This window comes from Prionailurus bengalensis, chromosome C1 (assembly GCF_016509475.1).
Source record: "Prionailurus bengalensis isolate Pbe53 chromosome C1, Fcat_Pben_1.1_paternal_pri, whole genome shotgun sequence".
NCBI classification, from domain to species: domain Eukaryota; kingdom Metazoa; phylum Chordata; class Mammalia; order Carnivora; family Felidae; genus Prionailurus; species Prionailurus bengalensis.
Window position 1 is genome coordinate 72,096,339 of NC_057345.1, and position 214,587 is coordinate 72,310,925.

The 214,587-nt window shown below is 39.7% G+C and overlaps 3 protein-coding genes and 1 long non-coding RNA gene across 7 annotated transcripts; 1 reads left to right on the forward strand and 3 right to left on the reverse strand.

The window, feature by feature from the left end:
* The first annotated feature begins 1,336 nt into the window (after positions 1 to 1,336).
* Positions 1,337 to 7,229, forward strand: LOC122480718. Its single transcript, XR_006296633.1, has 2 exons — positions 1,337 to 1,458; positions 7,194 to 7,229. It is a non-coding gene; the product is annotated as an uncharacterized LOC122480718 (long non-coding RNA).
* CC1H1orf52 (chromosome C1 C1orf52 homolog) lies at positions 2,760 to 10,853 on the reverse strand. The gene is made up of 3 exons (XM_043575466.1): positions 10,532 to 10,853; positions 9,692 to 9,890; positions 2,760 to 4,179 (listed from the first exon to the last, which is right to left on the reverse strand). Exons 1-3 carry the CDS (start codon positions 10,805 to 10,807, stop codon positions 4,106 to 4,108), a joined length of 549 nt encoding a protein of 182 aa, XP_043431401.1. The 5' UTR covers positions 10,808 to 10,853; the 3' UTR covers positions 2,760 to 4,105.
* Positions 10,854 to 15,217: 4,364 nt separating this feature from the next.
* On the reverse strand, positions 15,218 to 28,126 carry BCL10 (BCL10 immune signaling adaptor). The gene is made up of 3 exons (XM_043575467.1): positions 27,794 to 28,126; positions 19,777 to 20,065; positions 15,218 to 17,329 (listed from the first exon to the last, which is right to left on the reverse strand). Exons 1-3 carry the CDS (start codon positions 27,848 to 27,850, stop codon positions 16,974 to 16,976), a joined length of 702 nt encoding a protein of 233 aa, XP_043431402.1. The 5' UTR covers positions 27,851 to 28,126; the 3' UTR covers positions 15,218 to 16,973.
* Positions 28,127 to 60,485: 32,359 nt separating this feature from the next.
* Positions 60,486 to 199,602, reverse strand: DDAH1 (dimethylarginine dimethylaminohydrolase 1). 4 transcript variants are annotated; one of them, XM_043575470.1, is made up of 7 exons: positions 197,733 to 197,832; positions 126,799 to 126,849; positions 100,549 to 100,648; positions 93,699 to 93,772; positions 92,754 to 92,873; positions 65,796 to 65,939; positions 60,486 to 63,543 (listed from the first exon to the last, which is right to left on the reverse strand). In XM_043575470.1, the coding sequence occupies exons 2-7, from the start codon at positions 126,844 to 126,846 to the stop codon at positions 63,427 to 63,429; spliced, it is 603 nt and encodes a 200-aa protein (XP_043431405.1). In that variant the 5' UTR covers positions 126,847 to 126,849; positions 197,733 to 197,832; the 3' UTR covers positions 60,486 to 63,426. The 4 variants fall into 4 exon arrangements, with proteins under 4 accessions (XP_043431405.1, XP_043431403.1, XP_043431407.1 ...); XM_043575468.1 differs by lacking the exons at positions 126,799 to 126,849; positions 197,733 to 197,832 and adding an exon at positions 198,000 to 198,508; XM_043575472.1 differs by lacking the exon at positions 126,799 to 126,849 and having other exon boundaries at positions 197,733 to 197,849.
* Positions 199,603 to 214,587: the final 14,985 nt, after the last annotated feature.

The window sequence follows — 214,587 nt, forward strand, 5'->3', positions numbered from 1 at the left end:
GGGCAGATTTTTGGGTTGATGGTAACTCTATTAGCCAGAAACAAAATATAGGAGGTGGTATGGGTTTTGACACCATGTGTTTGGTTTTGGACATACATAATGTGAGTGGCCCTTGAGACTCAAGCAGAGATGTACAACTGGATACACAAATCTAGGGTTTTACAAGAACATTCTGACAAACCATACAGTGTAGGGAACCATCATAGTGTTACTGTGGTAGTCGTGAACTTGGCTGAAATTGTCAAGAACCAGTGTAGACAACGAGAAGGCAACAACATAGGCTACACTGGCATTCGAGGGCAACCAGAAGTGAAGGAGCCAGAGAGAAGAAATAAAGAAGAGAACCAGGACCAAGGGAGTAGAGTTTCACATCAATTAGGGTATTTTGGATGGAAAATGACAAAACTGAACTCAAACTGGTTTAAGTTAAGATTTATTGGCCTATATAACTGGAAACACAGCCTCTGGAGGATCACCCCTAAACCAGAGGGGGAAAATTCAGTTCACCATCACCAATTAGGAGTTATATCGAGTGCCTTCTATGTGCCAGGCATTGTTCTAGTCAATGACAGAACAGGCAGAGTCCCTCTTCTGTGGACTATACATACAAATGCTTCTTGGTATCTTTTTCTTTTTTTTTCCATTACAATGCAATGCCATGTTTCATATTGGGAAAACTGTGTAAAGAAAAAAGAGAAAGCTTTAGAATTTAATGAAAAGTCCAAAACACTTGCTGGGAATTTACCACTTTTTTTTTTCTAAGAATGCCTGGAACTTCTGTACTAAGTGATAATGGAGTAGTAAAATAGAGCAGTTCAATATGGACACAAAAACACGAACATCCAAAATACCACCAATGACATATTTTAAAGTCCAGCTATGGTTTTAATTAGTCAAAAATTTGATTTATTCAAAGTTGCTGAGTTTATTCAGATACCTGTAAAAATAACTATATTTTAAAAATATCTCTAGTAGGGCTTTGTGTCTGGTGTGGCAACATGTTTTATATGTAGGTCATGTTCAAACCTGCATTAGCCCATTTATATTTTAATTAAATATATGTAGAGTTGGCAATAAAAGAAAATTTCACTCTGCCTTTATATCCAGCTGAGCAGTATTATTCCTCATATCCCTGTCTCTTCTCCCGATGCCTTAGTTCAAGCAGGTCCTTACCGCTCTACTGAAGTGCTCAGCTGGTCAGACTCAGTCCCTGCATGTCCTTCTTCCTAATGGCTACGAACGTGACTTTGCTTAAAGATGGACCCTTTGTTCCTAACACAATGCTTTACACCAAAAGGTACTCCATAAACCTTACATGGAATGCGATTGCAGATCCTGAAGCTAACTAAGCATAGTTGTGGGTATATTGCTATAGCTGGCTGGGTCTGTTTTTTCAATTTCCGTAATTTGGAAATGATAAAACCTACCTCATTAGGTTTTTGGAAAATAAAGTACTATGTGATTCAACTTTGTGAACTCAAAAGCACTACACAGCATTAACGGTTTAAACTAGGAAGTTGCAAGTTTGCAAATAAGTTCCAGTAATATTTGTATTTTAATGGTTAAAAAGCAGTGTCAATTTTTCTCAGTAACGTTCTTCGATTCCAGTTAGAATGTTTTCCACATAACTCCATAATGCTATTCACACATTGAATTTTAAAATATGACCCACAAATGCTTAGTTCTTCTCAAATTTTATCCTTGCACAAAAGAAAGCCATTTATGCCTGATGTGGCTTCACTTCCTTAAAGATGAGGAAACAATCAGGAATATTAAGTGACTGGATTCTCTAAAAAAAGAAACAACTTGGATAGAGATCCCTTTCCCCTTTTGTTTTTGGCCATATTCTGAAAAGAAACCCAATGAAACACATACGGCAGATTCAGACTGCTCAAAAATATTTAGCCTCCTTCTTCCTAAATTAGAACTACCTTGACCTGTACTCACATAGGTATACATCTCCCAGCCGGTTACGTAATGATCTCACAAGTGTAGCCACTACCTGTCCTGTCTAAAGTATCAATCCCTCTTCTAATAAAGTGGTATTTATTCCTCCCCGCCACCCCAATTCGGTTATCTTCTAGAAGGGGGGGCTCAAAGCACCAATAGGGACAGATCTAATGAGCTTTTGCTGTCATAAACAAATCAACGAGAGCTGGGAGTTGAACCAATGGGTGATAAAGAGGTTAGATTTCCAGACAGTGGCTTGCTGGTTTTGTTTTGTTTTTGTATGAGCTGTGCCTTCATGGTAGTTTTTAAATCTTGCATTTCGGTAGCTTCTTGAGATATCTGCTCTACCAACACATGTATCCAGACTACAGACTTCTCCAGATCTGGGAATCACAGCCTCAGAATTATAATTCTATTTGTTTAGTTTGGTGTCATACTGGAGTCATGCTTTATCACTTGATGCCATTCCTTAATATGATACCATAGCCCTCCATATTATTCACATACAAAGGCTTTAAACTAAAAACTTCTTGCTTTACAAATTACTTCAATTTTGGGAATCATATAGCTATAAACCTAGAGGATAAGCAGCTATACAATTAGTTTTTTTAAGTCTGAGATCTACTGAAGCCATCATACGGTTATGTTCCTTCCTCATTCCACAAAACACCATGGCTAGTATCGTATTTTTTAATGACTTTCACAAATTTTAGTCTACTTAATCCATGTTCTAACTAAACAAATTTTACAGCTTTTCAAATACTGGTTTCCAGTATTGAGAAAAACAACTGGACTGGGGATTTTTTTTAAACTCAAAGACCAAAGTCTTTTTCTCATACACTGAATGTGCAGGTCCTGTAATTAAGTCTTGTCTCTTAAAGGCATTACGAATCATGAAATGACTGATACAATGTATAACCTCTCCTTTTTATAGTTTAAAATGCTACAAATAAGGGCACTGCATTTTGGACTGTAGAAGTAAAATCAAAGATTATTCATTTCTCGACCACCCCTTGTTTTCTTGTTTATTACTATATGCAAAGCATTAAAATAGGAACCATGTAAAGATGATGCAATAGAAGTAGTGTTGCCAGATAATGCACAAGATACTCAGTTAAATCTGAGTTTCAGATAAAGTTTTAGCGTAAGCTGTCCCAAATATTACACATACAAAAACATGTTGTTACTATAAAATTCAAATTTAACTGGGTATCCTGTATTTTTGTTTGCTACATCTGGCAATTCTTTATACAGAATCCTTATCTTCAGCAAACTATTTAACAGGGAAATTAAGGAAAAACCATCACATAAGACTTACATGATAAGGTGCAGTAATACAATCAGGGAAGAGGAAGATCTCCCTACTTACCACAGAGAGTACCTAGAAGAGAGGACAAGTGCAATTCCTTTAGAAGACAACTAAATTTTAAGTGGTGGGTAGGTGGCTTAATTTGATGATTTTGGAAGTCAAGTATCCTGAGTTAAATCACAAAATCATTGCTCACTCGCTATGGAAACTTGAATAAGTTAATCTCTATTACAAAATGAAGCCACTAATCTCTGCTTTACCAGGCTGTCTGAAGAGCAGAGAAAAAGCACCCACGAAGCACCTGGAACACAAGAGGCACTCCCTAAATGGTAATACCTACTATTAAAACACCATGTGGCAAAGAGGTTACTTGTCACAGACAAATATTCAAATGTTAATGTTATGCAATAATAGCAATACTGAATAAGTAATTTTATTTCCATGATCTATTTACACTGTACAAACACTGTTGAAAAGCACCCTACAAGTTCACAGTACATTACAATATATTTACTTTAAAAATATATTCCTTTATAAAAGGTTCATAGAACATTGGCATGTCGACATGTGACAAAACTTTCAAAGTATGTCACCAACTTTGTGATAGCAAGAATGCTTCCAAGTGTTGTCAATTTCACAATCACAAATCACCACTTGAGTTTTAAATAAAGTTTTAAATAAAAAAATGAATTCTACAGTGGAAAGTTCCCATAGCAATACTTATTAATTAACATGTACTTTCATGGAGATGTTGTTTCATAATAATTTAAAATATCAACTTAATCTGCCCCAAAAAACCGTTTCAACAAGTTTCGCAGTCCAGAAATTCTTGTGATTTGTCATTTTCTACTTTTTCTTCTTTGTTGGTTCTCCTGGTTCTACTTTGCGCTTTTTAGAAGTATGCTCATCTTTTTCATCATCTTTAAACAGGAAAGGAAAAGTTTCAATCAGTAATTAAAAAAAAAAAAAAAGTTAAGTATTAAAATTTCATTCACTTTAGACCAAAATCATTATCTTCAACTTATGTTTCTTTCAGTATCCTAATAAAAACCAAAAATTAACTTTTAGATCTCTGATTTTAAAGTGCAGGTAGAAATAAGAAATTAATTGTAGTGTTACACAAAATTCACAAGTGACCTGTTAGTGCTGGATTCAGGTACTTTAAAATGAGAAAACCAGATCTGTTCTGAAAAAAAGCTATCCCAACTATATTCTACAGCTTATATACTGTATATATTTAAATAATCTACACCTTGTAACAATGGAACACATTCTACTCTTTTTACCAAGAGTATGGATCCAACCATGACACTGTTTAAGCAGTGATCAGCTGTTCTTTCCTTTCAAATCTGCTTTCTCTCCTCACAGAACAACTCCCCTCTCTATTTACAACCCCCATCCTTATTATTTTGAAATTTAAAAAGCACTCACAGGTAGATGTTTCACTGAAACTGTATTCTCTCTGAACAAATGTGTGGCTTTATTTTAAGAACTCCATTTAGATAGAATACTATGTAGAAGGAATTAATTTTAAAATATACATTTATTTTAAGCACATTACTGAACTCATTGCATTTTTGGCTTTACTTTCTCAATCAACAGATACCGAAAGTTCAAAAACTATCATATGGTGGTCTATAAAATATTTTGATGTTGAAAGGGGCCTTTATATGAAAAAACTGGGGAAGCAGGGGCACCTGACTGGCTCAGTCAGTAAAGCATACAACTCTTGATCTTGAGATCATGAGTTCAAGCCCCATGTTGGGAGTAGAGCTTACTTAATAAAATAATAATAATAATATTAATAATAAATAAATTTTTTAAAAATAAAAAATTGGGGAAGCTGCTGATATCACACCCTAAACTCCTTATGGAGGAAATACATTTACAACCTTAAGCCTTCAGTTCCCTTCTCCTAACTGTACCATACTCAGAATATCTCCTTTGTTGATATGGAGAATAATTAGAAACAACTGCAGGTGATTCATCTGCATTCATCTTCAAGCTCAGTATGGCGATGTTATTCCTATATTTCATAAAGCACTTATGGATTTACATATATATATTTATATTATAAGCAGTAAGATAAAATAAAATTAATTGAATCATCATAGGAATTTACAAACGAGGGTTTTAATCAGTAGTTTATCATATATACACAAAAATAATGTACAAACCAACTGATGTGGCACACAGCTCGAATACTCCAAGGCCTTTGTTTTTTTTCAAATTATTTAATCATCATCATTGCTTGAGATTATTTTCAATAGTATAAAAACTGAAATTACTTTCTAACTCTGCTATAAAATCCACTGTTGACATATTAAAAAGATGATCCTGAGACAGTTCTGCTTTTAATCTGTCAATTATATTTACTGAATTAACAAAAACACAAACTACCGAGGATCGAAAAATGATTTCCTATCAGTAATTTGAAGAGCTAGTGCCACCTAGTGACAAAACAAGGCATCACCTTAAAAACCAGAACAGGAAAAAAGAAACAAAACCACCCTGAAATGTTCATTTATCAAGATTAGTGAGTTTCTAGTCTGTGCCATATATCACAGATGATGCACTAGTAAGGAAGCAATTCTTCTATATGGAATTCATGCCACCTGAGGTAAATAAGTTTACATTAATATGAACTTTCTAAATTCTTTAAAAAAAAAAAGGAAAGCATTAGCTAGTTTAGCTAGGATTTCACGATTAAGTACACGTCAATAAAGCTACAATTAATATCTAAGCCTTAATGATCTGCATTTCACAATTACCAAACAAGAAGTGCTGGCAAGTAGCAAGACTTGGTGAGTTTTGAATCTTTCCCAGATCTTTAAAAAAAAAAAAAATGGGGCATCTGGGTGGCTCAGTTGGTTAAGCATCTGACTTCAGCTCAGGTCCTATCTCATAGTTCCTGGGTTTGAGCCCTGCAGTGGGCTATGTGCTGACAGCTGGGAGCCTGGAGCTTGCTTCATCTATGTCTCCCTCTCTCTGCCCCTCCCCCAATCACACTCTGTCTCTCTCTCAAAAAATAAACATTGGGACACCTGGGTGGCTCAACTGGTTGGCGTCCAACTTTGGCTCAGGTCATGATCTCAAGGTTTGTGTGTTCGAGCCCCACGTCAGGCTCTGTGCTTACAGCCTGCTTTGGATTCTGTATCTCTCTCTCTGCCCCTCCCCTTTAGCACTCTCTCTCTCTCTCTTTCTCTAATATATAAATATTTAAAAAATTAAAAAAAATACAAATAAAATATTTTAAAAAACTTGAAAAAATCTGAAATAAGTTAACTGGCAAAAAAAAAGGCTAAAGTCCAAAAAATGAGAAGGAGGGGGCACCTGGCTGGCTCAGTTGGTTAAGTGACCAACTCCTGATCTCCACTCAGGTTCTGATTTCCCAGTTGGTGGGATCCAGCATCGTGCTAGGCTCTGCACTGACAGCACAGAGCCGGCCTGGGATTCTCTCTCCCTCTCTCTCTACCCCTCCCCCCACTTTCTCGCTCTCAAATATAAACATTTAAAAAAATGAGAAGGAAAAGTAAAAATAATTTAATAACCTAAAAATTAAATAATTTCAGAGAATGGAATTTATTAAACAAGATATTTTATAAGTTAAAAAAATACAGGTAAAAAATGATTAATTTTATAGTGATTCTGTGAACATGGTATGGGATTCTGAATGGTTAACCAACATTAGAGTCCAAATTAAAAATTTCAGGATCAGGGCACCTAAGCAGCTCAGTTGGTAAGGTGTCCGACTCTTGATCTCGGTTCAGGTCATGATCTCGCAGTTCGTGAGATCAAGCCCCTTGACAGGCTCTGTGCTGATAGCGTGGAGCCTGCTTGGGATTCTCTCCCTCTCTCTCTCTCAAAATAAACTTAAAAAAAAAAAAAAAAAAGAATAAAGATGTCAGGATTATCTTTTAACCTTATGATCCAGGATTAAACTTTTAACCTTATGATTCTGTTGATATTGTATACATATACACTTGCTGTTGGAGGACTATCATATAATCAAAAGAACAGATATCATCTATGGGAATTACAATATTCCCACACTTATCTGAGCTCAATACCTAACTGAACTCTGAATTACCTATCTGAACTCAATAAGCAAGCTTGAAAAAAGACAATTCTTTGTTTGTCCTGCTATATAACCCTCACTGTTTCCATATAGGAACAAAGACAGAGCACCAACCTATAGTACCTTGCTTGAATATCAACTTTAGTGGTCTTACTTTCTACAAAACAGCTACAAGCACTACAGCTTGCAAAACAGTAAGAGACTAAACCCCAAATTAATGAGGCACCATTTCCATTTAAAGACCTGAATTTTTCTTTTTCTGCCTCTTCCTAGTTGTGCGAATTTGCTTAGGCCAATTCTTTAATCTGAGACTGTTTCCTTGTCTATAAAATAGTAACAATGAATCATGTACCATTTCTGTACTAGGCTGCTAAGGACAATGAATTCTAAAAATTGTGTGAAAGTACCTATTTGCATCTTGGCATTTTCTAATTTTGTGACTGTGGACAAGTCACATGAAGTTCTCATCTCCATATTTCCCTATGTGGTTTCACAAGGTGTTGTAAGGATTGAACATTATTTATGCAAAAGTGTTTTTATTAATTACATAAAATACCCTACTATGAAGTTTTTTAAACGCCAACTTCATTTTGGCATCTCTAAAAGGATATATTTACTGAAGATATGCCTTCATTAGTGACTTCTAATCCACATTGTGACATCAGTAAAAGAAACAGAAAAGCCAAGTAGAATCAAAACTGAAGAACTACCAGTTATCCTTTCTCTTAAAACACTCTGCCTGGTTGTAAAAGGAGGTAAGTAGCCCTTGATTCATGAAACCATCAGAAATTTGTTTAACTGGCATGCCCGTTCATAAAAACTTAGTATAATTCAACAATTATCCACTGACTATCAAAAAAAAATTTTTTAATGTTTATTTATTTTTGAGAGACAGAGAGACAGAGAGACCTCTGAGCATGAGTGGGGGAGGGGCAGAAAGAGAGGGAGACACAGAATCCCGAAGCAGGTCCAGGCTCTGAGCTCTCAGCACAGAGCCCAATGTGTGATGTGTGGCTCGAACTCACAGACCCAAGAGATCATGACCTGAGCCGAAGTCTAATGCTGAACTGACTGAGCCACCCAGGCACCCATCCACTGAGTATTTAAAATGTACTATAAACTGTACAGGAACTCCTTTTCATAAAGGAGACAGATTTATGAACAAATCATCTCCTAAAGAATGGTAAATACAATCAACAGCATTAGCACATACAAGGTACAGAGGAACAAATACTTTGAAGGTGTTGACATTGTTTTCTTTGAATTGGATTTTGAAGGATGAATGAGTTTACCAGCCAAAGGTAAGGAGGGAGGGAAGAACATTCCAGACTAATGTGCAACATATACTGAAAGGCATGGAACTGTAAGATAGCATGGTCTATTCAGTTTTCAATTTTAAGATCTTAAAGTGCTAGAAAAAGCACCATTCGAAATACAGGTAGAGAGAAAGGCAGGGCCATCAGAAGGCTTTGACTCTATGCTATTTATTGGTGAAGGGTTTTAAGCAGGTGAGTTACATAATCAGATAGGACTTTTAGAAAATGATCACTAGCTGCAGTGTGAAGGATGGAATTTGAGAGGTGGTTAGGGTAAAAGTGTGTAAGCAGAGATTACTGTGGTTACTTACACTCTAAGTAAGAGATGAAATTATGATATCATAAACAACTAAGTCATTATCTTCCTATTACCACGCAGGGATACTCAATTAAACTCACTTTGTCACGCTAATTTTGGCTTCAAATCACGACTGCTTTAATATAAAATGAAGCCTTCAGTGCTTCAAAGCTGCAATCACAAGAAAGAATCCATGCATTAACTGACTCTGTTGTAATAAGGCACCATAAATCACATACACTATTGGTTGGGATATTAGGGATTTTGCTTCAAAGCCTGAATAACATGATCTTTTTCTTTTCTTTTTTAAACGTTTATTTATTTTTGAGAGACAGGGAGACAGAGTGTGAGCAGGGGAGGGACAGAGAGAGAGGGAGACACAGAATCGGAAGCAGGCTCCAGGCTCTGAGCCATCAGCCCAGAGCCCGACGCGGGGCTCGAACTCACGGACCTCGAGATCGTGACCTGAGCCGAAGTCGGATGCTCAACCCACTGAGCCACCCAGGTGCCCCTAACATGATCTTTTTCTAAAACACAGTACATACTACCGGTTGAGCTTTCAGAGACCTCACTTCCAAGCCGTATAGGATTTTTCTCAAAAAATACAGCAAAAAATAATAGTCATACACCATAATTAATTTGTTAAACCGCTAGACTTAAATTTCACTCATTAAGTGTCTCCTTTTAAAACTCATCACAGGGACCAAAAGGTATTATCACAGGAGTCTGACTCGCCTTACCTGATTCCACGGTCTCCTCCCCTTCAGGCAGGAGCCTAGCTTTCTTAGCGTTCTGTGGGGCATCATCACCATTGTCCTCATATATGTTAGACCATTTTATTGCCATATCCAGCTCTGGAGGGGGAGGTTTCTTCTCAGTAGTGTAGGTCTCCGGAGGTGGTACATAGTTTGACTTCCATATTTTGAATTCCTTTGGAGGCTGTTAAGCAAACACATTAAAACGCACCGTGACGAACCGAGGTTCCTGCAATCCGTATGGGCACATGCACCTCCCTGCCGTTCGCTTATTGTTCAGGCTGACTTTTTTTTTTCTTAAGGTTTAAAGACACATTTTTTTTTTCCATCAAAACAAAAATACTGTTAAGTGAAAGCCAAAGGGTTCCCTATATGAATAAAGCTAATAACTTTTAATTACCAAAGAAGAATCCAGTCTCAGAGATACTACGGCAAGGCTGACCCCTTCAGGAGGTTGCAGCAGACACTGTCTTGGAGGCAGCACCGCAGGCACTTCGGCGTCAAAGGGAAGGGGTCTCGGGGAGAAGCTGCAGCGGGGGGGGCGGGGGAGTCACCACCGTTAGTCCTCGCAGCGCGGGGTCGGGGCACCGAGCGCGGAGGTTGGGTCTCCTCACAAGGGGGCGGGGGCTGCGGGTCGGTCCGACACCCACCAGGCTGGGGAAGGGGACCCGGGCTCCCCAGGGCTGGAGGTGGGAGGGGGCGGTGCGGCAACCCGCAGGAGGTGACTGCGTGTGGGGGAACAGACTGCCGGTCCCCAGGAGAGGGCTCAGGAGGAAGGGGGCGGAGGCCGGGACTACGACCGGGAAATCGGGTCGGGAACCTCACCTCCTCAGGCGCCTTAACGACGTGCCTCTCCCAGTCTATCTGTTTGTTGAGCGGATTGTAGAGAAAGGCCGGGCGAGTCACGCTCCGGAATAGTTCGTCGGGTCCCGGCAGCCTCTTCTCCTCCTTGTTCCCACAGCCTCCCGCCGACTTCGCAGGATCTGGGGCCCTGCGACTTGTTTCCTCCGGCTCGCTGTTATCCTCCTCACCCGAGGAGCCTGAGCTGCTGCTCCCATAAGCCGCGAAATAGCTCAGGGGGTCCTTCTCCTCGGCCGCCATGACGGCTGCGAGCGACGACTGTGGGCTCTGCCGGAAACCGGAAGCTGCTCCAAGGGCCCGCCCCACGGCTGGCTCCGCCCCAAGTCTCGCAGAGGAGTTCGGGGCCTGCGCCCCCCAGCGGCTACGACGCGTTCCTGCTTCTCGGCCAGGGTCTTAGGATGGAGGCGGGGCGCGCACATTGCCGAGCAGGGTCTGCTTCTGCTCCTTCCTGAGGAACCCTGAGAAGAGGCGGGTCCTGAACCAGTGGTCTCAACAAAGCTCTCAGCTTTCGATAAGAATTTATTAAAGGCAGACAAGAAATAAGAATTTTGTTTTCACTGCCGCTTCACCTTAGCCATTGCTCAGAGACACCAGGATTTCTTCTGATCCCACTACATCGATTCTTCAAAATGAAGATTACTCTCAGTATGCTTGCCTCCCTCAGTCGTCCTGGAACACTTCTATGGGTTGTGGACTTATCACGTCGCAAACTAAATCCTCTCCTGCTTGACCTCATTTCTAGTGGACTCTGAACAACTCTCTTTAATGAAATTCGTCTTGGATTGATTGCATCCACGATTCAGCGGGTCTCAAACTCTCTGGCTTCTCATTGTCAGCTTCCTTCCATTCTTGCTTTGCCCTGTATGGCCCTTAAGCGCTGGTGTGTCCCAACATATTATGCCATCTTTCAACAATACAATATAATTTTGTAGAGGGTGTTACAAAGTTGCAAATCAGCCCATCTCTTTACATGGCATTAGCTACCTATGCTTGTGACTCCCAAATCTGTGTCTCCAGCCGCAATTTTTCACTCGAAGCTCTGGACCAGATCTCCACCTGGCTCTTAAACTTTCCATGTGGAGCCTCCTGATGAAGCCTCAAAGACTCAATTACTGCATCAGTAACTTGTCTTTCCATATGACTTGTTTCTGCCTGTGTTCCCTCTCTTAGTAAATGATATAACCTAGTCACCACTGAAACAAGAAATCTTTTATTTCTCCTGGTGATCTAAGAGGGAATGATACTTAAATGAAAGTGAAAAAGTTGGTTGTGAATGTGTACGGTACCCGGGGAAGGATGCCTGCTCATTCAGATGATACACACATTCATAACTTGCTGTTCCTGCTGGAGGTAGGCTCCAGAGGGCAGAGCTATGTCTGTCTTGTTCACTCCTTCCCAGAGGAGGAGCTGGACTGGGTTTTGTGCATTTTTGTATTCCTGATACCCAGCTCAGTGCCTTTCATTGATCAGTAAATAATGTGGAATATATAGTAATTTATGAGTGTGTAGTTTTGGATGGGTTTTCTCAAAATTTTCCATCCAAGTACCTGTGTTGACAAAGGAAAATGATGGCCCTAACGTGCAAAGTTTGGGGGTACCCAAAACCATCCTCACTTTTTTAAAGAAAATTTATTGTCAAGTTAGCCAACATACAGTGTATACAGTGTAGTCTTAGCTTCGGGAGTAGATTCCCGTGATTCATCACATACAATATCTGGTGCCCATCCCAACATGTGCCCTCCTCAATGTCCATCACCCATTTTTCCTGCCCCCCCCCCAGCACCCTGCCATCAACCCTGTATGTTTTCTGTACTTAAGAGTTTCTTATGGTTTGCCTCCCTGTTTGTAACTTATTTTTCTTTTGTTAAATTTCTCAAATTCCACATATGAGTGAAAACATATGGTATCTATCTTTCCCTGAGGGACTTATTTCACTTAGCAAAATACCCTCCAGTTCCATCCACGTCATTGCAAATGGCAAGATTCCATTCTTTTTCATCACCGAGTAGTATTCCATTATATATATACATACCACATCTTCTTTATGCATTATGGACATTTGGGCTCTTTGCATAATTTGGATGTTGTTGATAGTGCTGCTTATAAACATTGGGGTACATGTGCCCCTACAAATCAGTACTCCTGTATCCTTTGGATAAATTCCTAGTAGTGCTATTGCTGGGTTGTAGGGTAATTCTATTTTTAATTTTTTGAGGGACCTCCACACTGTTTTCCAGAGTGGCTGTACCAGTTTGCATTCCCACCAACAGTGCAAGAGGGTTCCCGTTTCTCCACATCCTCGCCAGCATCTGTTGTTTCCTGAGTTGTTAATTTTAGTCACTGTGACCAGTGTGAGGTGGTATTATCTCAGTGTGGTTTTGATTTGTATTTCCCTGATGCATCCTCCCTTTTGATACCAATTGCAAGTTTTTGCTAGGACTCACAAAACTCACTGAAAGCTGTTTTACTCTTGGTTGTGGTTTATTGCACCAAAAGGATACAAATTAAAATCAGCCAAGGAAAGAGGTACACAGGGTGGAGTCCAGGAGACGTCCACACACAGGGCTTCCAATGTCCTCACCCCATTGAGGTGTAGACAGTATTAACTTCTTGCGGCAAAGCTATGTGACGGTATGCATGGCGTATTGCCACCCAGGAGGCTCATCCAAGCCTTGGTGTCCAGAGTTTTAATTGGGGTTCAGTCTACATAGACAGTTGATTGCTTAACGTGGCTGACCTGTCTCCAGCTCCTCTGTAGGTAAAGCTGATACAGTGTGGCCCAGAACCCCATGAGCATAAAATTTGGGGGAAATACAGTATAATATCTTGAAAATGTATGCAAATTTTATATACTAGTCCTAATACAGCTTTTATTTTAATATATAAAAAATACTAAAAAATTACTTATTATTGAGTGAAACTGACGCTAAGATTATCACATTTATCCTGTGGCTTTTAAAACCGGCTCACTGTTGAGTGCCTCTGGAGTTGGGGTACCCAGTTTAACATGAGTCCCTGTTATCAGAGCCACCAACAGCCTTTGTGTGATCAAGTCCAAGAGCTGCTTCTTACTTGACCTTTTTTTTTTTTTTTAATTTTTTTTAACGTTTATTTATTTTTGAGACAGAGAGAGGCAGAGCATGAACGGGGCAGGGTCAGAGAGAGGGAGACACAGAATCTGAAACAGGCTCCAGGCTCTGAGCTGTCAGCACAGAGCCCGACGTGGGGCTTGAACTCACGGACCGCGAGATCATGACCTGAGCTGAAGTCGGCAGCTTAACCGACTGAGCCACCCAGGCGCCCCCTTACTTGACCTTTTAACAAGGTAGGCCTCCTTCTTGAAACACTTTTTTCTTTTGCCTTTCACTAAGAGCGTGGAGTTGTGGGAAGACCATGGACTGTAGAGCCAAACAGTCCTGGATTTTAATCCTGAATAGCTGTGTGATTTTGACTCATTTACTTTATCCTGAGTTTACTTTACCTCTGCTTTCAGAAAGCCTTCATGAGATTACATTGAACAACTACAGACTAATTTGTTTCTTGGTTTTTTTCCCTCAAAGTCAAAAGTGGGTATGTTTATCCACTGATACAAGGTAAGGCCAGAGCCTGGAACTTTCTGTCCCTTTTATATTGCTTAGGGAATAAGACAGTACCTGTAAGACTTAACTTCCACCTTATACCATACACAGAAATCATTTTTTAATGAATTATATAGCCAAGGTGACACTAAAACAACTAAGTTTCCAGAAAAAACGGGATATCATCATGACACCAAGCTAAGCAAAGATTTCTAAAACAGGAGACAAAAATCACTAAGCACAAAAGATTGATAAATTACTTAAAGTAAAAAAATGTATCAAAATAAATCCAAAACTCCCAAACAGAACCGAAAAACTTAAAAAAAAATTGCCATTATCATAGCCTGTTCCTAATATGCCAGTGTCTGACCTTGCACCAAGAGTAACATGTTGACCAAAGATGCGTAATTACCTCATGCAAGTGTGCTCACCACGAAAAGACATGGAGAAAACTTAGGCTACATGCTATGTGATTCCCACCAGGTGACATTCTGGAAAAAATAAAAGAGACGCAATAAAAGCATCAGTAGTTGCCAGGGTTGGAAGGGGGAGCGAAGAGGAAGAGATGAGTAAGTGGAACACAGGAAGTTTTTAGGACAGTGAAACTATCTAGTCTGATATTATCCTGGCGGATACATGACTTTATGCGTTTGTCAAAGCCTATAGAACTGTACAGCACAGGGTGAATCCTAACGTGAGCTATTAATAATGTCTTAAAACTAGTTCATCAGTTCTAATGAATATACCACAGTAATACAAGATGTGAAAATGGAAAACAGAGGAAGATGGGGTATAGGGGAATTATGTGCTTTCTGCTCAATTTTTCTATAAATCTAAAACCACTCTAAAAAATAAAGGCTACTAATTAAAAAAAAAAATTAAAAAGTGAGCTCAGAATTGTTGTCTTTGTATGAAGTGATAATATGGTATCTGTAAAAAGTAACTTTGTCATTGCTGCATTCATCAACCTGTCCAATCTGTCATTCTAATTTATACATTTATGGCAATAGGTGGTTTTCAGTGTCTGAAGAAAAGAAAATTGACATCACAGGATTCAGAAAGCCCAAAAGGCTAGGTTTGTTAAAACATTAATTTTATTATCTTTATAGTTAACAGTCTGAAAGAAAACTCAGTGTTATAAACCATAAATGTAGGTGATACAGCATATCCAAATTTTTTCGATCTGAGTAAATTCTACTTAAATTTTAAAAAGTAACCACATATCAAATTTTTATTTTCATTAATGAATGAAAAGTCTGCTTCTGCTTTTTAAAGAGATTTCTTCAAATGTAATGTTACTATTATGCCTTGCTGAAGGTGAGATGTTTCCCTATAATCCTTAGAAAATGTTACACTACAAAAATCATCCAGGCTTGAAAAAAATTTTAAAGCCAATATGCCAATCTTCTTCATGACTGATAAATTCATTGGTCTATCCAGAAATGCAACTTGATCTCACAACCTGAAGTAATGTGTGTATAAAAACTGGCATATATAAAAAAGTATTTTAGGTATTTATTTCCTAATGAAATACTTGAAACTTCCAAAACATCTGCACTACAATTTAAAACCTTTTATTGTTAATAGCATATTCCATCTCTGCTTTTTGAAAGTAATGGAAATATATGAGACATATAATCAGGAAAATAGAATTATAATTTAAATAAAAATAGTGACAGCATAAAATTTATAAAGGTGTAAAATTAGTCAAACTTTGTTATGTAACAAAAAGACAGATAAGGCTAATGGCCACTTGTTCCAAACAATATTAAAGACAGAACTGTCACACACACACACACACACACACACACACACACACTGTCCTAGTTATTTCAACTTGTATAGTGGTCTTCATTAAAAGCGAATGAAAAGCACAGAAAAACGTTTTTAAATCTCATCAAATTATATGCAATAGCAGGCTTCTGTCAAGATTTTTATGTAGGAATTAAAATGATAAGCAAAGACTGTGAAAATCCTAAGAAGGTACTATTAGTAAGGTGAGTAAGAAATGTATTTTGGCAAATTGAGATCTTTGGTGGTTCCAACCTCAACATTTCTCTCTGATATCACCCCACATTAGAAGGGGACTCTGTGGGGTGCCTGGGTGGCTCAGTCAGTTGAGCATCTGACTTCGGCTCAGGTTGTGATCTCACGGGTTTGTGAGTTCGAGCCCAATGTCGAGCTCTGTGCTGACAGCTCGGAGCCTGGAGCCTGCTTCTGATTCTGTGTCTCCCTCTCTCTCTGCCCCTCTCCTGCTGGTGCTCTGTCTCTCCCTCTCAAAAATAAAATAAAATAATTAAAAAAAAAAAAAAAAAAAAAGGGGACTCTGTAAGTGTCCCTAAGACCAACTGAGTGGGAAAGAGATTCTTTTCAGTACACTGGCAGTTTTCCTGTCAGTGATTGGCTTTATTCCATCCAGAAATAGCTTAATCTGAAAATTTACTGAAGAATTGGAAAGGACTATTAGACCTCGAAAATTTCTAGCACAACTGCACTGAGACATTATTCCCAGCCTGAGACTCTACTCTCAAACAGAGCAATGTTCTCTGTTAGTCTTAAAACATAAAAAATGTGAACACACTCAAGATACCTCAAAAATGGAAAGAACAGAAAACACTGAAAATTACATGATCAACATGATTTTCTTTAGCTATCTAAAAGTATGCTTCTTTTATTCTAAAAGACTCTATTTACAAAGTATGCTTCCATTGCATTTGAAAAGACGCATATCAAATGTTAAGTCATTATAGCAATTCTATAAAAAGATTCATATCCTTTCAAATATTTTTTGTCATTATTAAAAAAAAATTAGAAGGCTGTAATCTCAGTCACTGACGCGAAAGAGCACGTGATCGTAAGGGAAGAAACATCTCACTAGAGTTTGCACAAGTTCCTCCTCCTTCTAACTGCAGCTCCGGCGGCAAAGGCGGGGCCCCAGGGTCCCCAGGTCTGGGAAGCGTAGTTGAAGAGAAGGTGGGGTTGTCAGTTCTGCCCACTTCTAGAACAGGCAAATTCAAGGAAGACTCCGTAGAAAAAAAGGGGGCTGTGCTAGATTCTCCTTCCGGATGGTATATGACAGTGGATGCTCTCAGTTTTTCAGAGAAATTACTCTCATCTGAATTTGTTCTACAGAAGTTGTTTGTGGCGCCATCTGGAAAAGGCTCACAGCTGCTACATTTCAGTCCTACAATAAAATTATTCAGATGTAAATGAAAAAGTCACTAAAACAAAACAAAACAAACATACAAAAAAAACTCCAGCCCATACCCATCTTGTAAGTTTTGAAAGATTACAAGCTGGTTACCACACAACCAAAAATTTAAATAGCAGTTTATAAATTCTGTCATAATCCGTTTCATGTTTCATTTGCTTTTCCCAACAACCATGAAGTACACCATTATTTTTTATTTCCTAGATAAGGAAGTCATCTCAAAGAAGCTAAATGACATGCTGTAAATCACATTTAATTTGTGTACTCATATACTTAACTACTGAATGACCTGGAAAAAATTATGTAGCCCCTAAAATTTTTCATAAAGTAAGAAATAGCTTTCACAACTAATATTCTTTAGCATTCTGGCACAAACGCAGTAAGAAACAAACTGTAAACAGGGCATATGCTAAAATTCTATGAGTTAATACCAATTATAGATTCCTGAGTCACAGGGTGTTAGAAGTAGAAGGAATTTTAGAGGTCCCCTGGGATAGCTTCTCACTATCAGAGACGAGAAAATAGAGGCCTCAAAGAGTTAAGTCATGCCCAGCATTCTAGAACTACTTCATGGGAAAGTGAGAACTAGAACCCAGGTCTCTTCACATTAAATAATGTTCTGGTTCCCAACCTTAGAGTTTAAATGATAGTGGCTCTTCTGATCAAAGAATTTTACCATATCCAATGGGTATAGGTATCAATTAGCCTCAGGGTGAAAGAATGAACACAAACAAATTTTATCTGTTCGGCTTAGCAAATATTTAACCTGTCTACAGGCACAGAACATCCTGAGTTGACAAATTTTATGGGAAATCGCAAAGTCTATAAAGTACATTTATATGTCATTTTTCCCCCACTAGCTTTTCAGCTTCACAATACATTCAGCATTTCTGTTCCATGCTATATAAACAATTTTCTTTTCTTTCTTTCTCTTTTTTAATGTTTATTTATTTTTGAGAGAGAGAGAGAGAGAGAGAGAGAGAGAGAGAGAGAGAGAGAGGCAGAGAGAGAGAGGGACAGAGGATCCAAAGCAGGCTCTGTGCCGACAGCAGTGAGTCCAATGCAGGGCTCGAACTCACAGACTATGAGATCATGACCTGAGCCGAAGTCAGACACTCAACTGCCTGAGCCACCCAGGCGCCCCTAAATGATCTTCTTAAATGTGCTCAGGAGGGAAGACTTCCAGTGTGTCCCAGTATGGACTTAACAGACTGTGAGTTTCTTAAGAGCAGAGTCCTAAATTACTCATTTCTGTATCCCCAGTGCCTAGAACAGCTGGAGTAGAGCTATATCACATGCACATTTATCTCAAGTGCTCTGCAGAAAGGCACAGAGAGAGAGAGAGAGAGAGAGAGAGAGAGGGAGAGAGAGAGAGAGATGGGGTTTGTGGGGAGAGGAGGATTTAAACAGTGCGGGCAATTCTATGAAGTATTCCAATTGGTCAGGGTGTACTCCGGGGTGAGGGTGACATGTGGGCGGTGAAATTTGCTAAGCCGTTAATCAACCTCCATTCCCACACCCTTCCCGTCTTGCCAGACTGTGACTCTAGTATTTAAAATTACGGATAACTTCTATAACATGATTCTTATAAACATGCCACCCACTTCATTCTGTGACCAGCAGGTGGAAGAAGAACTATCAGAGTTGGACTTACTATAAAAATACTTCGTCTATATATTGTTCTTCGTGTGTGATGTGCATTTTCAGCGGTTATTTTTGAATAGATTGAACTGACATTCTGCTGACTTCAGAAACCAGCTCCTGCATATACCGGGATTTCATTACAGTTAGAACTCAGATTTCATTACACTCAGAACACTGAGTGATAGTCGTCCACTTTTCCAGTGAAATGACATGATAAAAAGTAAAAGCAATGTAAATCAAATGTAATTCTGAAGCTGAAACTTTTTGAATAAAAACAAAATGATCATTTCTGGGTTTTCTGTTTTGTACTTTTCAAGAAAAAAAATTTTTTTTTAATTTTAAGTAGGCTCCACACCCAATGTGGGGCTTGAACTCACATCTCTGAAATTAAGAGTCACGTGCTCTGCTGACTGAGCCAGCCTGGAACCTCTGTATTTTACTTTTAAAAGCACTGTCAGGGGCACCTGGGTAGCTCAGTTGGTTAAGCATCCGACTTCAGCTCAGGTCATGGTCTTACAGTTTATGAGTTCGAGCCCCGCACCGGGTGAGCTCAAGCCCTGCTCCGGGCCCTATGCTCTCTCTTCCTCTTTCTAACTGCACCTCATGGGATTCTCGCTTTCTCCCTCTCTCTCTGCCCCTCGCTCACTCACATTCTCTCTCTTTCAAAAGTAAATAAATAGCAAAAGTAAATAAAAATTTAAAATTCAATAAACATTACAAATAAATGAAGGCATTGTCACATTTAAATGAATTCTTGGCCACTTAAAATAGTTTACCTTTCAGATGTTCTAGTTTTATATTTCTAAGTTTCAGCACTTCATCTGTAATCTTCTGAATCAGGAAGTTCTGTGTTTTTTCTCGCCGAATAGATTCAACCAGCGTATCTAGTCCTTTGGGGTTTTCTTGTAAGTAGTCTAGTAATTTTCCAGCCCTTTTTCTACTTGATGTTCGGCAAGAAATTTCTTCAGTGTCTTCTCTACTGAGTATTTTTTTTGCACGTAGATGATCAAAATGTCTCTCAGCTATGATTTTCTCACACAGGTATACACGTAAATTTTCTAAAGCCTAAAAGATACAAACCATGCTTCAGTGTTTTTGTTTTTTTTTTAAACACCAAAGGAAATCACATAGGTGGCTGATTATTAGGTGACTATTATTAGAATCTTAACTGGTGGGAGAAAACGTACTGAAGTCAAGAAACTCAGGCCTACTAAGATCTATGTTATTAAGACAAACGGCCAAGCGGACAGAAGTAGGTCCTAGACTAAGCATTGCTCAGTTTCTATGCTGCTTTAATCTCATCTTCACACCTACACACCGAGACCAGGCTATTATGAGGAGGGGGTGAATCTAGAGGGCCTGGGTCGTGGAAATAGGGAGGTCTGCTGCGCGCCTCCACCTTCAGGGGTACAGATGAGAGCAGAGGCTTCCATACATTTTAGTTACCATTTAACAAGGAATCCGAGATTAGTCAGGACCAAAGAGGAGAGCTTAGTGAGGTCTCATAATTTATAACTTTCTCATGTTTGTTAATTTTCCATTTTCCTAGAGTAAAACAAAATAACAGTAACAATAATAATAACAATAATAATAACAACAACAGAAACCCTGCACTAAAAGGACTCATAATGTATCTATCTTTGGAGTCAGTTGGAAAGACTAACTCAGTGAGTCAGTTGGGAGAAGGAAAGCAGAAGGGGTGGGGGTGGGGAGGCAAACGCTAAAGAAATAGTGAATGTTGGAAGGAATTAAAGAAATGAAAAGGAAATCACAGAAAACAGACCTAGATCTGAGAAGTCCCTCAGGAAATTTAATTAGCAGAAAACTGATGTGGGTCCCAATAAATAGCATTAATAATCTGATTCTGCTGACTATACTCTAGCTCCTTCATTTACTAGATATGTGATCTTGGGTAAGTTAACTCCTCAGTGCCTCAGTCTCCTCATCAGAATATTATGAGAAATAAATACATGTAAAATACTTAGAAATGTGCCTGGTAAATAGTAAGTGGTCAATAAATGTTAGCGATGAAGACAGTGATGACTAAATGGATTCACAGGTATCATGATGAGCTAAAGGGAATGGAAGATCTTAGAAATACCCTACCTAGTACATGGTGGCAGGAAAGCAAGCTAGGTGAAGGGTTCCTATAGTTCTCAGGCCACTGAATTCCCACATTCATTTATGTATTCACACAACAAACATTTCGTATATCTAAATACCTACTATGCTATGTGCTGAGCATACAAAGATGAACAAGGCTTGGATCCTGCATGCAAAGGGCACATGGTCTAGTTGGGAGAATACATAACAAACTCAAGCCAGTAATTATAAAACAATGTGAAAAGACCCAGAATTACAAAAAAAAAAAACAAAAAAAAAAAAAAAAACAAAAACACAAGTACTGGGAAAGCAGAGAGTAAGCAACTAACTGTACCTCTAGACCTGGGAAGTTTACAGAGGCTATACTTGTAGCATGAAGGTGCACAGAGGGAAACACTAACAAGACTAGGGTAGTTGGGATGAGGGGTGCATGTGAGGGTGGTGAGAAATGAAGCTGGAAAGGAAAACAGGTCAGATTAGGGAAGAACTGTTATAACATGTTGAGGAAAATACATCTCCCTGTAGCCAAAAGAGTCATCAAAGGTTTATAAATCAGAAGCAATAAAAAAACTTCTGCAGAGGACTGGGGGTTGGGGGGAGCAAAAATTGGGAGACCCATAAGAAGATTGCTGCCATATTTTACATAAGCTATGTTGAGTATATGAATTTAAGCTGTGGGGATGGAGACAATAGATTTAAAAGCTGAACTCCTCGAGGGGCACGTGGGTGGCTCAGTTGGTTAAGTGACCGACTCTTGATTTTGGCTCAGGTCTGAGCTCAGGGTCCATGAGATAAAGCTGCACTATCACAGTTGTGCTGTCAGAGTGGAGCCTGCTTGGGATTCTCTTCCTCTCTCTCTGCTCCTCCCCCACTGGTGTCCGCACTGTCTCTAAAACAAACTTAAAAAAAATAAATTAAAGGGGCCCCTGGGTGGCTCAGTCGGTTGAGTGTCCGACTTCAGCTCAGGTCATGATCTCGCAGTTTGTGAGTTCGAGCCCCGCGTCAGGCTCTGTGAGGACAGCTCAGAGCCTGGAGCCTGCTGTCCGACTTCAGCTCAGGTCATGATCTCGCAGTTAGTGAGTTCGAGCCCCGCGTCAGGCTCTGTGAGGACAGCTCAGAGCCTGGAGCCTGCTTCGGATTCCGTGTCTCCCTCTCTCTCTGCCCCTCCCCTGCTCATGCTCTGCCTCTGTCTCAAAAATAAATAAAAACATTTTAAAAAATTAAAAAAAAAAAAGCTGAACTTGAAAAACTCCATCTGCTGTCATTTTTACCACTTAGATGCTGATCATTCCCAAATTTGTATATGCAATCAAGACTTTCCAAAGGTACTTGGACATTCCAAAAGTACTTCATTTAAAAAAAAAAATTATTTTTTTATTTTTTTATTTTTAAAATTTTTTTTTTTCAACGTTTATTTATTTTTGGGACAGAGAGAGACAGAGCATGAACGGGGGAGGGGCAGAGAGAGAGGGAGACACAGAATGGGAAACAGGCTCCAGGCTCTGAGCCATCAGCCCAGAGCCTGACGCGGGGCTCGAACTCATGGACCGCAAGATCGTGAGATCGTGACCTGGCTGAAGTCGGACGCTTAACCGACTGCGCCACCCAGGCGCCCCCCAAAAAAATTTTTTTTTAATGTTTATTTATTTTTGAGACAGAGGGAGACAGAGCGCGAGTGGGGGACAGGCAGAGAGAGAGGGAGACACAGAATCTGAAACAGGCTCCAGGCTCTGAGCTGTCAGCACAGAGCCGGACGCGGGGCTCGAACCCACCACCCGTGAGATCATGACCTGAGCTGAAGTTGGACGCTTAACTGACTGAGCCACCCAGGCGCCCCTCCAAAGGTACTTCAAATTCAACATGTCCCAAACCAAATTTATTACCTCTGCCTGTCCCTTTCCTCTGATATTCTTTTTTTGTTTTTTAAGTAGGCTCCACTCCCAGTGTGGACTGTAAAGCGGGGCTTGAACTCACAACCCCGAGATCAAGACCTGAGCTGAGATTAAGAGTCTCATGTTTAATCAAGTGAACCAGCCAGGTGCCCCTCCTCTGATATTCTTAACTAATTTGGGAGTACCACCACCCATCCAATCATACAATAAACCTTCAACTCATCCTTGACTTCCTGTCTTTCACTCACTTGCCATATCTGATCACCCATCCACCAAGTCCTGCCAATTTACTCCTTATTTTTATTGAATCTGCTCCTTCACTTCATCTCTATTATAAGCATTGCCTTAGTTCAGGTCTTTATCATATGCTGCATGGACTATTAAGAATAGACACCTAGGGGCGCCTGGGTGGCGCAGTCGGTTAAGCGTCCGACTTCAGCCAGGTCACGATCTCGCTGTCCGGGAGTTCGAGCCCCGCGTCGGGCTCTGGGCTGATGGCTCAGAGCCTGGAGCCTGTTTCCGATTCTGTGTCTCCCTCTCTCTCTGCCCCTCCCTCGTTCATGCTCTGTCTCTCTCTGTCCCAAAAATAAATAAACGTTGAAAAAAAAAAAATTTAAAAAAAAAAAAAAAAAAAAAAAGAATAGACACCTAGCTGTACTTCCTAGTTCTTTCCTCCCGCTCAAATGTCTCCTTCACACATCTATTAGATCTTCCAGTTTTTCAAGAAAAAAAGTACCATATGAATTTTACTAATATTGAAATACTGTTAGTGAATTTTGTAAAAATTTAAAATAGTGTGTTCCACCAACTTAAAAGATGAAGTTCCTCAACTATGGCAGAACAGTGGAGAGGTCGAGTTTGGCTCTGGATCAGGCCAACTTCAGTTTGGATCTTAAATCTGCCATATACTCCTGTAAGAGCTGGGGTAAGTTATTTAACCCCTCTAAGCTTTGGGTTCCTTACTGAAAAAATAGTGATAAACACTTCCCTTGCAGAACCTTCAGAAGGACTAAGTGAATATGAAGGCTTGACACAGTTCCCAATACACAGTAAGTACTCAATAAATAATAGCTGTTTGATAATGGCAGACAGGGCAATTCATAGTATGGATCCTGCCTACCTCTCCAGCTTAATCTATCACCACCTCCATGTGTCCTGGTACATCATATTCTATCCAAAATTGCTGTTTATCACTCTACAGTTCATTGTGTTTTTACCTTTGTCTTGTTTTCTCCTCTCATACCCAAAGTCCGCATTTATCCTTTAAGATTGAGCACAGTGGGCATCTCCTTCGGGAAGCTTTGCTTAAACTCCCTAGACGGAGTTAGGCACCCCTCTCCTCTGTCCTTGTAGCATCCTGTGCATATATTTCACTTTTCTATATAGCAGGACTCCACAATTCATTTCCACTCTGTCTCACTACTCTTCTCAGCTACAGTAACCTCCTGTCAAATCTGATACTTGCCAGTCTTCATCTTACTTCTCAATAGGGTGGACACAGTTGACCACTCCCTCCTTAAAATACTCTTTTCTTATTTTAGAGGAATACCACACTCTCCTGGCTTCCTTCTCATCTCTGTGGCTGTAACCTTTCACTTTGTAAAACTCCCCTATGATCTCCCTTTTCCCTTCCAGCTCTCAACTTCCTAGGTGAACTCATTCAATCCCACATTTATAGTTCTAGCTCAGATCTCCTTTCTGATCTTCAGACTTGTAGGTCTAATAGCTGATTTGACATTTTCACTTACCAATCTAATTCCACTCTCTTTCTCAACTGAATCTATCACCAAGTGATATCATTTCTACTTCAAAAATGCATCTGGAATTCCCTTGTTCCATCCATTTCCCCTGCTTTCACCCTGATCCAAATCACCCATTAGCTCTCAACTATATAAATTCTAAGAATCTCCGCACCGGTTTTCCTCTTCTCACTTCTGCTCTCCTCAGTTCATACAATACGCAAGAAGACTAAAAATACAATTCTTCAATAGGTCCCTACTATACTTGGGGAAAAAATCCTAACACTTGATTACCGTCTCTAAGACCCTTTATGATCTAGCTCTAGCCCACCTTTCTACTTCACCTCAGGGCACCTGCTGCCTTCTGCCTTCTTCCAATTTCCCCAAGTCATCAAGGTCTTGCTTGCTTTAGGTCTTTTGCAAATTCTATTCTGCCTAGAATAGAATTATTCCCCCAGTTCTGTCATATTCTTCAGCAGCCAATTTAAATCTAATCTTCCCTGACCATCCTATTGCAAGTAGATTCCCCCCTGCTATTGTCTCAACACCTGTCTCCTTCATAGTACTTAGCTTAATCTGTAATCATATATTTATTAGTTTTCAACCCTAACGACCTGTATGTTTGAAGCAGGCAAAAACCAGGTATGTTTTGTTCAACTCTGTATATCTTGCACTTATCAGAATGTCAAGTAGTGTTATAGATGAATGTAAAATACATTGCACTTATCCTGTAATTGGAGATTATCGTTTTATGTCCGTCTCCCTCCTTCCAAGAAATCAAGCTTTTCAAACTGGGACTGTGTCTTAGTTTTTAATTTTTGAATTGTTAGAATCACCCATGCTTCACAGCAGCATGTAATCCATATTTATGAAACAGAACTAAATTCAACCAAAAAGATGAGGTAAAGAACTAGATGGGGGCAGGAGGTGGGGACAGAAGGAGCACAGTGAAAAAGTGGGATTTTCCAGGAGGATGGGTGGTGGTACACTATCCATCAAGACAGAGAATACAGCAGGGACAGCAAGCAGCTTTGGGGAAGGGATAATAAAAAGTTCAGTTTTTGAGTGTGCAGAAAAAAGAAGTGGATTTCCAGCAGATATTTGCAAATAAGCACCTAGAGCTGACAGATAAGGAAGTCCAAATATGTGTATGATAATTTTATTTTTTTTAATTTTTAAATGTTTATTATCAAGACAGAGAGAGAGAGAGAGAGAGAGAGAGAGAGCGCGCGCAAGCGAGCAGGGAAGGGCCAGAGAGAGAGAGGGAGACACAGAATCTGAAGCAGGCTCCAGGCTCTGAGCTGTCAGCATGGATCCCGACGTGGGGCTGGAACTCACAAACTATGAGATCATGACCTGAGCCAAAGTCGGATGTTTAACCAACTGAGCCATCCAGGCACCCCTGTGTATGATAATTTTAAAACCTTCTGAAGCCATCAACCGTTTTGAAAATAGCATGAAAAAATTTCTAAGAAAAAAATATGCACATACTTTTTTTTTAATAGACTTCCCGAAACCCATTTATGATTCCTCAAGGTTATGAATTTCTGATATAGCTATAAATTGAAATCATGGAGATGGATAGTATCAATGAACTGATAGGAAAAAAATGAATAAAGACCTGGGAGACACTCCTCATATCTGTGATTGTGTACAGGTTTTATATTTATGCCCACTCCTAACCTCTCACAACCCTTTTTTTTTTAATCAGCTGTAAATTGGGGACGATAATTATTTCCCTCAGAGGCTGCTGTAAAGATTAAATGGAAACATTGCAAAGTGTGTGACAAAAAAACCTGGAACACTGAAGGCTTAATTCTTGACATTCCTGTTTTTACTGGCACAAATTTTATATAAAACAACATTCAGGTATTGTAGTTATCAGTGTCCCAGTCTTATCTCAAATAGAATGTAAAGCTGAGCCTGACTGTCCTTTTTTTTTTGTTTCCAGGCCCAAGAACCGTACTTTATCCATACAGTAAGTGCTCCATAAATATCTGAATGAGGAACCCAAGGCACAAATCCCAGTCATAGCCAGTTTCCTTCTACTGATGAGTCATACCAATTGTAATTGCGAGTTCAGTGTAATAAACCTTTCAAGGGAGGGAAAGGGGAAGAATTTAAGGTAGATTAACGTTTAAACAGCTGCTGTTTTGTCCAGTTCACAAAGATGATTCTGTATACATACTGCAGTGTTAAACCAGAACTCATTTTCTGTTGAGTTTCTGTTTTGGCTGTTTTTTTTTTTTTTTGAGTTTCTGTTTTTAATTTGAAATTATGTAAAGTATTTTAGTGGTATTCCTATAGGTCTCACATAGCAAAACAATTAAAAGCAAAAGAGAACAAGAAATACCTTAACAAAGTCATTCTTTGCAAGTAAGTAGTAAGATGTGTGCAGTTCTGCAACATCCAAGCAAAAGAGACTAATTTAGGTACTGAGTATTTTCAGCATTTACCTGTATATTAATTTTCGACTACACCGCCCCCCCCTCAATTTAAATATGTGGGCGTTTGCCTACTAGGGGAATTCCAGGTTGTGCTTTCAGCTGTTGAGCTTCCCCCAACCCCCTTTATAAAAGAGTTTCACATATTTGCTTTGGGATCCTTTAACAGACTTTGCTCCAGGTTGAGCCAACGGCCTAAGGAGTCTGACTCAAGGATGAACCTGGGCAGTCGATTCCCAACAACGCAGCTCCAAAGTACAGCGGGGGTAAAAAAAAAAAAAAAAAAACACCAGAGGAAGAGTGAAGAGTGGGCAAACAGCTGACTGCGAAGAAACGCTCCACTGGACAAGGTTTCAGAAACCCAAGCCCTGCTTTTAGCGATTTAAAACGCAGATTAACAGGTCACGGGGGATCACTTCCACCAAGGCCCTCGATGTAGGGCTCCCAGCAGTCCTGCGGTGTCTGGACCTTCCGCTTCTCTGACCCGCAGGCTCTTTTCCGACTCGGACTCCCACTCCGGGTTTCCGCTTTCCTTGCCCGCCGGGCCGCAGCCTGCCCCTGCCCCCCCTCGACCCCCGGCCCTCGGCGGCATCTGGACCAGGTTATGCTACTCACGTCCTTCTTCACTTCTGTCAAGTCCTCCTCGGTGAGGGACGGCGCGGTGGGCTCCATGGCGGAGACGAGAGTTAATGCTTCTTCCGGGTCCGGGAGCTGCCGCAGCACCGCCAGGCCAGGCTGGGGGCTTCGGCCTCCGGGTGAAGGGGGAGGAGGGGAGGCAGCCCCGGGCTAGAGGAAGAGGGCTGCCCCTTCGAAAACAGAGGGGCTCAGTGCTGAAACCCGTAGAGCTTCCGGCTCCGCCTCTAGGGCCCAGGGTGCTGTAGACTTTTACGTTTCAAAGCGCGCTTAGCGCCGGGTTCCTTCCTCTCCAGGAGACTCGCGCGCAGGCCCTCCCCTCCGCGAGGCTGGGCCAGCCTTAGAGCCCGCCCCATCTCTGCGTCAGCCAATCGGTGCCCCTGGATCCTTTCCGGCGTGGCTCCGCCCACAGCCCCCGCACTCTATTTGCAAGGAGAGGCCGGTTGGCCTCCCGGTAAGGACTCGTTTCCGTGGGTGGGGCCCGTTGCTCCTCCTGCCGCCCGCCCCCGCCTCGGCAGGCTGCTCACTGGTGGAGGCGGGCTCGACCTGTTTGTACCTCTGGGTTCCTCCCTTTTTCCCAGACCCTGCCCTACAATATCCGGTTGCTGTGTTTGCCCACTAAAGTAGTTAATTTATTTGGTCGCGTACAGATTCGCCCGCATACGCGTACACAATACACACAGACGCAGCTTAACTACAATGTTAAAGAACTTTTTTGAAAGACAAAAAACACTCATAATCCTCCTCCCCCGCTTTAATACTTAATTTAACGTCTGCATACTTTTTGGTTACTTTTTTATAATCCTATTTCCTTATTTACTCATCTGTATAATAAAGACATGTCTACCTTACACCTCTCACAGGGCTGCTGTGAGAATTAAATGATACTATATATGTGAAGTTCTTAGAGGTACTTGGCACACAGTATGAACTCTAAAATTTATTACTGTTTTGTATTACCCATTTATTGAGTTCTTAGTAACATGTTCTGGTCATCTTATCCTGGAAGAGTTATCTTATTTTTATGCAACAGACTGATAGCTATTCCCAGAATGGTATCTAACTACCAATAGAGGTGTATACAAAACAACATGAGTAATGAATAATGTGGGTAAGCTGAAAACAGCCTGGGCCCGAGACGGTGGTTTGGACGACATGCTAAATAAGCTATAGTATTTGAAGTGGTGAGGGTAGATAGAAATGACAAGAGGACCAAAGGCAAACTTGGGAACTCCAGCAATTTTTTTTTTCTTTTTTAAGTAAACTCTACACCCAGCATGAGGCTGAAACGCACAAACCAAGATCGAGAGTCCCATACTCCACCCACTGAGACAGCTAGTCAGGCATCTCTTGAAAACTCTAAGGGAAGGGAAACAAAAGAACCAGAAAAGAACAATGTTGCCAAACCCATATCAATGTAGTTTTGATCACATAACATTGCATCATAAGTTTTTAACAGGTTACATCATATGTCCTTTTCTATATTGTTACACAGTAGGGTACAATTTTATCTGATTGCTTAATCTTCCCACATCTTGGTATAACCCAATTTACTTAACCATTTGTGCTTTCATTTCACAAACATTTATTGAACGTCAACTATATGCCACATACTGTTCTAGGTCCTGGGGAAATAGCTATGAACAAAATAGATAAAAATTCTTTTTTTCCTGGAGTTTAATTCTAGCATACATGTATTTGGGGCAGGCCAGATAGACACTTGAAAAATGATATGTAAAGTTATCTTATTATGTTAGAAGATGATAAATGCTAAGAGAAAATACAAAACAGAAAAGTCAGATGATAGTGTCTGGAATGGTAATATTAATTTTTTTTATTCAAGTAAAATTAACATACAGTGTTATATTAGTTTCAGGTGTAGAATGTAATGATTCAACAATTCTATACATTACTCAGCACTCAGTGCTGGAGTAGTAACATTTAAAATACGGTGGTTAGCGAAGATCTCACTGAGAAGGGGAGATTTGAGTTATCACCTGAAGGAAGCGAAGGAACGAGTCATGTGGACATATGGAGAAAGAACATTATGAGTAGAGGAAACAGCCAATGAAAAGGATTCAGCCAATGAAAAGGGCAGGGCAGGAGATGAGGTCCTTGTGTGCTGCTCTGAACGTGTACTCTGACTTTACTCTGAGTCATATGGGTGTATTCTGAGTCAAACGGGAAGCCACTGCAGGGTTCTGAGCAGAGGAGTGACATGATCCGATTTATGATTTGAAAAAGGAACACTTTCACTGTTGCTTTGAGGGGAAGGAATGAATATGGAAAGGGGGAGAGCAGTGAGGGCACGGTCCCTGAAATCCAGGCCCCGGAGGTGGTGGCTCAGGCCAGGGGTAGTAGCAGCGAGGAAGTTGGGAACCTTTGGAAGATAAGTGGGGACGCGATTTCATTTCCTTTTAAAAGGATTGCTCTGGCCGCTGAGAGTACACTGTAGGTGTAAGGGTGGAAGCGGAGACAGCCTGAGGCTACCACAGTGATCTAGGGGAAGATAAAGGTGGCACGACCAGAGTGGGAACAGTGGTGAGCACTCCCCCAGGGTTACTTTATTTCCAGTTTTTCATTGTTATTAACAATTTTGTCCCCAATGTTTTCATCTACCTATCCTCCATCCTTTTTTCTTATTTTTTAAATTAAAAAAATTATTATTATATTTATTTATTTATTTATTTATTTATTGTAGCGCAAGCAGGGGAGAGGGGCAGAGGGAAAGAGAGAGAGAGAATCTCACACAGGCTCCATGCTCAGCATGGAGCCCAATGTGGGCCTTGATCCCACGACCCTGGGATCATGACATGAGATGAAATCAAGAGTTGGATGCTCAACTGACTGAGCCACCCCAGGCACCCTATCCTTTTTTCTTTTGAATGATCGTCTCCCTTGCATAAATTCTCAGGAGCAGGAGCACAGAACCCAAGGAAATGTCTTTTCATTTATATTTCCACAGCTTCTTTTCAACGTATTGATCCAAGCGTGTGTGGGAATGAACTGTTTTGCCACAACTATACAAGCTCTGCTCGCAAAGGTGGGGATTTAGCACCCATCAAAGTAAAGGGATTTGAATTTGAATGATGCTGCTTTGACACATCCATTTTGGTCCAGCCATTAGGAGGTGGTTGCTCTTCTATTGTTGTTCTTTGTAAAAAGAAAACATTTAAAACACACCACACTATTTAAAGAAAAATACTACAAACACCTATGTTCACTACCAAGATTTGACAAATACTGATATTTTGCCACATTTGCTTCTGTTACGGCTACTGATTACCAAATGTTAGTGACATCTCTGATTCTTGAGCCTTCTTTCATGACCCTTGCTATATATCTCTTTTCTTGTTGTTGACCATTATTTCATTTCTGACACCTCTAACCTCCTTCTATCCTCCATATGCAGTTCTTTCTTCAAAAGTTAAGTGTCTGCTATGTCAGAAGCAGGAGTTATGGACAGAGGATTGGGGACTGAGTGGGAATGGATGAGGAGCTTGGGAATTTTTTAAAGCTGAAAGGTTAATATTTTGTTTTTGAGGCCATGCCTCAATGTTCCCAAGTGGAATAGTCTGTGTCAAAGCAGCCACATCTAAATGTCATGTGCCTGATCACAGAGCTGGTTCATGGCAGGCCTTGCAGTCTCCAGTCTTGACTTTCTTTCTAGTGCACGATACTTCCTTCATAGTCGTATGCATTTCCCCTTTTCTGCTAAACCACAGGTTCAGACTGTAATCAAGTTTGGGCCCCTTTCCAAGAAATAGCCCTGCCCATTCTCTACCTTGCAATCATTTTACCTCTTCCCCACCCCCCTCCATCCCCACCTTGAGTTCTGGGTGCACCATCTGTCTCCTACTGCGAAATACGAGGCATCTGAGAAATGTACCATGAAGGATACAGTTTAGGTGCTGCAGACGCAGGACAGCATGTCATAGTGGCTAAATATGAAGAGTTAGCCACTGACAGACTCAGGCTGGTGTATTAGTGTCCTAGGGCTAGGACTAGGGCTGGTGTCACAGATTGCCACAAAGTGGGTGACTTAACAGAAATTTATCTTTATTCATTTATTAAACATTATTTATTTGCTTATTTATTTTTGAGAGAGAGCACAACTGAGCAAGGGGCAGAGAGAGAGGAACAGAGAGAGAATCCCATGCAGGCTCCGCACCATCAGTGCAGACCCTGAAACTGGGCTCAAGCTCACCTGAAGTGGGGCTTGAACTCACAAATGGTGAGATCATGACCTGAACTGAAAGTCAAATGCTTAACTGACTGAACCACCCACCAAAACAACAGAAATTTCATCTCTCGCAGGTCTGGAGGCTAAAAGTTCAAAATTGGCAGGGCCATGTTTCCCCTGAAGACTCCAGGGAAGACTGTTTCCTCGCCTCTTCTGAGCGCCTGGTGGTTGCCAGCAATCCCTGGCTTTGGCAACATGACTCTAATCTCTGCCTCCGTGTTTACATGGCCTTCTCTGTTTTCCTACTGTATCTTTGTTTCCAAATTTCCTTCTTCATCTTCTTTTTAATGTTTATTTATTTTTTGAGTGGGCGAGAAAGAGAGAGAGACTGCACACGCATGGGAGAGAGGCACAGAGGGAGGGTGACAGAGAATCCAAAACAGGTTCTGCACTGACAGCAGAGAGCTGATACAGGGCTTGAACTCACAAACTATGAGATCATGACCTGAGCTGAAGTCAGACGCTTAATTGACTGAACCACTCAGGCACCGCCAAATTTCCTTCTTCCTATAATGACACTAATCATTGGATTTAGGCCCACTCTAACCTAGTATGACCTTATCTTAACTCGAATGCATCTGTGAAGACATTATTTTCAAATAAAGTCACATTCCAAAGTTCCAATGGACATGGATTTTGGGAAGACATCATTCAACTTAGTACAGTTGGATTCTAAATTTGTCAATTATCAGCTATCTGACATGAGAACAATTAATAAGCATTCATTAACTAACTAACATCCCCATAACTATCATAGGGATGCAGAGGGAGGGAAGAGGAAACCATTTTTGACTGAGGTATATTTAAATTGGACAAGAGGACTTTAATAGATGGCACTTTAACTGCTATTTAATGATTTATTCCAACACTTTCTGCCAGATACCAGGTGCCAGGTTGAGCAATGAATTCTATTCCAAGTGATTGTGAATTACACATTTCCTCTAAATAGTTGGAGGAATAAAGTGGCCAGTTCTGAGCCAGACACTTCTGGGTTTTAATGGCGAGACGATCTGTAGTGGAATTCAGACAGTTTAGCTCAGGAACTTTGTGAACTTTCCAAGCAGTCTGTCCCAGAAGTGGCTCCCAATTTAGGAAAGAAAGACCAGGAGGGTGCAGGTAAGCATGGGCCTAAACAAATACTAGGAGGACATTCATAAGTATACCCTGAGACTAGGACATTGTTGGGGTTGATGAGGGAACCTGAAGGAAGGGATTAGTCCCTCTGCCTTGTGCTGAGGGGATTTGTTTGGGGAGGAAAAACAGGAATTTGGTATTAGAGGCTTACATGTTTATGGGACAAAGTACCTTAAATAGAGTTGAGGAGAGGCAATATCCTATGTACCAGCAGAGAGATCTTGAGGGAGCGGTTAGATCTCCCAGGCATACAAATACCTAGGAAGAAATATTCGCTATCGATTTATTTCGCACCCACTCTGAACCAAGCACGTTACATCTGCTGTTGCAATTTAATACCTGTTAACAATCCTTTCAGGTAGGCTTTATTACCCTCACTTTACAGAGGAGAAATCTGAGGCTTAGAAAACATTATTTGCCCAAGGCACTCCTCTACCAAGTAGCAGAATCAGGATGCCAACTCAACATGTCTGATCACAAGGCCAGTGCTCTTAACTGCTAGCTGCAGACTGAGCTAACTGCTTTAGGATGCAGTGATTCAGAGGAGCTAGGATACTAGACCATTCCCTGGGGCAAGGCCAAAGATATAATGCATTTAGGTCTGTTCTCTGTGCCTGAGGCAGGAAAAAGAAAAGCTAAGAAATTTATGGTGGGATTGTCCAACTCCCTACATGTGAAAGAGAGCATCCCGAGATTGTCAGGAAAAGAGTCCTCCAGCTTTTGATAGATCCTGAACTGCTACCTTACAAGAACATCCTGCCAAGGTGAGGAGGCTAAGGAATGGGTCCACTGCTCAAGGCCTAGGGATGTAAGTGATGGAGCATGACTCCAGAAGGTGGCATCAACACTATTGAGCAGAAGCTCAGGATTCTAGTAAGAAGACTTCTTAGTCTACAGTGAGTTTCTACAAATGGACCCTCCTCTGGTGAATGAAGAGATGATAACAAAACAGCTTCACATGAGTTCAGAGGTTCGTAGTTCTGTCAGATAGCACCTTGGGGTATATGTAAGGAATCTTGTAAATGAGAATGCCTGATCCTGCTGAAGATCCATGAGACATGAAGATCCATGGGTAACATTGAAGGGGCTTAAATACAAGTCACAGAAGGAGAAAGAAGATGGTACTTGCAAACTCCAGGTGGGGCTCCATTGCAGGCATAATTTGGGAAGGGTTAGTGAAGGCATAGCATATGAGTGCCCAGAGTGGAACGATACCCAGGGCTTCCCAGAGCATCATTTGAAAAACAGGGATCCAGATCCAAACTGAACTTCTCTGGAGTGGACTGAGTTGATAAATACTAAGTTTTCTTTCTGGGAAGGTATTCAAGCATACATACCCCAGATAACTTTTTCTATGAGGGAATTCACAAACTGGAAGGCAAGGTGGTTTGCCTAAGTGATTTTGACAGTGCTACCAACTCTAAGCCTCTGGGAGACCATGTTCCTACTGCCAGAGCCACTTGAACCTTGAGAATCTTTGCTAAACAGAGGTAGGGGGCTGGCCTGCAGGATAGGAAGTTATTTTTTTCTTTATCTTTCCCCTAATTTTTATTTTATTTATTTTTTTAAAATGTTTATTTATTTTTGAGAGAGAGAGAACAAGTGGGCGAGAGGGCAGAGAGGGAGACAGAGTATCTGAAGCAGGCTCTATGCTTTCAGTATGGAACCCAACGCAGGGCTCAAGCTCATGAACTGTGAGATCATGACCTGAGCTGAAGTTAGTCGCTTAACCAAGCCACCCTCCCCTACTTTTGAAAATCCAGTTCCAGTGGGGTTTTTCCTTGGAAAGGACTGTCTGTGATAGCACACCACATCAGATCTACTATTTTTATTGATTAATATTTAATCTATTGTTATTTAGCTAAAGTGTAGCTTCAATAAGGCCAGCATTTTATCTACTTTTTCAATGCTGCTTCTATAACAGTGCCTGGTAGATAGTAGGTGTTATTAAATGAACATGTCTCCCCAAAACTCATGTGTTGAAATCCTAGCCCTCAATGTGAGTGCTAGGAGGTGGGGTCTGTGGGTGGTGATTAGGTCATGAGGGTGGAGCCCCCAAGAATGGGATTAGTGCCTTTGTAAAAGAGACCCCACAGAGATCTCCCTTGCTCTTTCTGCCATGTAAAGATGTAGTGAGAAGTCAGCAGTCTGCTCTCGCCAGAACCGGACGTGTTGGCAGCCTGATCTCGGTCACACACCTTGTAGAACTGTGAGAAATAAATTTCTGTTGTTTATAAGCCACCCAGTCGGTAGTAATTTGTTATAGCGGCCTGAGTGGACTAAGACAGGAGGTGTTCAATAAATACATGTTGAATGTCTGGCTAACGGCTCTTCAATCATATAAACTTTCAGTTATGCAAGATGATTATGTTCTAGAGATCTGCTCTACAACCCTGTGCCTATAGTTAACAATACTGTATCATACACCTAAAATTTTGTTAGGAGGGTCGATGCCACGTTAAGTGTTCTTACCACCACAGAATAAATGAAAGCAAAATAAAATAATCATTCTTCTCTACGTCGGCAAACTTTTTCCATTATCCCCATCCAGTCCTGCAGAGTTCCCCTCAGCAGCCATTCTCATTTCGATGGCACACCAAGACACGGCTAAAGGAGAATTCCGTGTTCTGGAACTTCCTGACCTTAGCTGTAACCTACTTGCCTCAACCCATCCTTTGTCTGTCCTCCATTCTGACCTCCATCTTGTGGTCTCTGACTCACACCTCACTGTCTGATTTTCAGCCTTACTTCACTTGGCCTTGAGTCATCCCTTTACCACTTACTGTTCAAGTTCAGGCAAGTTTCCTAACTGCTATAGGCCCAAAGTTTCTCATCCACCCAGTAGAAAAGTTTAAATATGTAAAGAGAGGAGGAATAGAGGTGGAATGTTGGGAAATACTAACATATAAAGGATAAGAAAGAGCAACATCTTATCTCATAGATTGAATGCATGTAAAGTGCTTAGTTTCTTTTTTTTAAGCTCTATTTATTTATTTTGAGAGAGAGAAAGAGAGAGAGAATCCCAAACAGGCTCCACACTGTCAGTGCAGAGCCCAATGTGGGGTTCGAACCCACGGATCATGAGATCATGACCTGAGCTGCTATCAAGAGACTGACACTAGACCAACTGAGCCACCCAGGCGCCCCCAAGTGCTTAGTTTCTGTATACCAAATGGGCAGTAAATATTAACAATGATCACTTTTGTTATTGAGACATACTGTCATTATTAAGTCATCCTTCAGATCTGATGCTTGTCAGCATCTTCTTGATGATGACCTTGATTCCCCTCAGCCACAATACGGTTTCTCCCCCAACTATGCTTGGAGGAAACTCAGCCCACAGGCTGCCTTTCTAGGTGCTGGTTCTCTCTCGGCAGCACCCATACCCTCTGGACCCACCTTCAGAGCAGACGCAAAACTTGATCCTGTGTTTCTGATTGGGCATTGCACACCTACTCAGCTCTCAGTCACGTCAAGCTGCTAGATGTGAGGAGTAACCTGCAGCTTCTCAGCGAATGGGCAATGAACCAGCTTCACACGCTTTAAACTGCTTGGTGCTAACTCTCAAAACCCCCAAACAACCACTTGTGATTATCGGGGTTGCTGTCAAGATTAGCTTAGCTCTGTCAACCATCCACAGTTTCTCAGAATTAGTGCTGTTCTGAGATAATTCCTACAGCAGTGAAAAGTGTGTCGACCTTTCTAAACAGAAAGAGCATTTCACTCTTGCTTTGGGAGAAAGAATTATTCCATTGTGCTTTTTGCAAGTACGATTCTATTGACCAATAAACCTGTGTCCCTCAGTGTATATTTTACTAAAGGATCTTTGGCAAGCATATTATCTTGGAAGGCCTGATTCAGGAGAAAGGCAGTGACAGGATTTGTATTTTAGGGAACGATCCCTCAGGAAGCACTATGGGGGCCAGGATAGAGATGAGTAAGACTGGAGCTTGGGAGGAGAGCAGCTTGAGGGTTGAGGCCCCAAACTCACAAAGTGGTACCAGGGGTGGGAGAGAGGGTGTGGATTTGAGGGAATCAGCGGAACCGCCAGGTCGAGATGTAAGCAATACCCCAGCTCTGCTGTCCATAAGAAATCCAGTTACACTTGGCATCTCGTGATGCTTAGGAATTTACTGTTTGGGGATACTTTAGGTGAAAATCACACATTGCCCCACAGCTTTCTGTCATCTTCCAGCCTCTGACTCATATTCTCCAGCCTCCAAAGCCTACGACCTCTCCTTGCTTGTTCAGAAAGGGTATTTTGGTGTCCAACTTCTAAAAACTATCAGTAACGGAGGCTTATGGTTTAATGATGTCTCCCCATACTACATTGTGAGCTCCAGAAGGGCACAGGTCTTCGTCTTACTTTCTGATATATCTAAGGTGCTTATAACAGTGCTTGGTTTATAGTAAGTGATAAAAAATATCTGTTGAAATGGAATAAACAAAGAAAATGTTGTTCAATATGTTGAATGCTGCAGAAAAAATTCAAGTAGAACGAGAATCCCTGGTTAGGTATTGGGACAGGAGCTCATTTGTGACCTTAGAGAGAGTAATGGAATAGAGTGTATTGTGGAAGCCACAAAAATGTTACCATTGTCATTTTAAATTCATTTTTTGGAAAAGATAGTGAAAGCACATGGTTTTAGGACGTAAGGATATAAATCCCCAAGTTTAGACTAGTCTTCTGTAAGATATTTTGGTCATTTCTCATGTCTGGCTCACCAAAGTTAAAATGTATTGGCCTGTATTTGGTGAAGATGATGGCTTGAGAAAAAAATATGCCTGGAAATATGCCCAGAAAACAGCTAGTTCCATTCTGCCTAAGAGAATCGGAGATGGAGTACAAATAAGCAGGAAGGAATTTTCTGTTTTCATTAGGTAAATACAAAACAATAGGTTTTGTTAATATATGTGGACATTTTGGGGTCAGGTTTCTTCTAGGGATACTTCAGTGCTTTCTGACATAAAATTGCTCTCTCATCTTTGCTCCATACCCTGATAGGGCTGTTTTATGTGTCTAGTATTATTTGACATCATAAGTCATGCTCTGACTCCTAGAAGAACGCACCTCTTCTAGAAGGAAGCACCTCTTCTAGCAGAATTTATAACCAGTGCCGGAGTCTGCATCTCAACCTGTTTTTCTTTGTTACTTTCAGAGGCATGGATGGAGGAGTCTCTGAAGTCATCCTGATTGAGCCAGCAAATTGAGACTTAACTAACAAGGCACTCAGGTGTCCAGACTTTACCACCCATGCCTATAAAAATTTAAATTTCCTTTTAAATATAAAATTGTGGTAGCTGGGACACCCTTCTCTTGGTTTGGTGGCTAGAAACTGTCTTCTGGCCTCTCTGAGAGTCCCCAGCACCATCTTGTGTGAAAGCAAATGAGTCCCTTGTATTCTTCCATGCCAGCCTCCTTGTCACTTGGCTACATTGCTGCTGGTGACTTGCGTGAAATTGCCCCCCTGTTGGGCATAGCTATCCCCATGGGTACTGATACTGCTACCGCCACTTTGGCCTCAGGGGAGGGGACACTGTTCTGTCTTTTGCTCTTCAGGCTCAGGAACAGCAGACCCTTCCCCCCAGGTTGTCACAGCACAGAACACACCTTGCTATAACTTTTAGCAAGTATTTATTGCATGTAAAAATAACAGAAGGAGGGGCGCCTGGGTGGCTCTGTCGGTTAAACGTCCGACCTCGGCTCAGGTCATGATCTCATGGTTCATGGATTCACGCCCCGCGTCAGGCTCTGTGCTGACAGCTCGGAGCCTGGATCCTGCTTTGGATTCTGTGTCTCAGCCTCTCTGCCCCTGCCCTCAGCTCTATCTCCCCCCAAAAAATAAACATTAAAAAAATTAAAAAAAAATAACAGAAGGAAAGTTCAAAATTGAGGACAACTTAATAACTAATATGGAATGTAGCTAACGTTTAGAGCCTGTAAGCTTAGATCCATCACGTCTTAGGTTGTGGTCCCCAGAAGCGGACTCAGAAACACGGATATGAGTGCAAGTGGTTCATTTGGAAGATGAACTCAGGCAGCATTCGTAAGAGACTGGAGAAGTCATTCAGGGAAGGGAAGGGCCAAGGGAAGGAAGTCTCAATAGGGTGCATCCATAAGAAGATTACCACTGTAGGCAGCTGGGGCTCAGTCACATTGGGAACCTTTGGGAGACAGTATAGATCTGGCCTGGCCAATATGAGAATCACTAGTCACGTGTGACTGCTGGGCATTTAAAATATGCCTAATCAGGGGCGCCTGGGTGGCGCAGTCGGTTGAGCGTCCGACTTCAGCCAGGTCACGATCTCGCGGTCCGTGAGTTCGAGCCCTGCATCAGGCTCTGGGCTGATGGCTCAGAGCCTGGAGCCTGTTTCCGATTCTGTGTCTCCCTCCCTCTCTTCCCCTCCCCCGTTCATGCTCTGTCTCTCTCTGTCCCAAAAATAAATAAACGTTGAAAAAAAATATGCCTAATAAGAACTGAGATGTGCTCTAAAATACACACTGGATTTTTAACCTACCAAAAATGTAAAATATCTCATTGATAATTTTATATTGATTATATATTGATATGATAATATTTTAGATATATGGGTTAAACAAAATACACTATTAAACTAATTTCACCTATATCATTTTCCGTGTTTTAAAATTTTTTTCATGTTTATTTATTTTGAGAGAAAGAGACAGCATGAGCAGGGGAGGGGGAGAGAGGTGAGGAGAGAGGGACAGGAAGAGAGAGAGAGAGAAAGAGAGAGAGAGAGGGAATCCCAAGCAGACTCTGTGCTGTCAGTGCAGAACCCAACTTGGGGCTAGATCCCTTGAACCGTGTGTTCATGATCTGAGCTGAAATCAAGAGTCAGACACTTAGCTGACTGAGCCACCAAGGTGCCTCTCATTTCACTCTTTTCTAATGTGGCTACAAGAAAATGTAAAATTACACATGTGATTTACATTACATTTCTGCTGGACAGTGCTGGTATAGACATGCCTCAGAATTGTCCTGAGGACTGAAGAAATTGGGTATATTTATCCACTTGCTCCAAACCACCACTGGCCGGACACTCCCCTGGGGGTGTTAATTCCTTGGTACTTCCGGCTGCCACATGCATGGCAGGGTGTGCTTCCAAGCTTTTAAGTAGGGAGCCGGTAAGGTGCGGTGGGTGCCAAGGCATTTTGGGGGTACACTTTCTCATTTCTACCTCCCAAGGCCATCCTAACCAACAAACCCCACCTCCCCAAACAGGAGGTTTTCACTTGTGTTCATCCTCAGAATCTGGGCCTGATACACCCCCGGGAAAAGGAGGAGGTATTTGCTTATTTTTGTCCCCTTCATTCAGCTCTAGGTCAGCTTATCCAAGAAATAATTCAAATGACATCCCTTCAGGGGAGAAACATACCTTCACTGCTGGAGGTGAGGCCTGGCATTATGGTCTTCAAAAAGCACAAGGAGATAAAGCCTAATATCAGTACATTCCCCAAGATCTGGCCCCTTAGTCAACTCTGCAGCAGGACAGCCACGGTTCAGCCCCCGTTGTGTTGCCCCAAGCCAAATCCAGCCACTTTCGCTGTTTTCTCCTCAGGGTCAGGTCCACTTATCTGTCCTGTAACCCTGCAGGAAACCATATGAACAAGAACACAAAACTCCATAGTAACAAGCATTATGGTATGGGCACAATGCCTAGCCCATATGGAAGAGGGTAACATTTTAAGGAATTATTTTCGTGTTCTCACCACCCCTCAACCCTCACAATCCTTCCAACTCTGCCCTCTCTCGTTTTCTCTTGCACCCTGAGGATCTTCCTTCCAGCCCAGAAAACTAGATATGAGTCATCCAGTGCTTTAGAGGAAGGATGTTACTCTTGAGGCAGAGAATAAAGGAGGCGAATTAGTAATGTTTAAGTTCAAAAGTCCCTGGTACAGGTGTAAGACAGAAAGAGCCGGATGCATAGCTGCATAATTGCAAATAGAGCTCTGTCCCCAGACTAAAGATTCCATAGGCTGGGAGACGGGGGAGAGGAAGGACCTCAAGGACAGAGAGATACCTGTACTCCACTGGAACATGGTTCCCAGCTCATCAGCTCACACCCCTGGAGACTTCCACCTGTCCTGAGCACCTAGATTAGATGTCCTGTTCACCTGTGGTGAGGAATGATCATTGGCTTGAGTTACTGTGATTAGCTAGGTCTGAAAGCGACCACCTGTGCCCCAGGATTTCCTTCAGCTGTTCCCTCATACTATGTGGGAAGCCCCATTTCCAATAGCCCAGGACACTTAAAAGCTCCAGGATCGAAGTCTTGGTCACCTAGAGGGATCTTCACGGAGCAGTACCTGGGTGCATACTAGCATGGAACCAGACAGAACTGGCCCCGAACCTCTCCACAAGCCAGGACAGTGGTGGACACATAACTGCATTACACTTAGGGCAGGAACATTCTCCAAAGGAATCATCATTTTTGGAGACATGTTTCTGCCCAGTTATGACAAATCTTACATTAACGTGCACAGCAATTTCTCTCCTTGAAGCCAACATGTTTTACCCTCCCCACAACCCCAGTCTATTGAATAGACTTTCCACAATAAAGGAACAACTTTGCTCAAAGGTCAATCAATTGAAAACTAACAACAAGTGGAGCTCCTGGGTGTCTCAGTCCGTTAAGTGTCTGACTCTTTGATTTCAGCTCAAGTCATGATCTCATAGTTCATGGGATGGAGCCCTGAGTTGGACTCTGAGCTGATAGCATGGAGACTCCTTGGGATTCTCTCTCTCTCTCTCTCTCTCTCTCTCTCTCTCCCTCTCCCTCTCTCTCTCTCTCTCTCTCTCTCTCCCTCTCTTTCTGCCCCTCCCCTGCTTGCACTCACTCTCTCTCGCTCAAAAAACAAAACAAAAAAACAAAATACACACACACACACAATATCAAGTATTCAAAACACCCAAGGTGTGATTTCACTGAGGGTAATCTTGTATCATGTACCCCTGGGCTAAATAGCCAGAAAACCATTTGAATGAGTCAGAAATAGTGAAAGAGGAGGTATAAGGCTATGTGAGCTGGCCTCATAATTGCCCATGGAAAAATGTGTTTTGGATGCATTCAGGATACACTATCTTACTCTGTTGAGGTAGTTGCACTCAGTGGGTACATTCCAGGAGTTGTTTTCTCAGGCCCCAGAATCAATGAAAGAGGAAGGTGGAAAGTTGCTCACAGGATTTCTGTCACATGTGGCTTCTTTAGGCTATGTTCAGTCAGTAAATATTTCTCTGTCATTGACTTATGATTGCTGCTTTAGATCCACTAACACTGGAAACAAGTGCTTAATGCCCTAGTGACCCAGCACACATTTCATAGGGTGACCTTTTATATTTTATGCTCCCAGTGCTAGATGATTATGGGTTAATGACAGAGAAAACAAATGGAAAATATCTGGACATTTGAAAAGAAACGACAATAAACTGCTTCTCAGATGTTATCAGTCTGGAGCATACCACCTGTTGATTAAGGTAAAGATGAGGGGCGCCTGGGTGTTGGCTCAATCAGTTAAGCCTCGGACTTTGGCTCGGGTCACAATCTCATGGTTGATGAGTTGGAGCCCCACGTTCGGCTCTGTGCTGATAGCTCAGAGCCTGGAGCCTGCTTCGGATTCTGTTTCTCTCTCTCTCTCTCTCTCTCTGCCCCTCCCCTGCTCACACTGTCTCTCAAACAAACAAAAAAAGAATAAACGTTAAAAAAAAAAGTTGGTAGCATCCTTTGGGGTATTCCTCAGCCACAGACCACCGTCTCTGAACACTTCCAGCTGCCACGCCCGTACAACGTGAGCCTGCCCCACAGCTGCTGAGAAGGGATGTGGACACTTGACTCCAGCTGGCCCTGTCAGCTTCTCCTCCTGGAATTGGGAAATGGGTCTGTGGGGCTCCCAAGCAGCCACATTTGGCTCCTGTGCACAGGTCTGCAGTGAGAGAAGGAAACAGATGCACGGAGTGGAGAGATTGACAACGCAGTGGGACGAGCAACAGCATCACAGCCTCTGGCCCCTGGCCTTTCCGAGGCCACAGTGTGCCACCTGTTTCATGGGTGCCGAGACGTACCGAAAATGCCCGTGGCTCTCTGTGCAAACCGTGTTCCCCGTTTTCTGACACTCAGCAGGTCCTTACTGCACACGGGCAGCACATGGCTGGAATGTCTCCAGGACAGCTCCGTATCTCTGGACGCCACATTCCTTCCTGTATTCTTCTTTGCTTCTTGAAGGATAAATGGCTGGAGACGCTTCTCACTTCCTTCACCCGTTATCCCACCAAAGAGGTTTTCTGGACCCTGTAGTCTACATTGAAGAGCCAGGGGGAAGATAAGCAAAGGGCAGAAGAACAGTTTCCTTTTTCTCCGTGGAGGTTCCCACTGCTCTATATTGAAAAGTTGATTGAATCGGGCAAGGGGGAGGGGAGACATTCTCTTCCTCCCTCCCTCTCTTTCTCTATTTATTCATTTAATTGGAACTCTTTAGGCACTTACCACATGCCAGGCATTATTTTAGATACTGTAGCTAAGGTACTTCCTGGAGCTTACATCATAGTGGAGGGAGACAGACAATAACTAAACATACAGCTAAAATAATTTCTGATAGTGAAGAGCCAAAAGTGGATAAATCAGGGAAGGAAGACAGAAGGTAACTGTGTGTATGTGTCCATGTGTGCCTATTTGGTGGCTCCTTTAGGAAGGGTGCGGTCACTCTGAGGGGGTGAGATTGAACGGGCATGGGAGTGACAGAAAGGAAGGAGCTGGCCATGTGTGGAGACATGTGGAGAAAATGTGTGGAGACAGCTTTTTGGAAAGGGGTACTAGCATATGCATGGGTCCCCTCCTGAGCTCCTCACTTCTTTCTTTTTCTTTCCCTTTTCCTCAAATAGTAACTGAGCTCCCGCTAGGAGTCAGGAGCTAGCTGGAACAGACCGAAAGGATAGGACAGAGTTTTGCTTTGGCAGATTTGCTGAGTAGGTAAGGAGAAAGTGGAGTAAGTCACGAAAATACAGATGGTGTGTACATAGCAGAAGGAAGTATAAAGTGTTGTTGGGAAGATAATGGGAACACAGGGGAGAGTGCAACTACCTGCCAAGTCCCTTTAGATACCTGCCCAGCTGCTGGGGCCCACAGGAGAAGACCAGCCTCTGAAACTCAGAAATTTCAGTTCCTTTCCAGCATATTGGTCTTTACCTTAGATGCCTTTGAAACAGAGTGGGAAGCTTATTGGAACAATCCAGCAAAGCACCCACACCAAACACTAATGGGGAAGCCCAGCAGAAAATTGGAATTGATTCAGTTTGCTGAAAAAACCGGAAAGGTGGCTTTTATTTGCAGGACCAGGATGCTGACATGAAAATATACACATACAATGATCAGAGAAGGACAGAGGGGAAAGGAAGGAATTGGCAGTCGTCTCTGAAAATGTGTAATCCAAGAATGAAAGTTTTACAGAACAAGGAAAAAAAGCCTTCACACAACACAGGGTCAGAGTGAACTCTTTGGTACTTGTGTAACTGATTAAGGGTTTAAAGGAAACTGTGTATTTACTTAATGGTATGACTCATTTAAATGGAACAAACTTAGGCGAAAAACCACAATGATTAGGTTTTCCATTTATTGTTGTTGTGGGCTCATGTAACACTACTGACATTGGAGTCCAAAAATATGGAAACCACCGACAGAACCTGCCTATGTAAGGACAAAAGACAGACAGGTCGTATCATTTAAACGGTTTAAGAGGAAATGCTAAGTCAAGCCACTATGTCATGCGTGCCTTCAGACTACAGCTGGTGGTGAGTGGGTGTTGGGTGTTAGGTAAACGGAAGAAGTGACTGCAGTGGAGGGAGGTGTGAATGCCAGAACACAATGGGGGTTTGTGGTAAACACCAGAAAGAGCATGGAATGGAGATGTGTTAATTACTGTGTCAGAATAGAACAGAATAGAATAGATCAAGGTAACCTCTTGAAGGAAATTGTCATTCTACACGCATTTGCCTCAAGAAGACTTTGAAAGAAAAGAGTAGTCCTTGACTAGAATTAGTCTATGGCAGGGTTCCTTCTACTTGGTGAATTTGGGAAGAAAATGGGAGCTTGGCTCAGTGCCTCACTCTTTCCTCTAGGGAGCAGGTTTCTCTGCTGTGAGCACATGCTCTGCTCAGCAACTCTCGGCAGGCTCTGCCCCCACCCTGCTGGGAGAGGCTCCCTCTGCTCCAGCACAGCCTTGAAAGGGTCCAGCCTGGAGCTAAGGTTCCATTTGCCAATAGATACAAGTCAGATCTTCCAACCTAAGCTATATCAGTAATAAATGAGACATTTTGGTCTCCAATGACTTGGTCTTTTGTATTATTTCTCAATAGGTTCAGAACTCAGGCTGGGAAGCAAAGCATTGTTACCGAGTCCCCAGCAGGGTCCTGTGGGGTGATGAAATTTTGGGATGATACTGGGGTGGTCTGGAGCCAACGACCAAGAAAGAATTCTTGAAGACGTCGTTGATGTAAAAAGGTGATTTTATTAAAGCATGGGGACAGGAGCCATGGGCAGTAAGAGCCACACTGGGGTCGTGATGGGTAACTCATTATATACCCTCAAGTTGGGAGGTGGTCAGTGATAGAGTAAATCTCTAAGGAATTTTGGAAGCAAGGTTTCCAGGACCTTGAGGGGCTAGTTGTTGCTAGGAAAATGCCATTTATTACCATTTAATAAAACCTCAGTTATGAGACTCTTTAGATGTATATCATGGGGCCATGAGCTTGGAGTATGACCACCAGCATATATCTTGGGGCAGCTGAGATAAAGGAAGTTGACTTACAGGATCCTTGAGGTTGGGATAATGTTAAGCTAAGGGTCTCTTTTGCCCCTAGCAAAGTGTCATCATCAAGGCAGCTGAGATCCTCAGAGGGAGGTCACTCTGCTGGTTTCAAGGACTTGTCAGTGGGCTATAGGCAGTAAGAGAATTTAATTTTTCATTTGCCTTAGTTTCCCACATTACCATGGCAAGCACTTAAACCCCTCTCCTTTGTTCTTGGGTAGCTGGGAGTGTCCAAGAAATATCACACAGATCCCACGTGGAGTGGGAGGGGGGTGCTAGCTTGTGCTTTACCCCTCAGCCTGCCTCATGCTCCCTCATCATGGGGCACCTTAAAGGGTCCTCTAGAGCCGCTGCATTTGACATTCAGTTAGAAGTCTATGAACTTGCCAATTTGGAGGGGCAAGTCTTTATGTTAGGACAAAGGAATCCTATTGTGGTTTCTGATCCAATCCCCAAGTCAAAAGTCACAAGGACAGACACTCCAAGTGCCAGGTGTGAGTTTGTAGTTGAACCACTTCTCACCTGAGCAAATCTATGTAGCAAGTTGCACAGTGTGAATTATTTCTCCAGAGAATCATGTCTCTATCTCAGCCACACTGGGAGGCCAGCTAGGTTTTTAAAATACCACCAATTCCCTTAGGAACTGGAATGTGCACAGAAACCAGAACCCAAAAACAAGAAAACAAAAAGCCAAAGACCCTAAAACTAAACAAACAACCTCCCACCCCCAACTAAAACCAGCACTTTAACTGATGGTATGTGACACATACAGGCTAGTTCCTGTACTGAAAAGTAAAACAAGGAAACAAATTCTGTATAGCACTTTACAGTTAACAAGGCATTTTTAGACACAGGTACTTTGATGTACTTAACAACCTCATGGTATTAATACAATCTCCATTTACAGGAAAGGATGGCAAGAGGAAGAAGAATGGGAAGAATGAAGGGGCTGGAGAGATGGAGACAGGAGATGGGTTAGACCAGGCCGGGGGAGCAGGGCACAGAGATGCCCAGGCCCCCAGTGCACAGCTGAGCCTGGCTATGTACTGCATAGTCATATTTGGTGGTCTCAGAGATATCTGCCAGGTAGAAAGATCTAGAGATGTGAGATGATTGTCTTTTATGTCTCTAACTACATCAGATTCCAACAATCACTTATACTACTGGGTGAGGCCACACTGCCAGGACTCAGGTACTGGGCCTTGAAAGTCTTTGTTGTGTTGGCTCTGGGCCTTCTCAAATCAGGGCCGGCACACCAGAGCTAGATTTTTTCCACACATGTCCTTTTGGGGTTTTCTGGGACAGGCCTGATAAGGGTGGAAGAAAAGTTCCATTTATTGAGCACCTCTGATATATTAAAAATGCACAGAATAGGAACATGTGTAATATCTTTTAAAATTCTCTTACTGACCTACAAGGTAGGTGTAATGCCATTTTCTAAAAAAAAACCAAAAAAAACATTTGAGCCTTTGGGAGGCTGACTTCTCCAATCCAACTCTGGCATCAGATAACACGTGAAATCTCTAGGAGGAACTGGGCAAACATTAAGATTAACGATAGGAAGGGCACCTGGGTGGCCTAGTTGGTTAAGTGTCTGACTCTTGGTTTCAGCTCAGGTCATGATCTCACAGTTTTGTGAGTTTGAGCCCTGCATCTGGCTCTGTGCTAGCGGCATGGAGGCTGCTTGATATTCTCTCTCTCCCTCTCACTCTGCCCCTCTCCCACTCCGACTGTCTCTGTCTCTCTCAAATAAAATAAAATAAAATAACTTTAATAAAAGGATTAATGAAAGGAGTTAGCACAAGGAAAGGAGAGTACTTGCTGAAGACAGGGATGAAATAGGTAGAGAGAAAGCTACAGAGTCATGGAGTATAATGATTTACTTTGAGATATCAGGGACAATATTATACGATTTTTCCCCAATAATTGATTATGTTTGCAGCAATTCAGTGAGGAAGAGTCTGTCTGAGAAAAAGTTGCTCAAGAGGGAAGTATTCCTGAGAAGAAGCCACTGAGAAGGGAGCAAAGGGTGCCAGATTGGGAGCCCAAAGGTAGCCACCACCCAGATATGGAGAATGGAATAAACTTTTGACTCTTGACATCATTGCTGGGAGATGACCAGTTAGCACAGAACCCAGAATGAAATTACAGTAATATGGGAATGGAGTATTTTATGAGGCAAATTAACTGAGATGAACAAGTAACTTTTTACCTTTTACTCTACCCCCAAGAAGTAGGCATTATATGTCTATCTTACAACCTGAGAAACTGAGGCACAGAGAGGAAAGGCCTGACTTTGTACTGTTGTTGTAAGGATTAAATAAGAAAGTTCACAAAAATATCTAGCTCAGCCTGGAAAACAGAAAGTACTCAATAGCTATATCAACTTTTACTATTTTAACAGAGGAAGAAACTGAGTCTTACAGAAAGCAAATGCTTTGCTGGTGTTGGCTCCAGAATTTGGCTTAGGGTAGTGACCTGGTTTGGGATGTCGGGGGGACTGATAGGGGATTTGTCTTGCAGCTGTGTTTGTGTAAAATGCACACTGCATTAACTTGGCTCATGTATAAAAAAAACCCTACATTTTCTTACATGGTTATAGTCACATAAGATCAAGTATATTTCAACTGTTCATTACAATGATGGTTGTTGCCTTTGTTTGGAATAGCTTGAAATCTGAGGGAGATCATGGGTGGCTAAAGCCCCTCAAAGCTACCTTTTGGTGTCACCACTATAATGGTCCAAACCAGCAAATGATAGACTCTTGATTAGAGGGCAGTTGTGATTTAGGGGTTAAGTCTTTACTACTACCCTGTGCCACTTCTGTGAGCAGCCAGTAGTTGTGACTCGCTGGGGGTTTGGTTTTCCTTGAGCCCGGCATCCTGCCTGAGGTGTTGGGGATTGATGGGCTCCCATACTTTTGTGAGTCTTTGGGTCCACTATCACTGTTTTCCACAAGCAAAACTAAGACACAGAAACCCAAAATGTAGATTTCTCTTTCTTGCATTTCCTGAATAGCAGAGACTTGCAGCAAGTAAGATGAAGTGAAGATGGGTCTCTTCACCCTTTTCCAAATTGTTCTAGAAACCTGTCTCACAGCATTAGAACAATTCTCCTGTAGCTCAGCAGGCTCATGGGCTATGAGTCTCCATTGAATCAGGCTTTTCATTCTCCCCTGGAAGGGCCCGTGGTGCTGTTGCTGGCTGCTTAGGGATTACACTAATTGCACAGTATTCCTGGCTTTCCCTAAGGGGTCCTGTGGGACTTTGACAGTTTCTGGGTAGCTGTGGTGACAACAGGCAAGGGTGGGATTTTACAAACAAAGATTTCTGAAACCTGAAGAGAACGTAAAAGATACCAATTGGTAACAACCTGTTCTCAAACTTAGACAAGAAGTGAGAGTGGTTTTGGTCAGCTCCAAGTGAAAAGCAAAGCCTGCCCCTTCTCAAAGAAGGGGATCACTCAATGATTCCTGGGTCACCAAATATTTATGGAGCACCTGCTATGTGTCAGACACTGGGGGTAGGATGCTAGGAAAGGCTGTTTCTGCTCTTAGCCTCTACTGTCTAAGGTGAGAACAGCCTGGGCACAGACAACCAAAAAGTGGTGTGCCGACAGGGGCTGTTGCCAAATGGGATGGTTAATTTTATGTGTCAACTTGCCTGGGCCATGGGATGCCCAAATATTTGGTTGAATATTACTTTGGGGTGTGTCTGTGAGGATGTTTCTGGATGAGATTAACATTAGAATCCGTAGACTGAGTTAAGCAGCTTGCCCTTCTCCATATGAATGGGCCTCAGCCCACTGAGGCCCTGAATTGAATAAAAAGCTGAGTAAGAAAGAATTCTCTCTCTCTCTCTCTGCTTGTCTTTGATCTAGGACATCAGTCTTTTCCCACCTTCACACCTGGACTCAGAATGGAACTTACATCATCGACTGTCTTGGGTCTCAGGCCCTCAGCCTTGGACTGGAACACAGATACCATTGTGTCTCCTGAGTGTCCAGCTCATTGGCTGTGGATGCGAATCCTCAGGCCCCATAATCATGCGAGCCAATTTGTTATAGTAAATGTATCTACTTCTCTCTGGTCTATTCATTCTGTTTCTCTGGAGAGCCCAGACTACACACCAAGCAATGATGGGAGCCCAGTGGGGAGCCATTGAAATGTCTTGTGTATTGAACACACTGCCTCTGAGTGTTTATCATGCTTCTGAAGCCTGGGGCAATGAGGACTGAGGCAGACTGCAGAGGCGTCTGGGATATACCTCTCCTGTCTTCTTGGGCCCTTCCCCCCCTTCCCTTTCTGTTTCTATTTCTTGCTTTTCTCACCAATCCCTGGCTCTCATTATCTTTAGGTTCTTCTCTTTTCCTTAAAACACTTGTTATCAGGGAAGGGTCAGATCTACATATTTCACAGGAGGATGTGAATAATTACTAAGAATTAATGTGATTAATTGTTTAATTAAAGAATTAAAGTGAAGGAAAGCAAAAATAATATAAAAACAGGGAGGGGGACAAAACATGAGAGACTCTTAAATATGGAGAACAGAGGGTTACTGGAGAGTGTGTGGGAGGGGGGATGGGCTAAATGGGTAGGGGGCATTAGGGAATCTACTCCTGAAATCATTGTTGCACTATATGTTAACTAATTTGGATGTAAATTAAAAAAATAAAAAAAAAATTAAAGTCTTACCTCTACCCCAGGGTAGGTGATTTTTTTTCCCCCCAGCAAGGGAACAAAGCTTCATCTGGAGCTGGTGTTTTGTGGGAAGAAATGCACATATGGGCCAAGGAATAGGTGGCAGGGGGGCAGTTTCCTGGCCACAAAGCCTCCAGACTTCATATAGGTCTGCATGGATCTTAAACACCTCTGTTGGGACTTTGCACTTCTGGTTTCAGTCAAAGTGGGAGGGCCCAGGCCATGAACTCTGCCCAGGTCAGGCCCACAGCCAGGTCCTTGGGGGTCATGTGTACCAGGAGGGCCACCAGGTCAGCTCCAGCAGCCTCCTTCCCAGGTCTCCTTGCCTAAAGGCCACATGAGAAAATGCAAATGACCACCTGAGGGTGCTGTTACTCCACACTTTTTCTACAAAGCCTGCTGTCTGCAACCAAAGATGTCTAGGGTTCCTTTGTTTTTAAGTCTCAACCAAGGGATGTCTCTGGGAGAGAGGGGCAATACATACTCCCAGATCTAGATTAATATGGAAAATCAGAGGAAAACTTTTTGCCTTCTGAAAATGCCTTGATCTGTAACAATTTTGAAATTTTACTAGGGTACTGGTTTTCCAGCGTGCAGCACAGAATAATGCTGTGGAGCACAGGCCACACTGTTCAAACAGAATCAGGGTTTGAGCCTTAGTGCCACATTCACTAGTGGCGTGACATTGTGCCGTGACTAAGTCTCTCTGGGCCTCAGTTTTGTCATCGGCTTCATAGGGCACTTGTGAGGAGGCACATAACACTTCCTGGCACCAGGCTAGGCACATAGAGCTTTTTAAAAAAGCTCTTATCATTAAATACTATTTGCAAAGTTTAAAAAAAGAGATCAAGAGGGCATCAGCTGCTTGCATGCCAAATGAAACATGACTGGGCCCCAAGGCTGTATAATTGCATGAGGAAGCTAGGGTTATTTAGACTGCAGGATTGGCCAGATCAGCCAAGCGAAGAAAATGCCGCCAGAAAGGGTAACTTGATTTCTCTCTCCTTCTCCTGTCTAAAAATGGTGCAGTGATGCTGCATTCATAGGCTCACCTGGCCAAGAACCAGATTCTTTCAATATTATTCTCAGCCTCACCACTTCGAGCAAATATCTCATCTCCTTTTGCTTTATTCAGACTGCTGTTCACCGCAGCTCAGAAAAGCATAGTGATGGCCAAAATATAATGAGGGGTTTGGGAACTTGAGGGGAAAGGAATGATTACCAGTTAGCAAATTATTATATACACTATGCAGACTTCATGGTTGACACAACGAGGAACTTGGGATGAGTGGTAATTATGCACACTTGAGCTGAATTTTAGGAAAACATATAAAAGAAATGTTATTTCCTCTTTTAAAAAGGCTGTGATGGTAAGAAGCATTCCACGGCAATTATTATGCAGAGCGATTTCAAGGGTGAAATGAATTTGTCCATGAATTTTAACTACTGAAGTAAAGGAAATCTAATTGGGGGCTAAGGTAGTTTTAGGAATGGCAGCTTATGAGTTTTGTACTGACAGGTGCTGGTGAAAAGCTGATTGATCTCATTCAAGAATATAAAAGGCTACAGACATCTGTATGGCACTGCATAGGGTCCCAAGTATTTTCACATAAATTCTCTCATTTGATGTTCCCAACTACCTTTTGAGATATGAAGAATATTATTACTGTTATTAAAAAAAATAGTATTATTGAGATATAATTCATATACCAAACAATTCACCCACCTAAAGTGAATTCAGGGGTTTTAAGCATATTCAGTTACATGCAGCTATCACCACAATTTTAGAACATTTTCATTTTGTCAAAAAGAAACCCTCTATTCCCAGCTGTCACTTCCTCTATTCTCGCTTTCCCCTCCTCCTCCACTCTTAGCCCTAAGCAACCAGTAAGCAACCAGTCTGTCTCTACAAATTTGCCTACGCTAGAATTTCACATCAGTGGAATCATACAGTATGTAGTCTTTGGTGACTGGCTTCTTTTCCCTTAACGTTTTCAAGGTTCATTGATGTTGTAGCATGTATCAATACTCCATTCTTTTTAATGGCTGAATAATACTCCATTGTGTGGAGCTAACACATTTTGTTTATCCACTCATTTGGTATACATTTGGGTTGATTCAACCCTTTGGTTATTTTGCATAATGCTGCTACAAGTATTCAGGTACACAATATTTGTGTGGACATGTGTATTCATTTCTCTTGGGTATATACCTAGGAGTGGAACTGCTGGGTCATTTGGAAACTGAATGTTTACGTGTTAAGGAAATGCCAGACTGTTTTCCAAAGTGGCTGTGTTTTACATTTCCATCAGCAGTGTATGAGGGTTCTGATTCTCCACATTGTTGCAAATGTTTTATCTGACTTTCTGATTTTCCTCATTCTTTTTCTTCTTTTTTTTTTTTTTTTAACTTGGCTTCATGCCCAGCGCAGAGCCCAATGTGGGGCTTGAACTCACAAACCCGAGATCAAGACCTGAGCTGAGATCAAAAGTTAGATGCTTAACCAACTGAGCCACCCCGGCACCCCTGATTCTCCTCATTCTAATGGGTATGAAATGGTATCTCTTTGTGATGTTGATTTGCACATACCTGATGACTGATGATGTTTCATGTGTTTGTTGCTTATTTGTATATCTTCTCTGCAGAAATGCCTCTTCAGATCCTTTCCCCATGTTAAAAATTGGGTTATCTTTTTTTTTTTAATTGGTATTCAGTTTTAAGAGTTCTTTATATATTCTACATGTAATACCTTATCAGATATGTGATTGGCAAATATTTTCTCCCACTTGGTGAGTTATCTTTTAACTTTCTTGATAGTGTCCTTTGAAGCACAAAGTTTTCAGTTTTGAGGAAGTCCAATTCATCTATTTTGTTGTTGTTGTTGTTTATGCTTTTAGTGTCATAACTAAAGTATTTGGCCATTGCCAAGTTCAAGGTCATGAAGATTTGCTCCTATGTTTTCTTCTGAGAGTTTTATATTTTCCCACTTAGATATTTGGCCCATTTTGAGTTAATTTTTATATATGGTGTGAGGGCAGAGTCCGACTTCATTCTTTTGATGTGGGTATCCAAGATGTTCCAGCAGCATTTGTTGAAGAAACTATCCTTTCCCCCATTAAATAGTCTTCACACCCTTGATGAAAATTAATTGATTATAAAAACATGGATTTATTTCTGGAATCTCAGTTCTATTCTAATGATCTATATGTCTATACTTATGCCAGTAACACACTGTTTTAATTACTGTTGCTTTTGAAGTTTGCAATTGGGAAGTGTGAATCCTCCAACTTTGTTTTTCTTTCCCACTATTGTTTGTCTATAGGGGACTCCTTGTAAATCCATATGAATTTTAGAGTCAGTTTGTCAATTTCTACAAAGAAGTCAGCTGGGATTCTAACAGGTTTTGCATTGAATCTGTAAATCAATTTGGGAAGTATCACCATTTTAACACTATTAAGTCTTCTAATCAATGAACATGAGAGATTTTCCCACTTATTTAACTCTTCTTTAATTTCTTTTAACAATACTTCATCATTTTCAGAGTATAAGTTTTGTGCTTATTCTATTAAATTAATTCCTAAGTATTTTATTCTTTCTGATATTATTGTAAATGGAATAATTTTTTCTTAATTTCACTTTCAGCTGGTTCATTGCAAGTATATAGAAATGCAATTGATTTTTGATATTGGTCTTGTATCCTTCAACCTTGCCACACTCTTTTTACTAGGTCTAACCATTTTTTAGTGGACTCCTTAGGTTTTTATATAAACAAGATCATGTTATCTGTGAACAGGTGTACTTCTTCCTTTCCAAGCTAGCTGCCTAAAGTTTAGCCTGGATCTCCAAGTAATCTACCAATCTCCTCCCAACTGCTTTTCATGACAACCTCCACTGTTTTTGAGGGTGCCTTTAGTTTTTATTATTTTTTAAAGGAGATAGAAGTTTCCTGAATACCCCTCAAGGGAGCAGCTGGCGGGATAGCAGAGGAGAGGCTTTTCTGCTGAGAGCACCTTTAGACTTGAACTTGCAAATGAAGTCAGTTCTTTGGTGAGGAATTTGGAATTCTTTGTTCTATAGCCTGCTTTCTCCCCCTGGGCAAAATCTCTGATGCTTGGCTCTAGCTGGGGGCAGGGAAAATGGTGAGTTCTTCTCTGAGGCCTTTGCTTTAGTTGATGAATGTTTGGTGGAGGGGGGACTGTAGCCTCAGTTCTTCTGGCTTGCCTCTTCTGGCTAGAATCCCCATCCCATTAGCTGGGGGAAGGGTGTTTGAGGTCTCATATTCTTCTTGGTGCAGTGCTCAACATAGAGCCTTTGTCCCATACAATTGAGGTTGGGAGGAAGAGGGGAGCCCAACTTCGCAGCCACACTTGCCCAGAATTTAATCTCAGCAACAGGTGGCCTGGGGCAGGTGAGAAATGGAGAGGTCTCTCCTCTCACCTGTGGGGAGAAAGGGCTCTGTGTTCTTAGCTCTCAGTCTAGAGTGGGAGGTCTCTCTCACTGAGCTGGGAAGGGAGGAAGAAATGTGCAAATACCATAGATTCTCAGTGATCTTACCAAGTTGGGCAGATTTTCTTGACTGTTTCTTCACTTGATTCATGCACTTACAACCATTTCCAGATAATGTTTCTTAAAAAAAAAACCTGTGTCAACTATTCTTCAAAAAAAAATCTACTGATCAGATTGGAGACTGTAGTTAATAATGCTGTATTATATACTTGATATTTGCTAAAAGTAAGTTGGCCTTGAGTACTTCACTAAAAAATATTATCTGTGTAAAGGTAATGGATGTGTTAACTTGACTGTGGGAATCATTTCGTCATATATACATATATCAAATTACCATGCTGTACAACTTAAATACATTACAATTTTGTCATTTATACCTGAATAAACCTGGAAAAAATGACCCATCAAAAAAAAATGGTCCTCAGTTTTGTTGGAGAGTCAGTCCACGGATCTCATGCAATCATGGTAGACGTGGAACTTTTATTATTGTTATTTAATAGATGAGAACAATGTTCATATGTTCAAGAGACTGGGGGGGTAGGGCCCAGAGTGGGAAGGAAAGTCACCAAGGATCAGAACAGCACAAAACCTAATTATAGAATTGAAAGGTGGTAAAAGATGTTAGATGTTATCTATATTAGATTTTACCTGCTTGAGTAATCTCTCTACAACCACTCTTGGATGTGGTCCTTTAGTCTCTGCTTGAACACCTCCAGGAATGGGGAGCTAGCTGCTATTAGTTTAGACTGAATATCTGAATATTATCCCCAGGAACAACATAACCATGGCCAAACACAGCTTGAGCCTAGCGGGATTGGCTGTGTGTACAAACAGAAGGGGAAACAGAAAATAGGTTCTTTGGAATCCTAAACAACTTTATGTCACCAGCAGGTCATGAGCATGCTGTAAAAAGGCACCTAGCTGTTTTTGAACACCAGGTGCCCAAGGGACTGCTCTAATTTTAGAATTAACATAGTGCTTACTAAAGAGGTCCAGGACTCATGGGTCTGGAATGTGATGTACTCTCACCCTCAGGCTATGCAGACTCCTGTCCTACTGTTGATTCTGCTCCAACCATTTTCTGATGTTGAGAGGGAGAACCAGACCATAGAACTGGCATGTGCCTGAGCAATTTGCCAAGAAAAATGATTTAAATGCCAACCTTGAGAGACAGAGTTGGTGATGGCCCTTTCTGAAGGGGTAAGAGCTCATTTTCATAGTGTGGCATTGTGCTGAATATCCTCTACCCTTTCCAGATCCTTTCTCTGCCCTTCTCTGCCAGCTCTATGGCCCCGGAGGCTCACCTCTGAAGACGGCATTGCCTGGGCTCCCCCACTGGCCATCTTGCCATTTTGTTCAGTCATTGGAGGCACCAGCAGATCAGAGAGTGGAAAGAGAGGCTGAAGTTGGATTCCCTGTTCTGGAACCTGATCTCTGGCTGGAGCTGTGGACCTTCTTTCTCTGTCTCAGATGCAGTAGCATGATTTTCTGTCCTTGTTCTGCTGGTCATAAGGGTGCTGCTGACAGCTGGTTTCTGGGTGTCACCACCCCTTGTTTTTACCCTGAACATCCATACCTTTGACACAGACCATCATTCAAATCTCTTTATCTGATCTAAGGAGGGGTGAATTCTATTTCTTGTCAGAGAAATTTCTTGTTACCATCCTTCCATGATAGCAATGTTCCTTTGGTCTCCCCTAATTATTATCAAGCCTAAAAAAGGAAGCAAGCCCCATGTTGCTGTCCTAGAATTAACTCTAGGGGACCTCATATGCTCACATGGGTCCCATGTAAACAAGACAGATGATTTTGTTCGTGTCCTGCCCTGGAATTTGAAGCCTCTGTTGCATCCACGAATGTGTTTATTCCACAAGCTCTTTCCAGAAGTAGAAGAGGTAACATTTCTACATAGCTTGGCTGTCGTTTAGAATCAGAAGTGGTTTGGTTCCTGAACGTTTCCTGCATCAATGTGAAGTATGTAGAGTCTTTTGCACCCTTGAGAGATAGTGGAAAATTTCAACACATAGCACATGGTTTCCTAATTTAGCTTTGAGCTGTCATCCTATGAGTTCTATCCCAAAGTCCTAGCTAATCAATATGTTTCTTTGTCCATGAGCAGGAACTTAAAAAAATTACTTTTAAAACTTAAGCATAGGAAAAAGCAAGCTACTTTCTTAGGTCTATGTTAATTCACTGAAACTCTTTCTTTGTATTCATAGCTGGATGACTAAACTTTCTATTTATAAACAGAGGGGGCTTCCTAAGACCTAGAGACCCAACATTACTTTTAGGCATTCATGTCACAAGCCAGCCCAAGCTATATTTTACCAAGAGGTTAGCTGGCATACTGGTTTGAATCTTGTACTTATTTATAGTGACAGTAGCATATTTGGCTCTTACACATTCTCCTAAAAGGCTGATAACCTCAGTTATCTTGTGCTATAAGTGGCCAGCTTTCACTGAGTTAGAAATGAATGTTTGGAGGGGGAAGGGAGATGGGGAACATTCTGATTTGCCAACAGTTGCCTCATGCAAGTATGTCTTCAGAACAGCCATGTCGGCTACCAAGGAAACCTGTGAATTCGCCATGGAAGCTGTCAGGCTAGCTTACAGGCATCAATGATGAAAATCTTGTTATTTCTGGAGCAGTGATTGATGTTTCAAATAGAAGATGACATTTTGATGGGATCCAGACTTGCTGTGATAGGAGTTAATGAGGATAATGATGATGATAATGATATTTACATTATACCTTTCTTCCAAAGAATTCTTCAGTCCTTTTTATCTCATTTGTGTTGAAAATGTCCCTTTGGAGTTGGGAGGGAAAGGTGTTATTAATCTGTTTTTCAGGAGAGAAAATACATATAGAGAGATAATTGCCTGGCTTTCAGGCTCCATTTTGGTGGTGAGAAGAGATATTTAAATGACAAATTAAACCAGGGGAAATTAAACTCAGCAAAATGCCAGTCTCAGTCCCCATCATCCTATATGATGCTGCCATATGCAGTAATATCACTCCCTGACCCCAAAGTCTTCAGGAGATCCTCACAGACTGTTGATTCAGTCTAATATCCCCTTTTAGCAGGCAAGACTCTTGACATCCCAACCTGCATGGTCTCACTGTTGTATTTCCCTGTGTTTCAGCCCAACAAATCTACTTGCTTACCCCTACCATCTGCTCTGCACACCCCATTCTCCTTCTACAATCTTCATCACACCTGCCATCCCTTGTTTAATGTCTGTCTTCCTCTGTGAATGTGAATTCCAGCAAAGCAGGTCCTGTCACCATTGTGCCCCCAGGGTCTAGCATAGTTAACTGGTACACGATAGGCACATTTTTTTTTTTACTGTTTATTAACTTATTTTGAGAGGGGGGCAGGAAAGGAGAGACAGAGAGAGAGAGAGAGAGAGAGAGACAGAGACAGAGACAGAGACAGAGATGGAGAGAGAGAATGCGAGAGAATCCCAAGCAGGCTCCATGCTGACACAGGGCTCCATCTCATGACCCTGAGATCATGACCTGAGCTGAAATCGAGAGTCCGATGCTTAACCCAACAGAGCCACCCAGGTGCCCCCACGAGAAGCACTTCTGAAGTGCATACTATGCTCTCCCACCTCCATGCCTTTGTTCATGCTCTTTCCTCATCCTCAAATACCTGGCCTCCCATCTTGGCTTACTGAAGCCTGGGCTGTCCTTCCAAGTCCAGATCAAACCCTGGTTCCTCCGTCAGGTCTCCCCTACTTGGGAACCACCATGGTGCTGTTCTTTTTAGTTCTTACCCTACCTTCTTTTGTGTCATAATCATTTGTGATCTTGTGTTGTCTTTCTTGGCCCTCCCACACTGCCAGCTCTGGAAAGACAGGAGCTGCACCCCAGAGCCTGGCAGTGTGCAATTTGTTAAATATGTGCTCACTTGTCTAAAAATATTGTTGGCCAGCATTATTCATTCAGCTAAAAGTCCCAATTCCAGAATCTGTAGCTTGTCACGAGAGGGGATTTTTCTCATTCTTATCTTCTGCCATTCTTCTGGAAGGCTGGGAGGAAGATCAGTCAGGCAAGCCCTGCCAACTCTTCCTTTAAAAAGTTCTCCTTTCTCTTCTGTGAGGAGTAAGTACTCTGGCACTTAGGTGGAGGGTTCCATTGCCTACGGGGGCCCTGGGCAGATGTGCCAGGGTGGTAGTTGGCATTTTCTTTTTAGCTTCCATGCCATTTCAATGCTGGCCTAGATAAGGGAGAACTAATCAAGTTGAGAAGATATGGTACAACAATGACGTCTCCAAGGAATTTTAATTACTCTGTGCTTCTAATGAGCAAGGGCACGTACCATTTAGTTACCACGAGAAGACACCAGATTGAACTGACTCTGGGTGTATGTGAAACCTCATAAGCAGCACATTTTTGATGGCTTGAAGACCCCGGGCTACTAGCAACATGGGCATACTGAACATCTGTGTTATAACACTCCATATAAATTAGAAAGAACTGCTTCGACAACCGTATCATAGAATATTCAGGGCTGTTAAAATTGATGATGTAGATCTCTACTTATTGACATGGGGAGATGCCTGCAATCTATTGTTAAGTGGAGGCGGGCTACTGAACTGCCTAATTATGTAAAATTATTCCACATTTATATCTGTACCTCTTTATAGATGTGTGGATATTCTTCAAAATATTAAGAAGAGCATCTCTAGGTTATGAAATTTTGGGTATTTTTTCTTTACTTTTATTTTTATAGTTTCTTTTGTATTATTTGAATTTTACTTTTATAGTGAGTGGTTATTTTTACAATCAGAAAAGGAAAACAATAAAGCTGCTTTCAGCTCGAAAAAAAATTGGTGGAAATAAAAAAGACTCATTAAAAAATCTTCAAATTTCCTAAAAGATGCTTACTGCAAACAAACAAAAACCAAAACCAAACTCTTGCATGAACACAGGAAAAAATTGTTGCATGGTTTCCATGACTGAACCGTATAATGTGCTGACCACAGTTAGGAGTGAAAGGGAACAAAGGAAGCCTTAAGGAGGAGCACATGTGAAATCAAGATCTCCTAACCTCGCCTGGGTCTCATGCACACTTTTTAGTGCCTGAAGTATGAAATATCACTTCAAATATCATTTCAACCCAAGATTTTGATGGCAGTGGATTTACAGGTACAATATTTCTAATTATGGGACAACAGAGAAAACTTCCCATCTCTGACAGCAAGGCAATGGTGACTTCACTTACTACAGCAGTTTTTGTTGCAAAAAAGAGACACATGCTGTTGGTCACAGTACAATTCACACTTTATTCCATCGTGATTTGTATACTTGTAGGATCAGGACAACAAGAGACCAAAATCAGTGCAGAACTTCTCTGGACTAAAGAGCCGTGAAAGGCATTTACTGGTTTTGGCACACAGAGTGGATAACCATACATTGGCTGGAATGTGATGGTCAGCAAATCAAAATGCACACATCTAACACCATGTTGAAATCATGTCTGAGTTCTGTAGAATGTTAAAGATTAAATAATTACAAAGACTAACATGCAACTCTATATAAGTCACATTATTCATCTACAGACTATTTCCCCCTTAGAGATGAAGAGATAGCCTTAGTAATCTGTTCACAGTAGCTTAAAGAGCAATCAATACACATTAGAGATCTGCCTGCTGATTTCTATAGCGATTCATTAGAGTTGAAGAAATAATGCTAAATAATATACTTTCTCTATATTGCCCCTATTAGATTGAATCTTACCGACCAAGTAATTCTGACTCAACTTTTCCTTACTTTAATATAATTCCTATTGTCTTCACAATGTCAAAGAGCAGCTTCTGTTAGTTTATTTATCCTTATAAATCACAACGGGCCAGAGGGGAACCTATGTAATAACAGGTTATCTTTCCTCCGAAAAGAGAACATTATGCTTACGAGAACATCAAAAAATACTACTACTATGCTGCAGATATTTTGGGTTTTCACATCATCACGTAGGGAGTCTAAAGAAGACAGCCTAGTCAGTTGACATAGCATAGAATGAGATTCTGTAGAAGGGGCACACAGATTCTAAGTGACTTCTTGAGACAGAGGAGCAAAGAGTACAAGCAAAGGAAAGGAAAGGTGGAAAACAGCCTTCTGCAGAACAGATTGTTCAGAAGAAAAATCTAACTACTTGCAATCGACTATAATACAGTTCTTCAGTTGGGGATGACAGAAGTAAGGATATTAAAAATTATATGCCACTTGCTAGTAAGCCTCATGTGGCTGACTAGGTTAATTTTCCCCAGATTGTTTCTGAGATGCTGAACTCTTCCAGGGAGAAGTTCTGATTTTGCCAGCTCAGAGCCAGATTTAACCCAAAAGGGCAACCATAATTGTGGAAGACAATTTTTCCTTATTAACTTGAGCATGTGGGTAACATTCATTTTCTCTCTGGTAAAAACATACTATTCACCTATGATGAGACAATTCCAAATATGACAGTGACTAAGATATGGTTCATTCATGGGATGCTATATAAGATATCTGCATGTGAAATGAATTTAAAGTTAAGCAAAAAGGAGAGGAAAGGAATTCTTCAAATCCTGGCATTAGATCATCAAATAAATGAAAAAGACAGATAGTAGTTACAGATGCCTTGGTTTTCTCAGAGGCTTATCACTTCCATTTGGTCACTAAACCTAAGAAACGGTTGGTTAGAAATACATAGGTAAGCAGAGCAAGACTTTCAGTCATATTTCTTAATCTCCCTGATTGTTAATCTTGAACAACAAGCTACAGGCAATACCGGAAAGGTGGAGATAACTAGGAAGTTTGATAACATGCCTGGATCAGTCACCATTCCTTGGAAAGTACCTTTTCCTTGGCCTGCTAAGAGGCTGTTTCTTTCAGGTTTAAGTAAAAGACAATGATCTCTCCCTTCACTGCGGCATTGTTCTTTGTAAGAGACTGGCATCAGTTTTAGGTTGTGTAATTTAAAAGCTAGAGAGGAAAGAAGTGTTAATTGAATTCCACAGTACATAATCATAGATATTTCAAAGTAGAATTGTCCATTGTCTGCGGTTTCAAGCACCAAGCGGATCACTTCCTGTACATGCTCCATCTGGCTCTCACTAGACCATCAATAATCACTTTTAGATGCAATGTCTCTTTTGAAAGAAATAACGTCGTTAGACCAGGATAATTGCAGGGGGGTAGAAGGCTGGAAATAGGGTGAGTCACGATGGCGGGGGGGGGGGGGGGGGTGGTGGGAATAGAAATGAGCTGATGGAATAAATAAGAGTATTCCCCAAGGTCTGTAAATGGCTGGTGGTAAAGCAAAAATTCATGGAATGTGACTTAAAAGACTTCCTAAGACATTGTACCCATATGGTGTTTCCAAGTGTCTTGATCTACGATCCTAGCAACCCTATGGAGCTGAATTTACCTTCCTAGCTGTGGTGTCCTACTTATGGAATTTAGTTATCTGGGGCAAACCCCATCAGGACATGCTTCTTTGTAGTTAACTCTTCCCAAATAGTCTCTCTGATTTTGGTCACAATTCTGCTGAGGGACCTGTCTGCCTTTCCTGGGGAGAATGGAGGTGGTGGGCAAATACCTAGCCACGAGCCAGAGGAGACGGATGTGGCAGATGGGGGAGGCCTGCAGGAAGGTATCCAGAAGGCAAGACAGTGGATTTTACCTAAGGTAATAGAAGTGGGAAAGGCAAAAGAAAATAACTGGAAACAAAATTTCCAGAGTTCAGAGGAAAAAAAAAAAAAGAGGGAAACGGAGAGGATCCAGGAACAAGGGAATTTTTCAGGAACCAAAGATGATTAATGATACAGAGAAGAACAAAAAACAAAACACAAAACAACCCAGCCTATCTGACTGATCAAGAAGATACCCTTTAGCATATATTGGCAACTAAACATCATATATATATTTCACACCAATAATACAAACACTAAAATGAGTGTTTCTTTACTATTATTAATCACAGTTCAATAATTCATTAGCTCTATATTTTCTAGATTGCTTAATTCATTTAGCAAAACCCACGGCTTAGGTACCACCGCAAGGGGCGGGGGGGGGGGTGCAGAATGAAGCAAACTTGGAATCAGACTTTTGTAAACCAGAGTTAGTAGCACAGTGGCACAGTAGATTGTCAATGAACACGATAGGAGTGGTACAGTTATCGGCCTTGTGAGTGCAGTATTGCTGGCTACAAGGGAGGGACTTCAACTCAGGAGTCTACCTTCTTGTTAATTAAAATTGAGCAGCATGTGAGCAGCCCATCCACCTTTTCCAGTTCAGAATGGCTCACGGGGATCAGCATATGGTCCTTCAGCTTCTCATAAACCTGCAGCAGGAATCAAGGAAAGGTAAAGAAGAAGGATTGTGCCTCTGCCTCTGTCTTACCCTACCCCCACCTCCTTGCCTAGTGCAGAGAATTAATGTGGCTTGCAAGTTTAGGCATCTCAGCCATGTAACCCCAAGATGTACATGCAATCTAGACCACATATGTGCCCACAGCCATACTGATGGAGCTAGCAGCACTGGTTAACCACTAGCTCTATGCTTTAACCTCAAAGGCAAAGATGTGTCAAAAATGTGGTTGTTACTAGAGATGCCTTCACTCTGCCGTTGTCACTGGGAGATTGAGTGATATGTGAAAGCCGGTGGCAGTGTTTTCAGACTCAATAGTACTCTCCCTCTCCACACTTTAAAACCCTCTTAACTGTACTTTAATGTTTCTTTCCTTACCAACACCACTGGAAAAACCTGACAAAACAGAATTTAAATGAAGTATTTCAGGTCAAACTGCTTTTAAATTACAGGTGTGAATTTTATAGCATCTTTTGACACTAATAGAAAGCATGTGTCAAAACTTCAAATTAACAGTCCACAGATTGTTCTCTGATGATCAAACAAAGCACATTTTAAAAAAAACAACAACAAAATCCCTTGAAAACACACTGTCTAAAAGCAATCTACCATGCTTCTTCAGGAAGCACTTTGCTCCTTAAAATTCAGTACAGTGGTTAATTAAGAGTGCTGGAGCCAGAGCTGGGCTCCAAACCCAGTTCTGTCAACTCACCACCTAAAGTGTGACTTCAACCAAAATGCCATGTCCCCTCTTAGCCTTGGGTTACTACTCTGTAAAATTAGAGCAGCAAGAGCGCCCTCCCAGGGCCGCAGTAAGGAATCAATAAGATAATGCACACAACGCACTTGGCCCAGTGCCTGGAGCAGGGGAAGCCTCAGTGAACATGGATGCTATCATCGTTACTGTTGATAGACACAGGACTGAATCCGGAAGAGGTTAATCATCGTCTGGTTGTCAGATGATCACTGTGGCTGGAGAAGCAGGAACGATCCAGAGCTGTGTTTCTCCAAGTGAGTGCGGTGACCTAGGTACTTGTTGGTATTGCAGATTCTAGGATTCTAGGGTGCAGATTCTAGATCTAGGAACATGCTTTTTTAACAAACCTGAAGCACAATAAAATATGAGACCCACTATTCATCTGAGAGCTGGTTAAGCCCCAGTATGAGGTAAGGGGTCCTATAGTTTCCTCAACGTCACACTTTCCGTCATGGAAACAGAGAAATCATCTATGTATCTCCCCACCATTTTCTTTTAATCTGCCAAGAAGGTGACTAATTAAGATAAGCCTAGTAATTACACAATATCACATATTTAAAAGATAGCCAAAACATTTTCTAAAATGTTTAAAGATGTAAAATTTTAAGTTAGATGTAAAAAAAGATGAGTGGTTATCAAAGGCTCTTGTGTAATGCTCAGTATGAATATCTTATTCCTTCAGGCAGAGCTGAAGATGCTGAAATGCCTAAAACAGATATGGACGTGTGGAGGGTCTATGGATGAGCACTGCTGTGTCTCCGTGGTTAAAGTAAACTGCAGTTGCTAAAGTATACAAATGAGACTGGCAGAATGCCCTGAAAGACAAAGGAACATCTTCTAACACCAGAAAGAATTCCGTATCTAGGGACAATTCCCTTGTTGGCACATAAATGCAGAGGCTCTGAGAGGGACAGGTACGTGCCTGACTGCAAGTATATTTTCTTTTTGCTTTTTCTTATCCTTTGCTACCTGGGGTGTGCAGCCCAAAGCCCTTCTTTTTGTAGCCCTGACAATGAGCGCCCACCTCTGGGTCATTCATACTTCTCTGCCATAAGAAGCTAATGACGTTCTGAGGAAGGGCAGCTCACATTTGTCCGAAAACAATTCGAGTTGACCATCTAATTGTACGTATCTATGCTTAATGGGTATTTAAGTGTGGGGAGGTATGTGTAATCAGAGCTGGAGCACAGACTTGGGAGATCTAAGTACTTATTTGAAAAGTTCTGAATACCAGACACAATCACCTCAACTACTGTGCACACATTAGTGACCAATGACATGAATGAGAAGCGTGAGTTAAACTTTCCTTGTGACCTATATTATCCTTTCTGCTTTCATAATGATTTGATGTGTATAGAGGAAAAGGAAGTGCCTGTTATTTGTCACTCCATCATGAAAAAATTCCCTAGGCAGGAAGACTGTCATGGAGGCATATTCAGCTGCAGTGGCCAGGAAGGAGGGTTTTTTACCTTTGCACTTTCTGGATACTCTTCTGGGGTTCGGTGTAGCAAGACGTGGCCTTTGTTGGGGATATTTAGGTATATACAGTTCGCGGCCATGTCATCAGGCACAGTGAGTTTGTCATAGCGGTGGTCACTCATCTGTTGCATGATCTATAAAGAGAAACAAAGCAGGTTTAAGCAGAGCATTTCCCCACACTTTCAAACAGAAGGAAGGCAGTGTGTGGGAATAAGCTTGCAACGGATGCCTAAGAATGTTCTTGTCAAGTTCCTGCCTATTTCCTCCAGTCATTGAGAATCCCAGGAGGAAAACTCGATGAAGCTATGATTCTTTGGAAGAGCTGGAAGGGTTCTTCTTGTTTTGCTTTGTTTTATGAAAGTGTGCATTTGTGTGTAATTTTAAAAAGGTTTTAAAACTGTCCATAATTTTTTGTTTTTGTTCATAAGATCTATCACTAAGACATGAAATGGACATATATACAAAGGCCCAGTGGGGGGTTTGATGATATTCTTGGCTGAGTAAGAAGGGCTGCCCTGCTCTATAGGAAAAAGGGTCCCTGGTGGTAATCATTCTGGTCAATAATCTGATTTAGTAATAACTGTCCCCCCCCCCCCCAATTTCCTCTGGTAGATACATTTAAATTGAATTAACCTGCCTGTTACAGGTGATGTCCTTAATACAATAAACATAAAAATCACTTGAAAATGTTAAAGTGATTCCTAGGTCTCACTAGGTCTCATCCCCAGGGATTCTGGTCTGTCAGATTTGAAGTGAGGCACAGAAAATTTGCATTCTAAACCTCTCCAGGTAATTCTGAGGCAGATGGTCCCTAGACCACACCTGGTTAAAAAAAAAAAAACAAACAAAAAACCTGATATAACAGGTCTATTCATCAAATGATGGGATTATTAATGCCTTACTATAAAAATAGTTTAAAAAAATCACAAAAATGAACTTTGCACAAAATTTAAAAATTGATCTCATTCTCGTCTTTTCAAAAAAAAATGAAAACAAAAACCCAAAAAACAACCACAACCTCACTACAAAAATATCCAAACACCAAACAAACAAAACGAAAAGAAAAAAACAACCCCACAACAACTTAAATATATTTTGGGCTTCGCTATGCAGACTCTTTCCATTCTTTATCAATATCCATACATTATAAGGAATTTGCTGAAATGTCATGCCATAACGGTATACCAGTATCTTTTCCACAATCTGGCTTGATCTACCTTTCCAGCCAGGTCTCCCTTTATCCCTTACTATTTGTATGGAAATGTGCTTCATATTACTAGGCCTCAGAATTCGGAAGCCTTGACCACTCACTCGTGGCAGCAATGGACAGAAAGATTCACAGTATGGAAGAGTGCAAGAGACAGCACAGCACGTTCCCTGCAGAAAATTCATTCCAAAGACCACGTGAAGGGTGGCATATGGTAAGCTCCTACTGACCCACCAATCAGGTCAACTGCTCACTTCTCCTAGTGTGGAATATGTCAAGAGCCGGGAAAGAGCAAGAGGAATCTGATAATGGAATATCCTTGGCACAGAAGGAAACATCAGCAATGGGGATGAGCTTAAGCACTATATCAAAGGCTGAGAGACAAAGATGAGTAAGACACAGATCCAGTGTTTGCAGAGGTTACAGGCTAATGGAGGAGACTGGCAAACAATTATACTACAATAAGAACAAGCAGGGCACCATGGAAAACATTGAAAATTTATTATCTAGTCTCAAAATTCCCATTTTATAGATGAACAAACAGGACTGATAGAGAAGTCAAATAACTTGCTCGAAGTCATACAGGTAGATTTAAACCCAAATCTGTGCAACTCAAAACCTTTCTTAATCATCTTACTTTGCTCTCTTTCTTGACCTCCAGAGCTGCAGCACATCTCGCTTTCCTATAAACTACTATAACATCTCCTTTTCTGTACTCATTTGGTACTTATTATTTATTGTCCTGTGGTATCACTAACTCTTCTTTCATATGTAATCCTATTCTGACATGGTACAGTTTGGTATAGTTATAGGACTTGACTGGACATTTCTTTTGCACTTTTTAATTTAAATTGTTCCCTAAAGGGATGGATCCAGAGAGGGTGTCATCTGATGGGTTGATTCTTCTCTAGAGCCCTGATTGAGAAATCTTAGATCTACTTGGATATGTGGACATTTAAGAGGTTAAAGACACTCCTGGGGTGCCTGGGTGGCTCAGTCAGTTGAGTGTCAGACCTCAGCTAAGGTTGTGATCTTGCGGCTGGTGGGTTTGAGCCCCATACTGGGCTCTGTGCTGACAGCATGGAGCCTGCTTTGGATTCTCTGTCTCCTTTTCTCTCTGCCCCTCTCCAGCTCATGCTCTCTCTCTCTCTCTCAAAAATGAAATAAAAATTAAAAAATAAAAATGAAGAAAAAGTGTATAAAAATGAGAAGTTAAACACACTCCTAAAGTGTAACTACTCTAAGCAAATTAAAAACATATTCAACTTAGCCCTCTTTATAAAGTGGGTATGTCCAGAAATAAAATGGAGAGGCTTATTTAAGAGAAAAACAATGCATATCCAAGTAGCTCTCTTTTATTATGAATTTCTATGTAAACACATCTTATGCAGACTTTGTTTTTGGCTGCTTTCAAAACACATTAATAGTAGCTTTCACTGTATGGGAGGGGGCACATTAAACCATTAACTCTGGAGTGACCCCTGGGATTGAGTCTCAGCTCTAGGCTTTAAATGTAAATTTAAGCTTTTTGTTTGTTTTTTGACTTCTTGGTTTCCTCACTATAAAACTGGGATAATAATAGCCTTTGATACACTTATTGTGAAAGTACATGAAGATAATGTATATAATGAGACATAGTAATAAGCCCTTAATAAGCTAATAGTATTTTATGGCAGCATGACCAGCCAAGTAGGGGTCAAGTTTCTAGTCTGCAATCAGAAAGAGGTAGGTCTGAATCTATGCTCTGCTATACACTAACTGTGTGACCTTGAGCAAGTCACTTAAGCTCTCCAAGGCTCATTTTCCTCAACTGTAAAATGGGATGACAATGTCATACCTATTTCCTATAGAGTAATTCTGAAGGTTATTTTAAAAGACAAAGCAAAAGAGATTATGTCTGTAAAGTGCTTAGCACAAGTTCCTAGTACATATTCAATGTGTAATAAATGTGCACCTTTCCCTTTTTGTTTCTTGCAAGTCATTTGGCATCTAGAAGGAGATCAAAATATGCTTGCAGCTAATTGATTCATTTCTTCACCCCTTTCAAAGGATATAGCAAACTTCAAGAGTATACTGAGGTGTTCACAATTATGTATGTGAACAACTGCATGTATAAAAATGAGGTACGATCTACATCCAGAAAAAGAAACACAATTCATTTGTTAATGTGAACCGGGCTAAACCAGTGAGGCCAATGTTTGTCTTTTTCCTTATGCTGTACAATAGGACACTATACCCTGTGGTCCTAACCCAAATGATTTTGGATGTAAGCTAATAGGAAGTGGTGGACCTGGGGCAAACTAGACCTGAAAGCATTAAAACAGAGAAAGAAAAGAAAAAACCTTATGTATATCAAACTGAACACATACATGTCTCTGTCAGTTTGTGACCTGTGATTTAGTGAAATAGTCCAGAAGCTCAATAAGCAATTTGATTTCTTCAAGATGTAAGTGGAGCTATCTCTAAATGCAAGACAAAAACTAGGATTTATAAAACTTCTCATCAATTTCTCTTAGTCAGTCTGGCCAGCATGTTTCTTTCTGGGTGCAGGGAATAGGACTGCATGACGTCTGAATCTCTGTTGTGTGTTGTTGAAGGTGGGCCAAGATGGTTAGTCTGCTCATTTATAGTTAGAACTGACTGTCATCCTTCATGTGGATTAGATACAGTTTATCTGAGAAGTTTAGGATTTCTTCCAGACCACCGGGAGACAGTTCCCTGGGCCAGAGGTTTACTAAGTGGGACCTCAGTGATTCAAGGACTTCCCAAAGATCCTTAAAAAACATGGTATGTACAGCCATTGTTACCTGGTCAAGCTCAGACACAAAGAAAACAAAATCCAGAAAACTGAATATTTCCATTGACCCGATTTTCTAATCAACTGGGAGAATTGTGGGCAGCCCATTTTAGTCTATCACATTAGGCTAGTTGCTCCCACCATTCATAAGCACTAGATAATTGCCAGTTGGTTTTCCATCTGCTCTACAGATGATTCGCTGCATTCTTTATCCAAAGGTAAAGAAATCACCTATCCCTCCTGAGATGAGTTGAAAGAGAAAGAAGCATGGCAAAATCACACCGATAGGCCTGACTATACCTTCAATGGTTCCAAGAGCAGCCCGGCCAATTTTCCCACCTCGCAGTCTGACTCATGCATGTCCGGTGGTGACAATGAAGTAGAAACATGGAATGTTGTACATTCCAGAGGAAGTGTTATCAGGGTTCGTTATCAGTGCTGATTTCTTGTTTATCAGTGAGGGACCAAACTAAAATCTCCAAGGTTGTGCCTACTTCAGAAAGTGCCCAGTTTCTTCTGAGTAATGGAGACTGTAGATTTCCTTTCGTGGTGTGCTTTATTTACTTGGGTTCCATCTCTTTCCACCCTCTCTCCCATCCCCCACTCTCACTTCCTTGAGTGAACAATCCTGCCCCCTTGGTGCCTATGTGTTTGCTTTGTTGACATTTATTTGAAACTGTAATCACTGCTTTTCCTCACTCTTTGGTGTTTCTCTCTTTTCCGGACCTTATATTTATAATTTATAGCTTCTGGTGGGAGTATTCTCAAAATTACTGACATCGGAGCCAGTAGCCAACATAGCATTGTTTGAGGATAGTTTCATTTTTTTTTTTTTTTCATTACTGTCAGGAAAGGAATAATAACACCCTTGGTGGGGAAATAATTTAATACTGGGAATAGATAAAGTAACTCACCAATAAATTCTACTGAGAGTTATTCTTAAAATAAATGTCTTAACAAAGCCACCTTAGGAGAAGTTTTTCAATCAATTTATCAAGGTCCCATGGTTATCATTTTAAGACAGGTTAAAAATGTGCCAAAAGAAATGACTTTTAATAATAGAACAGGTCCCATTTGGAGCAGTGAGTGGTTCTGTTTAACTGTGGAAAGGAGAAAACACAAAAGCAATGCCAGGCGTAGTCTTTCTAAATGAAAAGGATTTAGGAAGTGGTAACTGTAAGTAATAAACAAAAAATACATTGTTTTTTTTTCTTGAAAAAGCTAAAGGTTCTGATTCTAAACACAAAGAGTTTCTGTGTTTTGGAACAAAGAACAGGTTTCTCTTTTCCTGTGAGAGTGATTGTTTTCCTTTCTCATATATGTTGCTATTGTCTGAATAAGAAAGCTTGCCATTTATTTATAGCTGGGTTCAGGAAATACATATATACACACAAGGCAGGGTGCGCAGCTCCCCATTTGGAGGGGAACACACAGAAAAAGATTCAGAAGACCATGTCTCTAACATCTTTCCTCTGTTGTTGGAACTAGCACTGTGAGGATGTGCTCATGTGGCCTGCCTGGCAGGGCATCGCCCCAGAGAGCTCAGGCTCCCAAGGAGGAAGATGCAGTCACAGTGAGGGGAGGAGATCTTGCTTCCTCTTTGTGGGTGCACAGAAGCCTTTGTTAAAAGATGAGCATCATTTCAAATATCTTGAGAATGTGGCTGTTGGCTGCTTAGTTCTATGTGCCAACATTTTTCCTAAAAGGGTGGAGGTGGTGTACTGCTCCAGAATGCTGTGTAAAGTGTTCTTTGAACCCCAGGGGATGTACTTCCTGCTTCTCACTGTGTCCCAAGCCAGAAGGGAAAGGAGAAAGCACCGAAACCCTCTATAGACACTCTAAATTCCCAAGAGACCCTAGACTCTGGCTAATATCTATGAGTCCTACATGGCTTGGAAGATGTGGGAAGTCAAGTCCCTGCTCTAATGTGCCATTTCTGACTTTTGCCATTTCCCAAAATAATTATTCCACTTTGTGCAAAACATAGTAAGTATTATTGGGATTGGACACAAATGGTGTTTAGTTCAATCCAACAGTCCTTTTCGGAGGCCCCCTTTGCGCTAGACACGATGGCAGTGAGAGGTGGCAAAGAGAAAGACACTCAAGGATAATTCAGTTGCAGACTCTGCCTTTAGGAGATGACAATCTATAATTTAAAGCAGGACAAGCACACGAAGGCGATGCCAGCAGTAAAAAGAAAGTCAACTTCACTTCTATTACAGACACCCCCTTACTGAAGAAGGCACGCGGCAGAGTGGAAATGGTACTGAAGACCATCTTGGCTGCATCACCGTGGTCTGTTACACAGCTGTGGGGTTGGAGGAATCGGCCTTGCTCCCCAGAGTAGAGCTGTCACAAAATAGAGTGGGAAATGTCTGGCTTTCAGCCCAAGAGAATTTGCATGGCTAGTTGCATTAACAACCAGGCATTTCCGTCAGTCCTAACGTTTCTGGGAATTTTCTCATTCAAAGGACTGGAAGACAGCTACATTCTCCCACTTGTTACTCATGGTTTCTTTGTATTACATCAATTACTTAAAAAAATTCTTGGGCTATGTTGTTTCACAGAACGGTTTAGGACTTATTGGTCAAATACCGAAGCAAAGGTGTATAGAAGGTATTTAGAGATGTTTAGGAAATATTCAGAGCACGGTTGGCTCACTCACAATTGATCTTTTATGAAATATACATATGTACCCATCTCAATGTATCAAAACAGTCAATATTAAAAGGGACAGATTATAGATTCTATTGAGATGTATGATATATGATGTTCAAGCCCACTACTTGTTGCTACTGGATACCTAAAATCCCTCATTTGTTTATACATCCATCAAGGTTTTATTGAGAGCTGACAATATACCAGGCATTAGGCCCAGGCAGTCCTTTTAAGGCTGGGTCAATATAACTATGGATAACATTCTAGAACTATTATGTTTTCTTTTTTTTTTTTTTTATAGTCTTACAGTGGATCAACTCAAAATGAACAGAACCTGAGAGAGGTTGTCTTTTAAACATCCTCTCTGAATTGATGGGCTGTACATATCCTAAAACTGAAGTGACATGGTTCTTTTTAGTTAAAGCTGGGCCAACTTTCAATGCCAAATATTCCTTTCGAAGCTAGCTGCCATTTTCTCCACAACTCTCTCTCCTATTTGGAGCTGCTCCTTTTGTTCAGATCATAAGGCCCACTTGAATATGGGGATGAAAGACTTCTGTTATTCAAACTACAACCAGAAACTGTATGAACCATTTCTCGAAGGGATCCTCAAAAACAATGGTTTCTGTGGAAGGCTGGGAAAAACTCCCACACTGGGAGGACCGCTCTGAGCTCTGTGAAGGGCTGGGGAGAAGCGTATACGCAGGAGGAACAAGGGAGAGCCTCTGGGTGAGTTATAGTCCTCACTTTCTAATTTCAGGGGTGCAGGGGAAAGAAATTCAGACCAAAGCACCCCTTCCAAAAGGCAAAATCTGGGATCCTATCTCCTTTCTTACCCCTGCCCATGCATTCTCTAAGACTAGCTCTGTCACAGAAGCAGATCTCCCACAGTCTAGTCCTTGTATGTTGTATCCAAGATATATCTTGTTGCCTCTTTGGCTATGAAGTCATGCCCTGACTATGCTTCCCCAGATACCTGCACCCTAATCTCACCTTCGAAAATTAACTCCCTTGGGTACTGGAGGCTTGGTGATCTTTCAGGTTCCCTGTGTCACTGGATAGCAGGAAACAACTGCAGCATTTATTGAGCTATCTTCTATTTATTGGTGGTTCATCTATTCTTCATTTATTTCTCACAACAATTCACTTTTATGCATGAGGAAACCAAAGTTCTTAGAAATTTAATAATTTGTCCAAGGTCACATGTTAAGACAGTAAATCCAGGATTCAAGTCTAGGTACCTCAACCTCCAAGTTCCCACCTTTTTCCTGTCAAACTACCACCTCTCCAACATCCCTTGAAAGACTAGACTCGGAGGGGCACCTGGGTAGCTCAATTGGTTAAGTGTCTGACTCTTGATTTTGGCTCAGGTCATGACCTCACGGTCAGGAGATCGAGCCCCGAGTCAGGTACTCAGCGTGAAGCCGACTTGGGAGTTTCTCTCTTTCCTTCTTTCTCTGCCCCTCCCCTGCTGGTGCATGCACATGCACGCTCCCTCTCTCTCAAAATAAATATGTATTTTTTATTTAAAACATTTTTTTAATGTTTAGTTTTTTTGAGGGAGAGAGAGAGAGGCAGAGAGAGAGAGGGAGACACAGAATCAGAAGCAGGTTCCAGGCTCTGAGCTGTTAGCACAGAGCCTGATGCAGAGCTCAAACCCACAAACCGTGAGATCATGACCTGAGCCGAAGTCAGATGCTTAACCGACTGAGCCACCCAGGTGCCCCAAAATAAATAAAAATTAAAAAAAAAAGACTAGACTCTGAGCTCACAAGCTGGTAGCCTTTGGGCTAATTTTTCCTGTAGATACAACTTATTTAACATGCATATATTTTTTACAGTTTGCATTTAAATGCACTTTAGATGGAGAAGGTCTGGCTCCTGAAGCCATCTGAGTTCGCTACTGAACTCCATGGATTGGTTTCTTTAAAGCTGGCTGTTATGTTCTTTAAGTAGGTGAAAGATGAGTCGAGCCTTTGGGGATAGAAAAAAAAAAACAGTGGGTAAAGAGGCATTATTGCTTCTAGAGCAGCAGAGGGGCAGGCTCTAAAGTGAGAGATAAGAAATGGCCAAACACACACACTTTGCAATGACATCCAGAATCAGCCCTGTTCACTCTGACCCTAGCACTGGTGGATTAATGCTTATTTTCTGTGTGAGTAAATACTCCTTAGTTATCTCATCAGCAGGGCATACATTTAAATTTTCTTTTGCAATAACTGTGATTGCTTTGCTTTGAGTCATTCAAAATCCTCTGCCCAGTCTGCTGGGCACAAACCCATTTGTGAAAGGGTTGCCTAGGGGTTAGAGAAGAATCTGTCCTCATGAAAGAGCTCCCCCCCCCCGCCCCCCTTCTGGAAGAAGATGAAGAAATTCATCATTGGGACCTCCAGTTATATCACTCTACATGAATGTATACTCTTAGACTAGATGGTTAAAAAAAAAAATCCTTCATGTATGTTCGGTACTCTGAGATTTTTAGCTCCAGGAAGTAGTGTGTTGGTAAATGTAGGGGAAAATATATGCATAATATACCCACATAAGTTTATTATAAATTTTACTGGTATAAAGGATAGGTAGCACACAATTTATAAATAATAATAAAACAGTTAATATTCCTTACTGTAAATTTTGTATTGCCAATTGATTCTCACAACAGAATGCTTCTGTTGATTTTTTGCAGAGCTCGTGCATCTGACGCCAACCTATTGTTGCAATTGACAAACCAGTGTAGTTCCAACATGGCTATTGGTTGATATTTTTGTTTATCCTAATGAGACAAGTGAAACAATGAAAACATACATTGGAACTTCGTTTGTTGATGATATGGGTGACTTCTTTGCTGAATTACATAACAGCTTTTGAATACTGGAAGAATACTCCCTCACTGTAATGGCTATACAAGTGACACACTTTTAAGTTTAATCTGTGGGATTAAAATTTCTTCCATCAGTTTCTTATGTCTGGACAATCAATAAAAAGCTAAATTAAGTTGATTTTTGTGATGCACACATTCCCACTGTTGCCAATTCCCAGTTACCAACATAACATTATTGAATACAGACTTGGGAAGAGATATGCAATGGCATGCCATTATCGAATATTACCAACATGCATGTACACAACAGATGTAAATAACCTTTAAGAGCACAGCTAATGAATGGTAAAATGTAGTACAGGAATTAGGAAGTGATAAGTTTTTAGCATTGTTTTTAGTATAATTTATTTAGTTTTAAGTTCACATAATTTAATGTTTTAAGTTTATTTATTTATTTTGAGAGAGAGAGTGAGTGGAAGCAGGGCGGGGGGCGGGGGGGGGCAGAGACAGAGAGGGAGACAGGGAATCCTAAGCAGGCTCCCCACTGTCAGCACAGAGCCCAACAAGGGGCTGAACCCACAAACTGTGAGCTCATGACCTGAGCCAAAAATCAAGAGTAGGATGCTCAACTGACTAAGCCACTCAGGCACCCCTACATAACTTAATTTTTAATAATGGCTGTGTTTAACAACCAGCTGGCAAAATTCTGAAAATTTAACAATTGGCTCATAAGCTGGGAGGAGGTGGTTCCAGCGAACCACTGCCCTACACAGGAGACTTCACAGTTTTAGAAGACTTGGTTCCTGGATGTTAGTATGAGTTGGCTTTCATTAAAGTTACTTTAAGTAGCCCTACAGCCTCTTTGTTAATGACACAGATAACTTTAGCTTTAAAATTTGGCTCATATAACTTTTGCTTCCTCATGGCAAACAACAATTGGGGATTAACCTTCAGTGGGCTTATGAAACTCAAGAACTCTTGGAAGGGTGGCAACTGGGTTTGCTAAAGAGGAGCCTAAATTCACAGATGCTCTCAAACATGCCAAGAAAACGTGGAAAGGCTTTCCCCTTTTCATACTAACTGGAAGCCTAAAGTCTGATTGTCCTATATGTCAAGAATGAAATGAGAATCCATGGTCTGCATTCTTAAACTTGGCACCGATTTAAATCATTGTTTTCCCTTTAAATCTTCTGTTTTATTTCTGGTTATTATGCTATCCTTCATGCATCGTTGTAAGCCACTTTTACAAAATGAGGTGAGGTAGGAACATATAATTTCAGACAGTTCTTCTAGAAACATATTTTTAAATTATAAACAAAAAAACTAATTATGAAGAAAATCATAAAACACAAGCTTTTTGTAAAAGAATCAACTATGAAAAGTTAAGATTCTAGTGAACTTAAAACAACCATATACTTTTGTCAAAACTCATTGAATTGTACATTTACAGTGTGAAGTATATGAAAATTAAGTGTTATTGTATGGAAATTATATTTCAATAAAGCTAATAAAAAAGACTGAAGTCTTCTTTCTCCCCTCTCTGCCACATCTTACTTGTCTCCTTTTTCCCATATGGTAGTGACATGGGTTCATCAGATCTTTTTAATTAATTAAAAAAATTTAATGTTTATTTATTGTTGATAGAAAAAGAGCACGAGCGGGGAAGGGGGAGAGAGGGAGGGAGACACAGAATCAGAAGCAGGCTCCAAGCTATCAGCACACAGCCTGACGCGGGGCTCGAACTCACAAACTGTGAGATCATGACCTGAGCCAAACTTAGCTCCTTAACCAACTGAGCCACCCTGGCGTCCCCTTCAGTTGTTGTTGTTGTTGTTGTTTTTTTTAAACATACATACTTGAAACAAAATCTGCTTACTCTCCATTGAATTTGTCAGTAAAGGAGCCTGAACATCACAGGTCCAGAAGCTCCAACTCCATTTCCTTCAAAGGCTGGTAATGAAAATCTCTAGAGATGGGCGCCTGGGTAGCTCAGGCATCCAATTCTTGATTTCGGCTCAGGTCATGATCTCATGGTTAGTTGAGTTCAAGCCCCACATCAGGCTCTGCGCTGACAGTATGGAGCCTGCCTAGCATTCCCTCTCTCCGTCTCTCTGTGTGCCTGCCATACTCATGCAAATCCACACGTGCACTCTCTTTCTCTCTCTCTCAAAATAAGTAGATAAACATAACAAAAAGAAAATCTCTAGAGGCTCTGTACCCACGAAGGCAATTACATGTGGCCTTGTTACTCAGTTTCTATAATCATCTCATATTTATTACGTTTTTGCCCATGTGTACGAAGTGGTTCCAATACCTGAAAATAGTATGTTACACAAAAATCTAATAAACGTTGGTACTGTATATAGCTACTTAATTCCTGGCTCCTGAAAAACACTCTTGCTAGCACAGGCTACTTGATGTTCAGGAGTCACTGCTGTCCTTCCTCAGGCATAAGCACCTTAACTACCATGTGCTCAGAGATCACAATTTCTGTGAAATAGGGTGGACAAATCTCATTCATATTTTAGGACTGGGTTTCTCCACCTCAGCACTCTGGATATTCTTTGTTTATGGGGGCTTCCTGTGCACTGTAGGACGGTTAGTACCATTCCTGTCCTCTACGTACTATACTACACGCCCACAGCATCCACTCTCCCACCCACCATGCTGTGACAAAAATATCTCCAGATATTACTAAGTGTCCCCTGGGGGGCAAAGTTGCCTCTGGTTGAAAACCACTGTTTTTAGAATAAAGTCATCAAATTTATTTATATTTTAGGAAAAGAGCAGATGGTTATGGGAAAGAGGAGGAAAATTAACCAGAAAAAGAAAGAAATCAAATTTCCAAATAAGTATACTATTTACTCTTCAATTCTTCCTCTGAATTAACAAGAGCCCTGAAAAGAAAGAGATTAGTGTTTAAGAAAACAGCTGTTGTCCCCATATATCTTTTCCCAGAAACCAAAATACCCTGTAAATGACTACAACCAAACCATGGCTAATGGAGAAAACAGCCATCCTCATTTTTCCTACTCTTGTGTGGGGAGTTCCCTGGCTTTCTGTGTTTCAAGTTTTATGTTTTGAAATGGGGTGGGGGAGAAACCTTGTTTCCTTCTGGATATGGCCTTTGCTAGTGTCAGACAGTGAATGTTGATAAAATAATCTGAGCAGCTGGGGAAGTGGTGTCATTTTATAGACTACTGAGAATCATAAGTTTGAGAACTAGGCACGAATTTGGAAATTATCAAGCCCATTTCCCTCTTTTTTTAATGTTTATTTATTTTTGAGAAAGAGAGAGAGTGCATGCAGGGGAGGGGCAGAGATGGGGGGACAGAAGATGTGAAGCAGGCTGTGCACTGACAGCAGTGAGCCCTACGTGTGGCTTGAGCTCCTGAACTGGGAGATCGTGATGTGAGCCGGAATCAGACGCTCAACTGACTGAGCCACCCAGGTGCCCCTTACAGAAATTCAGAGAGATGAAAAACTGACTTACCTAAAAGCACACAAAATTAGTGAACTGCAAAGTGAGGACTAGATCTTAGCTCTCCTGCCTCAGTCCAGGCTTTTCTACTGGTCTTAGTTTGGTGGAGAGAATTTAAGTGGGACAAGAAGGAACAACATCAACTCCTCCCCTATCTCCTCCTCCACATCCACTTTAAGGGGGTCTCTTTTCTCTACAAGATCTAGATAAGAGTGTCTTGCACCTTATTCCTTGATTTGTGTAACATTATAGAGAACCAGTGGTTCTCAACCCTGGTTACACACTAAAATCATCCAGGGAGCTTTTTAAAAAGTACAGATTTCTGGACCCCAACCATAGAGATTTTTTATTTAGTTGGTCTGGAGGGAGACAAAACAACAGTATTTCTATTTAAACACTTCTCCCAGGTATCTCTACTGTGTAGACAGGATCGAGAACCAGTATTCTGTGCCCTCTCCATAATCTCTACCAATCTTGGGGGTAAATAAAGAGTGAGAGGGGAAAGGAGGCAGCTTATATTCTCATGTTATCTCTCGTCCTAGCTTCCAGTGAATTAGATCCATTCAGAGGTACAGTTATTTTATAGGTGCTACCCTTCTTTTAAACCATGGCAACATAAACAGGGACCTCAGGCTTCCTTTGATTGCCTCAAAAAATCTTATTCACATAGGGTAATAGATTTTTCTCAAGTCTGGCAGGTTGGAGTACTGCAGTAATAAGAACACTTAGAATAGAGAACTCTGGTGTTCTTCAAAGACTTGCCAACCTTGCCTTGTGCCTCAGGTCACTCCTCACTCCCTTTTTAATTCTCTCTCCCTGTCTCCACGTTCCTAGTGCTTCTAACAAAGGACATTTGTTTTTGCTTTCTCTCTTGCTGTATTGTCTGGCGACCCCAAGCCTTCAAGGATCCCACCTTTCACCCCAAAGGAGTTGTATGTTCCTAAATAAAGACAATTCCCTCCTTCAGGGCAATTCAGGATTTGCTTCCCTCACATCTGTTCTTTGCTATCTTCCTAACTACCCCACTTTTCATTTGCATATCCACACAGCCCAGTGTAGCCCACATAATAAGGGGAAATTATTTCTACCCTTGACTCTAGGCCAGGGACTCCTTTCTTGGTTCAGAACGCGTCGTGTCTCAGTAATATTTTCATGGTGCCTCGAGGCCAACAAAACCTAATCACAACCAAAATAAACACAATACTCCTGTCCAAAGAATACCCTAACACTCTTTGTTTATTAAGTAGTTAGGTCCAAGCAATCTAACAGTAGAATTGTGTGTGATGTCTGACAGGTACATCTGTGCTATTTTTGAAAATTTAAAATAGGCCATGGGGCCCCCCTGTGAGTTTGCTGCAGTGTCTCAGCAGGCCTCTGTGCAATCAGGGAATTGTAGCTCCAGTGTAATTCACCCCTTGGTTATAGTTAGTGGTTCAGGGATGGGCAGAAGCCCAATTCAGACTAATAAGAATGGACAAGATCCGAAGGAAGCGTCCTTACTTTTCTAAGAAGATTAATGTCTCTCTTCCTGAATACAGGTGAGCAAGCATGTAGTCAGAAAGCTGCTGGCAGTCACTGTGCTGCCCTGAATGGGAGCCAGCTTTATGGTGAAGTGCATCTGTGTAAGGTGAAGAAGAGAGACAAAAGAATCTGGTTCTTTGATGGCATCATTGAGCAGATCAATCAAACCTACTGTCAAGTCTGCATTACTTTAGACTACGGGGACCAATAAATCTCCGTTGTTTTGACAGCTTGAATTTTTCTCCTAATGCCTAATGAACACGAACAGCCTTCATCAATTAGGGCTAAATTTGGCTATAGTAGAAACTACCTGCTCTCCAAAGAGACTTTAAAGAGTTTATTTCTCTCTGATATGGGAGTTTTGAGGTTATAGTGTCATCAGGAGTCCAGGGTCCTTCTAGCTTTTTGCTCTGCCATACCTAGGATCTAGCCCTTGTCCTCGTGGTATAAAATAGCTGCTGGATGCTCCAACCATCACATCCCCTTTTCAAGCAGTAAAATTCAGGAAAGGGAAAAGGGTACAACTCTTCCCTTTCAGTCCAGATCCTGGATTTCACAGCCAGCACTTCTACTTTTATCTCATTGGTAATACTTAGTTTCATTCTTATAACTAGTACAAAGGAAGCTGAGAAATGACTATTCCAAGTGGCAATGTGCTCATTTAAAAGGAAGGATGGGATAAGAAGCTGGAAAAGGCCACTAGCTGAGAGTCATTGATTGATTCAGAAAGTAACATACATAGTTTTACCTTTCCATTATATATATTTTGATCCCTTGGGTGATTGACATACTACTTGAATTCGATTAAGTCAAAGTATCCAAGTCATCCCAGAAGGACAGACGATTATTGAAAAGCTTCCAGAGAGGCACAGTTACACCACTGGCCGTTTGTGCAGTGTTTTGCAGCAGTGCTTGGCGGATGGTAGATGCTTAATAGACATTTGTTAAATGTTGAATGAATGAATAATCTTTTAGCAATGCATTTCCACATTTCAGTAACTATTAAAATACTCCTAAAGTCTCCAGAGGCAATTTCCTATAAGACACACTTACTCAGAGCTCAACCTTTAGTGAAGAGCAATGAAGAGTTGCCCATCAACACTTGTGCCATATCCTGTGCAATCAACACTGGTTACTGAATCTCTGACTTTAATCAGCTTTGGTTGCTCTCCAGAAGCCCTTCTCAAATTCTCCCTAACAAGCTGAAGGATGGGACCAAACTTCTTACCCAAACAGAGATCTGGGTTTCCTTCCTCCTTCCACTATTCCTACTTGAAGAATTTAGTATCGTGTTTATTTTCAAGCCAGAGGATGGTAGGGCTCAGAAGAAATGTAGACTTTTCTATTCAAGTCTGATGGCCTTTATGCCTAATGAGAATTAGAACTTGCTTCCAATACATTGTTTTTAATAGGCAAGTGTTATCAACAGAGAGAAAGGCACCAGATGTAACACATGATATGTATCTTTTACTCTGTAAGCATCCCCCCCCCCCACTAAAAAGATACATCATTTTAGAGAAAAGTTAGTTGTTCATAAGCATTTGTATTTCAATCATCTAGTGGAATTCTGCATTGTTTTCTTTCCCACGAGACCTATTTCTCTGAAGTGCCAGTTATTTCTACTCAATGTGATATTATTCTGAATGATAGCAGGTGGCATTTTCTGTTCACTCTGTGGATTCCAGACAGAGCCAGTGTTTCTCACAGTGTGATCTGTGGATTACCTGCATCCAAACCATGCAGTGGTTCCTGGGCTCCATCCTCCTAGTCTTGCTGAATCAGAATTTCTCCTGGTGAACCTCAGGAATGTGATGTGCATTCAAATGTGCATTTTGGGTGATCCTTGGGCATACTAAAGTTTAAAACCCAGTAACTTAGACTTCTCAAATTAAATTAACATGATTTTCACACCGAAAAGGTATTATTACTGCTACTGATATTACAACTACATGTGAGCTATCTTGAGCTCTTATCACTTGCCAGAGTATGGATGGAAAAACAAATGAGTGACTAGAAAATGTGCACGAGATGTAATAGATTCAACACCTTTCATTTAGCTTCCAATTGCCATTTTTTGGTTTTTATTTTTTTTATTTTTATTTTTTTTTGGTTGAACTCTGTATGATGAGTCACCTCTGGATTTGTGGTCACAGCTTTGAACTTAATTCCACTTCAGAAAGAGATTAAAAGGGAATGGCTGTTGTAACATATTTCCAAAGCTTCCTTTTTTAACATCTGCAGACAGATAGTGTTTGAGTAATAGTGGGCCTCAACTGCAGCATCCAGTGATCATAAATGAAAAGTAAGTTTAGAAATATTCTTTTTCTTTTCCAGAGAGAGAGAGAGAGAGAGAGAGAGAGAGAGAGAGAGAGGGAGAGAGAGAGAAAGAGAAAGAGAGACAGAGAGAGAGAGTGTGTGCACACACATGCATGTTGGGGAGAAGCAGAGGGAGAAGGAGAGAGAAAATCCCAAGCAGGCTCCATGCCTAGCACAGAGCCCAATGTGGGGCTGGACCCCATGACCATGAGATCATTACCTGAACCGTAATCAAGAGCCAGATGCCCAACCAACTAAACCCTCCACGTGCCCCAGATCTAGAAATATTCTTACAGATTGCTGGACTAATATGACATTTTGAAAGATAAAAATAAGGAGAGATAGTGATTTTTAATAGCACTAGAAACACTAGTGGAATGGTTTTGCAGGAAGGTGGTGGCAAATTTAATTTGTTTCTCTTGCATGTCATTATTTCAAAGGATGGCCTAATTCTGGTATTATATGAGGTGGTATGGATGGTTTCTTTAGAGGCTGGAGAATAATTCATGGTTAACATGTCACTTCTAATTTAGGGTCTATATTTTACCATATGCTTTATTAACCTTCAGCCAAGCAATAGGATACTCATTAACACCTAAGGCATGTAATACATGTGATTTCCACAGAGAAACAGTAACCTAAAACTCAACCATCCTCCCTACTAGCTCAACTGATACATTTCCTAATCCCTTCAACATTAAGGGTACTGGTGTTGGCATGGCCCAGAGTATCACATAGGCCGTGCTGTGATGCATCATTTCAGCCTGTGACACAGAAATCATCCTGTTTTTTTTTTTTTTTCAAAGGAGGGGGCCAGTCTCTTGCCAACTCACTTCAGCCAAAAAAACAACAGGACACTGCTGGAGATGGAGGGCATGTAAATATTGAAGTGATTTTTTTGGTGTGCCTTGAGAGTGAGTAGATAAAGATAAAAAAATAAATAAATGGAAAAGAGTAAAGGACAGAGACTCCAAATTTGGATGAGCCACAGACTGCTGCCAATGGAAAGTGAAATGGGAGCCAACCCCGTTAGTGTCTTACGAGCTTAGACATCGGATGTCTACCCGAGCCACTGTCACTTGAATATGTCTGAGTATAGCTCAGTTCCCAAAATGTGAATCTAGGTCAGTGAAATCCAGCAACATACTTCTGCCCACTGACCTTCTATAGTTTGTTCCTGCGTGGAAGGGGAGGACTGAGTTCATGGTCCTCATGATAGGTCCTCCCAGATAGGGAGAACTGGAACTCTTTTCCCAAAATTCCACCAAAGTCACCCATCTGGTAGTCATTTCTGAAGTCATTTTGTTCATCATTGTCCCCTAGGACCTAGTACAATGCCTGGTACAGAGTAGGAGTTCTATAAATATCTGTCAAAGTGCTGATCGGCTCCTTTTTTCTCCCATGCTCCTCACATCCCTCAGTCACAGTGTTCTATTACTTTTCCAAATGGAACTCAGCTTCTGTACAGCCCTTTCTATTTTCATGGCTATTTCCCTCGTCCAGACCTCCTCTTCTTTATTTCTGGACTGTGTGATGGCACCGAACTAATTTTATTCCTCCTAATCTTTATCCCTGTTAAATCATCACAGGCATACTGCCAGATAGATTTTTCTGAAACACCACCTTCAGCTTTTACACCTCTGCGAAAAACTCTGAGTGCCTCCCCACAGCCTGCAGGTAAGAAATGCCTCACTCTTTGACTTCTGGACCAGCCCCAACTTATGTCTGGAAACTTAACTTTCTTTCCCTGCACCCAGCCCTTGGTCCAGCCATTGTCTATGGATCATAAAATAGACATTTCCCTAGTTCTCCTGTTCGTAATAACCACTCCTTCTCTATGGCAGGCTTGCTGTTCATTCTGGTCTACTCAGACTTTGACTCCTACCTCCTGTGATCACTCCCCCCTTAGTACTCCCATCCTCTCTATGAGGACCCTGTACTAATTACTCATTTATCTTATGTTACACTGTGACAGCATTTATATCTTCATGTCCTGCCCTATTTCTTCAATCAGGCTGGAGGGACCTTGAGGGCAGAGACTGTTTCTCACTCATCTCAGTGTCCCCTGTGTGTGGGGAACTATCTTTCATATAGTTGCTGCTCAATAAAGAGTTGCTGGAAGCTCATCCAGCAATAGGAAGCTCAAGCTTCAAGCTCAGCTGTGACTCTTTTCCTCTGCCCCGGTTTTATTTTTTCAATTGTCTTTAAAGAAGCCTTTCTGCAAAAGGGACAGTAACAAGGGCTTTTGGGAGCTTCGCCTTTTTTTCCTATTAGATTTTTATGTATAAATTACAAAATGATGTTTTTTAGATATCCAATTTGATAGTTGGATGCCATTGATGCCTCCTCAAAGAAAGATGGAATTAGGTTGGAGTCTGCTGTGGTTTTCTATCCTCAAACAGGCATGAAGATATTCAGCTAAGCACAAGTCTTCAATCACCCACAGCCATCGAAAGAACAATGTCACAGTGATCAAAGAGTCTACAGTCAACCCACTTTGGAACTATCCCTGTTCTGGTGCTACTTTTTGCCAGGTGTTTGCACATCCACATGTTCAAGACACAGTCCTTTACCCTGAAACTTCCAATGGAAAAGAATGAAGCTCTCATTCTCTAGTGAGGCTGATTCAACTTTGTTTAGAATGAGATTGAGTACAGGAGACAGGGGTCACCCATGGGGAGAGTTGGTGGCAGAGCCAGAATGACAACCCATGGATTACCCAAGATAACAAAGTTATCTGCTTAGTTCTCATAGCCATTTTGGACCTTTGGACAACTATGCTTCTTTACTAGAATCAACATATGATTATTTATTTATTATAATGCTTATTTTTTTTTTTTTTTGCGCGCGAGAGAGTATCAGTGGGGTGGGGCAGAGAGACAGGAGGACAGAGCATCCAAAGCAGGCTCCAGGCTGATAACAGAGAGCCCAATGTGGAGCTAGAATTCATGAACCCAGAGATCATGCCCTGAGCTGAGAGTTGGACGCTCAACCGACTGAGCCACCCAGGTGTCCCAACATACTATTATTTTCAAAGGTACGTTCTTTAATATCAGTAATGGTGTGTGAAGTTTAACCTTTTTGCCTCTTTGGCACAAAACTTCACACCTTGAGATCAGGTCCTGTTAGATGTGTGTGTGTGTGTGTGTGTGTGTGTGTGTTGGGGGAGGGGGCACAGAAACGTGAGTCAAATGCAAATATCCTGCCCTCAGAAAATGATAACAGCGATTTTTTTGGTCACTTGGAATATTTTAATAAGGAATTTTAGCATGCCAAATGGATTAAATATTGGCATTCAAGCTATTGCCCAGTTAGGTGTTATATTTTAAGTTATGCAATGTTGAACTCCAGGCAGCAAAAAGGTAAGGGGTTTCTAGCTTTTGATGGCTTTAATCATGACACTTTCTCTACTTTTATTGCTATGCAGAATGCATACTTTTGCACCTACAATGCATAGTGGCTGGATTCTTCAGGTGTGTGTTATTCAGGATTCTAAGCTAGGTGCTTTTGGAAGTTGCAGAAATCCATGAGGGCAGTGTGGCTCTCAACTTCATCTGTGCTCCTAGATCATCTGTGGAGCTTTTCAAAAATGCAGATGCTGGGGCTTGAACCCAGACCCAGAATGTTAGGGTTCTCTGGGATAGGTCCAGGGCAGTGTGTTTTCAGAAAGTTCCGCAGGTGGTTTTAAACCACACTTCTCATTAGAAAACACTCATTTAAAGTCACTTAGGCCTTTTCTTTTGTAAGCAAGAGTCTTGGATTCAAAGGCCCATGCAGAGGACATTTGTTCAGTCACACAACAGATGCTTGATTTCCCCCTATAACATCCCATAAAGTCTACTGAGTATTTTTTGATGTCCCATCGTATAATGGACAGAATAAATGGTCCTTTAAATGTAATTTCTTCCTCTGAAATTTTCCTGAAACCTCAAGAGAATAAAACCCTATTATCATTCCCTTTCTCCTACTTGGCTAATTTTGCCTTCTTCCTGCCTTGGAACTAGTGCTGAAATTCAGCATGGCTGTTTTGGTCTCACAGCTTCAGATTATTTATGGCCCTATCATGCCAAAGTATTTTCTTTTGGCCACCCCAGCCTTGTTGGCATACAGCTCTGGGAATATCGTCAGATAAGGCAACCGCTGCCAGGAAAAAAGCATAAACAGTTGTTACAAACTCAGAGGCGATTTGGTGTTCTGTTAATTTCTTAATTCAGGCATGGTAGATTTTTTTTTTAAGTCATTGTTTTGTGGGTCTCATGAATACAACTAGAACAGACAACCAAATAAGAAGACTAAATTAAACCTACAATGGGACTGTCAGCATATATTTCACAGAAGAGACCCAAAGTAGGAAATCTTGTGGCTACACACCATAATTCCCTGTGACAACAACAACTAGAAATGCGAAGTCTTTATTTTTCCATTTCAATCACCCTGTTGATACTAGTTAGGTCTCATTCTGTCTTTTGGTTTTTGCTATTTGTTGTTCCAGTTATCATCAAAGGAAATTCCAGGCAATAAAAAAACGTACAAAATCCAAACACATTAAGGGTTTTTCCATTTCTTTCTTTATGTGACCATCTATAAAATAACATGGACATTTTTGGACAAAAAATCAATGCTGACGCTGAGTCAAAACAAGAGGAAATACTGTCTGAGTGACCTCTGTTATATAGTTAGTCATTCAAAAGAAAAAACATGCTTCGTGCTATGGAATTTAAATTCTCTGCGAAGCAGCCCATGTCCTCATTCAAGAAATCTTACAAATGCAGTTAGTTATTTCAGGAAGTAGATAAGAAACCAAAAGACATTTCCATCAAGATACGTTATGAGCATCTTAATTTAAAATTACAAGTCTACTGGATTTCCACTTACTATATTTCAGCTCCATTTACATGACAAGGACCAAAAAAAGGAGTGGTGAACTCATAATTCTTTTCTTACCACATCCTTTTAGTACTTCTATCAAAAGCATTTAAAAATAATAATTTGTTGTGATACAAAAGAATGGAATTTTAAAAAAGGCCAATAAACAAAATTGTAGATGCCAAAAGGAGCAAATAACTGGTTTCCCTGAGGGGTTAGGAAGGTGACAGCACTCCTGGTGACTTGCTGCCTGGCCAGCAGATGGCACAGCCCCCCCAGCTTGTCAGTTCCGCGGGGCTTCCAGGTTTGAGCTTCTTCATCTCCCTAGTTTTGGGAAAATTTCAGCTAAATGTCATCCTCCCTCTTACTCTGCCTCCCTCCCTTTGTCTTTCCTTCCTTTCTCCACTTCCCCCCCACCCCCCCTTAATTGACTGGAGGACTGAATGCCACCAAGGAGATTGAGTTAAAAATCAATATAGTGAGTCCCTCCAGAGGGCAGGAATTACAGTATGTCCTCCTATGACAGAGACCATGTAATTAATCCAGGTTCCTGGAAAGCAAGTCGATTTTGGAATGGATCTAGAAAAAAAAAAAATGGATGAGATGTGGCACAAATCTACTTGTTGTCATGTCTTTGCCTCCCCAACTTTATTGAGGTATAACTGACAAAACTTGTATATATTTAAGGTGTATAAGGGCTGGGGGTAGGGAAAATGGGAAGATGTTGCTCAAGTGGTATGAAGTTTGTCTTTTTTTTCTTCATTAATAAAATAAAAAACAAGCTTGTCTGCAGGAAAGACAGGAATCATGTAGCAGGTAAAGTAAGGGTTTAAGGGTTAGACCCAGATTTTGGAAAATTACTTTATGTAACTTAATTTCAGCCCACTTCCAATAATACATTATATACATAATTCTGTAACTTTAAAAATTATAAATACAAAATGGCCCACTGGACCACAATTCCCTTACCTCTTAAAGTTTTGTCTTTTGTTTAACTTTAAATGAATGAAATAATAGAATACGTATTTTTTGGTGATTGAATTCTCTTGCAGTTAGAAGGGCAGGATGAAGGTATAATTGCCCAAAGGCATGAGCAGAATTATGGAAAGTATGGGGAAAAAACTGTAAAATGGACAGGTTGCTCTAAAGATGAATTTTGCTTAGATAATCGTATTTCAAGGGTAAAACTTGATGTTAAATGTCTTTAGGTATTTGTTCAAATCAACCTAACCTCCAGCACCTTGGCCATATCAACAGGAAAATGCAGTAATAATATATCCTTTTTTCCTTCCTTTCAGTAAATATACTCTGTGTTAAATGTGTATTAAATGTGCCCTGTATTAAATGTGTTCTGGCTTTTTAGCAGAGAGTTGCTCAAGTCTTCCTAGACTGATGATTTCATTTAAATATACAATGCACACACCGTTAAATCTACTACAACCTAGACAGATATGATGACTATCTCCATAAGATCCCACTTCATTAACCAAAATTGATTGCAACCCATTACAAAGTGTTTCAAATGCAATAAGTCTAACCAGAAACCCTTGGGCTCTCAGCTTTGCATGAATATGTAAGAAATAGTTTTCTGGCTCTGAAGGAGGCAAGTATTCCACAAGCAGTGACAGATGTGGGAAGTATTCAAGCTCTCAGTGTGTGGCACAGGAAGGCATGATTCACCTGTTTAAGTGCTATGCCCTTCAACGAGATGCCCAAATGGCCACAGGCTTCTCTACAGAGACATCAAGATTTGCAAGGGAAAAACAGACATCTGGGACCAAACTCACATCTTTCCTGATGGGTCAGATCCTGGACACTGCAGCAAAAAAAAATGGGAAGAGGTAGTGGGTAGTTGGAGAGAGGAAAGGAGAAAGAGGAAGCCTAGCCAGAATAATTTTATGGCAAAATAATTGGGAAAAGTTTTCCAATTGAAAAAGAACAGGTATAGAGTGAGGTGGGCAACTGGGGGGAAGAAAATTAAGGCCCAGGAAATCCGATTCCAAAACCCCGAGATTGTATTCAAAATGTTTTATTTCATCAGATCTCAGTATTTTCACCTGTCAAATGGAAAAAAATATGTGTTCACTATGTGCAAATGATCTATTTGTTTCTATCCATTTGTCTTTCTGCCTATCTATATCAGTATTGATATCTCCAAATTAGTAGTAGGACTTGCCACACTATCAATTTTATTGACTTTTCTAATACAGAAGCCAAAACTGTTCTCAAATAAATAAACAGTTCAGTTCACTAAATCTGAATTTCACCAACCCACCTAGTTCCGACCTGAGAACATGCCTGCATGGAGATCTCACTATTCTTACTTTGTCCATCTGCTTTCACTACAAATAAGAGAATCTTTTTGATGCTAGAAACATGGCAGGTAGGCATTAGCCAACTCTACAGGCCTATGGCTTAGGAAGCACATTTGCTGATGGAAAACATGATCTCCAAAGAGTGAATGCCTTTCTAGTGAGGATTATTTATAGCTTCTGACACAGAAGGTTTCAAGTATAGAGTGAGCATCATTATTAACACTAACTCAAATAGACTCTACAGGAAGGAGGACTGTAAAGTCCACATAGGAGGCCCTTAAAAGATGTGACCTTAGAGGACTTGACTTGACAATGGGAAGGGAAAGATGAAGGGAGAATAAAAAGGTGGTGAGTTACTAAGGCATACAATGGGACTTGGGGCTTGGCTTTCTTTTCCCAGGTTATCAGTGGTCCTCTTTTCGGATTGCAAGGTCTTTCCCCGTCATCTTTTTTTTTTTTTTTTTTCAAAAGGAATGCTGGTTCAACATCTCTAAAGCAATACAAACCCTTCTCTTCAGAAGCCCATGTTCAAAAGCCATGTTTCATGGAGAAAAGCTCATCTTCTTCCTCACTTTTAAGTCCCTACTTCTTCAGACTTCATCTGCTCCATCCAGTTGTATCTCCCGGAGCTCACAGGAAAACTCTTCATTGGTTAGACTAGTTTGTATGTGTCTGGCTCAGTCTTTACTTATACTGTGTCCCCACCTGGAACACTGTCTCACTGAATCCCGCCCTGCCAAATCCTTTAAGACCCACATCTAGGCCCATTTTTGTCTGTGAAGTTTTCTCCCAATATCTAGGCTTCAAGGAGCTCCATCCTGTCTTGTGAAAGCAGTCAGGACTACTTCATAGAATGTTTTGTTAGTTAACCATAATTGTATTATTTCTTAATTTGTTAGATGTTTGCTTCTCCAGACTATTTGAGTAAGTGACCTATCTGAATTAGGGACCAAGCTACTTGAGTTAGGGATCTAGTCTACCCAGAATGGCAGATGGGGCTACTTTTTGTAATTTGTCTACCCAGAAGAGGTTCCTTCTGCTAATTAACACAAGAGCACAGTATAAACCAGTTTCAGCCCTCTCCCTCCCTTATACTCAATTTCAGACATGTGCTGACCAACCCAGTTGCCATGGATAAACACCACAGTTAGACCCTGAGGAGAAAAGTAATCTTCCTAGATCCTTTGAGTGATACCATCCATCAAATACTTTCTTTCAAGGCACCACCTTCTTTATGTGTAAAGTTGACATAGCCACCCAGATGAAGCAGAACAAAAAAGGGAGCATAGAAAAAGCCACCAAATTCAAGGTCTGAGGCAGGTTGTTTAGCAACAATTGTTAAAGTCCTAGAAATACAATCAAAGATATGGTATGAGAAAAGGAAGATGGAAAGGCCAGCAGAGCTGGCTGAAGAAGCTGCAGAAAATGCAGGGGGAAAATTCAGTAAATGGCAGGCAATGATTTCTTCTGAGACAAACTGCGCCAAGTCTAGCACTCAGGTAGACAAGTAAAGACCTAAAAGGGCACAAAAATTAATTGTGCACCTTGGGGCACAGACTTCCTCTCTTTGCCTGAGAAGAACTTCTCTCTTTAGTCCTTCAGTAAATCATGAGGAGGGGGTGGTAATACCAGCCCACCATTTAGTGCTAGCCTCGGGGCCTGGGGTGAGTCATTTGATCTAGTTTTCATCTGCAAAATGGAGATACTATCGCCTCTCTCACTTATTTATTCATCCATTAACCTGATTTTTTTTTAAATTTTTTTTTCAACATTTATTTATTTTTGGGACAGAGAGAGACAGAGCATGAACGGGGGAGGGACAGAGAGAGAGGGAGACACAGAATCGGAAACAGGCTCCAGGCTCTGAGCCATCAGCCCAGAGCCTGACGCGGGGCTCGAACTCACGGACCGCGAGATCGTGACCTGGCTGAAGTCAGACGCTTAACCGACTGCGCCACCCAGGCGCCCCAAACCTGATTTTTATTAAGGGCCCACCATGGACCAAGCACGAAGGAGAACAATAGTGAGCAAAACAGACATAGTCTTTGCCCTGAAAGAGCGTCAAGATGATCTCACGGGGCTGTTAGTTACAGAGAAGGAATGGGTCTTTGGACTATAAAGCACTGTAGCAGTGGAAGGTTTTCTTCATTATCAATGACTTCCACTATTGACCTAGCTGTGTGATTTGGGCAAATCACAATTTTTCTGTGCTTTCCTATTCTCACCTGTGAAATGGGACAAATTCCTGTCCTAAAATTTAAGTGTTCTAAATGCAAACAAAGAAGTTATGGTTTTTATGTACTTCCCAATCATGCCTTTCTAAAAGATCATTATCAAATATTTCAGACATACAAAAGGGTAAGAATAATAGAACCCCTTGTGTACCAACTATCTTACTCAGGAAAAGTGCTACTGGCTGCATGCCTTCCTTTTTTCAGGAGGAATTAACTGTGATGAGTTTGGTATTTTTTTTATTTTAATTGTTTTTAATGTTTACTTATTTTTGAGAGAGGAAGAGAGACAAAGCATGAGAGGGGAAAGAGCAGAGAGAGAGAGGGAGACACAGAATCCAAAGCAGGCTCCAGGCTTTGCACTGACAGCAGAGAGCCTGACACAGGGCTCGAACTCACAGACGGTGAGATCATGACCTGAGTCGAAGTCGGATGCTTAAACGACTGAGCCACCCAGACACCCTGAGTTTGGTATTTCTTATTCTGTCTGAATCACGGCCTTCCTAGGAAACCTGGTGGATGAGTAAGAATGCTTCACCAGTGATGAGTTCTTCCAACACTTAGGTGTTGCTGGTTCTCAATGAATCTGAGGTCACGATAGTATATCTGAGAAAGTTCCAGTACCAGCCTATTCTCTTCCCCCCAATCCTGCTTGCTGCCCGCCCAGTAGACAGAATTAGAAAAAAAACATGTGGTAGACATTGCCTGTTGCATTAAGAAGCATAGTTTTGTTTCTACCTTTAGGGCCTTCTGTGCAGATTCACTGGATCCAATTGCGATTAGGTTAGGCCCAGCCATGCTGCAGAAACTCTTCAAATGCAAAGCATCAGCCACCGGGACTGTGGAGACTGCATAGTCCTATGCGTATAATAGAAACAAGCAGTTTGGCATTGCAGAATAATTCTAAAACCGATTTAAACCTGCCCCAAATATGCCTATTTCTAAAGAGGGTGCCAGGGGCCCTGAATATCTGGAAGAAGAACTGGGACCTGTAGGTTTTGGTATTGCCAATTAAATAAAGACTACTTTTAAGAAGAAAGTGCAGAGACTTCTCTCAGATGTATGACTGTGTCAACACCTAGCTTTGCTGCTTGATCTACGGAGTGGGCTACTCTGGAAGGATATGTCTGAAAATCCTGTGCAAACTAGAACCTCACACCCTCAAGATGGAAAGAGCTTCTTGGGGATTATATCCCTTCCTAAGCCGTCTGATGAGCCAATCTATTAATAATCAATAGAGTAAAGGGACCATGAGAGGATGTATGTGCAATATCTAGCACAGCTTCCAGCACATAATAGGTACCCGAGTACAAGTGATCCTTGATTCCAATCCAAAAAATCTACACTTCATGTTAGAGTTAGCTGGGTCCCCAGAATTTTTTTGAAGTCATTTATTGTGCCAGGAAATCTGCCAGGTGGTTGCATGATTATACACTGAGAGAAAACAGAAGACGTCCATGATAACTTTGTCTTTTGTGGCTATGGTGGGCCAATGCAGCTTATTTATTGAGAAATTTGAATTTGATAACTCTTAAAACTTCTAGCAAATGTACAAATATTAGGCATTATTTTGCAAAGCTGGTGACATATAGATACCATTATTCGTGACATACTGATTCAATGTGTCTATGAATATTTATTAAATAATTACTGTATGCTGGGCATAAATTATCCTTTACCTACCTTAAAAGTATCAGCCAAGATTTCAGCACCTCGTTGATTTGTCCTTTTGGAAAGGCCCACAAAAAATTCTCTGCCTATAATAAATGTCATGGAACATAGTGAGTATGTGGCACCAGTGACGGCACACTATTTCTTTATTTGTAAATAATGACTTTAAAGCACCACACAGTTCTTTCCTATCACAGAAGGCAGCTCTGCTTGTACTCTGACCCCTGCTCTCTTTACACTAAACTGATTTCAAACCACAGTAAAACCTTGGATTGCAAGAAGCTTGTTCTGCCAAGTGTTCTGTAAGATGAGCAAACATTTCTAATAAATTTTAATTTGATAAACTAGTGATGTCTTGCAATATGAGCAGTACAAGACGCCGAATGTCATGATCGCAACTGAGCCAATGGTTCTCGAAATTCCCTTTGATATACAAGTGCTTTGGATTATAAGCATGTTTCCAGAACGAATTATGCTTGCAAACCCATATTGTCCTTAGAAAAACCTTTTTCAAATTCACAGATGTGGAAAGTAGAACAGTGGCTGCCAGAAGTTGAGGGGAGGAGGAACTAGGAAGTCAGTGTTTAACGGCTATGAAGTTCCAGTCTGGGAAGGTGAAAAAGTGCTGGAGATGGATGGTGGTGATGGTTGCAACACAGTGTGGATGTACTTAATGTCTCTGAGCTGTCCACTTAAAAATAGCTAAATGGCACATTTTATATTATGTATATTTTACCACAACAAAAGAATAAAATTTTCACTTAGGAAATAATAGAATTAAACATATTAATGTGTAATAAAAAATTAAGTAATAGCAATGGCATGTGAGGAATGCTTCCTTCCCCTCCCCCCACCCCCAATTAATAATTCTAGGCATTTGTGATGAAGTCGAATTCCCTGTCTTATAATGATGATGTAAAGGCTGAAGAAACTATCTGGGTAAAGCAAGTTTAGGGCTGACTGGTCTTCAGGTCTGACTTCTAAGAGATGTCCTTAAAACTTTTATCTTTCGTTTCAAATCAAAATGCCTATCTACAAAGTACTACAGTTTAGGAGAATGGAACGTTCTACTTATTTGGCTTTTCTGAAATTCCATAAATATTCTTCTCAGAAGGCAAAACCCTAAATAAAAATGGTCTCCAACTTAGAGGCAAGCAAACAATTATAGTAGATTGCATTAGGCAATATATAATTGTAGGGGTTTTTAATCTCCCTGAATACTTTGAAAAAGAATTATACATAATATGTGAAAAAATATTCAAATTGAAATCAGTATATAGTTTGATCCAGAACATTAGGGTAAAGTATAAGAAGAGAAACCATGTAAAAAGAATTGCTTGATAGACTTTATAATGTTACAACTTTAATCCTCATGATGTCCTTATAAAATAGGTAAATGACATAGGTCAAATGATGTTATGACAAGTTAATGGCTTATTCTGTTGGAAGATGGGAAGATTCCTTGGTGGTATACTGACATGTATTTTTTGGTTTGTTTGTTTGTTTTTGTAATGGTATGTTTATGTTGTCCCTTGAGAAAACTCACTACATACAGATCAAAACTTAACTAAGGGAAAGGGTCTTTTATTTGACAAAAGTATTACTCACTTTACTAAAAAAGTCAGCTGAAATTTAAAAAGCAAATTTGTTTAATTCTTTTAAGACAAAAATAGATTTATAAATTAGATTTATACACAATTTTTAGGAAAAACATCTAACGGATTAAGCAAATTTAAACAAATTTATAATGGGGCTTGCATACTATTTCTATTTTAAAAGACTAAGGTAGCAAAGTACAAAGAAAAGCAAACTTGTCTCTTTAAAAAGTAAGTTGGACTTCTGTTTCTAGCAGTATGGTAGACTATATCCCCTAAATGGCCTTTCTGATGTAAGTAATAACTTCTAGAACTGCAAGATTAAAAAAAAAAATTTGTTGTTGTCGTTACGTTTCTTATGTCATCTTTTTTTCTGTATCAACTCACCCTCTCACCTTATTCTTTTACAGAAGAAGCCAGGTCATTTGTCCTATTGATGATCCTACAGCCTGGATTTGGCTGGTTGCTTCCTCGTGTATCATCTAACATGAAAATGTTCCTTTATCCTTTGTATTTTCAGTAAACTGATAGTTTCATGTAGATGCTTAATTAGATCCTTGTTCAAAAGATTTTTTTTGGATAGGACTACTTCTGAGGTGGGGCTGCACTATTGCAGCACATCATGAGGCACATGACTGACTGCCACGTTTTCAGTGATACTAGAATAATCTGTGTGTTCCAGTGGTATTTTGGAAAGGCCAACAAAAAATTCTCTGCTTGATAAATGTCACCCTGATTCCTACATTATAAAGTTCTCTGTCAAGCTCTCATATAAAGGTTTTAACATCGTGTGACCATCATTACACAGATCCATTAGTTTATTAGGAATCTACATTTACGGGCTAGAATTCTAAAAAGAAAAACTTTCTTACCCAAGTATTTGGTTTACTTGAAATAGAATGCATAAATGAAACACAGCTAAATGCCTGAATCTTTCCTTCCCTTATGAACTATCAGGGTAATGAGGTGGGTGTCCCTGCAACTTGCAATAATGATGGATACGTTTTTTAAAGAACACAAATGAGTCAAAGAATAAATCGTAATGGAAATCAGAAAACATTTAAAACTTAATGATAGCAAATATATATAAAAACAGGAAGGATTCCACTAAAGCAGTACTTGAAAGTTACTTGAAAGTTACAACAGCTTTAACTACTTGCATTAAAGATGAGAAAAGTTTCAAAATTAAAGAGACAAGGTTCTAGCTTGAAATATAAGAAAGAAAGAACAGAATAAAAACAAAGAAATTTGAAGGAAGGAATTAAAGATAGAAACAGGAAGAGAAAAAGAAATATACAAGAAAGAGGATTCAACAAAACCCCAAATTGGTTCTTTGAAAAGATTAATGAAATCAACAGATCTCAGACACAAAAGAAAAAAGAGAAGGCACAAATAAACATTATGAATGAAAAGGGGACATAGCTATAGTGCTATGAAGCTTAAAACAGATAGTAAGAAGATATGAATAAGTTTATACCCCACATTTTGAGAAGTTAGATAAAAACAAAGTATTAGAAAACAGAACTCTCGAAAACTGACTCAGAAAACCCTCAACAGTCATGCAATCATTTGAGGAACTAAATCAGTTTAAAATCTCCCGACAGAGAAAACTAGGGCCTGTTTCTAGGTAAGTTCTACCAAAGTTCAAGGAATGAACAATTCAAATAGTACTGAATCTAGGGAACAGAAACATAGGAAATATTCCCAATACATGTTGTGAGGTTAAGACAACTCTTTTACCAAAGCCAGACAAAGATAGCAAGCAAGAAAAATTACAGGTCACAGAAACAAAAGTCTTGAAAAAAAAATTAACAAACTAAATCCAACATTGTAGTAAAAAGAGAATATATCACAATGGAGTTTGACTTTACCCCAGGGATGCAAGACTAACCAATATCAGAAAATTAATTAGTGCAATTAATCACATCAGTAGATGCAAGAAAAAAAATCACACACATTTCACTGGAGTAAAAAGTTTATCACCTGAAACTCCATTTCTAGTTGTTTACTTGAGAGAAACTCTTATACACATTCCCAGGAGACACACACAAGAATGTACATAGCAGCACTGAAGACAACAGACAAAAACTGGAAAACACTCAAATATACATCAGCAGTAAAATGAATAAATTCATCGTGGTGTAGTTTTTCCATGGCATACCATATAGCAGTGAAGACACTAGCTACACACACCAAGTTGAATCAAAAACACACAAATCACAGAATAGTTCCTATAGTAGGACTCTAATCATACAAACCTGTAAGACAAGCAAAACAAAGAGGAAAAAAAAAAGAGAGGAGGAGTGGGGTTCCTATGGTCCTGGCAATTTCTTAAGCCAGGTGGCAGGCACCGGGTGCTCATTTTATCATTAGTCTTTAAGTTGTACATAAACATTTATAACTCTTCTTTAGTTGCTCCATATTCCATAAAAATAGAAAAATAAAAGTAGAGGTAGGTTCATGATTATTTAAGAGAAATAGGATTGAAATAATTTCTTCCAGTAGCTGCTCGATTGACTGACAAGATTCTCAGCAGAACTGGAGTGGGAAAGCTGCTTTCCTTCTGTCATTTCTTGATCAGTTGTGGGGTTTTTTTGGTTTGTTTTTTAGTTCCTTGTTTTTTTCTTTAATTTTTATTTGAAAGAGAGAGAGAGAGAGAGAGCGTGTGCAGGGAAGAGGGGCACAGAGACAGAGACAGAGACAGAGAGAGAGAGAGAGAGAGAGAGAAAGAGAGAGAGAGGGAGAGAGAGGGGGCAGGGGGAATGCCAAGCACGCTCCACACCAGCATGGAGACTGACACAGGGCTCCATCCTGGAACCCTGGGGTCATGACCTGAGCTGAAATCAAGTGTCACCCAGGCACCCTCCAATCAATTGTTAATGAAACTCTGAGTTACAGAAGGAAGAGGACCCAGAAAATGTGGAAAGTGCTACCTGACTCTGCTGAATCCAAAAATTGAAGGGCACCTGGGTGGCTCAGTCAGCTAAGTGTCCGACTCTTGGTTTCAGCTCAAGTCATGATCTCATGGTTTGTGAGGTCGGGCTCTGTGCTGGCAGCACAGGGCCTGCTTGGGATTCTCTCACTCTCTGTCCCTCTCTCTGCCCTTCTCTTGCTCATGCTCTCTCTCAAAATAAATAAAGAAACTTAAAAAAATGTTTAAAATGCCAAATTTCATGTTATATATATTTTACCACAATTTAAAAAAGGAAAAACTAATTGAGAGGTAGGAAATAGAAGGCAGGACCAGACATCAGGTGTAAATGAGGTGCCAAGCAGATAAAGATCTAATATCCCAACAGGATCTCAGTTTTGAATAAAATAACTTTCAAGATATTAACTTAAGGATTGAATGTTACCAAAAAAAGTGCTTACAGATAGTGATAGAGGCAAGCCTCGATGCTTAGGTGCTTAATTAGAAGTTGGGGCAAAAACGTTAAGGTTGAAATGCTGTGGAAAGACCTCTGACCAGAGGAAGAGGTTCTGGGCATAAACTGTGCCATTACACTGAGAAAATTTCAGGGAATCTGTTCAGTTCAGCTGGTGAGATAACTAGGTGGCTGTGAGCACAGCTTGTTTTAAAGCATACTTCAAATATTATCAGTACCTGCTTACACATTATTTATTATATGTCTGTGTTCTGGTAAAGAAGAGTTTTATTGTAAGAAGTGTGATTTACACATCTAGCTGCTCACAAAAGCCTATTTTCTAAGAGAAACAGGCTGTTCTGTGCTGCCAAAAAGAATGAAAGTGCCGTCAATGGGAGGCACAAAGAATATTCTCAGGGGAACTTACTAGGCAGATTCGAAAGAATGCCTGAGTCTGCTCAGACATGGCCAGGGCTGAGAATGTGGCGTAGGCCTCCTTGACCCCCTTTTCTGTATTCTTATGGCTCAATGGGTGTACATACAATGCCCCAGAGGCAGTGGTAGCACAGGTTGTGCAGTGCACAACTCCAGGGGGTACTATGCATAAGCTTGTGATAAGAAAGGTGCCCCCTGGAGCTCAGCAACACAGTGGCTCCACCTAAAGGTATGTGACACTGAGCAAAGAACTCCTCAAATGTCACAGGATAAATAGCTCTTCTCCAAGAAAATTCATTGTATCAAAATGTAATACAAAATATTATCTTTGCATTAAAATGAAGATGGCTATATTTGGCCTATATACAAGGGGTTCAATATAAAATTCATATCAGCTGGGGCGCCTGGGTGGCTCAGTCGGTTGAGCGTCCGACTTCAGCCAGGTCACGATCTCACGGTCCGTGAGTTTGAGCCCTGCGTCAGGCTCTGGGCTGATGGCTCAGAGCCTGGAGCCTGCTTCCGATTCTGTGTCTCCCTCTCTCTCTGCCCCTCCCCCATTCATGCTCTATCTCTCTCTGTCTCAAAAATAAATAAATGTTAAAAAAAATTTAAAAAAAAAGTCTTTAAAAAAAAATAAATAAAATTCGTATCAGCTAAAACCTTAGACTTCTGAGAAACTTCATGCTTTCAGTGGGGCACCTGGGCTACATTCCCAAGGAACCAGTCCTTGCTGGTAGGGATCCATCCGTGAAACAGGTATTTATTCTCTGACATTCAAGTGAAAGTAAACTCTCACTATAAGTTACAAATTGTCAGTTTAAGTAGAATCAATCTGGGGATCCAAATTTTAGCACATGACTTTTGCAAAACAATAATACGATCATAAAAGAGTTAGAAAGATTAAATGCTACAATTACTGTTTTTTTTAGCAGCCATATTATACCCACTATAAAAACTGATTCTAGTTAGATCAATAATAGTATTAGCTGTTTATACTTGGCTGAGTTCTGCTATTATTCATCTGGCACTGAAGCCAAATCAATTTACACTGAAAATTACTTAAATTCATCTTGCTGTCCAGGAAGAAAATTATGTGTAAATGACACATCTTGAATTAAGAATCTTTTAAATACAAACCAGATATTATATCACAATGCAAAACAATGCACCCTGTAGAAAGTAGTAGATGCAACCTATGAAGTGATAGGTACACCCTGATAACATTTTTGTAAAAAATATGCAAATATTACATGCATATAAAGGTCCTAAAAGGACATACACCCAAATGTTGGATGAAAGGTCATTTTTGGTTTTTTTTTTTCTCTTTTGTGCTTTCCTGTATGTTCCAGCTTCTCTGCATTTGGCATTTTTACTTTGGTAATTAAAAAAAACCCTATAGTTAAACAAGTGAATACAAGCCAGGTATCAGAAATAGTTTTGGATAGGAGAAAGTAAGGACTAGAATACCTGTGAATAAGACATCTCCACCATCTAAGGTTGCGTTTTCATCTTTCATCTCTACTAGATTGAGCTGAAGTTTTTCTAACGCTTCTTTCATCATGTCAACCTGTTGAAAATAAAGTGATTCAGATTAATATTCTACCATTTTCTGACAAGAAAACAAATCACCTAAAACTTATGAATGCTGAATCATGCTCCCGTGTGCACGCACTCACACACATAAACCCTTGCGAATATATGAATATAGGTAGTATAGTTTGGACCAGCCATGACCAAAGAGAAGAAATTATCTATTGTAAGAGAAATTATTGTAAGAGAAGAAATTATCTATTAGAAATTGTCCAATTTGTCTCTGTCTAGTCTATGCTCACGTCAGTATTATAGCCCCTTTTTCTTTTGGAGGCCGACTAGTTAGGACATATGAGTCAAAAAAGGTAGAAGGCAACACCCAATCCTCAAATTCTTGCCAGAAAGTACAAGATTTAATTTTAAATCTTAAGTCAGTCAGTTAGTCAGTTAGTAAGTCAGTCAGAATTGCATACACACAGAGTAATATATGGAAGAAATATTAATGACAATAACCAGTAACTTGAAATCTCAGCCCACAGGATAGTCATTATTTTCTATTCAAATATTTTCTAAAATGTCAGAACATCTAAGACTACTCTGTAAATCTGAACTGTTAGTTAAATTTAACCTATGTTCCTAGAGGTGATTAACACATACAATAATTGCAATCAAACCAAAGAATAGTTGAAAATGAATTTTAGGGGCTTTCTATGATTCCAGGGTATAGTTTAAAGCAGAGATATTCTAATTTTTTTTTTCAACGTTTATTTATTTTTGGGACAGAGAGAGACAGAGCATGAACGGGCGAGGGGCAGAGAGAGAGGGAGACACAGAAACGGAAACAGGCTCCAGGCTCTGAGCCATCAGCCCAGAGCCTGACGCGGGGCTCGAACTCACGGACCGCGAGATCGTGACCTGGCTGAAGTCGGACGCTTAACCGACTACGCCACCCAGGCGCCCCTAAAGCAGAGATATTCTGAGCTGAGTTAGGGAATACTTCTAGGTGAGGTTTATTTTAATGCAAGAAAAAAAAAATTAAGGCATAACAAATGCCCTTTGAAGTTCACAGTTTAATTCAAGTCTTTCCAGCTGCTCAACAATTTTTAGAAAATGTTTACTTCTTTGAGAGACAGAGACAGAGAGAGAGAGAGAGAGAGAGAGAGAGAGAGAGAGAGAGAGAGAATGAGTGGAGGAGGGGCAGAGAGAGAGGGAGATAGAGAATCCCAAACAGGCTCCCTGCTGTCAGCACAGAGCCGGACCTGGTGCTTGAACCCATGAACCGTGAGATAATGACTTGAGCTGAAATCAAGAGTCAGATGCTTAACCAGCTGAGTCACCCAGCCACCCCTCAACAAAACAATTCAAGTATTTCTGAAGGTCTGTATAACCTTTGACATGGTAAAGACATATGTCGAGACAACATGAATGGGGCTAATGGAAAAACAAGAGATCCCATGACACTGAGAGAAGCAGGTAGTCCTGCCAAAATTCAGCATGCCCAGGACACAGAGTGAATTGTCAATGAAGAATTTAGGAGACACAACTACAGCAGTGTAACTTCTAAAGTAATAAAAATATGGGGATATTCTGACAACAAGCCTGACATTCATGCAGTCAAGAAAAAAAGAGGATACAAATTAAAATAAATATATCATCTCATCCCTGTGCTGGAACTCATGTAAAAATTCCACAAACCAGAGTGACTCAGAACAATAAAAAATTATTTCCATGGACAAACGGTCTTAATGTTGTAATAAACACATCTAGTGTTCTCTTTTAACAGGAGAATAGGTTTTTCTATGTAACAGGAAGGAGAATCATTGCTGTAGCATAAAAAAAGAAGCCAAATAACAATTACCAGGGCTTGCTGGGCTACAGTGAACCCAGGAAAACACACAACTGTTTCCTTTTGGCATCTCCCTTTGGGTCTATGGAAAATTCTCTGAGCTTGAAGAGAGGTCAAGAGAATGAAGCAGCTATTGTTACATTTTGTCTCTCTTATGATGCTACTGCTTCTACTATAACTTAACATTTCAAAGATTACTAGGAATATAGCAATTACATGTATTTTTCTGAAAAATGTATATGTAATATCAACTCAGGAACTTTATTCAATTCTTAAGAGTTTAAAGAGAACAGAAGTAGGGAGGCTAATATATATCAGTTTCAGAAACACTGTATTTCTTTAAAAGTCCTGTGTCTTTCAAATTAAAGTTTTAGAGGATAAAATGCTTGTGGTTTCTTAAAAGTTAAAACAGCTGCACCAACATGAGAAAACTGGCTTTTGCGCAAGGCCAGTACTTTATTTTTTTCTCCTTAAATATTCAGTCACATCTATATAAACAAAGTCGTCAGGATACAAACATTGATGATATCATATTACTTTCAAAGTTAAGGGTATGGACAAGTTTAAAAATTTATTAAATATTAAGTAAATGGTTCTGAGAATCATAGAGCCATATGGCATCAAATCAGCAATGCTAACTCCAGCGAAGTTTCTGGAGAAGAAATGAGAGGCTGAACCCAGAGGCTGTCGACTGAGAACTGCAAACATCATGGTTCCACAAAGCAAACTTGGAGGCAAACAAGGCCCAGTATTGCCGTGACACAGGGACCCATAGCAAGCCAGTTATTCAGGCAGTTAGCACACTAAATATAGCTATAGAAGTGGGAAGTTTTGCAGGAAAAGATCCAAACCATGAGCCTTCAAAGAAACTGCCCATTCTGTGGTTACATAGCCATGGTTAATGTTGACTTAATCAACTTTCAGGAGGAAAAAAAAAAAAACCCAACTAAACAGCACACCCACCTTTTACTGAGATGCTAACCTTGCAGGGTGGAACTTAGTGTTACTCAGGGTGCAGAGAAACTGTCAGACAAACAGTATTAATTCTAAAGGTTGAGCTGAATAGGTCATTTTCACCCATGAAATTGGAAATAAAAGGGTAAATCAGAGAAACAACTTTAATTTAAAATCTAACTACATTATTTTCATACTCCAAAGATTTACAAGAACTTTCTTCCTCCCCTTCACACTCTGCGTGTACTTGGTTTCATTCTTTTACTTTGTACTCCCATTTCTTCTTGCCCCCCTTTGGCTCCTCCTACCCTTTGCTTCGCTATAGATTCCTTCTCTGACCACAGAGAGGTTCAGATCACCTCTACGGCTTCCAACCATCCAACCCACATGTCTTCCTCAGAGCTGGTACTAGTTTTGAGGTCACTATCTTCTCCTTCTTTTCTTAGTGCCCTCTCTGCCTCCCTTTCCTTCTCTCTCTCTTTTTTTGGAGTACTCATGTCATCATGGGGTGACACAAGTCACAGGCACTTCATAGTGTAGTGTTACCATCAAGGGCCTGCAATTCAAATCCCAGCTCAGCTACTTATTAGCCAGTGATAGCTTGTTTAATTTTTGAGCCTCAGTTTTCTCATCTTTAAAATGGGTGGTTGGTCAGAATAGTACCAATCCCCTAGGCTCCTCCTGATGATTAAATACATGTAACGCGCTGGGCACACTAGAATTGCTCAATGACTATTAGATGCGAATTTTATTATTTTGGTGAATATCAGCTTATGTGGACCAAGTGACACATACTTGTACTATGAAGCTGACGCACAAAAGGAAGCTGTTGCTTTTTCTTACATTTGGACAGATTTCTTATGTTTCACCCCATGACAGATTCCACCTGCTTTCCAGTGAATTAAAACGGCACGTGTTTTCTGCAAAGCCAACGTAAAGTTAGAGCACATACACTGAAGACACATTTAAATTTGAATCATTCCAGTTTAATTTCTTTCCAGCTCCTGGAAGCTGTCAGGCTATGTGGTAGCTTTCTTGTCTAATCTCTGCTTTAAAACCGCCCTGCTGGATGTACTAGATAAGGCGGTAAGTGGACCTGTCTGCTAAGCTGTCCCACAGGACTCAAAGGGGCATCAGCCAAGATGATACAGAATGATGACAGTTCCTGAAGACATGACCACTCTAAAGGACTCAATCGAAAGAACTCCCACTCCTTCTCAATGCCTGGTCCCTTTTCTTACCCTTTGTGTTCTACTCTCTTACCTTCTTTCATGGCCCTCATTTCTGTTCCCTCATGTGTCCTTCATGTTTACATCATCTTCCTGTCTTCTCATCTTACTCCTTTTGGGTTCTCATGGTGAATGGAAAGAACTGGGGATTTGAACTCAGGCTCTACCACTTATTAGGTATGCAACTTGGGACGAATTATACTTCCTGAGCCTCAGTTTTCTAATCTGCAAATTGGATAGCGCTTCCACTCTAACAGGAATTATGTAACAAATAAGCTAATATACACTGCCTGGCACACTGTGGTCAAAACCAGTAGCTGCTAATGTTATTGTTTTGCCCTAAATTAACTCAGTGCTTGGTTTGGATTCTGGCCACCTTTCAAAAAGAAATAAAAGATACAAATATACCATTTGATCCCAACTCTTCTTGCAAAATTTCCCCCAAATACAAAATACTAAAATAATTATAAAACCTTACACATTTTATTGGGAATTTATACTCCCAATAGCTTGTAAGAGCACTGTCATTAGTTCAGTATTCTTTACGTAGATGCCAATATTTTCACGTTGGCCCTGTCCAAAGTTGCTTTTGTTGCCTATTTTCAACAATGACCACTCTGATGTTTCATATCTTCCATTTGGATGTGGTGAATGTGCTCACAAGGCCTGATGAACAGTTTTGTGCTGCAGTCCCATTAAGAGTCTGCACCGACCTGTCTGCCAAGCTGCTTTCCTTTAGCTGCTCTGCTCAGTGGGGTGCCAGATGTTATGACCACGAATGAGGACACTGGCATTGGCTTGTCTGTGGCCAACATAACTCTGTTCCCCCCAGACCTGCCATGTGCTAGGAGCTGTGCTATCATCACTAGGTTTTCAGTGCCCATTTCAATGTTCCAAGTACTCATCGTATTATAAGAGCTTTAAAATTACACTGTCATCCTATTCACACTCTTATCTAGCTCTTAAGAGCTGAATAGCAGCAACATAGCTTTGTTGGTAGTCATAGATAATGCTGAGGAAGCCACTCAAGAAGCTGATGTGATGCCTCTATCATGTCAAGGCACAGCTGGCTTGAAACTTGTTGATACATCAAAGTTACACTGTGTTGTCCCTGGTCACACTCAAAAGGTCACATTCCATTTGTTTATGCCACTTTAATGTTCTTTGTCAATCAGCACATCTTTGATCCTGTGGCCACTTGGACTAGTGTACATTTGGCTGATTTTATAACAATACCTCAAGCCTCTGTCATACTTTTATATATCTTTTCTCAGTTAGTCAACATTTCAGTTCAGCAAACTTTTAGTAGATGCCAACTTTTTTTTTTTTTTAACCCGGCTACAAATATTTAAACACCAAACCATAGTCCCTGTTCCTGGGAAGTTAACAAGCCAGCAGAGCAGATATACCTTATGAATATATAGTGATAATAAAATGAAATATTTGTTGTGATGCTCACATTAACTTGAAAAGGAAGTAAGGGCAGGCATCAGTATACCCATTTTACATATGAATAAACTAAGGCTAAAGGAAGTTGACTGACTTGCTGAGTCAAGCTTTCTGAGCCCATGCTCCTGTTTTGTGTTCCTATTCACTGCACTGTGTGATTATGATTTTCCCGAAGCCTCCACACAAAGCACAGCCCACATCAGAAATGAAGCTCATGCCTTCTGTTTTCCAACTTTGTACACTCAAGTCCACTTGGTATTACAAGATCCTATTTAAGAGGATCCAGATTCCATGACCTCTTCATTTCAGAGATGGGTGACATTTCTGTATACTGGGGTCTTAGAATGCTAAGGTGCAGTACAATTAAAACACTAAGTAATATGAACAGAATGTATAAACCACATCAGGAATGTTCACCAATGACAGCCTGCATATTAATTACCACCCTTCAACTTTGGGATGCCTGAGGTTTGTTCAGTGGTTTATTCCTTAACTTTCCCACGTGTGCTAATTAAATTACTAAAACTAACCAGAACTACCAAAAAAAAAAAAAAAAAAAAAAAAAAGATCAGAGAGAGGCATAACATACTAAATGACTGAGTCTGAAAAATTCCTAAATAAAAACATATTGGAATCCTCTACTATAATTTTAGGACAAAACTCTTAGGAGGAATTTACTTAGCAATGATAAAAGCAAACATTTGTATAGTCTTCCTGTATCAGACACTATCTTAAGAATTCATCTTTAATAATCTAACCCTCATAACCCAATAAAAGTCGTACAAGAATTATCTGTTTTAGAGACAAGGAAGCAGAAGCACGGTAGGTGACTTGACCAAGGTCTTACAGCAGCAGAGCTGAGATATGAACTTAGAGAACTTTACTCTGCAGTTTGTGTTCTTCTCTCCTATACAACTTGTCACTAATAAGATAATTTGTATATCTACTATGCAGTCAGACAAAAATAAATATTAGAAGACATTGTAAGCATTTATAATACTCTTAAAAACAGATTATGGGGGCGCCTGGGTGGCTCAGTTGGTTAAGTGTCTGACTTCGACTCAGGTCACGATCTCGCAGTTTGTGAGTTCGAGCCCCGCATCAGGCTCTGTGCTGACAGCTCAGAGCCTGGAGCCTGCTTTGGATTTTGTGTCTCCTCCTCTCTCTGCCCCTCCCATGCTCATGTTCTGTCTCTCTGTCTCTCAATAATAAATAAACGTTAAAAATTTCAAAAAAAAAAAAAGAAAAGAAAAGATTAAAAAAAACAAAACAAAACAGATTATGTTCAGGGTGTCTGGGTGGCTCAGTCCGTTAAGCGTCCAACTCTTGGTTTCAGCTCAGGTCATGATCTCACGGTTCACAGGTTTGAGCCCCGCATTGTGGAGCCTGTTTGGGATTCTCTGTCTCTCTGTCTCTCTTTCTCTGCCTCTCTCCTGCTCTCTTTCTCTCTCAAAATAAATAACTAAACATTAAAAAAAAACCAGATTATGTTCACTCTATTTGTATGAAGAAAAATGTGAACTCAGACATGCTGGAGGAACGGGGGTAGGAGGGACAGGCTACAAATTGCAGCAATGTGAACTTAGGTTTGGTTTAAAGATCCTATCCTAAATTTTGTTTTCCTAAGCATATATATAAACTAATGAATTTTGAGAACCACTACTTCATCTTTCCAATTCCTAGATCAGATTGTGAGAAGGAGTTATTTGTAGAGAAATCTTCAGACAGTCAACAAAAGCATTTTAATTACAATGAGATTACAAAAGCACAGAGACATGAAGATACACTCCAAACCAAGTCACCACACACATTTCAAACCAATTCAATCAACTGGGAAAGATTCTGAGAATTTACCACATTGGGAACTATGGAGGAAGAATTCTACAATACCCAAGACTGCCACTGCCTGATGTATATACCATGTGCAAATCTCTCCCTTTGGGTGTTAAAAGAACCTATAAATGTGAGGAGATATCACTCCTATGATTAGGCACATTTTTATAGCACAGGTAAAGTTATTTTGCAGATGCAACTGAGTCTCTAATCCATTGATTTGAGTTCGTTAAAAGGGAGATTATCTTGGGTGAGCCTGACCTAATATGATGAGCCCTTAAACGGGGGTTTAGAGGTCAGAGATGGAAGAAGTCAGAGAGATGTCCTACTAGTCTGGAAAAAAAAAGCAAACAGCCATGTTGGGAACTGCCTTTAGAGATATGCCCGCAGAGCTGCCTTTAGGAGTTAAGAGAAACCCATAGTCAACAGCCAGCAAAAAAACAGGGACCTTGATCCTACAACCACAGGAAATGAATTCTGACTACAACCTGAATGAGCTTGGAAGAAGACCTAAGCTCCAGGTGAGAACAGAGCCCAGCCAACAACCACAACCAGGTATGCCACACCCAGACTTCCAATCTGCAAAATCTGAGAGATAATATTATAGTGGGTATTCTTTTATTTTTATTTTTTTAAAATGTTTGTTTATTTCGAGAGAGTGAGAGTGGGGGAGGGGCAGAGAGAGAGAGAGGGAGACAGAGAATCTCAAGCAGGCCCCATGCCATCAGCACAGAGCCCGATGTGGGGCTCGAACTCACAAACCATGAGATTATGACCTGAGCCGAAATCTAGAGTCAGATGATTAACCAACTGAGCCACCCAGGCACCCCAGTGGGTGTTCTTTTAAGTGTTATATTTATGGTAAGCTGTCACACAGCAATGGAAAACTAATACAGAAAGTTCCTAATTTAAACATTTTACTTTAAAAATTTATCTATAAAGGCCTTTGGTCAGAAGCAAAATGTTGAACTTATCTCTAAGTTGTTTATTCAGAATAAGATGCAAAAGTTCTTAAGATGTTCCTAAGAAATTCCTGAGAAAAAGAAAATGTTTTAACGGAGTTGAAAGTTTTAGATCCACCAACTTCCTTAATCCAATATTTACTAAAATGTTGTACAGTTAGATTTTAAAATATAGAAAGCAAGTTGCAATACTGTTTTTTTTAAAGTTACAAATCTAATACATGCTCATAGAAATGAAAATGACAGAAGTATATACCTAAGTAGTAATGCAGAACACAAATGTGCCTTGAGCCATCCCAATCTTATTCTCAGTTTCATTCATTCAGTAAATATTGAGTATCTGCTCTGAGCTAGATACCACAATAGACAGTAATGAGCGGTCATCAAAAAATAGACATGACTCCTGCTATATAGTGCCCTTAGGGTAACAGATATTAAAGATTCACCCAAATCAACATATAGTTTACACATTATGATAAGGGTTATGGAGGAAAACAACAGTGTGCTTTGAGAAATAAGAAGGGTACATGATTCAGGGGTCAAGAAAGGTCACTTTGAGGAAGTAACGTTTAAACTAAGAAATAAAAATGTTTATAATGGTTATCTTTCCTGCTGGTGGGTCATCTGGAATTCTTCCTTAGAAACCAAACAGGTTTCTGGATAATTCTCAGATCACAAACAGCTCACTTTAACTTATGAAAAATTAATTAAGGCCTTACTATACTAAGAATATGGTCAACAGAGCTGGAAATTATTTACTGCATTAAAATCTTCAGAAGCTATCAGGAAGAGTCAAGTAAATGTCATTAATCCTTTGATTATTCTGGGAACTCATGATATTCGTGGTCAACATGTGTGAAAGTTTTATAACTACCTAGTTCATTTTCCTTTTTTTGAGCTTTGATAATTATAACTGTTACACGAATAAGATCTCTTGAAACATTTCCCAAAGACAATTAATATCCATTGCATTTTTACCATTGATTTCTTGGAATTCTAAACTTATTGGTTTATCTTGTGATATGGACTTCTAAACTTATTGACTTATCTCAAGTGACAAGATCTAAAAATTAACCACAATATTTAGCATCTTGGTTCCCATACTTGTAAGATGAGGGGGTACAGGGTCAGCTTAAAAATGAAGTCATTTCCAGCTCTACATTTCAAAGAGTTGGAGTCTCAAAACAGTTTCTGGCATTCATAAATGTGACTTTAACTGTAATTTTATTTCCCTCCAAGATAGTTTACTGAAAACATTCCAGATGGTTATTCATGAATAATGTATTCTAGATTTTAACCAAATTCAATCAGAAGCAAGAAGCTGAGTATATGGATGGGGAGGAGGGCGGTGGGAAGACATGGGAAACCCAAAAGTAGATGAAAAAATCTGAGAAGGATGCAAACCCTCAGAGGCCAACAGAAGGATTCTGCTGCAGTGGGAAAAGCTGTATCTAAAAAACAAGGTGTGTGAGTATCAACACTAACTTATGATACTTCATGTTTTTTTGTTTTTTTGTTTCTTAGTAACCCAAGGTGCTAATTACCTGCCAACAACGATAATAATTACACATGTAGAGCGTCAATAATGCCTTTCTTATGAGAAAACACATATCAGGGCCTGCTTAGCTGCTAACCTCTGCACACTTTCTTATACTAACCATTTGGAGGATAGGAAACTTCAACTTTGGGTTCATCCCTACCAGGATCAACTGTCATCTAAAAAAGGAGGATCTAACAAGCTCCAGGCCAATCCTCTGAGGCTCAGCATTAAGTCATTCTTTATACCTTGTTCCACATTAGATTATAAACCCAGGTGTGACTTTGGTTCTTTTCCCTGGAGTCCTGTGGCAGTAACTTATCCCAATCTCTTCCTATGAGTAGGGACCTCGTCTGTGCTCTCTCTAAAGATCTGAGCCTTAAACTACAACCCTGCATTGTAGATGGCCTTTCCAGGTGTACCTACTACACATAGGTGGTACTGGTCACCTCTCTCTATCTCCTCAACATAGAATCAGTAACCCCAAGGGCTGAGGAATCTACCTCTTAATCACTCATAACTCTGGCCGTCTTTTACAATATTAATGCCACAGACTTATCATCATTAGTAATAAATAAAATTTATTAAGCTCTTTCTAAGTGCTAAGCATTGTACTAACTGATTTTACATGGATTATCTCATATTAATAATAACATATCCCTCCTAGTCTGAATCAGTCAAGGTAGTTTCATCCCTCTTGCCAGGGACTGGTACACATGACCTAATTTGGGCCACTGAGAGGAAGTCTGTTGACAGTTCCTGGAGGTACAGAAAGAAACATAATCTCACTTCTTCCTTTGGATACTGTCTGTCTGGATATGGTACATGGGACTGGTGCTAGTCTGAGAGCCCAACCATCATCAAGGATGACAGGACAGAAAGATGGAAAGAACCTGGGTCCTTGATGACATTATTGAGCTGATGAATCAACCAACTCTGGAGCACAGAAATTCTTGGCATATGAGATTCTTCATTTCCTTAATCAATTTGAATTGAGTTTCTGTTAGTTGCAGCTAAAAACAATTCATTTACTTATATAACAAACCTGACAAGCAATATCCAAAGAGTTCATAACAATAGTCTACATTACTAAAATTCATTAAGTTCTGATGTAGAAACAACTGTTAAATGGAGGGTTTTTCTTTCTCTAGAAATACACCTGACTTGCCATTCAATAAATTACACAATTATGTAAGGTGTTATCTTAACTGATAATAACTGCTATTGTGGCTGACAAGAATTTTGACTAAATGCCATTAGTGACACTAAGACCATCCTGTTTATAGAAGAAAGCAGATTGTAAATAATAACTTTTAAAGCCAAAAAGAAGTATTATACTGCCTCAATTCTTTAGATTAAGCATAATTGTTATAGCTCCATATGTCAGAGTGGGAAATTGATGTTCTGACACTCTCATCTCTGAACCAGTGCTCAGATCTGGAGGACATGTGAATGCAAAGGTTTGGCAGAAATGCAGAAGGAAAACTGATGGGGCCAGAGTACGCAGGAAAGATTAAAAACAGCTCTGAAGGGGCACCTAGGTGGCTCAGTTAGTTAAGCATCTGACTTGTGACCTCAGGATCATGAGTTCAAGCCCTGTGTTGGGCTCCACACTGGGCATGAAGCCTACTTAAAACAAAACAAAACAAAACAAAACAAAACAAAACAAAACAAAACAAAACAAAACAAAACAAAACAATGGGGATCCTGGGTAGCTCAGTCGATTGAGCGTCTGACTTCAATCCAGGTCATGGTCTCGTGGCTCACAAGTTTGAACCCCGCATTGGGCTCTGTGCTGACAGCTCAGAGCCTGGAGCCTGCTTCAGATTCTGTGTCTCCCTCTCTCTCTGCCCCTCCGCATGCTCTCTCTCTCTCAAAAATAAAAATAAAAACATTTATAAAAGAAGGAGGGGGGTACAAAATCTTAAAACAAAACATCTCTGAAGAAAACTGGGAACGAGTGCTCTCATTATCTGGAAAGTTATAGCTATTCAAAGGCCCCTCCCAGAAACTGGAAACCTGCACATACAAGAATGAAACTGGATTACTTTTAACACCATACACAAAAATAAAATCAAATGTATTAAAGGCCTAAACATGAGACCTGAAACCATATAAATCCTAGAAGAGAACACAGACAGTAATAACTTTGACATAAGCCATAGCAATATTTTTCTAGATAAGTCTTCTAAGTCAAGGGAAACAAAAGCAAAAACACACTATTGGGACTACACTAAAATAAAAAGCTTTTTCACATCAAAGGAAACCACAAACAAAACAAAAAGACAACCTACTGAATGGGAGAAGATATTTTCAAATGATATATCTGATAAGGGGTCAATATCCAAAATATATACAGAGTTTATACAACTCAACATCAAGGAACCAAATAATTCTATTAAAAAATGGGTACCATTGCAGCCACTCTGGAAAACAATATGGAGGTTCTTCAGAAAGTTAAAAATAGAGGTACCCTATGATCCAGCAATGGCACTACTAGGTGTTTACCCAAAGAATACAAAAATACTAACTCAAAGGGATACAGGGCTACACATAGCAATAGCCAAACTATGGAGAGAGCTCAAGTATCCATCGATTGATGAATGGATAAAGAAGATGTGGTATATATACAATGGAATATTAGCCATAAAAAATGAAATCTTGCCATTTGCAGCAACGTGGATGAAGCTAGAGAATATTATGCTAAACAAAGTCAGTCAGAGAAAGACAAAAATCATATGATTTCAATTGTATGTGGAATTTAAGAAACAAAAAAAATGAACAAAGGCAAAAAGAGAGCGAGAGAGAGAGAGAGAAGCAAACCAAGAAACAGACTCTTAACTATAGAGAACAAACTGATGGTTACCAGAGGGGAGTTGGTTTAAATAGGTGAAGGGGATTTAGGAGTGCACTTGTGAGGAGCATCAGAGGATGTATGGAAGTGTTGAGTCACTATATAGTACATTTGAAACTAACATTACACTGTATGTTAACTAACTGGAATTTAAATAAAAACTTAAATTAAAAAAAAAATTAAAAATGAGCAGAGGACCTGAATAGGTATTTTTCTAAAGAAGACATACAGATGGCCAACAGACACATGAAAAAATGCTCAACATCACTGATCATCAGAGATAGGCAAGTCAAAACCACAATGAGATATCACCTCACACCTGTTAGAATGGCTAAAATCAAGAAGACAAGAAACAAGTGTCGGTGAGGATGTGGAGGAAAAAGGAACCCTGTGCACTATTGGTGGGAATGTAAAAGGGTAAAGCCACTGTGGAAAACAGTATAGAGGTTCCTCAAAAAATTAAAAATAGAAATACCATATGATCCAATAATTCCACTAATGGATATTTACTCAGGGAAAATCACAGCACTAACTCAAAAAGATATATGCACATCTACATTTATTGCAGCATTATTTACAATAGCCTAGACATAGAAGCCACCTAAGTATCCATCAATAGATGAATGGATAAGGAAAATGTGGTATGCACGTGTGCGTGCACACACAAAATCAAACATGCCATAAAAAAGGATGAGACTGCACCATTTGAAACAGCATGGATGGACCTAGAGAGAATTATGCTAAGTGAAATAGGTCAGACTGAAAATGACGAATACTGTATGATTCCACTCACTCATAAACGAAACCTAAAAAATTGAATAAACAAAAAGCAGAATCAGAACTATAAATACAGAGAAAAAAATCGACGGTTGCCAGAGGTAAGGGAGGTGGCAGGATGGGGCAAAATGGATGAAAGGAAGATGGAGATACAGACCTTGAGTTATAGAATGAGTACGTCATGGGAATGAAAGGAAGAGTCAATGACACTAACAGGGACATAATGGGACAGATGGTAACTATACTTGTGGTGGACATAGCATAATGTATAAACTTGTCAAATGACTGAGTTGTACACCGGAAACTAATATAACATGTGTGTCAACTATGCTAAAAGAAAAAAAAAAAACCCAAAACTCAACACACACACACACACACACACACACACACACACACACAAAACAGAGGCCCCTTGATAAAGATGCCAACATGAGAGTTTCCCAGAAGAAGCCTGGAAGCAACATTTAACTTTTAAAATGAAAAACAAGGCAGAAGCTCCGCTGGTCTTGTCACTCTCCTGACATATAATGCACTAATTCAAGTGGCCCATTTCCTTGTTGACGATAATGTACTGAATGTCTAAGAGCCACTGACATTCTATCTGCAGAGAACAAACAGAAATATGATTTACCACCAAATACCAAATAAAAATAAGTGTCAGCTGCCAAAAGGTTTGCAAAATCTAGTATGTTAAAAACTAGGGAACTGACAAGGTTCTAAAATTTTAAAGGAATTTTCCCAAAAGTCAAGAACCATAAAAATTTGCTGTGCACACCATTCAAAATAAGCACCAGACATAGAGCTTGAAGGGCCCATAATTTCTTGTAAATTCAGAGAAGCTGCAAGCTGCCATTATAAAGGCAAACAGGGGTAAACCGTGACAAATATTTTGTATGTCCAGAACACAATACCTTGTAGGTATTAAGCTGCCTTAGAAGCCTTCCAAGAGACCCTTGGGCCCACGCCAACTGCAGGCCCTGGCTGGGTTACATATGCCTTCTGTGTGCTGCCATGTTTCCCAGGGCACTCTACTAACAAAAGATCTGGCCACAATAGACTCTCCATATGTTTAGTGAATGAGTAGCTGAAAAACTCTGCAAGTTACACATAATTTCTAGAAATGTTATAATAAACTTATGCTTCCTTTAAAAATATCCACTTTGTCTAGCTCAGGCATAATAGCAAGGTGAGGTGACCTCTTCTAGACAGCTCTTACAACATTTCAAGGGTAAGCAGATTCATCTTATTTCTAAAGACCCCCAAGTGAGAAAACCATCCTTGGTCTATTTGTCACAATAATCACTAACTGAACTGCCACTCTTCTCTTTACCTTCTCTAATAATTTCATTCATTTTTCTGGTCATTCAATAATATTGATTCAACATTTTTAACACATCTGGCACTATTCTAGGTCCTAGAAACACATCAGTGAAGAGAGAAGATGTTTGTGTATATTCTGGTGGGGATATGAAGAGATAGATCATAAATAATAAATAGGAAAAAATATTAAGTAGTAGTAGGTACTAGGCAGAGAATTCAGGGAATGTGATATACAGGCACACCCCTTTTTGTGGTAGTTTATTTTGCTTCACTTCTATTCCATTTTTTTATAAATTGAAGGCTTGTGGCAACCCTGCATCAAGCAAGTCTATCAGTGCTGTTTTACCAAGAACATTTGTTCATTTTGTGTCTCTGTGTCACATTTTTGTAATTCCTATAATACTTCAAAATTTTTCATAATTATTATATTTGTTACTGTAATCTATGATTAGTGATCTTTGATGTCACTACTGTAATTGTTTTGGGAAGCCATGAAACGCACCATATATGATGGTGAACTTAATAAATGTTCTGTGTGTTCTGACTGTTCCACTGACCAGCTGTTTCCCCATTTCTCTTCTTCTCCTCAGGCCTCCCTATTTCCTGAGATACAACAATACTGAAATCAGACCAATCAATAACTCTACAAGGGTCTCTAAGTGTTCAAGTGAAAGGCAGAATCACACATCTCACTTTAAATCGAAAGGTAGAAATGATTAAGCTTAGTGAGGAAGGCATGTCTAAAGCCAAGAGAGGCAGAAAGCTAGGCCTGTTGTACCACCCAGTTAGCCAAGTTGTGAATGCAAAGAAAAAGTTCTTGAAGGAAATTAAAAGTGTTACTCCAGTGAACACAAATGAAAGGAAAGCAAAACAGCCTTATTGTTGATATGGAGAGTTTCAGTGGTTTGGATGGAAGATCAAACCAGCCACAACATTCCCTTAAGCCAAAGCCTAATCCAGAGCAAGGCCCCAACTCTCTTCAATTCCCCGAAGGCTAGGAGAGGTGAGAAAGCTGGAGGAGGAAAGTCTGAAGCCAGCAGAGGTGGGTTCATGAGGTTTATGGAAAGAAGGCTTCCCCATAACATAAAAGTGCAAGATGAAGCAGCAAGTGCTGATGTAGAAGCTGCAGTAAGTTATCCAGAAGATCCAGCTAAGATAATTAATGAAGGTGGCTACACCAAACAACAGATTTTCAGTGCAGATGAAATAGCTTACTAGAAAAAGATGTCAGCTAGGACTTTCTTAGCTAGAGAAGTCAATGCCTGGCTTCAAAGCTTCAAAGCAGAGGCTGTCTTATTAGGGGCCAATGCAGCTGATGACTTGAAGTTGAAGCCAGTTACATGTACCATTCTGAAGATTTTAGGGCTCGTAAGAATTATGCTAAATATATTCTGCCCATGCTCTATAAATGGAACAATAAAGCCTGGATGATGGCACATCTGTTTAAGACATGACTTACTGAATATTTTAAACCCACTACTATGATCTACTGCTCAGAAAAAAAGACTCTTTTAAAAAAATTATTGCTTATTAACAATGCACCTGTTCACCCAGGAGCTCTGATGGAGATGGACAATGAGATTAATATGGTTTTCTTTTTTTTTCTTTTTCAAAAGTGAAGAAACATTTTTTAAAATTTTATTATTTTTTTAATATAACTTATTGTCAAATTGGTTAATATGGTTTTCATGCTTGCAAAACACAACATCCATTCTGCAGTTCATGGATCCACAAATAACTTTGACTTCCAAGTCTTATTATTTAAAAAATACATTTTGTAAGGCTACAGCTGCCAAAGATAGTGATCCCTCTGATGGGACCAAAATATATTTTCAAAATAGGTTTTCAAGATATATTGAAAACCTTCTGGAAAGGATTAACTACTTTAAATGCCATTAAGAACATTGTGATTCATGGAAAAAGGGTAAAAATACCAATATTAACAGGAATTTGGAAGATGCTGGTTTCAACTCTCATTGATAACTTTGAGGGGCTAAAGATTTCAGTAATGGTGGTGGATGTGGTAGAAATAGCAAGAGAACTAGAATTAGAAGTGGAGCCTGAAGATGTGACTGAATGGCTGCAATCTCATGACAAAACTTGTACAGATGAGGAGTTGTTTCTTATGGATGAGCAAAGAAAGTGGTTTCTTGAGATGGAATCTACTTCTGGTGAAGATACTGTGAAGATTGTTGAAATGACAACAGAGGATTTAGAATATTACATACACTTAGTTGATAAAGCAGACACAGGGTTTGAGAGGATAGATTCCAATTTTGAAAGTTCTACTGTCCATAAAATGCTATCAAACAGCATCACATGCTCAGAGAAATTGTTGGTGAAAGGAAGAGACGATCAATGCTGCAAACTTCATTTCTGTCTTATTTTGAGAAATTACCACAGCTATCCTAACCTTCAGCAACCATCACCCTGATCAGTCAGCAGCCTTCAACACGGAGGCAAGATCCTCCTCCAGCAAAAAGACTATGACCCACTGAAAGCACAGATGATGGCTAGCAGTTTTTTCTTAGCAATAATATATTTTTCAATTAAAGTATGCATATTTTTTACACATAATGGTATCACACACTTATTAGACTACAGTATAATATAAACATAACTTTTATATGCACTGGGAAACCAAAAAATTCAATTGGCTTACTGTATTGTGATGTGAAGCTGAACGTGCCACATCTCTGAAGTATGCCTGTAAAATGAATGGGCTAGATTGGGAGCTCAGGAATAGCCTTTCCGAACATGTGACATGTATGTGTCGACCAAGAGGACCAACACTGTTGCCATCAGGGAGAAGAATGTTCTAACAAGAGCCAGTGCAAGTCTTAAGATAGGAACAAGCTTAACTTGTTCAAGGAACAGAAAGATAGTCAGTATGGAGCTAAATGGATAGGACAAGTGTTATGAGATGAACTCTCTTCCCCCCACCCCCTGCCATTCATATGTTAAAGTCTTTACCCCCAGTATCTCAGAATGTGATTGTATCAAGGCCTTGAAAGAGGTAATTAAGTTAAAATGAGGCCTTTAGTGTGGGTCCTAATCCAATGACTGGTATCCTTATAAAAAGAGATTAGGAAGTATACAGGTACAAAGGTGACACTATGTAAAAACATAGGGAGAAGGTAGCTATCTGCAACTCAAAGAGAGAGTCCTCAGGAGAAACAACCTGGCCCATACCTTGATCTCAGATTTCTAGGCTCCAGAATTGTGAGAAAATAAATTTCTATTATTTAAGCCACCGGGTGGTACTTTGTTATGGCAACTCTAGAAAACTAATACAGCAAGGTGGTAGATAACACTGGGGATGTAGGCAGGGAACAGACCATACCAAACTTAGTAAACTAGCATAAAGGGTTAGAATTTTAAGTGTTATTAGAAGCCACTGGAAATTTGAAGGAGGAGAGTGGCATAATCTAATTTACAAAGATAATTCTGGCTAGCTGCTTTGTGGAAAATGTATTGGAAGGCAAGAATGGAAGCAGAGAATTTAGCTGAGAGGCATTTGTAGTAGTCTAAGCAAAATATAATGGTGGCTTGGACAAGGTGATGATAGTGGAGACAAAAAAAATGGGAAGAATTTGGAATGTGTTTTGAAGGAGAGGTGACAGGACTTGCTGATAGATTAGATATGGGAGTGAAGCAAAAAAAAAAAATCAAAAATTATTTAGATTTTTGTCTTGAGCAATTGGGTGGATGATGGTACTAATTTTTGATACAGTAAAGTCAGAGGAAAGGAACAAATCTAGGGAGAAAATATGAGTTCTGTTTTAGCTAAGTTGATTCTGAAATATCTTCCAGATACTCTAGATATGGAGAGATCAACACATTTGACTATATTAATCCAGACTTCTGGGAGGGTAGTCAGAACTGGAAGTAAGACATAAAAACAGTATTTTTCTTTCTTTTTTTTTTTTTTTGAATTTTATTTATTTATTTTTTTTGTCTTTTATTTTTTTTTATTATTATTTTTTTATGAAATTTATTGACAAATTGGTTTCCATACAACACCCAGTGCTCATCCCAAAAGGTGCCCTCCTCAATACCCATCACCCACCCTCTCCTCCCTCCCACCCCCCATTAAAAACAGTATTTAAACCAAAGGAAATTAGAACTATCTCAAACTATGTTCTGTAGGAAGTGATGTGAGAAATCTGGCCTTGACAATTCCTCTTAACAACTGTATTCCAAGAAACAGACTCTTGGAGATATTTTTGAGCCACTGCTGTTGCACAATATGGTGGCTGTTTGCAGCAACGGAAGGAATAATCCCCCTTTGGCAGGAAAAGACTATTTAATGCACATACATTATGACTGCACAGATACCACCAGGATAAAGGGTCTGGAACACATGTGGATTGAAATGAACTTTCTGGATGTAATGTATGTTAAGGCTTCAAGTGCTATACTTGTTAAACATCGGTATGTTTTTTGTTAGATTCAATTTTGTGGAAGCTATAAAACAACAGTGGTATAAGATTTCATTCTTTCAGAAACCATCAATTTTGGAATTGTGATCACTTTGAACAGGCGACAGGGTGAAGTTCATTAAGCAAATAGAGTTAGCAAGGCTATAGGAAGAACAACTTTCAAACACATTTTAGATCAATTAGTCCAAAATAATTCATACCAAAGCAACTATAGGACTAAATGGATGCTTGCTGTGCTAATTAAAATACTCTTATTCAATTATTCAAGTGATTTGTATCTGGTTTGATATAATTTAGAAACCATTAGTATATTCTAAATGACTGTTGTATGTGCTAAAAATGAATAAGGCTGAATACCTTTTAAGAGTATTGTACTTACTAATTTTTTACCAATTGAAACTAATTTTCTTCACAACTGGTACAAAGCTGGTGCTTTTTTAACTGTACCACATTGCCCAGTGTTTGAACACAATATTCAGGATGGTTTTTGGAATGCTGGGATGATTTTTTTTTTGGGAATACTGCTTTTCTTTTTTCCTTCCTAGTCCTAGACTATTTTATGTGTTTTGATTGAAGCCTTCATTAGCAATGGCTGTGACAGGCTCCAGTCATTGTTAGTAGAGGATATAGTAATTCATTCTGAGAAGTTGCCTTCTGATTCCTGGCTGGAGCATGGCAAGTGATTTTGTAAATATTCACCCTTTGTCATATGTTCAAACATTTGCTTCTCCTAGAGCTTATTTAAAATGTGTTACTGAAAAACCACCAGCTGAATATTTGTATGCTTATGAATATTAAGTAAAGGCTTATTTCCACCATAGTTGTACAAAATGGCTAGTTTCAAGAAATTGTTCTTGTTTTTGACAGCTGTCCAAATTTTAACATAGTGGTAACAAAAATAGTGAATAATTTTTCTTCTCTGTTATCAAATCTGGGCATCCTTGGCTGGACTGAGACTGGAACAGTTTGATAATATTTTCCTAATAGAAACATTCCAGTCAACGTTTTACCAAGGAAAACTAATTATTGTCTAGCTGGTGAGTTTTGCCTTTCCCAAATTGTTTTAGGGAAAAATATGGTAGAATTCTTATCCTTATGATTTCCTTTTTTTTTAAAGAAAAAGTTTATTTATGTTTCCAATTATCACTGAGTATTAACTAACTTTTAAATAAAACATTTATCTGAGGAATAGCTACTAGTCCCTTCTATAAGATGGAAGGCACTTTGTATCTGGTTTTGAGTAATTCTCAAAGTACAATAACCTTAATGCCATCTAGATTCTCTTCTTATGAGGCAGTGCATGATGAAATTAGATTCTCATAAATGTCATTACCCCTATTTATTGTCTTTTTCCTTGAACCAGGGCTGAGCTGGCTAAGTTCCATTGTCTCTCAACTAGATTTATTATGGATCAGACGCATTCCATTTCACAACAGGAATGTGCTTATTATAAAATGTACAAAGCTTATAGTCTAACAAAGCACACAATCTGTTGGCAAAAACCACTTTGTTCAATAGTGGGTATAGTTTGTAAAGTTTTCGAATGTATCTGAACTAAATTTAGTATCACATAAGTTGACACTCGGATCTTGAAGTAAATACCAAGTGAACACAGTAATGTTTATGCTAAACGCAAAGTTAAATGTATTTTAGTATTATGCAAATATACTCCTTAAGTATTTCTTGTTGACATTATATAGTTAGCCAGATTTTCTTGTTGCTTCAGCTTCTCTCAGATAGTACCTCAGGAACTCTGAAAAGTAGATTAACTCTTTCAGATCTTAAGAGCGTAATTTCACATACTGTGTCTTTAGTGACTAATGTCATTTAGAATTTGTGCAATGAACTGAATGAAGCATATCCTTATAAATACCCAGGGAGAAACGAAGAGATACTTCTAAGAATAAGAACATGGATAAATTTAGCAGTTAGAAGACTATGCAAAAAACTAGATTGCAACATTTTTTTTATAAGTATGATTGTTAACAAAGGCTAAAAGGAAATATGCAAAAATGATTTAGGGCCCTGCTTGGTCAGTGGATAATGATTGTTGTCACTGGTGGAAAAAGCTGAATGCCTAAAACTCTGTCTACCTATCTACAACTGTAGTAATCACTGCCGAGGCAGATGCCAAGGCAGATCTATGCATAGAGGACATGGCTTGTCAATGCATGCTTTCTACTATTCTAAACATTCAAGTACTAATGTGACTCTGGGTAAGGAAGAGCAAACCACTTGTAGCCACATTTCAGAAGTCTTTTTTGCCTGAGTTACCAACCCCTAGTTCACTGGTGGTTTGCTCCATTCAGCCTCTCACTGTGGGGCTACCTTGCTTGGTATACCAAGCTATCTATACCTCTGGACTGGACTTGAAACAGCCCCAGCCTAGCTTTAGCTCCTACATTTCTAGTCCATGAAAACACTTCCACAAACTCTGGCAGTGTATCTGTGCCCAACAAAGCAGCAATTTCTTGGCTCCGTATCTAAGCCGTTAGTTACTGAGTTTCTTGCTCTTCAGATCTCCTAGACCAGTGCCCAGGGCATTTCCCAAATACAGGGAATATCTATCAACTCTGAGTGGTCTCTGTAAAACCCACTCTCCCTACGGGGCGCCTGGGTGGCGCAGTCGGTTAAGCGTCCGACTTCAGCCAGGTCACGATCTCGCGGTCCGGGAGTTCGAGCCCCGCGTCAGGCTCTGGGCTGATGGCTCGGAGCCTGGAGCCTGTTTCCGATTCTGTGTCTCCCTCTCTCTCTGCCCTTCCCCCACTCATGCTCTGTCTCTCTCTGTCCCAAAAATAAATAAACGTTGAAAAAAAAAATTAAAAAAAAAAAAAACCCACTCTCCCTAGACTCAAGATGAAAAAGGTAGTACATCCCATCCCACACATTCTATGCAGAAAAAATTAGAAATTACAGATCAGTAAAAATAAAACCATTAAAAATTCTTGTAATCCCAACACCATGTATAGATACCACTACTAATAATCTGTCACATAAACTTCCAAAATTTCCTATCGGAAATTGTTAAGGAAATTGGTTTTTTCCTCATGCTATTATAAAATTACACTAGAAGAACCCACATGCCACATTTAAATAAAATATGGGGCACTGTTATAAGGTAGTTTAAAAATGAACTCACACTTCAAGTTGAGATTGCTTTAAAATGGACTTCCTGAAAAATTATCTTCGGAAAACAGACTTTTGTTGTAAGGTAGCTCCAGATACAAATAGTAAAGCTCCCTGTATTGAATTTCAGATTATTTCAATACTTTTATCCCTAAGCAAAGAATCAGATTTTTACAGTGGTAACAGAAATTGAGAATAACTTTAGGACCAATTAGGATATGTGTTAAAATTTGAGGGTACAAATCCATGTCACAATTCACAGAGGTTTTCTTCTTTAAATACACATGAATCAGACAGGAGAAGGAAACAAACATAGAAATATTTAGCTGCCCCAAAATAATTTGTTCTGAGACAGTAGTAAAGATTTTCTTCTGTGATGACATGAAGTTTAAGTCTTGAACCAATTGCTGGGAAAGTAACTTTACAATTGCAAAATAATTAATTATTAAATGTTGGACAGAAAGAGGTCCTCTGTTCTTTGTGGATATGCAGAGCAGACCTCTGAATGCACCTAGTGAACCCAGGTCCTCAGTATGTTGAAGACACCTGATATCCCATAACACCCAGCGAGGCTGCCAACTCCTTGTCCACACTGACTACATGCCATGTAACCCATTTTATGACTCAAAAGGATTTAAAATTCATGAAGCTTGTTGAAAGCTCAACTGTCACATTTGACTCATTCCAAAGTGTATGGGAAAAAGAGCAGAGCAGACATTTCAACTGAGGCTATTATTATGCTTGAATAACCATATTCCATTAAATTGCTAATAAACCTACTAGAAGATGTTGATCACATCAACCATACAGTTGCATTCCTTTCCTTTATACTAACTTGCTCAATTTTGTTTTATGCAGTATTACTCTTTCTGTGCCCTTTATTCCAAGGTTGCCCAGAATTCAAAGCACTTATTCAGTAAGTTTGTAATCCAGTTTAGTGTGCTATTAACAGAATTCTTTAGAGAAGATCATGGAAAAAGAAAAACTTATTTTTGGGTCAGTGACCAGTTTTAAAGGAAACACATACTAAACCAGTTTAAAGGAAAAGGTCAGGATCCATGAGGTATTAAGGAAAGAAGAAAAAGAAAAAACATTCATTTCCACAATTTTCCGACATTCCTTAAAAATAAAAACAAGCCTTAGTATGGAATGGCAAGGTCCTGGCTCCCCTATACTGTGGGGAACAATACTGCCATTCATAGGAAGTTAGAAAGCAAGGGTTTTTCCTCAACACCAGGGAAGTTTTGGCTTCCCTTCTCTTTATTTATTCTGAGGTTCAAAATTGAACCCTATAAATCTTGAGTTAGTCTCTCAGAACAAATAATAATATGAAATGTATTAAATGCTTTAAAGTTTGCTTTTTACTAGCATAACTCATTAACTCTCTCTGCATTACAAATGGGATATTAAGCCACTGTGGTGTTAGTGTTAAATACTGAAAATATATGAAGCTGAATATATATCCCGTAGAACTAGGCATTTTTAAAGAACTAATACACTATGTGTACTATCTGATGACTGAGTTAAATAGTTTATCCCTCATTTAAAGACTGATTGAAAATCTATGATGGAAAAAAAAAAATCAAAGTTAAGGGAACAAATGTTTTAATTTAAAAACTCTTACATTAAACAGGAAACAATTTATATCCTGTAGTATTTTTTTTTTCTATTCAGTATATCCATCTAAGAGCCTTAGAAGAAAGGATGGGTATCTCCAATTTCTTTCCATAGGGCAACTGGCCAGTAACAGAATGTTTTTGTTTTTTGTTTTCCTCACTAGTAAAGTCAAGCTGAATAAAAGTAAACTTTACTTTCTGGATTATTTTATGATTATGATAGTATTTGTATCTATCTTTTTAGGTTGACTAAGATTAGGTGTAGTGAAAGAGTTTTTCCTCCAGCTTCCTCTCTGAAACACATAAAAACAACTCTACATCATGCACAAAACTATGGTAGAGAGTAAGTAAATGTTAAAGCAGCAATAATATCATTCAGCAAAAATAAAGATGAGTAACAGCCCGATATAAAAAGCTGTGAAATTACAGTAATTTCACAACCCATCAGAAACAGCAAAATACACATACCATTACTTTAATAAATATTTATTGATCACCTAATAGATCACCTAATAGATGTCAAAGCTAGATGCAGATATATGTGTGATAAATTTCTGAACTGGAGAATTAAATGGAAAGAAACTAGCACATCATATAACTTATAGAATCATGGACTATTAAAATCAGAAGAGGTCTTAGCAGTCATACAGATCAAGGGACCAAGTTCCATTAGGTTTAATTAACTTTTCTCAGTCATAGGGGCAAAAGCAGGACTTAGGACCCAAGGCCCATGTTTACACTATAACAAGATTCCTGACTCAGTAAAAATTTTTTAAGACAAAAAGTCAATGTTAAGACTACTAATGTAAAATAGTTTCTACTTAAACAGTTTGAAAATAATTAATACATAATTAATTATATATACATATAAATTTAAATTGTCTTCTTAGACTCAAGTACAATTACCAGACTTCATTTATAAAGTTTTCATATTAGCTGGAATTTCACTTTTTGTGGCATGAAAGGAGGAAGCATCTGTCATCTGACAAAACCAAGATTACAGAATACATGTGGCTTGGCATCGGAAGACAAGAGTGGGGACCATAGCCCTCTGTGACATTATCCAGGTGGGCACATTTTTACAAGTTTCCAAACAATGCACAGTTAGTGGCCCAGGTATTTTTCAACTGATAAGAAAAAATTTTAAATCATAGCTATTTACAGTGTCTGCCAGATTTTCCCTAAACGGTTCTTTCCCAAAGCAAAACATAACTCCCTCCTCGCCAACATACATACATGATACATACACACCCATGTACAATAAGACCTTTGAGTAATCTGAGAATTGAATATCTGGCTTCCCAAATAAGTTAACAACCTCTCTTCCTCTTATTAATATTTGAAGCCTACTCACATGAAAAACTGGAAAATATGTAGTATAAACTGTGATACAGTTTTTGTATTTGATTTCTTATTCTGATAGCCGAACATTTTGAAAATGTATCTAAAGTGAATACTAAACATGTGTCATATGAAGAAAGTTTTCAGCATGAATATGAGATAATAAAGTAATTTAGGCTGATTTTTACAGGTGACTTAACTGGACTTCATCCTATTATTTCAGCCATATTTTGCATATTGTAATTTAAAAAGGACATAAGTGAAAAATGATTTTGTTCAATACATATGGGTAGGTATCAGATTTTGAAAACCAGAAAGGGTTAAAGAAAATAAGGGTGAAGAAAACCTCCTCTATTAAAAGGTAAAATGATAGGGGAGGTATAAGCTATTAAGAGGGAGTTCTTTGGTATTTTTTCCTTATAGCTCCTCCTTCATAAACTTTCCCCTGTGTATGCCACATGCAAATCTTAACTTTGTTTATGTGCTTAGCATGTTTCTATTAATAAAAATTTCTAGTAACCTAATGGGAAGAGGATTGCATTCTGCTCTAGAAGGCTTATCTAAAAACAGCAAATTAATACCCTGTCTATGGAGACTGAGACCCTTTTTAACAAGTGAAAATCCTGGCAAATTAAAAACCCTATTCTTGCAGATGAAGTAAGCGTCCAGACAGCTATTTTGTGACATCACTAAGCCAAGCATAACAGGAGAAGACTCCATACATTTACCAGAAACTCTGCAGAAAATTCACAGTGACAGGTAAATAGAAAAGCCACTAGAACAATGCACACTTGAAATTCTAAATTAAAAAAAAAAATCTCCAGAGGCAAATTTCAAAAAGCTTTTTACCTTTACCATGTTTAAATTTCTAATGTGCTTTAAATGCAAAAATATGACTTACGGACACACAGGTACTCAAAAATGCGATGAACACCATTGACTGCTCCATTATCTGTGAATAAATTATTTCCATTATGGTTTATCTGTGACAAATTTTACTTTCAGCCTCAACACAATCACACAATGGTAAGAGCTCTAAGAGGCCTTACAGAGAATTACCTAATCCCTCATTTTCACACATGAACTGAGGGTCTGGCTGAATCCCTTGTTCAAAGTCACCAGCTAGTTAAATGTTCAGAGCTGTATCTCTTGTCATCCACAGCAGTGGGAAGTGCCCTTTCTTCATGCCCTTTGTACCATCCTCCCACCAACAGTGGCCAAAGTAGCTACATTCAAAGATGGTGCCTTTCTAAGTATTCCTGGATGACTTTATACTCAAGCTTTCTAACAAATCCATGAAGTATGCACTATTTTCACCACTGTTCTCCACAAAAGGAAACTGAGGCACTGAAAGCTTAAGTAACTTTTCCAAGAGTCTGCCTCCAGAGCCACAGCACACCCTCACTCTTAACCATTACAATACTGTTGACTTCTTTTTCTGGAGGGCATCTTTGTACTCAGTGTTCAGTGTGCTTTAAACTGAACTCATCTTTTTCTCAAACCTGCTGACATCCTTACTTTTGAACGCAGTTAATATCATCCTTGTCCTCCTAGTCATCAAGCCTGTAACCTTGGAGTCATCTCTGACTCCTCCCTAATTCCTTACCCTTCTTCACATTTGTACCATTGGAATGGCTCTTGAACCCAAAACACGGCAATTTCCTAAATATGGCCTCATTCCCTGTTGTCTGAACAAAGCCTCCTAACTGGTCTCCTCCTAATGGCCTTCCTTTCTTCAAGTTATCATATTCATGGTAGCCAGAGCAAGCCTCCTGAAATAACAGAAATCACATTGGTTTAAAAACCTAAGCCTGGGGGCACCTGGCTGGCTCATGGAGCATGAGACTCTTTCTTAATCTGGGGGTCATGAATCCAGGCCCTGTGCTGGGTGTAGAGCTCACATAAAAAACAAAATAACCTGGGGCACCTGGGTGGCTCAGTCGGTTAAGCGTTCGTCTTCAGCTCAGGTCCTGATCTCACAGTTTGTGAGTTTGAGCCCCAAGTTGGGCTCTGTGCTGACAGCTCAGAGCCTGGAGTCTACTTCCAATTCTGTCTCTCCCTCTCTCTCTCTGCCCCTCCCCCTGGTAGTCTGCCTCTCTCTCTCTCACTCAAAAATAAATAAACATTAAAAAAAATTTTTAAAAACCCACAAAATAACCCAAGAAAACCTAAGCTTACCTAACATTCACACTGGAAATTTTCTTCTAAATGTATAAATGCCCCCCCCACCACCATAAATTATCCTTTGAAATCTTATTCAGTTGTATGAGGTTGATATTATTTTCCCTATTTCAGAGATGATCAATCAGGTCCCATGACATTAAATAATATGCCAGTAGACAATTTTAAAAACTACAAATTGTTATATATAAATGATTTTATTTTCCTATAATTGAACACATTTTCTAGAGACAGAAAACAATTCAGATACATGTAGTCAAATCCAGTAACTTCTTAATCATTTAAAATTCAAACTAAGTTAAATTTAGGTCTTTCCTTTTCTTCTCCACCTTTTTCTTTTTTCAAAGTTTATTTATTTGGGAGAGAGAAAGAGCATGGGAGGGGCAGAGAGAGAAAGAGAGAGAGAGAGAGAGAGAGAGAGAGAATCCCAAGAAGGCTCTGCAATGCCAGCACAGAGTCAGATGTGGGGATCAAGCTTACAAACTATGAAATCATGACCTGAGCCGAGATCAAAAGTCGGACGCTTAACTGACTGAGCCACTAGGGCACCCTGCCACCTTTCTTTCTAGGCAACATTCACACTGAGCATTTATAGAGAGTCTTGTGCTGGAATATTCCAGGATATACAATCATGTCACCATGGTCCTAGATTCTTGATCACTGGCACTGTCATAGCTGAAATGGTCATATTCCCACTGGTCACTGGTTACATTGTCCATGTTGACTTCTCTGGCCATTTATTCCAATCTTCATCATAAGATCCCTTTGCACTACTGACTCTCTCCTTTGTCTGTCTGTCTCTCTCATTCATATACATATTTTGAGATCTCTCTACGCTGGCTGATATGAATATGAACTATTCCCATGTATTGTGAGTTCCAGGAATTTTTTGGTCTATTTTCTAGTGTTTCTCTCTCCAGTGTTAAGTAGTTGCCCTTAAGTATGCATAGATTAATAAATTTGCAGCCCAAGACTGAAGGAACAATTCTGCAGATGTCTAGAATGCTCTCTTCATGAAGCTCCCTCACCCCCAGTACTTCGTCCTGAAAATTCTACCATCTTGATCTCCCCATACTCTGATCTTTGTCCTGTGGACTCAGCAAGATCCCTGGGCTCTGTTCTGTTCCCCCTCTCTCTGGAAACTGACTCCAGACAGTGACCTGGGGCAACCGGACATCTCACTTCATTTGTTTCCATCCCTTTAAGGATCACAGTCCTATACTTCTTCTTGTACATTGTCTGAAAACTAGTGTTTCACATAATTGGTCCAGTTTTCTAACTGTTTACAGCAAAAGAGAAATTCCTGGAGGCTTTACTGGCTAGAAGTAAAAGGCTCAAGCCCAGACACTAAAACATTGTAACTTTACTTACCTGAACCTATGTGACAACATTCTGTAATTTCTCCTAACTCAAGTGATTGTTTTTTCTCATTAAAACAGTGAGGACCAACATCCTCCCCTTTAACAAATAAATGGATGGTCTAGAAAATACTTCTGTAAGAACAAGTATAATGATTCTTGATGATTTTGGTGACAATGGCATGAAAGGGAACAGACTATTAAGTGTGATAAAACTCCTTTAGGATTTATTTAAATGTTATTTAAAATGCTATGCTCTGGGGGGCACCTGGATGGCACAGTTGGCTAAGTGGCCAACTCTTGATCTCAGCTAAGGTCATGAACTCACGGTTCATGAGTTTGAGACCTGCAATGGGCTCTGTACTGATGGCCTGGAGCCTGCTTGGGATTCTGTCTCTCCTTTCCTCTGCCCCTCCCCTGCTTGTGTGTGCTTTCTCTCTCACTCTCTCTCTCTCTCTCTCTCAGAATAAATAAACTTAAAAAAATTTTTTTTAAGTGCTATGCTTTGATATAGCTATTAACTCTAATAGAGCTTGGAAACTAATTAAGAAGGCCATTTGAAACTATGCAGCAGTGTGTTTCTGGAGTGTGTTTAGGAGATGAACCTGTAGCAAAATGATTAATAAGAAAATGTAACCATTATATTAAAATTTACAGAGACCCAGAAACACAATTCATAACTGCTGTGATTCTTCTCCTCTGCAATATCTATTTGAGCTCCTATATAAGAGAGCCATGGTAGGCCAGCGTACCTTTACTGAAGGAGTCAAAACCATCAGCACAGAGCAAAGCAGCTGAAAACATCGAACCACAGCTATACCCAGGGAGCTTTTCTAACCTGAAGCAAACAAAAATTCAGAATGGCTTGGGAAAAAACATAAAATTCAGGCCTGGAGAAGGAAACCAGGATCCTCTTAGAAGAAAATAAGTAGTAAATAGGTATTAAATATAATTTCAATGATGGGTGTTCCTTAATAATTTGCTTTTAGGAGGACTATCTCATTTTAAAAACCACTTTATGAGAGTATTATCAAGTTGGAAAATGGGTCATTCTCTTCTCCAGATCACTTTGCCCTGGGAAACTCCTATGTATGGACTGCAAGGCTTTACCTGATGGCAGTTTAGCCAGCAGTCAGGCTAACCTCTCAAGAAGGTGGGCCAGTAGAGTAACTGAGTCCATGGACGCTGGAATCAGGCACTTATTAGGTCGGTTACCCTGAGACAATCCTCAACCTCTCCAAATCTTGGTTCCTTGACCTTGAGCTATTACTCTATCTGTCCAACTTTTGGGTCCTTGTTTTTAAAGTGGAGATTATAACTGTCTCCTAGGGTTGCGGGGATGATAAAGTGAAATAATGCATGTAAAAGCTTCAGCACAAAGCCTGGCACACAGCAAACAATTTTAGGTATTGTTACTGTGGCTACTATTGTTAAGAAAAAAAAACCCAAACTGCTTCTTGAACATTAGCTCTGTAAATACAAGTTATATAGACAGTAAATGTCATAAACTATGAGACTATGGAAATAATCTGCATGGTTTGAATGAAAAGTAATTACATAATTTTAACCTATCTTTACTGTTTCCCCTAAGAAGTAAAGTTGGAGGCACAGTGGGAGGGAACAATATATTTAATTTGTCTCACTTCCCCCCTCCCTTATTCCATTTCTAAATGTGTTGTCCAGAATCATTAGATCCCTTAGTAAACTATAAAATTACATTTTATATTAAAATTCATAGAAATTTCATTATAAGAATCCATAGGCAACTCCTCTTTAGCTTAGCTGGATGTAGCATTCAGGAAAGTCCTGGTATATACTACCACTCTAAGACCATCAATGGCTCTCTGAAAAAATGACAAAAAAGAAAAAAAGCATGACCTTCACTGTGCTCCTGATGAAGCTATTTTTATCTGCTTTTAATGTGGAATATTTGGTCTCCTGACTGATAGATGGCTTCTTTGTTAAGGTCCCACTGGTCCAAGTTTCACTAAAAGGAATAGAAATAGATAACCCCTGGGAAGTTGTACAGCAAAATGCTTAGGTTCACTAGCTTTGGAATTGAACAACTCCATTCAAATCCTTGTTCTGATAGTTGCTAGTTGACTGGGCAAGTTACTTATATTCTGACCCTCAGTTTCCTCATTTGTAAAATGGACATTAAAAGTTGTTTGTACCTGACAGGGTTTTTGTGATGAAGAAAATGGTATATATAAAGCACTTAGCATGGTGCCCTACCCACAGTAAATGTTATTTACTGAATATTAATTACTCACTCTGTATTAAATTCTAGTCTTGGAATCCATAAGATCCGTACAAAAAACTCAGGACACTGACTATGTGCCACTTCCATCACTACTGATGGATTCATCCACTGAATAGATGTGTGCTGAGTGACAGATGCCATGAGGCCCTGTGCTCAATGTTTTAGTTACTCAGTTGAAATCCTTTTGTCATGAGGGGCTTTACCAGAAACTGTGAGGGCAGCATCTCTGCTCTCATGTTGGTGGCTACATCACTGTGGGACCTGGTGCAAGTCTACCACACTGGAGATGCCAACAAGTTAGTTGTTTTTTGTTTGTTTGTTTTAAATGAATATATACATAAGGGATGAATGAACTGAATGACAGGATACAAGAATGATTAAGATGAACTCTTTGACCTCAGAGAACTCACATTCTAGCTAAAGTTGGAATTAGCCCTCCAAAAGGAAAATGAAAGCGGGGAGGGCCTAAGGAGGATATTTCAGGTAGCAGGATCACCAGGAGTAAAATACCTAAAATTTCTATTACAGTTATGCTAATATAATTCAGCAGTAATGGCAAAAGAATGTGTAACCGAACTTGACATTTCTAGACCTTTTAACTTCCAACAACAACAACAACAACAACAACAACAACCCCAAGAAATATCTTTATTACTTACCATAGAGAAAAGAAACTCTGGCCAACTTTACATCTGAAGTCAAAGGACAGAAAAGAATATACTGTCACATACTTTTCTAGGTCTGGTCAAGCCTAATCCTACCTTAGTGTCCTTGCCTTATTTGCAAGCAGTGAGGGGTATCAATTACTACCCCATCCTCTTCTCCACACTATGGCTAATTAGGAAGAAACAAAAGGAAATGGGGATCAGATATGAACTTTATACGGGGTCCCCTGGTAAGAATCTAACTGTAGAACTGGCAAGGTCTCCTGCTTTCCAATCAGAACTGAGAACAACTTGATCCATGAGCTGGGCCAATGTCATTTTAAAACCCAATGCACCAATATTCACCTCACCCACCTGTCCCAAGACATTCCACAAGGAAAGAGGAAACACAGGGGCATGCTTTGCTGAGCAAAGAGAGAAAGGTAGAATCTGCTTCCTACTTTGAGTAAAGTGACCTGCAAATCCACTAAAAAATGTGGCTGACCAACAACAGGATTAGCAACTTGCTGACAAGGATCAGAGGACCAGAATGGTTCAGTGCAATGGGCTCCTTTCAGGAAACACGAGGAAAAGAAATAAAGAGTTCCTGAATTTTGTACTCCACGTGCAACTTTTTACTTAGGAAAGAGAGGATGCTATTTGGATGAAATAGATTCTTGTTCTTGTGCTATAGACAGCAGAAAGCCAAGCTTCCTGATTTGGTTTATTTTACCTCTCACTAGGAATGGCCTGATAAGACAAGCTTATAACCTATAATTACCAAAACAGAAAAAAAAAAAAAAAAAACGACTCAAATATTTGTAACTCAAATATCCTAAATCCAAAGTTATTCCATTGTTTATATGTCTTATAAGTAATAATTTGGGAGAAATTAAATCTGTTAGTTGCCTGGGGGTGCAGTTTTCAAATAGTTCATCTTGAAGTCAATGCAAGGAGACAGTATCACCCAAGTTCAAGACATGTTTAATACATGTTTTGTTGAGATTTTATTTTGGTCATAAGGAGTGTAGATATAGGACCTCACAGTTGTTTTTTTTTTTTTTGATTTTTTTTTTAACGTTTATTTATTTTTGAGACAGAGAGAGACAGAGCATGAACAGGGGAGGAGCAGACAGAGAGGGAGACACAGAATCTGAAACAGGCTCCAGGCTCTGAGCTGTCAGCACAGAGACCGACGCGGGGCTCGAATTCACGGACTGTGAGATCATGACCTGAGCCGAAGTCGGACGCTTAACCGACCAAGCCACCCAGGCGCCCCATAGGACCTCACAGTTTTTAGAGATGGTATTTATGTCAGCCCTGTTAATAATGGAACAGAACTAGGGAGCTGTGAAGGCCTACTTTTGTTTTTTGTTCTTGTTTTTTGGTCCATGTGCCTGAGTAAACCCAAAATTTTTGCTCAGGAAAATCTTGGCTTTGTTTTGCTGTATCTCTGCTACTTTTTCATAATAAAATCATGTGCTCATTGGCACAATTTATTAAAAACAATCAGGGAGGACTGCCTGAAGAACACACAGTCTACTACTCTTCCAGAAATACTAAAATGTACACCCAAATCAAGAGAGTTTACCTACTGTAATACTGAACTCAGTGAGTTGCACCTACCACAGAAAAGTGATAGATGATGGTATTTACCTCATCACACTCTGGTCACATGGGGCCCCAAGAGGAAATTCTGAGCTTAGTAGTAAGAACACTATCAGTTCTCATTAACTGATTTGCCTGCATCTTTGTGTCCTCAGACTGAATCACCTACAAGGTCCACCTCTTACTGCTGGCAGTAGAAAGCTGATAGTGGAATTTGTAGCCCATCTGTAACAGTGTCTAGACCATGTGTATCATAAACTGCATTCCTGGATCTTCCCGATGGCAATTATTCTTATTTTCTTCCTTTATCCGTATTCTGATTGATTCTACTTTGTATTTTATATATCCTACTAAGCTGTCTTCTATTCCTTCAGCAGCATGAGGATGCAAAAATGGAAAACATAAAAATGTAAGCAGAGACATCATCCACACCCACAATGCGATTATACTCTTCAAAGACACAGCAAGCAAATATCTGGGATTTCTAAAGTTTTATCTATACAATTCTAGAACAATGAGCTGAAAAGTCAATACTTCTCAGAACACTAACTTGCTACTCTTTCATCAGTAAATTTCTGTGTAGAAACTGCCTTTGGGTATTTAAAAGTACCTATGATAATAAACTGTGTTGACGCCATCTGACAATAAAATGACAATGTTCCCTTTTTCCACAGGCCTAGAGCTCCTAAGAGAGAAGAGAGACTACTGTGAAAACTTGAAATTCATTGAAAGTGAAATCCTCCATTATTGACATGTTCTTTAAAAAAAAATTTTTTTTTAATGTTTATTTATTTTGAATAGAGCGAACACAAGGGGGGCAGGGGGAAGGAAAAGACAGAGGAGACACAGAGTCCGAAGCAGGTTCCAGGCTCTGAGCTGTCACCACAGAGCCCAACGCAGGGCTCGAACTCACAGACTGTGAGATCATGACCTGAGCTGAAGTCATTCACCCAACTTACTGAGCCACCCAGGTGCCCCAACAGGTTCTTTTTATTTGTGTTTATTCACTTTTCATGGGGCAGAAAAGAACTACTAAATATATCCAAAATACTAACGACAGTTTTAAAGCATATACAGAAGGGCATGGTTCATAACTACCTTAAGGAAAAAAGGTTGCAATGAGGCTGAAATATAATTTTACTTTGAATTTTAAGAGAAGCAGCTTTTGAGCTATTTTAAAATTCCTTTCATTTAGCTATAGAATCAGATATTGTTACATATAAATTTTTTTTTTCAACGTTTATTTTTGGGACAGAGAGAGACAGAGCATGAACGGGGGAGGGGCAGAGAGAGAGGGAGACACAGAATCGGAAACAGGCTCCAGGCTCTGAGCCATCAGCCCAGAGCCCGACGCGGGGCTCGAACTCATGGACCGCGAGATCGTGACCTGGCTGAAGTCGGACGCTTAACCGACTGCGCCACCCAGGTGCCCCACATATAAATTTTTAAAAAGAAACACTATTATCTTATTTGAAAGAAAATGTTTTCATAAACTGTTCTGTACCTAGTTCTTTTTTAATGTTCCCTGAAAGTGTCATTTTTTAAAAAAATTCACTTCCTGTTTCTCTTTTCCAGCTAGGGTCTAAGTGTGAATTTTTTTTTCTCCTCAATCCCGTCTTTCACCTAATAACAAATGAGATGGCCATCCAAATTTTTTATTGACAAAATATTTTGAAAAGATAGTATATATGAACTTCCCATACTGTTTCAGACTCAGATTAATTTGATATTTTCTTCTGAAATCTGTAATTTCTTACAAATACCAAGATATCAAATGCTTTTCTGGATTTTCTGGTAAATACAGCTGACCTCAAGTTCCATTTCTAGAAAACACAATTAACCAATAAAAATCTCAGGATTCTTGTTTTTGCTCCAAAAAATATTAGTTTAACCTCAACCGATATCTGCTCTCTTAAGACAGCAGTGTATGTGCCCACAGAGGAGTGTCTGTTCCAAGTGATAAGAAGGGAATCTGTGAGTCGGCAGTGAGCTGGGACCCTCCCTAGGGCTTCTGGGGTTTGATCTGGAGAGGAATGATAGCAAGTTTGAGGAAAATTTTCCCTTGGGCATGGAAACTCCTGGGTTTAACAAACAGAATTACAGAAAAGAAGCAAAACAAAATGAAATCGTTATATCCAAGAAAAATCTGAGAAGAACCATTCAAAACGTGCGAGACACCGTGTACTTAAAATGTACTTGAAGGCTCATTTCTGTAAGGGCCGCCTAAACATCCCCAAGCTCTACTATTCAGGAATCTTATTTCCAGGCACGGTGTCCTGGAGCATTTGCAATTTTTCAGTTGGAACTCTCCGCACTTTAAAAATAGTCTAAAGTCAGAAATTGAAACACTGATCTATTTTTCAACCCCCAAGTTGCTCCTTAGTCAATATAACACTGAACATTTCTGAACAAAGGGATTCTTAAGGCTGGCTGTGGTTCAGGCATGTCCTAAACCTGTTAAGGGGAAAATAAGTTAGTCACAAAAGAAAAAAAAAATGTCTATTCTCAGTTGGAAAAAGATCTATTTTCCCCCCTAATGCTGAATTATGTATTAAATCAGTTCAAATTTTACTTTGGACCATTAATCTGTAATTTAACATAGTTGCTAAAATAAATGGATGTTTCAGTCTATTTTATGTTAGGTTGTTTACTAGAAAAATAATTCAATGGGCTGAACACATAAAATATAGTTTCCCTTGTGTGATCGCTTACAAGTAGATATATGTACCCTTGGCAAAATTTACATGTTACATTTTAACAGTGTAATTGCTGACAATAAAACACTTTATGTAATACAAAACAATTTCTATACCTTAAATCATAACTATATTCTTTCTGCTACCTTCAATAGGATAAGAAATCTTTCTATAACTAGTTTTTAACAGTAAATTTCTACAATATTTTAAATCCTACACAAAAGATTTATGGAATTTTCCTTTAAGAAATGCGTATTGTATTTCACAAATAAGGCTAATTAGAAACATGCAGAACAACATTACAATTCACAAATATTAAGAGAATTCAACAACCTCCACTTCTAGGATCCACTTCTTAGAGGATGCCACCTGGTCCTAAAGACCCATTTTACATGAAACTTCTCCCTAAAGATTGCAGGTGACAAACCTTGCAAGACCCCATTCTAGAAGGTACTGCTAGGCTTCATTTGTCCTTACCATAGCTGACTGCCACCAAACTGCCATCCAAAACTGCTTTAGGGAAGCAGTTCCTCCACAATCTTTTCAACAGATTCCCTGTTTTAACATCCACCTGTGTTACTGCAGAACAGTCTGACCCGGATTGAGCCATGGAGCAAATAATAACACTAACTGCAACTCCAGACAGAAAAAAATAGAAGTTAATTTTCCAGACTCTTGTGGGAATACAGAACATGTCTGCTGAAACTGAATCCAAGAGTTCAATGATATTGTAGACTCAAGTATTTCTTTATATTCCACGTAATGGCTTTTCCGTTCTCAGTGTTTTATAACACACTACTGAGCCATGATTTAGAAAGTGAGGGAAATTCTCCCTCTCCCTCCTTCTCTCTCTCTCTCTCAAGTTGAATTGTATGAAAAGTATTTGCAAAGTGAAACTCCAACAGGAAACCACAAGAGTTTTACCCTGTAGTGCTTACTGAATGCCACCCCTGCAATTTAAGTCAGTTTATGCTGGTTTTTAAAATTTTTATTTTGGGGGACCATAATCTCTTTATGCATTAAACCTGAAGTTCTTTCCTTTGGGTTTTATTTTGCTTCATTTTTGCCAGGGAATGTCCAGCTCTACCATTTGCCCTAGGACAGCCTAAGCATTACATCCTCACTCTGTCATTTACCTCTGTTTTATCCTCTCTGGGCAGGGACAGACACGTTCTTTTGTGGATACTGTTCAGCTACATTAGGACTTCTCTTTTTATGTGGGGGCTACCAGATTCTCTATCAGTTCTACACAGCTGCCACTTCATATCATTCTGAGAGCAGAGATGCTAGCAAGTCTCTTCAGTTTAATTCAATGATAGGCCAAATGGGTTCGTTTCCATTTGATCTACAATCAAGCATAACAAAGATTACCTAAAAGAAATAGGATTAAAACTGTATCTAAGACTACAGAGGGAAAACACTCAAACACCTGAGGAAAAGATACTGTTTTTCCCTGACATTAAAAAAACTTACTGTAAAAATAATGTACTTGGTTCTATAAAGGGTGTATGTCATCAAATTGTTAGTACAGACATTGAGTTATTTCCTCTACACAAACACAGGTGTCAGGCAGTTTAAACACATAAATAGGGTCAGTCTTTATTTTTCTGTAAGCTTGCTTTGAAGTCTTAAAAAGTAATGTTCTGAGTCAACAGAACAGGGCTGGTAGTAGTACTAAGGTACAGTTCATTCCTTACTCTGCATTTGGCTGGGGAAATACTTGGTTTTTGGCTAAAACGAAAGTGCCCTCGATGAAGTCCTGCTTTATAGCAGTGAATAGTAAACTGGAGATGGCATGTTGGAATAGAGGTCTTGAAAGAAGGTGGGGTCCACAAAAAGAGGACCTCATAGAGAGAGGGGAGGCAGGAAGCCACGAATCACAAACGTTTTGTTTCTCTGCAAGAAAGAAGGCCAAGGCGTAAGACTTTTCATGCGCTCTTATCCCAAGCTCCGTAACATGAGATCAATGTTCTCATCCACTCATCTGAATACATCTCTGTTGAAATTAGAAGTAAAACAAATAGTAATATTGCCAACTTAAAACAAACAAGGTTTGGTTGTGAGCATTTAAGAGCATATCAATAACCAGTCCCCAACAGTTCTAGAGAAGCTGAAATCTGAGTACCCACTATGTGACAAGGCTATGACGTTTCCTCACTTGAATCCTATAGCAACCTGTTATGATGTACTTTGTTATGTTATTTTACAAATGTGGAAGTGGAAGCCCAAAGAAGGTAACTTGCCCAAAGACACACCATCTAGAACATGGAGCAGCCAGGATCATAATTCAAGCCTGTCCAACTGCAAAGCCCACATTCTTATCTCCAAAGCTTCATCTTTATGAGAGATTTATGGAATAGCATTTTATCCTGGGAAACTAAAGAACAGACTCAAATCCAATAACTTTAAAAATAGCTTGTTTTGGGGGCACCTGGGTGGCTCAGTTGGTTAAGCGTCTGACTTCGGCTCAGGTCATGATCTCGCGGTCCGTGAGTTCGAGCCCCGTGTCGGGCTCTGGGCTGATGGCTCAGAGCCTGGAGCTTGTTTCTGATTCTGTGTCTCCCTCTCTCTCTGACCCTCCCCCGTTCATGCTCTGTCTCTCTAGGTCTCAAAAATAAATAAACTTAAAAAAAAAATTTAAAAAAAATAGCTTGTTTTTAAGTTAAGATTTGTTATGCTCTCTTTCTCTTTCTCTTTTAAAATCTGTAGTCCAAACATCCTTTTCCTCTCATCATATGAATCACTAGTCTCTATGATAAATTATGGGATTCTCAATAATGTGAAATTATCAGAGTCCCAAAAGAACATAAGGAAAACAATTATTATATATTTTAAAACTTGAAATATCAGTAAGGATATATATAAAACATAATAAACTTTATACATTCATAAATAGTAAGTTGAAAAAACTACATTTTATTTTTATGGTATTTTTAAATTTTTACATTTAAAAACTATTACATCAAAGCTTTAAAATTATAGGCTAAATTAGAAAGAAAGTCTGTATGATTCAGAGAAATGAAAATTAAAGTACATTTAATAAAACCGGAAGAAAACCTTATTCATTTGAAACAATAATACACACACACACACACACACACACACACACACACACACATGCACAAACACAATTTTTCATTAAAAGAGTTTAGACCTTCCTAGTTGAGTTTTTGTTTTTGGTGTCTATGTCCACTTTTTAAATATTTCCATTTCCTCCACACACATAGTTCTGAAGAGCTATTAACAGGAAGTTTTCTCCTATTTTTTCCCCAGTAGAAACCCTCCAGCTACACACTGACTTTCTCTTTGCCCCAAATATTAAAGTCCTGGGCAAAGTTTTAATTAGGAAAGAGGAGACATTTACAAATTTAATACATTTTGTTCTTTTTACAGACCATGTAGAATGAAGCAGCCTCAGTATGCTTGAAAAATCTCTTAGCAACTGAGAGCGGGGCCGGCCAACAATGGATGATTCATTGATTTAGCTTGAGTGTGCAGGAATGTCTGCCAAAAGGTCTGCACAAACTCACATTGCTAGACACTATGGTAAAACGTACTCTGACCTCTTTTAAAACTCTATCAGAGCGGAAAGTTAAACTTGCAGCTTTCCAGCAATTCACTGGCATCTGGAAATATGCTTGAATGACAATATCTTGCTTTTAAAACAATCAATGGACTTTCTTAGATTATCATTTTCACCTAATTAGACCACAGCTACTACTAATTAGGGATTTCCAAGGGGATGCCACTGTGTTTTTAAGCACTAGAAATAATGGTTGCCCATTCAATTTAAATCTGAAAGGAGGCTTTTTGAAATCAGAAAACTGAAAGGACTGATTGTTAGTTTTTCCGTAATATTGACCCAAGGATTATGCAAGATTATCTTAAACAATAATCTGCACATTTAAAATTGGTAAACAGTATGCAACAGATACCCAGTGTCTGTCAGTATATGTATATAGGTAGAGATTATACCAGAACATCCTATCTTATGCTTACATAAAATTCAAAAGAGTTAAATTCTTTTGCTTGCATTTGTCATTTGTCTCTTCCAACATCCATTTTAGAAATAGGTATTATTTCTCCTGCTTTAGAGTTAGAAGACAATGCACATGGAATTTAAATTGCTTGCTTGAGTTCATAGCTATGCAAAGGCAGGTCCAGGTTTACAATATGGATTTTTCTAGTTTAAAATTGGGTATCAGATTCATTGCACTACTTCACCAATCACAACTTCAGTCTCAGTAATGAAAATAATTCATGAAATCAAATTCTTTTTTTCTCCTAGTGTTGGAAAAAGTCATGTTTCTCAGTTTCTTTTGCTCTTGACAAACATAAGTACAGAACAAGGAATTTTCTGCTTTGAAAGAATTTTGCTCTGGCTACTTTATCTTCCTCTTTTTTTTTTTTTTTTTTTTTAAGTGTTTATATATTTTGACAGAGAGACAGAGAGAGAGAGCCAGGAGTGTGGTAGGGGCACAGAGAAGGGGAGAGAGAGAGAGAGAGAGAGAGAATCCCAAGCAGGCCCTGCTCTTTCAGGGCAGAGCTCAACACAGGGCTCGATCTCAGGAACCTTGAGATCATGACCTGAGCCCAAATCAAGAGTTGGATGCTTAACTAACTAAGCCACCCAGGGGCCCCCATCCTCCTCCTCCTTTTCCTCCTCTTCTTCTTCTCCTTCTCCCTCTTTCTTGCATTTGTTTTAGGGGAGGGAGGGGAATATTCAAATGTAAAGATTAACCAAAAAATTCACCTCTCCCCTCTACTTCTGGTCTTTCTCTGAGAGGTAAACACCGTTATCCATTTGGAGTATTCTTTTTCATACCGTTATCTGGGTAATAATATATACATATAAAATAAGATCTACAATTTTGATTTGTGGTTTCTCTGTTTAATGTATTATCACATTATTCTATAAATTCATTTTTTAAAAAAACACTTCTTAGAAATGTTTCCATACTTGTACATTTACTTCATTTTAAAAATGGCTAAAAAGTATCTCATAATATGTACCTTCCTTTCTGATTGCGCTAATTACACACATCCACTAAAAATGTAGCTGTTCTTCCAGCATAGGCTAGATGGACAAACAGAATGAAACAGAAATATATGGAAAAGTACAAATGAGTGAGGATATTTAGTTTAATTTTTTACTCAATTCATTGATGTTAAGTCTATATATCTGACAGCAGCAGAAACAATGAGTGGGGTTACTATACTGAACAATTTGGACCAACTAGTAAAAACTGAGTAGTAAAGTGGAAAGGGTGGGGATCTTGGAAGAAAGGGGTCTTGTCGACTCTGGGATCACAAAACAGGTACAGAGAGCTTTATGGGGCAAAATCCAATAAAACACACATGATTCCTGCTGTCACAGAGCTAATAACCTAACTCTAAATACCTTCCAACTTCGTCTCCTGTTCTACATTCCCATGGTCACTGTGAGTCCAGAATCACAACATGTCTGGCATCAACAACTGTAGGAGCCGTAAGTGGTTTCCCTGAGTCTGGTGTTTTGAACTTCTAATCTACACGGAGATATCCCCAAACATCAAGATCTGATACCTCATTGCCCTAATAAAACACCTTCTTCATTATTTCCCATTAAACTATAATACTGGATGAAGCACCACCATTTCAGCTTGGCATTCATAGTGTAACCTCCCAGTGTTTCTCCTGTCACTTAAATTTCTAGTCACATCAAACTTCCCTACTGGTCTGCAGAGATCCTCTGTCACACCTCTATGCTTTTTCACATACTGCCTACAATATCTTTCACCTTTCTCCATCTGGAACTCCCAACTCCTCATTCTAGACCCAGCTCAAACACTGCACCTTTTGTGAAGGGCTACTTAACTCCACAGCAGGTATTTAGCTCTGTGCTCCCAGAGCAGTTTGCATTCACTGCTATGATGGCATTTCATGCTGTAACAGCATTACTGAAATACATAGATGAGCTTTCAACTTTGTGTATAGCAAATGCTACTTATTGGTTAAAACCAATTTTGAGGGCCATATGCTAAAGTTTTTACCAGAACCCAAGCTATTGGTCAAAACTCATAGCTTCACTAGTCTTCGCTCCCTACTTGAAATGTTGTACTAAAAGTTAACTAGGCCATTTCAATGCCTATTTAATCATAACAATTCTCTTTATGTGTATACCAGGAGAGATTACGAAAAGATAGATCTGAAAAAATTTCCTCAAAATTAATGTTAATCTCCTTTTCAGAAAAGGGAAAGTGAGATTATATGAGTATTTTTAGGTTTAGGTGAATATGATTCAGTTTAGAACGCATAAGTTAAATTCATTTTAAAAGATAATTTTGCAGTGGTAGGCATGGCTTAGTCCCAAGGATATTCTGATTGTCGATTTTACTTAACTTTATCTCATAAATAATTAAGTCTTTGCTTCTCTGATGGAACACTGAAGCAAGCAAACCAATGAGAAATATCCCCTTGCTTCTGGTATAACAACCTTTGGAAATACGGACCAAAACAAGGAGCAGACACTCTGATGTGTGAGGGAGATATTATAACAGTGTAGAGTCACCACCAAAGTGGGGTTAGGCTGTTGTAGATATCGCCTATGGGGCTGAAATGATGTCGTGAGATCCAACTCTATCTAACTATATTTTTCATAGGTCCTCTGACTAAGTGTGTCTGGCCAGGACCTCGACCAGCCAGTCTTGGTCTAGCCCACAAGTTATTACAACATCACAAAAACCACTGTAGTGCATGTGAAAATATTCAGACACCCATTATCCATGAAACAGACCAATAGCAGTTTGACAGAGAGGAGGAGTCTAAGAGACAGCAGTAAACTGTTATAAATTATCTGAATTAAATTTTCACATGTTTTTTTTTAGAATAGAATTATTGCTTCAAGAAAGGTAGGCTGGAGTTTTTGTTGTTGTTTTGGCATGGTTTTATAAATAGTTAACCTTCACAAAGTAGAGGAGCTGGAACAAAGAATTATGAATTAAACATTTGGCACAATTGCAATAAGTAGCTTAGAATTAAGATTTTAAAAACAAACTAGAAGTATTGAGGTCAAATAAGACAAAGAAAAGACTTCACACCACTGGAAGAGCCATTAGAAAGGTAATGGACCTGCCTTAAGTAAAATGCTCCTTTGCCTGACAAAGTAAATGCGGACCTTGATTGGGGGCGGGGGCAGGGGTTGATGCAGTGTTGATTATCACATCATGCTATCACTGTGTCTTTCATTTCAGCATCCCAGCCTTTAGCAAAATGGCTGCTCAGTGTACATCTGTCTAGATCCAGATGCCAAGACAGCAGACAATTAATTCTATTGGGCCCTAAATATAAAGACTGTGAAAGAGACATCTGTAGCTCCTGATAGCTGCCATGATGACAACTGCTGAGCCATTTGAGGGTAAATGCTGTGTTTCACTCTCATTTTGAGGCTCCCCATGGAGATTGCTGCCGAAGATTCCTTAGAAGTATTCTGGTCCTGCTGGCTTCTGCTCTGAAAGGGAGGAATCTTAAGAAATCAGAGAAAGATCAGCTGACACCTCTGCCCTTAGCACTGCAGAAGCCAATCAATAGCTGGAAAAGGAATTAGAAAGGGATGAAAGCAGAACTTCTACCCCACCCAGGCCTGGAGGAATGTTCTACACTGATAGCATCAGGACTTCCTCCTAAATGATAAAGCCAATGTAGAATATACTTGTGGGATTTAGGAGAGAAAGGCATTGGACTGATTTTTTAATTCCTACTTATACCAAATTCCAGGTGTAGTGCCAGGGGTATGAAATAGAATGAATATTTATATTTATATTTATATTTATATTTATATTTATATATAATAATAATAATAATACATATATATTTTTAATTAATTTGAAACATTTTGTTTTAGGGCCCAGGACAATCTCTCATTTATTATAGATTGTCTTTATAATTCTACTCTATCTGATGATAACAATTTATTGAGTGTGGAGTCTACTATATTATGCTAGATGCTCTAATGCTATTTGTTAAATGATTTGAATGCAAAGATCATCAGTCTGCTGTTGGAACACAATTAAGAGATGTAGCTCAAACATCTCCATTTGGTTCTCTCCTAAACTCCCCTCCCCACCTCGTCAGGTTCCAGCCTCTATTGATGATCCATCCCTCTGCCTTAGGCTGGAGGGAGATAAGATGAATGGAGAGGACTTTTTCTCCATTCTTGGGTTGGTTCCCTAGGGAATGATGAAGCAAGCCTCTTAAGAAGAACACAAATAGTGAATATGTATAAAATAATTGGAGGAAAGGTGACTTTGTTAATATATTCTGAAATATATAGCTGGAGTAAGATGTAAAATAAGTTCATCACTGTGAATGCTTTGGTGGGAAAATAAAATTAAAGCAGTTTTGAGAAACCCATATGACATTAGCTAACGGAATGAATCCACATACCACCTTGCTACATGACTATTACCATTATTGAGCTACAATTATTTTTTATAGGATCAAGGAAATTTAGAGCCTTTTAAACAACTGAGCTGAATCTCTGATAACCAGGAAGTAAAGGAAATTTACTTATAATTTTACCATATACGGATACTGAACCTCAGTCCTGTGAACCTGTGCCTTTGCACATATTTTTTGCAGCTGCTGATATACTTCAGAGCCAAAGCTGAGCTTTGAAAGTTTGGATTCCTGTGTGTTGTGATAATCAGCTGGGGTTTGGAAATGCCTTCAAAAATCTAATGCTCTGGCACTTTAACAAGGCTTCTGAAAAAACAATTTAACATCTGGAATCAAGTATTTTGTGGAAGTCCAAGACCAACAGAGCAAAGAACATTTCTTTCAGTAACAGTTAAAATGTGGCACTTCCTTCTTCTTCATCAAATAAATGGGTTTATTTTATAAAGATTCTGAGGTGGTTTATAATAAGAAAAGTATGGAATAGAAGCAAGGTGTAGAAAATTGGATGCTGTAGATATTTATCAATGGAAGTTTCCCCTGCATATGCTTCTATATTCTTTCACATCATTTTCTCTTCCAAAACTCAATTCTGAAAAAGAAACAAACTACTAAAGTAAAGCCTCCTTCATTTAGCCTTCCTAAGAGACTCTGAGTGAGGATAACTAGAGAATCTAGAGAGTTCACCTTTCACCTTTTCCTACATGCTTCAGAAAAAGGCAAAGACAATGACTGATGGTATATTTCTTTCTTTCTTTTTTTTAATGTTTATTTATTTTGAGAGAAAGAGCGTGCCCACACACAGGGGAGGGACAGAAAGAGAGGGAGAAAATCCCAAGCAGACTCCTTGCTGTCAGCATAGAGCCCGACATGGCACTCAATCCCACAAACCGTGAGATCATGACCTGAGCCGAAATCGAGTCTGATTGCTTAACTGACTGAGCCACACAGGCGCCCCAGAGCACGTGTATTTCTTCAGTCTCTGGACAGCCAGGTAACTTGGATCAAATGCAAAAAAAAATTTCTACCGAACATTCACTAATTTTCTACAGAGTTTTGGATATTGTTGAAAAACTATATTGAAATATATTCTCCCCCAAAATGTGTTCCCTACTAATATAATAATAGATGACATCTGCTGAGTGCTTCACATGTGTCATGTACTGTGCATTTAACTTCCAAAATAGTTACAGTAGACCCTTAAATAATGTGAGGGTTAGGGGTGCTGACCCACTGTGCAACTGAAAATCTGTGCATAACATTTGACTCCCCTAAAACTTAACTACTAATTGCTTACTGTTGACCAGAAGCCTTACCAACGATCTAAACAGTTGATTAACACATATTTTGTATATTATATGTATTATATACTGTATTCTTACAATAAGGTAAGCAAGAGAACAAAAAATGTTATTAAGAAAATCATAAGGAAAGTACATTTACAGTACCATACTGTAAATAATCCATGTATAAGTGGACACATACAGTTCAAACTCATGTTGTTCAAGGATCAACTGTATTATCTTTTTTTAAATGGTAAGTAATGCATACAGTGATACAGTGGAACTGGCACAGAGAAAGACAAATAGAACAGTGACCTACACATATACATAAAGACATGACTCATAACAAAGAGGACTATAGATTAGTAGGTAAAGGAGAGACCACTCATTAATAATGTCACAATGAGTTAGTTCCCCATATGGGGAAAAAATAGAAAGAAACTGGATCCCTTCCTCATATAATGTATAAGAATACATCTCAAATAGTAGGAAAATCTTAAATTTGAAAGGCAAAACTCTAAAGTTTTAAAAAACAATATAAAGAAAAAGGATCTGATTATATTAAAGTTAAGAGCTTCTGTTCATCAAAAAATACCATAGAGTAAAAAGGCAAGCCATAAACTTGGAAGCAATACTTGCAAAACATGTATCCAACAAAGGATGTTTCCACAGCATATAAATAATTCTTTTGAAAAAAGAAAACAACACAAATGAAAATATGGGCAATCAATAGGTACAGAAATTTCAAAGAAGTAGGAGACACTAACAGTGCCCGGCACATGAGAGGTACTCGAACAGAATGAATGAAAACACAAATAGCCCATAATCATATGAAAAGATATCCAACCTCACTGGTGATCAGGGAAATAAAAATGAAAATCACAGTGGGATACCATTTCTTACTCATTACACTAGAAAAAATTAAAATCAAATAATATCACATGTTGGAGGACATGTAATGCAATAAGCACTTTCATCCATTGCTTGTAGGAACATAAATAGCAATGATTACTTTGGGAAACATTTTGGCAGTACTTAGTATAGCTGGAAATATATATACCTTACAATCCACCTCTACAGCTAGGTATCAATCTGAGAGAATCTCTTGCACATGTGGCCTGGAAGGCATGTTTAAGACTACTAACTGCAGGATTGCTCATTACAATAGCAAGAAACTAGAAACAGCTCACATGTAAATCAGCAGTAAAATGGATACATTTGATATATTCATATACTGGAATACAGCACACAGTAGTGTTAAGCAAAAGAAATCACACTAAAAATACAGAGTTGTGATTCTCTTTGTGTAAAGTTCAAAAAGGACAAAAGTAAACACTATATTGTTTTGAAGGAAAATACACAGGTGATTAAATTATAAAGAAAAACAAGGGAATGGGCTAACATAAAATTCAGATGAGGAGTTACCTCTGTTGGGAGGACTGTGATTGAGGAGGGGTATCCAGGGGCCTTTTAAGTTTTGATTTCTTTTTTTTTTTTTAATGTTTATTTATTTATTTTGAGAGAGAGCAGGGAAGCGGTGAGTAGAGAGAGAGGAAGAGAGAATCCCAAGCAGGGTCCACACTGTTCATGCAGAGCCTGATGTGGGACTCGATCTCACAAACCCGTGAGATCATGACCCAAGCTTAAATCAAAAGTCAGACACTTAGCTGACTGAGCCACCAGGCACCACAACTTTTTTTGTTTTTTAAGTAAACTCTATGCCCAACATAAACTTCAAACTCATAACCCTGAGATCAAGAGTTGCATGCTTTACTGACAGAGCCAGGCTGGTACCCCTAAACTGCTGTTTTTAATTCTCATTTTCTCAAGAGCTTTCACTGGGTAGTGTTCCTACATGTAACACCATGCTAGATAACATTGGATTTTATTTTATTGTCAGGAAGACAATTTTTATGGATGAAATCTACCAACTGAGAAATGATCAAATTACCAGGTGAGAAAATCTGATTTTAGTGTATGAACTGTCTTTAGTTGGGAGATGAAATCTGAGGCGTCTGTAGCCAAGCTGGCTGGGCTGGAAGGCTGTGTGGAGCACAGCGTGCAGCCAAGAGCTGGCTCCAGCCAAGGACAGCTGCCTTCTCGCAGGGATGGGTCAGACCTCTGCTGGGTGAGGGGGAGGAGAGGAAGGGGACTGGGAGCCAGGCCTGTGGTCAAGAGCCCCACTCACAGAGAGGCAAGTGGGCTCATTCTGCTTGTGTTCTAGGAATGTTGGTCCCCATCCCTACATCATGCCAGTCTGAGTCTCAACATTACCACCTCAGACACTCCAAATGTAGACAGTCCCTCCTCCTCAGGACAGGGCTCCTGATCACTTTTACAATTTCATTGACCGAGGAGCACAATCATATTTTCTGAGAGTTCCAGCCAACAGGGACCTTTGAAGAAAACCAAGGTTAGACTGTGAATCCTATCTTGTTCTAGGGAGATCTTACAGCCCTAAAAATGTTCCTCTTTATCAACCTTCATATACATAACACTTCCGGTAATCAATAGAATTATCCAGAGGCACCCGGGTGGCTCAGTCGGTTAAGCATCTGATTTCGGCTCAGGTCATGATCTCACGGTGGTTCATGAGTTCGAGCCCCATGTCAGGCTCTGTGCTGACAGCTTGGAGCTTGGAGCCTGCTTTGAATTCTGTGTCTCCCTCTCTGTTACTCCCTTGCTCACACATTCTCTGTCTCTCAAATATAAATAAAGGTTAAAAAAATTTTTTTAAATAGAATTACCCAGCACAAAAAGAAGAAAACAATCTCTGTTACCTATATTACCAAATGGCAGCTACTTAACTTATTTGTGCGATAGAAACCATATCCCTCATGAACTGAAGAGCAAATTTAGGAAATCAACTGCAATGCGTGGAAAATAATTGCAAAATACTCCAATTTGAAAACTAAAACTAGAAAAAAAAATCATGCCAAACTGAGATTCTTTAAAAGATGGTCTTAAACAATGTCTTAGACATTTAACTGTTAAGTACATTTATGCGCCACATACCATTCTACTAATCATGGCAAATAATGGTTGCTTTGCGGAAAGACTGTAGGAAACGGTGGCAGAAGATAAGCTTTCAAAGAGTTTGATTAGGATGAGCATAATGACCAAATCTACAGAACTCTTTGAAAACACTGGTGTAAGAGGCTGAGACAGCAGCTTCACCTCTTTGAACCTCATTTGTTATTAAGCTTTGCTGCTGCTGCAGGCAGATAAGATCCAAGACCAAACACAAAAACACACATTTGATTTAGCAAGAGGCTTATCTCAGCAACAGGACCTACTTTGTTAAAAAAAGTTGGCCCAAGTCAAGTATTTTTGCCTTTTTGCCCTAACAGTTCAAGGTCTCCCTTCAGTGTGGAACAAAGTAAAAACACGAAAGGTCAATTTTTCTTCTGTCTCATTAACAGGACCAATAAACCTCAGTAAAATAAGAAATGTATGAAGTTCTTTCAAAAAATAAATTTCTTTTTATATGGTTTGCATTACATAATTTGGTTTATAATTTACAAGAAAGTAAATGAAAGACCATTGGTTTCGAACGGGGGAACTTGATGCTATAAAATCTGGTGGAACACAACTTATGGACTAAATGCCAGGGGAAGGCCTCACATTTCATAGGGATTGAATATTTCATTTGCATATCTCAGTTAAATGCCCGAGTTTCAGAGTAGTCAACAACAATTTTTGTATTTCAGGTTCTCACTGAAGCAGGCTAGAAAATGTAGCATTTCTTTGGATGTTGGAAAAGCCCTTCTCTATTCAAAAATGCTTCTGCTGCCACTTTCCACACAATTCCTACTACATGCCCTGGGCTTTCCTGACCCATTTGGGTTGATTCCTGGTTCAGGAGGTTGAAGCACCAGGATCGTCATGTCTGCCATGCTGTGCTTCCTACCCCATAACCAAGGTCAGAAGTGGGTCAAAGTGTGGAGTATAGATCATAGGCCAGGACAGGAGAAGCCAACCAGATCTACCCAAGTTGGCTACGTCTTCCCTTGCTCACATTTAGTTGGGTTGATGCCTGCTTAAACAAGAGAGAAAGTGCCTTCCTTACCTCCGTGTGAAAAAGGTTGGTCACTGATCCAGTCCAACCTTCCCCTTCTGAGGAAACCAGTGGGACAGGATCTATAATCAATGGAGGGAAAGTTTCACTGGGAACACATAAGTTGACACATGGCAAATATGATAAGTTTTCTTAGGAAAAAAACCGTTGAAGTTGCAGCCTAGCACAACTCTAGGGGAAACCATTCGCACTGAATTTTATATGAGTGGTGTTTCTTGGAGTTGTGCAATGTAGTGACCCTGAGGACAGCCGCAACAGCAAGGAAGTCTTGGAAACATTAAAAACAACAACAACAAAAAAACAAACCCACAAACTTTGTTTTTAGTTCAATTTTAGATTTACAGAAAAAACTGTGAAGCTAATACAGACATTTCCCATGTATCCCTGTGACCATCTTACATTAGCATGGCACATTTGTTACTGTATATTGGTACACTGTTAATGAACCAATACTGGCAGAGTTTTAATTATTAAAACCCATACTTTTCTGTTTCAGGATCCCAACCAGGACACCACATTGTATTTAGTCACCCTGTCTTCCTAGGCTTCTCTTGGCCATGACAATTTTTTAGACTTTCCTTATTTTTGATGACCTTTGTGTTTTTGAAGAGGGCTGGTCAGGTATTTTGTAGAATGTCCCTCAACTTGGATTTGTCTGATGTTTTTATCATGATTAGACTGGGTTTATGGGTCTGGGGGAGCAGGACTGCTGAGGCAAAGTGCTACATTTTATCAAGTGTACATACTATCAGCATGACTTATCACTGTTGGTATTGACCTTGATCACTTGGCTCAGTGTTTGTCAGGCCTCTCCCTGGTGAAGTTACTTTCTCCCCTTTCTTTGGAAGACAGTCAGTTTGTACAGTCACACTTAAGGTATGGGAGTTTTGCTCTATCTCCTTGAAGGCAGAGTATTTACATAAATTATTTGGAATTCTTCTGCATGGGAGATTTGTCTTTTCTCCCACAAGTATTTATTCAATCATTTATTTATATCAGTGCAGACTCAAGGATATTTATTTTATACTTTGGGTTATAATCCCATAGTGTTTTATTTACTTTGTTGCTCAAATTGTTCCATCTTTAGCCATTGAGAGCTCTTTCAACTGCTTTTTGTATCCCTTTGACACACTCTATCATTGTGTGCATTTTTTTAATGTTTATTTTTGAGAGAGGGTGTGCACATGTGTAACACACACACTTGCATATGCGTGCAGGGGCGGGGCAGAGAGAGAAGGAGACAGAGGATCTGAAGCGGGCTCTGCATTGACAGCAGACAGCCAGGCCCAGGCTCAAACCCACGAACTGGGAGATCATAATCTGGGCTGAAGTGGGATACTTTACGGACTGAGCCACCCAGGCGTCCCCACTGTGCATTTTTATTTTTTATTTATTAAAAAAAACTTTTTTGATGTTTATTCATTTTGGAGAGAGAGACAGAGCATTAACAGGGGAGAGAGGGAGACACAGAATCTGAAGCAGGCTCCAGGCTCTGAGCTGTCAGCACAAAGCCTGACTCCAGGCTCAAACTCATGAACCATGAGATCATGACCTGAGCTGAAGTTGGATGCTTAACCAACTGAGCCACCCAAGCATCCCTCCATGTGTGCATTTTTAAAAGTACTTCCTTACTTTCTGGCACTATAAGATGCTCCAGATTCATCTTGTATATTTCCTGATCTAGTGCTAAAATCAGATATTTCTCCAAAGAGTCCTGGTTCCTTTTATAGGAGAACAGTATAAGAAACCAAGATCTGGGTGCTAAGTATGCTTGTTACTGCTGGAGTGTTGTTATTTCCAGACCCTTTCAGCTGAGGAGCAAAAAATATATTTGCATATATTAGCTCTTGTATATACACATATCTATAAATATTTCTATATGTAACCATCTGTATTTATATTATGCTAAACATGAATTCATACTGATGTCTCCAACTCTGATCTATTACCATAGAGATCATTCTAGCTTTTCTTGTTACCAGTAAACTCTCCAACAATGAGAAACCCAGCTTCTACCAACTGCCATCCATTTACTTAATTGCTCAGTTCCAGTATAGAAATACCAGAATTGTTAACCTGCATCTTCAAGGCAAACAATTTTGTCCACTATGGTTCAGTGTGTATGTACTGTTTCCTTTGCCTTTTTTTTTTTTTTTTAACGTTTATTTATTTTTGAGACAGAGAGAGACAGAGCATGAACAGGGGAGGGTCAGAGAGAGAGAGACATAGAATCTGAAACAGGCTCCAGGCTCTGAGCTGTCAGCACAGAGCCCGACGCGGAGCTCGAAGCCATGGACTGTGAGATGATGACCTGAACCGAAGTCAGATGCTCAACTGACTGAGCCACCCAGGCGTCCCTGCTTTGCTTTTAATCTTACAGATTCCACACATTTCCAAAATTACACAGGTCAGCAGCTCTTCCCCCCACCTCCTTCAGTGAGGTGGTTTCATACCTTATAATGGTTAGATTTTTTGTTTGTTTGTTTTAATCATACTGTTTTCCATCCTGGGACTCCCAATCTCCTAAATGATTTTTTTAAGTTTGCATACATTCAGGTTTACTCTTTGTGTTGCAATGTTCTATGGGTTTTGACAAATGCATAGTGTATGTGTCCATAATTATAGTGTCATACAGAAGGGTTTCACTGCCCCATAAAATTGTCCTGTGCTTCATGTATTCAACCCTCCTCCTCTCTCCTGGAATTTCTGGCAAACACATCTTTTCACTGTCATGGCTTTACCTTTTCCAGAATGTCAAATAATTGGAATAATACAGCATGCAGCCCTTTCACACCAGCTTCTTTCATTTACCAGTATGTATTCAAGATTCATCCAAGGCTTTATATGGCTTGATAGTTCATGTCTCCATATTGAGGACTAACATTCCTTTATATGAATATATCATAAAAAGGTCCTAATAAGGACATCTTGGTATCTTCTTTGGAGTTATTGTGAATAAAGCTGCTATAAACATTTACATACAGGTTTTTGTGTGGACATAAGTTTTCAAGCCAGTTGGGTAAATACCCAGGCCATTACTGCTGGATTATATGGTAAAATTATGTTTAACTTTGAAAGAAACTGCCAAAATGGCTGTGCTATTTTACACTCCTATTAGCAACAAATAAATGTTCCTGTTGTTCTATATCCTTGCCAGTAATTGGCACTGTCAGTGTTTTGGATTTTAGCCATTTTAGTAGGTAGGTAGTGGTATCTCATCTTCATTTGTATTTCCTAATGACAAATAATATTAAGCATCTTTTCATATGTTTATTTGCCATCTGTATATCTTCTTTGGTAAGGAGTCTTTTCAGACCTTTTGCCCACTTTTTAGCTGGGTTGTCAGTTTTCTTATTGTTGAGTTTTAAGAGTTCTTTGTATGTTTTGGACACAATTTCTTTACTGGACATGTTTTGCAAGTATTTTCTCCCATCTGTGGCTTATTCTTCATTCTCTTAACAGTTTCCTTCACAAAGCACAAGTTTTTAATTTTAATAAAGTGTATTTATCCCATTTTTCTTTCATGAATCATGCTTGTGGTGTTGTACTTAAAAATTTGTTGCCAAACTGAAGTCACTTATGTTTTTTCCTATATTTTCTTCAAGAAGTTTTATAGTTTTACATTCTACATTTTGAGTTAATATTTATGAAAAATGTAAGGTCTATGTCTAGGTTCAGTTTTTGCTTGTGGACATCCAACTGTTCCCATCCTGTTTATTGAAAAATTATCCTTTCTCTATTGAATAGTGCTATGTACTGAATTGCATATCCCTAAAATTCATACATTGAAGCTCTAACTCTCAATGTGGTAGCATCTGGAGATGGGGTCTTTACGCAGGTTTAATGAGATTATTGGGGGATAAGGTTCTCATGATGGGATTAGTGCCCTTACAAGAAGAGATACCAGAGACCTTGCACTCTCTCTCTCTCCACACACATTCTGAGGAAAGGCTGTGTGAGCACAGTTCACCACAACTGAACCAATGCTGGCACCCTGACTTACAGTTCTAGAGCTGTGAGAAAATAGACATCTGTTGTTTAAGCCACCAAAGGTACGGTATTTGTCATGGCAACCCACTAAGACAAATAACTTTTGTTCTTTTGTCAAAGATCAGTTGACTATAATTGTGTGGGTCTATTTCTAGGCTTCCTACTGGGTTCTATTATCTATTATCTATTATCTATAGTAAGTCTGGAAATCAGGTATTGTGAGTCCTCCAACTTTGTTCTTCTTATTCAGTATTGTGTTGGTTATTCTAGGTTTCTTGCCTTTCCATACATTCTTTAGAATCAGTTTGTTGATATCTATAAAATAGTTTGCTGGGATTTTGATTGGGAATGCATCAAATATTTAGGTAGATTAGAGAATAATTAATATCTTAATAATATTGAATCTTCCAATCCATGGACATGGAATCATTCACTTAGGTCTTTTTTCACTTTTTTATTCAGAATTTTGTAGTTTTCCACATATAGATCCTATAGATATTTTATTAGATTTATACGTAGGTTTTCCTTCCTTCCTTCCTTCCTTCCTTCCATTTTTCTTTCTTTTTTTTGCTATTGTAAATTTTTTTTTTGTTTGTTTTTGTTTAACTTCAAATTCAAATTGTTCATTGCTGGCATATAGGCAAGCAATTAACTTTTGTGCATTAACATTGTGGCCAAGACTATGCTATCCTTTATTGGTTCTAGGAGTTTTGTTTTTATTTTTTGGTTTCTTTGGGATTTTCCTCCCTAGATAATAATAATTACATCATCTGCAAACATAACACTGTTATTTCTTTCTTCTCAATCTGTGTATCTTTTATCTCCTTGTTTTACTGCACTAGCTAGAACTTTCAGTATAATGATGAATAGCAGAGCTGAGAAAGAACATCTTTGCCTTTTTCTTGATCTTAGGGGAAAAAATGTAGGCTATTACCATTAAGTTTGTTTTGTTTTGTAGATGTTCTTTATTAAGTTCAGGAAGTTGCTTTCTATTCCTAGTTTTTCAGAGCTTTTATCATGAATGAGTGTTGGATTTTGTCAAATGCTTTTTCTCCATGTATTGATATGATCATATGATTTTCTTTCTTCAACTTGTTCATGTGGTAGATTACACTGAGTGATTTTTTTTTAATGTTTATTTACTTTTGAGAGAGAGAGAGAGAGAGAGAGCAAGTGAGTAAGTCGGGGAGAAGCAGAGAGGGAGACAGACTCTGAAGCAGGCTCCAGGCTCTGAGCTATCAGCACAGGGCCCAATGTGGGGCTCGAATCCATGAACTGTGTGATCATGACCTGAGCCAAAGCTGGACGCTTAACCAACTGAGCCACCCAGATGCCCGAATATACTGAGTGATTTTCAAATACTGAATCATCCTTGCATACCTGAAATAAATGCCACTTGATCATGCTGTATAATTCTTTTTCTACATTGTTGGATTCAATTTGCTAATATTTTGTTGAGAATTTTTATAACTATGTTCATGAGATATATTGGCCTATAGAGTTCCCTTTTTGTAATGACTTTACCTGGTTTTGGTATTAAGGTAATGGTGACCTCATAAAATGAGTTGTAAAGTGTTTCTTCTGCTTCTATTTTCTAGAAGAGATTATGGAGAATTGGTGTCATTGTTTCCTAAAATGTTGAGTAGAAGAGAATTCACCAATTAAACTAACTAGGGCTGGTACTCTGCTTTTATTTTGTTTTGTTTTCTGAATGTCTACTTATTTATTTATTTATTTAGAGAGGGAGGGGCAGAGAGAGAGAGAGAGAGAGAGAGAGAGAGAATCCCAAACAGGCTCGACATTCAGCACAGAGCCCAAAGCGGGGCTTAATCCCATGATCTTGGGATCATGCCCTAAGCTGAAATCAAGAGACCGATGCTCAACCAACTAAGCCACCCAGGCATCCCTTATTTTGTTTTTGAAGGTTAATAACCACACTGGGATCAAGATGGAAAAGAGACTATGAGACTAATGACACTAGGGTATAGTATGTATGATGCAAACTGATACACCCACGTCTTACTCCGCACATGTGAACTAAAGTGATATCTGTCAACACATAATATAGCTATAAGTACAGAAAAGCAGCTCTCTATATATGCAGATATCTAGCGAACATGATTTTTATTTATTTATTTTTTTTATCATGACTCACAAATATAAGGTGAACATGTGCTAAATATTGTACTTAACTCATTTTTTAAAAATGTGCATTTATTTATTTTGAGAGAGAGAGAGAAAGAGAGAGGGGGGGGAGGGACAGAAAGAGAGGGAGACAGAATCCCAAGCAGGCTCCTCACTGGCAGCTCAGCATTCAATGTGGGGCTTGAACCCATGATCCGTGGGATCATGACCTGAGGTGAAATTCAGAGTTGGAAACTTAACCAAAGGAGCCACGAGGCGACTCTTGCATAATTTTTTAAAACTCCACTTGTTTTTCTTTCTTTCTTTGGCCAGCATCTCCATTTTTTCAAATATAAAATGAGTACCATCATCTCTCTCCTCTTTAGTTCACATGGGTATATAATTAGAAAATACCAATTTTTTTGATTTCTTAAAGGACTGAACATAGGCATATACACTATCCCTCTAAAGGAAATTTCTAAGCTCTGATATTAAAAACTTTAAATTTTTCTATATTTCCCAAATTTTCTGCAATGAATATGTATATATTAGTGTTATGATTAGAAAACATTGCAAAATAAAGGGAAATCCATCTTTGGCTTTCCTTTCTAGTTTATCAATGTAAAACAAGAAGCAAGTGTAAATACACAAGAAATGGGTAAGAATTACATTAGTTATATGCAAACAATAATGAAAATTATCATTCAGTCTATTGTCGCATGCTATTTGTAAGGAAAGAGTATACTTTAAGAGTACACTTTTTTTTACTGAAACATTTACTTATGCTCTGCTAAAAAGCTTTTAACATTTCGATTATGGAAATCATACAATATAATTCTTAAATTAAGCATTTCTTTACAGTTCATTTCCAGGTGAGCTGTCATGTCACATTAACTACTGGGTGAAGTTAGGCATTGCATTTCACACTGCAATTCTTTCACTGTGAAGCCAAAATCTCACATTGGGATTGTATGTTTTACATTTGTACTTTTCAAAGGTAATGTATCACTTCGTGTCTTATTTTCCTTTCTAGATTTTCACAGGTTCATCTTTGCAAGCTGGCAGCCTTCTAGTAATTCAATTTTTCCTAAGTATTTTATTCTAACTAACCTGAACTTGCAATCATACCCATCCCCCCACCCACTAACACCCTCCCATTTCAAGCTTCTGTGGCTAGTCACACCATTTCTCAGACATTTATATTTCTATGATGGATAAACCAGAGCTAGACTTTCCCAGTTTGTAATGAGTGCCTCAGGCAACACAAACAAAACATCACACATTTAATTAGAGAATGCATTCTTAAGCAGAAATATCAAAATACTCAGTTAAACAACTGTCTTCCAAGCCTGATCAGTATCAATACAATATAAGGGTTTTGTATCAAATCTAGGATTTTACATCAATTAAATGTTTCTTTGCAAAGAACCTAAATCCAAGGATAAGTAAAGTTATTATGATTTTTGAAGTTTAAAAATTCCCCCAAAGCACATACAGTTAGTATAGTTGGTGGGTTGTTTCAATACAAGGATAGCTTGTGGCCTTAAAGAATTCTGGATTAGCTAAATTCAAATCTTCATTCTACCTTGTTTCAGCTGAGTGATCTTAGTCAAGAACAGTTACCCAGTTATTCCAAGCCTCAGTTTCTCTGTTGGAAGAACAGAGACTCGTTCATTCAAATCATTCAGAAACTTTCATTCCTTCAAAAAATATTTACGGGGGTGTCTGGGTGGCTCAGTCAGTTAAGCATCTGATTGCAGCTCGGGTCATGATCTCATGGTTTGTGAGTCTGAGCCTCACATTGGGCTCTGTGCTGTCAGTGCACAGCCCACTTGGGATCTTCTGTCCCCCTCTCTCTCTGCCCCTCCCCCGCTCACATGTGCTCTTTCCCTCTGTCAAAATAAATAACCATTAAAAAAATATTTACAGAGTGTCCATTTTGTGTTAGGCACTATTCTAACTGCTGGGGCTATAACAGTGAACAAAGCAGATTAAAAGAAATCCTGCCCTACTCAATTCCACGTTATATTTATCACTAGTAGGAATAATTTCAGTATCTCCTTCATAAGATTGTTGTGAGAATTAAATTAGTTAATATATATATAACACTTAGAACAATGTCTGGCACACAGTGAGAGCTCATTAAATGTTAACTGCCATCATCATCATCAGATAGTTATTTTTCAAAAAAGTTTGCCTTTTATATTTTCCCATCCCTCGTATCCTTGGAACCCAGGAACAGTAGATTGAAATTAGGATTCTATGTGACATCACTGAGCCTCAGTTTCATCTGTAAAATGGTGATAATACTTGCCCTCTCCACTCCATAGTGTTGGTATAAAAATCAAGTGAGACAACTCATGAAAGGGCTTCATAAACTATCAAAGCTGTCATTAAAGATTAAAGATGTCATTATTCACCTCCTAGAGTAAGTAAGTCCATGCAGTCAGAAGTCCTTGAATATACATTTACTGAATTAGATGTCAGTTTATTGCCTATGTACCTGCATAGCCACTGATCAAGAAATCCCCAAATGCTTAAGACCCAAGATACTAGACACTTACAACTTGGTAACTAGCTACTCGTTTACTCAAACAAGTTCTGCTAATTTAATACTGGCTATCAGTAAGTTACCTGATATCTTAAAAGTGTTGAAAAACATATTTTTCTCTGCACACTCACTTGGGCTAAAATTTTGAAACCTTCTTACTACACCTTATGAATGATCTTAGTTCAAGTTCCTTATCTTACAGCTGAGGCAAACAAGGCTCAGAGAAGTTAGGTAAATTTCTCAGGATCATAGCTAGTTAGTTTCCATTTCACATTTAACCAAAGACAAGTACATGCTACGTTCACACATAAGACAGAATACAGGTCTCCAATTCTTATTTAAACCCTACTTGGTTCTGCAGTGTGTAAAGAGCTTATCGTTCTTGTGGTTCTGGTTTTGTTTTCAGTTTTGTTTCTTTAAATGCAAGAGACAACGGAAAGCAAGTTAGAAAAGAGGGCATTCTATATTATGGCATGTTGGAAAATCTAATGATTTTCTGAAATTTTTTATGTGAAGCTCAAAACTTCTAGTCATCAAGAAGCCTGCTCAGAACAAACAAGCTAGTTACGGAACTTTGTTTGGGGGTTTTATTCTAATTGGTTCATATGGTAACTTGGATTCAAAGAAGAATTTTACAGCTGTAAGGCCTCTATATAGAAATGACATGTGCAAAATGCTTGTGTCCTGCCAGTCCATGCAGGGCCAGCTCAAAGGGACAGACAGGAATAGTCATCTATTTCCTTACATGATTGTTAAACTGGGTGTGTTTACATGACTGTCTGTTGTCAACTGCTCTTGGAAAACAAACAAATAAACATGGTGGAATACCTTGTTTCTCTCTAAGGATGTTACGGAAGTGAGAGTGAGAAAAAGCGTATGGGATAGAAAAGGTCATAACAGGGGTGGGTCCTTAATATTTGGGCATATTTTTTTTTCTTTTTAGTACCCCTCCCACCTCATAAACATTTAAGTATTTCCTAATGAATTGTCCTCCCAAATATCCTAGATGAGGGAGGGGGTAGGAAAGGCTGTCCTTCAGCTGTCATATATCTCCCCCAACACTGAGATCTGAACACGAATGAAAGAACTATAAGCCGAGGTACTGAGGCCCAACCCTTACAGCATTCTTAGCACCAACCCTTATTCCAGTCTTACTGGTTGGGGAAGGTTATAAACTACTTGGCAGTTAGATTTTAACTAGCTGAGTCCTAGCTAACTGCCACTACCTTGTCTACCCATATTAAGAGCCCAAGTAGTTTGTGTCACCCAAGACCCTTTAAGTTATCCATCTGCCTTTCCAGACTTCTTAGAATCAAGGCTCAGGAGAGGGATATTATTGCCTATGCAGATGTTTTCTCAGAGACAAACACTATTCAAGAAGGGTAGGGTTGTTGCCAGGTCTGTGAACGGATATCTGAGAAGGCAGTGGGAATGGTCTGTTCCCCACCAGCTTCCTGCAGCACACTCAAGACAAGTAACCCCAGACAACACAAACAGCCACCAGCTTGCCTGTTTACTCCTGCTTGCCTGGACAGCAAAGAAAACAGTGCTTTATTCAGGATGATCAAGCAAAGGCTCAAGATAGACAGACTGAGCATCACCAAACAGAGAACTCTTTGAGGGCATGACCTCTCCTCCAGCTCCCATTTCCCTTTCCCCATGGGCTAACACAGTGCATGAAATAAAGCAGACCCTTGGCTAACCTATGCTAAACCAGTGAGAAGGCACCCCATATCCCTCCCAAAGCTAGGATTCTGAGAAACACTGGCACACAGAAATAATGTAAATTCTGTTGGTATAGAGGCTTCTAGATATAGTGAAATCTATTTTGTTTTGTATGGATTATTCATGGCCAATTTTTATTTCCAGTAAATTCTACCCTAACTGGAATGATAAAGGAACACCATATCCCTTAATGGCACAATTGAATTGTATTCAGGAAATGTGGTTATTTTAATATTATTGTAAACCAAATATAATTAAGAATATGAATCTTCCCAGGAAAATATCACATGACACACTCCAGAAGCAAATACAAATGAATTATAGTTTACTTGATGATTTGGTTCACCCATTCAATCTTCTATTAGTTAATTCAAATGTTCAGTATTTAAGGCATCTATAAAAACAACAGAATTTTTCACTTTTCATTCTGGTATTTTAGCATCTTGAAGGTACAATGTGGTGAAAGCAAATTAGGGGCCTGAAATGATCAAGACCTGGGCTGATTCCTACAAACCAAAACCAGTAAAACAAACAATACTCTAGACCTTATAATTCCCCATTCAGTTTTGGCTTAAACTTATTGGTTCAGAGAAGAGGACTCCAAACTATGAGATCTACTCTGTGACACGGATATTTATACTGTGTGATACAAATCTATGTAACAAAACTGGTCTGGGGCCAGGATGCCAGACGTGTGTGTGTGTGTGTGTGTGTGTGTGTGTGTGTATACAATATTCAATTTTGTTTTTGTTTTTAAGTTCCTGTAGGTGCCACTTAGGGATTTTCATGGAATGGCTGAGGTACCAAGAAGAGGTACAATTAGGAAATAAAACACCAAAGACCTGGCAGGGGACCTGGGCCGACAGAGGAGAAGTATGGGTTTGAGCTTGGCTGAAGGGACGAAGAGAGGGTTTTTTTCTTGACCTCTGCATATGAAATCTACCTCCCCTTAATGACTTCAGAAAAATGCATTATTTGGTTGATATTTGTAGAGATTCCTGTCCTTAATGCTAAACAACAAGGATAACTGCAATAATATACATCTAGTATACAGACTGAGAACATAATTAGGATGTTCTACACAAATCTAATTAACATACAGAATTATAAGGATATTCGCAGGTATTGTCAATTCAACAACTAGGCAAATAAATAATATACATAAACCTTGTGCCAAATTCTCAAGCTAGAGAAAAAAACAGCAAATTAAAAAAAATCTCATTCTTCTATATTTTATACCATTCTTTGATAAGAATATCATTAAAATCATTCATGTTCTCTCATAAAAACAAGAAGGAAAAGAAAGAAAGAAATGAAGAAAGGAGGAGGGAGGAAAGAAAGAAAGAAAAGCATATCATTCAGAGAGGAAGAAGTAAAACTTGTTTTTTTCAGATGACATGATCATGTATGTGGAAAGTACACACACAAAAGTGCGAGAATAAGTTAATTTGGCAAGGCTGCAGATAAAAGATGCAAGACTGCAGATGCAATTGATCAACTGTATTTCTATATACAGTAGTCTCCCTTATCCATGGGAGTATGTTCCAAGATCCCTAGTGGATGCCTGAAACCTTGAATATACCAAAACCCATATATGTTATGTTTTTTTCCTATACACATATACCTATAATAAAGTTTAATTTATAAATTAGGCACAGTAAGGGACAAGTAATAAATAACAGAATTATAGCAATAGATCATAATAAAAGTTATGTGAATGTGGTCTCTGCCTCTCAAAAATCTCAAAATATCCCTCTCTCTTTCAAAATATGTTATACTGTGCTTACTCTTCCTTGTGATGATGTGAGATGATAAAATGCCTAGGTGATGAGATGAAGTGAGGTAAATGATGCAGGCAGTATGACATAGTGCTAGTTTACTAATGACCTGATAATATGTCAGAAATGGGATCATCTACCTCTGAACCATGGTTGACTGTTGGGTAACTGAAACCATGCAAAGCAAAACCACAGAAAAGGGGGGGACTATTGTATTGGCAATAAATAATTGGAAAATAAATAAAAAATACCGTTTATAATAGAACCCCCAAAAATCAACTAGTTAAGGAGACTATAAAATTACAACATATTGCAGAGAGGCATTAAATAAGACCTAAATATGCATTTGGGTCTTCTTTGTATGATTCAATATTGCTAAGATTACATTTCTCCCAAAATTGATGTACAGATTCAATACAATAAACACAATGTATAAACAGTAAATGAGAAAAAAACTGTGAAAAATTTTCAAAGGTACTGAGGCATACGATGCATGTAACATAATATTTTTCAGAAATAAAAATGAACAACCTACTAATACTGGCAACAGCATGAAGTAATTTCAAAAGGTTATACTGAGCAAAATAAGCCAATACAAAACCTCCTACCTGGCAATAATTAAGCAGTGCCCTCACCTTTCCCTTGCCAAAGGAATGTCAGAGGAAACCAGCTAAAATAGAAGGTTTAATAAAATCCAGAGTCTCATAATATAATACCTAAAAGGTTCAGGTTTCAATTCAAAATCACCCATCACTCTAAGAACAAGGAAAACCACAATTTTAATTACATTAAACAGATACTCACCATCAACAGATACCAACACTGAGATGGCAGAGATGTTAGAATTATATGACAAAGATTTAAAATTTTTTTTTAACGTTTATTCATTTTTGAGAGACAGAGAGAGACAGAGCATGAATGGGAAGGGGCAGAGAGAGATGGAGACACAGAATCTGAAGCAGGTTTCAGGCTCTGAGCTGTCAGCACAGAGCCCGACGTGGGGCTCAAACTCATGAACTGCGAGACCATGACCTGAGCAGAAGTTGGACGCTCAACTGACTGGGCCACCCAGGTGCCCTGACAAAGATTTTAAAGCAGCCAGCACCAAATACTTCAGTGAGCAATTACAAACATGCTGGAAACAAATGAGAAAATAGAAAATTGCATCAAAGAAACAGAAGATACAAAGAAGGACCAAATGAGCCTGTGAGACTGACTCTAAGAAAAGTTATAATATTCTTGTCATTAGAATTCCAGATGGAGAGAAGAAGGCAAGGCTGAAAAAGCATTCAAAGAAATAATGGCTGAAAACTTCCTAAAGGTGGCAAAAGCATAAACCTACAGATTCAAGCAGGTGAATAAATTCCAAACAAGATAAATTAAAAAAAAAAAATCCAAACCACGATACATCATAGACAAACTTCTGAAAACTAAAGGAAAAAAAAAAGTCTTAGAAGCAGCTCCAGAGAAATAACAACTTATCTATAGAGGGAAAACAATTCAAATGACAATGAATTTTTTATCAGAAACTATGGAGGCTGGAAGGAAATGACACATTTTTCAAATGATGAAAAAAATAACTGTCAATCCAGAATCCCATATCCATGAAAATGTCCTTCAGGAATAAAGGGAAAATCAAGACAGTCCCAAATAAATGAAAACTAAGATTATTTGTCACCAGCAGGCCTACCCTAAAAAATGGCTAAACCAGATTCTCTAGGTAAAAAGGTAATAATAAAAGAAGGAATTTTGAAATCTTTGGAAAGAAGAACTAGCAATCCCTATCAAAATAACACCAGCATTCTTCCATTATATGGAACCAGAAAAGACCCCGAATAGCCAAAGCAATCTTGAAAAAGAAAACCAAAGCTGGAGGCATCACAATCCCAGACTTCAAGCTGTATTACAAAGCTGTAATCATCAAGACAGTATGGTACTGGCACAAAAACAGACACTCAGATCAATGGAACAGAATAAAGAACCAGAAATGGACCCACAAACGTATGGTCAACTAATCTTTGACAAAGCAGGAAAGAATATTCAGTGGAATAAAAACAGTCTCTTCAGCAAGTGGTGCTGGGAACACTGGACCGCAACATGCAGAAAAATGAACTTGGACCACTTTCTTACACCATACACAAAAATAAACTCAAAATGGATGAAAGATCTAAATGTAAGACAGGAAGCCATCAAAATCCTCCAGGAGAAAGCAGGCAAAACCTCTCTGACCTGGCCACAGCAACTGTTTACTCAACACGCGTCCGGAGGCAAGGGAAACAAAAGCAAAAATGAACTAACTATTGTGACCTCACCAAAATAAAAACCTTCTGCACAGTGAAGGAAACAATCAGCAAAACTAAAAGGCGACCAATGGAATGGGAAAAGATATTTGCAAATGACATATCAGCTAAGGGGTTACTATCCAAAATCTGTAAAGAACTTATCAAACTCAACACCCAAAAAACAAATAATCCAGTGAAGAAATGGGAAAAAGACATGAATAGACACTTCTCCAAAGAAGACATCCAGATGGCCAACTGACACATGAAAACATGCTCAACATCACTCATCATCAGGGAAATACAAATCAAAACCACAGTGAGATATACGACCTCACACCTCATACCACCTGTCAGAATGGCTAACATTAACTACTCAGGCAACAACAGATGTTGGTGAGGATAAGGAGAAAGAGGATCTGTTTTGCACTGCTGGTGGGACTGCAAACTCATGCAGCCACTCTGGAAAACAGTATGGAGGTTCCTCAAAAAATTAAAAATAGAACTACCCTATGTCCCCACAATTGCACTGCTAGGTATCTATCCAAGGGATACAGGTATGCTGTTTCGAAGGGGCACATGTATCCCAATGTTTATAAAAGTGCTATCAACAATAGCCAAAGTAGGGAAAGAGCCCAAATGTCCATCAATGGATGAATAGATAAAGAAGATGTGGTGTGTGTGTGTATATATATATATATATATATATATATGTACACACACACACACACACACACACATACATACATACACACACAATGGGGTATTACTTGGCAATCAAAAAGAATGAAATCTTGCCATTTACAGCTATGTGTATGGAACTGGAGGGTATTATGCTAAGTGAAATTAGTCAGTCAGAGAAAGACAAATATCATATGACTTCACTCATATGACAACTTTAAGATACAAAACAGATGAACATAATGGAAGGGAAGTAAAAAGAATATAAAAACATGGAGGGGGACAAAACATAAGAGACTCTTAAATATAGAAAACAAACAGAGGGTTGCTGGAGGGATTGTGGGAGGGGGAATGGGCTGAATGGGTAAGGGGCTTTAAGGAATTTACCCCTGAAATCATTGTTGCACTGTATGCTAAAGAACTTGGATGTAAATTTAAAAAAATAAATTAAAAAAATAAGTAACACAACTATATGCTGTCCACTAAAAACTCACTTCCAACATAATGATATAGGTAGGTACAAAATAAAAGGGAAGAAAAAGATATATCATGCAAACCTTAGTCAAAAGAAAATAGTAGCTATATTAATGTCAGATAAAGTAGACTTCAAAGCAGAGAAAACTACAAGAAACACAGACAGAGAGAGACATTACAATATGCTAGAAGGGTCAGTCCATCTAGAAGACACAGCAATCCTAAATGGCTGTGCACCAAACCACACAGTGGCAAAGTATGTGAAGCAAAAACTGATAGAACTGAAAAGGGAAATTGACAAATCAACAATTATAGTTGGAGACTCAACATCCTGCTCTCAGCAACTGATAGAACAATAAGACATAAAACAGCAAGGATACAGAAGAATACATCACCATCAACAAACAGCATATAATTGACATTTATAGGACACCTAACTACAGTGGGATATCCATTCTTTTCAAGTGCCCATAGAACATATACTAAGATATGTTAAACTTAATATATCCTGGGCCATAAAACGAACCTCATCAAATTTAAAAGAACTGAAAATATGCAGTGTGTTCTCTGACCACAATGGAATCAAACAAAAAATTAGTAACATAAAGATAACAGGAAAAGCTTCAAACATGTAGAAACCAAATGACACACTTCTAAATAGTCAATGGGTTAAAGAGGAAGTCTCAGGAGAAGTGAAAGGACTTCACTGAAATCAACAAAAGTGAAAATATAAAATATCAAACGTTGGGGGATACAGCTAAAGCAATGCTAAACAATACTTTTCTTTCTTAGATCAGGAACAAAGCAAGGGTATTCACTGTTACCACTCATTCTTATTTAACACAGCACTACATAAGTTTTTTTTAGGTTTTTCATTCATCTGGGATAAATGCATACAAACATACACAACACATACACACACCCCTAAAAGCAATAAAATTATCTTAAAAAGCAAATAAATGCTCATCTTGTCTCAGATGTCACCACTTCTGGTAAGTCTTCCTGGACCTATCTATTTTAGACAAGGGCCCCCATTCCACTGTGCTCAGTGTTTCTCTCAGTCATAATTCTTATCACTGCTACATTTGTCTGTTTATTTTTTTCCTACCCTTAATCCCAGTAGACTATGGTGTAGTGTCTAGCACATTGACCTCATGTAAGTAGGAGTTTTATTTTAAGAGTTGGCTGGATAACAACACAATCTAAAGTCAAAAGGGAACTGTCATCAGAACCTCAACTACCATGAACTTGTGGAGTAAACTAATTTCATTGCCACCAATTTTAGAGTCAGTGGACAAAGTCTGAATCTTGATTGTCACTGTTTCTACAGGGGTACCATTCTGGGAGTCTCTCCTCCCTCCTTTCTTCAGTAGCTTTCATGTGAGATGCAAGCAGTGCCCTTCACCCTCTAGGTTTGCAATTTTATAGGCATTTCTTGCTTAGTGTTACTCCATTTATAAGGGTTGCTCTTCCCGTATCTCATTGTATATCATCTCATTGAGCTCTACACAAGCCCTCTACAAGCTTGCTCATAAAATAGACCAATGAACACAGGAAAGTGGGAGGCAGCCTGGGTCCTTCCTCCTTGCTGCACAGTCTCAATTTAGGGCTGGTCATCAATTCCAATGTTTCCTGTCAGTTCAATTCAATTATATAAAGATATTCATTATGTGGTAACACAATGTCACTGAGTCCTACAAGGCTCATTTGATTCACATGCAAACAGAAACTCTGCAAGCTCTCAGATGTCTATTTGCATTCTCTTCTTACTATACATGGTACTTCACAGTGCATGAGAGAAAAGAATTTCATATCACAGCAATAGCATCCTCTAGCAACTGAGACTTTTTTGAATTTCAATAAGGTAATGGGAGGGGGGGAAAAGAATGGCAAACAATGGTTGTAGTAATTAGGCCAAAAGCAAGAGCTGGGGAGTCAAAAAACCCAGTTTAGAGGAGCCTGAGTAGCTCAGTCAGTTAAATGTCTGACTTTGGCTCAGGTCATGATCTTTAAGTTCGTGAGTTTGAGCCCCACATTGGGCTCTGCACTGATGGCGGTGTGAAGCCTTCTTGGGATTCTCTCTCTCTCTGCCCCTCCCCCACTTGCTCACACTCTCTCTCTCTCTCAAAATAAATAAATAAATAAACCTAAAAAAAAAAAAATAAATAAATAAATAAAATAAATAAATAAATAAAATAAATAAATAAACTTAAAAAAAAAAGGCCCAGTTTAGAATCAAGTTTTCAGCATGTATTAGTGTGCAGTCTTGGTCAAATTACTTAACCTCTTGAAGTCTTGGTTTTGATGCTTATAAAATGTAGATATTAACAACTGTCTCCAAGGATTAAGTGAGATAAGAACTCTCAAGTCACTGGCACACAGTAAACACTCCCTAAATGACCACTGGTGATTGTCATAGTCAACAGTGTCTGAGTTTAGCCCTATAACCTGGCATGCAGTAATGTACCAGGATCCCTGGTACAGGTTACTATATCCTCCTGGAGACCAAAGATTGGAGACAGCTACTTATGGAAGTAAGATTAAGCAGCATAAGACCCCACTGCTCATGTATGATGAAGTAACCTCAGAATTAGGAGTTAAGGGCCACATCTGCATTCCCCAAATGATGCACCATATTTTAAAATCAAAAAATGTACTTTGCTGGTGCCTTTATAGACTGCTATGCAACTGATAAGACGATTAGAAACAAGGTACAGAGTCCTTGGCCTTCACACTATAAATCCTGCAGGTTATTTTAACTTCAAGAACACAATGAAAATATGATATTTTGGAAACAAGGCAGAGGAGATCCAGAAAAAACTACAATAATTTATTTTACTAGCACATAAAATAATATTCCCTATTATCTCTCAAAGATGTAAGAAGCTTTTAGTATTTAAATTTAATTTTTAGAAGTGCATTTTCATAAACCTGAGAAAAATATGCAGCAAGATTTATGAAAATACTGAGATACTATATTTTATTTTCTAGCACATGAAAATCACTAAGACAGCCAAAGAAAACCCCTGCTTTGTCTCTACAACCACTGTACTCTTCCTAGGAAGGTGAACCCACTCTTTCCTATGCCATCAAACAGGTGTTTGCTACACTAGAGCTAGTGTGTTCTATTAATGCCATCCATGTTGATTTAGTTCAACATGTGTTCAGAGAACACAAAAGTGTGGTATAATGTGGGTAATGAAGGTTTTGGCAGAAACATCTTGGGAAAGATCATTAATACAAATGATGAGGAAGCAATAATGTATGATTGGTGATGTGCAGATATGTGCTATAGCAATACAGGCACACTGTGAACCTTGGTCAGAGCTGGCTCAGGCACCAGGCGGTGCTGACACTGTATAAGTTCTGTTGGCTGTGTTGGTAATGGTGCCAAGCACCTCTCTGGGCTTCACTATCCTGGGTGAACTGATCATCTAGATAAGTATTAGGATGGAGATGAGGATGGGTGTGGAGTGGGAGAGCTGGAAAGTTCCGGGCTTGGGAGAGCAGAGGAGCTCTACTGCTGTACAGTGCTATTACTGGTGGGAAAAGAGGCTCTAAAAGAGGCAAAGCAATGAATGTTGTTGACAACTTGCACTTCTTGCCCATTTGAGCCCAGGTGCAGCCCTACTGCCTTGAATTGAGATAGGAGTAAACCTACTTAGGAAAGGCACATGGTACCATGATGAACAAGTTCACCAATTCTTTGATATTCCTCTAGCAGTAGGTAAAATCTAATTTCTTTTCCCTTGAATATGGGCCAGCCTCAGTGGCTTACTTCTAACGAATAAACTGTGATATTGCATGATTTCTGAGACTTGGTTAAAAAAGGCAATATGGCTTCCATCTGGCTTTCCCTCTCTCTCTCTCTGTCGCCCTGTCTCTTAGGTGTCCTCAGCTGACATATAGGAACCCCAGCAACTCTGGTACCACCATACAGGACACAAGCAAATCCATATACGGATGGGGAGAGAAGCCTGTGGAGCCTCAGCTGTGGCAGCCAGAAGCTATTGAGTCTTTCCAGTACCAACTGCCAGAATTGTAAATAATTATTTATTCCTTTTTGAGCCACCCCAGTTGACACCAAGCAAAGCAGTGACAAGCTATCCCCTCTAAGTCCGGCCCAAACGGCAGATTCATGAGCAAATTAAATTCTGTTATTGCTTTAAGCCACTAAGTTTTGGAATAGTTTGTTACACAGCATGAAATAATCAGAACAAGGATCAGGATGATGGTGGAAGATTTTCAAAGGGTCTTTAGCTGTGAGGTATGAAACATGGACATCTGGAAAGTTCTGTTGAGCACCCTAGGGTAGGCCAAATTATAACTTATGAGAAGCTAGTGGGAAAGATGAATAAAAAGTTCTAGAATGGGATGATAATGAAAAGGATAGGTTTTGGACTCAAGACAGACAAATCTGAATCTAAACAACTCCAATTTTTACTAAGTTTGTGATTCTTAGTCAAGTTACTTAACTTCAACTTGCCCATCTAGAAAACTGTGAAAATAAAATCAAATTCATAAAGTTGTTGGGAAGATTAAATGAGCTGACAGTAAGTGCTTAATTAATGGTAACTGTTATTACCATTAATTAATGGTCACTATTGTTATTACTATTATTATTTATGCAGTTTTCCGATAATTGCATTTGACCATAATTAGCAGTGGTGGGATACAATGTTCCAGTGTATGCTGGTTACCAACACATTCTACACAGACAATTCCACCAATTAACTGAGAATTTCCCACTGTGTCCTCTACATTCTCACCACTGTGCCAGAACCATGGAAACCGCAGAAGGTGTAGACTCTCACCCTGGGAAGCTGACAAGCTAAACATCCCAGACTGGAGTGGCATGTTGAACAACTGACTTGAGCTTCCCAAGTATCTGATGCAGTTACCACCCTCCAAGTCTTCCTCCCAAAGGGCTATGGTGCTGTGGAAAAGGCTTCTATCACAATCTCTGGCTGCTACAGAGATTTCTGCATATTACACATATCATGAATATGTAGCAATCAATACATTACACATTTGATACTCTTCTCTGTTTTCTGATATCTAATTTTAATATATAATATTAATATATAATTCTGAAATGATCTGCTCTTTAAAACAAATTTTAATTACCTAATTACTACATACTAAAAAGTTCTTTCTATGTAAAATTTAGAAGCAACTTAGGGGTGCCTGGATGGCTGAGGTGATTTGAGTGTCCAACTTTGGCTCAGGTCACAATTGTACATTTTGTGAGTTTGGGCCCTGCGTCAGGCTCTGTGCAGACAGCTCAGAGCCTGGAGCCTGCTTCAGATTCTGTGTCTCCCTCTCTCTCTGCCCCTTCCCTGCTCATGCTCTGTCTCTATCTCTCAAAAATAAATAAACATTAAAAAAATAACAATAAGACTATAGTATTTTACTTTTTTAAATGTTTTTATTTTAAAATTTATTTTTAATTTTTTTCTTAATGTTTATTTACTTTTGAGACAATGTGAGAGACAGAGTGCAAGCAGCGGAGGGGCAGACAGAGGGAGACACAGAATCTGAAGTGGGCTCCAGGCTCTGAGCTGTTAGCCCAGAGCCTGACGTGGGGCTCGAACCCATGAACCGTGAGATCATGACCTGAGCCGAAGTCGGACGCCCAACTGACTGAGCCACTCAGGTGTCCCAAGACTACAGCATTTTAAATGCATGTGTTCTGAACAGCTCAGAGAGCAGAATTTGATATAATGTCTCATAGCGCTACATAGAGGAGTTTATACTTTTCTGAAAAAAAAATGGAGAGATTTCATTAAAAACCTGGATAATTATCCAGGTTAAATAAAACAAAAGCTATCATGGGCCTTAAAATCCTTTAATTCCACATAGATTTTGCCCAGCTTATTAAGATTTTTGTCATCCCATTACTTTTGACATTACTGAATATTGAGTACCTGATAAACATCATTAGTTTATAAACATTATTAGTTTATCATTGAGCATTAAGTAATCTAAAAAGAAGCACAAAATACTGTGGATTTAAGACGTTTTAAATTTCTATTATACTTTTTCCTAATTAAGAGCATGCTTTTTCTTTAAAGCAAAGTTTTTTTTTTTTTTTTTTTTTTAAATTCCTGAGTCAGATCTGCAATCTTCTTTACAGGTCTGAACAACTCCATCATCTTTGGCTATTAGCCTTTCTCCTCTCTAACTTTCCCACATCCCTGTAAAACTGATGTGCAATACCTAAACTGCACTGTGAGTTTATAGGGGTTCAACCTGTGGTAAGCAGCAGCAAAGGATCACTATATAGTTCTACAAACTGTCTCCTGGAACTTAGAAGTTTTATTTCTCATCTACACAGTAATACTCTCAATAACTCTTGTCTTTGAAGGGACTAAAGAATGTTATATAAAACTATTCAAGCTTCAACTTTTCATAGGTCAGAAATACCCAGGGGCTTTGGTTTTAATGTAACTTCCTTAGATAAAAACCAGTTTCCTTTTTCCAATCCGGGAAGTGGATGTCTGTAATAGAACATAAATTACACAGTTTCTGATTTTACTGTCTAGACACCATCAACCCCCTTAACACTACCTTCTCTGTCAAAAGTCTGGGCAGGGCCCAAAAAAAACTGATGTCCAACTAAGCTCGGAAATATATTCCTTCCAACTAAAGCTGGCAGGACTCTCGTGAGCACATTTGAAGCCAACAAGAAAGTAGGACTGGAAAATTAAGAATGGTTAAAAAAAAAAAAAGAGGGCAAGTACAAAACCCTTTCACAAATTAACAAGGCTCAATGGCATCAAGTACTTGAAAGGTCTCCATCTCCACCTCAACTTCCAAATAAAGTAGGATATTGGCTTTGTAGATAAATGCAGACATTTTTATAGCCTTGCCATTCTCAGTAGAGGTTCTGCTATCTGACAGATAATGAGAGAATTAAAGTGCATGCTCAAGAGGATAGCTATGTTCACCTGAATTTTTAGAGCTCCTCTTCTCTGAGCTTGAAGCCATCCTACAGTACACAAGTGAAAATTAGAGTTTAAAGAAGACAGGAAATCAGATGCTCGTTCAGAAATAGAGGGTTATAGAACTGTATGAGGACTGAAGATTCATTACCCTTCTTTGATAGCCCAACTGCTTTCCTCTGAGCCAGACAGCTGAGGAAATGCTACATTATCCTAATAACAGTAGGGGTGAAAACAGTAATGATAGCTATCATTCACTGAATGATTACTATATGCTAGGCATTATACTAGATGCTTTGTATTTATTATTCTCACAACAGTATAACTTTTAACTTTATGACATGTTTGCTACAGAGCTGGTCTGTACACAGAATAAAGGTAGCTGGTCTGCTACAGAATAAAGGTCTGTCTTGAATCACATATCTAAGGGGGATTATTTTCTGAATTTTCAGAAGGATGTTATCTTTTGATGATATCATGTTTATATATAGCACTTTAACATTACAGAGACTTTTCATATTTTTTAAAATTTCTTCTTCACAAAAGCCTTGAGGAGCAGGAATCACTATCTGTATTTTACATGCAAAGTTCATGGAGACTGTGACCAAAGCCACATATCCATAAAGAACAAGGTGAGGGCTTGAACACAGGTGTCTTGATTCCAACTCCTTTGTTCTTCCAACCACATCAAAGTTGTCACCTATTGCATGGCCTTACAGAATGGCTCCCAAGAATATTATGCATGCTAAACTGTATTGAACACAGTCTACTCAATTCTATAAACATTCATTGAGCATCTACTGTGTACCAGTTATTGTGCTCAGGGCTGGAAGCTCAGAAGTGAAAAAAATGAGAAGTGGTGATACAGGAAAGAAGTTCATGGATTACTGAGGGAGAACATCATGCAAATAGGTAACTACAGTAAGAGTGTATGTGCTGACCCAAGTATAGGGGACACAATAACTCTAAGAATCTGTGAAAGTTTCAAGGAATAAGGCATCTGAGCTACGTTAGTAGAATGAGTTCAGGAGTTCAGTAGGCCCTGTTTTTTAATCACCAAGAAAGAAAGGTAAAAGATTACTGATATGTGCAATGTAAGCCCTGCATTCAAGACCAAATATTTAGGAAGCTTGATATATGTGGTTCTGCAGGCCAGACCATAGGATATCAAATTAGGAGAGATGGTTAATGTTAGAAGCAAGTGAAGGGGTGCCTGGGTGGCTCAGTCAGTTAAGTGCCTGACTTCAGCTCAGGTTCCGTGGGTTCGAGCCTCCTGTCAGGCTCTGTGCTGACAGCTCAGAGCCTGGAGCCTGCTTGGGATTCTGTCTCCCTCTCTCTGTTCCCGCCCCTGCTCATGCTCTGTCTCTCTCTGTCTCTCAAAATTGAATAAACATTAAAAATTTAAAGGGGCACCTGGGTGGCTCAGTCAGTTAAGCGTCTGACTTCGGCTCAGGTCACGATCTCGCGGTCCGTGAGTTCGAGCCCCGTGTCAGGCTCTGGGCTGATGGCTCAGAGCCTGGAGCCTGTTTCCGATTCTGTGTCTCCCTCTCTCTCTGCCCCTCCCCCGTTCATGCTCTGTCTCTCTCTGTCCCAAAAATAAATAAACGTTGAAAAAAAAATTTAAAAATTTAAAAAAAAGCAAGTGAAGATAAACCAAAGAATAAAAAGGTTCTTTTCTTCTTCCCAAAGGGGATATGCTAATTGAAAAGATCAGGTTACATTTTAAAGTCAAATAAATCATTCCCAACAGTTAAATGTCATCTGCAACTCTGGCCATTTGTTACAATGGCAAACCGGAACATTACAGCCCAGTAAAGATGTCTGGAATACCCAGATGCTTGTTGTCTGGTGCATCTCTTTTGGGGCTGGTTAGAAATTGAGACACTCATGCTGAGCCCTGGGCCCTAGAGATTGCTCATGAACTTGGCTCCTGGAGTGCTTTCAGAAAGAGGGAAAGATGAAAGCCAGCCCTGCTCACTGGTTCACCTTTGTTTCTAGTCCCCCTTTCATCCTATCCTTTGGCAATCGCACTTCAAAGACACCAAGGTGGAACTTCCACCTACTAAGGCCCCATATCCCAAACTGTCTCCTTCATATTCTTCCGCCCTTATTTAAACTCCATCTCCCTCCCTCTCCATCTCCTTCAAACCTCCCAATGTCAGCCCTAATCATCTAGTTTATGGCTTAGCGTCATGGAAATGTATTAAGTTTATGGGTGCAAAGTGAAGATCCCATCTCTAGTCAGTTCTTCCCCCACTCTCTCCTTCTCTCTTCCCATTTGCTCTTCTCCTTCTCAGTTGCCACTCTCTTTGCAGCAATAGTTTTTTATATTATGTTTTAATTTTCACTTGGAGGCAGGAGAGAAGGCATATAGGACAGGCCACCTTTCACCAGGAGAGAAAAGGAGGTCATCTTCATTGAATTTAAAAATTCAAAAGGAAAAAAGACCAGACTGGGGTCTCCTCATCCAGAGCACTTTTCGTTCACTACAGTTTAGTGTTCAGATTCACTTAAAGCAGGTGGTAGCTAGTCATATATGAGACACCAACCACTGCCTATTTATATGCCTGAATCTGCCCTGTCTACAGACTCTGCTGCTCTGAGCAAACCTACTCTGGTCTTTGACCCTAAAACACAGCTGAATGAACCAATAATGGGCACCTGACACAAAACTAGTCTATTCTCAGGCTGGCCAACTACCTACCTACTTGGTTGCCTGGCTCAAAAAATTAATATGGGCCATGAGACTCCCCCTTTGGGAGTTGGAAACGGAGAAATAGAAATTTGAGTTACATTGATACAGCAGCTACGTTAAGGGGATATAAGGTAATTCTGGACCACAAGCAAGCTAAAGTTATTAGAAAACATGATAGGATACAGCAGACCCACAGAGAAAATAGAGAGCATGAGGAAAAGAGGGATTCCATGTTCCAAATGATTTTGGGATTTCAGTTTGAGTATATTCTTACAATTTCCTCCTTTTTCATTCAGCAGACATGATTGATTTTTAACAATCTAAATAATCTGAGTAGAATGCAAAATCATTGACCCAGTAATATGATTGCTAATGTTAGCCTGGAGGTAGATCTGATAGCTCCCTATCTAGTTCCAAAACTTGCCAAAGATTCAAATTGAGTTACCAGGAATTGTAGATTTAGTCACTCTGAGTTATGCAAAATGCTAACCAAAAGTTACATGGCCTTTGTTCTCTGAATTTCAACAGGCTAATCCTCAATGGAAACTCTGGAAAGATTTCTCTTTTGCAAAATTACCCTCTTTCCTCACAGTCAATCATCAAAACAAGCCAGCTGTGCCCCTGAATTCATCACTTTCTCTAACCCAAGGAAGACATGGAGAGCTTGTGCAGTGCTGTGTTCAGCAACAAATATCGACCAATTGTGATTGGGAGCCAGAATCTTCATCATCCTTTCTTGTGAGAACATCAAGATCTGTTAGTTTGAAGTTGTTATCCTGGATTATCAATCAGAATTCACGTTTCTAGCATTGCTAATCCTACTTTTTAATTCTCCCCATCCTCTCTGTTCTAAAAGATAAAGAATGTCAGGAATTATTAAGAGTGAGATGTTCTGAGGATCTGGCTTATTTTAGAGTTCTACAAAGGATTCACTTCCTCCTCACACTACCTGCCTTTGTTTACAAGTGTATGTCTCGAGTGCCAATATTCACATGAAAAACCTCTACATAAATGAGTGGTGTCATAATCTGAAGAAATGTGCTGTGCATCAACAATGGCTCTAAGTGCCCTCTATGGTTCAGGACACTCCAATGACTCAAATGACCTTTCTGCTAAAGGATTTGCATCACTTCCTTTGTTCTAGTTTTGCACTGTATGGAATTACAATAATGTGAATAATCTTTCTTTTACAGAAAACAACAGAAAACACAGGAAATCTACAAAAACAGTTTTGACAATTGAGATAATCACATTTTAATCTGCTTAATTAAACACTGTAACATTACTTTCCTACCAGCAAATGCCATTTTACTAAATCATACTAAAGTCAGTTTAGTGAGAATTCCAAGAACAGACTGATTTGTTAAATTGAGTCAGAAAAGTAGCATTTATTGATAGCTAATTACTATAGGAGGTGGGAAGGGAGAAGGAAAATTAAGAGTGTGCCCTAGTTAAGTCATGTTACCCTAAACTTCCCAATAGGTTGGACCTAACAGATACTTTAAAATATAAGAGCATGTGTTCCATCTGAGGTCCAGAGAGTAGAATTGTCCCCCAGGGCAAGACCAGTGACCAGGGATGGTTCTAACTGTGAGCAGAAGGAAGAAGAGTCATAATGGCAGTGGCATCAGAGACTCCAGCAAAAGGGAGCATGCTGATGGGCTCACCCCAGCATAAGGCAGGCTCGTGTCTGGCCTGACATTTACCAGGCAGATATATGAGAAGGCTGGCACAACATGGAGCCAAACGGTTTGGCAGTTAGCTTAAGGAGGCCTCCCATATAGGACTGTAGGTCAGTCTTGAAGTCTTTCACCGGGGATCCAGGCAGGAAATCAGCAAAGGGTATCAATATATAAATGCAGTTAATGGAACTGGGGCACAACTTAAGCAAGGGTCATGTCAGAACAAGGCCAACAGCAGAAATGATGAGGTTGACTCACTACTGACTATTGACCTATTGACTAAGGAGTCTTCTAATTCCTCAGCTAATAGCCAGATTGCTCCAAGAGTTAGGAACAAGACCAAGGCTGCTGATGAGAACGATGGATTTAAAGTGCTGATGCACAATAAACACATGATAAATGTTATTATGCTGTTGTTTGTTGTGGGGGAAAGGATTAACCAGGAGAAGGCAGGTTGCACTGGAAGGAACCTATAAACCTGAAAATTAGTTCCAGGCACGAAGAGACACACATTTGGTAGGTAGAAATCTACGCAGGTGGACAGAATGGATATCCAGAAAGCATGGTGGCAGGAACAAGTGGGTGGTGAGGTCGAGGGTTAGGAAAAATGTGTGATGGTGGTGGAGAGATGGACACTGCGGGGTGCAGAAGTCAGAGCAGTCCAGAGGCAAGTCCCCATGGGGATGGAGTACAAGGCCAGGTCTCAAGTCCTCTACAGAGGGGAGAAGGAATATTCAAAAGAACAAAATCAGAGCTGTACAGTGTGGGTAATGTATTCATTTTATTAAATATGGGTTACACTAGTCCCAAGAGCAAGACTGGAGAGAGAGGAAGGGTAAGGAGCCAATGGCTTAACTAAGCCATCACAGAAGTCAAGTGTCTTAGTTAATGGGGTTAAGGGATGCTGGAACCTAAAGCCAGGCATGTCATCCTACCCTCCCTCTTCTAAGATACAAAGACAGTAAGATCCAGGCATGCTTCTATGTGTATCCCTGCTCCTTCAACTAAAACTCAGGTGCACAGGAATGAGACAGGTTTGCAGCCTGCTTGTGTTAATTATTGTTTGTATTGTTGACCTGGGGTCAGCTGAGACACACACAGAGTTAGAATAACATCTGTGTCAATAAAAGTGATAATCTGTCTCTTCCATGCATAACTCACATAATTTTTCCTTTGATTTGTCTCCAGGAAGACTGAGCAAGAGTTAGTGTGGGTGTATGGATAGAATTAACCCTTGTTTTTTACTCTAGAGAGGCAGGGGAGTTTCCTTCCTTGAGCTGGGGCCATCTTAGGATTCCTATTCAGACTCTTACTCAGCATGCCTTTCTGTGTTTGTAAGTTAAGATCAAGGTTCTCCATGGGTTGCTTAACTATTTGGTGAGGAACCCTGCCAACAAATATCAAGCCCAGACTAAGTCCATGGCTGGAGATGCTGGTCAGATTCTGTGATTCTCCTAGGTGGGCAAGGTTTCTGGGCTAGCCTCATGGATTAGGGGGTAGAGGGATAGAAGGATAGGTAGTTGCTGAGCTGAAACCTTGTCTTCAGCCACAGAATCCCTTGTCTCTCATTCTTCTCGGTGCCCTCACTGGTGGACTAGACAATTGCCCTTTGGAGATATCAAACCTGTGACTTTGGTTTTTATATCAACAGGGAGGGTCTCACTAACCCAAATCCTCTAACGGTTGGCATGGCTGCTTGTGTGTTTTCTGTAGTATAGTGGCCAAATGTGCAGGCCCTGGAGTCAGAAACACCAGGCTGTCCATCTCAGTTTCACTACTTAGTAACTATGTGACCTTAAGCAAGTCATATAGCCTCTCCTCAGTTTCTCCATTCATAAAATGGGGGAAACTGTATGGGTAAGATGAAGTGGGGTAGACAAAGCAGCAAGCATAGTACACAATAAGTGGTGGTTACATGTGTTCTTGAAACCCATCTAGCTCCAAAACTCTTTAATAGGGTGCATATTCTCACACAATTAGTCTCCTGGGTCTAACAGAGGGCTCTCCCTAGAAATTCCATAAAATAGGTAATCCTTTAACACGTGGCAAAAAGCTAGCCATACGCAGTGCCATTGCTATAGATCCTGCTATCAAAGGTCTGAGACCCACATCAGGCAAGCTACGGGACTCCCTCAAGAGCTGGTTCTAAGATTTCTACAGAGAGGACTGTGGGACTAGGGACCCATCTCCAGATGTTGTGATGTTGTGGCAGGGCAGGCTGTGGCCCAATTCCTACAGGTGCTAAGTTTACAGTTTATTTATTTATTGAGAGAGAGAACATTTGCGCAGGTGTATGCATGAGTGGGAGAGGGGCAGAGAGAGACGGAAAGAAAGAACCCAGAGCAGGCTCCGCACAGTCAGCACAGAGCCCGACATGGTGCTTGATCCCATGAACATGAGATCATGACTTGAGCCTAAATCAAGAGTCAGACACTTAACCAACTGAGCCACCTAGGCACCCCCACTTCTCTGTTTAAAGCTCAAGACAATAGAGGATGACAAAGAGCAGCATTATCCCCAGTTAACAGATGGGAATCCTAAAGTCCACAGCAATCATCTGCTAGCTCTTAGCTACACAGCTTTTAAGTAGAGACGTTTTAAGACTTCCTAGTCCAGGTGCCCCCTCAATGCCAATCTACCTCTTTCCTGCCTGAGGGAGTATCTCTGGTAACATTATATTAGACCAGTTATTTATCATTTGATCAATGAACATTTACTACCTACTATTTAATAAGAGGTGTATGTAAAAACTGACACTCAAGTCCTTTCCAGCAAAGGTCTCTTATTTTTACAACCTTATGAAGTAAAACATCCTTTTCCTTTACAGTATTTACTGTTTTTAAATATGCATATATTTGTGATTGTTTATTTTATGGTTATCTCCCCACTTAGACTCCCTGATAAGTTTCCACTGGGGTGGGCATCATATTTGTTTACTTTATCAGTTTTACATACAGCAGGCTCTCAACAATTAAATGAATAAGAGGCATGCTATCTTTTTTTACAGAATGACAAAACTGTACCCAAAGTTTATCTGCCTGAGTTCAGAGTTTCCAGAGTAGATCTGGGTCTTTAGAGTTGACTAAAGCTTTTTAAGAGTGCCTCTATCAGGGCTCCTCCTAAAAGGGTATCAGGGCTTAGTGGTCACAGTGCAAGTGACACTGCTCAGATCTAGTCAGAGACATCTTCAAGAATAAGCTAGTCATCTCTAGTCCATAAGTAATAAAGTTACTGTAATCTTTATGTACAGTCTATCATTTACCATAACAATGTTACTAGTGTAATCACATTTGTATAAGGCATCATAGTATTCAGTATACTTTGGTCTTCAACATCCTTGGGAAGGAAGAAGAAATATTTCAGTAGAAACTAAAACTTGTGAATTGCCAAAGATGATATAACTGAGAAGTGAAACCAAGACTCATTTCCAGGTGTAATTTCACCTTGCAATGAAAGAAGAATTTTTAAAGTTCTTAAAGGAAAAAATAGAGTACCCAAATAAATAAATAAATCAATAAATCAGAAATAGGACAGAAGTAACAATCAACACCACAGAAATACAAAGGATTATAAGAGACTGTCACAAAAAATTATACACCAATAAATGAGACAACCTGGCAGAAATGCAAAAATTTGTAGAAACATACAATCTTCCAAAACTGAATCAGAAATACAAAATGTGAACATATCAATCAGTAATTAAAAAACTCCCAAAAAACATAAGTCTAGGATCAGATGGATTCACGAGTGAATTTTACCAAACATTTAAAGAAGAGTCAATAGCAATTTTCCTCAAACTATTCCAAAAAACATAAGAGGAAGGAAAGCTTCTAAATACATTCTATAAGGTCAGTATCACCCCAATACCAAAACCAAAGACACTGCCAAAAACTTCCCCCAAACAAACAAACAAACAAAAAAACCCCAAACAAACAAAAACTACAGGGCAATACCCCTGGAGAACATAGATGTAAAAATCCTCAACAAAATATTAAGAAACCACACTCAACAACACATTAAAAAAATCATTCCCTATGATTAAGTGGATTTTATTCCAGGGATGCAAGGATGGTTCAATATTTGCAAATCAATCCATGTAGCACATCAACAAAATCAAGGATAATAATCACATGATCATCTTAATACAGGCCGAAAAAAACATCTGACAAAATTCAACATCCATTCATGATAAAAACTCTCAAAAAAGTGGTGGGTTTAGAGAAAACATACCTCAACATAATTAAGGCCACATATAAAAAACCCACAGCTAACATCATGCTCAATGTGCTCAAGCTTTTTATTTTGGTTTGCACAACAAAGGAAACCATCAACAACAAAAAGGCAACTTACTGAATGGGTGAAGATATTTGCAAATTATATATATGATAAGGGGTTAATATCCAAGATATACACCTATATAACTCAACACCAAAACACAAATACTCTGATCAAAAAAATGGACAGAGAACCTAAACAGACATTTTTCCAAAGAAGACATACAGATGGCCAACACATACGTGAAAAGACGCTCAACATCACTAATCATCAGGGAAATACAAATCAAAACCACAATATAAGATATCAGAATGGCTAGACCAAAAAGACAAGAAATACCAAGTATTGACAGGGATGTGGAGAAAAAGGAATTCTTGCTTCACAGTTGACAGGAACGTAAAATGGTGCAGCAACTGTGAAAAGCAGTTGAATTCCTCAAAAAATTAAAAACAGAATTACCATATAATCCAGTAATTCCACTACTGGCTATTTACCCAAAGAAAATGAAAATGCTAATTCAAAAAAAATGTACACACTTCTATGTTTATTGCAGCTTTACAACAGCCAAGATATAAAAGCAACCCAAGTCACCACCAACAGATGAATGGATAAAGAAGATGTGTGTGTGTGTGTGTGTGTGTGTGTGTGTGTGTGTGTATAATGTATATAACGTATATGTGTGTATGTATGTATATATATAATGGAATATTATTCTGTCATAAAAAAAGAATGAGATCTTGCCATTTGTGAGAACACAGATGGTCTTGGAGGGTATCATTCATGATAAATGAAGTAAGTCGGACAAAAACAAATACCACATTATTTCATTTATATATGGAATCTAAAAAACCAAACAAATGAACAACAACAACAACAACAACAAACCCAAAGCAGAAAAAGACCCATAAATACAGTGAACAAACTGATGTTTGCCAGAAAGGAGAGTAGAGGGATGGGCAAAATGGGTAAAAGGGAGTGGAAGACACAGGCTTCCACTTAAGGAATGAATAATTCACAGGGAAAGAAGGTACAGTATAGGGAATACAGTCAATAGTATTGTAAGAACACTGTATGGTGACAGATGGTAGCTACACTTGTGGTGAGCATAGCATAACATATAGACTTGTTGAATCACTATGTTGGATACCTGAAACTAATGTAACACTGTGTGTCAACTATTCTAAAATAAAAATAATAATAACAATATTGTAATAATGTTGTATAGTGGCTACTCTCTTCTTGAGCACTGTGCAATATATAGAGTTGTTGAATCACTATGTTGTAGCACCTAAAATATAAAATTATATGTTAAATATACTTCAATAAAAAGGGTAATAATAAAAAATTTAATAAAATAAAAATTTAAAGTCCTTAAAAATGGAAAACATATTAAATATACAGATACTAGAAATGTGAATTCAAATCTAAACACCCATAAATGAGTAGTTCAGGATCAAATGGTAAATTGAAAGGAAGAGATTCTCTAAGTATTCTTTTACCTAGAAGATCAGGGGATGAAGAAGCATTATGGAAAGGGCAGTATCTTTTGATTCAGTTAAGGATGACTTACTCCTACAAAAGTGAAGTGGAGAGAAAGCTAGTGCCCTCATCAGACCTGCCTGTACAGTAGCCACATAGGTGTTGGGGGATTGATCCAGCTGCCCAAGCAGGCTCAAGCATATGTTCTAATGGTATTCCAAACCTTCTGACATGTTTCAGGTTAAGCCAGCATAGGGGTGCAAAAAGAGCCACAAATCCCAATTGCTAGGCAGAGTCTTATTGTCTAAAGGGTTACGGCAGCAAGGCTGAAGCCAAAGGGATGGAGATCTTTAGTTTCAGGGTGGAAAGTAGCAAGAGTAAAGCACAGTCTCCACCTCAGGGGCTTAAATGACTGACAGCTCTCTAGAAATACAGAAAGCAGATAACATAAGAGGAGGGACTATCACTGACAGAAGAGCTACTCTGTGCACAGTACTGCTAGGCACTTTAACATGTTAATGCATATAGGCATCCTAACAAAGTTACAGATGGTCAACCCCCCCCCCCCCCCACAATTTTTACAGAGGATGAAACTGAAGCTCAACTTGCTCAAGGCTACACAGCTAATAAGCAGTGGAACCATAATTTAAATTCATAGCTGTCCTCTTCCACCCCTGAAGGCAATGGAAAGGAGGAAAAAGCACAGCTCAAGGAATGTCACAGGAATCAGTCTGCCTCCTGAGGCAGTTTAAAAGTACATGTCTCTAGGTACCAGATTTTGTGTGAGGGGTATGCATGTTGGGAATGACAATGACTGAGGCACCTGAGATGATCTGGCACCTCAAGTGATGATGGATTTAGGGAGTGGGGCACACTGAAGATGCCGATGGGCAGATCAGTGCGGGGTATGGGAAAGCAGAATCGGTAGAAGTGAGGCTGGGGTCAACAAAACATAAAAATGCACTGGGTTCTAATGTGGCCCTTTTATTTATTTTTTAAAAATGTTTATTTGTTCTTGGGGTGGGGGGAAGGGAGGGAGACTGTGAGTGGGGAGGGGCAGAGAGAGAGAGAGAGAGAGAGAGAGGGAGACAGAGAATCCTGAAGCAGGCTCCTCACTGTCAGCGTGGAGCCCAACGTGGGGGCTCAAAATCACAAACCATGTGATCATGACCTAAGCCGAAATCCAGAGTCTGTCACTTAGCTGACTGGGCTACCCAGGCGTCCCTAATGTGGCTTTTTTAATAACAGGTGTGCTTTCTAAACAACTGCCATCCTGGCCTGTAATAACACATCATCATAATTTGGTGTACAAATGAAGATATGTCTAAGAATACGGAAATACTCTATAGCATTTATGTGAAGGAGTCCTTAATATTTGAAATGCCTACTTACTGAGAAGAACTCAAAACCCACCATCTACACTGTTTACTTTTCTTCCCTTCCTTTCCATCTCCTGCATTTCGCTGCATTTACACAAGTGGCTTTACCTTCCTACTAGGTAATAAAAGGAGACAAACAGCCTATTTGCTCAATGAAAGTCAGTGCCTCTGACACATGCCAAAATTCTGTTGTTGCTGCAAACAGCAAAGACTATCAATAAAAGGTAATTTTAGTACTTTTTAAAAGTTTTATCTTGGTCTCCTAGATAAGCAGATTTCAATGGCAAATACATCTTACATCACAACCCACAACACACTAGTGAACATGTATATATTTGTATGTATGTAAATGAAAAGACACCTGGCTGTCTTATGGGTAATGAACGTGCTCCGGTATTTTCAATTCTAGTTCGTTTGCAATAAAGCAAACAAAAAGTAGAGTGACCTGCTAGGTGGACTTTATGATCCACCTATGAGTTGAAACTTGCAATATGAAAATCACTATCCAGACCCAGAATATGAGGATAAATCCATGGTGTTAAAGGAACTCCCCACCAGAGGAGGGTTAGGGAGGGTAAGAAAGTTCCAGGAACTGCATACATCCTTTCTCCTCCATTGACAGCTCTAAAAAGGGGTGACATCAAGAGGAAGGAAGGATGATATGGAGGTGATCCTGGGCTGAGAGAGCCCAGTGAAAAAGCAGAATTCATTAAAAAAAAATATTTCTCCTGGATAGTGGTCCACCAAAATAATGTAACTCAAGAATCTCTCTAATCGGTTTTGATGATCTGCATCACTACTAAGCATTATACACAAGGAAGACATTGTTAGAAAACTGATTTTATCCCAACTTGATACTGAGTGTGTATAAACTGTATGTGCATATGTTGTGTGTTGAAAACAGTCCAAGGGACAGTAGCTGTTACATTTGCAGAGTTTCCAGTCATTAGGCTGACCTCAGGGCAGGCAAGAGTTTTCAGGGAGCGTGGATCGAATCCTAATTGAGCCCTCAGCCACGTTGAGGCCAGCGGGCAATGTCTTGTATGTTTTTCGTCATTTACTTTCAAAAAAGTGTTCCAGCCTAAATCCCCGTTCCTTCTCCCCCTCACCAAGAAGCTTCTCTCTGGGGATCAGATTAGAAGCAATATTCGTCCTCAGTTCTCTTGCAAACCACTCCGAGGCTTCAGTTATCCAGCTCAGTGCTCACAAAGAAAAATGTTGTCATAGACATGACAATTGCACTACCCATTTTTTCTCACGTAAACATAGTTCCAAGATGCACAATTCCAAGCCCCTTTTCTACAAACACACAATTTCTCCAGTCACAGCAACACACTGTTTGCCTCTATTATCATTCCCTTACCGAAATCTTGACAGCACTCCTTTTGAGGGGGACAAAAGAGCAGGTGTGAGAGTACACTCCACTCTCAGGACTAGGCTGCTCAGCTGTGAAGGGGGTGGGGGTGGGGTTTACCATTGAAAATCGGATACCGTTTTCCTGTAATCACAGACTAACTTGTTCCTAACCAAATACACTTTGTCAGAATGAACCCAAACCTGTATGTCAGTCCAAATGACTCATACTTAATGAGCACCAACACTCACAAATATTGCTGAAATGGGTTACTTGAGGAAGAAAATTAAATTTCATTTGGGCGTTCTTCTGTAAAGGCTGGATTTACACCTATTCAGTGTTGCACAAGTGTGAAATAAAAATGGTGAAACGAGTGATTTTCAAGGTCCCTGCTAGGTCTTTAGTCAGTGGTCTGAAAATGATGTGAACATTAAAATTATGTTTTAGGACATTCTGTGTTTTGACATATTCTGGGGTTCTTTGAACAACAACAACAATAACAAAAAAGTGTTCTGAGTTTCCATCTCTAGTGGAATGGAAATCCTGACATTAGACACTGAGGCTTCCTGGGGTCAATGCAGATAGCTTTCACCTGGAGGCTGCTGGCAGGAAAATGTCAGAAGTCACCCCTCTGGACGCAAGGAACTCTGTGGTTCAGTTCTGTGCTGCCACCACAGAATCCACTCTCAAAAAAATGAAAAAGGTGCCCATTCAAATGGAAACCATGCTTGCCTGTTTTAATCAGTGTAACCTTCCCTTAACTGGCTTAGAATGTTACCAAAGGAGAGGCAGAATCAGTGTCTAGAAAATGGTCGAGTTGACAGTCTTTCTCCTCCTCATGTTCCTCAAGTAAGTTTTTTTTTTTTCTCCCCTAAATGGACAGGGGTCCAAATAGCCAGAAGGTTCAATTTCTAACCTAGGTAAATGGAAATAAAATGTGACTTGATATACATAAACATTTGGGATTTTTGCCATGATTCCCAGATCCCAACTGGACAACAGGCATGGTCCTCCAGAATTTCTATGAAGAGGCTGAAAGGTGCAATCTGGTTGAAAGGAGATACAGTGGGTTTTCACTTTTTTTTTTTGCCAATTATCTACAGCAAGGAATGTATTTTATATACGTAATTAGTATACATACAAACACAAATGTATCAAAATGAAAAAAGTTTCAGGACACTGTATTTATCCTACTATGTTGCAGTGCACTCTGACATTTTCTATTGATTCTGTTACAATAAAAATAAAAGGGCTGGTCATGACCCACTGAATTGATTTCATGACCCCTCTATGATGGCTGGAGAGCAGCACTTTGAAAACACACACACAACTATACAAGAAGCCTTGTCTTGTAGCTGTGCTCTATTCATTGTTAAACTACTCACATGGGGTGGCCTGGGGAAGCTTGGAGACTAGGGGAGGCTGAAAGCTTTAGACATGCTTAGTTTGAGCGTAATGTAAAAATGAAATCAGTACCCTTTGTGACTAGGGTACTTCTCTCTCTCAACACTGTATTTTTTGCAGAATGAGGAGCTGGAAAACCTGGGTCCCTGCTAGAGGACTAAGATGGCATAAGAAAAGTCAGAAGAATACCAAAAGCAAGAGCAAAATGGTTTCACTACCTCAAAATAAACCACTAGATTATAATTTCTCCACAGAAAGCTCTTGAATTGGAAAATATGTTTATATCACAAGTGACCTAAAATATGACCCAAAGCTGAACTATAGTTCTTTCTTTGTAAAATGATGGTTCCCTAGGACTAAAAAAAAAAAAAAAAGCAACAATTAAGAGAATAAAGTGGATGTGTTTTTCTTCCATTAGTATCTTTTAACTGCACCAAGATTATTAATTTTAGCTCTTTGAATGATTTCAGACAAAGAATGTCCAAGTTTACCACAAGCATATCTGCAAGTTTTAAAAATAATTACATCAATATCTTACTGTTAACAATATTAAATTATACATAGCTATAGAAAGAGCCTAAATGTCCATCAACTGATGAATGGATAAAGAAGATGTAGTTTACATATACAATGGAATGCTACTTGGCAATGAGAAAGATTGAAATCTGGCCATTTGCAGCAACGTGGATGGAACTGGAGGGTACTATGCTAAGTGAAATAAGTCAGTTAGAGAAAGACAGATACCATATGTTTTCACTCATGTGTGATCTTGAGAAACTTAACATAAGACCATGGGGGAGGGGATGGGGAAAACATAGTTACAAGCAGAGAGGGAGGGAGGCAAACCATTGAGGCTCTTAAATACTGAGAACAAACTGAGGGTTGATGGGGGTTGGGGGAGAGGGGAAAGAGGGTGATGGGTATTGAGGAAGGCACATGCTGGGATGAGTACTGGGTATTGTACAGAAACCAATTTGACAATAAATTACATTTTAAAAATTATACATAGGTAACTACAGAAAAGCTACATTTAAATGGGTATCTTTTTTCTTTCTTTGTTCAGAAAAATAACATGCAGTTTTGGAAGACTAAAGTCAAAATTTAGAAAACAGAGCTCCAAATGTAGCACCAGGAGTGGAAGTCAACACATATGTAAGAAGAGTTTATAGGAAAGAACTGCCATGGGCATGTCTAGCAAAAAACACAGCTTCCAGAACATATTTCATATCCACTTGCTCTTCATTTCTTCAGGCCATTGATTCACGTTTGTCACAGACACATCAACTGGCAGACACTGATGAAAGTCATGGGATGATAGAAATTGTGTAGGTCTAGGGATATTATACTCTTCCAATGGCTTTTATCTAAAGCTTTCTATACAAAAAAACTACTTTTCAAGTATGTTATGAATGGTTAAGGAAGCTGAGCTTTTGAAACAGAGTAAATTGAGCTTCATCTCATAATGGAGTATCACTAGCAAGACATAAGTTTTATGATTGGTTAGTTAAGTCGCACAAATATAATGTCTCAGGTTGAATAAAAACCAGTATTTTTTATTCATCAAACCCTCATCTCACCTCACAAATGTAAATTATCAACATTGCCCCATCAATTTTTCCACATCTCTTATCCTTCTCTCACCCACCATGTCCCATCTCAACATGACCTGAGATCCAGAAAGAAAGCAGAGCATCTCCAAATTGTAAAGAATACTAGATATTCAAATCAAGGCAAAAAGTCAAAACCGGCATCCCCCAACCTCTAGGATGGCGTTATATCCCTACCACATTGCCTTTCACAGCATGTACAAAATTCAACTCTGCCAAGATGGAGAGATTTGTAAATAAAACCACATTTTGACAGCAAAGAGGGAATAGTTTTCTCTTATCTTGACTGGATAATGTTACATATATCTATATACTATGGGATGTCATATTTGCCTGATACATCCTAATGTGACAAATTTGGGGCCAAAGAGGAAAAATTACTGCGTCTGCAAAATGGCATGCTAGCAACCTCAAGAAATAAGTGGACAATTAGGAATAGGTTGTGCTAGGGAACCAAATCCCTTTAGGCCCCAAACAGGAAATAGTTAAGGATATAGTTCTCTTGGTGAACTTGGAGCTACAGATCCAAAATCTCAAAGTTCTGAGAGGGCATAGGGTGGGCTTTTTTCAATCCTGCATCCTTTTCAACATTAATGAAATGAATTTTTACTGGAATATCACCCTCATTCTACTTCATAGTGCTCTCTATCTGTGGAAGGCTGTCCTCTCTGACTTCTCCCATTACTTCTAGCTCAATAATCTCTTCTGAGAAGTCCTGGTGTGGGTCAGATATACCTCCTCGTAGTTTCCATAGCACCAGAGAAAACTCTGTCGTGAAACCTCTCCACCTTGTTCTGCAAGCATCTGCATCCATGGTGAACTGTGAGATCCTGAGGGCAGCAGTGAGATCTAATTCATCTCTGTCTCCCTAGCACCAAACGTTGGGTCTGGCATGTAGGAGACAGTTGTTGAATGCATAAACATACAGGAGTCATGTAACTACTCTTGCTCTACCTTCAAAAGCACAGTCATTTTTAATGCAATCATGCACTCATAATTCAGCTTCATCTCATAATGGATCATCATTAGCAAGGCATGAGTTTATATGATTGGTTAATTAAGTAGGACAAGTATAATGTTTCAGGTTGAATAAAAACCAGTATTTTTTATTCATCAAACCCTCATCTCATCTCACAAATGTAAGTTATCAACACTGCCCCATCAATTTTTCCACATCTCTTATCCTTCTCTCACCCTCCATGTCCCATCTGAACAGGACCTGTAAGCAAATTAGAAAACTCTAATATTTCTTAAACAAGAACAAAGAAATCAAATACATATTTTTAATTAAGGCAAAGGTTTATTTAATCACACATATTCAAATAAAGCAACATACTGATGTATTCATCTTCACTATAATGACAATTTACTCCTATGAGCGCACCTACTTGCAAAAGCAGCTTAGAGGTTGTATTCTCTTTAATTTGCTAACATAAACTAAGTTAAATTTGCCCACAGTGATTTAAACCGACCCTGTAATAATGTATACTTTCATCTTTTTAGTCTGCTGTGCTTTTTCCTCTGGTCATACTTGCTTGGATGACCTAAACATTTAGAAACAGGAGTCTAAAGTCCAATGATTTATTCTTTCCATGTGATACTACTGCTCCTTCAGCACTCAGCTTCAGGAAGACAATGTACATTATTAAACTGTTTGACAATGATGAAGTGAACTAGGATGGCATCATATGCACACATTTTAAATGGGATTTGTTGTTTGAGACTACTCCTGCTTGTCCATTTGGATGAAAAGTGCCTACTTATGAAATGGACCTGAGGACTCTAACAGATTTAATACCTCATATCAGTTTAGGGAAAGCAATAAAAGCTAACTTCAAAGGTGAGGGGAGCATTGTGATGGAACACTGGGGATTTATTTATGGTAAATATTTATTTTAAAAAAATTTTTTTTCAACGTTTTTTATTTATTTTTGGGACAGAGAGAGACAGAGCATGAACGGGGGAGGGGCAGAGAGAGAGGGAGACACAGAATCGGAAACAGGCTCCAGGCTCCGAGCCATCAGCCCAGAGCCTGACGCGGGGCTCAAACCCACGGACCGCGAGATCGTGACCTGGCTGAAGTCAGACGCTTAACCGACTGCGCCACCCAGGCGCCCCTATGGTAAATATTTATTGACTATCTGGAATGAACAACACGCCATGTTCTATACAAGATACGAATGAAACTTCTCTTTCTCTCATTAAAATTTCAGTTATTTTAACTTTAATTATGATACCCCTTGAGCAGGGGAATGAACTCTACCACATGTCCAGTTAGAAAATGAGGCTTTCTGAAGTGGTTACAGAGTTGAACAGCAAATGCCAGTAAAATAAGTAACAACCAGCACTCAGTTTTTAAACATGCATCTCCAAATTTATAGTGAGATTCATAAGAGGCCATGAATAATTTATTTATGAGGCAAAATCAATGGAAGGTAAATCTATTTGTTCGAAAGTCTTAAGTACATTTTTCTGTGTTGAGGCATATAGTAATGGATAGATACACATCATTACTCTAATAAAACTAATTTTGAAGAAATATGAGCTCAACAAGAATTTAAATACATGCAAAAGCAATTTTCCAGCATATCTGAATTATAGGGATCCATCTCTGCCTTCTTAGTTTTATAACGATTCTCTAATGATTCTAGGAATCTCTGCAGAAAGCTCATTTTCAGCTAATAGTATCTAATAGAAGTCACTCCCTACTCATCATTATGTTCTTTATTTTCAAGGCTTTCAAGATCAACTGCATGGGAATAGATTGAATTATATAATAGATGTACTCCAGTTTCCAAGACATATCAATTTCCAAACATTCATTGCCAAGGCCAAGTAGAGTCAAAAAAGAAACATCCTGAAAAGGAGCAGTTGTTCTATCCAGTTGGAGGTGACAGTTTATCACGAACTATTAATCCGCTGCTATGGAAAGAGCCTCCAGCACATTCACCTTCCATCTTGGTGAGAGTAAGAGTAATTTCTAATTATGGCTTAGGGCAGTTTTCTCACCTGATGTTAAAAAGAAGTTTGAGGAAATGTGTGCATTTAAAAAAAGCAATCGTCCAGCCTCCTGGTAAACAACACAATTCTGGACAAATTGTGCCTAGGCAATTCTGGGGTTTCATCAAGGGATACAGGAGTACTGATGCATAGGGGCACTTGTACCCCAATGTTTATAGCAGCACTCTCAACAATAGCCAAATTGTGGAAAAAGCCTACATGTCCATCAATTGATGAATGGATTAAGAAATTGTGGTTTATATACACAATAGAGTACTACGTGGCAATGAGAAAGAATGAAATATGGCCCTTTGTAGCAATGTGGATGGAACTGGAGAGTGTGATGCTAAGTGAAATAAGCCATACAGAGAAAGACAGATACCATATGTTTTCACTCTTATGTGATCCTGAGAAACTTAACAGAAACCCATGGGGGAGGGGAAGGAAAACAAAAGAAAAAAAAGAGGTTAGAGTGGGAGAGAGAGCCAAAGCATAAGAGACTCTTAAAAACAGAACAAACTGAGGGTTGATGGGGGGTGGGAGGGAGGGTAGGGTAGGTGATGGGCATTGAAGAGGGCATCTTTTGGGAGGAGCACTAATTTGACGATAAATTTCATATAATAAAAAAATAAAATAAAATAAAATAATTCTGGGGTTTCATGTAAATGACCAGATAATTATTTTTTAACTAAAATGAAAATAATCTACTCTCATTTATGAGATGACGGAAGTAAAACATTCACTTCGTTAATATCCAACTGAGATTATGTATTGTTAGCTGTATAAAATGGGATTCAGGTAGTTGTTTTGTATTGATTTAATGTTCTGTTATGATTAACCACAACCGGCTACAAGCACTTCAAGCAAAAATGACCTTCACATTTTCATAAAAACCTCAGTTTTGTCACTTATTAGTTGTGTGTCTTTGGACAACTTACTTAACTCTGGTTACCTAAGCCTCAGTTTCCTTCTTTTAAATAGAGCTAATAATAATACCATGTTTTGCAATTCACACACACACATAACTTGGCACATGTTAGCTAGTCTTTAGACATTGGCTTCATATTCAATTTGCCTCTGGGATCAAAAGGGTTATGCTTTTAGCCTAACCAAAGAATATACCCAGGGCCAAAATACGTAGATCCAAACAGTTAAGTGCTCTAATAAAAGGGGAATTTCTATTGAAATATGTATTGCTCACTCCTTCCATTTATACCTCCCTGCCCTACCTTAATGTCTAATTCCACTTTTGAGATTTATTACTGTGCTATGCATTGCCTTCCTAAAGAGGTCCCTAAAAATGCAAATGGTCCAGGAAAGGATAATTAAAGCCATTCTCACACTGTGAGAATGAGTCTCTGTTTTTTTCTCTCCTAGACAAAATATTCCACATACCAATCCTTGAACCTGGTAAAGGATAAAATAACTCTCAAAGAGGGGTTAAGGGGCACAGGATATACTTTACAATTTTGCTTGAGTAGCCTTTGTCAGTTAATCATTTATTAGGTACTAAAAACCTGCTAGAAGGAAAAATCAAGAAAATGGTATTAAAAGTTGCCTCTAAGAAAGGGAACCAGGTAGTCAGGTACAAGAGCAGGGAGACAACTTCACTGCATATTTATCCTCTTACACCTTTTCATTTTGGTATTGCAGAAGTGTATAATTTATCCAAAATTTTTAATTTTTTAAAAACCCAATTCTCACACCCTGTCACTTGTCTTACATTAGCTCTTAGGTATTTGTTTACAGGACATTGACATTTGTAAACTGACTTTTTTTCCTTCAGAAATTAAGCTGGATTCACTTAAAATATGACTGGTTCTCCGAGTGCCTGGATGGCTCAGTTGGTTAAACATCCAACTCTTAATTTCAGCTGAGGTCATGATCTCACAGTCATGAGATGGAGCCTGTGTTGGTCGGGCTCCACGGTGGGCATGGAAAAAGAGTCTCTCTTTTCCTCTCCCTTTGCCCCTCCCCCACTTATACATGAGCATGCACACACACACTCTCTCAAAAACTAAAAAAAAAAAAAAGACTAGTTCTAAAAGCTAATTTATTTGTCTTTAAAGTATTAAACATTAAAATATTCCTATTCATGAAGACACAGAATTATGAGACACTTAACATTATTTGCTGACTCTGTACACAGTTTTCTTCACTAAAACTTAAGCTTCCTGCAGATAGTGTCTGTGTTTTATTAATCTTGGGAGGCCCCATTGTGGCAAACACTGCTTTCACAGAGGGTTATTTTCTTGAGTTCGGTTCTCAGTCCTTTCTTCCAAGAAAGAAAAGTCATTAAATATAACATGATGCTTTGATAAAGAAGGATTTCTCAGAATTTTTATAAAAACAAGCAAAATAATAAGAGACAGAGTCAGGGGAAAGGAGAGGAAGAGTAAAACAGTTATAAGTCACCTACACTTATAATGAAACTTTTGGGGCTCTATTAATTGAGAATGCTTGCAAAACACCAAATATGTCATAAGGAGGGAAATCTAAGGTTGACCTAAAGTCATGGACACACTTGTTCAAAAAGATATTTGCTGCATGACTCTTGTGTGCAAGGTCCTGGTTATAAAATGTTGAAGAATGTAGATGTGATCCCTGCCCTGACAGTTTTCATAACAGTGGAGGGATACAGAAAGGTAAAACAGGCCATTATCATAAAGTACGACAAATACCACAGAAGGGAGTGCAGAGAGTCATAGGTGCTCATAAAAGGAGAGCCAACCCTAGACTTGGTTGTCTAGTATCACAGTGGTTGTGACTAGAGCTTGAGTCCTACAAACCTGAGTTCAAATCCTGGTTTCACTGGTTCTACTCTATGATCCTGGCCAATGATTGAATCCGTCTAAGCTTCAATTCCATCAACTTGAAAGTAAGAATAGTGATAGCACTGAGCTCTAAGAGTTGATGTGAGCATTCAGTGAAACCTGTGACATAAATCTGACACAATGTTTGGCAGATGGCAAGCACCCGAGAGAGAATAGCTAGTAATATTAATGATACCAGTAAGCTGAGAAGTGCTGCCTGAATAGGAACAGCTAGGTAAAATGGAGAAGAGGAAAGAGGCAGAATGTCCCAGAAAAAGGAGAAATGTATGCCTAGAAAAGCAACAGCATGGTGAGCTTTAGTGAAAGAAGCTGGCTTGAGCCAAAGGGTTGGTAGGCACCTGGGGTAGGGTCAGAGATGCAACTGAAGCTGGAAAAGCAAGAGAGTCCAGTTCAATGGGTTCATAAAGCTTAATAGGGGTCCCTCAAGAAGTTTCATCGTAGCAGGGACAGGATCAGATTTGAGTTTTAGAAAGACCAGCTTAGTCACAGTGTGAAGAACGGAATAGAGAATAAGGAGACAGAAGGCAAGGATATCAGTGGCAATAATCTTAAAATAATGCCTTAGTCGTTGTGGAATTTCAGTTAGAGAGTCAAGTATCGCATGAAAAATATATACAACAGTACAAAGAAGGCCTTGAAGTAATTATTATCAGCTTGTTAATATCGGCTAGTTAGGATTTCATTTATTCATTTATTCACTCAACAACTAAGGCAGTAAACTGGTATTGTGAGCAGTTTCAAAGAGTGTTAGTCACCCTGCATAGCCCTGCTTTCCAGAAGCACCCCATCTAATACAACTGCCCATATTTCTCTCTCCAGCTGGAAGGTCTGCTACTCTGCTGATTCAGATCATGTGCAATGGCAAAGGTGTTTTTGGGAGACCACATGTACCTGCAGGAAACTCAAGCTGGGAGGAAGTGCTACAAAGCAGATTAGGATGGATCCTAAGGTATGCAGATGACTCCCCTTCACCCTGGGAAGGAGAAATGTCACTGTAATGTCACATCACTATATAGTAGACTTCTCACTGCTCAAGAAGAAGCAACTCTTCCATGACCTAATATTAAGTGAATAATAACCAGCATTCATGAAATGTCCTATCCTATAAATTTCAGATAGATTAATAAATTTATTACAACCACTTTATGAAATAGGTATTATTATGTCCACTTTTCAGGTGAGAAAAATGAGGCAAGAGACACTACCCAAGGCCACAGAACTGGATGCAGTCTGATGATCCTACCCACTACACCATGTGGCCTCTGGCAGGGGGCCACCAGACTGATGTAAGACTGAAGCCGTTCCAAAATGTATGCCTCAAAAACTGACAGAGAAAGATCACTGCCCACTTTAGCACTGGGAAGGCCAAACTTGGGAAGGTTTTATTACAGGAATAAAATGAAATGGATGATTAAATATGTGACAGTATGTTGACAGGAAATTGGATTACTTTCATCAAATGAGTACGATTTTGAAAAGGTTTCTGAAATCTTTTACTCTTTTAAGCACAAACCACAATTGTGTCATATGGCCTAGGATATACTAGTATTCAAATGGCGTTACATGCTTATCAGTTTAGGGCGCCCGGGTGGCGCAGTCGGTTAAGCGTCCGACTTCAGCCAGGTCACGATCTTGCGGTCCGTGAGTTCGAGCCCCGCATCAGGCTCTGGGCTGATGGCTCAGAGCTTGGAGCCTGTTTCCGATTCTGTGTCTCCCTCTCTCTCTGCCCCTCCCCCGTTCATGCTCTGTCTCTCTCTGTCCCCCAAAAAATAAATAAACGTTGAAAAAAAAATTAAAAAAAAATAGAGTGGGCCATCTCACAAACCCAAAGGTGTGGCAAAGAAAATAAAAAGGTAAAGTGAAAAAGACCCATTACTCTTTTTGTTTTCTGCTAAGGCAGGGTGGAAAAAAAGATAAATTGTCTCAGTAAGAATTAAGTGGAATACGCTTATTCTTTCAGCCCATGTATGGTTCTATCAACTAACTAGCGAAACATGTGTAGAATAAGCATATTCAAAAAAAATTGTTTTAATGTTTATTTATTTTCGAGAGAGAAAGAGAGCGAGCAAGCCAGGGAGGGGCAGAGAGAGGGGGAGCCACAGAATCCGAAGCAGGCTCCAGGCTCTGAGCTGTCAGCACAGAGCCTGATGCGAGGCTTGAGATCATGACCTGAGCCGAAGTCGGAGGCTTAACCCACTGAGCCACCCAGGCGCCCTTAGAACAAGCATATTTTAACCATAAGCTCTATGGGGGCATTTCCAATGTGAATTGAATAAAGACAAAATAGAAGAAAAAATCCCGAACCGCCCAGATATGAAAGAAAACACCAGCTTCTTGCAATGCCACTCGATGCAATAGCAACGGAGAGTCTTGAGCCTGGGCTCTTAGCCGGGCAATAAGGGGAATCCCAGGCCAGATGGCTTTTTAAAATCCATTCTCACTCTGTCTCTCTCCACCAACCTACCTCGGGTTTAAAGCAATCACAGCCATTTTCCCAAGCTGCAATATTTTAGAGGAGTCTCTTTTCCTTGAGAACACAAAAAGCTCTAATTGTTAGAAGTTTAAAAACACAGAGAATAAAGATCATGGAATCTGTGAAACAACCATTTCTAATTAAACACAGACACACCCCCCCAGCACTCTACCCTGAGTACAGCTTTTCACACCTAGCCTATTCACGAACACATTATTCACAGCTCACCAACAAACCATTCTCCTTACAATCTGCTGGACTCACTCCTCACCACTCAAAAGTAACTCGGGACGCCCTAGGTCTGTGGGCGCCGACACCCGCTTAGTTCATCTGCCCCGCGCTGGTCCGAAAACCCTAGGCAAGGCTAGGGGGCTTCAGTGTCACCAACTGGCGCTGCCCCCCAGCCCCTCCGGGAGTCCTCTTCCGGCATCCGCCCGCCCGCCTGGAACAGCCACCCTCCCTGCCCCTGCTCCCTCGGAAACGCTCCGAGTTGCATCGTCTTTGCCACTGTTTAATCTTTCCAAATAAAAATGTCTGTGAGGTGGATTCCCCACCCCACCCACCTGCCGGAGTCCGCACAACCACACTCAGTCGGGTCGTCTTGGAGGCACCCAAGCTGTGCCGACAGCCCGGAGGCGCGAACAATGAACTTCTCTCTCTTTCTCTCTCTGACTCTCTCTCTCAGACACACCCTCTCCCCCAAATGAGAAGTTTTAAACTAGCCCGGGGGCCAATTCCGCGATTCCGCTTGCAACTGGGGCGCGGGCGGCGGGGGAGGGACCGGTGCGCGTCCCCGGCCGCGCCCCTCGCGTGGCCGGGCGGGCACTCACCTCCTTCCTCCGGCTCGGCGCCCCGGGTCGGGTGATGAGGGCCGTCTCCTCGCACACCACGGCCACGTCTTCCACGAACACGCAGTCGGGGAGGCTCTCGTCGGCTGGCAGCTTCACCACCTGCAGCCCCAGCTTACTGCCCAGCACGCCCACGTAGAGCTGATGCTGCCGCTCGGCACGGGCGAAATCCACCTCGTCGCCCTTGGCGCGCCTCAGCGCGTGCTGGCAGAGGGACTCGGGCAGCGCCCGCACCACGGCATGGGTGGCCCGGCCGAAGGCGGCGGGGTGGCCGAGCGCTGCCATGGCTCCAGGAGGCTGCGGGGCGGCGGCGGGGGCGCGGCGGCCGGGTCCTCCCGCGGGCAGCGCGCAGAGCCTGCGAGCGCCCGGCGGCTTCCCTTGGCAGCAGATGAATGTGATGCAGAAAGAGCCCCGCTCGCGCCCGGAGCCCTGCCCGCGCGACTGAGCATGCCCAGAGCTCCCGGCGCCGGCCCTCGCGCAGCCCGCGCGCCCACCCCGGCGCTCTCGGGTTTTGCGGCAGCCTAGGTGGGGGTTGTAGTGGCGAGCACCGCACGAGGAGTGGGCTCGCGGAGGCGGCGGAGGGAGCGGGGAGCGAGCGAGCCGTGCGCAGGTGGGGGACCTCGGTGGACCTCGGTGGACCTCGGTAGACCCGGCCCTGACGTTACCTGTATTCCGCCGCAGGTGCACGCCTCGCATCAGCCCCAAGGCGCACGTGGAGAGCGTGCAGTGCTCTGGGCAGAGTGACTGGAGGGCTTCTCGGGGGTCAAGAGGCAAAGGATAGGATGATGCCTCTGTGGTTAAATACTTTGACCTCTCTCCCTACTCTCTTGGTCCCAGGTTGCCCAGCACGTGGTACCACCCCCACTTCCTGGAGTGAGAATCTCTCTCTCTTCGTACCCAAGTCCGCCAATGACCCCTCACCCCAGGTGAGACTCGCGATTATAAAAAGAGTGCGTTTCTTCCCGTCTGTGAGAAAGAGGAAGAGTCCAAAAACACACGTAGAGAAAAACAGACATATAGAAACTCACAGTATTTCAAGGACAGTCCGTTGTCACGAACAATGTGATTCTGGTGTGTTTGTCTCCAGGGGCCGCAGACTAGGGGAGGCAAAGACCAAGCACGCTTTCCCCACTACAGAGAAGGGCTCACCTTGCGCAGCGTCAGACTACATAGTATCACAACTTCTCATCCCTGGAAAAGGTTTCCAGCCTTCTCCCTGGCCTTCCCCTTACGCCTGTACAGGCTCCGTGCAATTTCTCCTGGTATTTGTTGAATGTTTCTTTTTCCATACACCTTAGGGAGTGTCTTTCTCTTCTTAATGGCACTTAATGTCTATTTTTCTCCTCTTGCGTATCGTAGATTAAATCATCCATGAATTCTGTTTCTTTTGAGGGGAAGATCCACTTCAAAACCCAGACCCTAGCTCCAAAATAATCTCAGGTAATAATCTTGTTTCCTCATATTCTGTAGCACATTTCTAATTTAAAGATTGATTAGATCATAGAACAATAGATTTGAATGAGACATCAGAAATCCTCTAACTTCCCACCCAGTGGTCCTGAATTCCAGCTAGAATATCTATGAAAATCATCAGATCTTAAAACATTTTATTTAAAACAAATTTTTAATGTTTATTTTTGAGAGAGAGAGAGAGAGTGAGAGAGCGAGTGTGCACGCAAGTGGGGGGAGGGGTGCGGAGAGTCGGACTCACAGAATCTGAAGCAGGCTCAGGGCTTTGAGCCCAACGACATGGGGCTCAAACTCAGGAGCCTTGAGATCATGACCTGACCTGAAGTCAGATGCTCAACTAACTGAGCCACCCAGGTGCCCCAGATCTTAAAACATTTTAAACCTCTCTTACTTACAAAGCGTATTCTACTTTTGAAGAGCTATAATGGTTAAAATCTTCATTTTGGGCTTAAAACCCACTGGTTCCTGTTCTATCTTCTAGCCTTACCTAATAGGCTAGTATTCTTTCACATTACTTGAAGACAGTTCTAATATCTACACTGCCTGACACCACCCTCCCACCCACCATCTTGACCCCTTCTAGGCCTTGAGCCTGAACCACCAAAAAGTAACTAGTGATTTGGTTTCTAACATTCTGGTCATCTTCTTTTTGACACACACCAGTTCGCCTGCATCCCTTTAAATCATGGTATCTGGCCAGATTTCATTCTTTCTCATTGCCACGTAGTATTCCATTGTGTATATAAACCACATTTTCTTTATCCATTCATCAGTTGATGGACATTTAGGCTCTTTCCATAATTTGGCTATTGTTGAAAGTGCTGCTATATGAAATATGGCCTTTTGTATAAATGTGGATGGAACTGGAGAGTGTTATGCTAAGCGAAATAAGTCATGCAGAGAAAGACAGATACCATATGTTTTCACTCTTATGTGGATCCTGAGAAACTTAACAGAAGACCATGGAGGAGGGGAAGAAGAAAAAAAAAGTTTAGAGAGGGAGGGAGCCAAAGCATAAGAGACTCTTAAAAACTGAGAACAAACTGAGGGCTGATGGGGGGTGGGAGGGAGGGGAGGGTGGGTGATGGGTATTGAGGAGGGCACCTGTTGGGATGAGCACTGGGTGTTGTATGGAAACCAATTTGACAATAAATTTCATATTTAAAGAAAGTAAACAAAAATAAATAAAATGTTATTTAGAAAAAAAAATCATGGTATCTGGAATAGAAACAATTCTTCCTGTGTGTTGTGACCAGCACAGATGACAGCAGGATCCTTGTTCCAGATGCTAGGCTTCTGTTAGCACTGCCTAAGATTGTATTCACTTTTTAAATGATCCAGTGCTAAGGCTTAGGCCATAGGCTTCTTGCCAGAATTCTGGCAAGTTTTTAGCAAATGTGGGTTTCTAGAAGCAGATCTGAGGATCCTGGAATGATTGTCCCAACTGAGCCTGGAGGAGATGTGATTTGCTTTCTCTTCACCTGTCTCAAAGCTGACTTGAATTTACCCAGATGACGTACTTCTCAGCTTCAAAAGTGAAGTGTCTTAAGTGAAGGGCAGCTCTGACCCTGACACAGGAGAGTGTGGCCAAAAGTAAAATAACAAACCTTTAAGACCTACTTGGGGGCAAAACTCTTAGGGGCCCCAGGTAGCTTAGTGTCAGAAATCACTTAATGGCGGCCTTAGGAGATTCCCACTAATGCTACAGCTGAAAGCTAACCCATGCGCTGACGTTGCCCTTCGTTCCCTCCTTTACCCAACATTGATGCTACATCCGCTTCTAATTGGCCTCCACCTAGTGATGTTAATTCATGGCCAGTGCCCTGTTAAAACCTGAATACTTTGCCACTTGGTGCCTGGAGCCTAACTTAGTGTGGGGTCTTGTATACCACCCTGGGCTCATGTCAGCCCAGCAGCCAATTAAAACTTAAAAAGTTTTTTCTGTTAGCTATGTCTTTCCATACTGAAATTGGGCTGCTGGCCTTTTTTTTTTTTATGTTTATTTATTTTTGGGAGAGAGACAGAGCGTGAGTGGGGGAGGTACAGAGAAAGAGGGGGACCCAGAATCCGAAGCAGGCTCCAGGCTCTGAGCTGTCAGCACAGAGCCTGATGCAGGGCTCTAACTCACAAACTGTGAGATCTTGACCTGAGCTGAAGTCGGACACTCAACCATCTGAGCCACCCAGGTGCCCCTGGGCTGTTGGTTTTTAAAAATTTAATCTTGTAGTTATCCTTATTAAATGCTATCTGCTTCATTCCCACTTGCCTACTTTGGATTCTGTCATCTTGTGCATTATTTATTACCTTTAGTTTTGTGTCAACTGAAATTTGATGAGCATGCCTTCTGTCTCCTCTAAGCAGTTGTCAAAAAGTGTTAGAATGTATATGTCAGTGAAAAGAATAAAAACACCAACTCCAGTAAATTATAGTTTACATGCCTTCCTGCTTGAAGTAATGAAGGGTCGTTTTTAGGAAAGCAGATTTTATTGAGCCTAATGCATCTATAAATTCATTTTCCCCACACATATTTATTGAAAATTCCCAAGGCTCAACACCGCATTACATACTTCAGAGACATACAAGAAGCATAAAAACATGATCCTTGACCTTGAAGAGCTTACAACCGCATTGGGAAAACAAGACATCCAAAATTGAAGCTATGACAAGGGCACATGAAAGGCATAGACAACAAAGTGATATAGGCATTGAGGGAAGGAGATATCACTGTGGCTGATGGGTGTGGAAGAGAGCTGCTTAGAGGCAATTGGTCTTGGTTTAGGCCTTGAATAATTTTTAGGATGTGAATAACTGGAATGGGAGAATGAGATTTTAAGGAAAAGTATGTGCAGAAGCGAGACACATGTTCCAGGGATAACAGATCAGCTCAATTCACATATATATTCGTTAAGATAACTCTAGCTGCTACAACAAACACCCCCAACAAATATAGCGGCACAAAGTTGACATAAGTTTATCTTTTGTTCCCTTAAATCTAACACAGATGTTCCTGGTTGGTTCCTGACTCTTTTCCCCCAAACATGCAGGGATTTAGCCTTCTTCCATTTTGTGGCTCCAACACTTCAAAATATGGCATCCAAGCTCACCATGCTTACCTTCCTTAAGCTGAAAGGAAGGGAAAGCACATACAGCATCATATGCGAGAGGGTTAATGGGCCAGGCCAGGAAGTGATGCATATCACCTCTGCTCATGTTCCTCTGGCTGGAATTCAGTCACACAGCTACAGTAATCACAGGGAAAAACTAGGAAGTAAAATCTGTGGGCCCAGAAAGAAGAGGAAACAGGTTGCAGAAACACCTAGCTGGGTTCTGCCTCAGAGCACAATGGGAAAAATGGAAAATAAAGGTAGAATGGTAGAATAAGCTTTCCTCACTTGAGCAATGAAGAGACAAATGACATGGAGATTGAGTGTAGCTTCTAGAGTGAAACTTTGTGGGTGGAAGTATGGCTTTGCTATTTCATTGTATGATCTTAGACATGTTACTTAAAACCTCTTTGTCTGGGGTGCCTGGGTGGCTCAGTAGCGTAAGCATCTGACTCTTGATTTCCGCTCAGTTCATGATCTTGCAGTTTGTGAGATCAAGTCCTGCATTGAGCTCTGTGTTGTCATGGAGCCTGCTTGGGATGCTCTATCTCCCTCTCTCTGCCCCTCCCTCATTCTCTCTCTTTTCTCTCTCTCTCAAAATAAATAAATAAACATAAAAAAAAAGCGCTCTTTGCCACAGTTTCATCTTCATCTGTAGAATGGGAAACAATGAATTCATTATCACAGAGCTACTATGAAGGTAAATTAATAATGCAAGGTACTTAGAAAAGTGCCCAGAATAGTATCTAGCATCTAGTAGATGTTTAATAAATATTATCCATTGGCAGGTTGTGAACAGAAGGCTTTGAATGTGATTTCCTACCAAAGGCCAAACCACATATCCATATTCACTGAATTACCAGAGTCATACAGGTATCCTAATGCTTTCCAATTGAATCCATGGCTTTCCTAGGTTGACAGACCAAGTCTCACCTACAAGTATAGTCATAGATTCAGTACATATTTATTGAACCCTTGCTACATACTAAGTATAGTGCTAGGCACTGGAGATGTAATCATAAATGAGAATGTAGGATTTATTATAGTCAATTTGTTCTTTTTGCTCTTCCACACATTTTCAGATTTTTATAACCAGTTGAAATTGGTTTAATTCCTTTGAAATACCTAGAGCTGTTTCTGTTCTCCAGGTGGACACTGATACAAAGGCAACTTTTCTTTCCCATTGATAATATTGCTGGTACGTACATTTGAAGTCAATTTTAGATAGCAATTATTTCAGGATTAAAACAGACATTCCTGCCTTAGTCCTTTCTTACTCTATTTTTAGAAGATTCAAGATTTACTTTCTTTTTTTAAAATTTTTTTAATTTTCTTTTTAATGTTTATTTATTTTTGAGACAGAGAGAGACACAGCATGAGCAGGGAAGGGGCAGAGAGAGAGGGAGACACGGAATGTGAAGCAGGCTCCAGGCTCTGAGCTGTCAGCACAGAGCCCAACGCGGGGCTCGAACCCATGAACTGTGAGATCGTGACCTGAACTGAAGTCGGACGCTTAACTGACTGAGCCACCCAGGCACCCCAAGATTTACTTTCATTAGGGATGGGTGTTTGGGAATTCTAAAAGACAATGAGGGCTCAAGGGTGTCCTTGACCATTCCAGTGCAAGGAATACTGGATCAAGTAAGTACCATCCATAAGTCTATATTCTGAGAATAAGTCCTGAGTGTTTACACATAGCAATCATCAAATTTTATGTGAAAAGGTTTACTGTGGAAGGCACCCATTGTTACAGAGTTTCCTTGACATCCAAGGAGTAAATGATGTTTGGTCAAGAGGGCAGGCAGTAAGTTATAGACTGGGAGATGGTTCCCGGGTAGTCAGGGCTCTGGTTTCTAAAGTCAAGATGTGTAGCCCCCTAACTTCAGTTTCTTCAACTTTCATATGGGAACTCATTCACTAAACAAATATTTACCAAGCACCTGCAATGTGTGGTAGAGGAATATATATAAGCAGTGACTAAGGCGTGATAAACCTGACTTTGGCTCCTGGCCTTCCCGCATTCTAGTTGTGTAAACTTGATGTGCCCTAGAATCATGCTCCACCATTTTCTGTCTTGCTCTAAGTCCTGGAGGACTGACCTGCATGGACTGCACCACCTGGGATCCGTTATTGCTGGCTTTGGCCAATGGGAGGCACTTACAGGAGACTGGAGGGAAAGAGGAGAGAGAGGTCAACATATTGATTCCTCTCACTCTCTTCCTACTTTTTCATGGTCCTGTACCATGCACACACTTCTATAATCATAGCTTCTGTCTGGTGGCCCCTTCTGAGTGATTCCAGGTTCTGGCTGGATTCTGATAACTACTTACATGGAAGTAATAAACAGCACACATTTCAAAACCCACTTTTAAGCACATGACATTGAATACTTTTTAAAAACAAGTTGCAAAAAAAAAGTCAATTCAGCATTTTCAGAAACAGCATTTGGCAATATTTAATGTATAAGGAGGCTGTGTTTGGGGCCATCCACTTTCTCCAGTTTTTCAAAGTGTTTCCTGGAATTGTGAATGTTGATCAGAGTAGTTGCAGAAGGGATCCAGCATAACATAACCACCCAACATAACAACCATTACATATGTGTTTAATGTAAAGATGTCAATGAAGGCAGCAAAGTTAGAATTCCTAACTCCCATTTTCTAGAAAGAAGCAGCTAATTTGCTGCAAGTCAGCTGAACCGCTTAACGGTGTTCCTTAAATGATCTACATCTGGAGGTGGTAATGGCTTCCCATTTTTGCTAGTCCCTGGATAATTCAACATCCCTTGTTGGTTGTCTTTAACCTGCCCATACCTCTAAGAACATTTTCTTTATTAAACATTCTCTTCAAAATTCTTAGTTGAGTATGCCATTTTTTTTTTTTAACCAAGGAGCTTTGTTGGGTTACTCACTTAAACTTCTATGTAAATGGGAGTTATATGTAAAGTGGGAGTTATAATACCTTAATCTGTAGGTTGTTTTGAGGCTGAAATGTGATAGCATGTACAAAGGGTCTTATTGTGACCAGCACCAGGAAGTATTCAATTAATGATAACCACTAATATAGCTCTTCTGCTCTTGTGCCAGGCACTGTGACAAATACCCAAGTCCTTCAAATGAGATAACATATAAAGTGCTTACCTCGGTAACAGGGACACTGTAAGCAGTCAATAGGTGCTCTTGGCTCTTCAAAGCTCTACTTTTTCTTCTCCCTCCCCCCTCCCATACAGGGAACATTTCCCCTTTCTAAACCTCTGTAACCCTTTCATGGGGCGCCTGGGTGGCGCAGTCGGTTAAGCGTCCGACTTCAGCCAGGTCACGATCTCGCGGTCCGTGAGTTCGAGCCCCGCGTCAGGCTCTGGGCTGATGGCTCAGAGCCTGGAGCCTATTTCCGATTCTGTGTCTCCCTCTCTCTCTGCCCCTCCCCCGTTCATGCTCTGTCTCGCTCTGTCCCAAAAATAAATAAAAACGTTAAAAAAAAAATTTTTTTTTAAAAAAATAAACCTCTGTAACCCTTTCTATTCCTCTCTTATGCTGTTTATTATTTTCTCTTAGCAGCGTAATAACCCATTGATGCCAGAGTCATCTACTTCATTACAACCACATTAGGAGCTAATGGGATAATCAAAGTATCCTCAACAGTACAGAATACTACGTAAGTGTATTGAGTCTGAACAAGTTGTGATGTATTCTGATGATTTGCAAAGGTTACTGTGGTCCTGAACGTTTATAATTCCTTTTATTTTCTGTTTCTCAGAGCTTTTTGCAACACTGTCTTTCCAGAACTACTTTGTATGGTTATTTCATACTTAAATGTATGTCTGTGGGGGCACAAAAAGATTGCGAGAAAAGCCTTTTCAAACTTTAGGCAATCTAAGTGTTCAAGAAAAGAAAAGCATTTCTCTAGTTGAAATTGTTACACACACACACACACACACACACACACACACACTCCAGGGCTTTGATAAGCCCTCTTCATTTCTTTATGAAATGAAGTTGCTTCATTCCCTGATGAAGAACAATGAACTGCTAGAGCTGTGATTCCAGGGAATGGTCATGCTTGCTCTTGTGGTATCAATCCACACCTGTTTTAGCATTACATCAGAACACACATGTCCTAGGAGTCTTCTTTCCTGCTTCCTCTTTTGCGTCAGTGGTACTGCTCTCTCCTAGCTGCTGCTGCTGCTTCTCCTCCTCTCTTCCTCATCCTTGTCTTCTCCTCCTTCTTTCCTCCTCCTTCTTCTTTTTCTGTTCCACTGCTTTTAAATGTTAGTGTTTCCCAGAGTTGTCTACCCTCACTCTATTTTCCTCAAACATTATATGCTCCCTCCTGTGGGAGCTAATCTACACCCGTGACTCAAATATCTTCTCAATGCCAACAATGCCCAGACCTTCATTTCTGGTTCTGCAATCTCCACTGAGCATCAGAACTGCCTAGAAGACACCCATGTTTGGCTGTCTCACAGGAAATCCAAAGTCAACATGCCTACCTCTGAATTCATCATGTTCCTCCCAGGATCTGTCTCCCCTTTCATTCACTCAGAGAGCTGCTCAAGCCAGTAATCTGAACATTATCCTTAGCTTAACTTTCTCCTTTGCTTCCACATTTAATCAACCATCCTATTCTGACAGATCAGTCTTCATAAAATGGCTCAAAATCCACCCATGTCTCTCCAATTACTCTGCCACCACCTAGTCCAGAATATAATTATTGGTCTTCTGGACTATTGCAACAGTCCTATCCAGAGTGGTATTTCTAAAATGCAAATCTGACCATGACACTCTTGCTTAAATCCTCCAGTGGCCATTCCTACTCTCAGAATTCAGTCCCAATGTTTTATCATGGCCTGCAAAACACCCCTTCACAACCTCATTCTGGTCACTTCCCCCTCCTTTGTCTTATGTGGGCCTCTGTACACGGTGTTCTAACACCTGGAATATGCTTGATCCCATCCCTGCTCTGGTAGCTCCTAATCCTCCTTTAAGACTCAGTGGAGGCATCACCCCCAGTAAGAAGACTACCCCGAACCCCTAGGCTAGATGTGGTAAACCTATATCCATTTTCACTCCCATCACAATACTGTATTACTTGCTAATTGAGGATCTCTTGGCAGACAGACACATCTTTTTATTGCCGACTCCTTAATTCAGGTGTTTAGAGAATGGCTTAATTAAAGCAATGGATAGCATGCACCTCTCCGTATTTCCATCAGCCCACCTTTATAAGAATGGTTTTTAGCTCTTATAAAATAAGAGAATTATACCAGGCCCTGTTCCAGCTTCAAGAATCTATGATTCTTTTGCTCCAGATGCCTGCTACTTGCTGTGCAGTAGAGTTCATGGTCTGAGTTTGAATCTGGCTCTGTTACAGCTGTGTGATCTTGCACAGTTTGCTTAACCTTTCTGACCCTCAGACTCTTGTATGCAAAACAGGAATGGTAATACTCATCTTAGATGGGTATTAAGAGGATTAAGTAAAATTATCTTAGGGGTGCCTGGGTCATTCAGTTGGTTAAGCATCTGACTTGATCTCAGCTCAGGTCATGTTCCCATGGCTCATGGGATCAAGCCCCACATCAGGCTCTGTGCTGGTGGCATGGAACATGTTTGGGATTCTCTCTCTCTCTCCCTCTCCCTCTCTGCCCTTCCCTGCTCACATCCCCCCTCTCTCAAAATAAATAAGTAAACATTAAAAAAAAAACTAGGACACATGTACTCCCCGTCCTTCTCACTGGTTTAGTCAGTATTCAGATAGCTCTTTGTTCAAATCCTGGCTTCTGTACAATCCTGATAAATCACCTTAACACACAGAGCTTTGAGTTTTTAATTTATAAAATGAATATAGACACCTACCTTATGGTTTTAAAAGATTGAGATGATCCATGTAAATAAAGCTTTATAGAATATAGTTAGAGTAAGCACTGATAAACAAATATTATCAGCTTCTGTGATGATGATGATGAAGAACCAGAAGGGGAAGGAGAAGAAGACAAAAAAAAATATGCAAAACCTGACAATAATTAGCTTTCAATGAAGGTTACTCCTTTTCCTTTTCCTCATTCCATTCATGGTTGGGTAAAGCTTTATATACCCATTCCAGGGCCAAATCTCATTATAACAAAATTGTTGCCCAACTTCCCCTGACAAATGGGAAACTTATGTTGAATATTGGGTGAAAATTTGTTGCATTTTAAATGAACTAGTTTATATTCCATGTGCTTGATGATATACAGGGACAATCCTTATAAAGTCATGTAAAAAATGGTGTCAGATTATTTCCCCACACTTTTTACTTGCCAGCACCATTATAAAATTATAGTAGAAGGTCTCTTAAATTGGGACCTGCATTGTGTATAAATGAGTAGCTTGCAAACTTCCAGTGGTTTTTATGGAGAAAGCCTCACCATCTCCATTACCTGAACTTTTACTTCTGAGGTGCTTGTTACACATTTCCTTATTTTACCCTTTACACATTTTCTCCTCTGAATCATCTTTCCTCAGTTCCTCATCATCATGAACTGCTTTTCTTATTCTTTGTTCCAGTTATCTATTGCTGCATAATAAACTATCCTGGAACTCAGTGGCTTAAAACAATCATTTTATTTTGCCAATGATTTGTAAGTCACGAATTTGGGAAGGGCTAATCTAGGTGGTTCATGTCTTATCCATGTGGAATTGGTTCGGGCAGTTGGAGCTGGAGGATGTACTTTCAAGATGGCTTCTTCACTCACATCTCCAATGCCTCAGTGTTGTCTGACCTCTCTCTCCTCTGAGTCTCTTCCTCCAGGGCCTCTCCAGTGGCTTGGGCTTCTCACAGAATGGTAGTCTCAGAGTAGTCTCACTTCTTAATTGATAGTTGGCTTCCTAGAGGTAAGAAGTGTGTGTGTGTGTGGGGGGGGGACTCGCCACTTAAGGGCTACACATGAGACTAGCATGGCATCATTTCTGTCATCCTGTATTGGTCAAAGCTGCCACAGTCCTGTCCAGATCAAACAGAAAAGAAATAGACACTACCTCTTGATGGAAGGAGTGCCCATTATTAATCAGCCACATTTTTATTCTCCAAGTTCTGTTATTCCGGAAAGTACTTATATAACTTTTTTAGACAATTTGCCTTCAATTTCCTGAAGTTTTTTTTCACTTCCTGAATTAAAATCAGGGTCCATACATATACATTTACTTATGCAACTAGCACTATTTACTGACTAGTGCTGGACACTACTACTGTCCAGCAGGGAAGATAACTATTAATCAATCATACAATTAAATATTTATAAAATAAGTGCTATACAGGCAAAGGACTGGTTTCCCTGAACATACAATGACAGAAATATCTGGGGGATCAAGAAAGATTCCCCTGAGGAGGTGAATTTTGAGATGATACTTGAAGGATGGGTAAGTATGAACTAAGATTGGAGAGAATATTCCAAACTAAGGGATCATATTAGCAAAGATAAAAAGTGAGAGGGAGCTTAATGTGTTTGAGGAAACAGAAAAGAAATCCATGTACTACAGCTGGAATGTGGGTGATAGTGTTAACTCACTTTAAAAGTGAGGAAACTGAGTGTCAGTGCCCAGCTGGGTGGCTCATAACACTAAGTGTGTTTCCTCAATAATGGGGAGTTTGCCAATGGTTTGCAACCTGCCTTCAGGCTTCTTTTACAGCCTTTTACAACTAGAAAAGCATTCCCTACAAACCTAATGATGTCTCACATGAGAATCACCCAGATTCAGAGAAAACAGCATGAAAAATCACCCTAAGAAAACATCTGCAGAAAATATAATACATCCTGGTGATATCACAGATACAAGTATAGTTTAAATGTAAATCAAGACTAAGTCATGCCAAGATTATCTAACTCTAAATGTGATTCATGATTCACACTATCCCTGTTATATATGTATAATTTCAATTTCTATGTGAAAGCTAGAGAAAAATGGAAATTGGTGTTCATACAGGTCATACATGTAGCTACTTATTCAATTTTCCTGAGAATTTATTTAAACATTCCATCAAATCAATATATGCATCAGTATAAAATGCTGCACAGATCATCAATAATTTGATAGTCTAGGATATTTTATGCTTCTATATCCTAACATGTGGGCTTCAATTCTCTGTTCAGTTCTTAAATTACTTTTAATGTACTTATAACTGAGAAAAAATTAATTAACTATGTCATCTGCCAACTCAGAAGTAGAAAAAAATTGGGCTTTTAAACAAAGATTTTTTTCAAAAATACAGAAAGAAAAACAAAAGCAAGATTACCTTGGAAAACATTCCCTCCCTGCCCCCTGCCCCTGGTGGGCATACATCATGTGACAGCTACATCACTTTAGGGGGAAAGGGGATAAGCATATTATATAGAAAAATCAGAATTGTATTTTTATGCATCTTTAAGAAGAAAAGAAAGATGCTTCAATTCTAATTTACTTTTTGCCAAGAACTCTTTCTGACATCCTAATTAATGTTAGGGATTATCCTTTTAGTTGTATCCTTCCTTTTGACTTAATATTTCCTGAGCTTTACAATACTGACTGCCTCACTGTAATATTCTGATCCTCATCAGAAATGGTCATTGACTGGTAAGGTGGAGATCAAGGGAAGAGGCTGGGCATTGTCAGGAAAGAGTGATGAATGTCAATTGATGATGAATGGGCTGACATTTTGGGGAATAGTCCTCAGGATTTATATCACTCTGTAATATTGTATTCTATATAGCTTTATATTACCTTATAATATTTATTCTAAGGAATATGAAAGTAAATACCCTTTCAAAGGAATTGTATTTCCATTGCCTTTTGAAAGTTTAAACAATTTTTATTTTAATTTAAATTGTGCTTTGCTTTTTTTTTCAAGTTTATTTTGAGAGAAAGAGAGTGCATAAGCTCAAAAGCATGAGCAGGGGAGGGTCAGAGACAGAAGGAGAGAGAGAGAGAGAGAGAGAGAGAGAGAGAGAGAGAGACACTCTCAAGCAGGCTCAGTGCAACCAGTGCAGAATCCTACGCAGGGCTCGGGGCTTGATCTCACAAACCTCAAGATCGTTACCTGAGCTAAAACTAACAGCAGGATGCTTAACCGATGGAGCCACCCTGGCACCCTAGTGTCTTGCTTTTAAAAGATTCATGGTTTGCTATAGCCCAAGAGGTAGTAACTGAAAAGCTTTAAGTAGTTAATAACTGAGATTAGTTTTCCTCCCTCTTTTATTTTATAAAAAACACCAGAAGGAAATTAAATGCTTAATTAAATTAAACAAATTTGCTGAATGCTAGCATTACCATAACTAGTATTTGCACCATTTTTAAAAGTGTATTTATTTATTTATTTTGAGAGAGACAGAGCGCAAGTGGGGAAGGGTCAGAGAGAGAGGGAGAATCCCAAGCAGGCTCTACATTGTCAGCATGTTGGGCTCAAACTCATGAACTGTGAGATCATGACCTGAGCAGAAACCAAGAGTTGGATGCTTAGCCAACTAAACAACCCAGGTGCTCCAGTATTTGCACCATTAATTGCTTATTGAGTATTTTGACAGTTTTCAGGTAATCTGAATGTAGAGTAGGTTTGGCCCCAAATCAAAAAAGGCAGTGTTCGTTCTACATGGTATGGGAACAGGCATTCTGGAGGAGCCCATGTGAATATCATCAAAACACCAGCAGACCATCAAATATTGCTAGTCCAGTTTGCTGGGTCTTGTCTCAATCACGTTAGAGTGAAAATGGTGCTTCCGGCTTTCATCTGCTTGACTTTGCTTGGGGGAGAGTCCTGTTGAGCTGGCCTAATTACATTTCTTGGAAGACATCACATAGATCTGATTTGGGAGTTTCCAGAAATGACGATACCCATCTTAACACATACTGGAATCTAAGAAGATGCTATTTCCCCTTGTCATATTATTCTAAAGCAGACATTCAATTAAATTCAAAGAGCACATGTCTGCCCTCAAAGGAACGACTATGAGCAATTAAAAGAGAAAACAGAAACACGCGACAAAACAGCCACTTGTTGAGAAGCATGGGAGAATGAAATCATTGCAGATGGTTCAACACTTCCCTCAGTGGGTCAAACTGTGACATAGTCAAAATTCATCTTAGAAGTTTTTCAAAGCTTCCTCTCCCCACCCCACACACTGTTAGCAACTCCTATCCCTGCACTGCCTCTCTCAGTCAGGCTTAAACTGCTCCCTTCATAATCAAAATATATTCGCTCTGGAGTTCATTCTTTCAGATTCCTCCTAAGTGTCTGATTAAACCTAATAAGCCTATTTGTGCTAGGATCTTAGTAGATGAAAATAGCTTTAATCAATTCAATACTTTTTTATTGAGTGAGGAAGTGCTAGGCACTGTGCCTAATAATCTGTTTAAGAAACAGCTTCTCTAGGGGTGCCTAGGTGGCTCAGTCAGTTAGGCAACCAACTTCAGCTCAGGTCATGATGTCATGGTTTGTGGGTTCGAGCCCCACGTTGGGCTGTGTGCTGACATCTCAGAGCCTGGAGCCTGCTTCAGATTCTGTGTGTGTGTATGTGTGTGTGTGTGTGTGTGTGTGTGTGTGTCTCTTTCTCTGCCTCTCCCCTGCTTGCTCTCTATCTCTGACTCTCAAAAATAATAAATGTTAAAAAGAATTAAAAAAAAGAAATAAACTGTTTCTCTATTCATTTAAAAAATTGGGAACGAGTAGGAAGTCCTCCAATAAGGCAGTAGTTAAGTAAATCATGGTTCTCCATACCTATGGAATACCTTGCAGCCACTAGAAATAAAGATTTTGAAAATAATGCTTCCATCCATTCAGTTATGGACATTAACTAAACTTATTGTGGATAATCACTTCACAATCTGCACACATGTCGTTATGCCATACATCTTAAACCTACACAGAGCTGTATGTCAATTATATCAATAAAACTGGGGGGAAAAAAGAATATGCTTTAGTATGGTCCCAGTTTTATTTTTAAAAATATGCATAGGAAAAAACATAATGAAATATAATAGGAACTTTGTCCTTAATTTGTGGGATTATATATTATTTTTATTTTCTGTACATGTTTCTGTACTTCCCAAATTTTCACCAAGGAACATACATTTGTGTTATAATCAGAAAATAAACAATAAACGTTATTTTTTAAAGGCAGTTTCTCTCTGGAAGAGTTGTCGGTCTAGTCCAGAAGATACTAGATTGAAAACAAACTATTAGTATGTTATGATAAGTGTTATAGTTTTCTGTAAGAGCAACTAATCACCCATATACACAGGTGATAAGAGGATTTAACAGCGACTGCCCATAATGATTTTGTGTTAAAGACTTTAGCACAAGGAAAGGTACAGCTCACAATTCCTGATACAAATCTTTGGTGCCAGGTGTGTTTCAAAACTCAGACTTTTTTTTTTTTTGGGGGGGGGGCGCAGTTAGAAAGGTAATGTGAGTATATGCACTTACATAACACCCCTAATAGGCCTGGGCCAGCACTCCATAATCTAACATATTGATAGTCCCATTTAGTGAGGTGGGATTATTAGAATAAGAACTCTAAGGCTTCTCATGAGTCTAGGCCACCAAATTTGTTACTAAAAAGTCCCGTTTTCCAGAGCCATTGGATTTCTGAATTGCAGACTGTGGACCCGGATGGGAAATGTGGGGGCTCAGCACCACACCCCATGCAGGATGGTGTTGGTCATCTACCTCTCTGCCCCCAGTTCGTTAGGCCCAGCACTTGCTCTGATGGTAGGAGTCATAAAACTGATTTCAATTCACTGTTAGAGCATGTGATCATATCTGATCATAGATACATGCACTCCAGGAGTGAAAATGCTCTAATTCTGTCTTGAAGACACATGTACTTAAGAGGTCTGAGGTTGTTTTAAAGGTGAAAGAAATGTTATCATAAACACACTTCACAAACATCTAAAAGATGTGAAGAAATATGATGATCTAAGTAGAAGTAATATTAATAGACCTGGCAAAAATGCATTTCTCAGTAATTTTTAAAGCTTGTCTCTAAGCTAAAC

Excerpts from the sequence above, each read along its gene's own strand:
- CC1H1orf52 (XM_043575466.1), bottom strand. The coding sequence starts at position 10,807 with ATGGCGGCCGAGGAGAAGGACCCCCTGAGCTATTTCGCGGCTTATGGG. Across the intron at positions 9,891-10,531 it reads TCGTTAAGGCGCCTGAGGAG|CCTCCAAAGGAATTCAAAAT; the intron begins GTGAGGTTCCCG and ends TTTGCTTAACAG. Across the intron at positions 4,180-9,691 it reads GGAGGAGACCGTGGAATCAG|ATGATGAAAAAGATGAGCAT; the intron begins GTAAGGCGAGTC and ends TCCTGTTTAAAG.
- BCL10 (XM_043575467.1), bottom strand. The coding sequence starts at position 27,850 with ATGGAGCCCACCGCGCCGTCCCTCACCGAGGAGGACTTGACAGAAGTG. Across the intron at positions 20,066-27,793 it reads TGACAGAAGTGAAGAAGGAC|GCTTTAGAAAATTTACGTGT; the intron begins GTGAGTAGCATA and ends TGTATCTTTTAG. Across the intron at positions 17,330-19,776 it reads AAAACTAGAACATCTGAAAG|GACTGAAATGTAGCAGCTGT; the intron begins GTAAACTATTTT and ends ATTTTATTGTAG.
- DDAH1 (XM_043575469.1), bottom strand. The coding sequence starts at position 198,713 with ATGCGAGGCGTGCACCTGCGGCGGAATACAGGTAACGTCAGGGCCGGG. Across the intron at positions 100,649-197,999 it reads CGCCGAGCCGGAGGAAGGAG|GTTGACATGATGAAAGAAGC; the intron begins GTGAGTGCCCGC and ends TATTTTCAACAG. Across the intron at positions 95,999-100,548 it reads TGGAGATGTCTTATTCACAG|GCAGAGAATTTTTTGTTGGC; the intron begins GTATTCTAGTCC and ends GACATTTATCAA.